This window comes from Bufo gargarizans, chromosome 6 (genome assembly GCF_014858855.1).
Source record: "Bufo gargarizans isolate SCDJY-AF-19 chromosome 6, ASM1485885v1, whole genome shotgun sequence".
NCBI lineage: Eukaryota > Metazoa > Chordata > Amphibia > Anura > Bufonidae > Bufo > Bufo gargarizans.
The window spans coordinates 59,559,327-59,797,322 of NC_058085.1; the positions used below are offsets into that span (position 1 = coordinate 59,559,327).

The following is a 237,996-nucleotide window of genomic DNA, read 5'->3' on the forward strand; positions in this document are numbered from 1 at the left end:
CAAGCGCACTGAGAGGCGGCCGCTCGCTCGGCCGCTCCATCCTCAAGGCGCATTGAGGATGGAGCGGCCGCCTCTCAGTGCGCCTGCGCCGATTGAATACCGTTACGGCACAGGCGCGAGATTTTGAATGCAAACAGGGCCAGCAGAGGACGATCCCGTTCCCTGGCCCTGTCAATCAACATGCGGAGGGGGCGTCTTTAGGATCGGAGGATGCGGCTGCTACCAGCAAGTAGCCGCCCTACTTTCTGGTAGCAAGGTAATTTGCATATTTTAAAAGCACGTTTTAAACAAAATCTACTGGACCAAAATGATTAATTAGATTATGTAGGCATAAATCGCAGTGTAGGGATTATAAGTAAACAAAAAAAAAAACGGTTTAGTGGTGACAGAAGCCCTTTAAAGGAGTTCTCCGAGCTTTAGTGAAAATCTTCCCGTGTGATGAGCTGTGGAGGGAATACGGTCTGCTCAGTACTTATCCCCCTGGTACACAGCTGGTGATTCCGCTCGGGTCCCAACCGGATGTGTTTCCGAGTCTTCCTGTTCAGCTGCGCCGCGGAGACAGTGGCACTGATGGCGCGATGGAAGGGTAACTACTGAGCAGACTATCTTCTCTACACAGCTCAGCATGCAGCACGATTTTTACTAAAGCCCAGAGAAGCCCTTTAAGGCTTCACAACCTTTGAAGAATTTTTCCTGTTCTTTTTGAAAAGACACTGCAACCAGATGTTAGCCGAAACTAGTAAAAAAAAAAAAAAAGTGTTTTTCTTTGTGTCCATTTTCTTCCCTTTTGGTCTGTTTTCGGGGTCCATGGCATTGTTACAAGATGCAGCATACTCTAGGTATGGCATTCCCCAGGGCTCCTGTATAGAAAAAAATCACCTGTAAAAAATGCCTGGCGTAGTTTACAAGCCAGAAGGCGCCACACGCAGTATGTGAAGAAAGCCTCTGTATACATATAGCAAAAACCCTGCACATTTCTTGCAGTGGACTGTGTCCGCCTGTGACCTGCGCTGCAGATTTTAAATCTGCGGTGTGTCAATTTATGTTCCAGATATCTGCAACAGATTTCGCTATTTACAATGCAGACAGTAAAACCTGCAGCAAACACGCAGCATTTCCACAACATTTGGTGCTGCAGATTTTTCCCGTTTCCGGATCTGCTTGAATTCCGCAGCAGCAAAATCCTGACCAAAGGGGGAAATCCTGACCCAAATTTCTCTGTCTGCATTACTATTTAACAGCTTGCTGACCACCCATAAACATCTGAGCGGTCGGCACAGATCTCTGCATGGAAGTTTTAAGAGGTCCTTGTAGAGATCGCAGCCTTACGCTAATCACGCATCTGCTGGAGGAGAGAGCCGGCTGTCAGTGACAGTAGCGCTCCCTATAGAGAAGGTAGGTATGATTTTTCACCGTCCTTGTCTTCCCCATTGCTATATACACATCGCTCAATGGGTGCTGTGTATAAGGATAAGGAAGCAGCGATGTTCCAGTCCCAGCAGTCATGTGATCACCGGGAGTCTGTGTGAGCTGCTGGGTCTTATCAGACCCAGATCAGTTCTGTAGTGAGGATGTACAGCAACACACAACCTCTCTGAGGGCTGTATTCTTTCTGTAACTGGGCCTTCTATTTTATCCGTAGGTACAGGGGAAATCAGCAATATATGTAAAAAAAAAAAAATGTAACGTAAGAGGGGTTTCCCCATATCATACATTGCTGGCATATCACTAGGATATGCCCCCAATGTCTGATAGGTGCGGGTCCCACCTTTAGGACCTGCAACTATCTCTAGAACAGAGCCCGCAAAGTGAAGAAGAGCAGACTGTGCATGCATGGCACCCCTGCCAAAATAGAAGGCCCATTGAAATAGACAGTCCCATAAAAATGAATGGGAAGCACCAGGGCCGGCTCCAGGTTCATGTGGGCCCTTGGGCGATAAAGCCTCAGTGGGCCCCCCTGTGCTAAGGCCCCTTGCAGATGAGCGTTCCTCCAGCAGCGAGTCCGCATCGCAGCACCCGGCCTGACCTCCCATCGCTGCAGGGAGTCACATAGCATTATATTGATTTATGCTATGTAACCCTTACAGTCCTGGAATGTATTAGATGACACTAACAGCATTATGCCAGTGTTATCCAATACATTCCAGAACTTTAAGGGTTAGATCAATCAATATAATGCTATGTGACCCCCGGCAGCGCTGGGAGGTCAGGCCGGGTGCTGCGATGTGGACTCGCTGCGGGAGGAACGCTAGTCTACAAGGGGCCTAAGGGCTCTTTCATACGAGCGGATGCTGTGCGGGTAATCCACTGCGTGAATGAGTGCCAAGCCCCGTCCCGGACAGCAGAGACACGGAGCATTAACATAAATGATAATGCTCTTTGCCTCTCTGTGATCTTTTTACTACAAAATCATGGTGACAACTGTATCTCACTGTGATTTTGTAGTAAAAATGTCACAGAGAGGCACGGAGCATTATCAATCATGTTAATGCTCTGTGTCTCTGCTGTCCGGAGCGGGGCTTGGCTGTCTTTCACACAGCGGATTACCCGCACGGCATCCGTTCGTATGAAAGAGCCCTTAGGCCTCATGCACACGGCCGTTGTGCATCCGTTGCGGTCCACAATGCATGGGCAACGTCCGTGCAGCGACCGGGACGGATCTGGACCCATTCAACTTGAATTGGTCCATTAACCGTCCGCCCCCCGCAAATTTTTGGGGTGCGGAGGCACGGCCAGAAACACCACGGAAGCACTCCATAGTGCTTCCATGGGGTTCTGATCCATGCGTTCGTTCTGCATCTCTGTGATTGGGTCCGCATCTGTGATGCAGAGTGCACATGGGCCGCTGTCCGTGTATTGCGTTGCGGACCGCAATACAGCCATGGGCACACAACGGCCGTGTGCATGAGGCCTAAAACATAAACTCCTATAAGAAAATGATAATTAATAATACACTTTATTGGCAAAAATCCATATGAGGAAAATTTCCTCCTATGAATTTTTGCCAATAAACTGTATAATTGATTTCATGCGTTCTGGTATTTTCTTATAGGAGTTTATATTGTGTTTTAGGCCGAATGCACACGGCCGTGTTCCATGGCCATGAGCGGTCCGTGGTATCCCGGCCTGGCATCCTGCTGAGAGCAGGAGCGCACGCCGTCATTGGTTGCTATGACGCCGTGCGCTTCATGCCGCCGCTGCACTACAGTAATACACTCGTATAGATCATACCAGTGTATTACTGTACAGCAGCGGCGGCATGAAGCGCACGGCGTCATAGCAACCAATGACACCATGCGCTCCTGCTCTCATTTGGCCTAAAACACAATATAAACTCCTATAAGAAAATACCAGAACGCATGAAATCTATTATACAGTTTATTGGCAAAAACTCATGAACTGGTCTTGGTATGTGACTGTTACTAGTTCACCTGAATTCAAAATTTAAAACGAGTCCAGCAGCAGCAGCAGCATTCAGCTTCAGGTTTCCTCTGGGCTGGCCTGCCTGGGCGCCCGGTGTCCTCTGGGCTCGGCTATGCTTCCTGTCTTCTGAATCTTCTGTAGCTGCGCCGAGACGAGTCCCTGCTGCTGGCTGAGGGCGGGCTTACAGTGAGTCAGGCTCAGATCTAGTACTCGCGCCGCACGGCACACAGACGATCATGTGAGAGAGGGGCCGGGCGGCAGGCGCTGCGCAGCATGAATGAAGTTGTATGTTTAAGTTTTAAAGGGGCCGCCGCCGCGCCGTGGAAATGAGTGGGCCCCCAAACTTACAGTGGGCCCCGGCACTTGCCCGGGTATGCCGGGTTCTGACGCCGGCCCTGGGAAGCACACTGCACTCGTAGGCCACCGCTCCACTTCTATTGGGCTGACGGAAATAGCCGAGCCATTTTCTGCTATTTTTGGCACTCAGATAGAAATACATGCAGGGCATACAGGGTCCGCTCTCCTACACTTTGTGGGCTTCCTTCTAGAGATAAGTTCAGGTCCCAGAAGTAGAACCCGCACCTATCAGACATCGGTGATATATCCTAGTTCAGCAATATATGAGATGGGCCAACCACTTTTACATTACACTTGTTTCACTTTTATTGCTGATTTCTCCTGTACCTACGGATGATATAGTAGCCCCAGTTACAGGCGGAATACAGCCCCCAGAGAGGTTACACGTTGCTGTGCATCCTCACAGCAGAGCTGATCTGGGTCTGATAAGACCCAGCAGCTCACAGAGACTCCTGGACGATCACACGACCACTGGGACCAGAGCATCGCCGCTTCCTGACCTTTATACACATCATTCATTGATCGCTGTGTATATAGCGATGGGGAAGGCAAGGACGGCGAAATAATGTCCTTGCCTTCTCCATGGAGAGAACTGCTGTCACTAGGATATGCCACCAATGTCTGATAGGTGCAGATCCAACCTCTAGGACCTGCACCTATCTCTAGAAGGAAGCCCACAAAGTGTAGGAGAGCGGACTGTGCATGCATGGCTGCCCTCCATTCATCTCTATGTGACTGACAAAAATAGCAGAAAATGGCTTGGTTATTTCTGTCAGCCCCCCCATAGAAGTAAATGGAGCGGTGGCCTAAGATGCGCGGTGCGCTTCCCATTCATTTTTATAAGACTGTCTATTTCAATGGGCCTTCTATTTTTGGCCATCACATAGAAATGAATGGAGGGCAGCCGGGCATGCAGAGTCAGCTCTCCTTCACTTTGCGGGCTCCGTTCTAGAGATGGGTGCAGGCTCCAGAGGTGGAAACCGCACCTATCAGACATTGGGGGCATATCCTAGCGATAGGCCATAAATGTGTGAGATGAGCCAACCCCGTTAAATGTCCCGCAAAGGTGTTGTATTTATGGGGCCACAAAGTGTAAAATTAAAAAAAATATGAACAAAATAAAAAAAACTTCTAAAAAAAGGCACCCCACGCCACACTGCAGTTTCCATCCCTGCCCAATGGAGCCTGTAACCCATACATCCCATGTCAAACCATACATCCCATGAACATTAATAATGTAAAAAAAAAAATGTTTTGTTGCACTTTGTACTAACAAAAAAAAAATGTTCCTGGTTTTAAAAAAAATACAAAAAAAGACATAAGAATAAAGCCCTATGTATGACAAAAAAAATGCTGAAAATATTTATATAACTGAATAAAGAAAAAAAATGTTGCCTCTGAAAAATGTGTATACTAAAAAAAATAATAATAATTTAAATACGCCCGGTCAGGAGAAGGGGTAAATGGCCCGGTCGTGAATTGGTTAATATCCGCACCACACGTCCAGTGATGTGTGGATTTTTTGCGGATGAGATTTAGGCGCTGTGGCTTTTTCTCACTTAAAAATCTGGCATGGCGGTTCCTTGGTGCGTTTTTTTTTTTTTCACGTGGATTTGAAAATCTGAACTCCATTGGGGTCACATGTCAGTGGCATGAGAGGGTGCAGCCCCACGTGGCCTTTCAGGGTACATGCACACGATCAGGATTGCGTGCGGAAAATCCGCACCGTAGGTCATGTACATTGTATTCTATGAGAATTTGAAATTCTCAATGCACATGATGCAGATTTTTTCCGCGTGGATTTTGACCTGCGGTGCGCATTTTAAAATCCGCAGCATGTCAATTTATTTTATCTGACCGGATTTTCATTCACTTACTGAAATCCGCATGCGGAAAATACGCACCAATTAATGCGGATTGACCGCACAGATTTGCCTGCGAACACCTGCGGATTTCAGTGCGGATTCTCCGCACATGAATCCTGAACGTGTGCATGTACCCTCAAGCCGCAGATGTGGTCACCCTCGACGCCAAATCTTTCCACGTGACGGATCTGAAGGTGCCTTAAGGATTAAAATGTGGCGACTTTTGTCCCAAGGTTTAGGGCCTATGCACTCGACCGTATGTTGTTTCCGGGTCCGTTCCCTTTGCAGCCCGCATGCGGAACCATTCACTTCTATGGGTCCGCAAAAAAATTATAATAAATGGTCCTATTCTTCTCTGTTTTGCGGACAAGGGCAGACATTGTTACAGTGGATCCGCAAACAAAATAAAAAATTACGCAACACGGATGTCATTCGTTTTTTTTGCGGATCCGTTTTTTTGCAGACTGCAATATACATACCATCATGTAGATGAGCCCTTAGGCCTCATGCACACAAACGTATTTTCTTTCCGTGTCCGTTCCATTTTTTTTGCGGACTGTATGCGGAACCATTTATTTCAATGGATCCGCAAAAAAAAAACGGAAATGACTCCATGTGCATTCCATATCCGTATGTCCGTTTCGCAGAAAGATTAGAACATGTCCTATTATTATCCGCATTACGGACAAGGATAGTACCGTTCTATTAGGGGCCGGCTGCTCCGTTCCGCAAAATACGGAATGCACACGGACGTCATCCATATTTTTTGTGGATCTGTGTTGGTAGTGTACATTTTTTTTTTCTGTTTCTGGTTTTTTTTTCCGGATCCGCATGCAGAACCATTTATTTCAATGGGTCCGCCCAAAAAAAAAAAAAGTGAAATGACTCCGTCTGCATTCAGTTTCCGTATGGCCACTCCGCCAAAAAAAAAGAACTTGTCCTAGTCTTGTCTTTTTTGAGGACAAGGACTGGTGTTGTTACAACGGATCCGCAAAAAAAAAACCCGGATCCAACATAAATGTCATCCTTTTTTAAAAATGTTTGCGTATCCATGTTTGGGCAAAAACTGGATGCCGTCCGTGTGCCTTCCACAATTTGCAGAACGGAACAGGAGGCCCATTATAGAAATGCCCATTCTTGTCCGCAATTTTTTGCGGGGCCAAGGAACGGAGCAACGGATGCGGACAGCACATAGAGTCCTGTCCATGTCTTTTGCGGACCTATTTAAATGAAGGGTTCCGTATGAGGAACGCATAAAACGGTCCGTATACAGAACGCAAAATACGTTTGCGTGAACAAGCCTTTTTGCTGACTGCAAAATCCATACGGTCGTGTGCATGGAGATGACTGCCACTCATCCCCCCCTTCTACTGAAGGTAACCAGCAGCCGCCATATTCCTCGGCACTGAAGCCCTTCCTATCGTGGCCTCCATACTGTCAAAAAAAGTTACAGGAGGAAAAGAAAAACAAACGCCTCATTATCGCGCCCCCCCCGAGCAAACAATGCGGCGACACAATAGAGCCGTCAGCGGGTAGCCAGCGGGCTGGTGACGTCACGGCCGGCCTGTCATCCAGGAGACAGGGTGACAGGCGGGTAGGCGGAAGAGCAGACACGATTTTAGGGGCGGAGTTAGGTTTTTTTTTTATTTGGCACCCAATCAAACAGCGCTAGAGGTCCATCCTTCCATATTAGCATCGTCTCTAGCAACAGGTGGTGACGTCACGGGGAGCGCGCTGCGCGGCCCCGCGGTGCTAAATATGGAGCTGTCCGCTGTCGGGGAGCGAGTGTTTGCGGCCGAATCCCTTCTCAAAAGACGCATCCGTAAGGTAGGCGAATGGGATTATTATTTTTATTTTATTTTTTCGTTTTTTTTTTTTTAAGCCTTTATTTTCTTCCGCCTTTCCCCATCCCATCGCTTCTCCAGACTAGGCCTCAGTCCTCGAAATGGCATGATTTTATAGCCGAGCGCAGGCAGGGGGCGCTGGGGAGCACTGGCCTGCTGTGTCTGTCGGCGGTGGACGTAGAGCCTGGTGACAGGGGGCGATGCGGGGGGCTGCGGCTTCTTCCTGCCCCTTGTCATGGCCGGGGGGGCTCCTGAAGACGTCTTCTAGGTCTCTGCTGGCTCTGCTGTGAGAACATGCTGCAGAATGGCCTTGTATATAGTATATTGAGGACACCGGACCCTGGTGCGCGGATGTAGCAGAGCTGACGCCGGACGCGGCCTGTCCATGTCATAGTATTTTATAGTAACGCCTCCCGTATGGGCAAGTTCACACGTAGGCGTTATTTTCCGCAGGCCGCGGAAATGGTGGACCGCCGTGATACAGAACCAACGGGGGTCTGGAATGTGCAAGGACGGATAGTCCTATACTCAGACTTAGTCCTTAGACTGTGGCGCCGATTCAGCACCCAAAAAAACCGCCGTCACCTTGGATTTAAATGGGAAAACCGCTTGTTAAATTTATTTATTTATTTTAAACGCTTTTCTGTTTTTAAGGCCACGGCAGGGAAAAAAAGAAGCGACGTGTCCACTCTCGACGTGGCGGAATATAAACTGCTGCAAAAAGCCACGCGGAGTCCTGTAGCAGAACCTGCAGCTGATGTTTGGTTTTTCATTTATTTCTTTTTTTTTCAGCCCTCTGCGTGATATAGCCTCGGGGCTCATTCACGTGACGTCTGTGGAGCTGTCCACTCGCCGTTTATTTAGTTAGTGAATGGCAGCCATCAAAAAATGTTCTATTTGTGTGTGTTTTCACAGCAGATGGGCCCTCGGTAGTGTTGGGTGAACTTGTGTTTTAAGTTCGGCGTCGGGTTATCAAAGAATCGCGTTATGGATTCTAAATTCCGTTATGGTCCGGGGTGCGATTATTCGATAACCCGAACTTTAGACGCCGAACTTAAACACAAGTTCGCTCAACACTAGCCCTCGGCTGTTAAAAACGGGTACACTGTGTTTAAAAAATAAAACCCTTTCAGGAGTTAAACAGTACTTGCAGGTGAGGGAACACCAGCCGTGCCCTGAGGCAGCAGGACCTGACGCCCCCGGCGTCGTGATGTCACAGGGAGTGATGCTATGATGCCAGGGGTGTCGGGTCCTGCTGCCTCCAGTGCACGGCTGGTGTTCCCTCACCTGCAAGTGGACGAGGCACTACTGGGAGAGGGGGTCACAGGGCTCCAGACAAAAAAAACATCAAGGGGCCTTTGGCTCCTAATCTGAAAAATGTAGGAGCCAAATTACATTTTTTAGTTGCCAAATTTTTGTTGTAACATAAGGGTCAGAAACAGGGTTTTCTTTAGCCTCTTGGCTATTAGTTTTCCCATTCATGAACCTCCACATTGAGCTCTCAGCAGTAGTTAGAAGCCTGCAGGGCACGCTGGCACTTCTGGTGTGACATCACCTGGGCACATGGTCTTTACTCAGCAGAGGCTCCGTTCCCGCCATTCTGTCCCTGGCACTTCATGAGCGGTCGGCAGTGGCGCGTGCTCCCCTGTTCCATGAATGGCAGTTAAATTATTGTGCGTATTCATACGCATTGGACATTTTTTAGGGAGAATTGTCTGTACAGGTGTCTACGACGCTTGTACAGTCATTATTCCTACTAGGGATGAGCGAATCGACTTTGGAAGAAATATCCGAAGTCGATTCGCATAAAACTTTGTTCCCTAATTGCGACCCCTCCCGCTCACCATGTCTGCGATGCTGCATGCCCTAACCCTGCTGTTCTGTCGTGACTCCACCGGAAGCCTGGCAGGTAACAGCCAGATTGTTGGCCCTCTCCTGCACATCAGCCGTACTGTGCATACAAAAAGGATGGACTAAGTGCAAAAAAAAAGAGGGGTGTAAAGCGGTTGTCCCAAATGGTCATTTATTACATTATCACGGGTTAGATAAGGCTGGGGCTACATGGTGACTTTGGCCCCTTGCAGACGAGCGTTCCTCCCGCAGCGAGTCCGCATCGCAGCTCCCGGCCTGACCGCCCAGCGCTGCCGGGGGTCACATATCATATTCATTTATGATGCTATGTAACCCTTACTGTTCTGGAATGTATTGGATAACATGGACAGCATTATGTCAGTGTTATCCAATACATTCCAGAACTGTAAGGGTTACATAGCATCATAAATCAATATAATGCTATGTGACCCCCGGCAGCGCTGGGCGGTCAGGCCGGGAGCTGCGTTGCGGACTCGCTGCGGGAGGAACGCTCGTCTGCAAAGGGCCTTTGGCTGTGACAAACCTCACATGGCCAGAGATCACAGTGTAGCGTTGCCACTAGTGAGAGGGGTCATTTTGGGACCTGCACATTGTCATGACCGCCCCAATAATTCTCCAACCATAGGCTTGCAATGCGACCCCATTCACTGTCACGATTTGAAACCCTGCACTACACTACGGTGATTGGTCGTGTTGGCAGCAGTGCATTCCTTTCTATTTATTTAGCACACGGACATAAAATGCGCCAGGCCCTGCGACAGAACCGCTTAAACCAGCTATGGAATCAGTGTCATCTGCTAGTGTGAGGAGACATAGCCCAGCGTTACTGGCTGAGCGCACTGCAGTGGTCCACCATCATTGCCCTCTCTTCTCCACCACTTACCCCTTACATGGGGGGCACAGGGCACCCTCAGCACACGGCAGTGCACGCAGTACGCTCACCTCTGTGCGTCGCATGACTGAAAAACTTGTCTACTTTAGCTGCCCCTTGTCTATGGAGCAGTCGGCAGTGAGCGCATGTGAGAGGAGCAGCCAATGGTACGGCAGCACGCTGATACTGACCAATCAGCAGCCTCCTCACTAATAACAGAGCTCTGTACTGTGTGGAGCTCTGTTATTGGATTGCTGTGTCTGCTGGATGCAAGACCTTTCTTCTTAAAGCGGCGGAGGGTCTAGGCGCAAATGGCGACAAGACTACAAAGTCTTGTCGCCATTTTGCAATTCTAAGTTGCATTGGCGACCATTTTGGTTGCCTTCTGGAGCCCTGGGTCATTATATATACTGGGGGGCCACTATGGGGGGAGCCCTGGGTCATTATATATACTGGGGGACATTATATATACTGGGGGCACTATGGGGGACATTTTATATATATATATATATATATATATATATATATATATATATATATATATATATATATATATATATATATATATATATAATGTGTCCCCCATATAAATAAAAATATATATATATAATGTGCGTGTGCTGCTTTTCATAAATTCTCAGGGATGCACCTCTAAGAGCTAGAATTGGCACCCCCAGATAAAAGTTCATGTACAAAAAGTGCAACAAAAATACTAGAAAAAAGTATGTGAACCCAGCCTAAAGGGGCTCCCTGAAGATAATGAACAGCCACAAATGCTCCAAAATGGCAAAGGAAAAATAATCCAACTTGTTCAATCATCCACTGATCCGGCTCAGGTGGTCTGTGCTTACAGGTCTGTGCCGTCAGCTCGCTCCCCCCAGTGCCGTCAGCTCAAGGACCCATAGACTTCAAGGGGTGTTCTTGGTCCGCATCGGGGATCAAAGTAGTGCATGTTCCCGTGATTTTTACTGACCCACGGTCAGTAAAAAAATAAAATATAGTGAAATGTAAACAGACACATTTAAATCAATGGGTGCGTGTGCTGTCCACGGAAAATGCAAACAGCACACGTCAGTGAAAAACAGAAATGTTGACGAGGCCTTAGAGGATAGGGTTGTTTTCAAACCAGACTCTGCATTTCTGCCAAAGGGTGTATCAGACTTTCCTTGGCCACCACATATTGTTATCCCTTCATTTTGCCAAAATCCGGCAAATACAGAGAAAAACTTTTATAACTTGGATGTCAGAACATGCAGTTAGATAATAGATATCTTGAGGCCATCAAAGATTGGAAGAAGGCATCTGTTTAATTTCAGGTTTCTAGTCACACTATTGCCAGGTGGATCACTACACTATTTTTTCCTTTGGGGGTTTTGTCTCGCTCCACTAGGGCTATGGCGACTTCTTGGGCAGAGAGGGCTTGCACTTCAATTGATCAGGTATGCAGAGCAGCTGTCTGGAGTTCTGCGTTGCCCCCCTATGCCCACCGTCTCGGTAATTGATGTGTTTTACAAGAGGATTCTGAGAGATACGAAAGCCTTGATTTATCCTAGAGAGAAGGAGAATTTGAGTAAAAGGCAATTAACTGCCATACAATGGCTACGAAACTCAGACCTCATCATCAAGCCGGCGGACAAGGGGGGTAATGTTGTTGTGATGTCACGCGACTTCTACGTCACTGAGGCAGTTGAATGATGTCTCGACATATGAAAGGTTATCCTCGGATCCAATCCCTGAGATCAGGTCCAGTTTGGTGGACTTGTTGCGGAGGTACATTGAGGCAGGTGTACTCCATGGATCCACTATTGATAAATTGGTTCCTCCCTTTCCTAGTAGACCCTCCTGGTATTTTCTCCCTAAGGTGCACAAGTCACTGACCCATCCCCCTGGACGCCCTATAGTGTCGGGGGTTGGGTCAGTGACTGAACCCTTGTCGAGATACCTGGATTGGTTACTGTGTCCTATTTTGTTCAGATTCCCCACATATCTGGGTGACACCAACGACTTCCTCCTGGCACTTGAGGATTTCCAGTGGCAGGATGGTTGGAGTTTGGTATCCCTAGATGTGGTCAGTCTTTACATCCGGATTCCGCAACGTGGGAGTGTGAATGCAGTTCTTGAACTCATTGAGCATTTAGGGAGAGATCATTTTATTTAGTGAATTTGTAGAAGAGTCACAGTTATTTGTCTTGGAGAATAATACGTTTCTTTTTAATGATCAGTGGTATAGGCAAATTTTTGGGACTGCCATGGGGACACCTGTCTCATGTATCTTCGCGAACATATTTTTGGGTAGATTTGAGGACAGATACATCTTCTCGACGTCTAACCCATTCCTCAGTTCTATACGCCTATTTTTACGCTACGTGGATGATATCTTCATGGTGAGGTCGGGGACACAGGAGCAGTGTGAGCATTTTGTGGCCCATCTCAATGACGTGAACAATATGAACATGATATTCGCCCTCAATTTTGGGGGGTTGTCCGTCGAGTTCTTGGATGTTCACGTCATTGTAGAAGATGGTGCCCTGCATACCGAAGGGTATCGCAAACCCACTGCTACCAATACCCTGCTGCACCATGAGAGTTGCCATTCACGTAGCGTAACAGTCAGTCCCTTACGGACAATTTTTGAGACTCAGACGGATTAACAGTCAGGATACAGTATTCCTGAGACAGGCGAAGGAACTGAGGGATAGACTAGTACAGCGTGGATACCCGCTTCAGCAATTGAATGTAGCGCTGGAGAAGGCGAGGACTCGCACACAACGATCATTGATGAAACATAGAAAATGTAAGGAGGAAAAGGACGCAGATTAAAAGGACAGATTTGTGTTTGTGTTTAAACATAGTCCAAGGCCAAATAGTATAAAGAGGTCAATTTTGAATAATTGGGAGATTTTAAAAGCTGAAGGAGATTTGGGCAAACTTGTAGATCAGAAACCGATATTAGCTTTTAAAGATGCCGTACATTTAGGGATATCTTGGTGCGCAGCCGCTACAGTGAGCGGAAACCGCGCAATTGGTTGTCACTCGGTAAGCCGGTTGGCAACTATCGCTGTGGTGACTGTTCACTGTGCGGTTATATGCTTCAAGGCCGCCACCTCTTTTTTGGAGGCATTGAACATTGTGTGCACCAATTTATTAACTGCAGAGTGACGTTTGTGGTTTAAGTACTGATCTGCGTGTGTGGGTCCTTCTATGTAGGAAAAACCAAAAGATCCTTAATGGAGCGGGTACGAGAGCACCGCAATTCAATTAGAACAGGCAAGGGATGCACTCGTTGAGCATGTACGGTGCCAACATGGAGGGGATGCGAGCGTCCTCCGATTTGCGGGTTTGGAACATGTTCCCCCATTATTATAGGGAGGTGATAGACAACGTATCCTGCTCCAAAAGGAGGCTCGGTTTATTATTAAAACCGATGCCACTGGATATTTAGGTCTAAACGAGCGTAATGATCTATCAGTATTTATTGAATAGGGTGACATGCAAATACACCTCTACTTGGAACAGTGAATGTGTACGCAGCTCCTCCCTAAGGCCTCTTTCACACTTGCGTTGTCCGGATCCGGCGTGTACTCCACTTGCCGGAATTACACGCCGGATCCGGAAAAACGCAAGTGTACTGAAAGCATTTGAAGACGGATCCGTCTTCAAAATGCTTTCAGTGTTACTATGGCACCCAGGACGCTATTAAAGTCCTGGTTGCCATAGTAGTAGTGGGGAGCGGGGTAGTGGTATACTTACAGTCCGTGCGGCTCCCGGGGCGCTCCAGAGTGACGTCAGAGTGCCCCGTGCGCATGGATGACGTGTCCATGCGATCACGTGATCCATGCTCTTGGGGCGCCCTGACATCACTCTGGAGCGCCCCGGGAGCCGCACGGACGGTAAGTATGCTGCTCCCCGCTCCCCACTACACTTTACCATGGCTGCCAGGACTTTAGCGTCCCGGCAGCCATGGTAACCATTGAGAAAAAGCTAAACGTCGCATCCGGCAATGCGCCGAAACGACGTTTAGCTTAAGGCCGGATCCAGATCAATGCCTTTCAATGGGCATTCATTCCGGATCCGGCCTTGCGGCAAGTGTTCCGGATTTTTGGCCGGAGCAAAAAGCGCAGCATGCTGCGCTATTTGCTGCGGCCAAAAAACGTTCCGTTCCGGAACGGAAGACATCCTGATGCATCCTGAAGGACGGACTGTCCATTCAGAATGCATTAGGAAAATCCTGATCAGTATTCTTCCGGCATAGAGCCCCGACGACGGAACTCTATGCCGGAAGACAAGAACGCAGGTGTGAAAGAGCCCTTAGAGATGCACAGATATTATTCTTTCCATATGTCAGCCTTCTGTCACTTTTTGTATCTTTGGTATTGATGTTTTTAAATTGTATACAAATGTATCCATGTACCTGTGTCTCACACGTGCGCTGCTGCTGCTGTAGCGCCAAGGGTTGCTAAGTGATGGGTCGGTTGAACCCTCCCCCAGATGATGCTATAAAACTGCGCGCGCACCATTCTTAAAGTGTATCTAACAGCCGGAAGAAGCGGTCACACCGCGAAACGGCCGTCGCTGTTTATTGATGCTCCATGTGAGTCTGCCCCCGGTATGTACCCTGCAATAAAATGTGAACACGGATGGTGAGTGCGGCTGACTTGTCTATCTCGCATTCTATCAGAATTCTGTTAAAGCCCTGCACCCGCTTTCTGGATGGTCGGAGGAGGCCAGGATTTGGGTTCATTATTATTTCAGGTGGGAGTTCGGTGCCCTCAGTACCTCTGGTTATCTTCATTGTTTTACCTTGGTCCATCAGCCTGCAAACTATGGTGGGGGGATGTTTGTTGGGGAGGTCACAGAGCAAAGAGAAATAGTCCTATTTAGGCCTCCTGCACACGACAGTATTTTTTCACTGTCCGCAAAACGGGGTTCCGTTGGTCCGTGATCCGTGACCGTTTTTTCGTCCGTGGGTCTTTCTTGTTTTTTGGAGGATCCACGGACATGAAAAATGAAAAAAAAATCTAAGTCAAGTTTGCCATTGAAATGATAGGAAAAAACGGACACAGATCACGGACACGGATGACAATCTTGTGTGCATCCGTGATTTTCACGGACCCATTGACTTGAATGGGTCCGTGAACCATTGGCCATGAAAAAAATAGGACAGGTCATATTTTTTTCACGGCCAGGAAAAACGGATCACGGATGCGGCTGCCAAACGGTGCAGTTTCCGATTTTTCCACGGACCCATTGAAAGTCAATGGGTCCGCAAATAAAAATGGAAAACGGCACAACGGCCACGGATGCACACAACGGTCGTGTGCATGAGGCCTAAGTAAAAGACTTTCAAATTAAAAAGTGCTTGTTTGAGGGCTTCCTTGAAATTATGTTTTTTTTCCCCCTTAGGTGCTGGACTGTTTTTCATTAGGTTAGTGTGCCAAGGCAGTCTGCCAATGCTTAAAGGGATTCTGTCACCTCCCCTCAGCCAAAAAACGATTTAAAAGCAGCCATGCAGCACAGCTTACCTGGATTAGGCTGTGCTCTTTTATCTTGAAATCCGTCCAGCAGTTACTGCAAAAAACGACTTTGATTGATATGTAAATGTGTCCTGAAGGTGCCCAGAGGGGCGTTTTTTTCTTCTTAGAGAGCCCAGTACCGCCCCTCTTTCAGTGCCCAGCCCGCCTTCCTTGTACTGTCTAACCGCCCCCAGCCTGCCACAGCCTCTCCTCCCTCTCCTCCCCCTCCCTCACGCCGAACGAAGTCTCGCACAGGCGCAGTACCCACTGAGGGCTGCGCCTGTGCGATCATCAGGAGACTGAGGGCAGCAGCTTCATCTTCGTCACTGGGCATGCGCCGAGCCCAGTGACGTCCGATGTTCGCTCTTTCCCTCAGTCAGCCTGGTAGGAAGCGCAGAGGATTGCCGATCGGCTAAATACAATACAGCTTTACTTAATATAATAATACCTAATTCGCCCCAACAAATACTTATTTCTTTCCTGAAGGGAGGGTGGGGAAAGAAATCGCTGGCCGTCTTCACTGTGGCAGGCAGACTGGAGAAAGCGCAGGGTGCAGCAGCCGATCGGCAATCCTCTGCGCTTCCTACCAGGCTGACTGAGGGAAAGAGCTAACATCGGACGTCACTGGGCTCGGCGCATGCCCAGTGACGAAGATGAAGCTGCTGCCCTCAGTCTCCTGCTGATCGCACAGGCGCAGCCCTCAGTGGGTACTGCGCCTGTGCGAGACTTCGTTCGGCGTGAGGGAGGGGGAGGAGAGGGAGGGGAGGCTGTGGCAGGCTGGGGGCGGCGGTTAGAAAGTACAAGGAAGGCGGGCTGGGCACTGAAAGAGGGGCGGTACTGGGCTCTCTAAGAAGAAAAAAACGCCCCTCTGGGCACCTTCAGGACACATTTACATATCAATCAAAGTCGTTTTTTGCAGTAACTGCTGGACGGATTTCAAGATAAAAGAGCACAGCTTAATCCAGGTAAGCTGTGCTGCATGGCTGCTTTTAAATCGTTTTTTGGCTGAGGGGAGGTGACAGAATCCCTTTAAAGCTTGTTGGGAGTAGGGCTTGGTGATTTTTGCAGAAGAAAAACATTATTTTGATTATTTTTAATGTAAAGTTGATTTATAGACCCTTTATAAAAAATAAAATAAAACTTGGGACAAAAATTTCAATCTTTCATGGACTCAATATGCCCCTCAGCGGATACCTTGGGGTGTCTTCTTTTCAAAATGGGGTCAGTTGTGGGGTGTTTGTACTGCCCTAGCATTTGAGGGTCTCCGCAATCATTACATGTATGGCCAGCATTAGGAGTTTCTGCTATTCTCCTTATATTGAGCATACAGGTAATGAGATATATATATATATATATATATATATATATATATATATATATATATATATATATATATATATATATATATATATATATATATATATATATATATTTTTTTTTTTTTTTTCCGTTTAGCCTCTGGGCTGAAAGAAAAAATGAACGGCACAGATTTCTTCATTCGCATCGATCAATGTGGATGAAAAAATCTCTGCCCAAAAAACAAAAAAAGAGTGGAAAGGCGTCTGCCAGGACATAGGAGCTCCGCCCAACATCCATACCCACTTAGCTCGTATGCCCTGGCAAACCCGATTTCTCCATTCACATCAATTGATGTGGATGAATAAATCATTGCCGGGATTTTTTTATTTATTTTTTATATACAAAGTGTTTGCCAAAGCATATGAACACCGCCTCCTCCTCAGCTCATATGCCTCGGCAAACGTATCTTTTACTGCAGAGGAGAAATCTCGTCTTGCAGCGCCGCATACACCGACTTGCGTGTAATCTGACAGCAGCGCAATGCTTCTGTCAGAATGCACATCAGTGCTGCAGCTGGTCGATCGGTTGGTCCACCTGGAAGATAAAAAAAAAAAAAGAAAAAAACAGGCCACAACGCAATACATTTTATTAACTTTATAATATCCTTTGAACAGAACATATAAACTTTATTTTACTTTTGGAACTGAACGTTAACTTTTTTGCTTACTGGTGTGTTTTTTTTTTTTTGGTTTTTTTTTTATTTTGCTTGTTTTTTTTTATAGGACAAACCTCTCCTTCCCCATGGGACAATGTGCAAAGCGCAAATCGCCCAAAGATGTGGCGAAGTACATTATGCACTTTGTCCCAGGTGAAAGGAGAGGTTTGCAGCAGCTGTGTGTGAATGGGCCCTAATAGCCCTGTGTGCCTGTCCTGGTGAGATGTGATCCCTATGCTAGGTGTACCTGTGTGTGTGGTACTTCTGGAAACACTCCCCTAAGCATAGGGCAGGGTGGTCAGGACAGAAATAGCGGGTGTCACGCCTTATTCCACTCCTGCTACAGACACGACATCTTTTTCGGGGTGACGGTTGGGTTGAGGTACCAGCAACGCCATTGGGGAAATGTCGCTCGTGTAGACAGCTAACTACACTCGTGGATGGGGCCACGGAACCTCCTGGGTACAGGAGGTTCTCGATGATCTCTTCCTGAAATTTGAGGAAGGATCCAGTTCTCCCAGCCTTACTGTAGAGAACAAAACTATTGTACAGAGCCAATTGAATTAAATATACAGACACCTTCTTATACCAGCGTCTGGTTCTGCGGGAAAATAAATACGGAGACAACATCTGGTCATTGAAGTCCACCCCTCCTATGTGAAGGTTATAGTCGTGGACTGAGAGGGGCTTTTCAATGACACGGGTTGCTCGCTCAATTTGTATTGTCGTGTCTGCGTGAATGGAGGAGAGCATGTAAACGTCACGCTTGTCTCTCCATTTCACCGCGAGCAGTTCTTCGTTACACAAGGCAGCCCTCTCCCCCCTTGCAAGACGGGTGGTAACGAGCCGTTGGGGGAAGCCCGCGCGACTAGTTCACCCGGTGCCACAGCAGCCAATCTGTTCTACTAACAAATGCCTGAAGAGGGCCACACTTGTGTAGAAATTGTCCACATAAAGATGGTACCCCTTGCCGAATAAGGGTGACACCAAGTCCCAGACTGTCTTCCCACTGCTCCCCAGGTAGTCAGGGCAACCTGACCGGCTCCAGGGTCTGATCTTTTCCCTCATAGATCCGAAATTTGTGGGTATAGCCTGTGGCCCTTTCACAGAGCTTATACAATTTGACCCCATACCGGGCGCGCTTGCTTGGGATGTATTGTTTGAAGCCAAGGCGCCCGGTAAAATGTATTAGGGACTCGTCTATGCAGATGTTTTGCTCAGGGGTATACAAATCTGCAAATTTCAGTTGTTGAAGTGGTCTATGAGGGGCCGAATTTTGTGGAGCCGGTCAAAAGCTGGGTGGCCTCTGGGACGGGAGGTGGTGTTGTCACTAAAGTGCAGGAAACGCAGGATGGTCTCAAATCGTGCCCTGGCAGCAGAGAACATGGGCATGTGATGAATTGGGTTTGTGGACCAATATGACCGCAATTCATGCTTTTTGGTTAGACCCATGTTGAGGAAAAGGCCTAGAAAAATTTTAATTTCGGAAACTTGGACTGGTTTCCACCGGAAAGGCTGGGCATAAAAGCTTCCCGGGTTGGCGGATATAAATTGAGTGGCATACCGATTTGTTTCTGCCACGACTAAGTCCAAGAGCTCCGCAGTCAAGAACAGCTCAAAAAATCCCAGGGCCGAACCGATCTGAGCTGTCTCAACCCGAACTCCAGACTGGGTGGTGAAAGGGGGAACTACAGGTGCGGCTGAAGTTGGCGGCTGCCAATCAGGGTTTGCCAGCACCTCAGGGATTCTAGGGGCTCTACGGGCCTGTCTGTGCGGTGGCTGCGACGGGGTAACTACTGCACGTGCCACCGTACCAGCTTCAACTGCCCTTCTGGTGCTCGCCACTTTACCATGTTGTACAGCAGTGCTGGTACTAGGTCCAGGGAGGGCTGCGCTGCTGGTGTATGCCTCACCACGTAATCCGACAGCGCCAGCCCCACTCTGCTGCCCTTGAAGCGGATCCTGCGCAACCTGTGGTCTAGCGACACGGGGCCGGGTACGCCTGGTGGTATCAGGGACCTCAGCCTCCTCGTCCGAACTTTGGGTCAGACTGCCACTGCTTTCTACAGGTTCATATTCTGACCCGCTAGATTCGTCAGGTGAGGGTTCTCATTCCTCATCCGACTTCTGAAGAGGCCTACAGGCTTCTGACCCAGAATACCCCCTGTTTGACATTTGGGCTACTAAATTTAGGGGTATTCCCTGAGACTACCCAAGAAAAAAAGCAAGCCTGTCTTACAAATGGGAGGCTAGCGAAGTACCGGAGGCCGCTGCGGTTGATAAAAAAATATAAAAACTGATTTTTTTTTTATTTTTTTTATCGGTGCAGCACTTGGTCACTGCGGCGGGGCGGGCGTGGGTGAACGCACGTGTGGGCGACCGATCAGCCCTGATCGGGCAAACACTGCGTTTTGGGTGGAGGGCGAGCTAAGGTGACACTAGTACTATTATAGATCTGACCGTGATCAGTTTTGATCACTTACAGATACTATAAAAGTACAAATGCTGATTAGCGATACGCTAATCAGCGAATCAGTGACTGCGGTGCGGTGGGCTGGGCGCTAAACGATCGCTAAACTACCTAACCAAGGGGCCTAAACTATACCTAAACCTAACAGTCAATACCAGTGGAAAAAAAAAGTGACAGTTTACACTGATCACTTTTTTCCCTTTCACTAGTGATTGACAGGGGCAAGAAGGGGTGATCAAGGGGTTAATTGGGGTGCAGGGGGGTGATCTGGGGCTATGTGTGGTGTTTGGTGCTACTCACTGTGAAGCCTGCTCCTCTGCTGAGACCAACCGACCAAAAGGACCAGCAGAGGAGCAGAGAAGCCATTTAACACATTATATTTACTAATATGATGTGTTATATGGCTTCTGATTTGTGATTTTAAAAATCGCCAGCCTGCCAGCCACGATTATTGGCTGGCAGGCTGGTGATGAAATTGTGCTTGTACTTTTGCCGACCCGCGATGCGCATGCGCGGGCCGGCTCAGTCCGAAATCTCGCGTCTCGCGAGATGACGCACGGATGCGTCCAGGAGGAATCAATCGACCGCCTCCCGGACGCATCCGTGCGTTATGCAGTCCGGAGGCGGTTAAAGATGGCGTCCGCCATAGCCGCAGGTGGTAAATTCTGCGCACTTTCGGTTGTGCTCCGGCTCCCCCGTGTGGCGATCTGAGGAGCCCAAGCGTATATGCAGCAGCCCCTGTCTTTATGAATGACACATGGCTGCTGCATTGTATTTCTTATGGATCCCTTGCCTGTAATAGGGCTCCATAGGAAAGTAGTGAAGTCATCATAGACTCCAATGCAAGTCCATTGGAGTCTATAATAGCAACAAAATCAACTATGAAAAAAAAAATAAAAAAAAGTTTAAATAAAAAAAGAAATACACATCATGGGTGTCGCAATGTGCGAAAACGCCCATAGTATAAAAATATATTCCCCATACGGCAAAAAGCGTCCAAACGGCCGATTCGCCGTTTTTTGCTTGCTTCATTTTCTACAAAAAATTTAAGTGATCAAAGTGATACACACCCCAGAAGGGTATAAATGAAAAGTTCAAATGAGCCCCCATACAGCTCCATACGCATAATTACAAAAAAGTTATAGGGGTCAAAATATGGCGACAAAAAAAATAATTTTTTTTTTTTTTTTTAGATATATAGATTTTTATTTTATTTTTTCTTCAAAATTCTTTTTTTATTTTGCAGGATTAGTTTGGGGTACATATAATGTAGTAAATAACTTTTTATTTATTTATTTTTAGGGAGAAAGGTAAACAGCAATTTTAACATTATTTTGTGGAATATATTTACGGAGTTTATAAATTTTATATTTTTTTTTTTTTTATTTTTTTTTATTTTTTTAAATAATTTTGTACTTCCTCCTGTAGGCTGTCAGCTCTGCCTCCTCTTCTTCCAGACTGAAGTGGAGGGGGGTGGGGGGCGATGCTTTAGGCTACCTTCACACCAGCGTTTTTGCTGGATCCGTCAAAAACGCTTTTGTTCTAATAATACAACCGCCTGCATCCATTCTAAACGGATCCAGCTGTATTATCTTTAAAATAGCGAAAACGAATCCGTCATGAACACCATTGAAAAAGAAACGGATCCTGACCCAAAAGAGAACGGATCCGTCCCCATTGACTTACATTGTGTGTCAGGACGGATCAGTCTTGCTCCACACCACTTTGGGGACAGAAAAACTCTGCTTGCAGCGTTATTCTGTCCGCGATGGGGATGCAACCAAATGGAACGGAATGCATTCTGGTGCACTCAGTTTCGTTCAGTTCAGTTTTGTCCCCATTGACAACAAATTGGGACAAAATGGAAGCGCAGGTGTGAAAGTAGCATCTTCTGCCCATGTTTCTGGTTTGGTAGCAGCTAGAGGCATTGATTATTTGAAAGCTGACATTCTGGTATTCTTTGAAAGACAGGAATCACAGGATTATCTTCACTATGTTGGAAGATATTGCTGTTAGAAATTGAGATGGCAGTGAATGCAGCTGAAAGTAAAAGCAGGTTTTACTGCGATTATTCCCGACTCGATTTCAGTGATCTCTCCTGCTTATGTTGTGCTAATGCTGTTTTGGTTTGGCCTGGTTGGCCAGCTTCTCCTTCTGCCGCGGCTGGGCTTGGCAGAACAGTTAACAGGGTATTTTGGTAGGTGAAAGTTATCCCCTAGCCACAGGATAGCGGATAATTATCAGAGCACCCCCTGCTGCTCCCCTTAAATGACCAGAGCATCTGGTCGCACACGCGCCTGGCCGCTCCATTCATTTCTATTGAATTCCGGAGATATTGTTCATCAGCAGCATATTGCCCAAACTGAGGCTGAACCATAGTGGTATTGTACAGCTGCATGTAAAGGCAACTTAGGCTTCGTTCACATGTCCGGCATGCCTGATCCGGCGGGCTGTTCTGGTGTAAATGCCGGCTGTCTGCCGGAAAAAAAAACCTCTTCATGCAGTAGTATTTATCTGGCCGGAAACTATAACGGGATCGGACGGTGATCCGGCTAGTCGTGTCCAGCAATGGCAGATACAGTGAGCTCCTGTATGATCCTAGGTTAGATCACGCTACTAACGAGCGGGTGGTCATTGGGAGTGTTCCCGGCCATTGCCTGCCCCTTTGGCCCGCGACCTTGCAGTTTTCCAGAGCCGACCCCGATAAACATGAAACGCTGGCATTATATAGAACTACCACTCCCACAACACATTTACATTGCACTTTGGGCGTTTCCCTTTTAGTTTTTTTGTATGACCTGTAACTGATTACTTTTTTTTTTTTTCTCTCTTCCAGGGTCGAATGGAGTATTTGGTGAAATGGAAAGGCTGGTCTCAGAAGTAAGTGAAAGATCAAAGTGATTTGGAATACTGTACTTGTAATTTGTACCCATTAAGCTGTGACCGTTTATGAAGGGCAGCAAACCTTGATTACAGAGTTAAATTAATATTGTAATGTACGCTCGCCATTCTGAAATCATATTCTACCCCAGTTGTCTTTGACAGACCCTTGGCACCCTGTGAAAATGCCTTCTCAGCACTTTACATTCACGTGCATGCGCCTTCGTGCCGTTTTGCATCAACTTTTTTATCCTTTTTGTAAAAAAACATTAAAAATGTATGCTTGTGAAGTTGTGACTGAGCACGATCCAGGCAAATCCTGAGACATACGGCACCTTGTAAATGTTCACACACAGGGGTCACAAGAACACCTGTACAGGCAGTTGTATGCTTCACAAAAAATCTCACGCGTATTTCTATGCATGAGACTTTCTTTGGTCCGGAACGCTGTATCAGCGCAGCCTGTGAGGTCTGTTCAGTTCCTGCCTCCGGCTCCATTAAAAGGCTATTCCTATGTGAGACAGCGATATGCCCCTATTGTCTGATGGGTCCGGGACCCACACCGATAACGGAGAGGGAAAGGTGGTGGCTGGTGGACCCTGGGTTTCCCTGGGTCCGGCCACCGCCAAGTGCACTCTCCATAGATATGAATGGGAGCGCACCACTCTTGCACAGCTACCGCTCCCATTCATATCTATGGGGCCGACAGAACTAGCCAAGCCAGCGCTCGCCTATTTTCGGTAGCCCCATAGAAATGAATGGAGGGCAGCTGCGCATGCACAGTGCACCCTCCACAACTTTCAGGCATCCGTTTCTCGATCTAGGTGTGGGCCCTAGAGGTGGGACCTACACCAATCGGACAGTGGGGGCATATCCTAGCAATATTCCCCCATTGTCGGAGATGTAGTGCTGCAGTAACTGTGTTGGAGACCACAAACCGAGGGTCCACAAAACCCTGGCGCCGGGCGTGTGAACTTGCACCATGGTGCGGAGCCATTGACTTCAATGAGTCCGCGATCCACAGTATACTGTAAAAGGTAGGACATGTCTGATCTTTTGCCTCTGCCCTGCAAAAGATAAGACATTGCGGGCTCATTGAAGTCAATGGGTCCGCACTGCTAAGCGGAGTTCACATGGCACTCCCGTGTTCTACAGACCTGTTGTTTGCGGTCTACAATACGGTCACGGTGGCACTACGCTCGTGTGAATGGGGCCTAATCCTGGTGCAGGCAGCAGGGACTGAACAGGCCTCACAGGCTACGCTGATACAGACCACCGTGCGAGTTCAGCACTGACTGATGCTAAGCTTCCGCTGTAACGGCCAGTACCAGAGATGGCTCCCTAGACGCCATGGTCAACAGCCGAACGGAGGTCCCTGCCGCAAATGTGAAACTAGCCTAACGCACAAGTGCCAGAAATTGTAGCCAATAGTCCATGTGCGGTCTAACTAGTGATTTGTATAGAGACCTATAATAATGAAAAGTGATGCTCCTTGGAATGCAAAGAGGCAGAAATTAAAGAAATCTTCCTGTCCTGAAGCCCCAAACCGGCTGCCCCTTGTAGGGGTTCTTATAAAAAAAAAAACTTTTTTTCCTTCTCTAGGTACAGCACATGGGAACCCGAGGAAAATATCTTGGATGCGAGATTAGTGGCAGCTTTCGAGGACCGGTAAATGCACTCCTTTTATCTGTCCGAAATTTCAATGCTCTGCCATGTTGAGGTTGGTGAAACAAACTGACCGTATATCTTTTACCACAGGGAACGAGAGCGAGAACTGTATGGGCCGAAGAAGAGGGGTCCCAAGCCGAAGACGTTCCTCCTTAAGGTAACGCTGGGTACAGTATAGCATGGTAAATCCTGCTGTATTGATTTATACATGTACACTCTGGGAAGCTCTTGCTATAAAATAGTGTGTTTTTTGGGGGGGAGAAAAATTGAATACAATTTAAAATATTTTATTTATCAATAATTTGTTTTATTTTATCCTACTTTGTAACCCGAGGGATGTCTTTTGTTCCATAGACAGGTTTGTGACCCTGGCCATACACATTAGATTCAAGTTGGCCAAACCTGCTGATTTTGGAGGAAGAGGCTGACCATTTAATGCAGGGATGCCCAACCTGCGGCCCTCCAGCTGTTGCAAAACTACAACTCCCACAACTATTAGGGCATGCTTCGAGTTGTAGTTTTACAACAGCTGGAGGGCCGCAGCTTGAGCATCCCTGATTTAATGTGTATCAGAAGTTTGGCTAATATTTGTTTTGCAGATGGCAGGGGGTTTGGGGCAGTGATTGGACATGTTGGATTTCAACATGTCCAATCCTTTGTTCTCAAGGGAGACAAGCAGCCACAAGAGGAATCTGGCACAAACTGAGCAAGCATGTATGTGGCCAAGTCGAGTGGAATATCGGTCAGCCAAACACTTATTCAGCCAACATATTATAGGTGTATGACCACCTTTAAAGGTCACCAGGAAATCCCCAGTTATGATCCAGGCACAATGTCTTGTAGATCTAGCCGAATGTAATGATGCCTTTCACTTAACGATTCATTCTGGAGAAAAAGTGCTTTTAATTATATGCAAATGAACAGTAAAGTGCACTGAGGGTGGGTCCAATAAATTCTGTGCACTATTGCTCATCCTGCTTCCTCTGCCACCCCTCCTGCTCCTCTTGAGTATCAGGACCAGGCGAGATGATACAGGAACCTGGCCATATCAATCAAGAAGAAGGGCCTGGCAAAGGAAGTAGGAGATGCGAGGGTGAACAGAGTGGCATGGGTCCGCCCTCAGTGCACTTAACTGCTCATTTGCATATGAATTAAAGGGTCTTTGCAGTTATTTTAAACTGATCTATCCTCCGGATAGATCATCAGCATCTGATCGGCAGGGGTCCGACACCCGGGACCCCCATCGATCAGCTGTTTGAGAAGGTAGCGGCGCTGGCAGTAGCGCCGCGGCCTTCTCGCTGTTTACCGTAGCCCCTGTGACATCACGACTAGTATCAATGGCCTAGGCGGGGCTAAGCTCCATCCAAGTGAACAGAGCTTAGCTCCACCCAGGCCAGTAATACTAATCGTGACGTCACTGGGCCTGTGGTAAACGGCAAGAAGGCTGCTGCGCTACTGCCAGCGCCGCTGCCTTCTCAAACAGCTGATCGGCGGGGGTCCCGGGCGTCGGACCCCGCCGATCAGATGCTGATGATCTATCCAGAGGATAGATCATCAGTTTAAAATAACTGTAGAACCCCTTTTAAAGGTACTTTTTTCTCCAGAATGAAGCATCAAATCGTTAAGTGATAGGTCGTTACATTCAGCTGAGCTAGATCTACAAGTACTTTTTCTCCAGAATGAAAGTGAAGGACATGATTACATTCAGTGGAGCTAGCCTTAGAAGGCACTGTGCCTGGTTTATCATTGAATTTCTTGGTAACAGATTCCCTTTAACCCCTTCCCAACATCTGCCATACCTTTACAGTGGATGTTGGATCTTTACAAAAGATGGCACTTGCTCCAGAGCAAATTGAGCTTCATAGCTGCCGGGTGCATGCTGTTTCACACAGCAGACACACAGGGCTAATGTCTGCAATCGATTAAAATGCCATTCGCTGACATTTAACCCCTCAGATGGAAATTTTACCAGCGCATTTTGAGAAGCCAAAAACCTGGAAGCGCTCGCTTTCTGGGCAAGAACGCCTTCCCATATTTGAAATCGAGGAAGGCGTTCCTTTGAAATAATAAGCCAGAGCCTGTACTAGGCTTCTAGGCTTATTACTGGTATATTCCAATTCAGGCCTGCAGGTGGCAGCACTGCATTGGAATAGATCGATCTTTTTATTCTGTAATGGATACAATTCTAAAAAACAAGCTCTTGTACAGCTGTGTGAACAAAAAATACAAAAGTTATGGCTCCGAGAAAGCAAGAAGTAAAAAACGAAGACTGAAAAAAGGGAAGGAGTTAAAGTAGCATTTGATAATTTCAGAATTTTAGGTATAGTCAGGACAGATAAGTTCTTGTAGTTTTTTCCATGGTACATCAGGATAATTGTCACATGCCTTAGAACGGTTGACCTCGATGAACCCTTTCTTCTTCTTCTTCCTTTTTTATTTTTATTTTTTTAAACTTACTATGTTACTATGTATTTTTTTGATTATGTCCTTCTATATTTGAAAACTCAAAATATCAATTTTGCTTTCGTTTCACAGGCCCAGGCCAAAGCAAACGCAAAGACCTATGAATTCCGTAGCGAGTCTACACGAGGCTTAAGAGTCCCATATCCAGGGCATCCGCCTCAAGAAGTACAGTCTAGGTCCAGGGAAGGGTTAAGGAGCATTCCTACCTCGTCCCAGGAGAGTAGCCAAACTGAAGTCAACCTCTTTAATGAAAGGTTGGGAAGCTCGGATATCAGAGAACATTATCCCCTAAAGATTAAAAAGAAAAAAAAATGCCACCACGCGAAACTCCTTCACAAGGCCAACGTGCAGAGAGTGTCACCCGCCAACCATACAGGTCCCACGGAACAGGTGATGAATTCTGCCAAAGCGGATGATTCTGGACCGCTAGACTACCATTCCGCGCATGGCGTCATACAGATTGCAAGGCGGCAGCACTCCGATTTGGGATCTTCAAGTCAGATCGAACACTGTTTCATATCTAAAGACCACGGACTGGTGCAAAGCACACAACATGGACACGGGAAGTCAAGTACTGACTCCTCTTTACATAGGACGAAGAACAAGGGCGACCTCTATAAAGATGCCGCTATGCCTAGAACTAAGATCAGCTCTGAACGCCGGGACCAGGTGTCTGACTTCTACAGTGAAGCACTCTTAACACATGGGAGGAAGCCTTCTCTTATTGCCCGTATCCCTGTTGCCAGGATTTTTGGAGAGCCAGAAGAAGAACCGTGGAGGCCCCCAGTGGACAACTTGGAGAAAGTAGTAGTGACAGACGTGACTTCTAATTTTCTGACTGTGACTATAAAAGAAAGCAACACAGACCAAGGCTTTTTTAAGGACAAACGATAAGTGTTTGTATATAATGTCTGTCAATTCCGTAATTTCCCATTCACGTTTTATGTTTTGGGGATAAAAAAAAGTAAAAAAAAAAATGATATATAATATATATATATTTAGTTCTAATCGATACTGCACCCACTAAAAATCTGGGTCCGGTATCCTTGTGTGCCAGAGCACACTTTGGGGGATATTTATCATAGATCAGCGTTTTACACCTCTCTATGATATCCCTGGGCGCTGCTGGAGGATGCGCCTAATTTATGACAAGGCACACACGTCGTCAGAAATTAGGCGCAGCCCCAGAAGTCCATGCACCTAAACTGAAATCTACACCAGCTCCTACCTAGGGTCAATTTCAGTCATCTACGCCAGAAAACTGGGGTAAAAGAAAGATGAATACGGTACGATGGGGCCGCTAACCATGCCTTGGCCACTCCCTCATTTCAGGAAACTGTCATGGGTGGAGAAACACCGCTTGCACAAAAAATGTTTGCGCAAATGGTGTTTAAAGAGTCGCCAGCACAGTGTTTGCGACTTTTTTACGCCAGAAAATTGGCGTGGGGGAATGATAAATTCTCCCTTTTTGTCTGCAATTATTTGTGTGGGTTTTTTTTTTTTTCTTTAAACTTGCAGCTACTCAATTACCCACCTGAACCCTTTGCCAAGGTGAGGGCACCACATACAACCCCTTTTTATATAACTTAGTTATCTAGATGCTCTCCGTGGTTTCCAGCTTGGGGGGGAAATAGAAACTTTTCCTTACTTTGAGAGATTCCCCCCCCCCCAATACAACAGAATCCTAATTGTTAAGATCCATAATCCTCCAGTGTTGAAGAAGCACTCCAGCAAAATGTGTAGTGCAGCAAGGCTGTCATTAAAGAGTCATGAAGAGGCTCCTGTGTATGACTTAGGGTTCATGCACACGACTGTGTTTTGGGTCCGATCCACATTTTTTGCAGATCACACTTGGACCCATTCATTTCTATGGGGCTGCAAATAATGCGGACAGTACCCAGATGTCATCCGTGGGCTGTCCACATCCGTGTGTCCGTTCCACAAATTATAGAACCGTTCCTATTCATGTCCGTTTTGCAGCCAAACAGGCAGTTCTGTTAGGAAAATGCGGCATGCACACGTCCGTAGCTGTATTTTGCAGATCCACCTTATGTAAACTTGTTTTAGTTGAGGTGCCATCTTGGCTCCTTCTTCCCCTCTGATATGGTTTCCTTAATGCATATTACATTTCTCATTATGCCCCTGGCTGTTCAGAGACATAGGGGTCTGAGTATTGCCACAATTGCTCTGCTTCAAGTCCTTTCTTACGGGCCATTTGCACGTCCGATGTTCTGGGTCCGCATCCGTTTCGCAATTTTGTGGACCTTTCATTTCATCTGTAGTTCTGTTCCACAGCCCCCGCAAAAAAGATAGAGCATGTCCTTTTCTTGAACTCAATCGCAGACGAGAAGAGGCATTTCTATCATAGGGCCAGCCATGTGTGGTCCACAAAATGTGCGCGGAACGCACACGGCTAGTATCAGTGTTTAGCGGATTGCAAAACACTTATGGACGTGTGAATGGACCCTAAGGCCTTTTTCACACGAGCGTGACTGATTAGGTTCAGGGTGCGATCCGTGAAACTCGCACCATTTTGCAAGCAATTTCAGTCAGTTTTGTCTGCAATTTCAGGTTTTTTTTCCGCGCGGGTGCAATGCGTTTTTTAGGCGTTTTTCACGCGCATGATAAAAAAAACTCTTAGCAACCATCAGTGAAAAACGATAGCGTTTTTCACTGAAGCCCCATTCACTTCTATGGGGCCAGGGCTGCGTGAAAAACGCAGAATATAGAACATGCTGCATTATTCACGCAACGCAGAATTGATGCGTGAATAAAACCGCTCATGTACACAGACCCATTTAAATGAATGGGTCAAGATTCAGTGCGGGTGCTGTGTGGTCATGTCATCCATTGCACCCACGCGGAAAACTCACTCGTGTGAAAGGGGCCTAAGGGCGGCAAGTGAGAGACCATTTAGGCCCCTTTCACACGGGCGAGTTTTCCGCGCGGGTGCAATGCGTGAGGTGAACGCATTGCACCCGTATTGAATCCGGACCCATTCATTTCTATGGGTGCACATGAGCAGTGATTTTCACGCATCACTTGTGCGTTGCGTGAAAATCGAAGCAAGCTCTATTTTGTATGTTTTTCATGCAACGCAGGCCCCATAGAAGTGTATGGGGCTGCGTGAAAGTCGCAAGAATCCGCAAGCAAGTGCGGATGGGGTGCGATTTTTCACGCACAGTTGCTAGGAGACTATCAGGATGGGGACCCGATCATTATTATTTTCCCTTATAACATGGTTATAAGGGAAAATAATAGCATTCTTAATACAGAATGCATAGTACAATAGGGCTGGAGGGGTTAAAAAAATAAATAAATTTAACTCGCCTTAATCCACTTGTTCGCGCAGCCGGCATCTCTTCTGTCTTCATTTGTGAGGAAAAGGACCTTTGATGTCACTGCACTCATCACATGGTCCATCACATGATCCATCACCATGATGCTGGATCATGTGATGAGTGCAGTGACGTCACTACAGGTCCTTTTCCTCACAGATGAAGACAGAAGAGAAGCCGGGCTGCGCGAACAAGTGGATTAAGGCGAGTTAAATTTTATTTTTATTTTTTAACCCCTCCATCCCTACTTTACTAAGCATTCTGTATTAAGAATCCTATTATTTTCCCTTATAACCATGTTATAAGGGAAAATAATACAATCTACACAACACCTAACCCAAACCCGAACTTCTGTGAAGAAGTTCGGGTACCAAACATGCCGATTTTTCTCACGCGAGTGCAAAACGCATTAAAATGTTTTGCACCCGCGCAGAAAAATCGCACATTTTCCCGCGACGCACCCGCATTTTATCCGGGCCAAAAACTTGACGCCCGTGTGAAAGAGACCTTACTCCTGTCCCTTATGACCAGTTTCGCACGTGCGTGTTCGGCCCAGGAAACGCACTCCCTGTGATGACTGCATTGCCCGAACTCACAGCATCAAGTCATTATGATGCTGTGAGTTCAAGTAAAAGGAGAGGTGTTCAGTCCAGGCAATGCCGCCACCACATGGAGTGTGTTTCCCGAACCAAACGCGCTTGAGTACCTGCTTAACCGCAGGTCTACTTTACTGTACTCATGTCCTTATGTGAGTACAATACAGTAGACCTGTGGTGGCAAGAACTCCTAAGTCATTATGATGCTGTGAGCTCATGTCAGAGGACTACTGTTTGGTCCGGGAAATGCTGCCATTACACGGAACGTGTTTACTAAACTGAACCCACTTGTGTGAAACTAACCCAACTCACAATGCAGAGTCTCATTGTATCCTATGTGATACAGCTTCATCCTGTCTACCCTACATCCTGCTTATGATGGGTTTCTCTGTCAGGGAGGAGAGCAGTGTGAAGCCGCATCTCCTAGAATACAGTAAAGATGTAACTGTAGACAGGCAGTGTGATCAGGAGAGTTTTATAACACTGCAGCCAGTCTTTGTATGGACTCTCCTACCATATCGCTGCCCTCCTGGTCCCTTAGATAAGACGGAGATAAGTGGGACGGAGCTTGGAGGAGGAGTCCAGGAGGGATTTAATAGATGCTGATGCATTCCTGTAGTTTCTGCAGCTACGGATATCATGTTACCCACATGCCCATTATGAAAGGGTTCAGGGTATATTCACACGGCTGAAATCCACTGTGCAAAAAAACAGTGGCAGATCAGTAGGGCAGCAAGTTTTTGGTGGTGGAAACCTCACCAAAAACGGTAGCTATCTTAACCCCTCCTCATTGACTTCAATGGGGAATGCAGCGAATTGTATGGATGCAAAAGTTGATAAAACTTTTTAAAAGTAAAAAAAAAACTTTTTTGCATTTCGAGATCCTTTGGCAAAGTATGCATTCTAAATGATAATTATCAGGGTAGAGCATAATAATAATAATAATAATTCTTTATTTCATGGTACTGCTATAGTTCTGACACCCCTCCCCCCAAAAAGAATAGCTCTTTTTTTCTTTTTCTCCCTTTTTTCTTTTTGCACTTTAAAGGTTTTGTGAAGTTACTTTCCTGTGACACAATAGAGCTCCTACAGCTGATGCTTTGCATATGCAAGTAGTGATGTCATTAATTCTCTTACGAAATAAATTTCATGTACAGAATGTTCGGAAAAAAAAATACCTGTGTAATTCTTGACTTGGTCATTTTTCTATTAGTGTTTTACACCTGTATAAATGTAACCATATAGATATTATACATATAGATGCTAATAATGAAATCATTATTACACTTATTAACTGCAATGATGTGCAATGGGCGACTAATACTAGCTGTGAAATCGGGTATGTATGGAAAAAAAAAAAAACATGAACTTTTCAGAGAAATACAGAGAATATGTCTTTTACACAACATCGTTATTGTTTTTATATTTGTACAGTTGGTTATTAAAAGGACACTAAACCTTCAGTCTGTTCCATTCACTGTGCGATTGAGTGCTTATTGCCTTTTTACATGGGCCGGTGATCGGGCCAATTATCCCGGATGGCAAATGTTCATGATCAGATGGGTCATGTGATGCCAAAACTCCTCGTTTCGCGGCAGCACATTGCCCTGTGCAGGGGCGGACTGGGAACTTAACGTGGCCCTGGAAATTACCTAAAAGTGGCCCCATGTTGTAGGCGGGTCCATATTGACAAAAGGCGGGGCAACACAAAAAGAAAGCAGCAAGTAGGTGAGGCCTGCAATACTGTAGTACAGCACAAAATACCGCCCCTGCAGAACCAAATACCACAGTGCAGCACAAAATACTGCCCCTGCAGAACCAAATACCACAGTGCAGCACAAAATACTGCCCCTGCAGAACCAAATACCACAGTGCAGCACAAAATACTGCCCCTGCAGAACCAAATACCACAGTGCAGCACAAAATACCGCCCCTGCAGAACCAAATACCACAGTGCAGCACAAAATACCGCCCCTGCAGAACCAAATACCACAGTACAGCATGAAATACTAATGTTCAACTGTATCACTATCCTGAGGACTGTAATACAGTTGAGTTTAGGAGGGCACCAGTGGCCGTTGGCCAGGTGCATAAGTACCTGATGCTTTTAGCATTAATTAATGCTGAGCATCACATTATTATGCAGGAAATTTCCCTGTACGGTCTATGGCCAGTCCACCCCTGGCCCTGTGTGAACAATTAAACCGTGTGGGGATGAATGATGATAAATAATGATCATTCATCCCCCATACAGCAGTCATCATTGCTGTATGTAAATCATGTAAATGCAGCTAAGCAAGCGAGCAGTTTTCAGAGATGATCCTCATTCCTGATCTCTGTCTGCTTCAATGGCTTCTGTAAAACGACCCTAAGAACAGCTGGTGCCTCTACATATACGCCATTAAAGGGGTTGTGCAGCCAATAATATTGATGACCTCTCCTCGGGAGAGGTCATCAATATCTGAATGGGGGTGGTCTGACTCCCGGCAACCCATGATCAGCTGTTTGAGGATGAGGAGCGCTCCTCTTCAAGATTACACTGCGCGCTGTCTTGGCGGCACACTGTAATTACAAGGAGCCTAGTATGACTAAGAATGCGGCTTTGAAACGCATAGGCAGTACTCTAGGGCTGCTAGTGGGTTTTGCTATTGACTGTGGATTTTAATGAAGACAAAAAATAAGGTTGTAATTTTCATTTTCACTTAATTTCGCTTTTACCAAGTCCCGTGTTCTTTTCATGATATAAATGTGTTATTACCTTAAGTCTGACTGGATCTGGAAAAGGCACAGAGTCACGTGAGTATCGCTGAGCTGGGATTTCTTGCTTTATTAGTTGTTCTGACAAACGCTTTGAATGAAAGCGAAAACTCAGAACCTGTTGAAAGGGAAAAGATATTTTTGACATATACTTAGGATAGGTCATCAGTATCAGATCTGTGGTGGTGCGACACCCAGGACCCCCGCCGATCAGCTATTAGAAGAGGCCTTGAGCGCCGCAGCCTCTTTCTAGGCCAGTGACATCACCTTACATTGTTCACATGGCCTATTTGCAGCGCAGTCTCATTCAAGTCAATGGGACTGAGCTGCAATACCAAGCACTGCCACTATACAATGTATGGCGCTGTGCTTGGTAAACTGCTGGGAGCCTGCATTACTCCCCATGGCTTTGGTAAGTGCAGCGGCTCCCTGAAACAGCTGATCGGCTGGGACTTGGACCCCCACTGATGTGATGATAACCTATCCTGAGGATAAGTCATAATTATCTTTTCCAGGATTACCCCATTAAGGTGGTTGTCCCATCACGGTGAGATGTGACTAAGTAACCAATCAGAATCAGCCGAGCAGGCCGGCGCTCCGCTGTGTGCGCAACTCCTATTGTAGTAAATAGGAGCTACGCTGCTTCAGTAACTCCTGGAAACGGCAATCCCTTTAAAGGGGAATTCTGATATGCACAACTTGACTCCTGAATTGAATGTATGCAGTTCAAAGTAAAAATTCTTGATCTACCATAAGCTCTTTCTTATTTCCTGTGATGTCATGTCCATGGGCGGGGCAGTGATAACATCACAGGAAGTAGCTGGGTGGGAGGGGCTATAAACTAGCTGGTCATTGATAGGTGTGGGGGTGGAGCTGTGGCAGAGAAAAGAAGAAGTGCATCATAGGATTGGTTGGATACAGGAAGCGCTACATACAGGATGGAAAGAAACCAGAGGGTTTGGTTTACTTGCTTTATATGTCTCATACAATGTGAGTCAGAACATGTTTTTAGTTACATTATGATAGGGGATGTTTCCAGCTGTTGAAAACTTTTTATTCATAGAACTTTGGATTTTTTTAATATTTATATTTATTCTCTCCCCCCCCCCCCAACAGCACCCTACAGAGAGGATCTGCCTCCAGGGACAGAAAACCTACAGAATAAAAAGGTGGAGCCTCTCTCCCAAGAGTCCCACCTGGTTTCCTGTCCCTGGAGTGGGAGACCTGCAGTTTTATTTTCAGGTCAGTACCGCTAGTCTGGAAGTCCCAGATATGTTCTGGAGGACAAGGTGGTAGTAAGCCTGCTGGGGTCTATCGCCCAGAGGATGGGCTGGCAGGACCCTAGGTTCCGGTGGTTGTCCGGGGCTTCCACTTGGTTCTTGTGGCAGGTGCGTGTGCTCCTCCAGGGGAGTGAGGCCACGCGATGTTCAGAGGGACAATGGAAGCAGCCCCGGGGGGAGGTTGCGGCCCGGATCCATGGAGAAGCATGTCTTCCGGAGACTCCCCACAGCATGTGGTCCAAACAGGAGAGGAAGCGCGGCCGCAGTATTCCGGTGGACGCCACTTCTGGCTGAGCGTGCGTTCCACATGACGCACTTCGGGTATGAACAGGAAGCCGGACGTGCGTTCCAGGAAGCGCAGGCCTCCCGGAGGAATGGGGCAGGAGCAGTATTTTAAAAAGCACATGGTGGCCGGTGGATGTGCCGGCTTTTGACTCTGTCTGCACTCACTAAGATTCTGATACTTCTGGTACTCCTGCTTGCCTATATTGTATGATATACACTCACCTAAAGAATTATTAGGAACACCTGTTCTATTTCGCATTAATGCGATTATCTAGTCAACCAATTACATGCATTGAAGCAACTGCCATGTGGGGTTGTGGTCCTGGTCAAGACAATCTCCTGAACTCCAAACTAAATGTCAGAATGGGAAAGAAAGGTGGGCTACAACAGCAGAAGACCCCACCGGGTACCACTCATCTCCACTACAAATAGGAAAAAGAGGCTACAATTTGCACGAGCTCACCAAAATTGGACTGTTGAAGACTGGAAAAATTTTGTCTGGTCTGATGAGTCTCGATGTGGCGTAAACAGAATGAGAACATGTATCCATCATGCCTTGTTACCACTGTGCAGGCTGGTGGTGGTGGTGTAATGGTGTGGGGGATGTTTTCTGGGGACACTTTAGGCCCCTTAGTGCCAATTGGCCATTGTTTTAAATGCCACGGGCTACCTGAGCATTGTTTCTGACCATGTCCAGCCCTTCATGACCACCATGTACCCATCCTCTGATGGCTACTTCCAGCAGTATAATGCACCATGTCACAAAGCTCGAATCATTTCAAATTGGTTTGTTGAACATGACAATGAGTTCACTGTACTAAAATGGCCCCCACAGTCACCAGATCTCAACCCAATAGAGCATCTTTGGGATGTGGTGGAACGGGAGCTTCATGCCCTGGATGTGCATCCCTCAAATCTCCATCAACTGCAAGATGCTATCCTATCAATATGGGCCAACATGAATGCTATCAGCACCTTGTTGAATCAATGCCACGTAGAATTAAGGCAGTTCTGAAGGCAAAAGGGGGTCCAACACCGTATTAGTATGGTGTTCCTAATAATTCTTTAGGTGAGTGTATATCCTCCTCTGTCTCCTGGGTCACCTATGTGAGGGTTGGAGACGAATCCTAATCCACCTGATCTGCTCTTCTTCTTTGAATTATAGGATTATCCTGATTGGATGCAATAGAGGAGGAAAAGAGGCCTGATCGGGTAGGGGAGAGCCTTGCTCCGGTACCGGTTTTTGTTTTGGAATGAGTGGGTAAGTGCCCAACAAGTGATACTATGTTGATATTTTGGGATTTCTTTATTTTAGACAAGACCTAAGAAAGTTTTGGCTAAAAGAAAGAATAAAGAATGTGCATTATGTGGATGTCCCTTTATCTTCCTCATATACTGAGAAGCTTTACCAACAATGTATAGACAAGACAGTAGCAGAGGAATCCCCATATTTTCTAAAGAATATAAAAACATTAGTTCGGAGGTGAAAAGTTCCTTGAAATCCTGTAAACGTCAGAAAAGATCTGCAGAAAGCTGGTTAACAGATATGGATTCTATGGTGGAAGTAGTGGAAACATAAGACTCTGATTTTTTTTCCTCATCTTCTGAAGATCATATGGAGGGTAGAGTTTTATTTCCTGTAGAAGATACTGACAAATTATTGAAAGCTATTAGTTCTACTCTGGATTTAGAAGATGTTAAAGATGATAAATCTGTAGTTGATTCAATGTTTGAGGGACTTCGGGAAAGGAGGCATATATGTTTCCCATTGCATGAAAGTGTATCAGCCCTCATAAATAGAGAGTGGGAAAAAAACCTGATAAAAAGGCTTTTATTCTCAAAAGTTTTATAAGAAAGTATCCCTTTGAAGAAGAGGCTTCTTCTTGGGATAAAGCGCCAAAAATTGACGTAGCTATATTAAAGATTTTTAAAAAGTTTTTCCTACTGTTCGAAGATATGGGGTTCCCAAGGGACCCATTAGATAAAAAAAAAGTTGATTCCTGTCTCAAGAACACCTGGGAAGCAGCGGCTTCCGCATTTAGATTGGATATTATGACCACTGTTACAACCAGATCTATGATTATCTGGTTGGAACGATTAGAATGTCAGATTAGGGAAAAGTGTCCTAGAGAGCAAATTTTAGCCGCCTTGCCCACCTTACAGAAGGCGGCTTATTTTATAGCAGATGCGTCAGTGGATTCGGTCAAACTGGTGGCACAAGCGTCCTCCGTTTCCAATTTCGCTCGCAGAGCACTCTGGTTAAAAATTGGAAAGGGGGTGATTTGTCTTCAAAACAAAGATTGTGCAGTATACCTTGTCAGGGCGAATTTTTGTTTGGGCCTGATTTAGATTCCCTTTCGGAGAAAGCTGCAGGATAGGAAAAATAAGTTTTCTGAGCTTTCTCCAGGTTTTTCTTCAACTTCTTTTTCCAGATCCAGACGTTCCTTTCGTTCCTCATCGAGATTTCGCGGAAGAGCTCAGAATAGCGACAGAAACCAAAGTTTTAGATCAAAAGGTTTTGAGGGTAAAGGTTTCCTATTTGGAGGTGGTTCTTCCAAGACTAAGAAACCACCTCAGCAATGATGCCAGGGGTGGTGTGGGAGGAAGACTGAGGTTCTTTCTTCCCGCCTGGTCAAAACTAGCAGGAAAATGGGTCCAGGGCTCATAAGAGAGGGTTTACATTTAGATTTTCTTTCAAGACCCCCTCAGAGATTTATGGTCACAAAGGCTCAGGGTTTGTTACTAGAAAAGTCTGCTATGGAAGTAGACGTCTTAGAACTATTAGGGAAGGGGGTTCTGATTCCAGTTCATGTGGCAGAACAGGGAAAGGGCTTCTACTCTCCTCTATTTCTGGTAAAGAAACCAGACAACTCTTTACGCACGATTATAAACCTAAAGCAACTGAACAAGTATCTTCTTTTAAGAAAATTCAGTCTTTGGGTCGCTGACCTCCTGTATTCCAGCGGTAGAACTGGCCCAATTTCATGCTCGTCAGCTACAAGCAGAGATTCTTCTAGCACTAAAGAAGAGTGGGAGATCTTTGGACTCAAGGATAAGAATTTCAAGGAAAACGTTAGACGATCTGTTCTGGTGGGAAGACAGCACAAATCTAAGTCAGGGGATTCCTTGGAGTCACCCCGATCCAGTTGTTTTGATGACAGATGACAGCCTTTGGGGGTGGGGGGGCACATTTTTTGGATTAGATCATTTAAGGACAGTGGTCCCCTATACAGAGAACATTCTCCTCGAACAGAAAGGAGTTGCTGGCTATAAGACTAGCCTTGGAGGCAGCAATACCCTTTATTCATTTAAAGCATGTGAGGGTAATATCAGACAATCAGTCAGCTGTAGCTTACATAAATCATCAGGGGGAAACAAAGTGGGTTTCCCTCATGAAAGAAGCAGATCTGTTGTTCCAAAATCTGGAGCGGAAGGTCAGTCATATTTCTTCTCTCCACATAAGAGATGAGGAGAACTTCCAGGCGGACTTCCTGAGCCGTCATCAGCTAAGAAGGGGGGACTGGTATCTTAACCCTTCAGTTTTTTCGGAGGTAGTCGGGCTGTGGGGGTCCCCAGCCATCAATCTTTTTGCCACTAGAGCAAACAGAAAAGTAGAGAAGTTTTGCTCTCTCAACCCAAGAGAATTCCCAGATGGGGTGGATGCTCTTCTTCAGAAATGGGTTTTCCCCTTAGGTTACGCTTTTCCTCCCTTCCAGCTTATTCCACTAGTTCTCAAAAAGATCAGAGACGAGGGTGCAAGAATGATTATGATAGCCCCCTTCTGGCTGAGAAGGGCATGGTTCTCTCTCCTGAGATCCATGTCAATAACAGACCCCTGGATCCTTCCAGAGATCTCGGACCTTCTGATGCAGGGCCCAGTTTGTCATCCAAATGTCAGGGGTCTACATCTTATGGCCTTGAATTTGAGAGGTCATTATTGATTAGACACAGTGTGGTGATAGAGGGATCCAGATATTAAAATCATTGTTAGGAGTAGGCAACCCCTCCCTTTTACATTCCTGTTGGGGGTCATCACCTCTTCCATATCCATCCAGGCCGGAGATTGCAGCTATAAAAATCAGTAAAGAAACCATACCCCTATCATAAAGTGTGAAGATGTCTGATACCAGCGTGATACAGACCAGAACCATTAGAGGGGTCAGGAGAAGGCTAGTGTCCTTTCCAGCTGAGGTCACACATGAAACCCCTATCTTGCAATATACATGGTAGAAATAAGTGGTCAAATCCATATTTGGTCCATGTGCTTCCTTCTGAGAACTCAGGCCATGTACAGTATATGCATCCGTGGTATTAAAACCAAATAAATCTCACCGATCGCCAGCATGATGTGGATGACGTAACACATCACGCCGCAGCTCCGCCTTCCTTCCCTGTCCTGCTGCCTGCGAGATTGCCTGAGGTGTTCGGCGTGTATACCCCACGTGTCCCAGCCCTTGCGTTCGCTGGGGATCGGATGAGCGCTTCTGCCTTGTGCTGAGTTGCTTTAATGTGGGGAGGCATGTGGTCTCCTGCCCGGTCTTTGCTCTCTTGACCCTCTTTGGACGCCTAGAAGGAAAAGTGTTGTGTCTACTTTTTTGACGGTAAGGGGAGAAGTCTTCCTTACTGGAATCTGCTCAAGTCTAATGGTGTGCTGGGAAATGGAGGGACGCCTATATGAAGTAACATCTCGCTCTCTCTGCAGTATGAGGGCTGACACATGGCGGTGAAGTGAATTTGGATGCACGTATGTTCTTTGGAATACATCCCCCTGAGGAGCAAAGGAGGGGGTGAGAATCAGGGGTACTGGAGAGTGGGTTCTGCTCCTGCCATTTTGGTTAAATGAAATCCTTTTAAAAAAGGGGGTGAAAAAGAAGGAAAGAAAAGGAAAAGAAAGGGTAACCATGTATTAACTTGTGAATGGAAATATCTCAGGTAATCCATGAATCCAGTATCCCCTTGCAAATTTGCCACTTTGCCACTGTGTGTTCAGTATTATAACATTACTATTTCATTTACTAATGAACAGTGGCATTTTAGGGGTCACCTCTAGTGTATTGTTATGCACAATGGAGGTGGTGCTGGCACTAATTTCAACAGCTTTATTACTGTGATTTAAAACCGCCTAAAGTGCCACATTGAATTGGATGAATTATTGTAGACAATCTGGATTTTTGCGGTTTCTGCTAATCTTGTACTGGTTAACTTGCATTAGAACCATCATTAACTATTTAACCACTCATCTACAAATGATTGGATAAATTTCAGTTGCTACCAATTAATGAACTGTGTGTATGGCAATCCATGAATCCAGAAACCCCCTGCAAATTTTCTATTGTGTGCTTTGTACTATAACATTACTAACTCTCTCATCTACTAACGAACAATGGTATTTTAGGGGTCATCTCTGGTGTATTGTTATGCACTACGGGAGGAGGTGATGGCACTAACTTTGACAGCTTTATTATTGTGATTTAAAACCGCCTAAAGTGCCACATTTAATTGTATAAAATGTTGCAGATAATCTGGATTTTTTTGCAGTCTCTTCTAACCTTGTACTGGTTAACTTGCATTAGAACCATCATTAACTATCTAACTAGTCATCTACTAATGACTGGATGAATTTCAGCTGTTACAAATTAATGAACTGCTAATGAACTGTTTGAACTGTGTGAGGCAGAATCTGGACTAATAGTATTAGCTTTATCATCTGAGATCCAAACTGTTAAAAAGTGTTACTTTTATTATTACATTGGACGGGTTTAATGGAACAATGGTTAAGAAGGATGATAAAGAGAAAATGGAGGAGCACAGGCAGTCTGGAGCTTATGGCTCTCCTAAACAAGATACGTCTAGAACAAAAGTACACTCACCTAAAGAATTATTAGGAACACCTGTTCTATTTCTCATTAATGCGATTATCTAGTCAACCAATCACATGGCAGTTGCTTCAATGCATGTAGGGTTGTGGTCCTGGTCAAGACAATCTCCTGAACTCCAAACTGAATGTCAGAATGGGAAAGAAAGGGGATTTAAGCAATTTTGAGCGTGGCATGGTTGTTGGTGCCAGATGGGCCGGTCTGAGTATTTCACAATCTGCTCAGTTACTGGGATTTTCACGCACAAACATTTCTAGGGTTTACAAAGAATTGTGTGAAAAGGGAAAAACATCCAGTATGCGGCAGTCCTGTGTTGGAGAAAATGCCTTGTTGATGCTGGAGGTCAGAGGAGAATGGGCCGACTGATTCAAGCTGATAGATAAGCAACGTTGACTCAAATAACCACTCGTTACAACCGAGGTATGCAGCAAAGCATTTGTGAAGCCACAACACGCACAACCTTGAGGCGGATGGGCTACAACAGCAGAAGACCCCACCGGGTACCACTCATCTCCACTACAAATAGGAAAAAGAGGCTACAATTTGCACAAGCTCACCAAAATTGGACTGTTGAAGACTGGAAAAATGGTTTCTTGAACATGACAATGAGTTCACTGTACTAAAATGGCCCCCACAGTCACCAGATCTCAACCCAATAGAGCATCTTTGGGATGTGGTGGAACGGGAGCTTCGTGCCCTGGATGTGCATCCCTCAAATCTCCATCAACTGCAAGATGCTATCCTATCAATATGGGCCAACATTTCTAAAGAATGCTATCAGCACCTTGTTGAATCAATGCCACGTAGAATTAAGGCAGTTTTGAAGGCAAAAGGGGGTCCAACACCGTATTAGTATGGTGTTCCTAATAATTCTTTAGATGAGTGTAGATCGGGAAGGCAAATTAGATTTTTCCAAGCTCCCACCATTGTGGCGAATAAGAGGCAGACTAGATCTAACAATCAAATAAAAAAATCTGGTTGAGAGCAGTGAAGATACAGAAGTCTTAGGCTGAGTTTGCCATCAGTGTTCAGCCTTTCCGTTCTCCTGCTGCGTTTATAGGAGCAGGAGAACGGAAAGGACTGATTTGGCACATAATTGAGCTGAACGGAGCCTACGGACCCCACAGACTATAATGGGGTCCATTAGGTTTCCGCACAGAAGATGATTTTGGAGCGGAGACCAAAGTTCTGCACGCAGGACTTTTGTCTCCGCTCCAAAATCATCCTCTGAGTGGAAACCTAACAGACCCCATTATAGTCTATAGGGTCCGTAGGCTCTGTTCGGCTCAGTTATGTGCCAAATCCGTCCTTTCCGTTCTCCTGCTCCTATAAAGGAGCAGGAGAACGGAAAAGCTGAACGCTGATGTAAACTCAGCCTTAGAGGTGACGTTACCATCTCCAACAGATACTTCACAATCTCCTACACTAGATGACATTATGTCAGCAGTGAGTAAATCTAACAATGTGTTGGAGATGATAACGAAACAGATGGGGGAATAAAAATCTGAAGTACAGCTGATAAGAGATGATTGTAAGAAAGTCAGTGAGAGAGTAAATTATGCAGAACAAAGAATAAGTGAATTAGAAGATCGTCGAATGGTGTGTTGTCTTCCTGGCGTTCGAGTTCGGCACATCGCGGATCGGGTTAACAGATTACTGGGAGGGGCTGGAGAAAATCCAGCAGTCATGGTCCATATTGGAACCAATGACAAAGACAGAGGTAGGTGGAGCGTCCTTAAAGGGGTTGTCCGGGTTCAGAGCTGAACCCGGACATACCCTTATTTTCACCCCGGCAGCCCCCCTGAGCCTAGCATCGGAGCATCTCATGCTCCGATGCACTCCAGTGCCCTGCGCTAGATCGCGCAGGGCACAGGCTCTTGTGTTTTCAATAACACACTGCCGGGCGGTAACTTCCGCCCAGCGGTGTGTTCGGTGACGTCACCGGCTTTGAGGGGCGGGCTTTAGCTCTGCCCTAGCCGTTTTACTGGCTACGGCAGAGCCAAATCCCGCCCATCAGTGCCGGTGACGTCACCGGGGTTCCTGTCAGCCCCATGGAGAGCCCCGGTACGTCACCGGAACTCAGAAAAATGCCTTTGCCCTGTGCAATTTAGCGCAGGGCAAAGGAGAGCATCGGAGCATGAACTGCTCCGATGCTCATGTCAGGGGGGCTGCCTGGGTGAAAATGGAGGGCTGTCCAGGTTCAGCTCTGAACCTGGACAACCCCTTTAAAAATGATTTTAGAGATTTAGGTCACAAGCTTAGGGCAAGGACCTCAAAAGGTAGTATTTTCCGAAATATTACCTGTACCACGAGCCACACAAGAAAGGCAGCGGGAGATTAGGGAGGTTAACAAGTGGCTCAAGCACTGGTGTAGGAAAGAAGGGGTTTGGGTTCCTGGAGAACTGGGCAGACTTCTCTGTCAGCTACAGGCTCTATCGTGGGGAGGGGCTGCACCTCAATGGGGAAGGGGCAGCTGTATTGTGGGAGAAGATGACTAGAAGGTTGGAGGAGTGTTTAAACTAGGGAATGGGGGGAGGGTAATTAAGTTATAGGATGGGAAGAGAGTGCAGATAGAGACCGGGGGCAAGGTAGTGGGACTGGGGGAGGAATGGAAGGAGGGACTAGAAAAGTTCAGAAGGAAAGATGTAGGGTAGAAAATATACATAAACCCGCTTAATTGTATGTATACTAATGCCAGAAGCCTGACTAATAAAATAGTGAACTGGAATTAGTGATGTGTGAGGAGGACTATGACATAGTGGGAATAACTGAGACATGGCTGGATGATAGCTATGACTGGGCAGTAACATACAGGGTTACAGTCTGCTTAGTAAGGATCGCCAAAACCGGAGAGGGGGTGGGGTCTGCCTTTATGTTAAGTCCTGTCTAAAGCCCACAGTCCGAGAAGATATAAGCGAGGGACATGAACATGTGGAGTCGCTGTGGGTAGAAATACATGGAGGCAAAAACAATAATAAATTACTAATATGAGTTTATTATAAACCACCTAGTATACCAGAGTCCACAGAAAATCTGCTACTAAACGAGATAGACGAGGTGGAAAATCATAATGAGGTTGTTATTATGGGGGACTTCAACTACCCAGATATAGACTAGGAAACAAACATAAACAAACAAAAATACCAAGCTTCAAAAAAGCTAAATTAACCAACTAAGAGAGACCATAGGCCTAACTAACTGGCACACAGTCCTCAAAAATAAAAATACAGCCACAAAATGGGATATTTTTAAAAGCATCCTAAAATCTAATTGTGAGAGGTACATACCTTAAGGTTAAGGGGCAAGAAAAAAGAAATGTGGATTAATAGAACTGTAAAGAAAGCAATAAATGACAAAAACAAAGCATTTAAATCACCAAAACAGGAGGGTAGTGAGGAAGCACTGAAAAAAATAGAATATGTAAAAACAAATAAAAGCAGCCAAACTAGAGACCGAGAGATTAATTGCCAAAGAGAGTAAAACTAACCCTAAAATGTTCTTCAATTATATAAATGGTAAAAAGTATAAATCTGAAGGTGTCGGCCCTCTACAGAGTAATGAGGGGGGAGATGCAGAGAGCGATGAGGAGAAAGCAAAGCTATTAAATATTTTTTTTCTCCACTGTTTTCACTGAAGAAAAAAAACTGTCAGATGAAATGCAGAATGTAAAAGTAAATTCCCCATTAAAAGTGCCCTGTCTGACCCAGAAAGAAGTACAGTGGTGTATTAAAAAGCTAAAAATGGACAAATCGCCAGGACCAGATGGCATACACCCCCGTATCCTAAGAAAATTAAGTAATGTCATAGCCAGACCCTTATTTCTGATATTTACGGACTATATACTGACAGGGAATGTTCCACAGGATTGGCAGATAGCAAATGTGGTCCCAATATATAAAAAGGGTCCAAAAACAGAGCTCGGAAACTATAGGCCGGTACATTTAACACCTGTCGTGGGAAAACTGTTTGAAGGTTTTCTAAGAGATGCTATCTGGTCGTTGTTCTATTTTGTCATTGGATGCGACAAAAGCCTTTGATAGTGTGGAATGGGTTTTTTTGTGGGAAATTTTGGGTCAATATGGTATAGGTCCCGATTTTATAAAGTGGTTGAAGATCATTTATAGTGACCCGAGAGCAAGGATATCTGTCAATGGCCTATTGTCTGAAAGTTTTAATATTGAAAGGGGTATGAGACAGGGATGTCCTCTCTCTCCTTTACTTTTTGCCCTAGTTGTTGAACCATTAGCTATTAAGATCAGACAGGATTCATGTTTCCAGGGGTTTGGAGTGAGGGGGAGAGAGGACAAAATATCTCTTTATGCAGATGATCTTTTTTTTCTTGGTGACACTAACAGGGATTTAAACTACGGTACGTTATGGCAATGATGGCGGAATTTGGTATGCATTCAGGTATAGTAATTAATTGGGGTAAATCGACCCTACTTCCGCTAAGTGATAAGGTCGTGGTATTGGACAAGAAGCTAAGGATACTGGGCCCTCATGAAAGTTTTAAATACTTGGGGTTAGAAATAGCTAAGGATCCTGTTAGAGTTATAGAATGGAATCTTGTGCTGCTGTTTCGGAAGATAAAAGAGAGGATTAAGATATGGAATAAACTCCCCATAAACAAAGCAGCTAGGATAGGTCTGATTAAAATGGTTCTGTTACCCTCAATTATTATATATCATCAGGAACTGCCCTATCTACTTAGGTAAGTCTGTTTTCAAAGAAATGGAGAAACAGTTTAATGATTTTATTGTGGGCGAGTAAGAGAATTAGGAAAAAATTAAGTTGGTTTACAAGGGCCTATGATCAAGGAGGCTTGGAAGTACCGGATAAGGAGATTTTTTGTGAAACTCGCCTGTAAAATCTTTTTCTCGACTTTTCCATTGGGGGACACAGACCATGGGTATAGCTTAGAGGTATTAGTAGGAGGGACACTATGCAAATACAAAAGAGCTCCTCTTCCTCGGGCTGTACCCCCCGACTCCTGCAGGAGAAACTCAGGCGTTGCAAAAGCAGTAGAAGGAGAAGAAAAATAATGAAAACCAACGGACCAAAGCCCATGAGGTCCAACCACAAACAGAAACTGAACTGAAAAACCCCTCCTGCAACAGACAGAATTGGTGGGAGCTGTGTCCCCCAATGGAAAAGTTGAGAAAAAGATTTTACAGGTGAGTTTCACAAAAAATCTCCTTTTTTCATACTTTTTACCATTGGGGGACACAGACCATGGGACGTCCTAAAGCAGTCCATGGGGTGGGAAAAAACATCAGCACCGCCAGGAGGAACGTCCAACGGTCAAACAGGAACCACGGCCTGCAAAACCCTGCGGCCAAAGACAGCATCAGTCGAGGCCAGTGAATGCAACTGATAGAACCTTGTGAAGGTATGTAAGGACGACCAGGAGGCCGCCTTACACAGCTGAGACGCAGAGGCACGATTGCATCTTGCCCAGGAAGCCCCCACCGCCCTAGTGGAGTGAGCGGTAATCCTAGCCGGGGGAACTCTACCACGAGCGTCGAAATAGCCGAGCGGATCCATCGCGCCACAGTGACCTTGGAAGCCGCCAGACCCTTGCGAGGTCCCTCGGGAATCACAAAGAGAGAATCTGAACGGCAGACTGAAGCAGTAGCCGCGAGATACACCTTCAGGGCTATAAGGAAAAAAATAGAATATGTAAAAAACAAATAAAAGCAGCCAAACTAGAGACCGAGAGATTAATTGCCAAAGAGAGTAATACTAACCCTAAAATGTTCTTCAATTATATAAATGGTAAAAAGTATAAATCTGAAGGTGTCGGCCCTCTACAGAGTAATGAGGGGGGAGTTGCAGAGAGCGATGAGGAGAAAGCAAAGCTATTAAATATTTTTTTCTCCACTGTTTTCACTGAAGAAAAAAAACTGTCAGATGAAATGCAGAATGTAAAAGTAAATTCCCCATTAAAAGTGCCCTGTCTGACCCAGAAAGAAGTACAGTGGTGTATTAAAAAGCTAAAAATGGACAAATCGCCAGGACCAGATGGCATACACCCCCGTAACCTAAGAGAATTAAGTAATGTCATAGCCAGACCTTTATTTCTGATATTTACGGACTATATACTGACAGGGAATGTTCCACAGGATTGGCGCATAGCAAATGTAGTCCCAATATTTAAAAAGGGTCCAAAAACAGAGCTCGGAAACTATAGGCCGGTACATTTAACATCTGTAGTGGGAAAACTGTTTGAAGGTTTTCTAAGAGATGCTATCTTGGAGTACCTCAATGAAAATAAGCAAATAACACCATATCAGCATGGCTTCATGAGGGATCAGTCATGTCAAACTAATTTAATCAGTTTCTATGAGGAGGTAAGTTCTAGACTGGACAGCGGTGAATCAATGGATGTCGTATATCTGGACTTCTCCAAAGCATTTGACACTGTACCACATAAAAGGTTAGTATATAAAATAAGAATAGTTGGACTGGGAGAAAATGTCTGTATGTGGGTAAGTAACTGCCTCAGTGATAGAAAACAGAGGGTTGTTATTAACGGTACACACTCAGATTGGGTCACTGTGGGGTACTTCAGGGGGCCTTATTCTCTTCAATATATTTATTAATGATCTTGTAGAAGGCTTACACAGTAAAATATCAATTTTTTTCAGATGACACTAAACTGTGTAAAGTAAGTAACACTGAAGTGTATATGGCTACAGAGGGATCTGGATAGATTGGAGGCTTGGGCAAAGAAGTGGCAGATAAGGTTTAACACTGACAAATGTAAGGTTATGCACGTGGGAAGGAATAATGCAGATAATCCGTACATACTAAATGGTAAAACACAGAGTAACACTGACATGGAAAAAGACCTAGGAATTTTAGTGAACAGCAAACTAAGCTGTAGAAACCAGTGTCAGGCAGCTGCTGCCAAGGCCAATAAGATAATGGGTTGCATCAAAAGGGGCATAGATGCCCGTGATGAGAACATAGTCCTACCACTTTACAAATCACTAGTCAGACCACACATGGAGTACTGTGTACAGTTCTGGGCTCCTGTGATCAAGGCAGACATAGCAGAGCTGGAGAGGGTTCAGGGGAGGGCAACTAAAGTAATAACTGGAATAGGTGGACTACAGTACCCTGATAGATTATCAAAATTAGCGTTATTCACTTTAGAAAAAAGACAACTGAGGGGAGATGTAATAACTATGTATAAATATGTCAGGGGTCAGTACAGAGATCTCTCCCATCATCTATTTATCCCCAGGACTGTGACTGTGATGAGGGGACATCCTCTGCGTCTGGAGGAAAGAAGGTTTGTACACAAACATAGAAGAGGATTATTTACGGTAAGAGCAGTGAGACTATGGAACTCTCTGCCTGAGGAGGTGGTGATGGTGAGTACAATAAAGGAATTCAAGAGGGGCCTGGATGTATTTCTGGAGTGTAATAATACAGGCTATAGCTACTAGAGAGGGGTTGTTCATCCAGGGAGATATTCTGATTGCCTGATTGGAGGCGGAAAGGAATTACCCCCCCCCCTTAAGTGGATTAAATTGGCTTCTACCTCACAGGTTTTTTATTTGCCTTCCTCTGGATCAACATGCAGGATAACAGGCCGAACTAGATGGACAGGTGTCTTTTTCCAGCCCTATAAACTATGTTACTATGTTACAAAGTCCTTGGGATGATGCTCTCTGTAAGAAAGTTACTGACTTTGAAGACAAGGATAGGAGAATAAAATATAAGACTGATAGGAATACCTGAAAAGGTGAAGGTGAAAATTGTACAAAGTATATCCAGAATTGGATTACTGATGTGGTGGGAGGGGACAATCTGAGAAATGGGTAATTCCCTCTTATATCCTGCTAAACTTAGATTTGTATATGTGAACAAAAATGTAGAAGAAGGCAATCATTTTTATTTCTTTTTCGTTAGGAAGGTGTATAGGGGCAGGGGAGAGGGGTGGATTTTGCGTTACTATAGTAGAGTGTTAAGTCCTTATTTTGGGACTGATACACTAAGGGGTGGGGGGTCTAGGAATGGGTGAGAGCAAGAAGGAAGGTTTGGGTACTTTTTATTTTTTTACATTTATTTATCTTCCTTATTATGGTTTTGTATGTAATATAAAGTATACCTGAAATAAAAAATCTGTCATGGAATGTAAGTGGGTTGGATGAGAAGGTAAAGAATTTTGCTGTGTTCAGTGTTATTGGTAGATATCTCCTAGCTATAGTTTATTTAATGGAGACTCATGTTAAGGGATAGATTGGGTCTTTTCAAAAGGTATTGGATAACTCACCAGTTCCATTCAGTATACAGTGGGTATAGTAGAGGGGTTAGTATTCTTATTCATAAAGATATATCATGCTCAATAATTGCTCAAAGTGTTGAGGGCGATATGTCTTCCTGTATGGATATTTTCAGAATATAAGATGTGTTGTGGCAGAGATTTATATCCCTCCATCTTATAGACACTGAGGTGTTGCTAAAACTAAATGAGTTTCTACAGGATAAACATGATTGTCCATTGCTATTGCTAGGAGATTTTAATTGTTTGATGGATGAGGATTTAGATAGATTAACAAAGAAAGACAAGTTTAGAAAAACAGGATTTACGTCTTTAAAGAGTTTGGTTGGTGGGACATATGGAGGACTCATAACCCGTCATTAAGACGGGTTTTTCTTGCTATAGTAAAACATATGACTCTGTTTCCAGGATTGATCTGGTATTTGGAAACCAGGCGACTCTACAGAGTAAAGTGGTAGTCGAGTATTAACCAAGGTGCATCTCAGACTATTCCCCAGTTTTATTAAAGGTAGGTTTAAGGTTAGAAGCGCAAAATGCAACTTGTAGACTCTATTCGGTTAATCCTACTTGGCTTAACCTAATGGGGCGAGAGAAGCAATTTAAAAGAGATTTAATCTTATTTTTTGAATTAAATAAAGATTCCACTGGGGTAAATATGGTCTGGGATGCTGCTAAGGCTTTTGTGAGAGGGCTGCTAAATAAAAAGATTATTGAGTTAAAGGGCTTTTAGAAAAAGGAGTTTGATTTAAAGTTAACATTGGAAAATATGGAGGCAAAGATGATTACTCAAAAAACGGAGGAAACGAGACGCTTGGTTGTTGGTGGCTAACAATTATGATAACTATCTTAGGGAAAAAGCACAAAATATGGATTTATTTGTTAAAACTAGAAGATACTCGGAAGGGGGTAGACCAGGTAAATTCTTGTCTAGGATAATTAGAAAGATAGAGACAGCGGTTAATAGTGCTGCAATATGTGATGAGGGGGGTATAATATATAACGAACCAGAGAAGATAATAGGTGTGGTTAGGGAATATTATAAAAACTTGTATTCTACACAGATTCAAATAAATTATAGTAAGTTGATGATTTTTTTGAGGGATATTAATGTTCAAAACTTAGTGCTAATCATTAAATGAGGTGCTATTTGCAATAGTCGAAACTCCACTTGGTAAAGCAGTAGGCCCAGATGGATTACCTATAGAATTATACAAGAGAGAGAGAGAGAGTTTTGGGCGAATAGATTAATTAGAGATTTTTTTTACACTCAAAATAAGTGCGTCGCTTCGCAACACGCATCTTAATTCCTAAGAAGGGGAAGGACAGTTTAGACCCGGGTTCATATCGCCCAATATCATTCATTAATGAACAATGATTGTAAGATTTTGGCTAGAGTTTTGTCGAAAAGATTGAAGGTAGTAATTGCGAACTTAGTGCATGTAGATCAAAATGGATTTATTCCAGGAAGATCTACAGCTTTAAACCTTTTCAGAATCTTCACCAATATCCAATGGGTGGGGAGTGATACTGGTTGTTCTATTTTGTCATTGGATGCGACAAAAGCCTTTGACAGTGTGGAATGGGTTTTTTTGTGGGAAATTTTGGGTCAATATGGTATCGGTCTGATTTTATAAAGTGGTTGAAGATCATTTATAGTGCCCCGAGAGCAAGGGTATCTGTCAATGGCCTATTGTCTGAAAGTTTTAATATTGAAAGGGGTATGAGACAGGGATGTCCTCTCTCTCCTTTAGTTTTTGCCCTAGTTGTTGAACCATTAGCTATTAAGATCAGACAGGATTCATGTTTCCAGGGGTTTGGAGTGAGGGGGAGAGAGGACAAAATATCTCTTTATGCAGATGATCTTCTTTTTTTTTCTTGGTGACACTAACAGGGATTTAAACAACATTATGGCAATGATGGCGGAATTTGGTCTGCATTCAGGTACAGTAATTAATTGGGGTAAATCGACCCTACTTCCGCTAAGTGACAAGGTCGTGGTATTGGACAAGAAGCTAAGGATACTGGGCCCTCATGAAAGTTTGAAATACTTGGGGTTAGAAATAGCTAAGGATCCTGTTAGAGTTATAGAATGAAATCTTGTGCTGCTGTTTCGGAAGATAAAAGAGAGGATTAAGATATGGAATAAACTCCCCATAAACAAAGCAGCTAGGATAGGTCTGATTAAAATGGTTCTGTCACCTCAATTATCAAGGAGGCTTGGAAGTACCGGATATGAAGCTTTATTACTTAGCGGCCAATATTGCATTAATCATGAAATGGGAACAGGTGGATTTTTTACGACATTTGGTGTATAATAGTGACGGTGTATTTGTACTGCCAAATATGTTTGTGCTACTTGAATCAGGACAATTGTATAATAAGGGTGTATATAGAATCCCAATGGTGAAATCTTTAGTGGAGACTTGGGTTAAGATTAAGCAATATTTGGGTTTGGAGCGAATTACACGAATGGCTCTTTTTTGGTACAACAGGACACTGGAGGACTTTACTTTTGTCAAAGATGCTAAATATTGGACAGCAAAAGGATTTTGGTATTTTTCACAATATATTAAGGTTGGGGAATTAAAGTCTAAAGAAGAGTTATTGGGGAATTTAGGTGATGACAGGCAAAGTTTTTTTTTTATATACAGGTCCTTCTCAAAAAATTAGCATATTGTGATAAAGTTCATTATTTTCTGTAATGTACTGATAAACATTAGACTTTCATATATTTTAGATTCATTACACACCAACTGAAGTAGTTCAAGCCTTTTATTGTTTTAATATTGATGATTTTGGCATACAGCTCATGAAAACCCAAAATTCCTATCTCAAAAAATTAGCATATCATGAAAAGGTTCTCTAAACGAGCTATTAACCTAATCATCTGAATCAACTAATTAACTCTAAACACCTGCAAAAGATTCCTGAGGCTTTTAAAAACTCCCAGCCTGGTTCATTACTCAAAACCGCAATCATGGGTAAGACTGCCGACCTGACTGCTGTCCAGAAGGCCATCATTGTCACCCTCAAGCAAGAGGGTAAGACACAGAAAGAAATTTCTGAACGAAAAGGCAGTTCCCAGAGTGCTGTATCAAGGCACCTCAGTGGGAAGTCTGTGGGAAGGAAAAAGTGTGGCAGAAAACGCTGCACAGCGAGAAGAGGTGACCGGACCCTGCGGAAGATTGTGGAGAAGGACCGATTCCAGACCTTGGGGGACCTGCGGAAGCAGTGGACTGAGTCTGGAGTAGAAACATCCAGAGCCACCGTGTACAGGCTACAGGTGCCGCATTCCCCAGAAACAGCGGCAGAAGTGCCTGACCTGGGCTACAGAGAAGCAGCACTGGACTGTTGCTCAGTGGTCCAAAGTACTTTTTTCGGATGAAAGCAAATTTTGCATGTCATTCGGAAATCAAGGTGCCAGAGTCTGGAGGAAGACTGGGGAGAGGGAAATGCCAAAATGCCTGAAGTCCAGTGTCAAGTACCCACAGTCAGTGATGGTCTGGGGTGCCATGTCAGCTGCTGGTGTTGGTCCACTGTGTTTTATCAAGGGCAGGGTCAATGCAGCTAGCTATCAGGAGATTTTGGAGCACTTCATGCTTCCATCTGCTGAAAAGCTTTATGGAGATGAAGATTTCATTTTTCAGCACGACCTGGCACCTGCTCACAGTGCCAAAACCACTGGTAAATGGTTTACTGACCATGGTATTACTGTGCTCAATTGGCCTGCCAACTCTCCTGACCTGAACCCCATAGAGAATCTGTGGGATATTGGGAAGAGAAAGTTGAGAGACGCAAGACCCAACACTCTGGATAAGCTTAAGGCCGCTATCGACGCATCCTGGGCCTCCATAACACCTCAGCAGTGCCACAGGCTGATTGCCTCCATGCCACGCCGCATTGAAGCAGTCATTTCTGCAAAAGGATTCCCGACCAAGTATTGAGTGCATAACTGAACATAATTATTTGAAGGTTGACTTTTTTGTATTAAAAACACTTTTTTCTTTTATTGGTCGGATGAAATATGCTAATTTTTTGAGATAGGAAATTTGGGTTTTCATGAGCTGTATGCCAAAATCATCAATATTAAAACAATAAAAGGCTTGAACTACTTCAGTTGGTGTGTAATGAATCTAAAATATATGAAAGTCTAATGTTTATCAGTACATTACAGAAAATAATGAACTTTATCACAATATGCTAATTTTTTTAGAAGGACCTGTATATATATTCAATTAGTTGCAATTTTTAAAGGAATTAAAAATAAAGAAATTATGGCACTAGGTTCACATGAATTGATTAATTTTATTTCAGGGTGGAGGGGTAATTATAGATTAGTTTCAATTGTATATAAAAAATTAAGAGAAATTATAAATAAGGATGTAAGGTGTAATAGTAAGATTGCATGGGAAAAGGATTTAGGCCCTTTAACTGAGGAACAATGGAGGAGGTTCTGGCAAGCAAGTACCTACTTGAGTAACCCCTCGCATAGAGTTGCTCAATTTATGATCTTGCACCGGTTATATGTGACTCCTATTTGGCTTCATAAATTTTCAACTGGTACTCCAAATGTATGTCAAAGATGTGAAAATCGAAAAACTGATATTATCCATACAGTATGTGGTGGCGTTGACCTAAAATACAACCACTTTGGCAAGGACTTATTAAATTGATTGGAGACATTTTTGGTTTTAAACCATTTTTGTCGATTCATATTTGTGTTTTGTGTGAAATCACTCATAATTTATCAAATGATAATGAGATTATGGTGTATAAATCTTTTTTCTGGCTCGCTTATTAGTGGCCAGAAGATGGATAAGAACTTATGTGCCTACTGTTAAAGAGTGGATGAATATGATGAATTTACATAGGTCAATCGAGAAAGCAGGTTTTATTAAAGTAAACAAAATACATATTCATGATTATGGAGTAAATGGAAAATATTTGTGGATAATTTTATTTGTTGAAGTTTTGTTTTTAGTTTTTTCCCTTCTAAAAAAAAAAATGAAATGGTAAGAAAAGAAAAAAAGGAGAAAAAAAAAGAGAAAAGAATAAAAAAAAACTAAACAAATCAATCTCAGCTCAGTAACAGGGAGCAATTAGATAACTCCATCCATCCTGCCATTACCTCCGCCATGTTTGGTATGCACGTGTGCGGGACATTCAGACGGACTGGATGGAAGTAATATGAAATTGCTGAAGGGAATATCCCAAAATATATTTTCATACAAAGATTTTGAGGCAGACTTGGTTTCCAGCAAGTGGTTGTAAACACTGTCATTAAAGGTCATTACCATACTCCCTGGCCTCTTCTAACATCACAGATGGGGGGAGGGGTGGATGATACTAGCTGATGGACTGACCGATATTTCTGCTTCCCCAGGCAACCGGAATTAATTTCTGTTTTTATCCGTTTTATTTTACAAACTGTTATTTTGCACTGTATGTATATGTCTGTGTATTTTATGTTACATTTTCCATGATAACACCGTTGTTTGTACGCACTGTCCTTTTTTTATATTAACCCCTTCAGGACCTTTCCATTTTTCACCTTAAGGACCAGGCCTTTTTTGGAAATTTGACATGTGTCACTTTATGTGGTAATAACTTTGGAACGCTTTTACTTATCCAAACCATTCTGACACAATTTTCTCGTGACACATTGTACTTCATGATAGTGGTAAATTTCTGTCAATATTTTTTATAAAAAAATTAAATAAAATTTACAAAAAAATGGAAAAATGTTCAACTTTCCAAAATTCAATTTCTATGCTTTTAAAACAGATAGCGATACCTCACATAATAGTTATTACTTTACATTCCCCATATGTCTACTTTGGTTGGATCATTTTGGGAATGCCATTTTATTTTTTGGGGACGTTAGAAGGCTTAGAAGTTTAATAGCAAATCTTGAAATTTTTCGAAAAATTTCTAAAACTCACTTTTTAAGGACCAGTTCAGGTCTGAAGTCACTTTAGAAACTACACCCCTCAATTTATTAAAAACTGATTTTACATCTTTTAGAATTAAAAGAAAATGTAGATGAAATTTCAGAATTTCACTTTTTTGGCAGATTTTCCATTTTAATCCATTTTCTCCAGTAACAAAGCAAGGATTAAAAGCCAAACAAAACTCAATATTACCCTGATTCTGTAGTTTACAGAAACACCCCATTTGTGAACGAAAAAACTGCTGCGCCCTGCCGTGTGCCCGTACAGAAGGAAAGGAATGCCATATGGTTTTTGGAGGGCAGATTTCACTGGGATAATTTTAAGTTGCCATGTCACATCTGAAGACCCCCTGATGCACCCCTAGAGTAGAAACTCCAAAAAAGTGACCCCATTTTGGAAACTACAGGATAAGGTGGCATTTTTGTTGGTACTATTTTATGGTATATATCAGGCACGCTCAACCTGTGGCCCTCCAGCTGTTGTAAAACTACAAATCCCACAGTGCCCTGCTATAGGCTGATAGCTGTAGGCTGTTCGGGCATGCTGGGAGTTGTAGTCTTGCAACAGCTGGAGGGCCGCAGGTTGAGCATGCCTGGTATATATGATTTTTGGTTGCTCTATATTACACTTTTTGTGAGGCAAGGTAACAAAAATAGCTGTTTTGGCACTGGTTTTATTTTTTTCTATTTACAACGTTCATCTGACAGGTCATGGACAACGTTCATCAGATCATGGGCTATTTTTATAGAGCAGGTTGTAACGGACACGACAATACCAAATTTTTGGGGTTGCTTGTTTCAGTTTTACACTGAACAAAAATAGAAGCACAACACTTTCGGTTTTGCTCCCATTTTGCATGAGCTGAACTCAAAGATCTGAAACATTTTCTACATACACAAAAGACCCATTAATCTCAAATATTGTTCACAAATCTGTCTAAATCTGTGTTAGTGAGCACTTCTCCTTTGCCGAGATAATCCCTCCCATCTCACAGGTGTGGAATATCAAGGTGCTGAGTAGACAGCATGAATATTGCACAGGTGTGCTTTAGACTGCCCACAATAAAAGACCACTCTGAAATGTGCACAGTTTTTCCTTACTGGGTGGGGGATCAGAAAACCAGTCAGTATCTGGTGTGGCCACCATTTTCCTTACTCAGTGCAACACATCTCCGTTGCATACAGTTGATCAGGTTGTTGATTGTGGCCTGTGGAATGTTGGTCTACTCCTCTTCAATAGCTGTGCGAAGTTGCAGAATATTGGCAGGAACTGGAACACGCTGTCGTATACTCCGATCCAGAGCATCCAAAATATGCTCAATGGGTGACATGTCGAGTATGCTGGCCATGCAAGAACTGGGATGTTTTCAGCTTCCAGGAATTGTGTACAGATCCTTGCAATATGGGGCCGTGCATTATAATGCTGCAACTTGAGGTGATGGTCGTGGATGAATGGCATAACAATGGGCCTCCGGATCTCGTCACAGTATCTCTGTGCATTCAAAATGCCATCAATAAAATGCACCTGTGTTTGTTGTCCATAACATATGCCTGCCCATACCATAACCCCACCGCCACCATGGGCCACTCGAGCCACAACGTTGACGTCAGCAAATCGCTCACCCACACAATGCCACACACGTTGTCTGCCATCTGCCCTGAACAGTGAAAACCGGGACTCATCCGTGAAAAGAACGCCTCTGAAATGTTCCAGACGCCATCGAATGTGGGCATTTGCTCACTCAAGTCAGTTACGACGACGAACTGCAGTCAGGTCCAGACCCCGATGAGGACGACGAGCATGCAGATGAGATTACCTGAGACGGTTTCTGACAGTTTGTGCAGAAATTCTTTGGTTATGCAAACCGATTGTTGCGGCAGCTGTCCAGGTGGCTGGTCTGACGATCATGGAGGTGAACATGCTGGATGTGGAGGTCCTGGGCTGGTGTGGTTACACGTGGTCTGCGGTTGTGAGGCCGGTTGGATGTACTGCCAAATTCTCTGAAACGCCTTTGGAGACGGCTTATGGTAGGGAAATGAACATTCATTGCATGGGCAACAGCTCTGTAGACATTCCTGCAGTCAGCATTCCAATTGCACGCTCCCTCAAACTTTGCGACATCTGTGGCATTGTGCTGTGTTATCAAACTGCACATTTCAGAGTGTCCTTTTATTGTGGGAAGTCTAAGGCCCACCTGTGCAATGTTAATGTCTAATCAGCACCTTGATATGCCACATCTGTGAGGTGGGATGGATGATCTTGGCAAAGGAGAAGTGCTCACTAACACAGATTTAGACAGATTTGTGAAAAATATTTGAGTAATGGGTCTTTTGTGTATGTAGCAAATGTTTCAGATCGTTGAGTTCAGCTCATGTAAAATGGGAGCAAAACCGAAAGTGTTGCGTTGATATTTTTTTAGTGTCTCCATATTCTGAAAGCCATAGTTTATTTTTGGGCGATTGTCTTATGTAGGTGCTTATTTGTTTCAGGATGAGATGACTGATTGGTACTATTATGGGGTGCGTATGACTTTTTGGTCGCTTGATGATACACTTCTTGTGATGTAAGGTGATAAAAAAATGGCTTTTTTTACATTTTTTTATTTTTATTTTTTATGGTCATGTGGTATTTTTATAGAGCAGGTCGTTACAGATGTGGCAATTCTTGTGTTCTAACCTTATGACCTTAGAAGAAGCATTACCTAGAATGAATTATTAACCCTGTGAATGCTAGCAGCTGTAGTGTACTTAGGTGTTATGTAATGCAAGGGCAGTGGCGTACCGCCAATATAGGCAGACCACGCCGCTGCTATGGGGCCCGCAGCACAGGGGGGCCCGGAGCACACAGAAGGCCCCGCCCCCTTAGTTTATTTTAGACAGTACACAGACTTGTGGTGCAGGCGCAGCGGGCCCTCGGCACTTGCGTTTGATCGGCAGCACCCCCCTTCCCCAGACCCCCCCTTCCCCAGCATCTGGAGTCTTGTCTGACCTGCCTCTTAATTCACCCGGCCGGGCTGTGGGCGTGTTTTGATTCACACTGGCCAATCAGCACAAGGAGGCAGCTGCTGATTGGCCAGTGTATTGCAGGCAGCAGGAGCGGGCGCTGCTCATACATACAGACTCAGAGCGCGTGAGCGAGGCAAGTAGGTGACACACACGGCCCCCTGCAAAGCCATGCTGAAAAAGTAATCTGCCACTGCCCTGCCGTTTCCCGGCGACAGCAAGTGCAGTGACACTAGGGAGTGAAGGCCAGACTGAAGGACTGCCCGCTCCTGAACAGACACAGACGGTGGTCTGTTGATTGAGTGGTTGTGTTGTGTATGGGAAGGGATAATGCAGCATTGCCAGCAAGAGAACTCCTAGGGAGGGAGGGGAGGCTCATAGAGGACAGTGTGCTTTCCTCCTACACTGTCCTCTATGAGCCTCCCCCCCATGAGTCCCCCCAACCCCTAATGCCCCCCCCCCCCCAAAATGCCCAGGGGGGTGGAGTAATAGGAGTAAAGCACACTGTCCTCTATGAGCCCCCCAACCCCTAATGCCCCCCAAAATGCCCAGGGGTAGAGAAGTAGGAGGAAAGCACACTGTCCTGAGAATTTTGGGGGGCATTAGGGGTTGGAGGGGCTCATAGAGGACTCAGGAAACCCCTTGCTGCTGATGCTAAGTGTGCACACAGCCACCAATCACATTCCCCCAAGCCACCCATCCCCCAACACATCAGTTACCTTTGGGGGGGAGGGGGGGGGGGATTTGATTGGTGACTATGTGCACACTCAGCATCAGCAGCAAAGCGTTAAAGGGGTTTGGGGTAAGAGAAGTGATGACAAAATGGCACTGGTAGCAAAGGGGTTAAGATGTGGGGGATGGCCTACGTCTGGCTTTAGCACAGTGGACACAGGCAGGAGGAGCGATGTGTATGCGGGCTCCGGCCCTGCACTCGTTCAGCTATGCTCGCATACATATCGCGCCCTGTGTCCACTGTCCTGTGCCCACTCTGCTAAAACCTGACATAGCCCATATATGCCCGGCTTTACCAAAGCAGACAGGTATGTATGTGTGTGTGTGTGTGTGTCTGTGTTTGTGTCACTATCACCATGCCCACAATGTTCCTATGTCTTGACGCAGCTGCATCAGGACGTTCTGTGCGGAGCAAGAAGATGGAAGAGGAGGCAGCGCCGCTAGCGTGGATTCCGTGGAAGAGACACTGGGAGGCACACTAAGGACACAGGTAAAACTACCACATGATCTACTCTAGTGTTATCTGTGGTTTTACAGAGGACTGCAAGTAACACTACCACATTATCATCACTAGTGTTATCTGTGGTTTTAAAGAGGACTGCAGGTAACACTACCACATTATCATCACTAGTGTTATCTGTGGTTTTACATAGGACTGCAGGTAACACTACTACATTTTCGGTAATCAGAGAGCCATCACTGTGTTATCTGTATTCAGAGAGCTATCGCTGTGTTATTTGTGGTGTTACATAGGACTACAGGTGACCTCTACTACATTATCTGTACTCAGAGTTATCAATGTGTTATTTGCAATGTTACATAGGACTGCAGATAAAACTTTTATGGATATCCACAGTAGTCCCATAGATTCAGCTACCACAGGGTTTTGTTCCTGCGGCATTCCCTTTGCCGCAAAAATGACCTGTGCCCTTCATTCTCTGGGTCAGTACGAATACGTACGAATGTATGTATACATTTCTTAATTGGCAAATGGGGGGGGGGGGGGGTGGCAGGGGAGGAGCCAGGACAGGAGGTGGGATGGACCAGGGGTGGGTAGTGGGCGGGGTTAGGGGGCCCAATTCAGATTCTTGCTATGGGGCCCAGTGATTTCTATGTACGCCCCTGTGCAAGGGGTCTCGTCAGCCTGATATGACGAGTGGTGGCAGCGAAGATTGATTAGTAATAGGAAGGAGTACTGACAGAGGGAGGTCCAGTGTGACCCTGCAAGGCCCCCATCCTAAATCTAAGGCCTCATTCACACATAAGTGGACCACGGTCTGTGAAAACGCGGCCTGCCATCCTGCTGAGTGCACGGCGTCATTGGTTGCTATGACAGCAGCGGTGGCACAAAGCTCACGGCGTCATAGTAACCAATGACGCCGTGCACTCAGCAGGATGGCAGGCCGCGTTTTCACGGACCGTGGTCCACGTATGTGTGAATGAGGCCTAAGTCTGCGGATCCTGACACAGGGGTTTTCGGAAGTCCTAGTATCCACCTTACTAAAAAGTAGGAAGTGACGAAGTCCATCTATGCTAAGATTTGGATTTTTTTTTTGAATTTACAGGGATCAAAGCAGATTCTTTGCCCTCTGGGACTTCAGTCATTCAGATCCTGGAGTTTCTCCAGAAGGGTTTGTCTCTGGGGTTAGCAAAGAACATTCTAAAAGTTTTGGTTTCAGCCCTGTGAGTCCTCTTTGGTTAAAATTTTGCCATTGACTCCTGGGTGATAAGGGTCTTTAAGGTGGTAGATAGAATTACTCCTGTAAAAGCTCCCAGGGTTCCCCTGTGGGATCTAAATCTAGTATTAAAGGAGTTATCCCACTTTGCCTTTTTATACTTACCTGCTGCCAGCGCGCCGTTCACTTCCTGGATTCTGGCTGGGGGCGGGCTTCATCTTGATTGAAGTCTTCTCCCGGCCGGGCTGCGCGCTGGACTGAACGCGCACGCCGCCGCGCATGCGCCATGGTGACTTATTTCTGGCCAGTATAGTACAGAGCCGGCGTGTGCGTTCGCAGCTCTGTTTTGGGGTTTTGGAGAAGAGCGGTGGCTGTAACCAGGGGAGACCAAGTCACAACAATAAGGTCAGTGGGGATGAATTTTATCCAAAACGGCGGGAATTTGTTAATTTAAGTATATTTACAAAAATGATCACTGTCTAATTATTAACAGATTTAACAGTGATCATTATGATGGGATAACCCCTTTAAATGCTTTGACCAGACCTCCCTTTTGAACCATTGACCTCTTGTTCAGTTAAATTTAGGCTCTATTAATCCTCCCTTTATGTCCATCCTGGATGATAGGGTAGTTCTTCGACCAGATTCTTCCTTTTTTATTTTTTTTTAACAAAGATGTTTATTTGCATTGTGTCATGAGCTTGAAAAGTTTACATTACAGTATCATCCAGCATACAATAACTGCATAATAGGTGACACCTCTCCATCTAGATCCATCAGCACAACACAATACATTTTATATTTTTTCCCCCCTTTCCCCAATCCTTTTCCTCCCACCCCCTCCCCCCCATGTAATCGAACAAATGATCCCAACACATCGAGCACAACTGGCAAGGATTAACACACCTCTCTGAGCACTATCTTATTCGCCACCAACGCTAGACACTTTTCCTGGCTCTCCTTTGTCTCCTCTCACTTGTCTCTTCTCAAGACCCTAATGATCACAGACCTTCAGCACACCCAGCCGTCCTTTGATATCTTCCTGCAAATACCAGGCTGTCAGGGTGAACGGTCTCATGATCCTTAGTGATTCCGCCTCCTCCATGAAGTTTAACATGAATTTTTTCCAGGTCTTGTACAACTTCCTTCCAAATGTTTCTTTCTTACTTATTGCTTCTAGCCACTCCAGATGGAGCATATGCCTCAAACGCCTTAAAAACTCGGTCTTTGATGGTACATTTGGCTCCAACAATACAGATAACAAGCATCTTTTAGCCTCAAGAACTATCCTATGACCTATTGCTGTGAGGCCCCTATTCTGCTCACTTCCACCTTCATTCGACTCCACCTGCTTTCCCGCATGTAAGCATTGCCACCCGGATGTCAAGTTCCTCATTAAAATTACTACCATCCCGTAGGACCAATCCCACCATCTTCCAATACTCCTCCAGATTCTTCCTTTTTACCTAAGCTTCCCTCCAGGTGTAACAGACTCCAGGAGATACTCCTTCCAACTTTTTTTGATAAACCCAAAAGCCAGGAGGAAAGTTTTTTTTCCACTCCCTGGATGTTAGATGTCTCTTACGTTACCTAGAGGTAACCAAGGATTGGAGGAAGTCCTCTGCGCTATTTGTTCTCTTTTCTGGCATGAATAAGGGTAGGGTGGCCTCAAAGAGTTCACTAGCCAGATCAATCAGGGCAGTTATATCGCTGGCTTACACCTCTTCTGGCAGTTCCCCTCCTCTTTCTCTGAAAGGGCACACTACTCGTGCAGTTTCTACCTCATGGGCTGAAAGAGCTAATGTTTCTATCTCCTACCATCACTATCGGCTCCAACTAAATTCTGTCTCTGATCTTCTTGTCACGGCTGAGGATGGGGAAAACCCTCAGCCGTGCGATGACAGAGGATGGTAGTCACGACTCGGCCTGGAAGACAGAATTAGGGAGTAGGTCACCTCCTATTGCTTCCCTAATCTGACCCTAACTCCTAGCGACATGAGCCGACCTTGAAGGTAGGAGGGCTCATGCTCTGGAACCTCGGGTCCCTACTATCCCTCCGCAGGTCCCTAAGCTAGGAGCTGGGTAGACTACCTGTTCCTCCTGGACATGGAGAAATAGGAGTCTAAAGATGGCCAAACTATAAAGACAGGGGAAACAGAAACAGTCATATAGCAATGGCAGGTAAGTGCAACTAGTACTAATACCTACCTGCCACAGACACAGAGCCTGGGACCCAAGTATCAGTGCTGCTGTCCACAAACACAATAGACAGAGCACACACACCACACAGGATGCCAGGAAACCATACACTGCAATCAATAGACATGACACACAAACACATCCTCATAACATCGTGTAAAACAATATATAACAATTTAACAATTTACAATTTATGACCACAAGGGTGGCCCCCACTGGCAGATGGAATTACCAGGAGGGTGTCTCCAGCACAGCATGGCTAAAGAACCCCCTCAGCTTCAGATCTCCAAAGAGGCTTTATAGCCCAAAGTTGCCACACCCACACAGGAGAGGGAATTAACCCTTCCAACACTAACCAGGGAGCAAAACCACTTAAAGGGGAAGTGTCCAAATGAACATCACACTGCAGCTGTTACCGCAGGCAACGACATGGGTGGCAACCATGTCCTGGGAGTCAGCCAGAAGGCTGAGACACTGCCACCACATGTACACCAAACCAACCGTTGCCACGGGCAGCCACAGTGAAGGGAAGTGTCACAGTGCACACCTACATAAACTTCGTGCACACCAGACATACAAAGTGCATAACATACACACACACCTAACTGAGAGGTTGCCAGGTGCAACCACATGCACATTGCAGCAAGCTGCCTAGCACCAGCTCAGGCTGCTATACTGCGACAACACCAAACGACTTGTTGCCCACGGCAACCACAAGTGAGGCAACACACTAGCGGCCCTCACCTGTGGTTGAACAATCAAACCCAAACCGCAGGCAACAGCATGCGGTTCAGGAGTCACGACCATGACCGTGACAGTGACACTTCTGTTTGGGAAGAAGCTACTGCAAGTGGTGGCCCCCCGTAAGGAAGGGGTTTTCTTCTCTGTAATCTCTCTCTGTGGTGCTGTCTAGTGTTGATCACGAATATTCGAATTGCAAATTTTTATTGCGAATATCGGCACTTCGAGAATTCGTGAATATTTAGAATATAGTGATATATATTCGTAATTTTTAATATTTGAGATATTTTTTTTAATCAGTACCCATGATCCCTCCCTGCTTCTAGCTTGTGGGCCAATGATAAGGCTGCAATATCTTTGACTTTAAGAATTAGGAGTAGTGTTGATTGCGAATTTTCGTAATGCAAATTTTTATCGGTGATAAATATATTCGTAATTTTTTCCCATCTGAAGTTCAGATTGGAATAAAATTACAACTATTAAAAAAAAAAAGATTATAGCACTATATTAGCTAAATTACTCTATATTCGTTTTTTTCGAATATTCGCTATATTGCTATATATTCTTTTTAGAATATTACGAATATTCTGAAAAACAAATATAGCACTATATCAGCTATATTGCTCTATATATTTGTTTTTTTTAGAATATTCGAAAATTTTTCCATCAGAAGTCATGATTCCTCACTGCTTATGTTACTTAAGCAGGGAGGAATCATGACTTCAGATGGGAAAAAATGACGAATATATTTATCGCCGATGAAAATTCGCAATCAACACTACTCCTGAAGTAACTTAAGCAGGGAGGAATCATGACTTCAGATGGACAAAAATGATGAATATTCTAAAAAACGAATATATAGCACTAAATTCTATAGTGCTATATATTTGTTTTTGACCCACACCTGTATTGATCGAGTAATATTCGCATATTACGAGATCATTACCTTGCCGATTTTTCTATTCTATGAAATATTCGCGAAATATTGCGAATTCGAGTATGACCCCTGCCGCTCATCACTAGTGCTGTCGTGGGAGGGAAGGGAAAAATGATGATTACACTTACCGGTAATCAGATTTTACAGACCCCACAATAGCACCCTCCCTTATTCCCTCTTTGGTGTTTCGTGGTTCTTTGAGTTTCACGAAGTGCAGCAAAAAAATGAATAAATAAAAATAAGATATATACAGACGTGGACAAAATTGTTGGTACCCTTTGGTCAATGAAAGAAAAAGTCACAATGGTCACAGAAATAACTTTAATCTGACAAAAGTAATAATAAATTAAAATTCTATAAATGTTAACCAATGAAAGTCAGACATTGTTTTTCAACCATGCTTCAACAGAATTATGTAAAAAAATAAACTCATGAAACAGGCATGGACAAAAATGATGGTACCCCTAACTTAATATTTTGTTGCGCAACCTTTTGAGGCAATCACTGCAATCAAACGCTTCCTGTAACTGTCAATGAGACATCTGCACCTCTCAGCAGGTATTTTGGCCCACTCCTCATGAGCAAACTGCTCCAGTTGTGTCCGGTTTGAAGGGTGCCTTTTCCAGACTGCATGTTTCAGCTCCTTCCAAAGATGCTCAATAGGATTGAGGTCAGGGCTCATAGAAGGCCACTTTAGAATAGTCCAATTTTTTCCTCTTAGCCATTCTTGGGTGTTTTTAGCGGTGTGTTTTGGGTCATTGTCCTGTTGCAAGACCCATGACCTGCGACTGAGACCAAGCTTTCTGACACTGGCTAGTACATTTCTCTCTAGAATTCCTTGATAGTCTTGAGATTTCATTGTACCCTGCACAGATTCAAGACACCCTGTGCCAGACGCAGCAAAGCAGCCCCAGAACATAACAGAGCCTCCTCCATGTTTCACAGTAGGGACAGTGTTCTTTTCTTGATATGCTTCATTTTTTCGTCTGTGAACATACAGCTGATGTGCCTTGGCAAAAACTTCGATTTTTGTCTCATCTGTCCACAGGACATTCTCCCAGAAGCTTTGTGGCTTGTCAACATGTAGTTTGGCATATTCCAGTCTTGCTTTTTTATGATTCGTTTTCAACAATGGTGTCCTCCTTGGTCGTCTCCCATGTAGTCCACTTTGGCTCAAACAACGACGGATGGTGCGATCTGACACTGATGTTCCTTGAGCATGAAGTTCACCTTGAATCTCTTTAGAAGTCTTTCTAGGCTCTTTTGTTACCATTCGGATTATCCGTCTCTTAGATTTGTCATCAATTTTCCTCCTGCGGCCACGTCCAGGGAGGTTGGCTACAGTCCCATGGATCTTAAACTTATGAATAATATGTGCAACTGTACTCACAGGAACATCTAGTTGCTTGGAGATGGTCTTATAGCCTTTACCTTTAACATGCTTGTCTATAATTTTCTTTCTGATCTCTTGAGACAGCTCTTTCCTTTGCTTCCTCTGGTCCATGTCGAGTGTGGTACACACCATATCACCAAACAACACAGTGATTACCTGGAGCCATATATATAGGCCCAATGGCTGATTACAAGGTTGTAGACACCTGTGATGCTAATTAGTGGACACACCTTGAATTAACATGTCCCTTTGGTCACATTATGTTCTGTGTTTTCTAGGGGTACCATCATTTTTGTCCATGCCTGTTTCATGAGTTTATTTTTTTACATAATTCTGTTGAAGCATGGTTGAAAAACAATGTCTGACTTTCATTGGTTAACATTTATAGAATTTTAATTTATTATTACTTTTGTCAGATTAAAGTTATTTCTGTGACCATTGTGACTTTTTCTTTCATTGACCAAAGGGTACCAACAATTTTGTCCACGTCTGTATATATAATATATATATATATATAAATTTAGATGAACTAACATAGGTTGGAGTCACTCTCACAGTCTGTAAACCACTGAGGTGGGAGAGAGGCGCCACCTTTTATATTCTGCAGGTTTCCTGTCCCTGGGGGCGGATCCTCTCTCTCTCTCTGTGGTGCTGTCGTGGGGTCCGATTACCGAAAATCCGATTACCGGTGAGTGTAAGGCCTCACGACCGTTGTGTGCATCCGTGGCCGCTGTGCCGTTTTCCGTTTTTTTTCGCGGACCCATTGACTTTCAAAGGGTCCGTGGAAAAATCGGAAAATGCACCGTTTTGCAGCCGAGACCGTGATCCGTGTATCCTGTCCGTCAAAAAAAATTACCTGTCCTATTTTTTTGACGGACAACGGTTCACGGACCCATGACTGCGTGTACATGACTGCCCCCTGTGTACATGACTGTGTACATGACTGCCCCCTGCTGCCTGGCAGCACCCGATCTCTTACAGGGGGCCGTGATCGGTACAATTAACCCCTCAGGTGCTGCACCTGAAGGGGTTAATTGTGCGTATCATAGCCCCCTGTAAGAGATCCGGGGCTAGCAATAGTAGAAGCATCATACTTACCTGCTGGCTGCTGCGATGTCTGTGTCCGGCCGGGAGCTCCCCCTACTGGTAAGTGACAGCAATGCGCCGCACAGACCTGTCACTTACCAGTAGGAGGAGCTCCCGGCCAGACACAGACATCGCAGCAGCCAGGTAAGTATGATGCTTCTACTCCGCTGCCACCAATGATCGGGGGGGGGAGGCCGCACACTGCCACCAATGTATTAAAACAATAGAGGGAGGAAGGGGGGGGGGGGGCGCGGGGGGACGCTTCTAGTTAGAATATACAACGAACTGTGTACATGACTGCCACCAATGTGGGGCGGGGGGGCGCACACTGCCACCAATGTTAATGCAATAGAGGGAGGGGGGGCGCACACTGTGCCAACCACTGCTATTATTACAATAGAGGGGGGGGGGGGGGAATGCACACTGGCCACCAATGCTATTATTACAATAGAGGGAGGGAGGGGGGCGGGGGGGGCCGCACTGGCCACCAATGATATTCAAACTGGGGAGGGGGGGTCTGCCCCCTGCTGCCTGGCAGCCCCTGATCTCTTACAGGGGGCTATGATACGCACAATTAACCCCTTCAGGATAGGCACCTGAGGGGTTAATTGTGCTGATCACAGCCCCCTGTAAGAGATCGGGTGCTGCCAGGCAGCAGGGGGCAGTCATGTACAAAGTTTGTAGTATATTCTAACTAGAAGCGTCCCCATCACCATGGGAACGCCTCTGTGTTAGAATATACTGTTGGATATGAGTTTTCACGATGGAACTCATATCAGACAGTATATTCTAACATAGAGGCGTTCCCATGGTGATGGGGACGCTTCAAGTTAAAATATACCATCGGATTGGAGAAAACTCCGATCAGATGGTATAAAGGGACTCCAGACTTTACATTGAAAGTCAATGGGGACGGATCCGTTTGCAATTGCACCATATTGTGTTAACGTCAAACGGATCCGTCCCCATTGACTTGCATTGTAATTCAGGACGGATCCGTTTGGCTCCGCACGGCCAGGCGGACACCAAAACGACTTTTTTTTCATGTCCGTGGATCCTCCAAAAATCAAGGAAGACCCACGGACGAAAAAACGGTCACGGACCAACGGAACCCCGTTTTGCGGACAGTGAAAAAATACTGTCGTGTGCATGAGGCCTAATCATAATTATTATTATTTTTTTTTTTAGGAAAGGCGACAGGTTGATGATAATTTAGATGTTGGAACCGTCCCTTTGTCACATTATATTAAACCATTGCGGTCTGTTGTAAATTGTTCCGAGTGTTATTTTATTTTGGATTGCTCCTCATTTCTTACATAATTCAGCCGCTAATAATGTCTTCTCTCTCCCGACGTATATTAAACACTGACCACTAATTAAGTACACACCAGCAGTGCACATTTTCTAACTATATTAAAGAGGTTATCCAGCCTATCTATATTTGATGGGCAGTGGTCTAATGCCTCACAACCTCCCTGCTCTACTGTTCAGCCGTAGCTCTATACTTTTAGCAGACACATCACCTTAGCGGCGTGTTCAGTTTGCTTTTTTCCCCGCGCGGATTAAAAAATCTATAGCATGTCAATTGTTTGTGGGATTTTTATTTTTGTGTGCAGATTTCAGCCTTTGCAATGGAAAGGTGAGAGCTGTGGCAAATCTGCAACAAAAACCACAAGTATTTCATGTGGTATTCGGTACGGAAACGCACATAAACCCGCCCCCGTGTGCAGATGCCATAAAGCTAGTTTCACACTAGCCTTTGAGAGGGAACAGGCTGCTGGATCTCTCTGGACCTGGTACTGCCAGAATCTGGCTTAATGCCCACCGCCCCCAATAAGGCCTCATGCACACAAACATATTTTCTTTCAGTGTCCGTTCCACTTTTCTTTTTTTTTTGCGGACCATATGTTGAACCATTCATTTCAACGGGTCCGCAAAAAATACATGTCCTATTATTGCCCGCATTACGGACAAGGATAGGACTGTTCTATTAGGGGCCAGCTATTCCGTTACGCAAAACACAGAATGCACATGGACATCATCCATGTTTTTTGCCGATCACAAAATACATATGGTCGTGTGCATGAGCCCTTACTATAATGAGGACCAGCGGAGATCCGGCTGCAACCCGGTATGAAGCAATGTACAGTCATGGAATGGATGGGATCTTCGGACCACTGGTTCAATAAGCCACATTAGAGACAACTGGCTGCATTGGCGCCAGGCTGTGGGTAGACATGCCCTTACTTTTCCCATTCTTTCTTTGGAAAGTAATATACAGTTTTTTATTACGACCTATTGACAATGAGATACAACCAGTGGCTATGATCTCAAATAGATGATGTTTGTGTCCATTTTTGGGAAACTCCAACTCAATTTCACATCGTTGTAATGTTGGTGCCCTCAGGACTAAGAGGGTGTTGTTCCTTAAAAGGGTTTTCCAGTTTGCATTCATCCATGAAGGCAGCTGTAATGTATCTCTTACCTTTATTGCTCCATTGCCGGACTGTGGTCACATGACCATGTCCATGCAGCTCTCTCTCTCTCATTTCCTGTGATGTCATGTCCATGGGCGGGGCAGTGATAGGGGAGTGTTTATGTAACTAGTGGGGTGGGAGGAGCTATAAACTAGCCGAGCGTCATTAGGGGTGGGGCTGGAGCTGTGTCTGAGAAAGGAGAAGTGCATCATGGGTTTGGTTGGACACACAAGAAGTGCTACATATAGGATGGAAACAAAGCAGAGGGATCGGTTTACATGGTGATAACTGGTCAGAAGAGTCTAAACTGATTAATAAAAATAAAAAAATAGCATGAAGAAGATGTACACAAGTTAGACTACGTTTACACTCGTGTTTTGGCTTTCCGTTTGTGTGTTCAGGGCTCTCGCAAGCGGTCAAAAACGGATCAGTTTTGCCCTAATGCATTCTGAATGGAAAAGAATCTGCTCAGAATGCATCAGTTTTCCTGATCCGTTCTGAGACACAATGTAAGTCAATGGGGACGGATCCGTTTTCTATGACACAATAGAAAACGGATCCGTCCTCCACTGACTTTGAATGGTATTGAAGACTGATCCGTCTTGGCTATGTTAAAGATAATACAGACGGATCCGCACCAAACGCGAGTGTGAAAGTATCCTTAAGTACACTAACTACACAAGCTTATCATTGCAATTAGGGATGAGCGAATTTCATATTTTGAAGTTCGTTTTTGGTTTGGGTTGTGGTATAAACTGAACTGCGTTACAGACTCCATTACCACGGACCATAACGCAATTCCATGACAAAATGCCTAACGGAATGCCTTTAGAGGCATTCCATCATAATAGAAGTCTATGCCCTGCATAACGGATCCGTTGTCCAGGCCATAGACTTTCTATGGTCCGTGGTAACGGAATCCATAACGCAATTCAGTTTATACCACAACCTGAACCGAAAACAAATTTCAAAATATTAAATTCGCTCATCCCTAATTGTAATCGTGGAAAACCCCTTTAAAATTCAAAACATTTGGTCAAATATAAAAGTGAACTTTATTTAAAAGTGACAAATTCAATTTACACTGTTTAACATTTACGTATTTACAAAGTTGTCAGTTCATGTAATCGTCAGATTAATTCCCCCAGTCACGTAGAAAATCGCTGCTTTATATTTCAGACGTTTCACTGAAGTCAGAGTTTTCTTTTTCCAACATTACGGTTTCTTCAATAGTTCAACTAAACGGGATTGAAGACAATTTCCAATTATATATTTATACTCAATATTTACTGCCTCTGAACTATATTTTAGGCTGAAAAAACAAGCCCCAAACTTTTGTGGGTGTTTTAAAGGGATTTTCTGGCGGGAGAAAAGTTGCTTAAAAAAGGGCCAAATTGGGTTTAAATAAACATTCTTCACCCCACCAATTCTCGCTACTCCACTAACTGATTGTGAAAGCAAACTAAGCTGTAGAAACCAGTGTCAGGCAGCTGCTGCCAAGGCCAATAAGATAATGGGTTGCATCAAAAGGGGCATAGATGCCCGTGATGAGAACATAGTCCTACCACTTTACACATCACTAGTCAGACCACACATGGAGTACTGTGTACAGTTCTGGGCTCCTGTGAACAAGGCAGGCATAGCAGAGCTGGAGAGGGTCCAGAGGAGGGCAACTAAAGTAATAACTGGAATGGGGCAACTACAGAACCCTGAAAGATTATCAAAATTAGGGTTATTCACTTTAGAAAAAAGACGACTGAGAGGAGATAAATAAATCAGGGGTCAGTACAGAGATCTATCCCATCATCTATTTATCCCCAGGACGGTGACGAGGGGACATCCTCTGCGTCTGGAGGAAAGAAGGTTTGTACACAAACATAGAAGAGGATTCTTTACGGTAAGAGCAGTGAGACTATGGAACTCTCTGCCTGAGGAGGTGGTGATGGCGAGTACAATAAAGGAATTCAAGAGGGGCCTGGATGTATTTCTGGAGCGTAATAATATTACAGGCTATAGCTACTAGAGAGGAGTTGTTGATCCAGGGATTTATTCTGATTGCCTGATTGGAGTCGGGAAGGAATTTTTTATTCCCCTAAAGTGGGGAAAATTGGCTTCTATTTCACAGTTTTTTTTTGCCTTCCTCTGGATCAACTTGCAGGATGACAGGCCGAACTGGATGGACAGATGTCTTTTTTTGGCCTTATATACTATGTTACTATGTTACTTTTGCTAAATAAAAGTATGGTTTAAAAAAAAAAAAAAAAAAAAAAAGGCTGGGGTTGCATCTTTCCAGATACATACATTTTTAATTTTTCAATCAATGCAGCCGTACGCAGGAGCGGTTTTTTTTTTGGCTTCATTTTGGAATACGTGTAATTTTATTTTTTACATTTTTATAAGTATATTTTGGTGGGAGAGGGAAATACATAGAATTCCACAGCATTACTGTCTGTCAGTGTAAACCACACAGGTGAACTATCAGGCCAGCCCTACGATATGGCCTGATACGCAGTTGTCCATGGCAGACCTGCGGGCCCCCGATGCCATAGTTAAGTATCAGCTCCCCGTGATTATGTCATGGGACACTGATTGGTGACAGTGGGAGCCCCCCTCCCTCTGACAAACTCCCTGGATGCCACAGTCACTACTGACCACGGCATTTAAGGAGTTAACTAAACCACCTGGGTACACCAACCCTGTTCATTCCCCACAGCTGTGTCTGTACTTGCTGGGGGTATTGAGCAGGGTGAGAGAGGGGGAGCTACGTCACCGCTATACTTGGGGGGAATCGGGGTAAGCCTTTTGAGGTCTTAAAAGGAATGTGGCACATCTATTAGGCCTCATGCACACGACAGTTGTTTTTCTCGGCCTCCGTTTCGTTTTTTTTTTTTTGCGGATGGGATGGGGACCCATCATTTCAATGGGTCAGCAAAAAAATGCTGATAGTTCATCCGTTTGTGTTCCGCGTCCGTTGTCCGTGTTTCCCTTCAGCAAAAAAAATAGTGCATGTCCTACTTTTTTCACATTTGCGGACAAGCATAAGCATTTATTACAAGGGATCTGTGAAAAAAAAAACTGATCCTCCAAAAAAAAAAAAAAAAAACGATGCCGCATCCGTTTTTTTTTTTTGTGGACGCATAATTTGCAGATGCAAAAAACAACTGTTGTGTGCATGAGGCCTTAAGCTGTTAAAAGGCAGTGGAGCAACCCTTCTTCGTCACAGCATTTTAACCAGACCACCGCCAAATACTGTACCTAAATGGTAGAATGCAGTAGAACAAATAATAAAAAAAAAGAACCAGAAGTCAACGTGATCCACTGTGCACAGAGCCTTCTTGTTACGTAATGGCCGGGGGACGACATATTCGTACTCTCACCTAGGATGACCCTTTAGAAGTGTTGGTGAGTAAGGGCTGTATGCCTTCATCTTCATACAGATCATTTTCTGAGGAGATAAGACAAATATGAAGTGAGACGATTAGAGGTCACTATGGATTACCGGCCTGTACACTCACAGGAAATCAAAACCATACATCCACTCATGTATTCATATGTGGGAAAAAAGCAAAATACATCCTTTTCTCAGCTGCCCAAGTGCCAGCAATAGATATATGTTCATTGACAGTGTCAGACTGGGGTACCAAGGGCCCACCAGTAAAATTCATTCTGGGGACCACTGTAAAGCTACATGCATATACTACCTGCCCACACTACCCAGTTTATTTTATATGGACATGCGCAATGTACGGTATAACATCTCAGCCAGCTTATCTATGGCAGTCTACTGTGACATGTGCCACTTGAGCAGGGGGTAGGGGGACTAGGGGCCCACTGGGAGATTCACCTGTTCCCCTGTGGGCCAGTCCGAGCCTGTTCATTGATCGGGGTAATTGGATCTATTATGCAGCATTAAAAATTTAAATTTTTTTAAAAATCACCTTTTGTCAGCAGCACATCGTCCGGTGTACACAGAGGATGTGCTGCCAACAAATAAAACTGTATGAAGACAAACAATTGTATAAATGGTCATTCCCCCAAATGTCATGTAAACGTCACTTAAAGAGGACCTGTCCCCTCTGCTGACTTCTCTGTTTTAGTAACTTCCCCATGTAATAACGATTCTGGAGCATCTGTCCAATCAGTGCTGCTGGTGTTAGACTGTGCAGGGACACCCCCCCCCAACTGGTAACACCGGGATTGGAAACCTAAAGTGGCCCTGGAAAAAAATTATTAAAAGTGGCCCCCATGTTGTAGGAGGGTCAAAATTGACAAGGGGTGGTGCAACAAAAGTAAGGGGGGGGGGGGGGGGGGGTCAGCAATACCGTAGCGCAAAATATCATTATACCACAGAGCAGCACAATATATTGCCCCAAAAGCTGTCCCTCGGTGTTGGCATGAATGGCTGCATTTTCTGTCCTCCTCCAGTTGTCTAAGATATGAAGCAGGGGGCTTGGAGGGGAGATGAGGGACATGTTTAAATTCAGGAGAGCATGTCGCTGGCTGGGTACATGAATACTTGATTCTCACAGCGCTAATTACCACTGCGAGCTTATTATGTACAGCGGCAGAGATGGGGGCTTGGGCGTCCCCCTGGGCATCGTCCCACCAGGAAATTTCCCTGGAAGGTCTATGGTCAATCTGCCCCATCTGTACCTTTACTGCAAGCTGCCGGCAACTCATTCTCATCTTGTAGCAGGACTAAAAAGGAATGAATGGTACAACATACAATCATAAGAATAGATGCTCCAGAATTGAGAACGCAAGTAGTTACTACAACAAACATGTCAGGTGAGGTGACGGCTCCTCTTTACCCACAGTTAGAATGTATCCTACCATGTGTTAGGATGAGCAGAATTATCAAACCTCTTCAAAATTCAGTACACACTTACAGCTCCATTCCCTTATTCGTGTATATGAGAGCAGCTGAGCAGGTGTGCATGCTGGGAGTCGTAGTTTACCACAACTGGAGTGCCAGAGATCGCTGATCCCTGATGTAATGCATTGGAGGGCCCAGTCAGGGCGTAAAGGACCCCCTCCCTTATATTCCTGTGCCCCATGTGTATTGTGTGTACAGCTCCATCCAAGGAACAGAAGCTAGATACGACTAAACACCATAAGTAGCCTTCTCTGTACGCTACTATATGGGAGGATAGATATGGGATAGATAGATATATATGAGAGAGATAGATATGAGAGAGAGAGAGAGAGATAGATATGAGAGAGAGAGAGAGATATATATCTCTCTCTCTCTCTCTCATATCCATCTCTCTCTCTCTCATATCTCTCTCATATCTCCTCTCTCTATCTCTCATATGAGAGAGAGAGAGAGAGATAGATAGATATGAGAGATAGAGAGAGGAGAGAGAAAGATATGAGAGAGAGATATGAGAGAGAGAGAGAGAGATATATGAGAGAGAGATATGAGAGAGAGAGATAGATAGATATGGGATAGATAGATATGGGAGAGAGAGAGATAGATATGAGAGAGAGGGAGAGATAGATATGAGAGAGAGATAGGAGATAGACAGATACACAGATAGATAGATAGAACGATAGATATGAGACAGATAGATAAAAGGAGGGGACAATCTGGTGAGAGATTTCTTTCTTTCTGCAAATATTACCTGTCACCCTGCTCTGAGGATACTGGAAGTCTTTCATATTCGCTGCCAGCAGGATCTGATGAATGTCAGGCTGCAAGATACAAAAACCTGTATAGTGAAGGGTATATTACTGTAGTAAGACTCATTAGCGATCATCTGGCAGGCTAATACGGCCTCCGATTACCCAACGAATGAGCAAACGTTCATTAGGAAATTCAGATCTTCCCACATGCTAAAAGATCTCGATTTGCTGGCAGCACATCGCGCTGTGTAATCGCGGTCTGCCGCCGCCACACCGCTGTCCTGCCGGGGGACGAGCAATGACATAGAGATGGTTCCTCCCCATGCTGCGGAGGACATCGCTGCTAGCTACGTAACACTTCCCTCCCGTCAAATCGCTTGCAGCATCGGGGTGTCTAATACAACCGGTATAGATTTAGCCACAAATGATGAACCATTCCAATGCACTACAAATACCTGCAATCCTGACAACAGCAGAGATCTCCCCTGAGACTGGAACTCGAGTTGTAATTCCCGAAGACCCACCACAACAGTGTAATCCAGGACATTGACATGAGTGAAATCCAGGACTACAGTCTGCGGCGAGGAATCTGCGCACAAAGCAAAAAGATATCAATGAGGTGCCTGTAGCCGTATAGCTATGTCAGGCTCTGTTCACACTTGCATCATGACAGCTTTGACGGATCTTGTTGGATATGTTGACTTAGGCTCCATTCACACATCCGTGGTGTGTTGCGGACCCGCAAATTGTGGATCTGCAACACACCCGCCCGGCACCCCTATAGAAATGCCTATTCTTGTCTGCAGCTGTAGACAAGAATAGGTCATGTTCTATCTTTTGTGGAGCTGCGGACCCGAAGATCGGGGCTGCGCTCCGCAAATGCGGATAGCACGCTGTGTGCTGTCCGCATCCATTCCGTCCCCATAGAGAATGAATGGGTCCGCACCCATTCTGCAAAATTGCGGAACGGATGCGGACCCATTTGCGGACGTGTGAATAGAGCCTTACAATGGGGCTCCTCAGGTTTCGGTATTTTTTTAACTGCTAACTGCTTATCACCTATCCACAGGAACATACGATCGCTAGGACCCCCCTTCCCAATCACCCCCTCTATTATGATTATTAGGTGGGGGGTGGACAGGGCACCTCTGGAAAAAAAACAAAAAACATGCATGTTCTACTCTATGGGAGAGATTTACCAAGACTGGTATAAAGGGAAAACCGGCTTAGTTGCCCATAGCAACCAATCAGATTCCACCTTTCATTTTTCAGAGCTCCGTTTGAAAATGAAAGGTGGAATCTGATTGGTTGCTATAGGCAACTAAGCCGGTTTTCCTTTACACCAGTTTTGATAAATGTGCCGCAGTGTGTGTATAGTATATGGACTAAGAGGTATGCATTGACATTTATTATTATATTAGGAGCTGTCCCTATTCTTCATAGACACAATTGGCAAAATCAGGCTGTCCCGGGCCAAAAATGGGCTGCGTCCCCTTCATTGTTTACCAGGCACAGCATTGTACACATGGGCGAACTGGCCATAGGCTCTATAGGGAAAATTCCTGGTGGGCCAATGCCCAGGGGGCCACCCAAGACCTCCTCTTGGCCTCCAGCCAGGTACATAAAGGTCTGATGCTCTCAGCAATAATTCATATAAGAGCATCAGGTATTTATACACCTGGCCAGCAATGGTAGGTGCCCTCCTGAATACAACTGTATTGCCACTGTGGTATTTGGTTCTGCTGGGGCAGTATATTGTTCTGCACTGTGGTATTTGGTTCTGCTCGGGCAGTATATTGTGCTGCACTGTGGTATTTGGTTCTGCTGGGGCAGTATATTGTGCTGCACTGTGGTATTTGGTTCTGCTGGGGCAGTATATTGTGCTGCACTGTGGTATTTGGTTCTGCTGGGGCAGTATATTGTGCTGCACTGTGGTATTTGGTTCTGCTGGGGCAGTATATTGTGCTGCACTGAGGTATTTGGTTCTGCTGGGGCGGTATATTGTGCTGCACTGTGGTATTTGGTTCTGCTGGGGCGGTATATTGTGCTGCACTGTGGTATTTGGTTCTGCTGGGGCAGTATATTGTGCTGCACTGAGGTATTTGGTTCTGCTGGGGCAATATATTGTGCTGCACTGTGGTATTTGGTTCTGCTGGGGCAGTATATTGTGCTGCACTGAGGTATTTGGTTCTGCTGGGGCAGTATATTGTGCTGCACTGTGGTATTTGGTTCTGCTGGGGCGGTATATTGTGCTGCACTGTGGTATTTGGTTCTGCTGGGGCAGTATATTGTGCTGCACTGAGGTATTTGGTTCTGCTGGGGCAATATATTGTGCTGCACTGTGGTATTTGGTTCTGCTGGGGCAGTATATTGTGCTGCACTGAGGTATTTGGTTCTGCTGGGGCAGTATATTGTGCTGCACTGTGGTATTTGGTTCTGCTGGGGCGGTATATTGTGCTGCACTGTGGTATTTGGTTCTGCTGGGGCAGTATATTGTGCTGCACTGAGGTATTTGGTTCTGCTGGGGCAATATATTGTGCTGCACTGTGGTATTTGGTTCTGCTGGGGCAGTATATTGTGCTGCACTGTGGCATTTGGTTCTGCTGGGGCGGTATATTGTGCTGCACTGAGGTATTTGGTTCTGCTGGGGCAGTATATTGTGCTGCACTGTGGTATTTGGTTCTGCTGGGGCGGTATATTGTGCTGCACTGTGGTATTTGGTTCTGCTGGGGCAATATATTGTGCTGCACTGAGGTATTTGGTTCTGCTGGGGCAATATATTGTGCTGCACTGTGGTATTTGGTTCTGCTGGGGCAGTATATTGTGCTGCACTGAGGTATTTGGTTCTGCTGGGGCAGTATATTGTGCTGCACTGTGGTATTTGGTTCTGCTGGGGCGGTATATTGTGCTGCACTGTGGTATTTGGTTCTGCTGGGGCAGTATATTGTGCTGCACTGAGGTATTTGGTTCTGCTGGGGCAATATATTGTGCTGCACTGTGGTATTTGGTTCTGCTGGGGCAGTATATTGTGCTGCACTGTGGCATTTGGTTCTGCTGGGGCGGTATATTGTGCTGCACTGTGGTATTGCTGATCCCACATATAGAGGCCGTGTCTGGTACTACAGCTCTCCACAGCATCGTCCTATTACAGGTAAAGGGACAGGTACAGCCGCTACAACATATATAGCACTGTGCATTGCACACCGGAGCGCTGCGGCTCATTCAATCAGCAGATGATGCAAACCAACGCAAAAGTTAATAACCGTGCAAGAAGTACAGGTGTACAAGTAAGAGGGGCATCATATCCAGCACCATAACGGTTAACACAACGATATAGAAAGTACGTCGTCACTGATGCTGAATACCGGGTAATTAAAGGGATATTCTGCTTTCATTAAGTTCCGCCCTATCCACAGGATGAGTGGGGGTCCTACTGCTGAGGCCACCACCGATCACGAGAACCCTGTACCTCATGCAGCCCCCCTTGGAATGAACGGATCAGCCGATCGCATACGCGCGCAACCGCTCTATTCATTTCTATGGGAATTCCACTATCTCCGGAACTCCCATAGAAATGAATGGAGCAGCTGCATGCATGCCCCACCGGCCGCTCCGCTCATTTCCGGGGGCTGCAGGGGGTCTCGTGATCGGTAGGGGTCCCAGAGGTAGGACCACTCATTTCTGGGGGGAAATTAATAGTTATCCCTTTTCCTATAGATAGGGGATAACTTACTGTAACCAGAATATCCCTTTAAACAGGCGGAAAATACAATAAGACCATACTCCTGACTGTTTCCCGTAGGAAAGCGATTGAAATAATGTGCGACATAAAAGCACAATGTAAACTATGCCTATAGAAAGAATTTAAAGGGGTTCTCTGTGTTTTTATAACAGGCCATCACAATCTGGTCGGCAGGTAGCTCCTCCGCCAGAACTACACAGCTCCGTCCCTTGCATAGTGCAGGCGTCAGCAACCTTCGGCACTCCAGCTGTTGTGAAACTACAATTCCCAGCATGCTCCATTCACTTCTATGGGAGTTCTGAAAAGAGCAGAGGAAGTGTGCATGTTGGGAGTTGTAGTTTCACAACATCTGGAGTGCCGGAGGTCGCCTACCCCTGGCGTAGTGGTTACTGCAGCCCTGCTCCCATTGAAGTGACCGGCTCCATGCACTGTACCATGGAGCGGGATCAGACAGTGATGGCCTAACCTGAGCATTGTAGGAACCTGGAGGACTGGAGGTAAAGCAAGAAAAACCTGACAAAAAAAAAAAAAAAAGGGAGGGGGAGGAATCATAAGACTTAAAAAGAGCAGTAAAATCAGCTGAGGACCTGAATAAAATCAATCATTACGCTCAGCCACGGGTTCTTCCCTTTGTATAATTACTGCACATCTACTTCTCCACCCCGTTCTGTACCAGACAGCATGGCGGCGTTATTAGCTACTAATGACGAGGAGTAACCGTCCACACCGCCACTAGAAGATAATGAAGGGCTCTTTTCTTAAAGGAAGGCCTCATGCACACGACCGTTGTGTGCATCCGTGGCCGTTGTGCCGTTTTCCGTTTTTTTTCGCGGACCCATTGACTTTCAATGGGTCCGTGGAAAAATCGGAAAATGCACCGTTTTGCAGCCGAGGCCGTGATCCGTGTATCCTGTCAGTCAAAAAAATATGACCTGTCCTATTTTTTTGACGGACAACGGTTCACGGACCCATTCAAGTCAATGGGTCCGTGAAAGAACACGGATGCACACAAGATTGGCATTCGTGTCCGTGATCCGTGGCCGTAGGTTGCTTTCATACAGACGGATCCGAAGATCCGTCTGCATAAAAGCTTTTTCTGATCTAAGTTTTCACTTCGTGAAAACTCATTTCCGACAGTATATTCTAACACAGAAGCGTTCCCATGGTGATGGGGACGCTTCTAGTTAGAATACACTGCAAACTTGGTACAAGACTGCCCCCTGCTGCCTGGCACCACCCGATCTCTTACAGGGGGATATGATAGCACAATTAACCTCTTCAGGTGCGGCACCTAAAGGGGTTAATTGTACTATCATATTCCCCTGTAAGAGATCAGGGCTGCCAGGCAGCAGGGGGCAGACCCCCCCCTCCCCAGTTTGAATATCGTTGGTGGCACAGTGTGTGCCCATCGCCCCCCCCTTCCTCCCTCTATAGTTAAAAATCGTTGGTGGCACAGTGTGTGCCCATGGCCCCCCCCCTTCCTCCCTCTATAGTTAAAAATCGTTGGTGGCACAGTGTGTGCCCATCGCCCCCCCCCTTCCTCCCTCTATAGTTAAAAATCGTTGGTGGCACAGTGTGCGCCCACCATCGCCCCCCTCCATCTTCCCCCCCCCCCCCATCATTGGTGGCAGCGGAGTTCCGATCGGAGTCCCAGTTTAATCGCTGGGGCTCCGATCGGTAACCATGGCAACCAGGAAGCTACTGCAGCCCTGGTTGCCATGGTTACTTAGCAATAGTACAATAGTAGAAGATTCATACTTACCTGCTTGCTGCTGCGATGTCTGTGACCGGCCGGGAGCTCCTCCTACTGGTAAGTGACAGTTCTTTAGCAATGCACCGCACAGACCTTTCACTTACCAGTAGGTGGAGCTCCCGGCCGGTCACAGACATCGCAGCAGCAGGCAGGTAAGTATGAATCTTCTACAATTGTACTATTGCTAAGTAACCATGGCAACCAGGGATGCAGTAGCTTCCTGGTTGCCATGGTTACCGATCGGAGCCCCAGCGATTAAACTGGGACTCCGATCGGAACTCCGCTGCCACCAATGATGGGGGGGGGGGGGGGGGAAGATGGAGGGGGGCGATGGTGGGCGCACACTGTGCCACCAACGATTTTTAACTATAGAGGGAGGAAGGGGGGGGGGCGATGGGCACACACTGTGCCACCAACGATTTTTAACTATAGAGGGAGGAAGGGGGGGGCGATGGGCACACACTGTGCCACCAACGATTTTTAACTATAGAGGGAGGAAGGGGGGGGGGCGATGGGCACACACTGTGCCACCAACGATATTCAAACTGGGGAGGGGGGGGGTCTGCCCCCTGCTGCCTGGCAGCCCTGATCTCTTACAGGAGAATATGATAGTACAATTAACCCCTTTAGGTGCCGCACCTGAAGAGGTTAATTGTGCTATCATATCCCCCTGTAAGAGATCGGGTGGTGCCAGGCAGCAGGGGGCAGTCTTGTACCAAGTTTGCAGTGTATTCTAACCTGAAGCGTCCCCATCACCATGGGAACGCCTCTGTGTTAGAATATACTGTCGGAAATGAGTTTCACGAAGTAGCTCATATCCGACAGTATATTCTAACGTAGAGGCGTTCCCATGGTGATGGGGACGCTTCAAGTTATGTTCGGGTGTCCGCCTGGCCGTGCGGAGGCAAGCGGATCCGTCCAGACTTATAATGTAAGTCAATGGGGACGGATCCGTTTGAAGATGACACACTGTGGCTTAATTTTCAAACGGATCCGTCCCCATTGACTTGCATTGTAATTCAGGACGGATCCGTTTGGCTCCGCACGGCCAGGCGGACGCCAAAACGACTTTTTTTTCATGTCCGTGGATCCTCCAAAAATCAAGGAAGACCCACGGACGAAAAAACGGTCACGGATCACGGACCCACGGACCCCGTTTTTTTGGACCGTGAAAAAAAACGGTCGTGTGCATGAGGCCGAAGACAGAGAGCCATGGCCAACCGCATGAATCGGCAATGTGGTAGACTGGCTCTTCAAAGCTGACTGAGAAGAACAGACACCAAAGAGGTTCCACCAGACATGTAGGGTGCCCACGTCTTCAGCAAGTGTCAGGGCATAGATACCTCCTGGAGAGAGCATTCCTGAGCTCTACACATGATGGAGAGGGAACGAGCCCACACAGAACCTCATCTTCCTGGGATATGGTGTGGAGTATACGTCGAATGACAAATTGTTTGGCATCAACACATCTTTGGAAGACAAGCCACCGCCAAGCGCTATCCCCATACAAGCGAATAGGAGCATACCGCGCTTGCGCAACCACAGCTCCCATTCATTTCTATGGGGCCGACGGACATAGCAGAGCCAGCGCTCAGCTATTTTCGAAGGCCCCATAGGAATGAATGGAGGGTGGCAGCGCATGCGCAGTACGCCCTCCACCACCTTTCCCTGCTCCGTTCTCACAGAGATGCGACCCGCACCTATCAGATGGGAAAACCCCTTTAAATAATATGAATTAATCATACTGGGCCTGGTGCTATGCTGAAGGCTGCCCCTGCAGATGGTGAACAATATTGTCCGGTTTTCTCATATTGATAACCTATCCTCAGGTGTGCAGCTAACACAGGAATCGCAAGAGAACCGCGGTCTCTTCAAACAAGTCATTGACGGCGGTGCTGGGAGTCAGGCCCCCGCTTATCTGATATTTATGACCTATCCTACAGCTCGCTTACCCTTTAATTAGAAGTATCGGTGCCCAAATAACAGCGCCATAGAGTTTCCTCAATAACAAGGCGATAGGAAATAACTTAATTACCTGTAAATGCTTTTTCATGGACAGCATCCCTCAGATATTCCACAGCTGGGAAACTAAGACCACTCATGATCATCAATGTTAAGCCGTTTGGATCGACCACCTGGGAAAGAGATTCCTATTAAATGACTGCAAGCAGAGATCTTGACCTAGTTCAAGTGTCCCTGTACTTTTAATAAATGTTTGATACGTCATAGTGACATAGTGGGGGGCGCTCACACAGAGCGCTGCCTCTCCTCACTGCTGGAGATGGGTTCAACTGAAAGTCTATGGCAGGCATCCTCAAACAGCAGCCCTCCATCTGTTGCAAAACTACAACTCCCAGCATGCCCGAACAGCCTACAGGTATCCGCCTACAGAAGGGCATTGTGGGAGTTGTAGTTTCACAACAGCTGGAGCGCTGCAGTGTGAGGATGCCTGTTCTATGGGCTCATCTTCAGCAGTGTGGAGAGAGGGTCCTCTGTGTGAGCGCTTCTGTCTCCTCAGTTTAGCGATCGGGGGGGGGGGGGGTCACAGCACTCGGGCCCCCACCGATCAAAATCTTTGATATTTCACATGGCATATAGAGACACATGAACTACAGAAATGTACTCACATGCCTATTCATTAAAGGTCTTACCTTTATCTTGGGTCTTGCAATTGAAAAGCAGAGGATGATGAGCGAAACAAGGATCCCAATGAGGATCCCGTACTGGATTTCCCAGAATGAAAGAAGGAAGGTGACCATGAAAGGTAACAGGTCTATTTCTGAAAGAAGAGTAAATCAGCATGGTAAAATCTGGTAATGGTCCACCATGATCTGTAGGCCTCATGCACATGGCCGTATTATGGCTCGGTACAACCTCTGGGTAGTACAGGGCAACGAAAGACCTCTTAAAGGGCCCCCAATTTCATCCAACAGAAAAATATAGTGCCGTGCTATGCTACCCTAGAATATGGTGCACCATACTTTGGCACAAGGTAGGGCTCATAGGAACCCGCTACCATAGGTCCTCAAAACGTAGTCGAGAAGATCAAACAGTGCCCAACTCCTGAAGAAGGGTGGCAATCCACCCTAAATGCTGCTCTTCTACAATGTTCCCTGCAGTATCCCTATCTGCAGTAAAGAGCCCTTGTTGACTATGCAAGGAGGGTCTGCAGATTTTTGGATTACGACTCCGTGTGCTGCTCTACAGCCTCCTGTATACCATTAAAGGGGTTTTCTAATATCTGGGGGGGACTTAGAAAACCTCTTTACAATGCAGAATGTCAGGAAAAAAAATACAGGTATGAATAATACTTTTTTGAGTGCATGGCCGGCTGCTTTACCCCATCACTGCTATTGAGGTCACATGACCATACTAGCCAATGGTGGCATGGCCCCATGATGCCACATTGCGCCCTACTTAAGGGCAGAAAAAAAAATGCAAGGGCCATAAATTATGAAACATGCCAAATTTGGTAAATCCAGGTCACATATCTGATGAAAATTCAAGCTTGGATTCTGGGGGTCATTTACTAATCTGAAATATGCCCCGCTCACGCCAGGTCTAAAATTGTGGGCGTGGCGTGGGCAGGGAATGGTCAGCAGTCCAAATGAATAACAATGGGGTAATCCTTGTGTGGATCCGCGATACATCAATGGCACAACCACGGCAGAAATCAGTGTCAGCCTCAGGTGTCTCCAGTGAATCCTGAGCATAGCCTTAGTTTTAAAGGGGCTGTCCAACTTTTTAACCGATGACCATTCTTCTGCATAGGTCATCAGTATCTGATCGGTGGGGGTCTGACACCCGGGACCCCCCCAGATCAGTTGTTTCAAAAGGAACCGGCGTGTCTGTGAGCTCCACGGCCTTATCATACCTTACCCCAAGCCAGTGACATCACGTTCATTGGTCAAGTTAATGGGGCTGAGCTGATATACAAAGCATAGCCACTATACAATGTACGGTGCTGTTCTTGGCAAGCCGTGAGGAGGCTGCGGCGCTCACTGGAAAGTTGCGGTCTTCTCAAACAGCTGATCGTCGGGGGTCCTACCACCAGATACTGATGACCTATCCAGAGGATAGGTCATAAGTTAGTAAGGGTCGGAAAACCCCTTTAAGTGATGACTTATCCTAAGCATTGATGGGTAGTGGTCCTACATCCCGGATCCCTCCGTCACTGGGACTACACAGCACCGTTAACTGTGTAGATGGACAGAAGTTGTCACTGCAACACTGCTCACATTGACTTCATAGCGGGCAGTACTTTAGTAATGAGCTCCCTCCACTACACAGATGACAGTGCTGTGGTGACGGAGGCATACCTGAACAGGTGATCAGCAGGGATGCGGGATTTTGGACACCCGCCGAACAGGTAATGATCACTTAATAATAGCTGGACAACCCCTTTAAGTGTCCTGATGAAGGTGACCCATATAGCTGTATTTCCTGCACACAATAACACATGATCGATGTATAATTCAAGGAGACATGCCCCGTTCTCCACAGCAAAGTCAGATGTCAGCTGCAACAAATACGTTCCGAACGCTCTATTTAATCCAGTAATCAGCCATGTCCTGCGAAATCAATCTCATTTTTCTCTTGTTCACCTTTCTTTCGACAGTGTGCCATAGACGTTAAAGGGATTTTCCAGTTCTAGGTGAATACAACTTATTTGCTGTATACATGAAAAGCTGTACAAGTTTGCAATATCATTTGTGTTTCAATTCCTCACCATTTTTCAGATATGGATAAGTCATCAGTATCTGATCGGTGGGGGTCCGACACCCGGGACCACCGCCATCTTGCAGCTTTGGCTAGGCCATGTGACATCCCGTTCAATGGTGACATGATCTAGGCGCAGCTCAGCTCCATTGAAGTGAATGAAGCTGAGCTTCGATGTTTAATATTAATCAATATCTGTTCAGTAGGGGTCTGAGCGACTCCAGGCATCCCCAACAATCAGCTGTTTGAAGAAACCACAGTGCGTTCCGTGAGTGCCGCAGCCTCTTCTTCAGCCAGTCAGATCATATTCATTGGTCACATGGCCTCTGGCACTCCAGCTGTGGTGAAACTACAACTCCCAGTATGCTCCATTCATTTCTATGGAGTTCTGAGAACAGCCAAGCAAGTGTGCATTTTGAGAGTTGTAGTTTAACCACAGCTGGAGTGGCGGAGGTTAGCCATCACAGGCCTAGGCACAGCTTAATCCCATTCAAGTGATTGGGGCTGAGCTGCCATGCCAAGCACAGCCAATTGATGGTGCAGTGCTTAATAAGCGTCTTAAAACAGCTGATCGGCAGGGGTCCTGAGAGTCAGACCCCCACCGATCGGTACAGATGACCTATCCTGAGGATAAGTCATTAATATCAAACACCCCGAACCTTCCTGAGCGCAGTTTACAAACTGACCGCTATTGGCTGCAGGCAGTTGTACTCATTACATTAATCTGCTGTAAAGCTGCAGATCTGCAGGGTTTTTGGGAAGAGATGGAATACAGCCCCATCCCCCAAAAATAGTGGCCGAGTAGATAATGCTTAGACTTATGGGTGTGTATAGTGTTGCTGTCCTTTCTTAGCTAGGGCTTTGCCAATACCATACGCCAGACATTAAATCCCTCCATCCTCTGTTGACTCTGTCCCGGCCTACACAGCAAAGCTGACCAGCGAGCTACTGAAAAAGTCAGCTTATTGTATGTGCTCCAATGTCTACTGCGAAAAGCATGAATATTGCAACATTATTATTTTTTTGACTATTAATTTAAAAAAATAAAAAAAATACAAGCGAAATTTATCAACCTGAAATCCGCCTTTTTAGGAGTATTTCAGACGCAGATTGCGGCGCAATAGTTGCACCTCAATCTGCGACTTTTCCCGGCCCACGCCATGCCCACTTTTTTAGACCTGCCGTGAGCGGAGAAAAGTCGCAGCCAGCTTTTACATTTAGATGCGCCAAAGTGATGAAGAGGCTGGCGCCTTTTCATAACTCCCGTGGATCCAGGACAGGAGTCTAAAACGCCGGTCTTAATAAAGGACTCCCTAGGTTTCTAATAGAAATACTATATCATCTTCTGATGAGCCATTCCCTTTAAGGTGATTACGGACTATGACTACTTGGTTGCAGCAATCTACCTGGTAGGAGGTCTTCAGGACAATCCACCATGGGGGAAACATCAATGCAAAATCGCCTCTTCACACCAATAGGAAGAAGCCAGCCGTTCTCTAGCGCCACCTATGGGTGGCTACCCTGCAGGTCAATATCTGACCATTTTTCCTTTTAGTACTTACTTTTAACTTTACACAAAGTTTTGCAGATTCCCAAGTCAAACATGGGAGCCACTGCGCAGATGATGACCGCAGCAAGAGCGGCTTTGGGAATGTAGAAGAATAGAGGAGTGAGGTATCCTAGTGAAAAGATCACTAGCAGCCCTGTGAAGACATGGAAAATGGAATTACATATCACTATGGGTTTAACTTTTTACTTGCTCTTTTCATCTTCTATACAGTAGTTTTTCTAGCTATACAGCAGAGGCATAACCACCACTCCTATCCTCCTCGTTGGTGGAAGGTTTTGACTGCAGCAATGACATGCACGTATACGGCACGACTGCTGAAGCCAATCATTGGCTTCAGCAGTATATGGCATGAGCTTGTTGAGGCCACTGATTGGCTGCAGCAGTCACGTGCGATATGTCACCACAGCAAAGCCCGCTGGGGAGGACGGTGCAGCGGTGCTGGAATGGAAGGGGTTCCGGACAGCATGTACTGTTTAGTTTATTTTTTTATTATTCTAATCGTGTCCCTGTCTTTTTTTCCAAATTTAACTTGGCTCCTTTCAAGGGGTTCTCCAGGCTTTCTTGAAGCTGAGTGCTGCCGTGTAGATGAAGAATAGTGCCTCGAACTTCCGGTCCGCAGCTCCGGAAAAAATAGGACATGTCCTATTCTTGTCCTCAGCTGCGGACAAGAATAGACATTTCTATTGGGGTGTCGGCCCGGTGTTTTGTGGATCCGCAAAACACTGCGGACGTGTGAATGGACCCTAAGTTGCCTTAATTTTTCCCCCAAAATTCTGGCACAGTTTTGGCGCATGGTCAAGTCATCTTCTACACTGCAACGGGTAAAATCTGTGGCAGATTTACAATGTGCATCACAGGTCAAGTTATGTGCAGGGTTAAAGATAGATTTTTTTTTGTGTAAAATCTCATCCACTTTGCAGGTACTGTAATCCGCAATGAAAGATCAGAAGTTTATATGTCACATGAGGCACCTGAGGGGTTAACTGTTGCTGATTGCAGCTCCCTGTCATAGAGGTCGGGTGCCGGCTATGTGATTCTGCCGCCGGCACCTGCCTCTTGTATTTGTACTAATGGTTTAAAAACATTGGTGGCGCAGTGTGCCCCCCCAGTATTAAATCATTGGTGGCGCAGTACGCCCCCCCAACATTAAGTCATTGGTGGCGCAGTGCACCCCCCCAATATTAAATCATTGGTGGCGCAGTACGCCCCCCCAAAATAAAGTCATTGGTGGCGCAGTGCACCCCCCCCAGTATTAAGTCATTGGTGGCGCAGTGCACCCCCCCAGTATTAAGTCATTGGTGGCGCAGTGCACCCCCCCAGTATTAAGTCATTGGTGGCGCAGTGCACCCCCCCAGTATTAAGTCATTGGTGGCGCAGTGCACCCCCCCCAGTATTAAGTCATTGGTGGCGCAGTGCACCCCCCCCAGTATTAAGTCATTGGTGGTGCAGTGCACCCCCCCCAGTATTAAGTCATTGGTGGCGCAGTGCACCCCCCCCAGTATTAAGTCATTGGTGGCGCAGTGCACCCCCCAGTATTAAGTCATTGGTGGCCCGAAAAGTCCAAACTATTAAAATATTTAAAAATATCGATGGCAATTCAACATTTTTAGTCACCTTGTCCCCCAAAAAATTGGATAGGACTGTTCTATTATGGGCCGACGTTCCATAAAATGCGGAATGCACGTGGCTTTTTTGGTGTTTTATTTTTTTCGCGTGGTATCGAATGGTAAAGTATCGCAATACTTTTTTATGGTATTGAAATCTAATTAAAATTTTGGTATCGTGACAACCCTAGGTCTAATTACTATGTATAAATATATCAGGGGTCAGTACAGAGATCTCTCCCATCAGCTATTTATCCCCAGGACTGTGACGAGGGGACATCCTCTGCGTCTGGAGGAAAGAAGGTTTGTACACAAACATAGAAGAGGATTCTTTACGGTAAGAGCAGTGAGAATATGGAACTCTCTGCCTGAGGAGGTGGTGATGGTGAGTACAATAAAGGAATTCAAGAGGGGCCTGGATGTATTTCTGGAGCGTAATATTACAGGCTATAGCCACTAGAGAGGGGTCGTTGATCCAGGGAGTTAGGCCTCATGCACACAAACGTATTTTCTTTCTGTGTGGCTGTTTAGTTTAGTTTTTTGCGGACTGTATATGGAACCATTCATTTCAATGGATCCACAAAAAAAAAAAAAAATTTAAGTTTCTCTGTGTGCATTCCGTTTCCGTACTGCAAAAAAAACAGAACATGTCCTATTGTCCGCATTATGGACAAGGATAGTACTGTTCTATTAGGGGCCAGCTGTTCTGTTCCGCAAAATACGGAACGCACACGGACGTCGTCCGTATTTTTTGCAGATACGTTTTTTGCGGATCGCAAAATACATACGGTCGTGTGCATTAAGCCTTATTCTGATTGCCTGATTGATTCCAAACGTACGCAGAGCGAACAAACGCCCGGTATAGTCGCTGTTCTAAAGCAATGACGTATTATAAACCAAAACTAGACTCAGAACAGCTTAGTCTGAACAAGTACGAAAATTTTTATTAAACTCACAATAATAAAAGTTACATATATCCATACATATAGATGAGCAGCACAATGCCACACAGGATAACGTTAAATGATCTGTAGTAAAACCAATGACAATAAATCATCCCAGATCATGCAGAATGTATTCTTACATGACTAACAGTCAATACAATATAAAGTGCATAGTGCAAATTGTAAACAATGACTGGGGGGAAAATTACAAAAATCAATACAGACCAAGTCCTCCTGGATCCCTACACGTGTTTCGCGTTTTGCTTCCTCAGGGGATACTGATGGTGTGTGTTGCCTGTTCATATATAGTCTGCATGTTGATTAGAACATAAATCACCTGAACCTATCATGCAGGCCGAAAACCGGAAGTACGGTGCGTTCCACGCTGGAACGCACACCCACTTCCGGCTCCGTCCGTGTCCGGACACTTTATATAGCCCTAAATAACCCTTCTGCATCGAAGGGAACTTATCCCAACAAGGACCGCAATAGAACCAACCATTTTAATGCCCAGTATTCAGGAGTGTGGAAAAGAGGCATCAGACAACGATGTGAAAAGGGCCGCTCTACAAACCGGAACCGGAAGTCCGGCATGCGGTCCACGGTGGAACGCATCGGCCGTATCAAGCCGAGGTTACCGCCACCCATAGCTCCGCCTTGGATGATGACATCATACGTATAGATCGCCGGCCTGCTATGCGTTTCACCGTGGAGCGCAGGCGGAGCACACACTTCCTGAACATGGAGGTGTCAACAAAATGGCCAGTTAGTCTGATCATGGAACTCCAACCGATGTACATGTGTACATGGGCGTTCCGACCAAGATGGCCACATATACCTCAAGGGGGCACCTTAGAAATATTGGGGGGGGGAATATAAAATATATTACAGGAGTATAAAGATCAATATAAATATTGTACGTTAACCAATTTGAAGGATCTAATACTAAATAATTAGTAATATATAATAAAAAAGTGAAAAAAGAAAAATAAAGAGTGACACATACTAACATAAAAAGTAATGAAGTGCTGAGTGAAAAAAAGGGGTGCAGAAGGGTGATGGTGAAAGAAGAGGGGAGATTTATTATTATAAATATATCATACACATACAAATAGAATAGAGGTATCTCCAATTCTTGATATATAGCATAAGTGAAAACACCATTATTAAAATTCAAAACCTCTCTTTAGGTATCTCTAATCATGAGTTAATCTATTTATTCTAAGTGAATGTCCAAGTCGTTCCTGTGTTCAGCATGAAGAGTGTTCTTATTAAAATTTCCTATTAGACCATTCTTCGATGAACTACATTGTCCACGCCTCCCCAGAAATTGATGTCGGCCATACATATGCGCGCATATAATAGGCAGCCTCACGGAATGGTGACCAGAAAAAAACAGGTATATAATCCTATCAAAGCAGAAAAGAACAGAATTAAAAAACATAAAACCAAAAATTTAAAAGGGTCACAGGTATACACATCACCTAGACCTACAGAGGAGATCACGAGAAAAAATATATAAATATACATTATTGATCTAGCCCAAAAATGGCGAAAAACTCAAGGCCTCATTGAGGCCCAACGGAATAACAGTGTTCAATTCAAAAATCCATTTGACCTCCTTTTGGGCGAGGATCTTCTTCCAGTTACCCCCCCTCCCACTTATCAAAACCCTATCAATTCCTCTTACCTTCAAAAGAGAGGCATCACAGTTATGATGAGTCTTGAAGTGTCGGGGGACCGTTTTCAAACTCTGGACGTCATCCTCATCTTTTGCTCCCAAAATTCCGAGCACATGCTCTCGTGTCCTACGTCTCAGCTGTCTAGATGTCATTCCTACGTAGGATAAGTTACAGGGACACGTGGCTACATAGATGACTCCTGCTGTTAAACATGAGATCGTGTGTGTGATCTCATAATTTTTACGTCCAGAAGAATCTGTAAAAGAATTTGTGCACAGAACATTGGGACAAGCCACACATTTGCCGCACGGACGGCATCCCCATTTGGGGCCCTTAGAGCCAAAAAGATAACCTGCGGTCTTACCCTCGTAATGACTGTGGACTAAAATGTCCTTTAAGTTCTTTTCTCGTCGGAAAGTTAGAGAGGGATGCTGAGGTACATAACTTCGCAAGGTGTGGTCCATTCTAAGTATGTTCCAATGCTTTCGCAAAACCGAGGTGAGTTCTGAATGTCCAGAGTTGTATGATGTAATGAACCGGACTATTTTAGTCCCCTTCTCCTGTTTCGCTCGGTCTTCCAATAATTTCGATCTTTTACTATGCTTCGCTCGCAGATATGCCTTCTTCACGGAACGGTCACTATATCCACGGTCCTTGAATCTTTTAGCTAGAGCCATTGCCCATTTTTCAAAATCCTCATCCTTGGAGCAGATTCTTTTCAGCCTTAAAAACTGTCCCACCGGTATACCGTCAAGTAATTTGTTTGGATGGTAGGAGTCGGCACGGAGGAGACTGTTCACAGCGGTCGGCTTCCGATACAGGTCTGTGTGGATAAAACCGTCATTGTCAACATTCAGGGCAACATCCAGGAAATCCATTTTTAATCTCCCCATCTTATAAGTCAAATGGATATTCATATCGTTTATATTGAGGAGTGTCATGAATTCCTGTAGATCATCCATGTTGCCCTGCCAGATCATCAGCACGTCATCAATATAACGGCTCCACATATGGACCTTCTCAATATGTTTTACCGGATCAGTCAAGAAGATGCTTCTCTCCCACAGCCCCAGGAAAAGATTCGCATACGAGGGCGCACAAGACGCCCCCATCGCGGTTCCCTGGAGCTGTAGGTAGAAGCATCCCTTGAATATGAAAAAATTGTGACGCAGTGTGAAATCCAATAATTCCAGAATAAATTCTGCGTACTCACTTTGCGTGTTGGAGGTCATCAGATAGTGTGTTACAGCTCGAATCCCATCTTCGTGGCGAATAGATGTATATAATGACTCGACGTCACATGTCACTAGGATCATGTCCTCTTCCAATGATAGACCATCGACCTTCCGTAGTAGATCCCCGGTGTCCTTGAGATACGAGGGTAAACTATCAACAAACGGTCGCAGGACGTGATCGATCAACTTCCCGACAGCCTCACACATACTATTGTTACCTGAGACTATCGGCCGTCCTTGTGGGACTTTCGCATTTTTATGGATCTTTGGCAGCATGTAAAAAGTTGCAATGGTCGGGTCAATGGTGAGTAGACAAGTTTGTTCTTTACCGGTAATTATTCCTGTATCTACTGCTTTCTGTAAAATCTTTCCCAAGTCCTCCTGAAAAGCAGACAGTGGATTAAATGTCAATTTTCGATAACAGCTTGGGTTCTTGAGTTGTCTAAAGGCCTCCCGTTCGTACATATCTGTGGGCCATAATACCACATTGCCTCCTTTGTCTGAGCTTTTTATAACAAGGTGCTCGATCTTGTTGAGTTGTTTTAAGGCAACACGCTGTCTTCTATTAAGGTTGTCTCCTGATGTAAATTTCTTAATAGATCTCAATTCTTCTGTGACAACCTTAACAAAGATGTCTATGTTCGGAAATAGTGACATTGGGGGAAATTTCTTAGATTTAGGTATCAGGACTGCAGGTAGTCTACTCACCGGTGCCACATCTGTTTGTTCATTCTGTAGTTCCTCCAAAACGTAAATTGCTTCCAGTTCCACCGCTGTGAACATAGTGTCCTCCGTGCCGCCCCTGTGATACAACTTCTTAAAAGTGAGATTGCGTGCAAATAACTGTAAATCCTTCACCGCTGTAAAGAGATCGAATCCTGATTCGATCTCTTTACAGCGGTGAAGGATTTACAGTTATTTGCACGCAATCTCACTTTTAAGAAGTTGTATCACAGGGGCGGCACGGAGGACACTATGTTCACAGCGGTGGAACTGGAAGCAATTTACGTTTTGGAGGAACTACAGAATGAACAAACAGATGTGGCACCGGTGAGTAGACTACCTGCAGTCCTGATACCTAAATCTAAGAAATTTCCCCCAATGTCACTATTTCCGAACATAGACATCTTTGTTAAGGTTGTCACAGAAGAATTGAGATCTATTAAGAAATTTACATCAGGAGACAACCTTAATAGAAGACAGCGTGTTGCCTTAAAACAACTCAACAAGATTGAGCACCTTGTTATAAAAAGCTCAGACAAAGGAGGCAATGTGGTATTATGGCCCACAGATATGTACGAACGGGAGGCCTTTAGACAACTCAAGAACCCAAGCTGTTATCGAAAATTGACATTTAATCCACTGTCTGCTTTTCAGGAGGACTTGGGAAAGATTTTACAGAAAGCAGTAGATACAGGAATAATTACCGGTAAAGAACAAACTTGTCTACTCACCATTGACCCGACCATTGCAACTTTTTACATGCTGCCAAAGATCCATAAAAATGCGAAAGTCCCACAAGGACGGCCGATAGTCTCAGGTAACAATAGTATGTGTGAGGCTGTCGGGAAGTTGATCGATCACGTCCTGCGACCGTTTGTTGATAGTTTACCCTCGTATCTCAAGGACACCGGGGATCTACACGGAAGGTCGATGGTCTATCATTGGAAGAGGACATGATCCTAGTGACATGTGACGTCGAGTCATTATATACATCTATTCGCCACGAAGATGGGATTCGAGCTGTAACACACTATCTGATGACCTCCAACACGCAAAGTGAGTACGCAGAATTTATTCTGGAATTATTGGATTTCACACTGCGTCACAATTTTTTCATATTCAAGGGATGCTTCTACCTACAGCTCCAGGGAACCGCGATGGGGGCGTCTTGTGCGCCCTCGTATGCGAATCTTTTCCTGGGGCTGTGGGAGAGAAGCATCTTCTTGACTGATCCGGTAAAACATATTGAGAAGGTCCATATGTGGAGCCGTTATATTGATGACGTGCTGATGATCTGGCAGGGCAACATGGATGATCTACAGGAATTCATGACACTCCTCAATATAAACGATATGAATATCCATTTGACTTATAAGATGGGGAGATTAAAAATGGATTTCCTGGATGTTGCCCTGAATGTTGACAATGACGGTTTTATCCACACAGACCTGTATCGGAAGCCGACCGCTGTGAACAGTCTCCTCCGTGCCGACTCCTACCATCCAAACAAATTACTTGACGGTATACCGGTGGGACAGTTTTTAAGGCTGAAAAGAATCTGCTCCAAGGATGAGGATTTTGAAAAATGGGCAATGGATCTAGCTAAAAGATTCAAGGACCGTGGATATAGTGACCGTTCCGTGAAGAAGGCATATCTGCGAGCGAAGCATAGTAAAAGATCGAAATTATTGGAAGACCGAGCGAAACAGGAGAAGGGGACTAAAATAGTCCGGTTCATTACATCATACAACTCTGGACATTCAGAACTCACCTCGGTTTTGCGAAAGCATTGGAACATACTTAGAATGGACCACACCTTGCGAAGTTATGTACCTCAGCATCCCTCTCTAACTTTCCGACGAGAAAAGAACTTAAAGGACATTTTAGTCCACAGTCATTACGAGGGTAAGACCGCAGGTTATCTTTTTGGCTCTAAGGGCCCCAAATGGGGATGCCGTCCGTGCGGCAAATGTGTGGCTTGTCCCAATGTTCTGTGCACAAATTCTTTTACAGATTCTTCTGGACGTAAAAATTATGAGATCACACACACGATCTCATGTTTAACAGCAGGAGTCATCTATGTAGCCACGTGTCCCTGTAACTTATCCTACGTAGGAATGACATCTAGACAGCTGAGACGTAGGACACGAGAGCATGTGCTCGGAATTTTGGGAGCAAAAGATGAGGATGACGTCCAGAGTTTGAAAACGGTCCCCCGACACTTCAAGACTCATCATAACTGTGATGCCTCTCTTTTGAAGGTAAGAGGAATTGATAGGGTTTTGATAAGTGGGAGGGGGGGTAACTGGAAGAAGATCCTCGCCCAAAAGGAGGTCAAATGGATTTTTGAATTGAACACTGTTATTCCGTTGGGCCTCAATGAGGCCTTGAGTTTTTCGCCATTTTTGGGCTAGATCAATAATGTATATTTATATATTTTTTCTCGTGATCTCCTCTGTAGGTCTAGGTGATGTGTATACCTGTGACCCTTTTAAATTTTTGGTTTTATGTTTTTTAATTCTGTTCTTTTCTGCTTTGATAGGATTATATACCTGTTTTTTTCTGGTCACCATTCCGTGAGGCTGCCTATTATATGCGCGCATATGTATGGCCGACATCAATTTCTGGGGAGGCGTGGACAATGTAGTTCATCGAAGAATGGTCTAATAGGAAATTTTAATAAGAACACTCTTCATGCTGAACACAGGAACGACTTGGACATTCACTTAGAATAAATAGATTAACTCATGATTAGAGATACCTAAAGAGAGGTTTTGAATTTTAATAATGGTGTTTTCACTTATGCTATATATCAAGAATTGGAGATACCTCTATTCTATTTGTATGTGTATGATATATTTATAATAATAAATCTCCCCTCTTCTTTCACCATCACCCTTCTGCACCCCTTTTTTTCACTCAGCACTTCATTACTTTTTATGTTAGTATGTGTCACTCTTTATTTTTCTTTTTTCACTTTTTTATTATATATTACTAATTATTTAGTATTAGATCCTTCAAATTGGTTAACGTACAATATTTATATTGATCTTTATACTCCTGTAATATATTTTATATTCCCCCCCCCCAATATTTCTAAGGTGCCCCCTTGAGGTATATGTGGCCATCTTGGTCGGAACGCCCATGTACACATGTACATCGGTTGGAGTTCCATGATCAGACTAACTGGCCATTTTGTTGACACCTCCATGTTCAGGAAGTGTGTGCTCCGCCTGCGCTCCACGGTGAAACGCATAGCAGGCCGGCGATCTATACGTATGATGTCATCATCCAAGGCGGAGCTATGGGTGGCGGTAACCTCGGCTTGATACGGCCGATGCGTTCCACCGTGGACCGCATGCCGGACTTCCGGTTCCGGTTTGTAGAGCGGCCCTTTTCACATCGTTGTCTGATGCCTCTTTTCCACACTCCTGAATACTGGGCATTAAAATGGTTGGTTCTATTGCGGTCCTTGTTGGGATAAGTTCCCTTCGATGCAGAAGGGTTATTTAGGGCTATATAAAGTGTCCGGACACGGACGGAGCCGGAAGTGGGTGTGCGTTCCAGCGTGGAACGCACCGTACTTCCGGTTTTCGGCCTGCATGATAGGTTCAGGTGATTTATGTTCTAATCAGTATGCAGACTATATATGAACAGGCAACACACACCATCAGTATCCCCTGAGGAAGCAAAACGCGAAACACGTGTAGGGATCCAGGAGGACTTGGTCTGTATTGATTTTTGTAATTTTCCCCCCAGTCATTGTTTACAATTTGCACTATGCACTTTATATTGTATTGACTGTTAGTCATGTAAGAATACATTCTGCATGATCTGGGATGATTTATTGTCATTTGTTTTACTACAGATCATTTAACGTTATCCTGTGTGGCATTGTGCTGCTCATCTATATGTATGGATATATGTAACTTTTATTATTGTGAGTTTAATAAAAATTTTCGTACTTGTTCAGACTAAGCTGTTCTGAGTCTAGTTTTGGTTTATGATTGCCTGATTGGAGTCGTGAAGGAATTTTTTTTCCCCTAAAGTGGAGAAAATTGGGTTCTACCCCACAGAGGTTTTTTTTGCCTTCCTCTGGATCAACTTGCAGGATAACAGGCCGAACTGGATGGACGAACTTTTTCAGCCCTATAAACTGTTACTATGAATCTGACCCCAGTCAAAGTCACTCAGATCCTTTCACTTGCCCATTTTCCCTGCTTCTAACACATCAACTTCAAGACCTGATCACCATGTGAACTAGACCTTACGTCTGTAGCCAGAAAATACTGTTCATGGGAAATGGGTTCTTGTTTTGTGGCCTTGCCGAGTCTCACCTGTGAGGATGCCACCGGCCGGGGTACACACGCCAGTCTGAGAATTAAGCGCCGTTCTAAATACAAGCAGAAAATCAGATAGAGGAATATCCGTTTAGGGTGACTTTACATGCATTTCTGACTTTCTCACCTCCCAAAGCTTCCTGTTACAGGATATGCGGAGAGGAAGGAGCCCAAAAAATTTGTCAGTCCTATAGGAAAGGAACATAGGAAAGAAATCAGTCTAATCTACCACCATTAACCTATGGATCCTTAGGCCTCATACAGACGGCCGTAGTATATTGCTGATCCGCAAAACACGGATACCCGCCATGTGCGTTTCGCAATTTGGGGACCGCACATGGCCGCAACTATAATAGAAAATGCCTATTCTTGCCGGTGATTGCGGACAAGAATAGGACATGCTCTATCCTTTCCATGGAGCCGCGGAACGAAACCACGGATGCAGACAGCACATCTTTTCCGACCCCAGTGAAATCAATGGGTCTGCCCCTGTTCCTCAAAATATGTGAAACAGGTGCAGACCCGTTCCTACGGCCGTCTGAATGGGCCCTTAGAAATATGTATGACAGAGAAGGAAACACTCTCTTCCAGGGGCAGATGGTAACTACAAGCTACTATCAGCCAGGGATTGACCGAGTGCTTCTGAGCCTTTATTGCAGCAATTGGTAGAAGTCTCCGCCAAAGTGCAGGTATTATTTAACCACTACTTGCTTAAATGGAATGTGACACCAGAAAATTACCTACTGATCAAATCATATTCTTATGTTAAACATATTTTTAAAGATTATTTGGTGGTTATTTTTCATTTTCCATATCTATCTATTTAAATAAAAAAAATCTTGCTCTGTACAGATCACTTTACTGCAGTTATCTGCTCATCATTACAGGCAAGATTAGAATGACAGATATCACCTCTGTGTGTAGATAACATAAGATCCACCATTCACAATAGGTGATATCACAGCTTATCTACTCCCTCCTGACCCCTGCACAGGTCGCAGAGCATGCCTAGAAAACTCTTTCCTAGAAGTCCATCAGATCCTCTCCTGTCTATTGCATCCCATTATGGCCCAAGATGGCTGCTGGAAAGTATCTCTCTAAATGCTGTTAAGAACAGCTCCGGCAAGATGGCCGCTCTCATAATCCTGATCAAAACAGGTTAAAAAAAAGGAAACGTATTGCTATTTGGTTTTAACTGACTGGGGGCGACACATTCCCTTTAAAGTAGTCCCACAGACTTTGGAATGGAGCAGCAGAACACATGCTCCACTGCCGCTCTATTCAAACAGGGGACACAGGACCCTCTAATGGTATTGGATCCCACCAATCTACAGATGTCACCGATCCAGGGGGAAAGCCCCTTTAAAGCCACCAACCTTCATAGGTCATGACTGAACCACGTAAACAGTAAAAGCAGAAAGAGGTTTAGAACAGGTCACACCGTGCGCACGTGGCACGGTGGATTTCGGAGGTTACCTATCGCGAGCAGCTCCTGGTTGGTGTTGATTCTGTAGTTATTCTGAGAAGCTGCAAAAACAGAAAAGAAAACCTTCAAAAAGGTCAAAGGAAAATAATACTAAAATGAACATATTGGGGGTCATTTGCTAAGACCAGCTTTTTACTCCGGTCTAATCCCCCCCACCACACTGCCATTAGATTCGATAAATGACCCCCATTTACTGCAAAAACTGGACTCCACCCAAAACCGGAAAGTACTTTGAGGGCTTCGTCACACTGGCTTATTTTCTGACATTTTAAAATGCATAAAAAAAACAAAACAAAAAAAAAAAACTGATGTTACACCACTACCGTTTTTAATGTCAGTCTTGATCTACTTATTGGTGGCGTACGATGTGGCAAGTGTCTCTTAAAGGGGTTTTCTGGGAGTAGAATATTGATGATCTATCGGGACCCCCACCAGTCAGATATTGATGACCTATAGTAGGCATGCTCAAACTGTGGCCCTCCAGCTGTTGTAAAACTACAACTCCCACAATGCCCTGCTGTAGGCTTATACCTGTAGGCTGTTCGGGCATGCTGGGAGTTGTAGTTTTGCAACAGCTGGAGGGCCGCAGTTTGAGGATGCCTTCTATGGGTCATCAATATCTGACTGGTGGGGGTCCGACTCCCTCTCCGATCAGCTGTTTGAAGAGGCTGCGGCTAGGGATGAGTGAATCGACTTCGGATGAAACATCCGAAGTCGATTTGCATAAAACTTTCTTCCAATACTGTATGGTGCGCGCGCTCTGTACAGTACTAGAATGTATTGGCTCCGATGAGATTACTTCGCGAAGTCTCTTCATAAATGAATTTGTACTGTAAAAAAAAACATTTCCGGAACTCGGGTTCGGTTCCAAGGGGTACCTTACAAATGACCAAGAAGGACCCTATCTGGGTATAGGTGTATTCAGCAAAACTCACAAGAACAGCCTGAGTAGGCCAACTCCCCAGCTTGATCCAGATATATTTAGCTGTGTTAAAATGTTAATTGTATTAGCTTTATATAAAAAATCTAAAATGTGAGCTAACCAAAGAGATAATAAAAATAGCTGTTGACTGTGTCCCAAACTCGCTCGTCTTTCAAGTCTGAGCGATTTTGTGGTGGTGGGGATGTGCACACTCCCTGCGCTGTCACTTAAAGGGGTTCTGTAGTTTGTTATAACTGATGATCTATCCTCTGGATAGATCATCAGCATCTGATCGGCGGGGGTCCGACACCCGGGACCCCCGCCGATCAGCTGTTGGAGAAGGTAGCGGCACTTGAGAAGCGCCGCAGCCTTCTCACTGTTTACCGCAGGCCCAGTGATGTCACGACTAGTATCACTGGCTAAGCTCCATTCAAACAGCTGATCGGCGGAGGTCCCGGGTGTCGGACCCCCGCCGATCAGATGCGGATGATCTATCCAGAGGTTTAAACAAACTGCAGAACCCCTTTAAGTGACGCTAACAACTCAACTTACGGCTAGTGAATTCACCGGCTCGCTAAGGAGATGGATCACCCTAGTATAATCATTGCTGCTGCATGATGCTAGAACGCGGACAACAGTCGACAGATTCCTAAAACCTAAAACTGCCCCCGACAGGTTTCGCCAGCTAACCTGGCTTCTTCAGGGGTTTGAGGGAGACTTGAAGGGGGGCGCTGCTAGCGTGATATACATAGACTCAGGCGCACGATTGACAGGTAGAGCATCAAAAGACCTGGCAGTACGTCATATATATGAAAATGACCTTCCAAATTAAATTTCCTATCATTTTCACTGAGGAATTGAACACTTCCCCATTTTATTTTGGGGCAGGTACATCGATGGTGTACTGATACTTTGGGACAGCACTACAGAACCCTCACAATTTTGCTGAACAATTGAATCACAATGACATTGGTTTGAAGTTTACCTTTGAGATAGATGATCATTCTCTCACCTTCCTGGACCTCAGGATCTCTGGGGACTCTGGTGGCCGTATCCTTACAGACATATTTCGTAAGCCCACTTCCACTAATAATCTTTTGGATTGGGAAAGTCATCACCCTTTATCATAAAAAAAAAAAGAGGAATTCCTACTGGGCAATATATTAGGGCTGGTAGGAATTGTTCTGATGAGCATAGCTTCCTCAGAGAGAGCAATAACTTATTTCAGAGATTCAGTGAAAGGGGCTACCCCAAAAAATACCTTGCATAAGGCTTTTGGCCGAGCAAAAACAACGAACCGTTCAGACCTATAGCGGTAATGATGTAATTACTATGCGTCCCAGCATCACACAGGGAAAAATTTAAGGGACATTCTTGTCCATAGTTTTGTTTTTACCCCAGAGTTGTCGGGTACCACTTAGCTCAAATCCAAAGAGGTAGGTACGTACCCATGTGGTATGTGCACTTTTTGCCGTTATCTCCAAAAATTAGAACACTTTATTAATCCAGTTGACAGCAAAAGATATGAAATAAGGGAATTTATCAATTGCCAGACTACTGGTATCATTTAGGCCTTTTGCACACAAACATGTGCGCCCCATGGTCGTGCTGCTGCCCGCAAATTGCTGGCCTCAATGCAGGAACACCCACCGTGGGGCAGCTGCAGCGGATCGAGGACCCATTCACTTTAATGGGTCTGCGATCCAGCTGTTACGCAAAAAGATAGGACATGTTCTATCTTTTTGAGGAACGGAAGTACGGGGCGAAACCCCACGGAAGCACTCCGTAGTGCTTCTGTAGGGTTCCATTCCGTGCTTCCGTTCCGCATCATTCCGCATGTCCGGGTTTGCAGACCCATTGAAATGAATGGGTCCGCGATCCACTGCGGCTGCCCCACGGTGGGTGTTGGTGCTTTGCAAGACAGTTCAAGAATTTAGATGCCGAATTAGTCAACACATCAGTAGTGTCAACACAAAAGGTGACACTACAATTTCCAGACATGTGGTACATTTTCATGGGGTGACCCTAAATGCTTAAGGTTTTGGGGCATCTGTAAAAAATCATTAGGTGCCAGAAAAGACAATCTGGATAAAATCCTGTTGCAAGAAGAAACTAGGTGGATCTATAGGTTGGACAGTTTGAGCCCTAGAGGCCTCAATGAGGGCTTCACATTTTCTTGGAAATCTTGCTATTATTTTGTATCACACAGTATATGTTATATCCATTGTAGGTGAGCAGTAGGGACACTGCTATTATTTTGTATCACACAGTATATGTTATATCCATTGTAGGTGAGCAGTAGGGACACTGCTATTATTTTGTATCACACAGTATATGTTATATCCATTGTAGGTGAGCAGTAGGGGCACTGCTATTATTGGCACAATGCCCGTAACGTGTATTATTATTATTTTTGTATTATTTTGAAGTTATTTTTTTTTAAAACTGTAATGCACTTCACCTAGAAATAATCTAAGTCCGTGCGCATCCTCTTTAGGCAAGCACGGCAGTCCGCAACTCGGAGTCCAGGCGCATTGCGCGACTGCGCAGGACGTCAGCAAGCGGGGAATCCCCCTCCACATCGGTGGAGCGGGGATAGGCAAGTACGCAGTATTGAGCCACATTGGATATTATATGGAAGGTCATTTTCATATATATGACGTACTGCCAGGTCTTTTGATAATCTACCTGTCAATCCTGCACCCGAGTCTATTTATATCACGCTAGCAGCGCCCCCCTTCAAGTCTGCCTCAAACCCGAAACAATGGATCCGTAAAAAACAGACCGCAAAATACTGAAAAAAACATACAGTCGTGTGAAAGAGGCCTAAAATAGAATCTGCCATGATGAATTTGAACATGCCCGATCCTTTGTCCTCAAGGAAGATAAGCCATCGCAAGGGGAGTCTGGCAGCATCTTATTCCACCCCCTATTGAGTACACAAGCAAGCTCGGCCGAGTGTGCATGTGTACAGGGAGGTTGAGATAATAGCCGTCGGACCCCTCTAACCTGTATGGTTGCCTTTATGTAATTTTTGCTAAATGTTAGTGGACCACTTACCGAAAGCTCGTGCAATGGCTACGCTCTCCAGTAATCCCATCAGTGGAATGATGAAGAGTCCAGCTCCAATATCCTGTTCGAGAAATACACAGTATAATATCACTAATATTAAGTGTTTCTCCGGGGATATGAACACACACTTACCTGGTGACAAGTTTTTTATCTTTCCAGCTGCAGATCTGCCTAATCTTGGGCTGACCCTCCGTCATCCAAGATGGCGGGACAGCATCTCAGACTACCTGATGCACACTCTGCCTGGGTAGTCTAACACCGTTCCTGCTTGTTCAGCCCTGCCCTTGGATTGGCCAGCACGTTTGCAGCACTGACCAATGGCACAGGATGCACCAGGTAGCCTGAGAAGCGGTGCACCATTTTGGATGGCAGAGAAGGAACTTGGGAATTGGTGGATCTGCAGCTAAAAAGATGAAAAGAAGGAGGGTTCCAGGTAAATGTTCTCTTTGTTCCCCAGTTAATGTGACTTTTTTTCTTGAAGCAAAGTTTTTAAGGCCATGGACACCTTTGGGGTACTTTTTTATGATTGCATTTTAGTCATTTTAGACTTAAAATATTTTTTTAATTTGGTCTTTAATAAAAATATTCAGCAGCTTTGTCATGAAGGGTTACCGTATTTTTCGCCTCATAAGACGCACCCCCATTCCCCTAAAATGGGGGGGGGGATGCTAGTGCGTCTTATGGGGTGAATACAGGGCAAATATATATATAAAATGTGCGGTGCATTGCAGAGTACATCGCAGGCTGCGCTGTATAGAAACAGCAGCCTGCGATGTACCAGACACGTGTACCTGGAGAGGGAGAGCCCGGCAGCCGCAGCCCGTGCTTGTTGATTGGGACGGCCGCTGGGTGGTAGGATCAGGTGGTGTGGCTGGTGCAGGGTGACAGAGAACAGCCAGCCCCATCTGGTGGAGGTTGGCAGGGACCAGTCGGCCGGCAGAGTTGCAGGGAGACATTGTGTACGTGCCGTGGCATGGAAGCTGATTGAGGGCTGATAGGAGGCCTGAATGGGGGTCTTATTCAGATTGGGGCTCTTATCTGAGGTCTGATTAGGGCTGTCATCTGAGTTCTAATTAACATGGGGGGTCTGATTGCTGGTCTGACCCGAGATGTAATGAAAAATATTTTTTTCTTATTGTCCTCCTCTAAAACCTAGGTGCATCTTATAGGGCGAAAAATACGGTACCTTCTGCCTAGCGGTGAGAATCATACTTTGTGTTGGTCATCTAATAACCCTCATCTCTAAATTACTTATAGTTCAAAAACACTTATTTAAGCCATATTCTTATCTGTAACATAAGAACTGAGCTATAATGAGTGTTTAAGCCTCATTCACATGTCCATGTCCGTGCTCAAATCCGTGAGCAGGTGGTCAGTGATGCATCCTTGAAGCTGTCCGTGAAGGATCCATGTTGGGTCCATGTGGACGTTTGTTGCTGTCCTTGTTTCACTGACATTGAACAGCTGAAAAATAATTTTCAAAGCATCTCTCCTTAATGATCCGTGGTTTTCACGGACACATAGACTATAATGGGCGTAAGGGATCCGGGAACACGGACCAAGATAGGACATGCATCCATGCTGAAAACACGGACCCACGGACCGTGCTAACACACTGATGTGTGAATACACACATTCAAATGAATGGGGACGTGTGCTGTCCGCGGAGAACACGTACAGCACACGTACATTTAACACTTACGTGTGAATGAGGCTTTATAAGGTCAGAGATTAGAAATAAGGAGACATCAGCTGAGCTGCCTGATGGGGCACACACGGAGCATGCTTCTACAGAATCTAAAGGCTGTACACAGGAAGAGGCTCAACATTTTTAATAAAGACCAATTTAAAAAAAGATTTTTAACTCTAAATGAGGACAATGCAATAATATCAAAAAAATTGCCCCCAAAGGTGTCCATAGCCTTTAAGGATTTGTTTTACCTAATGTACCCATTTATGTTACCACTACTGTACATAGAAATATGAAGAAACATTACTACACATAGACATGTCAGATTACACTTCACCTACCCCGACCATTTCACTGAATGGTACAGTGCGATTGTCAATCTTCTCGGAGAAAGGAGGCAGCTGAAACTCCGGGAGACCTTCTGCAGTCTTTCCGGTCAGGATGAATGGCTGTAAACCCATAACATGGAAGGAGTAGGCCACTAGACCTGCAGCGACTACCACGATTGCATTCCGAGCTATAACATACAAAGATTTATGGGCGCCCATGAGCCACAACGTTAAAACCTAATATTATGTATATCCCCTTCTTGCCACCAAAACAGCTGTAATCTGTCAGGACATGGACTCCACAAGTCCACCACTATCTTTTTTTGCAATTTGGACTACAGTAGCTATTTAGTGGTTTCAGACCAGGCAGGTTAGCGTTCATCCCCACCCCCCCCCCCCCCCCCACACACACAATGAGCTTTGGGTGCCCATGATCCTATTTTGGGTTCAGCAGTTATTCTTCTTTGAACCACTTTTGGCAGGTACTAACCACTGCATACTGGGAGCACCCCACAAGAACTTCCATTTTGGAGATGCTCTAATGAAGTCATCTAGCCATCACAATGTGGCCCTTGTCAAGGTTGCTAAGATCCTTAGGCTGGTTTCATACGTGCTTTGCGGGAACATGCACGATTTTTCCGCGCGAGTGCAAAACATTGTAATGCGTTTTGCACGCGCGTGAGAAAAAGCGGCACGTTTGGTACCCAGACCCGAACTTCTTCACAGAAGTTCAGGGTTTAGGTTCGGTGTTGTGTAGATTTTATTATTTTCCCTTATAACAGAAAATATCAGCATTCTTAATACAGAATGCATAGTACAATAGGGCTGGAAGGGTTAAAAAAAATAAAAATAATTTAACTCACCCTAATCCACTTGTTCGCGCAGCCTGGCTTCTCTTCTGTCTTCTTCTTTGAGGAATAGGACCTTTGATGACGTCACTGCATTCATCACATGGTCCATCACATGATCTTTTCTTACCATGGTGATGGGTCATGTGACGGACCATGTGATGAGCGCAGTGACGTCACCACAGGTCCTTTTCCTGTGCACAGCAAAGATGAAGACAGAAGAGAAGTCGGGCTGTGCGATCAAGTGGATTAAGGTGAGTTATATTATTTTTTTTAACCCCTCCAGCCCTATTGTACTATTCATTATGTATTCAGAATGCTATTATTTTCCCTTATAACCATGTTATAAGGGAAAATAATAATGACGGGGTCCCCATCCCGATCGTCTCCTAGCAACCGTGCATGAAAATCGCACCGCATCCGCACTTGCTTGCGGATGTTTGCGATTTTCACGCAGCCCTATTCACTTCTATGGGGCCTGCGTTGCGTGAAAAACGCACACTATAGAACATGCTGCGATTTTCACACAAGTGATGCGTGAAAATCCCCGCTCATGTGCACAGCCCCATAGAAATGAATGGGTCCGGCTTCAGTGCGGGTGCAATGCGTTCACCTCACGCATTGCACCCGCGCGGAAATCTCGCCTGTGTGAAAGGGGCCTTAAAGGGGTTGTGCATGAATGTCCGCTGGGCTCCCTAGCTGTGGACATGCAGATGTTTTCAACAAGGGAGCCCAGCAGAGTATCGCAGGCCTAGAGGAGAAGGAGCAGGGAGCTACCACCAGGAAGCAGCCAAGTCATCTTCCCTTTACAGTTCTGGCCTTTCCTAACAAACCCCGTCCCCCCGATTCTAGCCCAACCCCTTTAAACTTGTCCATTTTCTGCGCCTCCAACACAACGTCTTATCTTCAAGAGCTGACTGTTTACCTGCTGCTTCATATATCCCCGACATTAAAAGGTGCCATTGTCATGAGATAATTCACATCATCACTTTAATGTTATGGCTGATGGAGATATATATATATATATATATATATATATATATTTGTACAGAAGTCTGTTCTTCTTCACCGATGTAATGTACCTGTGGTAGTTAACCAGACAATGACGTAGCAGAGCTGATGACATCTCGGCATGCCTCTATACGTCCTTGGAAAATGTTCTTTCATGAATTTCAACGCCATGAGAAAAGCAATGCAAAGAAATCCAAGAACAGCATCCCCAGGTCTAAAAAGCATAAAACACAACAAATGAGAGTTAGGAAACTTGCTTTCATTTCTAGGGCCCTGTTCAGAAAGCATCTTGACTAGTGTTGAGCGATTTCAAGTTCGGTGTACAAGGTTCGGGTTATCTAAGAATTCCGTTATGAATTCCGCTACCACGGACCATAACCCGAATCTTGTACGCCGAACTTGAAAACAGAAGTTTGCTGATGCCTAATCTCGACACCGGAATTTTGGCGCGGCCATGTCCTTTCTTGGTGTACATATAAAGTGTATAGAGCATGAACAAGAAAGCATTGGGAAGTGCAATCTGTGTCAAAAGGCTGTCTGAACGGGGCCTTACAAACAATGCTTTTGAAAGATTAAAACTGTGCCGTGATTGGGGTGCTAGAGGCAAGAAAGACTGTTTTCATACGTTTGTAGAACGTTATAGAAAAACACAAATTAACATGGAAACTGTTGGATAAAACGATGGCGCTAACCTGGTAGATGGAAGCTTGTGGAATGTTTCATAAACTTGTAAAATGAATTGGCGAGGTATATCCTTCAAACCTAGAAGATTCTGAAAGAAACCAGAAAACAAACTAAGAACAAAATGAAATAACGCAGTTTACCTGTAGGTTTAGATCGGCACACGCTTCACATAACAGCATGAAGGGTGAAAAAAATCCCCGGACGAGGCTACTTTCATGGACTCAAACCAGCAAGAAGTTGACAAGAAGACAAGTTCATACTGTCCCTAGTCATGTGCCAAAAAGACCACCAAACTGTAATCTTCTACCTTGTAGAGAACCTGCCCCATGGTCCAGATTGTAGCTCCTGCACGCCGCCTGGATATCTCCATCATTCCCAAAGACTTTATATGAAGTATCTGAGCGCAAGAGCGGCTGCCGCTCCATTCGAGCAGGTGATACAGGACATCAGCTCTCATGATCAGTAAGGGTTCCAACATTGAGACCCCAACCAATCAGACACTTGTCACCCATCCATTCAGTATGCTTCTGGATGCAGCTGCCATATCCAGTGGATATGCGATAAATGTGTAGGGAACCTGTCAGCACAACATTGGTCTTCAAACAGCCTGGAGCACTTTAAAAGTTGACTCATTGTGTCCTTATATGATTCTTCTGTATTCTCAATGCAGCCAAAGACATCTTTATAGCCCTGCTGTAAGCTGATCAGCGCTTTGAGGTCAAAGAGTCTGGCACCTTCTTGCCTGAAGTCAAGGTTGCTGTGCCCAAATTCTGCCCCTTCTCTTTTGACTAAAATTTGCCTGTGCCTTTGATGTTTGCCTGTGCTAGGGAACATCAATCAAATTGGAAGGGGCAGGATTGAGGCGCCACAACCTTGACTTCAGGCAAGAAGGTGCCAGATTCCTTGACTTCAAAGTGCTGATTAGCCGACATCAGGAGCAGAGAAGATGATTTTCGCTGCCGTCAGAAGAATCATACAAGAACACTATCCAGAACACCATGAGCTGACTGGTGAGGTACTCAACACGGTTTGGAGGCCGGTATTGTGCTGACAGTGACATACTTTAACTCCTATATGCAATGGGTATACATGCACGTTCATCTTCCACTTTGTAAAAAAATAAAAAGATGAAGAACATAAATGTATTCAAAATATCTGACTACTCGGATATAGTAAAAGCGGTGGCCTAGAGGTCTCAGCATTCGCCCTTCGAACATACCTTCACTTGGCTAAATCCGATAGTGACGGCGGCAGCTGAAGTAAAGGCTTTGATGACAGGGTACGAAATAAAATCCAAAAGAAAACCTGACATAAAACACAAGGTTGTTAGCGACTATGGATGCTTAGGGTAAGATGCATCAAAAAGTTATTTAAAAAAAAGTGAATGGAAAGAGAATTTACCAAACTTCAACAGTCCCATGGCCAACTGTATGCACCCAGATAGGAAAGCCAGGAGAACGGCCAGGGACACGTCTCCGGATGTGTAGACAGACACGAGGAGGGACATGATGGCGGTGGGGCCCAACGTCACGTCTTTGGACGTCCCAAACAGGCAGTAAATAAAGCCGCCGATGTAGGATGAATACAGTCCATACTACCAGGAGGAAGAATACACGAGGTTAAATCATCATCCCCTACAATCTTCCTGATCATCATTATAATAATAAAAATAAGGGTATTCGGACCCCCCAAAATAATCATTTTTCAGGGGTCAAAATGTAGAGAAAAAAAAAATATGGGAGGGGCGTCTGACCACACCAATCTAATATGAATCAGTACCCTGGATAACCCTTTTAAAGGGGTATTCCCATGTGAGACAATGGGGGCATATCACTAGGCTATGCCCCCATTGTCTGATAGGGGGACCCGCACCTACACCGAGAACGGAGTGGGGAAGGTGGTGGCCGGAGGACCCCAGGTTTCACCGGGTCCAGCCACCACCAAGTGCTCCCCCCATAGTACTGCATGGGAGCACGCCGCGCTTGCGCAGCCACCGCTCCCATTCATTTCTATAGGGCCAGTCCTCAGCTATTTTCAGTGGCCTCATAGAAATGAATGGAGGGCGGCTGCGCAACTTTCAGGCCTCCTTTCCCAATGTAGGTGCGGGTCCCAAGGGTGGGACCTGCACCTATCAGACAATGGGGGGCATATCCTAGCGATATGCCCCCCATTGTCTGAGATAGGAAAACCCCTTTAAGCCAAGGCCAATCTATGGCTGACTCCGCATGCCTTACATGTGCACTTACCTGCAGATTTCAGCGACCAAGGTATACCCTGATGTCCATACAGAAGTCTTCAGGTACATGTGGATGGGGTTTAGAAAATAAGACAGATTTATAATGCAGAGTCTGCACTGAAAATACGCCATGTCTGGAGACAGCCTAGGGCCATGTTCACACATCTGCTTTCCATAGGACAGTGTTTCCCAACCCGTGTGCCTCCAGCTGTTGCAAAACTACAACTCCCAGCATGCCCGCACAGCCAAAGGCTGTCCAGGCATGCTGGGAGTTGTAGTTTTGCAACAGCTGGAGGCACACTGGTTGGGAAACACTGCCATAGGAAATCCAAGCTGTCATTCATACAGAGCTACAGGTTCACTGTGGAACTTCTCAGTGAAATCAATGGGAGGTATAAAAACCACATCAAAATCAGCTTCAGAGGAAACCTCAGTAAAAAAGCGAAAAAGTGGACTTTTGATGTGGATTCCAGGCCCACATTTTCAGTGCACTGATATAACCCTAAGGGGAGGTCCACGAGGGGTTGGATTATTTCCACAGCAAATCCTCATTGAAATCATCGGCTTCAAATCATCACAAAATGTAGAAGTGCGGCATTGGTGCGGATTTGCCTGCAGACTGCGCGCTTGGTTCAGCTGAGCGTGCATGTGTTCTCATTGGGGACAGCCAGGTATACAGATGGCAGACACTTCTGCCGAAGGCTTATCTGCCACCAGGACAGAGAATCAGGCATGTTGAAATTCAGCATGCCCGATCCTCGCTTCTCCCGATATCAGTCAGACGAGAATCAGCAGGCTCAGATGGTCACCTTAAAGCGGTTGTGTCACTTCAGCAAATGGCATTTATCATGTAGAGTAAGTTCATACAAGGCACTTACTAATGTATTGTGATTGTCCATATTGCTTCCTTTGCTGGCTGGATTCATTTTTTCATCACATTATACACTGCTTGTTTCCATGGTTACCGACCACCCTGCAATCCATCAGCTGTGGTCGTGCTTGCACAATATGGGAAAAAACACTAGCCTATGTGCGCTCCTATGGTCCTGGCCACCAGAGAGGCCAGCGCTTTCTCCTATAGCAGGCATGCTCAACCTGCAGCCCTCCAGCTGTTGCAAAACTACAACTCCCATCATTCCTGAACAGCCTACAGAAGGGCACGGTGGGAGTTGTAGTTTTACAACAGCTGGAGGGCCGCAGGTTGAGCATGCCTGTCCTTATAGTGTGCAAGCACCACCACTGATGGATTACAGGGTGGTCGTAACCATGGAAACGAGCAGTGTATAATGTGATGGAAAAATGAATCCTGACAGCAAAGGAAGCAATATGGGCAATAACAATTAGTAAGTGGTTTGTATTAACTTTCTCTACATGATAAATGCCACTTGCTGAAGTGAGACAACCCCTTTAAGGCTAAATGCACATGATCAGTATTACGTGCAGATTTTCTGCACAGATTTGCGTACGGAAAATCCGCACCGTAGGTCATGTACATTGTATTCTATGAGAATCTGACATTTTCATGCACATGATGCAGATTTTTTCCTACGGTGCGGATTTTAAAATCTGCAGCAGGTCAATTAATTTTATTTTTCCTCTCCAGATTTTCTCCTTTCACTTCAATGGGGAGTGGAAAATCCCCACCAAATACACACCAATTGATGTGGATTGACCGCACGGATTTCCCTGCGAACACCTGCGGATTTCAGTGTGGATTGTCCGCACATAAATCCTGAACGTGTGCATTTACCCTAAGGCCTAGTTCACACGATTGTTTTTTTGTGAGTGTACGGGACGTTTTTTGTGTTCCGTATACAGTCCATATACGGAACCATTCATTTCAATGGATCCGCATTAAAAACGGAATGTGTTCCGTAAGCATTCCGTTTTTCCGTTCCGTTTAAAGATGTCCTATATTTGGCCGCAAATCACATTCCGTGGCTCCATTTCAAGTCAATGGGTCCGCAAAAAAAACGGAACACATACGGAAATGCATCCGTATGTCTTCCGTATCCGTTCAGTTTTTGCTGAACAATCTATTGAAAATGTTATGTCCAGCCCAATTTTTTCTATGTAATTACTGTATACTGTACATGGCATACGGAAAAACGAAACGGAAATGAAACGGAAACACAACGGAACTTAAAAACTGAACAACGGATCCGTAAAAAACGGACCACAAAAAACTATAAAAGCCATACGTTCGTGTGAACTAGGCCTAAGAGACCTGATCTGTGGAGGACTCCAGATGCAACTGATTTTCTTGGCGGGAAGCCGTCCAAGAACCAATCCTTCAGAATACAGATAACCTACCTCAACAGGTAGTCCGGCCACCTCCGCGTAGGCGAGCGCCTGCGGTACCACAGTCAGTCCGACAGTAAAGCCAGCAATAATGTCCAGCTGCATCCATTGCACAGAATACTTAGGAAACCACGACAAAAATGGGAGTGTCCTCTTCAATGCTCCCCAGGAGCAGCACCCGGCTGATCGTCTAGGACCGACACCCCGGTCATGACGGTTACCCGGCCACTCCATAGCTGCAGATGTCAGTCACATCATGGACATGTGCCTAGAAAGAAAAGAAGGGCGCAGAAACGGATACGATTAGTAAATTACAGGATTCTATCGCTTATTTGTAACCGATTCATCAAGTCAAGTTCTTTAACGCGGGGGTATACGGCCGATTGTGCTCCGAGGCCATGATGTCAGACTGTACGACTTTCAAGGGCTGCAATTAAAGGGGTTATCCAAGGCTGGAAATGGCACGCCATATGCCAGGGCCCCTCACACTGATTCTACTTACCTGGCCCCCAGTGCCGCTCCTGGTCCCCGCACTGCTGCTTTTCCCTGTGCGTGGATGAAAACATCCGGTGTCGGCGGGGAGCAGCCAATGGCAGGCGGGGACGGGCCTCCCTAGCATCACCCACAATGCTAAGGAGGCTAGTCACCGCCTGCTCCCCGCCGACACTGGATGTTTTTATCCGCGCACAGTGCAGGGATCAGGAGCGGCGCAGGGAGCCAGGTAAGTAGAATCAGTGTGAGGGGCCCAGGCGTATGGGGGGGCCATTTCCAGCCTCGGATAACCCCTTTAAACGTAAAGGGGTATTCCACATATACCATACCTTGCAGTGCGTAATGGGACCTGAAGCGGAGGTGCATGACACAGAGATGTAAAAAGCATCAAAGAAACCACCAGTCATGGTCTGCCCTAGGCATAACATAACATTTCTGCCTGGACTGCTCCTTTAAAGGAGTTCTCCAAAATTTACAGACATCATATAGGACATGACAGTCTCTTTCTAACAAAGCTAGAACCAGCCCTGTACCTCACATGGATCCAGAGATCTCCTCATTCATTGCTCCAATTACTCTGATTATTACAATTTGGCGGCTCAGGGGATGTGTCCTTTCTGCTGCAGCTCTCTGCCTGTCACATCTTCTAACAGTTAGACAGGGCTGTTCGCAGTCGACGGATGCAACCGAGCATGTGCGACCACCTCTACGAGGTGGACAGAGAAAGAGAAAAAAGATCAGACAGCAGGTGGCGCTATACAGATAGATTTTTATAGAATTTTTAATTACAGAAGTATACCGATCCAGACGCTGGTTTGAAAAAAATGTAGAATACGGGACAACCCCTTTAACGATTTATGTCCTATTCCTAGGATAGGTCATCAATATCATTGCAGCGGGAGTCAGAAACACACTGCTCTACTCAAACACCTGATCGTCAGGGTCGGGGGCGTCGGACCCTGTCCGATCCCATGGTAATCAATTCTTGAGTCCTGGAGAACCCCTTGGCACCATCCACCACCCATCTATGGTGCTGGCCCCCGGGGACTGACGGCGAGGAGCAATGTCCGGGATCAGAGATGGCAGCAGGACAGCTCTATGACGATGAAGGACGGAGATAAGGTCTGCGGTCTCACTAGTATGACAGGCAATAGAAGCCTGATTGTTCTGTAGACAGGCCGCTCATTGTAGATTGTGCAGCAGCTGCGGCTGATAACATCTGACCACAGAGACCTCCGAGATAGCAGCCGGCGGCACTGAAATCCTGCAAACAGGTTTCCTAAATAAGGCTCCACACCACCGTATCCGCAAATCTCAAATCCCAGCCGTGTGCGTGCCTCAGTTTTTTTTTGTTTTTTTTACCCCTGTAGAAATGTCCTATCCTTGTCTGCAAAATGGACAAGAAAAGAACCTGTTTTCTCTCTTCTGCGGGCCGGCCAATGGGTCCGCAAAAAAATGCGAATCGGCTGCGGACTGAAAATATGGTCATGTGCATGGAGCCTAAGGCCCCGTTTACACAACCGTTTTCATGCATTTTTTGCGGATTGGATATGGACTCATTTCACACGACCGTAAGTGTTTTGTGGTCCGCAAATTGAGGATCCGCAAAACACGGAATACCGGCCGTGTGCGTTCCGTATTTTGCGGACTGCACATGGTCGGCGCTATATAGAGAATGCCTATTCTTGTCCGCAACCGTGGACAAGAATAGGACATGCTCCATATTTTTCGCGGGGCCGCAGAACAGAACAATTTTGCGGAACGGGTGCTGACCCATTCATTTCAATAAGGCCGCAAAAGAGGCGGACAGTACACCGTGTGCTGTCCGCATCTTTTGCGGCCTCATTGAAATGAATGGGTCAGCACCCGTTCCGCAAAATTGCAGAACCGATGCGGATCCGTTTATACGGTCATGTCAATGCACCCTTAGTGCTCATACACACAAACGTATTTTCTTTCCGCTTCTGTTCCGGGGTTTTTTGCGGACTGTATGTGGAACCATTCACTTCAATGGGTCCGCAAAAACAACAGGAGGTACTCCGTGTGCATTACGTTTCCGTATTTCTATTCCGCAAAAAAGTAGTGCACGTCCTATTATTGTCCGCAAATCACGGTCCGAGGCCCCATTAAAAATCAATAGGTCTGCAAAAAATACGGAACGCATATGTATGTCGTCTGTATTTTGCGGATCCATATTGTAGAAATGCTATGCCCAGCCCATATTACTCGTGTTTGGTGATTAATAAGTTACTGTTTCTGTATACAATCCGCAAAAAACGGATCAAATACAGAAACCATACAGATATGTTTTGTGCAACTACGGAAGGAAGAGGACTTAAATCAGAGAAAGAAAAACTCAGATGCGGAACAACAGATCCGTGAAAAACGGACCGCAAAACAACAACGGTCGTGCGCATGAGCCCTTATAGACAGAATATCTGCCTCTGCAGCCTGCATTCCCAATGTAAAGAGCATCGGCATGCGTGCCACACTGCTGCGCTGTACAACGCGGGCGCAGGCCAGGAGACGAGCGATCGTCAGAGGTCTCAGCTCTCAAACATCCAACCTACCCTATTTGTACCTCACACACAGTGAAAAAATACTAAGAAAAACTATGCCAGTATCTCTGTTTTTCTTACAAAAAGGTAAAAAAAAAAAATAAAAATGGTATCTACCGTATAGTATAGTACTGATAAAAACTACACTTTGTCCCATAAAAAAGTCCTGGTACAGCTCGATCACTGGAAAAAGAAAAAAGTTCAGTTCCCTTACGTCCTCAACAGCAGCACAGATGGGGTTAACTGCCCCTGTGGACTGGTAGGACCGGCGGAATTTTAATGAGCCCAAGAACCAATAAACGATCTTCAGCTCCCTGAAAGGGAGGAGATCACCCCCCAGCCCACCGTGTTTTTTTCTGTCCTCTGGACAGGTGGACTGGCGTGTCGCTCCCTCTTTGGGAGCTGAAGATTGCTTAGGGGTTCTTTTTTCCCTCCTTAAAGCTTAGCTCGCTTTCTATGCATCTCAGTGCCTTTATTTTAGTCCTGATCATGGCGATTTCGGTCTGGGGTACCGTTGGGGAGGGGGACGTCCCCTCCCCTCTTCTTTCATCAGCTGTAGACGGTGCTCCGTTCCTCTGTTACCGCATGTGTGCGGCGCTATGGGCGCCGCCATTTCCCGGAAGTGACGCGCCTTAGGTGCGCTACGTCACTTCCGGTTTTCCGAAGCGATGCGGTGATGTATAAAACTCACCTTTTCTTAAACTGGCTCCCTAGAATGACATCCTGGACTTAGGATTAGTCTGGGGAGACAATTTTTCGTTTAGGTAGAGCCAGTATAGGCTCTGGTTTTTCTGAGTGCTTGCTTTGGCAGCACATATACAAAAAAAAAAAAAAGGGAGTGGTGCTGATCTCGTTTCAGGAACCCGCCCATTGGGCGGGGTTTCCTCCTTTTAAGCGCCCAGAGCCCATCAGTCAGTGCTCTGGTTGCGTTGCTTTCACAAGTTAGCTCCAGAGCTCTCCTGTGCTTTGTGATATTCCTGCAGTATTGCTTTGCTTGGGTTTTGTACTTCCTCTTCTTTCAGCTCTATTTCTTCTAGTGCTGGTGGGCCCCCTTAAGGTCTGGTTTTCTCCACCTCCTGATGTTGTAGGTGTTATGACCTGTTTTGTTTCTTCCATTACAGACTATGGCTTCCCCTAAGGAGGATCAGCGGAAGGCTGGGGCCAAGAGGAAGCATTTGGCATGTTACGAATGTAACACACCCCTAGTTGACAGCTGTCCTTACTCCAGATGTGAGAGTTGTCGCACGGCATCCACGGAACCCACGATGCAGGAGATGTTCCAATGGACCAAGACATACGTGGATGATTCCATCAAGGGAGTAGTTCAGCTACTTAATGAGAGGCTACCAGGTCCCTCTCAGACTCCCATGGAGGTGGTCGCACCGGTCGAAAGACCTACCCCCTGTTCAGTGGGGTCTTCTTCTTCTGAGGAAGAAGAATCTACTTCTTGCTTTTTTCCTCCAGAAAAGACGCAGAAGTTACTCAAGTCCATCAGGTCGGGGGACCAGGATGTTGACATGGGGGAGTCCTCCGATCCCGCCGGTCGGACACAGCGTGTCTTTAGAGCGGATGAGACCCTCCTCTCTGTGATGCGCACAGAGTGGAAGAAGCCTGAGAAGGGTCCAGTGCTTACCAGAAAATTCAGACTCATGTACCCGATGGCTAAACCCTTGGTGGAATCGTGGGGTTCCGTTCCCAAGGTGGACATGGCTATAGCCAAGTTGTCCCGGCGCACTCTAGTCCCTGCAGACGATGGGTCTAGCCTGCAGGACCCCCTAGACCGGAGGGCAGAGTGCACCCTTAGGAGGGGTTACGCGGCGGCCGCCGCCTCCGCATCTACTTCCATTGCGGCCACTGAAGTAGCCACCTATCTACGCTCTAGGCTTAATCAAATCCAGACGGATGTGGACCAGAGCGTATCAAGAGACGACATCCTGGCAGCCTTCAAGTCAGCCAACCTGGCTATGGACTTTTTAGTTGATTCCTCCCAGATGCAGCTAAAGCTGGCCGCCAAAACTATGGCCCTAGTTTCAGCTGCCCGCAGACCACTCTGGCTGAAACCGTGGATTGCGGATAACGCATCCAAGTTTAACCTTTGTGGGCTCCCCTTCGAACCAGATAGGTTATTCGGGTCCGAATTGGACAAAATAATGGAGGGGCTCTCCGATAAAAAGGGGAAGAGCCTCCCCCAGCAGCCCTTTCGGGGACGCCCCAGACAGGAAAAGAAGGGTGGAGGTCGTTCTGGGCAGCAGTCTAGGCGCAGAGATTGGGGGGGGCCATCTCGTAAATATCCGAGACGCCCCCGCAAACCCACCAGGGAGGCAAAACCCTCCTGACTATGGGCCTCCTCGAGGCTCTTGGATAAGCCCTGCTGCCCCTGCAGTGTCTCCTCTAGATTTTCCCGTACCCCTCCCCCAGATTCCCGTGGGGGGCCGTCTTACCCATTTCAAAGACTCTTGGAGCCGGTTGATTGCAGACCCCTGGGTCCAGGACATAGTTTCCGCCGGGTACCGGGTAGATCTTATCTCTCTCCCCCCAGAGAGATTCATCGCCACACGAAGCTTCGGGTCTGCCAAACAGGTGGTCCTAGAATCTTACATTCAGGACTATATTTCCAAGGGAGCCCTGGAGGAGGTACCGGCAGGGGAGAGGGGCCTAGGGATTTATTCACCAGTGTTCCTGGTTCCCAAGAAGACAGGAGATCTCCGGATAATCATCGATTTGAGATTCCTCAATCGATTTATAAGGAAAACAAGGTTTCGCATGGAAACCATAAGGTCAGTCAGCCATATCCTCAATTCTGGGGACGTCATGGCTACTCTGGACCTCAAGGATGCGTACCTTCACATTCCGATCCATTCCGCTTCCCGGAAACTCCTCAGGATCGCGGTCCAGATCTCAGGGGTTTGCAGGCACTTTCAGTTCGCCGTGCTTCCCTTCGGAATCTCTTCTGCCCCCCTCATCTTCACCAAGGTGGTGGTTTCGGTGGTGGCAGCTTTGAGACTCCAAGGACTGACTATTATTCCTTATCTGGACGATTGGCTTTTCATAGCCTCTTCAGTTCCGATCCTTACCCACCATCTTCAGGTCGCAGTCTCCTTTCTCTTCCGCCTAGGCTGGATTATCAACTGGCAGAAGTCGAATGTGAGCCCATCGACTTCAATCCATTACTTAGGATTCGTGGTCGACTCTGTGGAGATGTCCCTCCGGTTGACTCCAGAAAGGAGAGCGCGGATTCAGGACCTGGCAAAGGTCCTTTATGTCCCTCGTCGAGTCTCTATCCGGACTCTCATGAAGATGCTGGGGCTCATGTCAGCGGCTGCGGATGCGGTCCCTTGGGCGTTATGGCACCTCCGTCCTCTTCAGTCGGAGGTCTTACACCTATGGAACGGCAGCCCTGCGGGGCTAGATTCCCTGTGCTCCCTGTCCGGTCAAACCCGAAATTCCCTCAGATGGTGGTTTCAGCTACCAGCAGGGAAGTCTATGACCCAACCAGCTTGGGTCATATTGACTACAGACGCGTCCCTTGTAGGCTGGGGCGCTCACCTGGACGGATCCCCAATTCAGGGATCTTGGTCTCCTCTGGAGCGGCATCTTTCCTCCAATCTTCGCGAGATGCGAGCTATCTGGCTAGCCCTCCTTCACTTTGCGCCTCAGATCCGGGGCAAAGCAGTGAAAGTCCAGTCAGACAATATGACTGCTGTCCTCTATATAAACAAACAGGGAGGCACAAGATCATTGCCCCTTCTGTCAGAGATCGGGGTAATTCTTCGGTGGGCAGAGCTGAACCTTTCCCATCTATCTGCCGTTCATATTCGAGGCTCCCTCAATATGATAGCGGACCGCTTAAGTCGAGGATTACCGACCAAGAAGTGGTCTCTGCATCTGGAGATCTTCAGGCAGCTAGTTCACAGATGGGGTATGCCAGAAGTGGATCTCATGGCAACCAGGTTCAACGCCAAGGTGATGAGGTTCTGTTCCCTCTACAGGGAAGACAACCCCCTGGCGATAGATGCTCTGTCAATACCGTGGAGGTTCAGGCTGGCTTACATCTTCCCTCCCTTTTCCATGATACCGAGGGTATTGATGAAAATCCGTCAGGATCAGGCCTCGGTAATAGCCATCATACCGTTTTGGCCCAGAAGATCCTGGTTTACCCAGCTCATTCAGATGAGTCGGGGACAATACTGGAGACTCCCCCCGGAGCAGACCCTGGTGTCGTGGGACACTCACCTCTGCCCAGATCTGCACAGGTTCAACCTGACAGCCTGGAGGTTGATCAGTCCCTTCCCAACATAGAAGGGCTTTCCGAGTCGGTCCTGAGAACTTTGTCGCATTCCCGAGCAGAGTCTACAAAGAAGGCCTACTCCAGGATCATGAGAATCTTCGAGGCATGGTGTGATTCCAGACAGGTGGCGTCTGCAGATCCGCCCCTTCCTGCGATACTTCAATTTCTTCAGGATGGATTAGATAGAGGCCTATCTCCAGCTACCTTGAAGGTACAGGTTTATGCCATCTCGGCCTGTCTCAACAGGCCACATTCTCGGGACCCACTCATCAAACGCTTCCTGAAGGGAGCTGAAAGACTAAAGCCTACTATACTGAAACCTATCCCCCAGTGGGATCTTTCAGTAGTGCTCAGGGGGCTAGCATCTCCCCCCTTCGAGCCCTTGGAGGAGGTCAATTTTAAATTTCTGACTTTAAAGATGGTCTTTCTTCTGGCTATAGCTTCAGCCAAAAGAGTTTCTGAATTGCAGGCTTTTTCCGCAAATCACCCGTACATTATTTTTCTACAGGATAGAGTACTCCTGAAGTTTTTACCTTACTTCAGGCCTAAGGTGCCTACTTTCCAGAACATCAATCAGGTAATATCTTTACCAGTTTTGTTTACAGCCTCCTCCTCTGATACTCCAGCTAGAGACCCGCTGGATATTTCAAGATGCCTCCAGATCTATGTGGATAGATCTAGTGAGTTCAGGAAAGATGAGAATCTTCTTATCCTGTTTGCCGGTAAGTCTAAAGGCCGTAAAGCGTCTAAAGCCACCATTAGTCGCTGGATCAAGGAGGCCATTTTGGAAGCTTTCGTCTCCCAATCCTTAGATCCTCCCGAGTTTGTGAGGGCCCATTCTACTAGGGCGGTCTCCACCTCGGTTGCGGAGAGAAGACTCCTCCCCTTAGAGTTGATCTGTAAGGCGGCCTCCTGGAGCTCTGAGTCAACCTTCATCTCCCATTATAGGATAGATGCTAGGATGGCAGAGTTTTCGGCTTTTGGGCAGACTGTTCTTAGTTCTGCCAGGCATGAGGACCCTCCCTAGGGGATTCTTCTTGCTATCTCCCCATCTGTGCTGCTGTTGAGGACGTAAGGGAATCGTTAATTTCTAACGATAATTTGTTTTCCCTTAGTCCTAACAGCAGCACACAAATATCCCACCCTAAATACATTATGCTTGTTAAAAACACGGTGGGCTGGGGGGTGATCTCCTCCCTTTCAGGGAGCTGAAGATCGTTTATTGGTTCTTCGGCTCATTAAAATTCCGCCGGTCCTACCAGTCCACAGGGGCAGTTAACCCCATCTGTGCTGCTGTTAGGACTAAGGGAAAACAAATTATCGTTAGAAATTAACGATTTCTCAGTAGTAAAAAACAAAAACGATGTAAATTTGCCATTGCCTCAATGGTACCGGCCCACAGAACAAACATGACGCGTTAGTTTTACTGCACGGCGTAAATATAAAAAGAAAAAACATTGAGAAAATTACAGTTCGTTTTTTTCATACGCACCTAAAATTATTGATAAAAATGGTCCGTAACCATCAAATTAAATGTACTCGAAATGGTGGGAATAAAAGATGTCGACAGAATTATTATTTTTTTAAGTTGCGGCTCTTGGAAGGCACTACACAAAAATGAAAATCTTGCAGTCCTTAAAAGGGGTTGTCCGGTCAGAGCTGAACCCGGACATACCTCCATTTTCACCCAGGCAGCCCCCCCCCCCCCCCTTTGACTTGAGCATCGGAGCAGTTCATGCTCCAATGTTCTCCTTTGCCCTGCATAAAGGCATTTTCCGGAGTTCCAGTGACGTACCGGGCTCTCCATGTGTCACGGTCATATTGTTGTTTGACCGTGACGCGATTGCCGTGCAGACTCGTTACTGGTGGCAACGTGTAGTTTTTAGTTTGCACACGCAATTCCCCTTTAAGGTGTGCCTTCCTGCTGTTTGGTGAGCAAGGGGTTAATCTTCTAACTAGTGGGGATTATGGTGTGTCCCGGGTGTGGCCGCAAGCTTGATATATACCTGTGGCTTGCAGGCTGGAGGCAGTGGTTCTACAGCCTTGTATGGTGATGCTGCCCAGTCCTTGAGGGCCACCTTATTGGACATAAATGGTTGTTCCTTATGTGCTCCTCGTTCCCTACCCCACTTGTTATTTGTGGATTTATGTTCAGGGTGTGTTGTACGTCTTCATGGTTGTTACATGTCTGGGCTGTGTTTGTCCCTACATGTATGTAGTAGCCTGTATGCAGCGCTGCTTGGGGCTGCGATGCACTGTATGAGTATGGGGGGCTCTGGCAGAGCTGGTTTGCTGGATTCCTGTGTGGGTTGTTTGTACTGTGACCTGCTGTGTGTTTGGGCTCCTGTACTGATGCTCAGGTTCCAGTCATGGAGACTTCGGCAGGTAAGTGAATTGTCTTGTTGCTCTTGCCTGCCGATCCTCTTGCTGTGTACGGTCTCTCCCTTTCCCTGCTTCTAGGCCTTTAGAGACTCCTGTTCCTCCGAGCTGTCTCTCCCCTGCTCTCTATTGTAATAAATCGTTGGCACAGTGTGCGCCCCCCCCATCGGCCCCCCCCTCCCTCTATAGCAGTAACAACATTGGTGGCCAGTGTCCCGGCCGGACACGAACATCGCAGCAGCAAGCAGGTAAGTATGAATCTTCTACTATTGTACTATTGCTAAGTAACCATGGCAACCAGGGCTGCAGTAGCGTCCTGGTTGCCATGATTACCGATCGGAGCCCCAGCGATTAAACTGGGACTCCGATCGGAACTACGCTGCCACCAATGATCGGGGGGGAGATGGGAGGCCGCACACTGCCACCAATGTTGTTACTGCTATAGAGGGAGGGGGGGGCGATGGGGGACGCACACTGTGCCACCATCGATTTATTACAATGGAGGGAGGGGGGGCCGCACTGGCCACCAATGATATTCAAACTGGGGGAGGGGGGGGGGTCTGCTGCCTGGCAGCCCTGATCTCTTACAGGGGGATATGATAGTACAATTAACCCCTTCAGGTGCGGCACCTGAGGAGTTAATTGTGCTGATCACGGCCCCCTGTAAGAGATCGGGTGCTGCCAGGCAGCAGGGGGCAGTCATGTACACAGTTTTTCAGTATATTCTAACCTGAAGCGTCCCAATCACCATGGGAACGCCTGTGTTAGAATATACTGTCTGATCTGAGTTTCACGATGTAGCTCATATCCGACAGTATATTCTAACATAGAGGCGTTCCCATGGTGATGGGGACGCTTCAAGTTATGTTCGGGTGTCCGCCTGGCCGTGCGGAGGCAAGCGGATCCGTCCAGACTTACAATGTAAGTTAATGGGGACGGATCCGTTTGAAGATGACACACTGTGGCTCAATTTTCAAACGGATCCGTCCCCCATTGACTTTCAATGTAAAGTCTGGACGGATCCGTCTGAGGCTACTTTCACACTTAGAAATGTTTTAACAATATAATGCAGACGGATCCGCTCTGAACGGAGCCACCGTCTGCATTATATGAACGCAAGTGTGAAAGTAAAGGGACTCCTGACTTTACATTGAAAGTCAATGGGGACGGATCCGTTTGCAATTGCACCATATTGTGTCAATGTCAAACGGATCCATCCCCATTGACTTGCAAGTCAGGACGGATCCGTTTGGCTCCGCACGGCCAGGCGGACACCAAAACGACTTTTTTTCATGTCCGTGGATCCTCCAAAAATCAAGGAAGACCCACGGACGAAAAAACTGTCACGGACCTACAGACCCCGTTTTTGCGGACCGTGAAAATAAACTGTCGTGTGCATGAGGCCTAAGGAAGCAGCCAAGTTTGTTTGTTTTCAATTCTAGACGACCCCTTTTAAAGGGCTCGTACATGATTAAAAATAAAATCAATGGTGCTTTCTTATGAAAACAGCGCCACACTTGTCCACAGCTTGGCCCCATTCACATTAGTGGAGCTCTGCTGCAATATCAGACACAACCTGTGGACTTATGCAGAGCTGTTTCTTAGGGGGGGAAAAAACATGTCTGCTTTCTTTATCAGGGAAACGCAACTGGAAAAAGAATAAGGGGGCTCTGCACTGCATAGGGCCCCGCTGCCCCTCATTCTGCTGACCATCAGGGGCCCCCGAGCGTTTTACAGACCATTAGGCCTCAGTGCACACGGCCGTCCCATGCATTAGGGACCGCAATGCATGGGCGACATCTGTGTGGCGGCCAGGACGGATCGAGACCCATTCAACTTGAATGGGTCCGTGATCCGTCCACTCTGTAATAAAACAGAACATGTTCTATTTTCTTGTGGTGCGGAGGCACGGACAGAAACACCACGGAAGCACTCCAGCTCCAGATTGTGCACCCATTCAAATGTACATGAGGCCTAATTATGTTTTCCCAGATTTACAAAACTGTCTTAGAAGAAAACCTGTCTTTGTTGCCCATGGCAACCAATTACGGCTCAGCTTTCATTTTTCAAGAGCAGAATGTGAAATGAAATCTGTGCTGTGATTGGTTGGGACAGTTTTCCTTTATACAGAATTATAAAAGTCCTGCCCTCTTTATTGGTCAGAGATGAAGATGTTAATGGCCTCCAATTCATCACCTTGCGCACCCTGACTAACCGGTTTATGATGAAAGTAGTGCGAGGACACGTCACCCGCCCGTTTACATCCTGCTGGAACTTTACACAGGCTTTAGGAATGGAAGATCACCATTTTCTTATATTAAATTATTTTGAGGGGGGGGGGGGTGACATTTTGCTCCTATACAAACTACTACAGTGGTAGTCATGGCGATGGATGCTGGGTGACTACCAGGGACAAGCGCTGCAGACGATGAGAGCTGTACTACACAGCAATTTATCATCTGGCAATAAGAAAAGGCTGCAATGTTTGGTGCTCGCCATTTTTACATTTTTGTAGGAGGGGGGGTAGTGGAAGTAGGTGTGGTTTAGCTATGTTAAAGGGGTTTTCTGAGCATTTGAGTATCTGATCAGTGGGGGGTCTGACACCTGGGACCTCTGCCTAGACCAGTGACGGCATGTCCAACAGTCACATGACCTAGGTACAGTCAGCCCCGTTCAAGTGAATGGACCTGGGTTGCAATACCAAGAACGGCCACTATACAAGGATGGCGCTGTGCTTGGTAGGCTGTGAGAAGGCAGCGGGCTCTTCAAACAGCTGATCGGCAGGGTCCTGGGTGTCAGACCCCCACCTATCAGATACTGATGACCTATCCAGAGGACAAGTCATCACTATCAGCTTTAATTAGGTGCAGATTTATCAATTTAGGGGCTGTCCATGATTGAAAAAACATCAAAAACAGCACCACCCCTGCCCACAGGTTGTTTGTGGTATTGCATCTCCAATGGACCCAGGCACAACGGATGGACAGGGCCACTGCTGTTTTTAGAAGAAAGCAACCATGTCTTCTTGGAAAAAAACTGAAAGTAAAAAAAAAAAAAAAAGAACAGTTTTGCTCCAGCAGGGGGTGCCGTAAAGAGACTGGAGTAACATGTCTGGAGAAAAATGTTCAGTTTCAAAGATGCTCCAAATTTATCAAACAAAGGGCTCATGCACAAGAACATATTTGGTTTCCGTTCCGGTTTTTTTTTTGCGGTCCGTATGTGGAACCATTCACTTCATTAGGAGCGCAAAAAACGGAAAGAACTCTGTGTGTATTACATTTCGATAAGATAGAACATGTCCTATTATTATCCGCATTACGGACAAGGATAGTGCTGTTCTATTAGGGGCCGGCTGTTCCGTTCTGCAAAATACGGAATGCACACGGACGTCATCTGTATTTTTTGAGGATACGTGTTTTGCGGACCGCAAAATACATACGGTCGTGTGCATAAGCCCAAAGGGCGACATTTCTTTAAAATCGGCAGAAATTACAGCAATTACAACAATTTCCCCCAAAAGGCTGGCGGGGATCAATCTAGAGCCTGTAACCATGGAAACACATAGGTCTGATTAGGAGCTGTAAACAGAAAACACACAGTTGCTTCATTTACCGTAATTACCTTGGAAATGATGATTTTTGGGGAAGAAACTGTAAAACTCACGAAGCGCCTTCCATATAAACAGGAAACCGTCAGTAAGCCTGCCAACAAAGTGCATCCATCCTGGTGTGACGCCTGTGAGGAAGGGGAGCCGAGTTTGTCACAGTTTTCACTTTCATGACAGACAAAAGAAGCCAATGACAAAGTCAGCTCTGCTACATATGATCCCTGGACCTGCCAGATGTAAATCACTGCAGCTGCCAGAAATATCGAAAGCGACTGTTATAAGCAGGAAAGACTGGGGATACAATAATATAATAGACATACAGGCTCACCTACCGGCACTGAGCGGAACCGGCTCCTCTGCGCCCAGAGAGAGGGGCGTGGCCTAGCCAGCATCACCTGACTGCCACTTGCTCCTCATCGCTTTCCGAGAGTGGGAGTGTCCTACTCCAGTCATCTGACAGCCACTTGCTCAAAGAGGGGCGTGTCCCAGCTACAGTCATATGACTCTGGGAGAGGGCGTGGCCCGGCTCCGGTCATGTGACTACCCTTGTGTCCATGGGCTCCCGGGTTGTCCCCGCGTGTGTGTGGCTGGTCTGCGCGGTGCTGCTAGTAGTTGACGGCAAGAACGTGCTGCTGATAATCGGTGAGTGCGGTGCCGAGCATGCTGGGAGATGTAGTTTCTGCGGCAACCAGGTGAATGTGATTTGAGTCTGTTCTTGTTTTGTCCACTAGGTGGCGCCTTAAAACGAATCACTAACGTGCAGCCAGGGTTATGTCACTGTTCAGACCCTACAGTTACAGTTGCATTCAGTCTGGATTTTATCCCTCTGGTGCCCGAAAGGAGTGCCAGCCAAAGTGCCCCGCACTTTATACTATATGACTGTATACTATATAGCAGGGATCAGCTGTTCAGAAACTACAACTCCCAGAATGCTTCATTCACTTCTGTGGGGAGGTAGCAGAACAGCCGAGCATGTTTGCATGCTGGGAGTTGTAGTTTCACCGCAGCTGAACTGCCGAAGGTTGCTGATCCCTGCTATATAGTATTGGCTCTCTCTATATATAATATATATACACACACGTGTGCAGCTGCTGGAGGGGGCTCCCCATAGAGAAGGCAGGGATGATTTCCCTATCTCTGTATACACAGTACAGCTGAAGGCACTCTGTGTATAGGGATCGGAGATGCCGCGTCATGTGATCACCTGGGGGACCGGTAGTCTGTGTGAGCTGTTGGGTCTTAGCAGACGCCGATGAGCTCTACAGAAAGGCTGTACAGTGTCTCAGGCGGCTATACTCCCCCTGTAACTGGGACTAATGGTTAAGCCAGGAGAAATCGGCGTTAAAAATAAACAAAATGTAACGTTAAATGTCCCCCAACGGTCTTGTATGGACTTTTGCGGGGCACAAAGTGTAAAATAGATAACGAAATAATGACAAGATCTCTTGAACTGGTTACATATTTTTTTTTTAAATATTCAATACTCAATCTCAATTAGTGAATTTAGCTTTTTTAAGGGAATGTGTCCTCTCCATTATACAGTTGTTTTTTTTAATCATTTTTTTCTGATTTACAGATTATTTAGTTCCATTTTCTGTACATGATTATGGAGGCGGCTGTCTTGCCTGAGCCGCTGTTAGCTATGAATATACCTGGCGGTCACTGGAGGGGGTTTCTATGGGAGAGTTTTCTAGACCTATTCTGTGACCTGCGGAGAGGTCATTGTGCAGGGAGGGGGAGGAGGTGAGCCGTGACATCACCTGGCGTGAATGGCGGATCCTGGCTTTGTCTATACTGAGGTGTTATTTTCTATTGTAATCCTGTCTGTGATGATGATGAGGTGGCTGCTGAAAAGTGATTTCATCTGGACATGTCATCCTATTAGGCAGAGTATGAAAAACGGCAGGTCTTTAGGATTTTATTTAAAAAAATTTTTTTTTTATGTAGCTGGTGATACGGAAAAATTTAAAAAGGTGATCAAAAAGTCACACCAAAATCGGGTCAATAGTTCCTCCCTCAAGAAAAACAAGCCCTAACACCTCAGTCAACCAAAAAACATAAAAGTTAGAAGATGGCGATGCCAAATACATTTTGAGAAAAAAAAATTAAAACTTTAGTACTTGTTTTAAAAGTACTAAAACACAACACACTATACAAGTTTGGTATCGCCGGAATCGTAACGACCCGTAGAATAAAGCGTGCATGTCATTTTTACTGTAAGGTGAATGCCCGAAGAACAAAAGCAAAAAAATAAATAAAAAAAGGCAGAGTTTTCTTTTCAATTTCACCCACTTTAAATATTTTTTGTAAAGTTTCCAAATACATTATGTGTAACCCGAAATGGTACCATTGCAAAGGGGAACTCGTCCCGCAAATAACAAGCCCTCGTATAACTATGCTGACAGAATAGGAAAAATTGCTCGGTCCTTACGGGGTTAACATACCCTAAAACACAGTGGGACACAAATCACTTACTGGATAAATCGGTGGTGTCCCTGCTGCCACCTCTCCCTCCAAGTCCTGGTCTTCAGCAATGACTCCCCTCCTCTTCTCTCTGCTCCTGGCTTCCAGTTTAAAAATGATGGGTGTCCCAAAGTTTTATAGGTCAACCGGGGGAGGAGTGAACTGCCTGGGTGCTGCCGGTGTAGGGGCCTGACGGTGGGATGATCCTACATGGTCCTCTGTGCCTGGCTGAATGGTTGGTTGGGGGGGGGACCTTTTGGAGGACAGGGCCCCTGTCTGAGGCCCCGCGGCCGCCCATCACACTATGTCTGTTGGTCATAAGAACCTTCTGGTGTCACAGGGTCACGTGACATTCTGCTTTTTTATTATTATTATTATTATTTTATTTTTTTTACTTTTTAAATTATTTTTTTTATGAGTTAACCGTAAACCTGACATAAACAAGGTATGAATTTTAGACACGAACCCCTTCCCAACATGGAGATTTTTCCGTTTTCATTTTTCACTCCCTGCTTTCCCGGAGCCATAACTCATTTTTCTTTTTCGGTTCACATTGCTGTAGGGGGGCTTGTTGTTTGCAGGACAAGTTGTACTTTCTAACGGCACCATTGTCTTTTGCATACGATCTAATGAGCGCCTCCATCAATACAGAGGGAAGCGCTCATTGCTGGGAGCTGTAGTCCTGTCACTCACCGCTCAGCTCCCGCGCTCCTCCCCTCCTTCAGGCCGGCAGCGCACAGAATGGTGAAGCAGGAAGACTTCTCCCCGCTCCACCATCCAGCCTGCAGCCCTGTAAATCTGCATAAACTCCGCCCACACTGTGCTGCAGAGCGATCTGTGCCTGCAGGGAAGAGAGGACTGTGAGCTTCAGGAGCGGGACAAGGTGAGTAGTTACTGTGTTTTTTGTTTTTTTAATACAGAGGGGGCACAGAGGGCTTTATTACTATGGAGGGGGCACAGAGGGCTTTATTACTATGGAGGGGGCACAGAGGACTTTATTACTATGGAGGGGGCACAGAGAACTTTATTACTATGGAGGGGGCACAGAGGACTTTATTACTATGGAGGGGGCACAGAGGACTTTATTACTATGGAGGGGGCACAGAGGAACTTATTACTATGGAGGGGGCACAGAGGACTTTATTACTATGGAGGGGGCACAGAGGAACTTTAGGCAGGTTACTATGGAGGGGGCACAGAGACTTTATTACTATTGAGGGGGCACAGAGGACTTTATTACTATGGAGGGGGCACAGTGGGCAATATTACTGTGAAGGGGGCACAATGGGGATTTCTACTATGGAGGGGGTACAGAGGGCATTACTAGCACAGTGGGCATTATTACTGTGAAGGGGGCACAATGGGCATTATTACTGTGAAGGGGGCACAATGGGCATTATTACTATGAAGGGGGCACAATGGGCATTATTACTATAAAGGGGGCACAATGAGGATTATTACTGTGAAGGGGGCACAAAGAGGACATAACTACTGTGAGAGGGCACAATGTGGGCATAGCTACTGTGAGGGGGCACACATCTGTACAATACTACTGTGAAGGTTGTACAATGAGGGCAATACTACTGTGAGAGGGTACAATTTTTTTAAAGTATGGGAGGGATGGGGGGGAGCAGAGAAAGGACCCACCCCGGGTGCCAAGCACCCTAGAAAAAAGCTAAGAGACGGAGAAACCGGGGTGAAGATCAACTCTCTGAAAAAAATTATGTTTTAATATATGCAAATGAGGCTCTAGGAGCAACGGGGGCAGTTACCTTTACACCTAGAGGCTCCGCTATTTCTGCAACTGCCACACCCTCTAGGCCAGATAGTATAATCATGATCACACCAGGCCCTGTCAATCAAAGTGCAGAGGATGCGGCAGTTGCAGAGAGACCAGAGCCTCTAGGAGTAATGGTAACGCCCCCGTTGCTCCTAGAGGCTCATTTGCATATTTTAAACCTTCATTTTTCTCAGTAATGCGGGCACATATGGGAGCAACACAGATGCCTTCAGCTGCCAAGTGCACATCTAACAGGTCAGCCAGTGTCATAGGTACCAATCACTTGAATGGGTCCGCAATCCGGAAGGTCGGTGCGGAACGGAAGCACAGAACCCCATGAAAGCACTACGATGTGCTTCCGTGGGGTTTCTGGCCATGCCTTCGCACTGCGCCGGCCTTCCGGATTGTGGACCCATTCAAGTGATTGGTACCTATGACACTGGCTGACCTGTTAGATGTGCACTTGGCAGCTGAAGGCACCGTTGGATGTGGATTGCAGACCCCATTTAAGTGAATTGCGGACCACAGTTTGCGTTCCACAGCACGGGCCCAGCCGGCACACGTTCGTGTGAATGAGCCCTAACTGGGAGAAATAAAGTTCTAGGTTGATGTAATAGGAGCGATTGTAGATGAGAAGAAATTTTTGGCCAAATAAGACACTTCACAATATTTTTTCCTCCCAAACCACAAAATACATGGCTGAAAATTTATTTTTGGATAAGTGTTGAAGATTTGCAGAGATGTTAATCCCTAAGAACTTTAAGGGCATTTGTCACATCAGCTGGCAGCTGTCCACCCGTCAGCAGAGTCCCCTGATGTCTCTAGCATCTCCATATGTTCTGTCAATCCTCCGGTAAAAAAATACTTTTTATAATACGCAAATTACCCTCAAGGTGCAATGAGGATGGTGCTATTGCACCCAGAGGCTCCTCTCCCAGTCTTTTATGCCACACCCCCACCGCTGTTATGGACAGGTCAGGCAGTCCCTGAAGTCTCCATGGGATCGTGTCCTGTACATGCGCAGGGATGGAGATCCGCATGTACAGAACACAATCCTGCGAGGAGCAATCTGGGGATGACCGATGCTTTTTCCAGCATGATGGAGACCATGCCACAAGGCAAGAGTGATAACTAAGTGGCTTGGTGTACAAAATATAAAAATTTGGGTTCCATGGAGAACCTGTGGTCAGTCCTCAAAAAGCGGGTGGACAAACCAAACTATAGAATTGTGATAAAGTCCAAGCACTGATTAGGAAGAATGGGAATAGGTTGTCATCAGTCGGGATTTGGCCCAGAAGCAGATATCCAGCATGTCAGGACGGACTGCAGAAGTCTTCAAAGAGAAGGGTCAACACTGGAAATGTTGAGTCTTTGTAGAAACTTGATGGATTTGTCAATGAAAGTTAAAAACCTTTAATAATTTCGGTGTCTATAAGAAATTTTGAATTACATGAAATTACAAAAGTATTCAGATCCAGGTGCTGGTTTGAAAACTGTAGAAATTTTTGGGCGGGACAACCCCTTTAAGGGTAATTAGCCTACTACAAGCACCATTTTATAAGATGATTGGGCATCTTCAGAAACCCATTCCCCTCCAGTATGACGCCGTGGTGTCAGGTTGTCATTAATGTCTTCTTCGTTCTCCACATCAGGCGATGACGCCGGCTTTGAGAGTGACGTCTATAACAACACCGCCATACAGACCCCACACCTCCGAGAGCTGGCCAAGAGAAGCCTGATCTTCAAGAATGCATTCACGTCCGTCAGCAGCTGTTCTCCTAGTAGGGGGGCAATCCTGACCGGCCTGCCTCAGGTGACGTATGGGTTTTTAATTGTAAAAAAATATATAAAAATAATTAAAAAAGAAAAAAAATGATAGTTTGCTGGAAAATATGTTACTATCAGCAGCTTTAATACCTCTCCCCTATAGAACAAAGAAATCCACTAAAAGTGCTCAAATGTCTAAGTCCTGGTTTTGGATGGACAGGCTGTCTCCCCCCTGACAGATGATGTAGGGGGAAGGAAGAATTGGACCTGTTGAATTTCAACATGCCCAAGCTATTGTTCTCCATTGATATGCTGCCAGAGGTGTCTGGTAGCAGCTTATTCCCCTCTGCCCTCTGAGAACACATGCATCCCCAGCCACAATTTGTTTGGGCGCCTTAAGGTCCAGTTCAGATGGATTTCAAGGGCCGAATCTGTGCCTAAAAGAGCTGTTTTGTGAGCGCGCCTTAGGGTGCTATTACACACGTGGCCCGAGTCGCAGGTAATACACTTCGGTTAGCATTCATTGCCCGGTCACATCTGGACTTGCCACTTGAAACAAAGGTGCAGCCCAGGTGTGACCCGTTAACTAGCGGTAAACCCCACACATAATAGCTCCCTAAAAGGGGTTATCCTATGAGTAATGTAAAAAGTGAAAATCAGATATCTTATAGTACACAACAGTCTATTTCTAACAAACTTAGAACCAGCCCTGTATCTCACATGGATCCAGAGATCTCCCCATACATTGCTTCAATTGCTCTGTTGGATTTATGGCAACTCATGTGTGGGTGTGTCCTTTCTGCTGCTGCTAAGGGCCGTTGGAACTGAGCATGTACATTTTACCCCTTAAAGGGAACCTGTCACCGGGATTTTGTGTATAGAGCTGAGGACATGGGTTGCTAGATCGCCACTAGCACATCCGCAATACCCAGTCCCCATAGCTCTGTGTGCTTTTATTGGGTTAAAAAAAAAAAGATTTAATACATATGCAGATTAACCTGAGATGAGTCCTGTCCCTGAGATGAGTCAGGGATAGGACTTATCTAAGGTTAATTTGCATATATATCAAATCAGGTTTTTTTACACAATAAAAGCACACAGAGCTATGGGGACTGGGTATTGCGGATGTGTCATAGCGGCCATTTAGCAACCCATGTCCTTAGCTCTATACAGAAAATCCCAGTGACAGGTTCCCTTTAAGCCATTTAGTAGAAAAACCTTAAAAACAAAACAAAAACATATTGGGTATCTCCACATCGGTAACGATTCATTGTATAAAAATATGACATAATCTACCCTGTGCCAGAACAGCCATTTTTTTGTCATCTCTCCTCCCAAAAATATAATATCAAGCAATTAAAAGTTTGTATGCACCCTAAAAATACGTGTTCTGTCAAAATGCTCACTCCAACCCTTGACAAATACCTTGAGGGGCATAGTTTTCAAAATGTAGTCACTTATAGAGGTATTCTTCTGTACCAATAACCATTCCAGCAAAATCTGTGCTCCAAAAGCCAAATGACGCTCCTTCCCTTCTGAGCCCTGCAGTGTGCCCATACAGCAGCTTACACCCACATTTATGGCATTTCTGTAGAATTAGCCAAAAAATTTGGCACATGCTGGGCCCAACATATGAGCACTGAACTGTGGAAAACTTGAAATTTTCATTTTGCCTGCTCCACTGAACATTAATTTCTGCAAAAAAACATGTGGTCTCAAAATACTCGCTCCACCCCTTAATATATACCTTGAAGGGTGTAGTTTGCAAAATAGGGGGTCACTTCTTGTAGGTTCCATTTATTATTTCACCCAATTCAGTATATTGTAGGTATCCCTTAATGTCTTTTTTTTATTTTATTTATTTTTTTGCGGATAGGATGCGGACCCATTCATTTCAATGGGTCTGCAAAAAATTGCGGACAGCAAGCCGTGTGCTGTCCGCATCAGTATGTCCGGCCCGTAGCCCCTCAAAAAAATAGAACATGTCTTATTCTTGTCCATTTTAGGCATCCGTTTTTTTATTTTTTTTTTGCGGACCGCAAAACACATCCGGTCCTGTGCATGTAGCCTAAAGCATATAGACCCAAATTTACCACTAACATAAAGTACGGTGTGTCCCAGGAAACCTTCTCAGAATCACTTTAATATAAGCAAAAGCATTGAAAAGTTATTATCGCATAATTTGACACGTTGGATTTGCAAAATTAGGCTCAGTCAGGAAGATGAAAACTGGCTTGGTCCTGAAGGAGTTAAATTATTCCAAGGCATCTTAATTTTTTTTTCAGTATATTTTTCTTGTTTGATTTTTACATGAAAGCGATATAAAAGGGGCGCTGTGAAGCTTTTCACATTCTCAGAATTCTGCTGCCACAGAAATCAAGAGATTAGGCAAGCGAGCGATTTCACAACTTACGGTACACTCGTGATGCTTCCATATCCTGTTTTTTGGGTAAATATCTCATGTTCCACTGCGTCGACGGGCTGGAAAATTACCATAAAGAGCACAGTTATATATAGATGTAACAGAACTGCGCGTGCCTAAAAAAAACACTTTTTCTAAAATTATTCTAATAAATGTGTAATAGGACTTAAGGATATTAGCTGACTGTAAACTTAAGGTAACTAGTAGAAACCAGTGTCAGGCAGCTGCTGCCAAGGCCAGTAAGATCTTGGGGCACCAAAAGGGGCATAGATGGTCATGACAAGAAAATTGTCCTACCGCTTCACAGGTCACTAGTCAGACTACAAGGCAGACATAGCAGAGCTGGAGAGGGTTCTGAGGAGAGGCAGCTAAAGTAATAACTGGAATGGATGGACTACAGGTCCCAGAAAGATTATCAAAATTACAGGGATAACAGTAGGAACGCATTACACACTGTGTTTTGCCATGTCTGTTGGCAGTATTCAGTGGGAACATTTCTCGTGCATATGATAAAGGAGTTCGTGTCACGTCGGCAAATAGCATTTATTTTGTAGAGGAAGTTAATACAAGGCACTTACTAATGTGATGGGATTGTCCATAATGCTTCCTTTGACTGCATTCATTTTTCTATCATATTATACACTGCTCGTTTCCATGGTTACGACCACACTGCAATCCAGCAGCAGTGGTCGTGTTTGCACACGATAGGAAAGAGCGCCGTCCTCTCTGGTGGCCCTGGACCATGGGAGCGCACATAGGACAGTGCTTTTTCCTATAGTGTGCAAGCACGACCACCTGTGCTGGATTGCAGGGTGGTCGTAACCATGGAAACGAGCAGTGTATAATAATGTGATGGAAAAAACTATCCAGCCAGCAAAGGAAGCAATATGGACAATCACAATACATTAGTAAGTGCCTGGTATTAACTTTCTCTACATGATAAATGCTATTTGCTGAAGTGAGACAACCCCTTTAAACATTTGCATAGGCCCCCATTCACCCAACGCAGGCCAAAAGAGTTTCCTCTGGTCGGATATATTTCAGTGAACCCTTTTTTTTCCAATTCTCCAAGTTAAAAAAAAAAGACACTTTTTCAATTGGAAAAAAAAACACGCCAGAATTGTTGTGCTTTACATATCCTCACAAAAAAAGGAATAAAAATGGTGAAAGGAAAACTGGCTTAGTTGCTCATGACAACCAATCAGATTCCACCTTTCATTTTCAAAAGGAGCTCTGAAAAATGAAAGGTGGAAGCTGATTGGTTGCTATGGGCAACTAACCCAGCTGGATAAATCTCTTCCGTTGTGTCTGGTTTAACAGTGAGTTTCCCGGTGACGGTTCCCTCTGAGAAGGTACATTGACATATTGAACGCCCTTTTACGTTTTTTTATGTGCGATTATTTGCCTCCTGTCTGCAGCATCAGAACGGTATATATGGGCTCCACCAAGATGTGCATCATTTCAACTCTTTTGATGACATCAGAAGTTTGCCGTTGCTCCTCGGCCAGGCCGGCATCAGGACAGGTATAACGATGAAGTAAAGTACGGGTCTGTCTTAATAATTATGTGAACCCCCCCCCCCCTCTAATACCCTTTGTATTCGCTAAAGGCATAATTGGAAAGAAACACGTGGGGCCAGAAACCGTGTATCCATTTGACTTTGCGTACACCGAAGAGAACAGCTCCGTCCTGCAAGTCGGGCGCAACATCACTCGGATCAAATTGTTGGTCAGAAAGTTTTTGCAGAGCGAAGACCAGAGGTGAAAATAATTGCTAAAACTGGTATTTTTAAAAACCTCCTCCCACAAACAGAAGCCACACCCCTAAATAACAGCCGTAGTGCCCCATTAATAGCAGCAGCAGCAGAGCGTGCCCACTGCCCAGTTGGAAATCGGAGAAATCTCCCATACTTTTGGTGTTTCCTGGACAATGTGGGGAAGTACACAATTTATGTCTTTCTTATCACTATAGTCAGACTTGGACTGGCCCCTAGGGGAGCAGGTAAATCCCTTTGTGGGCCCCTAGACCTCTACCCCCTGTGAAAAGGGCACACGGCACAGTACACACACTGCACTACATACAGACAGACAGGATCTCAAGCAGCCAATGCCACCATATATAAAGCTGGGTAGAAAGGGGTTTTCTGGGAATTAGATATGGATGACCTATCCATTAGATTGGTTGGTGTGGGATGTAAGACCCTCATCAATCAGCTTTTTTAGGGATTTGCAAATGGGGTCAGATAATATTTGTGGGCACCCAGAATGAGCTTTACTGGTGGACCCTAGGCACCCCAACCTGATACTGACGGTAGTAAACACAGTGCACCTATTGACATTTGTGATCTCATGTTATATTTGCACTCGAGTAAAAACCTGTGACTTCAGCTGATGACATCACAGGATTTCCTTCACAGAGGGGCTCTGTGATACATGCGCTGTGTCTGTTCCATAGATTCACAGCTCTAATGGTGAAGAGGCTTGTTGTGCCGGTTGAGAATTTTTTTGGTTTTGTTCTCAAGATGGCGGGAGTGACGCTTAGAATAGTTTTCACTCTCTCGGAAGGGCCACTTTCTACAATTTCATCATAATTAAGACTCCCCATGTCCCTTATCAGTTTAGTCGCTCTACTTTGTACTTTCTCCAGCTCCAGGGCACCCTTTCAGAACTGAGCTGCATATTCCAGATGAGGCCGCACCAGCGCTTTGTAAAGTGGTAATATTACATCCCTGCCCCGCGAGTCCATGCCTTGTTTAATGCATGACAATATCCTGGTGGCCTTAGAAGCAGCTGATTGATATTGTATGCTGTTATTTAATCTATGCATCTACAAGGACACCCACATCCTTCTCTATGAGGACTGTGACTCCTTCCAGGACGTAAAGTGACTCCTTCCAGGACGTATAATGAATGTACAGATGTCGCCACCATTCCTTTTGACACCAGCTGCGGCAGAATGGTCACTTTAACATGACCTGTTACTGTAATGTGTTTATGTTGCATGAACACGTTAAAGGGGTTGTCTCACTTCAGCAAATGGCATTCATCATACAAGCCACTTACTAATGTATTGTTATTACAGAAAAAACTAAGATAAAAACATCCTGCACGGTATGATAAATAAATATGCGGATGTCCCTGGCCACATTCGTGAAAAAAAAATCACAGAAAAAATAATAATGCACTAACAAAAAATAGATGCAAGCATTATATATGGACCAAGCCCTCGCTCTGATGTAATAAAATAACATTTATAATACATATATAATGCTTGCATCTATTTTGTTAGTGCATTATTATTATAATTTTTTCTGTGATATTTTTATTTTCAGTAATGCATTGTTATTACCCTGGCTGGACAAATTTTTTCCATCCCATTATACACTGCTCGTTTCCATGGTTCCGACCACCCTGCAATCCAGCAGCGATGGTCGTGCTTGCACAGTATAGGAAAACATGCCAGCCTCTTTGGTGACTGGGACTGTGGGAGCACACATAGGCTAGTGCTTTTTTCATAGTATGCAAGCACAACCACCACTGATGGATTGCAGGGTGGTAGTAACCATGGAAACGAGCAACAGAAGCAATATGGATAATCACAATACATTAGTAAGTGCCTCGTATTAACTTTCTCTACATGATAAATGCCATTTGCTGAAGTGAGACAACCCCTTTAAGCCTGTCAAAGTAATGACGGCTACATCTGTAGATTATTAGTACTCAGATGAATCACTTTACATTTGTCCACATTGAATCTCATTTGCCAAGTGGATGCCCCAACGCACTGAGCGTCCGTCAGCTTGTAATTCATGGACATCTTCAATAGACTGCACTATGTTATCGCCCGGCTTGGCTTGATTGACAGATAAACAAACAGACCTCAACTAGGGATGAGCGAACCCGGTGAAGTTCGGGTTTGCGGGGTTCGGCCGAACTTCAGGTCAAAGATCAGGTTCTAAACCCGGACCCCATTAAAGTCAATGGGGACTCGAACTTCACTTTATTATTTTCCGTTATAACATGGTTGGTTATAATGGAAAATAATAGCATTCTTAAAATAGAATGCTAAATAAAATGGCCATTGTGGGGTTAAAAATAATTTAAAAAAAACCTCACCTCATCCACTTGATCGCGCAACCGGTATCCTCTTCTTTCTTCAGGACCCTTGATGACGTCACCGCGCTCACCACGTGTAAATAATAAAATCACCTGAACACCGAACCCGAACTTCAGTGAAAAAGTCTGGGTTCGGGTCCGGGCACCCGAACTCGCAAAGTACTTTGCAGTTCAGGTTCGCTCATCCCTTACCTCAACCAAACTGAGCACTTTTTTGAAAATAGACATCACAGTTCATTGGCCCCGAAATAACTGAACTAAGGGGCACATTTATTAAGACTGGTGTTTTATCCCCCGTTCTCAATAACTCCTACACTGTCGGTGGATTGCTGAAGTTATGTAAAGACGCCAGCCTCTACAGCTGTTTTCACACCTGGAATATCCGTTCCGGATATTTACCAGAGTTGGCCTTTCACACATGTAGCTATCACCCCGGAGATGTTCCATGTCAGGTGCGTTCTTACTACAGAGGAAATGTCCCAGGTCCCTAGGCAAGGGGCAGGAACTTTAGGCATGGCCCACTGTGATTTTCTGGAACATTTACTGCTGTTTTCACACATGCGCGCACTCGGACAAAATCCGGAGTTAGTACTAGGGCTCTGGGGAGAAAAAGTCCGGGTAAAGTCCCGGACTGATATTGCGGATGTGTGCGTTCACACATAAAGCCCCTCCGGCCTCCGGGTAAACTCCAGAAAATGTCAGGATTCCACTGTAAGTGTGAATGGGGCTTACATAACTTCAGGAATCCACCTCTGCTTCTAAATGTAAGACTGCTTCCTTGCTGTCTTACATTTAGACCATTTTCTACGCCTGTCGGCCCCGCCCACGTCACGCCCACTTTTTGAGACCGGTTGTGAGCGGGGAGAAGTTTCAGATTGCAGAGCAAAGGATCTTCGCTCCGCAATCTGTGCCAGAAATACGCCTAATATAGGCATATTTCTATTTAATAGATGAATTACAGAATTACATGTCCTACCTGTGTGATTTATTTTGTACTTCATGAACACGGAAATTACTTTTAGGCAGGTAACCTGGTTATCCTGTATTAGGAACATTAATGAATGGGTGCATTGCCACTTGTAATACATTTTGCTTTCCACTTTCTTCCTCACGCAGGCCTTTCTTTCTTTATGTTGCCTTCCACGACCCTCACCGCTGCGGACATTCCCAGCCTCAGTATGGCTCATTCTGTGAGAAATTTGGAAATGGTGAACCTGGTATGGGAAGAATTCCAGATTGGACACCGCAGTATTATACACCAGAACAGGTCCAGGTCAGCTCTAAAAGTTTAGTTTCCTTCCTCTTAAAGGGGTTATACCATGATTGATGAAAATGAAGATCAGACATCATACAGCACATGACATTCTCTTTCTAACAAAGCTAGAATCAGCCCTGTACCTCATACGGATCCAGAGATCTCCCTATTCATTGCTACAATCGTTTTGCTTGATTTATTTCAGGCTGGCTCCTCGGGGGTGTGTCCTTTCTTAGGGGCTCTGTCGTTTGTGCTGCAGCTCTTTTCCTATACCTGCCACAGCTTTTAACAGAACATATGGCTGGTGGCAGTTGAAAACTTAAACGGAGCATGTGCAACCACCTTAGTGAGGTGGGCGGAGACATAAGGAAAAGAACAAACAGCAGGTGGCGCTATACAGATCCATTTTTCTTGAATAACCCAGTAGCTGTCCTAAATTTTTAATTGCATGCAATTACAAAAGTGTTAAGATCCAGGTACTGGTTTGAAAAATGTATATTTTTCATAGTGCTACCCCTTTAATATCTTTTAAATGTGTGGATTTTTTTCTTAAATGATAAATGCCATTTGCTGAAGTGAAACAACCCCTTTAAAAAGGACTTGTAGTTGGTTTTTCATGGTTAAACTGCTATTATTTGCACTTATTGTAGCTCTTAGTTTTCTTAAGATGTCCTTTTAGTAGATGCATTATGTAAAAAAAAAAAAAAAGCTTAATTACTGCATGCACTGTATATGTTACCTTGCAGAAGTCCGCTCAGCAGTGGCCAGTCCCTAAACATGCTTAATTTGGCTTGATTGGGATACCTGAACTCAAGGATGCTCTGAATCAAGTGTGGCCAACCTTACAGACACCCCTAAAAAAAAGGATGACTACCAGGAGCTACAAGCTATACATTTACACACGAGTCACCGTATTTTTCACCCGTCAAGATTTTAACAAAGAAAAATAAGAAACAAAATATTTTACATCTGATCTGAGTTCTGATAAAAATATTTTTTTCATTAACAGAGAAAAAAATAAAAAATATATTTTTTATCAGATCAGATCCCCAATCCTCATTTGACCTCAAATAAGATCCCCAAACCTCATCAGACCCCCAAAATAAGACCCCTAATGCTCGGATCAGACAACACAAATCAGACTCCCAGTGCCAGACCCTCAGTGCTCAGATCTCCCCCCTTCTCAGATCTGACCCCCCCATGCTCAGACCTGACCAACCCATGCTCAAACAAGGCCCCCCATGCTCAGATCTGACTCCATGTTCAGATCAGACGCCCATTGCTCAGATCAGGACCCCCCCACCATGCTCAGATCAGGACCCCCCCCCCCCCCATGCTCAGATCAGGACCCCCCTCCCCATGCTCAAATTAGGACCCCCTTTCCTCATGCTCAGATCAGATCCTCCCATGCTTAGATCTATAATTTTAAAAAATCTCTTCCCTCTCCTGCTCGGGCACCTGCTACTCTGCAGGTCTGACACGCTCTCCACTGTGACCCAATGAGCACAATGTCAGGTCCTAGTTCGTGTCTCCACGTACTACGTTCTCACACTGTGTGAATCAGGACGTGGTGGAGAGTGAGCTGGAGCAGCAAACTAGTAACAGTGCCTGATCAGGAAAAGAGATCTGAGCATGGGGTGGAGAGTGAGCCGTCTGACTGCTTCCCCGCTCCACAGCTAGAGACGCACTTGAAGAAGCAAAGAGCCGCATGCGGCTCAAGAGCCACAGGTTGACCACCCCTGCTCTAAATCCTACGCTTCCACCGTTATTTTTGGCGCATGTGCAGTGATGCTGGGTGTACTTGCACGTGGTGGAACCCTCCTCTGATAAGCTGGTGACTTCCAGAGCATGGGCAGTGCATCATTAAGGCCAGTACAAGTGCACCCAGCTTCACCGCGCCTGCGCCACAACTAGAAGACAACAGCGCAAGTGCACGATTTAGAATGGATAATGGTATCGTATTCTTAGGGATTGCAGTCAAGCCAAATTGGGTGTGTTTTGAGCTGGCCACCGTGACGCTTCTGCCAAGCAGCTCCACTCCCATGACTCCAGCAAGGTAATTTTTATACAGCCGGGATTAAACGTCTTATTTTACATAACATAGATTCTAATGTTGCGTAAAAGAGCACCTTTCAAAAATAAAGAGCTACAGAAAAACAAAATATGGCAGTTTAGCGACAAAAAAAACCTACTGACAGGTTCCGTTTAAAGCAGGCATCCTCAAACTGCGGCCCTCCAGCTGTTGTAAAACTACAACTCCCACAATGCCCTGCTGTAGGCTGTTCGGGCATGCTGGGAGTTGTAGTTTTGCAACAGCTGGAGGGCCGCGGTTTGAGGATGCCTGGTTTAAAGGGACCCTTCGTTTCACATAAAAAACACACATTAACCGGAAAACAAATAGAACACTTACCTGGTGCCCTCCTTTTTATCTTTTTAATTACAGATCCACTAATTCATGGGCTCCTCATCTGTTATCCAAGATGGCCGCACCACAGATCTGTGCAATGGGACACTTCCTACTTGCCCAGCCCTGCTCTTTTAATTGGCCAGCATTTGATCAACGTTGGCCAATCAACGGGCAGCAGGAAGTGGCTTGGGCTACCATATGCACAGCATGCATCAGGTAGTCTGAGAAGCGGTGGCAGAAGAGGAGCTTGGGAATTGGTGCATGTGCAACTAAAAAGATGGAACAGAGGCAACCAGTAAGTGTTCTGTTCGTTCTCCAGTTAATGTAATATTATTATTATTATATCTCAAACCGGAGGGTCCCTTTAAATCAAATGCATAAAGGTTTTTGAAAATACCATAGACGAATGCTGTCAAGAAAAATACAACTAATATCTAATTCCACTTTATTTTAGGTTCCATATTTTATTCCAGACACTCCTAGTGCAAGGGCTGATCTGGCTGCGCAGTATACGACAATTGGCCGTATGGACCAAGGTTAGTCACCTGACCTGTTTTCAAAAGTCGAGTCTGGTCGAAACAGGGCATCACTGAATTAGATACATCATTAGACTTCCATCACTGAGATTTGCTTTTGCTTTATTTGAGTTTGACTGATGTTGGGTTAAACCCAGTCAGAAAAATGAAAGTGTAACTGGCATTTCATTACCAAAAATGAAATTGCTAACATATGTGATGCTGAAGGGAAGATATTCATGAAGGTTTATTTTTCTGTTAGTTTTACCTCTCTGATGTCTGTATTCAGACTTTAGCAACCCTATTTCTCTGTGCCTCTATTTCAGCATCTTCCTAAGATAGCCTCTGCAGCATTTCCTGTGGTGATCTTTACCCTGTCCTTGAGGCCATCCTGTATTTCCCTCACTTCCCATAAGCCCTTGCTCTCCTCACAGGAACTAGCAGGACCAATCAGAATGCAGATAACCTCCCCCACTACCCTACAGCAGTGTGTATCCTCTCACATACAGCTAACCAGAGACAAGCCCTGCAATTACATGAAATCAGTAAGAAATCATTTGTTTTAGCCTAAGTCACCTGTCAGCTCTGCAGCTGCTCTCTCATTCTCTTCCACACTGACAGTGGGGGGAAGGCTGCTTTAGCTGCTCATATCTCTGGTTTGGTACCAGTTAGAGATATGGGTAATATGACAGTAATATGTTCAGTACAGGGGAAGATATCTGTAACGGATCTCCTAGCACCCCGACCGGGTACCTCCGTTAATGGATGCTCCTAGTGCTTCCCGAGGACTCCAAGCATTCCGCTCTACACCAAAACCACCACAGGAACAGCTCTTACAAGATCTAAAATCTTCAGCGTAAAGCAATCCCCAGTGTCGATCAGTTACCCAAACACCAACCTCAACATGATGAAGGGTAAAACAGGAACTCATTATTGAACACACAAGCATTGACTTATACACATTTTCCAACAAGGTTACACTCCCATACAAAATCCTCCCCTCTGCCTGTGATACAATTACCTTACACAATGGGTTGATGTAATTATCACAGGCAGGAGAATACATTGTTTAAAACTATGTCTTCTGTCCTGGAGACAACCGAGGAGTAATTAAATTATCTCTTAAGACAAAGGGAAATCGCCAATACACACGTGGGGACAATAGGACAGACATCACTATTCAAATATACAATGTCCCAACCATTACAGTAAATATAGACATTTAACATATCCCCAGATGGCTTGGATCTGAGCGCTCAATATATCCAAACAGCGCTCAGATGCCACAAACACAGTCAAATCGCCATGGGGTTTAAGTTTAGCATGGGCTGATGAGAGGGCCCATAATCCTGGGGCAAAAGGCTGGCAACCAGGCTTCTCCAGCACCCATTGGCGAGGTTGGTTTCGCCACAATCTCACTTAACCTCCTCACGACCGCCGTACGCAGGATTGCGTCTTCGCGGCGGTCGTGCTGTTCTGGGTGGACGCGCCGGTGCGTCCTCTCGCGAGACGCGAGATTTCCGGGTATGCCGGCCCGCGCATGCGCATCGCGGGCCGGCAAAATTCAAAGAAGAACTTCGTCATCAACCTGCCGGCCACGATCATTGGCTGGCAGGTTGATGATTTTCAAAAAAACGAATCAGCAGCCAGATAACCCATCATATTAGTAAATATGATGGGGTTATATGGCTGCTGTGCTCCTCTGCTCCTTCTTTTGGTCGGTTGGTTCCAGGAGAGGAGCAGAGGAGCACATCATTACTGTGAGTACCCACTACAGTACACTTAGCCCCCAGATCACCTCCCAGCACCCAATTAACCCTTTGATCACCCTGTCAATCACTAGTGAAAAGGAAAAAAAGTGATCAGTGCAAACTGTCACTTTTTTTTTTTTCACTGTTATTGACCGTTAGGCTTTAGGTATAGTTTAGGTCCCTTGGTTAGGTAGTTAGCGATCAGTTAGCGCCCAGCCCACCGCACCGCAGTCCGTTATTCGCTGATTAGCGTATCGCTAATCAGCATTTGTACTTTTATAGTATCTGAAAGTGATCAAAACTGATCACGGTCAGATCTATAATAGTACTAGTCTCACTTTAGTTCGCCCTCCACCCAAAACGCAGTGTTTGCCCGATCAGGCCTGATCGGTCGCCCACCCGTGCGTTCGCCCACACCCGCCCCACCGCAGTGACAAAAAAATTTATTTTTTTTGATCACTGCACATTCACTTTACACGCACTGCGGCGATAAAAAATCAGTTTTGATATTTTTTATCAACTGCAGCGGCCTCCGGTACTTCGCTAGCCTCCCCTTTGTAAGACAGGCTTGCTTTTTTTTTCTTGGGTAGTCTCAGGGAATACCCCGAAATTTAGTTGCCCACATGTCTAACAGGGGGTATTCTTCTGAAGAGGCCTACAGGCTTCTGACCCAGTCGGATGAGGAGTGGGAACCCTCATCTGATGAATCCAGCGGGTCAGAATACGAACCTGTAGAAAGCAGTGGCTCTCTGACCCAAAGTTCGGACGAGGAGGCTGAGGTCCCTGATAGCAGCAGGCGTACCCGGCCCCGTGTCGCTAGACCGCAGGTTGCGCAGGATCCGCTTCAAGAGCAGCAGAGTGGGGCTGGCGCTGTCGGATTACGTGGTGAGGCATACACCAGCAGCGCAGCCCTCCCTGGACCTAGTACCAGCACTGCCGTAGAACATGGTGAAGTAGCGAGCACCAGAAGGGCAGTTGAAGCTGGTACGGTGGCACGTGCAGTAGTGACCCCGTCGCAGCCACCGCAAAGACGTGCCCGTAGAGCCCCTAGAATCCCAGAGGTGCTGGCAAACCCTGATTGGCAGTCCCCAACTTCCGCCGCACCCGTAGTTTTCCCTTTCACTGCCCAGTCTGGAGTTCGGGTTGAGACAGCTCAGATCGGTTCGTCCCTGGGATTTTTTGAGCTGTTCTTGACTGCGGAGCTTTTAGACTTAGTTGTGGCCGAAACAAACAGATATGCCACACAATTTATAACCGCTAACCCGGGAAGCTCTTATGCCCAGTCTTTCCGGTGGAAACCAGTCCAAGTTTCCGAAATTAAAACTTTTCTGGGCCTCCTCCTCAACATGGGCCTGACAAAAAAACATGAATTGCGGTCATATTGGTCCACGAACCCAATTCATCACATGCCCATGTTCTCTGCTGCTATGTCCAGGACACGATTTGAGACCATCCTGCGTTTCCTGCACTTTAGCGATAACAGCACCTCCCGTCCCAGGGGCCACCCTGCTTTTGACCGGCTCCACAAAATTCGGCCCCTCATAGACCATTTCAACCTGAAATTTGCAGATATTTATACCCCAGAGCAAAACATCTGCATAGACGAGTCCCTAATACATTTTACCGGGCGCCTTGGCTTCAAACAATACATCCCAAGCAAGCGCGCCCGGTATGGGGTCAAATTGTATAAGCTCTGTGAAAGGGCCACAGGCTATACCCACAAATTTCGGGTCTATGAGGGAAAAGATCAGACCCTGGAGCCGGTCGGTTGCCCTGACTACCTGGGGAGCAGTGGGAAGACAGTTTGGGACTTGGTGTCACCCTTATTCGGCAAGGGGTACCATCTTTATGTGGACAATTTTTACACAAGTGTGGCCCTCTTTAGGCATTTGTTTCTAGAACGGATTGGCGCCTGTGGTACCGCGCGAACTAGTCGCGCGGGCTTCCCCCAACGGCTCGTTACCACCCGTCTTGCAAGGGGGCAGAGGGCCGCACTGTGTAACGAAGAACTGCTCGCGGTGAAATGGAGAGACAAGCGTGACGTTTACATGCTCTCCTCCATTCACGCAGACACGACAATCCAAATTGAGCGAGCAACCCGTGTCATTGAAAAGCCCCTCTCAGTCCACGACTATAACCTCTATATGGGAGGGGTCGACTTCAATGACCAGATGTTGGCTCCGTATTTAGTTTCCCGACGCACCAGACGCTGGTATAAGAAGGTGTCTGTATATTTAATTCAATTGGCTCTGTACAATAGTTTTGTTCTCTACAGTAAGGCTGGGAGAACTGGATCCTTCCTCAAATTTCAGGAAGAGATCATCGCGAACCTCCTGTATCCAGGAGGTTCCGTGGCCCCATCCACCAGTGTAGTTAGCCGTCTACACGAGCGACACTTCCCCAGTGTCGTTGCTGGTACCTCAAACCGACCGCCACCCCGAAAAAAATGTCGTGTCTGTAGCAGGAGTGGAATAAGGCGTGACACCCGCTATTTCTGTCCTGACTGTCCCGACCACCCTGCCCTATGCTTTGGAGAGTGTTTCCGGAAGTACCACTCACAGGTACACTATTAGCATAGGGATCATCTCACCAGGATAGGCACACAGGGCTATTAGGGCCCATTCACTCACAGCTGCTGCAAACATCTCCTTTCACATGGGACAAAGTGCATAACGCACTTCGCCACATCTTTGGGCGATTTGCGCTTTGCACATTGACCCATGGGGAAGGAGAGGTTTGTTCTATAAAGGTAAAAAAAAAAAAAAAAACAGGTAAGCAAACAGGTTAATGTTTAGTTCCAAAAGTTAAAGTTACATGTTCTGTTCCAAAGTTAATAAAATTATTGCGTTGTGGCCTGGTTTTTTCTTTTTTTTTTTTTGTCTTTTTACCTTCCAGGTGGACCAACCGATCTACTAGCTGCAGCACCGATGTGCATTCTGACAGAAGCATTGCGCTGCTGTCAGATTACACGCAAGTCGGTGTATGCGGCGCTGCAAGACGAGATTTCTACTCTGCAGTGACAGATACGTTTGCCGAGGCATACGAGCTGAGGAGGAGGCGGCGTTCCTATGCTTTGGCAAGCACTTTGTGTGTATATATATATATATATATATATATATATATATATATATATATATAAAAAAAATCCCGGCAATGATTTATTCATCCACATCGATTGATGTGAATGGAGAAATCTGGTTTGCCAGGGCATACGAGCTAAGTGGGTATGGATGTAGGGCGGAGCTCCTATGTCCTGGCAGACGCCTTTCCCCTCCATTTTTTTTTTTGGGCAGAGATTTTTTCATCCACATTGATCGATGCGAATGAAGAAATCTGTGCCGTTCATTTTTTTCTTTCAGCCCAGAGGCTGAACGGAAAAAAAAATCTCATTACCTGTATGCTCAATATAAGGAGAATAGCAGAAACTCCTAATGCTGGCCATACATGTAATGATTGCGGAGACCCTCAAATGCCAGGGCAGTACAAACACCCCACAACTGACCCCATTTTGGAAAGAAGACACCCCAAGGTATTTGCTGAGGGGCATATTGAGTCCATGAAAGATTTAAATTTTTGTCCTAAGTTAGCGGAAAGTGAGACTTTGTGAGAAAAAACAAAAAAAAATCAATTTCCGCTAACTTATGCGAAAAAAAAAAATTTCTATGAACTTGCCAGGCCCCTCATTGGATACCTTGGGGTGTCTTCTTTCCAAAGTGGGGTCACATGTGGGGTATTTATACTGCCCTGGCTTTTTAGGGGCCCTAAAGCGTGAGAAGAAGTCTGGGATCCAAATGTCTAAAAATGCCCTCCTAAAAGGAATTTGGGCACCTTTGCGCATCTAGGCTGCAAAAAAGTGTGACACATCTGGTATCGCCGTACTCAGGAGAAGTTGGGGAATGTGTTTTGGGGTGTCATTTTACATATACCCATGCTGGGTGAGATAAATATCTTGGTCAAATGCCAACTTTGTATAAAAAAATGGGAAAAGTTGTCTTTTGCCAACATATTTCTCTCACCCAGCATGGGTATATGTAAAATGGCACCCCAAAACACATTCCCCAACTTCTCCTGAGTACGGCGATACCAGATGTGTGACACTTTTTTGATGCCAAGGTGGGCAAAGGGGCAAATATTCCAAAGTGCACCTTTCGGATTTTGCAGGCCATTTTTTACACATTTTGATTGCAAAGTACTTCTCACACATATGGGCCCCTAAATTGCCAGGGCAGTATAACTACGCCACAAGTGACCCCATTTTGGAAAGAAGACACCCCAAGGTATTCTGTGAGGGGCATGGCGAGTTCCTAGAATTTTTTATTTTTTGTCGCAAGTTAGTGGAATATGAGACTTTGTAAGGAAAAAAGAGAAAAAAAAAAAAATCATCATTTTCCGCTAACTTGTGACAAAAAATAAAAAATTCTAGGAACTCGCCATGCCCCTCACGGAATACCTTAGGGTGTCTACTTTCCAAAATGGGGTCACTTGTGGCGTAGTTATACTGCCCTGGCAATTTAGGGGCCCAAATGTGTGAGAAGTACCTTGCAATCAAAATGTGTAAAAAATGCCCTGCAAAATCCGAAAGGTGCACTTTGGAATATGTGCCCCTTTGCCCACCTTGGCAGCAAAAAAGTGTGACACATCTGGTATCGCCGTACTCAGGAGAAGTTGGGGAATGTGTTTTGGGGTGTCATTTTACATATACCCATGCTGGGTGAGAAAAATATCTTGGTCAAATGCCAACTTTGTATAAAAAAATGGGAAAAGTTGTCTTTTGCCAAGATATTTCTCTCACCCAGCATGGGTATATGTAAAATGACACCCCAAAACACATTCCCCAACTTCTCCTGAGTACGGCGATACCACATGTGTGACACTTTTTTGCTGCCAAGGTGGGCAAAGGGGCACATATTCCAAAGTGCACCTTTCGGATTTCACCGGTCATTTCTTACACATTTTGATTGCAAAGTTCTTCTCACACATTTGGGCCCCTAAATTGCCAGGGCAGTATAACTACCCCACAAGTGACCCCATTTTGGAAAGAAGACACCCCAAGGTATTCTGTGAGGGGCATGGCGAGTTCCTAGAATTTTTTATTTTTTGTCGCAAGTTAGTGGAATATGAGACTTTGTAAAAAATCATCATCATTTTCCGCTAACTTGTGACAAAAAATAAAAAGTTCTATGAACTCACTATGCCCATCAGCGAATACCTTAGGGTGTCTACTTTCCGAAATGGGGTCATTTGTGGGGTTTTTCTACTGTTTGGGCATTGTAGAACCTCAGGAAACATGACAGGTGCTCAGAAAATCAGAGCCGTTTCAAAAAGCGGAAATTCACATTTTTGTACCATAGTTTGTAAACGCTATAACTTTTACCCAAACCATTTTTTTTTTGCCCAAACATTTTTTTTTTATCAAAGACATGTAGAACTATAAATTTAGCGAAAAATTTATATATGGATGTCGTTTTTTTTGCAAAATTTCACAGCTGAAAGTGAAAAATGTCATTTTTTTTGCAAAAAAATCGTTACATTTTGATTAATAACAAAAAAAGTAAAAATGTCAGCAGCAATAAAATACCACCAAATGAAAGCTCTATTAGTGAGAAGAAAAGGAGGTAAAATTCATTTGGGTGGTAAGTTGCATGACCGAGCGATAAACGGTGAAAGGAGTGTAGTGCCGAAGTGTAAAAAGTGGCCTGGTCATGAAGGGGGTTTCACCTAGCGGGGCTGAAGTGGTTAAAGAAAACAGGATGCACTGAAGCATGAAACAAACTCTCATGCGTGTATGAAAGCCTGGAATGTCAGCTTTCAAACAAGACCAGTTGCATGTTTCTAGCTGCTACCATTTAGGAGAAAGCAGCATGTAAAGCAGCCCTTCCCCCTCCACTTTCTGTCTGAGCGCAGGTGCTGTGCGCTTCCTCCCAGTGCTCTCCCCAGCACTCAGGGCTGTGCTCCTCCTCCCAGTGCTCTCCCCGGGCACTCGGGGCTGTGCTCCTCCTCCCAGTGCTCTCCCCGGGCACTCGGGGCTGTGCTCCTCCTCCCAGTGCTCTCCCCGGGCACTCGGGGCTGTGCTCCTCCTCCCAGTGCTCTCCCCGGGCACTCGGGGCTGTGCTCCTCCTCCCAGTGCTCTCCCCGGGCACTCGGGGCTGTGCTCCTCCTCCCAGTGCTCTCTCGGGGCTGTGCTCCTCCTCCCAGTGCTCTCTCGGGGCTGTGCTCCTCCTCCCAGTGCTCTCTCGGGGCTGTGCTCCTCCTCCCAGTGCTCTCTCGGGGCTGTGCTCCTCCTCCCAGTGCTCTCCCCGGGCACTCGGGGCTGTGCTCCTCCTCCCAGTGCTCTCCCCGGGCACTCGGGGCTGTGCTCCTCCTCCCAGTGCTCTCCCCGGGCACTCGGGGCTGTGCTCCTCCTCCCAGTGCTCTCCCCGGGCACTCGGGGCTGTGCTCCTCCTCCCAGTGCTCTCCCCGGGCACTCGGGGCTGTGCTCCTCCTCCCAGTGCTCTCCCCGGGCACTCGGGGCTGTGCTCCTCCTCCCAGTGCTCTCCCCGGGCACTCGGGGCTGTGCTCCTCCTCCCAGTGCTCTCCCCGGGCACTCGGGGCTGTGCTCCTCCTCCCAGTGCTCTCCCCGGGCACTCGGGGCTGTGCTCCTCCTCCCAGTGCTCTCCCCGGGCACTCGGGGCTGTGCTCCTCCTCCCAGTGCTCTCCCCAGGCACTCGGGGCTGTGCTCCTCCTCCCAGTGCTCTCCCCGGGCACTCGGGGCTGTGCTCCTCCTCCCAGTGCTCTCCCCAGGCACTCGGGGCTGTGCTCCTCCTCCCAGTGCTCTCCCCGGGCACTCGGGGCTGTGCTCCTCCTCCCAGTGCTCTCCCCGGGCACTCGGGGCTGTGCTCCTCCTCCCAGTGCTCTCCCCGGGCACTCGGGGCTGTGCTCCTCCTCCCAGTGCTCTCCCCGGGCACTCGGGGATGTGCTCCTCCTCCCAGTGCTCTCCCCGGGCACTCGTGGCTGTGCTCCTCCTCCCAGTGCTCTCCCCGGGCACTCGGGGCTGTGCTCCTCCTCCCAGTGCTCTCCCCAGGCACTCGGGGCTGTGCTCCTCCTCCCAGTGCTCTCCCCAGGCACTCGGGGCTGTGCTCCTCCTCCCAGTGCTCTCCCCGGGCACTCGGGGCTGTGCTCCTCCTCCCAGTGCTCTCCCCGGGCACTCGGGGCTGTGCTCCTCCTCCCAGTGCTCTCCCCGGGCACTCGGGGCTGTGCTCCTCCTCCCAGTGCTCTCTCGTCTCTTGTTTATATAAGAGAGGACAACGCTGTGGGAAGAGGCTGCAGAATAGGAAAGTAGCAGACATTTGTGGGAGTTATTATGAGGTGAAACTAAAAATTATTAAATTTTAAAGCACAAAAGCACTTATACAGCAGGGTGTATTATACCATTAGGGTATAAAAAAATGTAAGGGCAGAAATAAAAAATAAAGTCTTTTGAATCAGGTTTTATTAACATAGATGTATTTTTATTACACTTTAGTTATTTTTGACAATCCATGTACAAAATCTTGAAATATTTTCTTCTTCACACTGACCACTATAACAAAGACAATTAGTTGATGTTTTCTGTAACTCAGTTGTCAGCTTTGCTATACAGGCTGGTTTAGAATAAGCAGAGCCATCTCATTATCATTAGAAGGTGAGTTAGGCGACCGCATGAATGAGTCTGTATCCGTTCCGCAATTTAGCGAAACTGGATGCGGACCCATTCATTTCAATGGAGCCGCAAAAGATGTGGACATCACACCGTGTGCTGTCCGCATCTGTAGTTCCGTTCTGCAGCCCCGCAAAAAATTTAAAACATGTCCTATGTTTGTCTGCAATTGCGGACAAAAATCTGCATTTTCTATGATAGTGACGGCCATGTGCGGTCCACAAATTGCGCAACGCACACAGGCCGGTATTGGTGTTTTGTGGATCCACAATTTGAGAACCACAAGACACTCCGGTCGTGTGAATGCGCCCTTAATGGTAGCTATGTAATACTGCTGGAGGCTTAGATAAACCAGGATGGCGAAACTATAGTTTAGAGCTGTATTTCTCAACCGCTAAGACTGGCCTGGTTTCCAATCGTATTTCATTGCTAGTTCCTAGGACACGTATGCAGGTGCTGATTTGCTTACAAAGAGTCCCCATCCGCTGTATGGACCGCTTTATGGTGCCTCTGCTGCTCCGGTCCCGCTGCTGGAGGCTGGGTGTTAGCGGATGTGCTGCTTTGTCCCTGAGCATAAACTGTATGTCCCCGGGGTGAACCAATTCCTGTTGTTGGCAGGGGTTTATGTCAGAACGCACATCTTTGGGTACTGGACAGGTGAGAGACCCCTGGGAGAGGCATATAAGGCAGGCACAGGTTTCCAGTCCTGTCACCTGGGGCCAGTATATGCGACTACCTCTACCCAGAAACCATATGATGGTCCACAGAATGATACTGAGCCAATAATCTTCTCGACTACAGTTTGTTATAACAATTCGGATCAGTATCCGTGCGCCTCATTGTGCCTCCAGTCTGAATTGATAAAGGAAATTACAGAGAAGAATATTGGGGTTCGGTATTGTTCTGTGTGGCATATATATAGCACCATGGTTCTGGGCAGAGGTAGTTGCATGTATGGACCTCAGGTGACTTGACTGGACACCTGTCCCAGTTTTCCATCTTTTATTGACTGTATCTCATTGGGAGTGTGCCTCATTTATTATGCTTCATAGTATAGTTACTACATCCTACTGAATGTGCCTAATTCATTATGCCTCGTAATATACACCTCACATTGAAGGTGCCGAATGAAGTGTTCTAGTACATGAATGTGTCTCATAGTCTTACTTCCCACATTTCCGGGGTTCTCCAAAATTCACCTCTCTGTGCTCCAGCCTACACCCTGACACCAAGTGGAAGGAAGGGCAGGAATAGGGAAAGGTGAGTAGCTTAAAGGGAGTCTTTCACCTAAAATGACCATTATACACCACAAACATCATGATATCCATTACATTCCCCATATTATAATCTTACATTTCATATTGCTGTCCGCCGCCTATTCTCTCTTAAAAACGCTTTTATTCCATATGCTAATTAGGTTCTGAAGGTGCCCAGGGGCGGCGTTTATGCGGCCGTTGCCCAGGCTCCACGGCGCTGTTCAAATCAAACCCCTCCCCTTTCACCCCTCTGGCCCGCCCTCCGTTCTTCAGATACCATCCTCCAGTCAATGACCAATCCGGCGCCTGCGCACTCCATTACCCACTAGGGCAGAGGCAGCAGAGCGCTTAATCCGCATGCGCCGGCCCCTACATCCCGATCTAGCCGGCGGAAGTAAACTGCCAAAATATCGGGATGTACGGGCCAGCGCATGCGCATTAAACGCTCTGCTGCCTCTGCCCTAGTGGGTAATGGAGTGCGCAGGCGCCGGATTTGTCATTGACTGGAGGATGGTATCTGAAGAACCGAGGGCGGGCCAGAGGGGTGAAAGGGGAGGGGTTTGATTTGAACAGCGCCGTGGAGCCTGGGCACCGGACGCATAAACGCCGCCCCTGGGCACCTTCAGAACCTAATTAGCATATGGGATAAAAGCGTTTTTAAGAGAGAATAGGCGACGGACAGCAATATGAAAGGTAAGATTATAATATGGGGAATGTAATGGATATCATGATGTTTGTGGTGTATAATGGTCATTTTAGGTGAAAGACTCTCTTTAACGTCTGGTCTGGGGTCTGTAAAAGAGTACTTTCAGGTCTGGTCTGGGGTTTAACAGGGGATGTCTGGGGTTTGTAAACAGAGGAAGTCTGGTCTGGGGCAGGATTGCCACCCTCACCGGCAAGGCAGGTATTTTAGTGGCCCTGCCGGTATTGTTTTTCTAAAATGTTAATTGCCAGTATTTTGTTACAAGTACTGCTAATAATGAGCACCTACCGCCCCCCCCCCCCCGTGCTGTCTTGTGGTGTTTTCTTTTTTTTTTGGCAGAAGCAGAGAAAGGGACACTAATGGAGGTCCGTATTCTAACTGGAGGCACTAATGGGGGACATTATTCTAACTGGGGGCTCTAATGGGGGGGCATTGTTCTAACTGGGGGCACTAATAGGGGGGCATTATTCTAACTGGGGCACTAATGGGGGACATTATTCTAGCTGGGGGCAATAATGGGGGCCATTCTTCCTGGGGGCAATAATGGGGGCATTATTAATGCTGGGGAACACTAAAGGGGGCATTACTATTACTGGGGGGCATTAAAATTATCGGGAGCCACAGTATGACAGTGACTTAACACCCAGTGTTAAGCCACGCTGTCCACAGCCACCCCCCCTTTGGGGTGCCGCTTAACTTGGCCGGTATTTTTTTCTGGGAAAGGTGGCAACCCTAGTCTGGGGTCTGTTAACAGGGGGGAGTCCGGTCTCAATTATTGGTTGGTTTACTTTGCACCAGAATTTAATGCCAGAATTGTGGTGCAATTTTGGGACAAACTGGGGCATCTTGGTACACACCCTGTCTTGCAAAGCTCAACCCCTTCCTGCTAAACCTACCCCATTTTGAGCACGTCTGATTAAGTATAGAAACCCTAGTTGCGCCACTTTTTAGATTTTAGGCGCAGATACATCAAATACATTATTACTAAATCTGGGTCACAGTCTTTTTTTTTTTTGTGTGGTGAAAATATGCCCAAGGGAAAATGCCTTAAAAGGGTATTCCCATCATAGACAATGAGGGCATATCGCTAGGATATGCCCCCATTGTGTGATAGGTGCAGGTCCCACCTCTGGGACCCGCACCTACAATGAGAACGGAGCGGTGACATGAACAGAGGGCGCCCTCCATTAATTTCTATGGGGCCGCCGAAAATTGCCGAGCAGCGCTTGGCAGTGGACGGGCCCTGGGAAATCCGGGGTCCTCCAGCCACAGCTCTCCCCGCTCCATTCTCGATGTAGGTGTGTGCCCCACCTTCTATCAATATGCCCCCATTGTCTGTGATGGGAATACCCCTTTAAAGGGGTGGTCTAAGAATAATTTCATTTTATCTAATGCCCACAGCCTGCCTACTGAAACAGAAGATTCATACTTTACTGCTTCCCGCCGCCCCGGTCCTCCACGTTGGCTCTGCTGTCTTATTCCTTCAGTCCTTTCACTGTTTACATCCGGAAGTATATGAGCATGGTCACAACTTCACCACTGAAGCCAGTTATTGGCTGCAGCAGAACATGTATTGATGCCCATGCACCACCAGAAGGAAACAGTGCGGAGACCGGATGACTGGAGCAGCTAGGGACAGATAAGTACCGATCTTCTGTTTCATCTGGCATGCTGCGGTTTTATCTTTTGCCTGATCAGTCAAAAAGACTGAACTGAAGACACCCTGACGCATCCTGAACGGATTGCTCTCTATTCAGAATGCATGGGGATAATCCTGATCAGTTCTTTTCCGGTATTGAGCCCCTAGGACGGAACTCAGTGCTGGAAAAGAAAAAACGCAAGTGTAAAGGACTCTAAGATTCGAACAATTTTTACAACTTTTTTTGCAGTTCAGAAAACCGGCTTGAATCAGCTCGACAGGCTAACGACATCCACCTCCCTGCGCACTTTTCAAAACTGTAGTGGCGTAAAAATGCAAAATGTCCCAAATGTTTTGTTCAAATAAGACCAGAAAGCCCTATTTTGCATCTTCTTAAGCATAATTCTTAAGAGCAGGATAAATTATTCATGTGTGAAACCACTTTTAAAGAGGTGTTTGATCACTCAGTTAATTTTTATTAGTATTTTTTTCACTTTAGGATTTTCATTCCCACAGTCCAGGGGATGCACATGGGTCATGAGACATCTTAACATCAAAGGCTACATTTGTAATCCAGAATTTAGTTTTCTATATGTGTGTGTGTTTTTTTTTTTTGTTTTTTTTTTTATTACTTGGGACCATTTTCATGACTACAACTTGGAATATACCCAAAATTGTTATAGCAGTGACTCGTATAGGATCGTCTTAAATCTGAAAGTGCATAATTAGAAATATGTACTATGTTACTTTATGGGCGGAATGGAAAAAAAACTGTATTTGCACCATTATTTTTTCTTTTAAAGGGAACCGGTCAGTAGTGACAGACCCAGTGATTTCAGCAGACTGTCACTTCTGGGCTAGCATTCAGCACTTTCAGGGGTCTTTCACACGAGCATGTCCCTTGCGTGAATCACGCTCCGTGTGAGAGAGGGATTGTGCGTTCTGGATTTAGGAAGTGCACGGCATTATCATGATTGATGACGGTGTGTGCCTCTGCCTGGCCTTCCTGCTACACAATTAGGCTACTTTCACACTTGCGCTTGATCGGATCCGTTCTGAACGGATCCGATCATATTAATGCAGACGGAGGCTCCGTTCAGAACGGATCCGTCTGCATTAATAACTTTAAAAAAATTCGCAAGTGCGCAAGTAGCCTGCGCGGATCCGTTCAGACTTTCAATGTAAAGTCAATGGGGGACGGATCCGCTTGAAGATTGAGCCATATGGTGACATCTTCAAGCGGATCCGTTCCCATTGACTTACATTGTAAGTCTGAACGGATCCGCACGCCTCCGCACGGCCAGGCGGACACCCGAACGCTGCAAGCAGCGTTCAGCTGTCCGCCTGTCCGTGCGGAGGCTGAACGCCGCCAGACTGATGCAGTCTGAGCGGATCCGCATCCATTCAGACTGCATCAGGGCTGGACGGAGGCGTTCGGGTCCGCTCGTGAGCCCCTTCAAACGGAGCTCACGAGCGGACAGCCGAACGCTAGTGTGAAAGTAGCCTAATACTGACAGCTTTATGTCAGTATGATTCCGTTACAGACAGGTCAGACAGAGGCGCACAGCATTTTCAACTATGATGATGCTGTGCGCTTCCTAAGTCCAGAACACACAATCCCTCTCTCACGCAAGGGACACCTTCGTGTGAAAGAGCACTTACAGGACCGACAGAGTGGACCTTGCAGTGAGTGCCAGTCCAATGACAAACGCTAGCCCCGACCTCCCCACCTCCTGATCATGACTGGCAGGTTTCTTTGCTATGCGTAACCGGAAATAAACCTGCTAGATTTTGTCTGTAGACAGGGGAGGGCGGGGCCAGTGAGTCTCATCGGACTCCTCTCCCTCACAGGGATGGTGCGATGCAAGGTTCGGCCTGTCAGCATGGTGAAAGTGCTGAATCAGTGGGTCTGTCGCTATACCACGCTGCACTCAGCAAGGGCAGCATACTAGACGTGACAGGTTCCCTTTAAATTTTGCACATAATTTGTTAGTTTTTTTTCTGTTTTTGCACAATAAATAAGATGTAAGAATAATATCAATAATTTGTTTTGTACTGCCATATTCTGAAAGGCATAACTTTATTTACCGTATTTTTCACCCCATAAGATGCATTTTTCCCCCCCCAAAAGTGGGGAGGAAAATGTGCCTGCCTCTTAGGGCTCGTTCACATGACCGTGCCATCTTTTGCGGTCTGCAAATTGCAGATCCTCAAAATACTGATGCCACCTGTGTGCCTTCCGAAATTTGCAGAACGGAACAGATGGCCCTTTATAGAAATGCCTATTGTTGTCCGCAAAACGGACAAGAATAGGACATGACTTATAATTTTTGCGGGGACACGGAACGGCGCAACGGATGTGGACAGCACACGCAGTGCTATCCATATATTTTGCGGCACCATTGAAGTGAAAGGGTCCTCACCCGAGCCGCAAAAAATGCAGCTCGGATGCGGAACTAAACCACGTTCGTGTGAACAAGCCCTTATAATGTGAATACTAATGAGTGCTTCGATTATGTGTTTTACAGGGCAAGTTTAGTTTTCATTGGTACAATTTTGGAGCACATACAAGTTTTTCGATCACCTTTTATTCCATATTTTGGGAGGCAGAATGAAAAAAAAAAAAAGCAATTCTATATATTTTTTATTTTTTTTGCAGTATAAGGCCTCATGCACACAACCGTTCCGTTTTTTGCGGTCCGCAAACCGCGTATCTGCAAAAAACGGAGGCCGCCCGTGTGCCTTCCGCAATTTACAGAACGGGCAGCCCATTGTAGAAATGCCTATTCTTGTCTGCAAAACGGACAAGAATAGGACGTGTTCTATTTTTTTGGGCAGAGCCACGGAACAGAGCAACGGATGCGGACAGCACACGAAGTGCTGTCCGCATCTTTTGCGGCCCCATTGAAGTGAATGGGTCCGCATCCGAGCTGCCAAAATGGCAGCTCGGATGCGGACCCAAACAACGGCCGTTTTTACAATTTGTGCACAATGAAAAACACTCTTAATCAAACGGTTTTTTGGGGGTTTTTTTCAGGCGTTGTGTAGTTTTAGTGTTGGTAACATTTTGGGGTACATACAAATTTATAATCTCTTTATATTATTTTTTTTTTTTTTGTCGGGGAGGGGGGACGGTGTGAACAATAAACAGCCATTCAAGAATTTTATTTTAACAGAGATCACTGTGGGTTAAATAATGTGATAACGTTATAGATTGGGTCATTGCAAAATTGTTCACTATGTCTGTGTTTTTTTTTTTTCTACAATTAATCCTCCTTTTGTTAAAAATGCAATAGTGAATTTTTCTGATTCCGCCAGATCACCTCAATCTACGGCTTATATATCCATCATGGAGCATGAAGGGGTTAACTGTCTGGATTCTGTATTAATAGTTATTAGAACTGCTCACATCAGTAACTGTATCGCATATCTTCCCCTGCTTGTAATCCTCAGGTATTGGCCTTGTTCTTGATGAACTGCGCAGTGCCGGACATGACAACGACACCCTCGTGATATTTTCTTCTGACAATGGCATTCCTTTCCCAAACGGACGCACCAACCTGTACTGGTCGGGTAGGGCCGAGCCCCTGCTTATCTCATCTCCTGGTCAACCAAGATGCTGTGGAGAAGTCAGCCAGTCCTTTGCAAGTCTTCTTGGTGAGATATGGCTGGTATGCGGGATAGTAATTGACCTCTGTATGCATGGCGTGTGCGTCTATGTATATGTCCTCCTCCGCTTTCCTGCTGGAGATATCTGCTGTTATGCTTGGACTTCACTTCTTTTTATACATGCAAACTTGCTTCAGCTGTCTCGCCTAATAGGATGGGTGTTGAGTGTCTGACCACTGGGGGTCCCACTGATCATGAGAACAGGGGTCCTGTGTCCTCTGAAAGCAGCACTGGTCGGACATGTCTACCACCTCTTCCCTCTTCATTCAAAGTCTACAGGACTGATGAATATAGCCGAGCGCTCTACTTGGTTATCACCATCAGTCCCATAGAGACTGAATAGAGTAGCAGCACATGCACTACCATGTCTTAATTTAAAGGGGAGGACGTGGTACCCTCTTCTCAGGACACCAAGCGATCACGTAGACCTCTATCCTGTGGTTAGGTGATCAGTTGCGATTGTAGGACAACCCCTTTAAACCTAAGGGAAACTTTTGGACTTAGTCAACCTACTTTTGGATTCCTTGGCCAAAACCATTGTGAAACCGTGTTAGGTTGGGGCTGCACTGTGTCTTTGGCCATAGTTCACAACACTGCGATGCTACTGTACCGTACTTACAAAGCGAAGTCAATGCAGTTTGCAAATTACTGCAGCCCAACAGTCACAAGAAATGCAGCAGATTTGGGCTTCGTGCAGCACAACCCCATTGCTTTGCCATGTACCCCTAGCATTGTGATGCTGCTTGTGTTATGGTCGCTTTTAGAGATGAGCTTATGAAATTCGTTCACACTTCGTTTGGTGGTAAAAGGTGAATTTCGTTATGGAAATTCAGAGGCATTCTGTCATCCATTCCGTCATAATAGAAGTCTATGGGCGGCATAACCGATCCGGCCCGTTTCCATTATACAGGAGAGGACTTCCCTGCATAACGGAAACGGGACGGATCAGTTATGCCGCCCATAGATTTCTATTATGACAGAATTAGAGGCATTCCGTTATGGATTCCGTTACCACGGACCATAACGCAATTCTGCTTTTACCACCAAACGAAGCGTGAACGAATTTCAAAATATGCAATTCGCTCATCTCTAGTCGCTGCGTAGCCCCAGCCGCCTAAAGATCCATTTATTGTTATTTCTAATTTTTCCTCTGCTCAGATATCACTCCAACCATCCTAGACTGGTTCTCCATTCCATATCCCGACTACAAGATATTTGGCAAGAGCGTAACGCTTACTGGAAAGTCACTCCTTCCGACTCTTGAAGCCGAACAGCCCTGGACCACCGTGTATGGCAGCCAATCTCACCATGAAATCACTATGTACTATCCCATGAGATCAGTCCAGCACATGCAGTACTTACTGATACACAATCTGAACTTCAAGATGCCCTACCCCATCGATCAAGACTTCTATGTATCTCCTACATTTCAAGATCTATTGAATAGAACCATGTCTGGCCGGCCCACCAACTGGTTTAAGACACTTCATAGCTATTATTATAGAGATCGCTGGGAGCTCTATGACCGATCGACAGATCCAAGTGAGGTGAAGAACATTGCCGGGGATCCAGGGTATCATGATGTTTTTCTAACTATGCAGGAAATGCTGCGGAAATGGCAGTGGGAGACATCAGATCCTTGGATTTGTGCACCTGATGGGGTTCTGGAAGAGAAATTAGATCCTCCCTGTAGACCACTTCATAACGAACTGTAACGCACCAATCAAAAGGTGTTATCCCACAAATTGTGTCCGTTCTAAAAGTCCTGAAAGATGGTTAATAGCGTTTTTTATATATATAATTAATATAAAGTACCTTTTTCATCATTCTTGCTGCCGCTGGCCAGAATCATTCTCCTTCTCCCTCTGGCAGCTGACAACATATGTCTTATATATGTCTTCTATGCAATACTGCCATGCTAGTGCAGAGGCTCTGCTCCTTCCCTGACAAGCAGGAAGCTATATCTGTTGGTTGCTCTGCAGTGAACAGATGAGCACTACCCAGAGATCTGACTTTGGGGAGAGTGACTGAGCATGTGTGTCCACCAGCATTTAGCTCATTTGGTGGACGTGCACGTTGCACTACACTTTGAATACCAGATGGTGCCGTACTATGTAAATAAATCTTACCTCTGCCCTTTATCATTCTTTTAACAGAATTAACATTTTTTTAATTTTTTTTTACGATTTATATAATTAATTAAAATTAATTTTGGGACAAGCTCTTAAAATTTTATGGAACTTGAAAATGATATTGACTGATACATTCTGCACAACATGACTACAGTTTTTCTTTTATACAGTGAAAACTGTCTAAAAACAGAGCACCTCTATGAGAAGACAACCCCCCCTAACCAACCCAGATGTCTAGTGGTAGTGAATTTCCAGTTCCACCATATATTATGCATACTGGCCATCTTCTTATAGGAGACCACCCCTCTAGAAGACTATTTTTCAGGTGGTCATCTGATCAAGGTTTCGCTGTATATAAATATGCTGTCATGTACCCGTATGTAGCGTGTATGTATGAAACCTGTTATCCCCTGTAGACAGGTGCACCTCTGGGTGTCGCGTTGTACCAAGCAGCACGTATACAAAAAAAATAAAAAAAATTATAATGCAGCATTCACACAACTAAGTGTTTTGCAATCCATTGACTTCAATGGGTCCGTGGTCTGCATGTTGTGAAGTATAGGACATGTTCTATCCTTTGGGACGTGGAAGGGCTTCCGTGTACGTCTGCATTCGTGTGGCTGCGCCACAAAATGTAAGATAAGTCCTATATTTTGCTGCAACATGCGGGCCACGGGCCCATTGAAGTTAATATGTCACAAATCACAGTCGTGTGAATGTTGCATTATAATTTTAATTTTATTATTTTTTGTATATGTGCAGGCAACGATCCTTTGGAATTTTGGGAAGAAAGGGATGCTAATGAGTTCTTAATCAGCTCTGCCTCTGATGCCACCAGATGTAAGGCATCTATCCTATAAGTCAGTGTTCAATCTTTTAAACAGACCTTGAGACATGACTTTGGTAATAAATAAGTCAGCATCTCATCTGCAGACGGCTGTTTTGGGGTGATTGCCCCTCATCAGTGCAGAGCAGAGAAAGCTGGCTTAACTGGGTGAGAGGCCTAGGTCAGGATTTGGGGAATATATTCTCTCCTTATGGAGAGCGCCTAAACAGCTTGAGGAGTCTTATAGGCCAGGCAATTCTCCTCTGGAATTCTGGCTCTTTAGAGACATTTGTATCATTTTACACCAACTATTGTTTGGATTACTTTGTGCCCAAAAAATTGGTGCCAACATTTTGGGGCATGATGTTGCCAAATGAGCCACACCCCTCGTATCAAACCACACCCACTTGTCAAACAAGGTACAAAAATGTCTAAGACAATAATCGTGGTGCATGGCATCAGAGGTGTAGCTAGGCAAATGGGGGCAAGGAGTCAGCATGGCCGATTTCCAAATCTGCAGCATGTCAATTGCGATTTTACCATTTTTAAATGAAGGGTGAGATCTGCATCAAAACAGCATTAGCTTACAAAGTGCCTTTTGGTGAGGTCAGGGTGCTGAAACAGACAGAAATCTGCATGGATTTCACCTGCACTCGTGTGCAGGTACCCTTAATGTGTTCACACACCAGTGGTTTTGCACAGACCGCGAGTCAGTGGAAAAATCACAAAGAGGTGCACTACTTTGGTTTGTGATGCGACCAAACACACCCATTGAAGTCTATGGGTCAGTGAAAAACCACTGATAACACGGATGGCATTCATGTTCCGTCAGTGTTTCAGGGACCATTGGTAGGAGATGCTCTAGATATTAATGTTAAGCTGAGCAGTCTATGTGGAATACGGATGATACATGGAGGGCAAAAAACGGACACACTGATCAAACACGGATTCTTCATGGACAGATTTTCCACGGATGTCAAATGGGCACAGAAATGTAACTGAAGACGCAACACTGGCATGCCAAATGCTAGTCTTAAAGAAGCACTCCTGAACCATCTCGGAGACTTCAGTTAAAGCAGCACTCCTGCTCATATTTTTATTCTCTGACCTGTTAGAAAGATGTTTGATCTAAACTGTAGTGAAGGTAAACTTTGTGCCTGTATTTGTGAGTTATCCCCTCCCTTCTGATCCTCACCCGTGGCATGTGACCAGCACTCTGATCTCCAACTGACACAGGCCAGGAAATCAGTTACCTCTCTATTCATTCCTATGAGACAGACATTGAAGCTCCCATAGGAATACATAGAGAAGCTGACTTCCTGTCCACAAGTAAGATGCTGGGTTATTTGAAGAATCAGAGTGCTGGTCACATGACACAGCTGAGGATCAGAAGGGAGGGGATAACTCACAAATTCAGCCACTGGTACGAAGATTACCTCCCCTACAGTTTACGTCATGTACCTTTCTAACAGGTCAGGGAATAAAAACATTTTGTGGGAGTCCTACTTTAATCCCATAAGCTGCTTTATTGCAAAGTAATAACATCTGGTGGTTCACAGCTGCCATTATATCATGTGTCCTTTTTCTGCTGTGTGGACCAGAAAGTCTATGCGAGTCTCATATAATATTTCTTTAAAAAAAATATTTTTATTTATTTCTTTCAAACACAGCAGGCATGAAGAAACATGGACATTCAAGAGGAGGGAGCAATTCAGTATATAATCAAAAGTTGTTACGTGCATTTATACCCTATCAAGTAACAAGCTCATCAAGGGCTGAACTTAAAGGATAACTGTCATATTTTCATCAAAAAATCTATTTTAGCATATGTTACTGCTGCAGCAGAATTATACATAAAGCAATCTTTAGTTTCTTCACTTACCACTGTTTTCCTTAAGTTTTCCCCTTAGTTACGGCTGTTTTGAATCCTACATTGTGAGGATCTTCTCAAGATGGCTCCTCTGCCAGTTCTCTGAGGCCAAAACTGCATTCCCTCAGGTCACATACAAACTCGCTGTAGCCAGCAGCTTCCTGCCAGCCAATCAGATTGGTCTACTGAGAGACACGCCTCCTCACTTTGAAGCCTAATGCAGGCATGCAGTGTGAAGGACCGCCCCTCTGTCTTCCTAGCCAGAGACAGGTGAGCCACAGCAACAGTCTTTTAAAGGGAGCAGTGGAAAGGGACAGAGGACATTAAAGGGATTCTGTCACCAGGTTTCACCCCCTCCAGATAAAAATATGGTTATGTTCAGGGAGCTTTAGTGATTCCTAATGTGGTCTTATAACTGAAATCTGTAGGCTCATTTTGCCAAAAAAACACTATTACTAACCTGTCATTCATAAAATAAGGTGCCCAAAGAGATGCAAATGGCTCCAAGCTGCCGCCCGCACCCGCCGCCATTCGTGCCCAGCTCCTCCTTTCCTGACATCAGCACCGCCTCAGAATCCTGTGTGACGCCTCCGGCTATCCCTCACTCCCCCCTCCTTCTTCTCTAACATCTTGCACGTGCGCACAGGCCTCTGCCTGATGCGCCCGTGCAGACTTCTCCGTTCGGCTTCATGGAGCGAATTGCGCATGCGCCGGAACTTCGCTCAACCTCCGATGACCTGCACACTCACTCCATGAAGCCGAACAGAGAAGTCCGCACGGGCGCATCAGGCAGAGGCCTGTGCGCACGCGCGAGATGTTAGAGAAGAAGGAGGGGGGAGTGAGGGATAGCCGGAGGAGTCACACAGGATTCTGAGGCGGCGCTGATGTCAGGAAAGGAGGAGCTGGACACGAACGGCGGCAGGTGCGGGCCACAGCTTGGAGCCATTTACATCCCCTTGGGCACCTTATTTTTATGAATGACAGGTTAGTAATAGCATTTTTTAGGCAAAATGAGCCTACAGATTACATTTATAAGACCACATTAGGAATCACTAAAGCTCCCTGAACATAACCATATTTTTATCTGGAGGGGGTAAAAACTGGTCACAGAATCCCTTTAATGAAAGCTGTTATTATGAGGTAATTACAGATCTTTCGACAATCACTGACAGACTAACTCAGGTATACATGCCTAGCTCTAATAAACTAGCAAATAAAAAAAAATATGACAGTTATGCTTTAAACTCTTCTGAACATCTTACATACACTCTATTTATGGGTTCATGAAAAGGCAGTTTTATTTATAAAAACAATATATCAATAAAAAAAAAAAAATATATCTATAGAGTCTAAGTATAGCAGCAATTAATATTAGTTAGTTAGTGAATATAGCAGCAATAAATAACAATAACAATATAGCAGCAGTTAATGGATGGCACTTGATGAATAAGAGCAATGTTCATATAGTTGCAATAAAGGTTTTTTATATAATCTCCCCTTGTATAGACCACTGATTAGTGGAGCAATGTTGCAACAATGTTCTTAATGACAATCTTCTTAGTAGCTAAAAATGTCTTCTTATCTTTCTTTTCTATATCGTGCAGATAATCCAGTTTAGCTTATAAAGTCTCTATTATATGTATTCAATATTTCACTCACGATTAAGCTGTTTCTCTGGTGCGGCGTCCCGCTCCTGTTTTGAAAAACAGACTGACCTTTTGTGATTCGGATCCTTCAGTTTCAGCTTGTTCAGTGGTCGGCGTGCCACATGCTATGGCGGCGTATCTCTTAGTTGTTAGTTCGCCCCTTCAATGTTCAGGTCGCCTCTTGACCCCTTTGTTTCAGCTGTCAGGACTCCGCTTTGTAAGTAACAGGTCAGTTTCGTGAGTGTCTTGAATTTAGTTCTTCTTAGAGCGCTCCAGTGATGTAAATCTGTTCAAAGTATGCTCTTTCAATCAGACATGTTTCGGAGCTCAACTCGCTCCTTCCTCAAGGATCATTGAGGAAGGAGCGAGTTGAGCTCCGAAACATGTCTGATTGAAAGAGCATACTTTGAACAGATTTACATCACTGGAGCGCTCTAAGAAGAACTAAATTCAAGACACTCACGAAACTGACCTGTTACTTACAAAGCGGAGTCCTGACAGCTGAAACAAAGGGGTCAAGAGGCGACCTGAACATTGAAGGGGCGAACTAACAACTAAGAGATACGCCGCCATAGCATGTGGCACGCCGACCACTGAACAAGCTGAAACTGAAGGATCCGAATCACAAAAGGTCAGTCTGTTTTTCAAAACAGGAGCGGGACGCCGCACCAGAGAAACAGCTTAATCGTGAGTGAAATATTGAATACATATAATAGAGACTTTATAAGCTAAACTGGATTATCTGCACGATATAGAAAAGAAAGATAAGAAGACATTTTTAGCTACTAAGAAGATTGTCATTAAGAACATTGTTGCAACATTGCTCCACTAATCAGTGGTCTATACAAGGGGAGATTATATAAAAAACCTTTATTGCAACTATATGAACATTGCTCTTATTCATCAAGTGCCATCCATTAACTGCTGCTATATTGTTATTGTTATTTATTGCTGCTATATTCACTAACTAACTAATATTAATTGCTGCTATACTTAGACTCTATAGATATATATATTTTTTTTTTTTTATTGATATATTGTTTTTATAAATAAAACTGCCTTTTCATGAACCCATAAATAGAGTGCCTGTCCACTATTTCTATATAATTTTAAATCCACTTTTTATTGACGAGGGTGAGTCAATTTGGACAAGAGCACCTGCTACCAGAAAAACCAGTGGAGAGCCGCCTTTATCTGTGTTACATCTTACATACACGCCTATCGCCAGATCATTTAAAATGCAGGGCTCGTATTTACCCGCCATACTTCTAGTTTTACAGGTGATAAAACCACGAGGATTCCTGAGGCACATTGCATGACGGATATTAAAGGGAACCTGCCAGATGCTTGATTCTGCCCAAACCAGGGGCAGCAAGGTTGCAGTGTTTCCGAGAATACATAGAGGGGGAATCTATCAAGTGCCGGAAAAGCAGCAGCAAAAATAGGCAACTTTCAGTGCTCAGAAATTCAGCAATTTTGTGTTTTTACGCTGCACTTGCGAGTTTTGAAAATGTAAATGGAGCCTCCCTCTGCGTTCAATGGCTTACATGAGGCTTTCTCTGATGGAGACGGCAATGTGCATGCATGGCCCGCTCTGCGCTCAACTGTATGCATAGTGTGGTGACTGGGAATTGGAATTCTCATTGTTTTGATAGGTGAACGTTTGGGGTGGGACCCGCACCTATCAGCATATCAAACATTACGGCAAATCAATATCATAACAATCCTTTCTCATTATAAGCAAAGCAAGAATATTCCAGACGTTCTCGGCTCCCCCTTAATGTAGACGGCAAATCAAGATCTTGGAAGACAACAAATTTAAGAAGCATCTGAACTCCGAGGACTTCTTATTTCTCGAAGCTGAGCAGCGGCATCAAGACCATGTAATGGCAAACTCAGATCCGATCTGTAGATGGAGCTTCGATATCGTCAAAACCTATAGAATATAAATGATGACCAGTTCTAGAATTACAAATGTTCTTTAAGGGTCAATTTGTATTACATTTGTCGTATATGTCAGAGGTTTACATAGGGAGAATTTCCACTATAACTCCAAAGAACGCCTCCAGTGTATGCCGTTATAGGCATACAGCCATACATGTCATGGCACTGTATACATTTGCTTTGTCAACTTTGCTATCCCATGTAGCAGGGCTGGCCAACATGCGGCTCTCTAGCTGTTGTAAAACTACAATTCCCACCATGCCCTGCTGTAGGCTGATAGCTGTAGGCAGTCTTTGCATGCTGGGAGTTGTAGTTTTGCAACAGCTGGAGAGCCGCAGGTTGGCCACCCCTGCCATATAGCACAAGAAAAATGTATACTAGCCTGGCAATTCCAAAAGCACACTCTTGGCCTCCATTGGGTGAATGGGTGCCTATGGATATATTTGACCTATATGCCGAGAGCTTTAACGGTGCATACGCAAAATGTGAACTGCAAGCACCGTGCAAGTGCACCCTTAGTTGTATCTAGCGCTAGATAGATGCTTTTGCTATTCTCAAAGTGTAGTGGTACTTGCGGATTTTTATAGAAGTTAAATATCGGCAAAAATATCATCGTGTCATATAGGTTGTGGCCTGCCAGAATCTGTTCCCTTAGGGTGCACGTGCACTAAGATTCAGCTTCTTAAAGAGTCAGCTTAAAGGGGTCCCTGTGTATTAAAGGACCCGCGTCCTAGTCTGAGGGTGCCTGAGCTTTAGGTTCCCTGGTGACTAGACAAGATATTTAATACTTTAGTGTTACTGTGATTTGCCTGCGTATTTTCGGCGTTATTTCCTGCCTGTGTTCCTATTGTGCTCCAGCCCTGTTTACGCCCTGCCGTTGTTATTCTGCACTTCCAGTTCTCTTTATGTTTGAGTTAACCCTGTCCATCTGCCTTGTCTGTGTTCCTTCAAAGTATCGAGCCTACCTGCTCCGTTTGTCTTCACGTCTGCAAGGCTGTCCTGTGTCTACCTTCATCTACGTTACCAGTGTGCTGTCTGGATCTCTAAACCATTCAATCCTAAGTGACTGTTCAGACTGCACCTGCAGCTTTCCTGCGGTTTTGGTGTGGTTTCTGCATTCTTGCACCAGAGTCCCTGACCCCAGTGGGTCAGCTGCCAACTATACTGGGACTATCCCAGGAGATAGCAGTCTGGTTGCTCCCCTGCAGCAAAGTCCGGATTTCTGTACAAGGGTTAAATGGTGAATACCAGGGGAGCACCAGAATAATACCCTTAGGCAGGGGCGTAGCGAAAGGCTCATGGGCCCTGGTGCAAGAGTTAGACTTGGGCCCCCCTTCCCTCAGTGCTTTGTGTCTCTTCTTATGCAGCACAAGGGTATTTGGGCCCCCTCAGGCTCCTGGGCCCGGTAGCGACTGCTACCTCTGCACCCCCTATAGTTACGCCCCTGCCCTTAGGGGTTTATCCCAAAGCCAAACCAGTTAGGCCTCTTTCACACTTGCGTTGTCCGGATCCGTCGTGTACTCCATTTGCCGGAAAAACGCAAGTGAACTGAAAGCATTTGAAGACGGATCCGTCTTCAAAATGCGTTCAGTGTTACTATGGCAGCCAGGACGCTATTAAAGTCCTGGTTGCCATAGTAGTAGGGGGAGCAGTATACTTACCGTCCGTGCGGCTCCCGGGGCGCTCTAGAATGACGTCCGAGCGCCCCATGCGCATGGATGACGTGTCCATGCGATCACGTCATCCATGCGCGTGGGGCGTCCTGACGTCACTCTGAAGTGCCCGGGAGCCGCACGGATGGCAAGTATGCTGCTCCCCCGCTCCCCACTACACTTTACCATGGCTGCCAGGACTTTAGCGTCCTGGCAGCCATGGTAACCATTCAGAAAAAGCTAAACGTCGGATCCGGCAATGCGCCAAAACGACGTTTAGCTTAAGGACGGATCCGGATTAATGCCTTTCAATGGGCATTAATTCCGGATCCGGCCTTGCGGCAAGTGTTCAGGATTTTTGGCCGGAGCAAAAAGCGCAGCATGCTGCGGTATTTTCTCCGGCCAAAAAACGTTCCGGTCCTGAACTGAAGACATCCTGATGCATCCTGAACGGATTTCACTCCATTCAGAATGCATTAGGATAAAACTGATCAGGATTCTTCCGGCATAGAGCCCCGACGACGGAACTCTATGCCGGAACAGAAGAACGCAAGTGTGAAAGAGCCCTTAGTTGGCACAGTGAGTCCACACTCGCTGATCTGTAACAATCATATTCTAAAAGTGACCAAAACAGGCCAATTAATTATTAGTCTATAAAAACACTACAGTTCAATACCTTGGTATCTGCTCTGAATGCAAAGTCTTCGGTGGGCACCTGATTAACCAGCACCTTCTTGGGAGGGTTTGGGATGCCATATACGTCCACTGATGCCAGCGTCAGGCTGGCTGTTTTACTGGTCAAGTGTATCACCTCGCTGACAACTGCATTCTGAGACAAAGAACCAGTGTGAGCTCATAGACACCATAACTTATTAAGGTACTTTAACGCTCCAGCTCAGTACTTACATTTGTAGCAATGAACACCACTTCAGTATAATCCATCCTCTCAAAAGTCGCTAAACTGTCTCCATCATCCCAGAATAGTTCTCCTCGGGCAAACCCGTCTGGCGTAAGCGCCACCACTAGGGTCAGGTTATTCCTGCGGGTCTCCTCAGTGGTCATCCCTGGAATCTGCATAGAAAGAGGACATCAAGTTTTCATGAATGAGTCTACAATTCTTCAGACACGCTGATCCATATTTATAAATGTGATTGCACCTAGACCTTGAAAACATGGCAAATTTGGTGCAACTAGTTTTAGAAAAATCTAGTACACCTAACTTCCAGATAGATTTGTCAGATCGCTGCAAAAGTCAGCATACAGTTATGTCTCAGACAGATATGTAAATGATTACAGGTGCGGTCTGATTAGACACAAGGTCTTACCACAAGAAGGCGTAAAAGTTCTCCACTCTCAGAGGCTACTTTTGGGTAGTGTACCTCTTGTTGAGAGATTGTTGACTGCTAGACATGTCGCTACAATACACTTACAGACATTTTGCCCAGTTGACAGACTTGATGGGAGCAGCATTGGACTGAGAGAAGCAGGATGGTCGTTCTGACCTTCCTGTTAGAAAGTGTAGGAAGCAGTGGTTACGGGAGAGCACACACTGAGCAGGCTCCAGATAGCCCTGACAGACCACCAGTAGAGAGGTTTGTTTGATTCACCAACCAGCTCCTTCAGTTTTGTTGTCCACCATCCAGACACAGGTGGCACCTTCATTACACATCCTTGTCTCTGCTATTTCCAGGTGCTTAGCAGAAGGAAATTTGGTATCAGTGCGCCCATTACATGTCCTGTCATTAATAGCCTGCCACGGTCGCCTTCATTTTACAGTAATGTTGTGAACAAGAAACCTGGACCACTAAGGACTGGAATAATATGGTCTTTAGTGATAAATCCAGGTTCTGTCTGGGATCTGACTATAGCCAGTTCGAGTATGGAGGTCTCTTGGTGAGCACTTCAGTCCTGCCTTTGCTGTGGAACAACACACTGCCTCAACTCCTGGTGTGATCGGGGAGCCATCACATATGACAGTCGGCCACCCCTAGTAGTGACACGAGGAAGACCAACAGCTCAGTGATATGTACAGGACAACCTGCGACCACTTGTGTCCCTCTTAGGACATGTCTTCCAACTAGTATTTTTAAGCAGGATAATGCTAGCTCACACACAGCAAGGGTTTCCCAGGAATGTCTCCTCCAGATTACAACACTTCCTTGGCCGATGGGCCACCAGATTTATCACAAATTGAGCATTTATGGGACTAACTGTGACACTAGCTTCAGCAACCTACGAGTGTGCAGGATCTACAGGCCCAGCTGTAACATATGTGGGCAAATGTGCCCCAGGATACCCGAAACTTGTATGCCTCCATGTCTAGCCGTATCTCGTATCCAGGCTAGAGGCCGTGTCTCATCTTGTATCCAGGCTAGAGGCCGCGTCTAATCTTGTATCCAGGCTAGAGGCCGCGTCTAATCTTGTATCCAGGCTAGAGGCCGCGTCTAATCTTGTATCCAGGCTAGAGGCCGCGTCTAATCTTGTATCCAGGCTAGAGGCCGCGTCTAATCTTGTATCCAGGCTAGAGGCCGCGTCTAATCTTGTATCCAGGCTAGAGGCCGCGTCTAATCTTGTATCCAGGCTAGAGGCCGCGTCTAATCTTGTATCCAGGCTAGAGGCCGCGTCTAATCTTGTATCCAGGCTAGAGGCCGCGTCTAATCTTGTATCCAGGCTAGAGGCCGCGTCTAATCTTGTATCCAGGCTAGAGGCCGCGTCTAATCTTGTATCCAGGCTAGAGGCCGCGTCTAATCTTGTATCCAGGCTAGAGGCCGCGTCTAATCTTGTATCCAGGCTAGAGGCCACATTTCATTTTGTATCCAGGCTACAGATGGCCCAACAGGGCGCTAAAGCCTCATATCACTTCCCCAAATATCTTCTTTCCAAATGGCCCCATAGGATTGCATATAGTCACAGGTTACCCTATGGTATTTTTTGACATTACATTATTTGTTCTGCTTATATATTCTGGATTTATTAACTATATGAATAAGTTGTAGTAAGACCTATCCTATGGCATGTTAGCATGGTCTTTTCATCCATATTGGGTGTAGCCACCAACCTGACCAGGGCTTTTGGGGTCTTAGTATTGCACTGTATGTGTTTTTGATGTTTTTCTTACCTGTTTATATTTATGTTTGTAGTTAAATGCTGTAATTTTTTTAATTAGAGGGGCAGTCTTTTATGCAAGCCTTCTTTTTGGGGGATATTATATGTATATGCTGTATTTGTCCCTGTGTGTCCACCTAGTGGTTATGAAGTGAATTGCAGCCAACAGAGAACTTTGCTAGCATGTTGCACCTTGTATCAAATTTGTATCGTGGGGCACATGTCCCTTCATGGCACAGTGTCTGGACGCTTGAAGCCATGGTGGGTATCCTCTTGCGGTTTAGCTCCGAAGCTAAGCCATGAGTGGGCCCTGCAGCATTCAAAGTGAACAACCACAGCAGTTACTGCCTGAGAGTACCTGGCGGATTTTGACAGCTTCAAAATCCGCTGTGTGAACAAGCCCTTGGCTGCACATACAGAGTCGGGTTTTGATCAGGTTTTCAGATGTAGTTTTGATGATAAAACCAGGTGTCTCCTTATCTATGATCTAGAGCTCTACCAGGTCTGGGGTAGAAAGGAGGCACCTGGCATTGAGCTCTAGATCATAGATAAGGAGCTGACAATTAATGCAACTACTTACCTGTGTAGGTAAAATGTGGCCACCTCTAACATGAACATTAATCGTATCCATTGGTGCCGAAAGATTTATCCATTGGCACTTGCTTTGAATTTTCACACCCTGAGAATCAAACAAAACTTTGTATAAATATGTGACGTCAGAATAATAAGAGTAAGAGCAATGATCAGAATATGCCATGTATCAGCATCTTGTGCCAAGTATGAAAACCGACTTCTAGTTTCATTGCATTAAAGGGGTATGGATATGTACCCATTGTCTGATAGGTGGGGTTACCACCGCTGGGGTCCGGACCTATATCGAGAATGGAGCGGGCCAAAGTGGTGGCTGTAGGACTCTGGTCTGGCCACCTCCATGCTCTCTCCCCATAGAAATGAATGGGAGCGCACTGCGCATGACCGGCCACCACTCCCATTCACTTCTAAAAATGAATGGAGGGCGGCTGCACATGCATCAGTGCGCCCTCCACCACTTTCTGGGCTCCGTTTAGGAGATAGGTGCACCTATCAGACAATAGGGGCATATCCTAGCGATATGCCACCATTGTCTCAGATGAGACAACCACTTTAAGTGAACAGCCTGGCATGCTGAGGTTATTTCAAGTATGTTATCTTCCATTACAGGTCCTCTCTAAACTATCTGTAGTGTATGTAAAGTCGGCAGGGTGAATTTATCATCTGCACACTGGAAGACTGGTGTCAAAAATGAGCACATTTTGGAGCATGCCCCACTCATGCAACATTTTGTGACTAGGAGGTTTTGCGTATGCCCGCCAATTTTTCCAAAAAGTGGGTTAAGCTGGGAGCGGGCTGTGCATTTTATTATAATTTACACCAGGAAAATGGCGTAGGTTATACCTGAAGTCCACATAAGCTCGCTTGCTGGTGTAGATTTCAATTAAAGCACACAGACCTGCTTAGATGTATCTGACTCCAGCAGCAGATAGATTAAGACTGGCATGTAAAACACCGGTCTTAATAAATATTCCCCAATTTGTCTAAATCAGTGTCCAGAGAAGATTATACCATATTTTTGAGGACTGCAATACAAACGACTTCTTAGCAAGATATTCTGAAAAATACGGTATATTCCAGACCACCTCTTTAATGATCGGGCTGAGCACTCCTAAAGCTCTGCCTGATTATTGAGAGAACTATGCAGCTCTTCATAGCTGCACAGTTCTCACTCTTCCTAACTGGCAATGATCTGTGTGATCAGTGCAAGGTGGGAACACTATGTGAATGGAGAGATCTCTGCAGCAATGAGCCAGAGAAGATACTGAAAGGACACGTCGCTGGAGCCTAGGGTTCAAAATTCTTTGCCAGTTGACCTGAGTGTTTACAGCCTAAGGCCTCATGCACACGACCGTTGTGTGCATCCGTGGCCGTTGTGCCGTTTTCCGTCTTTTTTCGCGGACCCATTGGCTTTCAATGGGTCCGTGGAAAAATCGGAAAGTGCACCGTTTGGCAGCTGCATCCGTGATCCGTGTTTCCTGGCCGTGAAAAAAATATGACCTGTCCTATTTTTTTCACAGCCAACGGTTCACGGACCCATTCAAGTCAATTGGTCCGTGAAAAATCACAGATGCACACAAGATTGTCATCTGCGTCCGTTATCCGTGTCCGTGATCCGTGTCCGTTTTTTCCTATCATTTCAATGGCAAACTTGACTTAGATTTTTTTTTTCATTTTTCATGTCCGTGGATCCTCCAAAAATCAAGGAAGACCCACGGACGAAAAAACGGTCACGGATCACGGACCTACGGACCCCGTTTTTGCGGACCTTAAAAAAAAACGGTCGTGTGCATGAGGCCTAAGACTTATTTTTCCTTTTGCTGTCCTCTTCAGCTCTGAAGCCATGACCTGTTGATGAAGCAGGGAGCAGATAAAAAGCAGCTACCCTTGGCTGAAAGGGGTGATTTTTATGAACTGGACTATGAAGGGCTGATTTCACGTCTCTGAACACATTTTGCTTCACATAATGTACAGCGTATATAAAAACTGCATAGAAAGCACTCACCGTCTGTAGCATATACCAACTTCCCTCAGGAAAGTATCCATTTACTTCAGTCTTTCCCTGTTCGAGGACCGGGGTGATCAGCAGTGCATTTCCCCAGAGGAACTGGCGGTCAATTGTCCAAGTGTTCTGGTCAGTGGGAAACCTTGAACGGACAAAATCAGATCCTAAGTAACACTGTGTGCATTTTAGGCTACTTTCACACTTGCGTTCGGTGCGGATCTGTCATGGATCTGCACAGACGGATCCATTCAGATAATACAAACGTCTGCATGCGTTCAGAATGGATCTGTTTGTATTATCTTTAACATATCCAAGACGGATCCGTCATGAACTCCATTGAAAGTCAATGGAGGACGGATCCGTTTTCTATTGTGCCAGATTGTGTCATAGAAAACAAATCCATTCCCATTGACTTACATTGTGTGCCAGGACGGATCCGTTTGGCTCAGTTTCATCAGACGGACACCAGCGTTTTGGTGTCCGCCTCCAAAGCGGAATGGAGACGGGATCGGAGGCAAACTGATGCATTCTGAGCGGATCCTTTTCCATTCAGAATGCATTAGGGCAAAACTGATCCGTTTTGGACCGCTTGTGAGAGCCCATGACGGATCTCACAAACATAAACCAAAACGCCAATGTGAAAAAAAAAGTATCGTATACATTAAAGAAGTTTTTCCTATGCACAAAATTTTTTTCTTCCAAACAGAAGTTGTGAGATAAAGAAAAAAAACTTATTGAGATATAAAGAAGCTCGCTGGAGCTTGTTGCAGAAATTTCTGCAACCGAAGATCAGTTTCCCACCAAAACAACCCCATTCAGATGAAGGGACCGATTTTCCAGTCTGTAATAAAATCCATGTGACGACCCCCCCGCTAATTTAACCCGCCTAGAAAAAACTGTTGTGAACACCACAGAGATATAGAGGAGATGGAGAAGCTTCGAATGTGTGCGAGAAATGGCTCATTTAATAGGCGGTCATATCAACATATATAAACATAGCTTAGGAAAAAGACATGGACATATGAGTGGTGGGCAAGCATGCTCGGCCGAACACTAGTTCAGCTCGAGCATCGCCATGCTCGGCACATCGCAGTGTTCGGCCGAATATCGTGTGTGCTCGAGCGCAATGCTCTAGTCAGTGTATTTAAATCTAATTCAGCCTCTATTTCTGAAAAGTTTCTGGCGGGATTCGAACTCACAACCTTCTACATTACAGCCCAGAATGTTAAGCACTACACTATACAGCTGCATGGCCAGTTACTAAAAAAATAAATAGAAGACTTCTGCTGTATAGGAATACTTGCTGTATAAGTATTCCTATACAGCATAAGTCAACTTTTTTTTTTTTTTTAACTGGCTATGCAGCTGTATAGTGTGGTGGTTAAGATTCTTGGCTGTAATGTAGAAGGTTGTGAGTTCGAATTCCCCCCAGAAACTTTTCAGAAATAGAGGCTAAATTAGATATAAATACACTGGTTGTCCCCAAGCACTGACTCCATATATGGACATAGCTATATATGGAGTCAGAGCAGGGACTCCTAAGCCGAACTAGAATCCCGACACCCTCCCCTCTTCAGAGCAGGGGGTGCCTGGTTTAATGCTCGGGTTCTCCCATTGACTTCCAGAGCACCTGAGCATCGGGAAGTGTTCTACTTGAGCACCAGAGCACACAAGTACTTTGGTGCTCGACCAACACTAGTGAGCAACTGATGAAACCAGTGCCAGGCAGCTGCTGGCAAGGCAAAGAACATTATAGAAAGCATAAAAAAGTACATCGACGCACATAAGGAGGAAAACATGAAAACTAGTTGTGCTATACATGGAATACCGTGGACTGAAATCTCAGAAATCTCTGTACATATGGAGCCTGTAGGCAGTGCATGGAGGGCATGTGGCTCCATAATGAGGAGCCCTGAGATTGGTCAAACTTTTGCTTGATCTACCATATGAGTTAGTCAATGTTATGGGTTTAGGTAGGTTTTTCCCCCCACTTTGAGGTAAAATCAGACGAAATTCCCCAGGGTTGTTTTGTTTTGCCTTCCTCTGGAGGAAATAGCTATATCTAAGGCTTTATTGCTGTAGCTACCATGTGCTGGCGATACCCACCAACCTATAGTGGCCAATGGCGGTGGGTTTAATGGCGGTACTACTTTTACATTTGGGGGAAGCTAGCCTAAAAAAGATTGCACTTGATAAACGCCTGTACTTTTCCAATCTGACCAGATAACTATGGCTGTTGATGGAGTCATGTCCAGGCTAGAAGTCAACTCTGCTAGACACCATAACATTTTGTACAGATATGGTCGTTTTCTGTGAAGGTGTATGTCAGGACTTTACTGTTGATGGTCTATCCTACAACCCTGACGACCACCAGAGCTACAGAGCTCAGTCCGTTGAGTAGTGGACAGAGCTTGTAACTGCAGTGCTGCCATAACCTCCTCTGTCCACTCCACCATGGACAAACCTGTGCAGTTCCTGTGCTGAGCTACTTATGAACAGCTGATCTGTAACGGTCGGACCCCCCCCCCCCCCCCCCCATCAGATATTAATGGCCTATCCTGAGGATAAACCATCAGTAGTAAAATTCTTAACACTCCTTTAAGTGAGGTTTGATGTTTGATTTAATCTTGTACCATGGACTTCTCTGCAGTGAATCCACCTCAAAATCCACATGTCACATGCTCTGGCATAAAAATATGCCACATGTGACTTTACTCAAATATTCCTCAAGACTTAGGGTCCATTCTCACGTCCGCAAAATGGGTCCGCATCCGTTCCGCAATTTTGCGGAACGGGTGCGGACCCATTCATTTTCAATGGGGCCGGAATGTGCTGTGCGCATTTGCATTTGCGGATCCGCAATTCCGTTCCCCAAAAAATAGAACATGCCTTATTCTTGTCCGGAATTGCGGACAAGAAAAGGCATTTTCGATGAGAGTTCCGGCGATGTGCAGTCCGCAAAATGCGGAATGCACATTGCTGGTGTCTATGTTTTGCGGATCCGCAAAACACATATGGACGTGTAAATGGACCCTTATTTAGAGACGATCAGTTAAGAAACTCAGGGGCAGTATTCACAGCTATTTGCGAGTAGTAAAGTACAAAAACAAAAAAACTTACTCAAGAAAAAGTGCACGAGCGACAGTTTCTCCCAGACTGTGCGCCTTATGAAACAACGTATAAAGATATGGAAGCAGCGAATATCGAATGCGCAAAGCATTCCTTATGGCTTCTTGAGATTGCTTGGAGAAAACATAGGGTTCTTGTGGCTGAAAGGAGGAAAAAAAAACAAAAAAAATTTTTTGGTAAAAATGGAATAAGTCCAATATATATCTTGACTCTTGAGCATTCTAGATTTTAAAACATGTTAAAAACTTCAAAACAGTAAATAAATAAGCAATAGTAATGAGACTAAGTTATAAGTATCAGGAGAAGACGTATTTTCTTACCTGACTATCACGATTATTATGATTTCTCATAAATGGGTAAAAGGCACCAAGTTGACTCCATCGCACACATAACTCTTCCGTTGTACTCCCACCAAAACCACATATGTCTGCCCCAACCATGGGAACACCGTACATGTTGAAAAGTAATATGCCTGAAAAGTGTAGGATGATGTATCAAAACCAAGAAAGAAGACGGATATCTGTTTTTATCACGATACAAATTTTAAAAAATATATCCTACCAGGTATTGAGTAGTAGAGCTGTTCCCAGGTACTTTCCACATCACCTGTCCAATGACCTGCATAGTGACCATGACTGGAAAACGTGGATCTGGAGATCACAAAAGGGCGTTTTCCCCGGATCCTCACCAAAGCACTAGCAACAGGTGAAAAAATATCAGTCATACGATAGATTGTTAAGCCCCTTGTGCCGGTGATTGGGGCAATTATCGGGAAGGAACATTCTTAGGAACATTCACTTCCCATGTACTATCAATCACCTAAGGAAGGAGCAAAAGCTCCTTCATTGGGTGAAAGCATCGTTAATGCAGCAGCAAAAACATTGTTTCGGGGCAGCAGATCATCCTGTGTGACTAGAGATCTGCCCAGAAACCAAGATTGTCTATAAGGATGAGCAATTGCAGCAGTGATTGCTCGCCCCATACAGAGGAGATGATTGCCACATGATAATGTTGCTCTCACCTCCTCTGACTTGTAGGCAATTATTGGGAATGAATGGTTTGTTCCTGAAAATTGCTTGCCGAGTTGGCCCGTGTAAGGGGACCTTAAGACATAGTGCTAGTATCTTCTCTGCTCACTTACTGGTGGGATGCTATTGCCTCGGACAGTCCATACAGATTGTGAAGATTATAATGTGAAGAGAGATGCTGCTGACTTGACACACAGATTGTAGCGTGGCTTAATGCACCTCCCACTACGGCTGTAAGGAAAAAACAGGATGCAAACTATTACTGTTATGATCATGGTTGGCCGAGGCCCTTCCTAGTCATAGTATTGTAATTTATGGCTGTATTAGGCCTTATTTTGGCCTTCAGGTCAAAGGGGCTCGTTTACTAATCTGAAATATGCCTAACTATCTGTGACTATTCCCCTCTAATGCCAGGTCTAAAATTGAGGGTGGGGAAGAGGACGGGCCGGCAGCACCATCTCATTTACCATTTGCTATGCCAGTTTTAGGCGTAGAAAATGGTCTAAATGTAAAACAGCAAGGAAGCAGTCTTACATTTAGAACTAGCGCTGGATGCTCCGAAGTTATGGAGAGACCAGCGCCTCTTCATAACTTTGGCGGATCCACCGCCAGCGATGGGACTTTATTAAGACCGGCGTCTAAAACGTCAGTCTTAATAAATGTTTCTCAAAGTATTTTTCTTCATCCCTGCCTTCTGAGAGAGCCTTAACTCATACTTACCAACATTTCAGTTGGTAAAATCGGAGCATCTAAGCCATGCCCCTGGGAACTCCCTGACCCCACATGGGAGCACCCAAGGGTTTGAGTTTGCCCTCCCCATTTTTGGCCCAGGACAGTGTGAATTTGCAGGGACTGTGTCTGAAAGTTGGGGACAGTCCAGCCACATTCGGGACAGTTGGCAGCTATGGCCTTAAAGGGGTTATCCCATGAATAATGTAAAAAAAAATTCAATCAGACATCATACAGTACATGACAATCTCTTTCTAACAAAGCTAGAACCAGCCCTGTACCTCACATGGATCCAGAGATCTCCCCATTCATTGCTCTGCTAGATTTATATCAAGCTAACAGCCCATGCTCTCCCTATCACAGCTCAGGAAGGCGTGTCCATGCTCTCCCTATCACAGCTCAGGAGGCAGTTGAAAGACAAAACTGAGCATGTGCGGCCATCTCAGTGAACAGGACAGAGAAATAAGAAATTAAGTGGCGATATACAGATCCATTTTATGGAATATCTCAGTGGCTATACATAATTTTTAATTACATGCAGTTTGCAAAAGTATTCAGATCCAGGTGCCGGTTGTAAATATTTTTCTTTAACTTGTTTATTTTTCTATTGTTCTATCCATATCATAGCATTTGGGGGGGGGGGGGGTCACCATGAGGTGTATTTTTAATTGTGTAATTCTGGAGTTCATATCATTTATTAAAAAACTTTTTTTTTGTGGGGGAATAAAAAATAAAAAAATTAAAACTTTTGGGGTTTCCTTTTTGGGTATTGTTTACGACGTTTATTCTGCAGGTCAGTACAATTAGGGTGATATCAAATTTATATAGTTTAATTAAATTTTTTGTTTTAAACTTTTATTTTTTTTTGCATTGACAGCCATGGCTTATGTTTTCATTGGTACCATTTTGAGGTACATATAACTTTTTTATTCTATTTTAGGGAAGACCGTGGTGAACACAGAAACATCCCTTCTAGCCAGTAGAGTAACATGATCATGCACGCATTGATGATGCCAATTATATGTACTTTTAAAAAATGTTTACATCTAAATTTATTTTTAAATACAGAAGTTTTTTTTGTAAAGAACAATTGGGGGTCAGTCAGCACATCCAGTGCGCAGGTGTGCGTTGCCATGGCTGAAAGCACAATGGCAAAAAAAACGTACAAAGGTTTTTTGTGTTTAATATTTTAAATTAGTTTATTAAACTTTATTTTTCACCCTTCTTTAGACTATACTATGCGACCTTCTGATCGCTTCTATACATGATCACTTTTGACCGCTGCATCTAAAGGTTTAAACAGCTGAGGTCTAAGCTATTTCCACTCCTGGCCATTGCAGCAGGGTGTCAGCTGTAATATGGTTCTTCTTCTGAGCCCGCGCCATCTCCGGGGCCCTACTAGTAGGCGAGTTGAGCAAATCCTTTTACAATTAAACATGTTGCCAAGGGGTTAAACACGTAGGCCCATGCTCTACTGTATTACCTTATTAATATATATGCACACAGGATTTCTTAGTAGTACAGACAGACCGAGCACCAGCACAGTGATCTATATTAAAGGGGTTGTCCAGCTTAGGAGCCCACAATCCCAATGGTCTCAATCTTGCCAAATAAAAAAATAAAAAAATAAAAATAAAAAGCTCACCTGTCCATGATCCCACTATTCCCGTTCTGCTGCCCCATTCCCAAGCTGCTTCCTGTCCCCACCGGACCTGAAGTAGAGACGTACCGTTCTAGCACGTGATTGGCCACAGCCAAGACATTTCTGGTCCCTTGGGGACCGGGAGCAGCCGAGAACAGGGTAGCAGTGTGGGAACGGCAGGACTGCGGACAGGCGAGTTTATTTTGTAATTGACCACAGGTTTAGTAGACCATTGGGGTTGTCACCTCCTTGGCCGGGCAATCCCTACATAATCACATGGGAAACAACGAATAGACCTGGGAGGTGGATTGCCCCGTTTGCCCTCCTTGTGATCCGTCCTGATTATACTCCTCTAGTATTCTTCATTTCCTACATTACGCCATCAATAAGACCAATATCCACACTTCAAGATTGATGTCTTTTAATCATTTCGCTATAATATGAATCTACCTGGGACGTATGGAGGCTTTTCAAGATTGTTGTCTGGACAACCGTCTACTGAACCAGCGACAAAGTTAGAGGGTTCATTCATATCCTGTGACAGAGAAGGAATCAGAATTGCAGTAAATGGTATTAGAGGGGTTCTCCGAGACTGGGAACACTTTTTAACATAGTAACATAGTTCATAAGGCTGAAAAAAGCCCTCCGTCCATCCAGTTCAGCCTGTTATCCTGCAAGTAGATCCAGAGGAAGGCAAAAAGAGACAAATTTTCCCCACTTTAGGGGGAAAAAAATTCAGGCCATCAGAATAACTGCCTGGATTAACAACCCATCTCTAGTAACTATAACCTGTAATATTATTACTCTCTAGAAATACTACCTATTTTTCATACAGGCTGCCGGGGGTGGGACGGGGGTCACCGGTGCTCCAGATCCAGTGCTGAACTCCCTCCTCACTAGACTGGAAGTCTGATGTGCCATCTATACGCATGTCACCACTGTCAGCCAATCAGTGGCTTCAGCAGTGACGTGTGCAGGCACGGTGCCACCGGTGAGGCACAGTGATGTCACAACACATAGATAATGCCCACACGGATGCCACAGCACAGGGACACCAATGAGCAATAAAACACAAAACCGGAATACAGTTATACAACACGAATAAAACGCAAGTGTCAAAAATTACGGTAATAGCTCCTAGATGGGACAAACCGAAACACTCAGCATATCCAAAAATATAATACAAAAATAATATCCAAAAATATATCTTTATTGAAATCGATAAAACAAATAGATGCATAAATTGGCAAAGAAACACAACCACATGGAGAGTGCACAAAACACGTCGGGACATCCAGTTATAGCCTCAGAAGTAGTGGAAAAGGTGGGATGGAGAAACAAGTATAAATAAATACAAAATCAAACTATGCGGCCCCGCCGAGATAAAAGACCATGATTCACAACATATGCACAATACAGACCCGGCAAGTGGCATCTCCAAGAGACCCCGGCACGTGTTTATGCATCTATTTATTTGTTTTATCGATTTCAATAAAGATATATTTTTGTTTTATATTTTTGTATATGCTGAGTGTCTACTCGGCACAGGAATAATGCACACAGTGATGTCACAGCACAGGGATAATGCACACAGTGATGTCACAACACAGGGATAATGCACACAGTGATGTCACAGCACAGGGATAATGCACACAGTGATGTCACAGCACAGGGATAATGCACACAGTGATGTCACAGCACAGGGATAATGCACATAGTGATGTCACAGCACAGGGATAATACACGTAGTGATGTCACAGTACAGGGATAATGTACACAGTGATATCACAGTACAGGGATAATGTACACAGTGATGTCACAGTACAGGAATAATGCACACAGTGATGTCACAGCACAGGGATAATGCACACAGTGATGTCACAGCACAGGGATAATGCACACAGTGATGTCACAGCACAGGGATAATGCACATAGTGATGTCACAGCACAGGGATAATGCACACGTAGTGATGTCACAGCACAGGGATAATGCACACAGTGATGTCACAGCACAGGGATAATGCACACAGTGATGTCACAGCACAGGGATAATGCACACAGTGATGTCACAGTACAGGGGAAATATACACAGTGATGTCACAGTACAGGGATAATGCACAGTGATGTCACAGTACAGGGATAATACACAGTGATGTCACAGTACAGGGATAATGCACACAGTGATGTCACAGCACAGGGATAATGCACACAGTGATGTCACAGCACAGGGATAATGCACACAGTGATGTCACAGCACAGGGATAATGCACACAGTGATGTCACAGCACAGGGATAATGCACACAGTGATGTCACAGCACAGGGATAATACACACAGTGATGTCACAGCACAGGGATAATGCACACAGTGATGTCACAGTACAGGGGAAATATATACAGTGATGTCAGATAATGTACAACCTGACGTCACAACGCAGAGGAAATGCCATACTTCAAACAACGTCCCCTCACTGTACTGAGGCAAATATACGGACTTAATACTTACTATCCACAAGCCATCAAAAGGAACCTGGTCATGAAAGCTCTTCACCATATCGTACCACCAATGAAATGTTTCCGGGTTTGTAAAATCGGGGAACACTGTAAGACCCGGCCAAACCTGTTAGGAGTAATACAAAGTCATAACATTGTTTGGGGGTTTCGTTTTTACGATGTTCACCATAAATGATCTTATAACTTTATTCTCTGGTTGTACAATTGCAGCAATACCACATTTATATAGTGTTTTTATGTTTTTACTACTTCTGCAGAAATAAAATAAACTTTCATTTAATGTCTTCTTTAACGGTTAGTTTTTTTGTGGCATGAGTTGTAGTTTTCCTTTGTACCATTTTCAGGGACATGTGACCCTTGTATTTTATTCTGTTATTTTTTTTTAAAAGACATTCACTGTGCAGGATAAATAACGTGATCATTTTATAGTTCGGGTAATTTCTATTTATTTATTTATTTTACATTTCTTTGCCATAATAAGACATCTTGTTATGCCGTAATAAAGTATTTTTTGCTTTCTTTTTTTTTTTTTTTTTTTAATTGATCTTTTTAGTGATCATTTTTTCTTGGCCCAACTATGGGACTTGACCATGATGGCAAACAAAGATGCCTGGGGGGGTCTCTTCCCTCTAAACCACTTAGATGCCCTGCTATTTACAGCGGCATCTAAGGGGTTAAATGGCCAGTAGGTGTGCAAGGATGGCCTTCATTAGGACCCTGATGGCTATGGCAATCCTAATGCACTGCAGGAGCACTGATAGACGGGGAAACAGAGGGAACGCCGTCACTTTGTTAATGACTTTAGGTGCCCCAGATTTTATTGACCATGGTATCAAATGGGTTAAACAGCCGCCTCTAAAGGTTCCTATGGCAGCCCTGGGGCCTACCTAAGGTCCCTGACTGTCATTGAAACCTATAAGCACACCGTGATCGCTCTGTATGGGCACTAGAGGGTTGAAAAGTGAGCCCTTCTCCGTCTGTAAACCATTGCAGTGTCTCCGTCACTCCTGTCTTCATTAGACAACTGAGCGCCCGCTCCACCTGGCATAGGGCACACATGCCAGGCTTAAACTAGATAGCCATACAATAGTCTCTTCTAGCCTATAGTTCCTTGGTGACTGCTGTAAAATGTATTTTGAGGTTAAAGGAATAAAACATCTAACCAGGACTTTATACTGTACATATAAAATCAGTTATGAAATATTGCAGTTTGCACATTGACCAGTAGAGGTCAGCAGAGTAGATACAATTTCCCACCACTGTATTATGGTACCGAACATGCACAAGGTGCATTTACAGTGATAGATTAAAATATACAGCCGAGCGCTGGCTTTCTTCTAAAAACGGAGGCAAAGCTCTCTGCCATAATACCATAATGAAGGAAACCGGGTGGGAACCCCACAAGCAATGTACCTTGCCAACAAGAGGCTGGCCAGTTGCATTTGTGATAAAAACGCCTCTCTTTAGTCCATCATCATAAGGAGGGTAACTATCATGGGTGGCTGTAGTACTGATGGCTGGATCCTAAAAAAAATAATAATAATTTGGATTATATTAGATTTGAACAGAGAAATCAGATGTAGTCACAGCACCGCAATATCTCACTTCCGTACCACAATCATTACGTATTTAATGCCTTCGGCGTGGAAATCTTTAACCATGTTAGGATAATCGCCAAAACGCTGTTTGTCATATGTAAAGTCTCGATATTCATCCATGTAGTCGATGTCGTTCCACTGTACATCCTGCAAAACATCATAGGAATATGCTGATCCTACTTTCTACAGTACTTCTCTCGAGCTGCACCACTTCTCTCGAATGCGCTACCCCAAACTGCTGGGCATTCACAGCTTTAACCATGCCCTAAAGACATTCAGTTAGGCAGGCCTATCCCATGTCCCAATCTGTCTCCCCTCTCCCTTCATACATGATTTCCCAGAATTAGATCCCTTCATTCAACAGTAACCCCCCCCCCCCTTCCCAATTCCTAACGGTAATGCATTTCATATAGTTACATGGTGCAGATGAGAAAAGACATCCATCCATCAATCGGTACGTACACAGGTAAGGGCTGGCGACCCTATTTTTACCCTCTACCTCTTGTGTCTCGACTATTTCTTCATACATTGTAAGCTACGTGTTCCATCTGATTGCACAGCGCTGTGTAACATATTGTTGCTTTATAAAGAATAATATGGTCACACAGAAGTTGTCACCCTACTCCCCTTAAAGGGGTTGTCCCATGAAAAATAAAACAGTTTTCAAACCAGCACCTGGATCTGAATACTTTTTAAATTATATGTAATTAAACATTAGCATAGCCACAGAGTTATTCAAAAAATGTATCTGTATAGCGCCACCTGCTGTTTTTTCTTCTTCTTATTTCTCTATCCTGCTCACTGAGATGGCCGCACATGCTCAGTTTCCTCCTTCATCTGCCTCCTGAGCTGTGATAGGGAGAGCATGGACATGCCCCCAGAGCTGTGATAGGAAGAGCATGGACACGCCCCCTGAGCTGTGATAGGGAGAGCATGGACACGCCCCCTGAGCTGTGATAGGGTGATCATGGACACGCCCCCTGAGCTGTGATAGGGAGAGCATGGACACGCCCCCTCAGTTGTGATAGGGAGAGCATGGACATGCCCCCTGAGCTGCAGAACAAAAGACACTCCCTTTGAGATGCCAGCTTGATATAAATCTAGCAGAGCAATGATTGGGGAGATCTCTGGATCCATGTGAGGTACAGGGCTGGCTCTAGGTTTGTATGTCCTTTCTGCAAAAAGATAGAACATGTTCTAGCAGACTGCGGACCCATTAAAGCCAATGGGTCCGCAAAAAACGTGAACCACAAAGCGGATATAGTCGTGCACATGGGGCCTTAGGAGCAGTGAAGAGCGGCATAGGCAATATTCGAATTCGCAATATTTCACGAATTTATGGCCGAATATTCATCATAAATTGGCAAATTTGAGAATTCGTGATCTCCATTCATTATTTAATTGATTGCGAAAATCGACAATGTAATATATTCGCGACAAAAATTTGCAATTAGAATATTCGCGATCAACACTAAGGGGTAGGCAACTTTCCTATTGATTGCTAGGGATGTTGCTAAGTGCTGATATTCGCAATAAATTCTCAATTAGCATATTTGTGAATATGAATATATAGCACTATATTCTAAATATTCGCAAATTCTCGAAGTGGCAAAATATTTGCAATTAAAATTTGTGATTCGAATATTTGCGCTCAACACTACTTAAGAGTAAGGAACTTTAAGACTGACCTGGGTAAGGGCTCACGCACACGAACGTATTTTCTTTCCGTGTCCGTTTTTTGCGGACCGTAAAAAAAAAAACGGAAGTTACTCCTTGTGCATTCCGTTTCAGTATGTCTATATTTCCGTTCCGCAAAAAAATAGAACATGTTCTATTATTGTCCGCATTACAGACAAGGATAGTACTATTCTATTAGAGGCCAGCTGTTCTATTCCGCAAAATATGGAATGAACATGGACGTCATCCGTATTTTTTGCGGATCCGTTTTTTGCGGACCACAAAATACATATGGTCGTGTGCATGAGCCCTAATGCTGTAGATGTTGCGTATCTAGACATTTCAAAAGTGTTTAGAAGAACCATGGGAAGTCCTTGAGTGAAGGACCTATTAGACCACACAATAGTCGGGCAAATATCGGGGACAATTGTTCACACAAACGCTTATTCCCAAAATTGGCTCATATAAGGTGATGGTTCTCTTTCATCAGGATGAAAGATGCCCAATACGCCACCAGCGATCTTGGCGGTATAGCCTGAGTGTGTATGCCACAGGTGTTTCCGTGATGAGGAAGTAGAGATTCGGTCTGTGGTTTAGCGGTCTGTAGTGAGCTTTTTTATAGGCATGGCTGTCTTGTGGAGAGGCACAGACCGCCAACAACCTACTACTATCTTCTCTGGCGTGGTTCCTCAGACCTGAATCCGGATCATGCCCCATTCACTGGTGATTGCATTTGTAAACATGAATAGTATTATTCAAAATAATAACACCAGACGCGTTTCTGGGTATAGCGTATTTCTAGTAGCCATTGAGGAAGGAGTAAGCTATACTCCGAAACGCGTCTGGTCTTATTATTTGGATTAGTACTATTCATGTTTCCAAGTACGATCACCAATCAACGGGGAATGATCTGGATTGAGGTCTGAGGAACCATGCCAAAGAGGAGTGGGTTGCTGGCGCTCTGTTCCTCTGCGCACGATAGGGATACCAATGAACAAGTTCACTACAGAAAGCTAAGGCCGAGTTCACACTTCAGTTATTTTATCAGTTATTTCCATTAGTTATTTTGAGCCAAAACCAGGTGGTGGTCAAAAACACAGAACGGGAGGAAATCTTTCTATTATACCTTAAAGGGGTTGTCAAGGTTTAGAGATGAACCCGGATATAACCTCTTCTTCACTCATTTACTACGTATGAGTGGAGCATCGGAGGATTTCCTTGCTCTGATGCTCCCCCCTTGCCTTGCGCTGCATTGCGCAGGGCAAGGTATGTTTGTTTAATGCCGGTGACGTACCGGGCTTCTCCTCACTATGCTAGGCTGAGACTTCCGCCTAGCAGTGAGCCCAGTGATGTCACCGGTATAAATGTCAGTCTGTAGGTAGTTTTATAGGTGGGTACCACTGGTCAAGTGGAGAGATTCAATTCATGTTTGATTCCGCCCGACCTACTTGATCTAGGTCTGAATCAGTTGTACCAGACTGTGCTCCAATTGTCCTGAAAATTTGTGGACTCTCTCTCTTCGCCAGAATGACCCAAAAATTTAAATTCGGATGCAACTCGAATTTACAAAATTCGGGTTGAATCGGGTTCCTTTAGATTGGTTTTGCTCCTCTCTAATGGTAGATATTAAGTACTTTTCCAGTACAGCCAGTACTCAGCGCTGTGCATCTCCTCTAAGATAAGAAGAAGAAAGCGCTGAAGTCTTTTCATTCATGTCCAACCATCGTCCATAATCAAATGAATTTTAAACCAATTAAGTCAATAAATCTTAGGCTGAGGATGTAGTTTGTGATCCGATGCATCACCCTAATGCGTTTATTGTGATGGAGCACGTTCTGCCCGGAGGACAGCTGAGCCACAAATCTGATTACGTGGACGTCAGCTGTAGGCTGACCTTCAAAGCCACCAGACAAATGTCCTCTCCAAGTGATGGTGGAAAATGCAGCGTGGAAATTTAAAGATACTTAAAGAAACCTTTAATGTGGGACTTAACCAGATACTTGATTCTGCGCCGCCATCCATCACGGAGCATTATTAGATTACGGCTGCATGATATGTACAGACTCAGAGCAGTCGTCTTCCTAGAACGCACTAGAGGAAGATAACCCCTATGTAAACCACAGATAATACGGAAACAACAGACGCCATTCACATAGCGCGGCTTTCAGTCTGTAGATGGAACGCAATTTCATAGAATTTGGTCCAATCATTGTGTTAATGAAATTTTAGTCAATTCTTTAAAGGACTCGGGTAAAGCTACCATTGTGATAAGGTAAAGCTACCAAGTAGTGCGCTGTAATACCCACAGTGATGTCCCGTTCATCGGTCACATGGCCTATGTGCATCCCACTACCATTCAGATGAATGGGATTCAGCTGCAGTACCAAGCACAGCCACTATACAATGCACGGCGCTGTGCTTGGTATATTAAGAAGAGGCTGCAGTGCTTGTGCAAGCTGATAGTTGGGGGTGCCGAGAGTTAACCCCTTGAGCCAAGGATGAATTTTTATTCCAGACTTTCTGGAGCCATAACTTTTTTTTTTTTTTCTTTTATCACATAGACGTACGAGATCTTGCTTGTTGTAGGACAAGTTGTACTTTCTAATGGCATCATTTAATATTGCATACAATGTAGAGGGAAGCTAGAAAGAAATTCCAAACGGAAGACGCAATTCCTCCACAGTTTGCATTTTTACAGGGTTCCTTCCCTATGCGGTAAAAACTCTGGGTCAGAATGATTACAGCGATACCACATTTATATAGTTGTTTTTTTTTTGTGTGTGACTTTTAATACTATAAAAAAAACTTTCAAAAAAATTATATTTAGTTTTTATCGCCATATTTTGACACCCATAACTTTTTATAGTGATTCATATCTACCGAATTGTGTGGGGGTTCATTTTTTGAGAGGCGACCTTTAGTTTTTATATGTAACATTTTGGCATCTGTAACTTTTTGATCACTTTTTATACATTTTTTTGGGGAGGTGAAGCAATGAAAAAATTGCAAATCGGCAATTTTGATGTTTTTTCCTGTTGTGTCATCCACCTATGGGGTTTTTGGACATGGGGATGCCTATAAGGGTTTAGGTTTTTCATTGTTTATGTATCTTTATTTTAATTTTAGGGGTGATTTTAGGTGTACATTTTAATATTTCTTATATTTTCACACTTTTTGAAGCCATCGGGAACTTGCACATGTGATTCTGTCATAGTGTCCAATGCATTAACACTGGAATCTATGAGAATTTCTCTACGTTCCTATGGAGCCCTGCCACAATAGGCGGCAGTCTCAGAGGACGAGGGCTGCTGGAGGGAATGAATAGCTCCCTCGATTGCCGCAAGACCTGGAAATGCAGCACTTCTGTGTTTTTAGCCTATAGATGTCAGAGTCACATTTGACTATTATATGCAAAGGGTAAATCTCTGCGATTGGCATTATTGCCAATCACAGCCCCAGTCCTCTGGTGTTTTAAACAGAAGAAACCCGGTGGCTATAGCGCCTGCTGCGCTCGCAAGTGGGCACCATATTTAAACAGACAACTTCCACTGTACATGTATGGCAGCAGTCATCTAAGGATTAAACCCCCACTGATCAGATCCTTTGGATAGGCCATCTATATTTATTTATGGTGCACGCCAACGGCCCTTTTGATGTCACCACACTATGTCACACCACAAGCAGAGCCTTGCGGTATGTAGAAACAACATGAGACTCCACCCCTGATTTCCCGACACAAGGGTATCATGGGTCATGTAGTAGCGGCCTCAGGCTGTATTGTTGTGCTGACTATACTGCTGCCCGCCCCCCTTCTTCCTGCAGAAGAGTGTTCCAAAATGGTGGACATGTTATGTCTAGGAAGAGCTACAAATTTATTATCCAGTCTGGTCTAAGTTTACATCATCTACCTATTAGAGAGCAGTGTAGGACTGGAATTTATTGGGCCCACCAGAGATAATTATTCCTGGGGCCCAATCCTGTATAAAAGAAATAGACCATAGTGGCAAGTGATTGGCTTCAAAGCCAGCTCCAAATGTTTTTTTTTTTTTCTGAACCTTTGGGGCCCACAATGGTACTAGAGCCTTGGAGCCCCGGAGGATCCTCTGATTCTCTGGTGGGCCAGTCTGACCCTGTTAGAGAGGATTAATAAATCTCCTCTCCTAGGGTGCACCTAGACTTTCTGTGGCCCAAAGCAAAAATGTAAATGGCGCCAATCCCCCCTCCCCTATGCCAAATTCTCAACCAAAGGTCACACTAATATTAATAATTCTCACTTAGTAGTAATAGTGCCCCCAACTGTAATAATGTCCCCACTGTTCCCCAGTAGTAATAATGCCCCCACAGTACCCATAGAACTAATCATGTTCCCTTTAGTCCCACAGTAGTAAAAAAGCTCACCATAATGCCTCCCAGTGGTAATAATTCTCCTTATAATGTGAAACTGTAGAAAGATACCCATTAATGTGAGCCGGTACAAAAATGCCCCCTTATAATGTCAGCCAGTACAAAAATGGTCCTTCATCATGTACCACAGTACAAAAAAATGCCCCCTTATGTGTGTTAGTACAAAAAATACCATGTGAGTCAGTACAAAAAAAAAATGTCCCCTTCTGTGTGCCAGTACAAAAAAACCTCCTCTTAGTGCCCCTAGTAAAGCGAATGTTCCCATAGTGTCCACATAATGTGTGCCAATGCCCCTTACTGTGTGCCAGTACAAAAAGTACTCCCTCTTAGTGCCCCCAGTAGAACCAGTGTCCCCATAGTGCCCGTATATGATGTGCCTGTACAAAACATGCCCCCCTTCTCTGCTAGTACAAAAAATACACCCTCTTAGTGCTCCTAGTAGAGCCAATGTCCCTATAGTGCCCCCATAATATGTGCAAACGACCCCTTTTGTGCCAGTACAAATAAATACCCCTCTTAGTGCCCCAGTTGAGCCAATGTCCCCATAGAACCTTCCATAATTGGTGCCAGTACAAAATGCCATTCTTAGTGCCCCCAGTAGATGCCCCCATAGTGGCCCAACAGCATGGTGCCACATATAAAAAAAAAAAAAAAAAAGGCCTCTTCTGGCCTGTATCTCACACTGTATGCTGCGCCGGCAGAAGGAATGGCGCAAGGAGACGTCACTCCTGTACTCCAATGCAGCATTCCACTGTATCAATGTCTTGAGGATGGCGATATAGTTGAACATAAAGAGATGAGGGCTACCACAATGGAAGCGCTCATTTCCCTCGGCCCTCCCGCTGCCATCACTTAGACCGATTGTCTTACCTCTAACTGGCGTTGTGGCCTGCTACCCTCATTATGTATGTTTGATTGAGTTATGTAATGAAATGTTAACGTATGGCCGTCAGCCTTGCTAGTCTCTTACCAAAGGCATCTTGGCTTTGCTCATGTTTCTCACAACCTCTCGAGTCAAATTTGAAGTTGAATATCCCCAGCGACATATGTGGAATCCAAGGCTCCAAAAAGGAGGCATGAAGGGAAGTCCTGAACAGATAAACAAGTCATGGTTAATATCCATCATCCCATATATTGTTAACTGGTTATAGTATTGGCAAGGGAACTGTAAACGGAAAAAAACTATTTGTCTATGGCTGACTGGGGTTAAAGAGGGTATCCTGGAAGTACAATATTGATGACCTATCCTCGGGGTATATCTGATCAGTGCAGGTCAAACTCCGAGCACCCCTGCTGACCAGCCGTTTGAAGAGGCCGCAGCGCTCTGGTGAGTGCTACAGCCTCCTTACAGCATACTAAGCACAGCGCTGTACAAGGTATTGCAGCCCAGGCCCATTCACTTGAATGAGACAGAACTTTTTTTTAAAGCTTACAACAGTGTAGAATAATTTAAAAAAATGTATAAAAAATTCTACTTATCTTACCGTTCCCCTGCCTCTCCCGTTTCCCTGACAGTCTCTTCTTTCTGGTCCCTCTTGGCACACAAGAAATAGCCAATCACGGGCTGAGACAGGTCACTGCTGCAGGAAGTAATAGGCTAAATGGGCATGCTCTGTGTGTCAAGAGGGACCAGGAAGTAGTGTCCGGGTGGAAAAGAGGACCAGGAAGCAACAGAACAAGACTGTTGGAGGATCGGTACAGAGAGTGAGACTTATTTTATTACTTTACGATATATCGTTGCAAACTTTTTTTTTTTAATTATCAGCTGGGCAATTCCTTTAATGCCCATCCTAAAGATAGGGCATCATCAAAGCCTCAGAAAACCCTTTTAAGCTTCTACATGCCTTGTAGTCCTGACAGAAAGTGGCCAGCTCCAACTAACTTAATATAGAGTATTGGACCTTTTTAGACTTTTTCAAGATTGGACATATCCTAGTAGGACTCCAAAAACTAACGTCAGGACAGCTGTTATTCTATTGGACTTTAAAGATGCTTCAGGGAGGCAGGATCGGCAAATTTCTAATACAATTGTTGAATGCAGAAGCCGCACCTGCAAGGCTCCTGTGGCTTAACCAGCAACACAGATTCCGGCAAAAAAACATTATATAATCCCATTATATAAACCCAAGATGTCCTCAATGTGGATGACAAATCCTAAAGCGCTGTATACACAAAAGACCAATTCATCTGGAAATACTGTATTTTCTGCTTTATAAGACACACTTTTCCCCCCAAAATAATGGCAGTGCGTCTTATAAAGGGTAATACAGTGAACGCTTTCATTATAAAAGAACTCACTAGTAAGCAGGAGGTGTGGAGAGTGGTGAGTGTAGTGCTGCCAGTAGTCACCAGGTGGCAGTAAGTGAAGCAGAGACCACCAGATCTGCAGTGGCAGTGGAGCAGGAGAGGTAAGTTAATGTATTTTATCTCTGATGGGGGTCTGATCTGAGGTCTGATATGGGGGTCTGATCTGAGAGAGTGGAGTCCGATGAAAAATATTTTTTTCTTATTTTGCTCCTCTGAAACCTAGGTGCGTTTTATGATCAGGTGTGTCTTATAGAGAGAAAAATACAGTAAATCCCTTCCACAACAAATGGATTCAGGTTTCTTTTTGTGTTCTTATTCTTACCAATCACTTCATGATATTGGCGAATCACTGATTTGGGCTCTGGGCCTAAAAAGACATAAAAGTCCAAGATGCCTCCTATGGTTCTCCAGGTAAGGGCTGGGGTGGGCTGAAGAAGCACATCTAGATAGAAAGAGACAGACTAAGAATAAAATTGCAGTGCAGTCAACTAAACTTTAGCCTTCGACTAAATCACCTTAATAAAGAAAAAGGAACAAAACAGGCACTCACCACCTGGGACCAATAAATATATAAAGGACGACTATTTATTGAATAAGAATAATAAAAACTGATATACTGATAAAATGTCTATAATCAATCATTAATGAATACCTATAAACATTCAGGTGGTGTTAGAAGCGAAACTCTCACAATTAGTGCATACCTATACTTGATGTGCATAAATGTATAATGTCCCATCAGTGAAAGGCCCACAACCCATATTCACAGAAAACCGAAGATCTCAAAATCTGAGTTGAGGCCTCCAGCTATTAAAGTTTCAAAGTCATAGATTCGTCTAGATTCCTGTCTAGACATTTTGGAAATATGGTTTCCACCTCTCCACTGTACTTCCACTTTCTCAAAAGCTGTAAATATCAATCTACTTGGGTCTTTATTGTGGTGTTGTTTAAAGTGAAGGGATAATGCGTGTTTTTCAAATCCTTTTCTAATATTAGTAATGTGCACTGATACTCTCTTTTTCAAAGTTCTTTTTGTTCTTTCTACATATTGTTTCTTGCATGGGCATTCTATTATATAGATTACATTTGTAGAGTTACAAGATAGAAATTCTCTTATTTCCCATGCATAAGAGTTATTAGTGGAACATACTTCCACAGTTTTTCTGGGGAATGTTGTGATTCTACAATTTTAGCACCTGCCACATCTGTAGAATTCTTTTAAGTTAAACCATCCATGTGAGATTAAATCTTTAGATTTTTTTTATAGGTTTTATTGTAGGTGCTATTTTACTGGACAGATTTGGTGCTTTTGTGTATGTTATAAAAGGGACATCTGTCGTTAGTGGACCTATTATGTTATCTTGCAATACGTGGTGCCAATGTGTTTTGATAATACCCTCAATTTTTTTGTATTGTGTGTTACTGTGAGTAGAGATGGTCGATACTATCATTTTACCCTCCAAGTGTGATTTCCACAAAAGTCTCCTATGAGTAGAAACGGTCGATACTTACTATCCTTACTACTCTTTTACCCTCCAAGTGTGACTTTCACAAAAAGTCTCCTGCGAGTACAGACATTTGATACTTACTATCCTTACTATTGTTACCATTTTACCCTCCAAGTGTGATTTCCATCAGGTGGATACCTTTTCATTTTTTTACCAACCTTGAGTGACAACACAGAGCTACACAACCTGCACTGGAAGCCTATAGTTGTGATATTGTTTTCTAATAAACCTATTCATTGCACAATTCTTTTTACACCAATTTAACTTTTTTTTCTCTTTTACACTTTTTATTTTTTACTATTTTTTTTTTTACAGATCTTCAATTTTCTGTGAATATGGGTTGTGGGCCGTTCACTGATGGGACATTGGGGGTCTGGCCGATTTCTTGGCACCACGATTTACCCTCTCTTTTTCCACTTTTTATTTTTTACTATTTAAAAAAAAATAATTATCATTTTTTTACCATCTCAAAATTGCAATTACTTTGATTATTATATATTTATGCACTATTTATTCACATCAAGTATAGGTATGCACTAATTGTGAGCGTTTCGCTTCTAACACCACCTGAATGTTTATAGGTATTCATTAATGATTGATTATAGACATTTTATCAGTATATCCGTTTGTATTATTCTTATTCAATAAATAGTCGTCCTTTATATATTTATTGGTCCCAGGTGGTGAGCGCCCGTTTTGTTCCTTTTTCTTTATCTACAACAATTTTTGTGACGGGGTGAGTCACACATTACAGTGCACCCTTACAAAGTTTGAAAAGTAGGGAGAGCCACTACAAATTGTATTTACTTAAATCACCTTAATGATGATAATTGTAAAAATGAAAAATAAGAAACATATTGTCTTGCAACTGTTACTTTCTACCATGTGTTCATGCAGAGATCAGATAGATCCAACCCAGAAATAACACTTGCCGCCAACTCCACCATTTTCATTACATAGGATTTTGGACTTCTGGAGGACAGGTTACGCATGGGGCTGTGCAGATTTTGCATGTCTATATATAATGTAATATTGTCAGCATAGTGTAAAACCATAAATCTACCAACCATTGTCCAAGATTTAAAAACAAAAATTGGATTTTTGTACTTAGCGTAAAATCCCTTTCTCGATCAATGCATTAGGGGACACGGCAACCATGGGTATACGTCCAGCTACCACTAGGAGGCAACACTAGATATGAAAAAAGGTTGGCTCTGCCCAGGTGGGCTATACTTTCTCCACAGCCACTAGGCTAATCAGTTTGTACCAATAGCAGTAGGAGAGAGAATTGGGGGACACAGCACTATGGGACATCCCAAAGCAGTCCCCGAGGGTGTAAAGAGAACACGGATGCCAACAGTTGGGCGCACAGGTGCAGGAGAACTATGTGACCCAACAGAATCAGTAAAGACTATAGCATGAAATGGTAGAAAGGAAAACTAAGGAAATTGACCAAGAGGCTCCAGAACCAGGAAAAGTCCCAAGAAAAAATAAAATAAAAATCAAGGGAGACTGCCAGGATCCCAAGGACAAGTGCCTGGGAGAAAATTCCAGAAGCAAGAAAAGAACAAAGGGAAATACCCAGTTCCACCCAAGGCTGGGGTAAAAGGAAAATCTGGAGGAAAGGGAACAGGTAAGATGTCCTGAGCAAGAACAGAGAGGTGCACACTGGAGAGCCAGAGGAAGGAACTGGAAGAACCCAAGCTCCCCATTAATGAATCAGGAGCACAGCACAATCGGAAGGCATGTACTGGTAAGGACCTAGCCAAACTGCATAGAGAAGGATGCCTTTGAGGAGGATCTATAAGAGGACAGATTTAACAAGAAAGAAATGATGGTTCCAGGAAGCCAGCGAGAGAACCTGACAGGGGAAAAAATGTCTGGGAAAAGGACAAAAGTCTTGACCCAAGGAAAGAACCTCCTGGAGAGAAGGCTAAAGGAAGACCCTGAGGAACACCCAGTGGCAAAAGGATGGTAATTCCGTAAAGCCTAGAAGCAAAGGAACCCAAGCAGTAAGAGGACCTGGCAAGGAAGAATACTAGACTAAAACGCATTAGCCTAGTGGCTGTGGAGAGGGTATAGCCCACGTGAGCGGAGCCAACCTTTTTTCATATCTAGTGTCGCCTCCTAGTGGTATCTGGTGCTGTGTTCCCCAATGCCATCAACAAGAAAATACATTAATACTGCATGTATGTGGAGAGGTGGAATAGGACATACATGATTAAAAAGGTTCATAGTAGGGGAAGTTTACATGTAACAGAATTGCTGCAGATTTTACCTATGGATTTGCTTATGGAAAAGCCACAGATGAATGCAGGACCAAGCAAGTGGATGAGATTTTAACCAATCTCATCCAAATGCTGCATAAATGTCCACATATAAATTGATCTCCGGCGTGGATGTTTCAATCTGCAGCATGTCAATTCATGATGTAGAGTGAGCACTATAGCCTATTTTCTTACCTACCTTTACTTACCTTTGTAATCCTCTGGCTCTCTCGTTGCGATTCTTGCTTAGTCCCCAAATGGTCTCTGTATCGTAGTTTTTAGCAATGATGTATCATGCCGACACATGGCAGGTTACAGTGGTGAACATGTCATTGCTGGAGGCTGGGATACAGAGACTCAATGGAGAACTAGGCAAGCACCCCAACAAGAGAGCCAGGAGATTACTAAGGAGAGTTGACTGCTTTTTTCTGCTGTAAAATCTGCACAACTGGTTGCAGATATTCCTGCAGCAAAGCTTCTTCTTTGAGCATATTACTTACCCATGGCATTGCTGTTGAGCAGGAACACCCCATGAGCTGAACCATCTTTTTCCAAAGCCAAATAGAATGGATGCGAACCATACAAATTAGCTTCTTTCTACAAAAATGATAACACTGTGTAAACATCTGCATGAAAACTGAATACGTGGAAAAGCCTAAACACAGCAGAACATTCTAAAGAAACATTATGTATGAGGCAATGGGGAACCAAGAAGCTTAGTTCCTTGATTTCTCATTGATACAATCTCATTCTTTAATTAATCTTAAAATTACTGTCTACACTCTCTACAGAGGTGTCCTACCTTACCATTCTTCTGGGCTCGAGAAACCCCAAGATGAATGGTACGAAAGAAAAACGCCTCTGGTAGGCATTGTGACTAATGCAAAAGTTTTCATTTTTGAATCTCATCATCTCTTGTTGCTCATCTCAAGCCAAGAGGAAAGGAAGGACAAACATCAAGAAAGAGCCAAGGTAGGGAAGGACAAACATCAAGAAGGAGGCAAGGTAAAGAAGGACAAACGTCAAGAAGGAGGCAAGGTAAGGAAGGACAAACGTCAAGAAAGAGGCAAGTTAGAGAAGGACATAAAGAAGGAGGCAAGGTAGGGAGAGGCAGGGTAAGGAAGGACAAACATCAAAGAAGAGGCAAAGTAGGGATGGAAAAATTTCAAGAAAGAAGAAGGGTAAGAAAAAACTTCTGTATCATTTAAAGGTCATCGAAGAAATGAAAGACGCAATGGCTCCTAAGTTATTTCTTCCACTTTCATTAGATTCATAAAACGTGTAGTTAAGGGCTCTTTCACACATGTGTTGTTCTTTTCCGGCATAGAGTTCCGTCGTCGGGGCTCTATGCCGGAAGAATCCTGATCAGGATTATCCCCATGCAATCTGAATGGAGAGAAATCAGTTCAGGATGCATCAGGATGTCTTCAGTTCAAGACCGGAACGTTTTTTGGCCGGAGAAAATACCGCAGCATGCTGCGCTTTTTGCTCCGGCCAAAAATCCTGAACACTTGCCGCAAGGCCGGATCCGGAATTAATGCCCATTGAAAGGCATTAATCCGGATCCGGCCTTAAGCTAAACGTCGTTTCGGCGCATTACCGGATCCGACGTTTAGCTTTTTCTGAATGGTTACCATGGCTGCCAGGACGCTAAAGTCCTGTTTGCCATGGTAAAGTGGGGAAGCAGTATACTTACCGTCCGTGCGGCTCCCGGGGGGCGCCAGAGTGACATCAGGGCGCCCCACGTGCATGGATGACGTGATCGCATGGATCACGTCATCCATGCGCATGGGGCGCTGTGACGTCATTCTGGAGCGCCGCGGGAGCCGCACGGACGGTAAGTATACTGCTTCCCCGGTCCCCACTACTATCATGGCAACCAGGAATTGAATAGCATCCTGGCTGCCATAGTAACACTGAACGCATTTTGAAGACTGATCCGTCTTCAAATGCTTTCAGTTCACTCGCGTTTTTCCGGATCCGGCGTGGTAATTCCGGCAAATGGATTACACAACGGATCTGGACAACGCAAGTGTGAAAGAGGCCTTAGTTGATAGGAATCATGGCCCAGGTATCCAATCATCCTTGTATTAAGATTCCATCTCCTTACCTGAGGAGTAATATCCCTGTTCCACAAAGTTAGTCGGGACCAATTGGTGTTGAGGTTAATGGAAGTGAGATGCTCCCCCAAACCATATACATATTGAGAGGGAAGAGATGTAGAAATCTGCAAAAACTGATCTGCAAACAGAAGTGGAGCCAAGGCAGTGTTCACTCTACAACAAACAAAAATTAAGTTCAGCGCAGAGACGATGAGATATAATCTAAAGCAGTCTCTCAAATGTAGTCCTCTGGTACCCCCAATAGGTCATATGTTGAGGACTGTTTAATTATGTGATAAAAAGTGTATATTAAGTTTATGGTAAATCATTAAAAAGTCCTATAATAGGCACTTGAGCAGTAGAGCTGAGAAACATCTAAATGGTAAGTTTGGGGATTTCCAAGAGAACTGCATTTAGAAGCAAAAGGCCTACTATAAAGAAATAGCAAACATGACATTAAAACTACCACTTTTGATAGGTATTAACCACAGTATATTGGAGACACTCCAGTAGACCTGCCATTTTGGAGATGCTGACCCAGTCATTTAGCCATCAAAAGCCATCAGATTCTTACACAGTAGTCTTGTATATGCACATGACATGATCTACTGTTAGACACACTTATGATGAGTTTGGTGTGGAAGAACTTGAGAGTCCACACAAAGCCCTGACCTCAGCTACTTAGAACACCTTTGGAATGACCATGAGATCTTTCCTATCCAACCCCAGTGCCTGACCTTATTATGAATGCCCTTTTGGCTGAATCAATAAAAAATCCCCACAGACACACTCCAAAATCTTTCAGAAGGCCTTCCCAGAAGAGTGGAGGATCTCATGTAAACGCTCATGGTTTTGGAATGGGATGCCCAACAAGCTCATCATAGGTCGGGTGTCCACATACTTTTGGCCATATAGTCTTTATACTGTAGATGTTACTCTTGGAAAGAGGTAAAAAAGTAAAAAATCAAGTGAGGACATTAGGAAAGGATAGCAATGGACAGAATTTAAGATAACATGGTAAAGGTTCAGAAATACCCGCGCTGCCGTAACAGAAAGCGGAGAGAGTACTGCTCTAAGTAGCACTATATGGTGTACGTCGCTGCTTGGTCTAAAGAGGGTTAATTGCCTAAACCCTGTTTAATTCAAAAAGAAAAATAAATGGGAGGTTAGACCCCGCGCTGACTCTACGGTGCTATATACAGGGAGTGCAGAATTATTAGGCAAGTTGTATTTTTGAGGATTAATTTTATTATTGAACAACAACCATGTTCTCAATAAACCCAAAAAACTAATTAATATCAAAAGCTGAATATTTTTGGAAGTAGTTTTTAGTTTGTTTTTAGTTTTAGCTATTTTAGGGGGATATCTGTGTGTGCAGGTGACTATTACTGTACATAATTATTAGGCAACTTAACAAAAAACAAATATATACCCATTTCAATTATTTATTTTTACCAGTGAAACCAATATAACATCTCAACATTCACAAATATACATTTCTGACATTCAAAAACAAAACAAAAACAAATCAGTGACCAATATAGCCACCTTTCTTTGCAAGGACACTCAAAAGCCTGCCATCCATGGATTCTGTCAGTATTTTGATCTGTTCACCATCAACATTGCGTGCAGCAGCAACCACAGCCTCCCAGACACTGTTCAGAGAGGTGTACTGTTTTCCCTCCTTGTAAATCTCACATTTGATGATGGACCACAGGTTCTCAATGGGGTTCAGATCAGGTGAACAAGGAGGCCATGTCATTAGATTTTCTTCTTTTATACCCTTTCTTGCCAGCCACGTTGTGGAGTACTTGGACGCGTGTGATGGAGCATTGTCCTGCATGAAAATCATGTTTTTCTTACCTTGCAGACTTCTTCCTGTACCACTGCTTGAAGAAGGTGTCTTCCAGAAACTGGCAGTAGGACTGGGAGTTGAGCTTGACTCCATCCTCAACCCAAAAAGGCCCCACAAGCTCATCTTTGATGATACCAGCCCAAACCAGTACTCCACCTCCACCTTGCTGGCGTCTGAGTCGGACTGGAGCTCTCTGCCCTTTACCAATCCAGCCATCTGGCCCATCAAGACTCACTCTCATTTCATCAGTCCATAAAACCTTAGAAAAATCAGTCTTGAGATATTTCTTGGCCCAGTCTTGATGTTTCAGCTTGTGTGTCTTGTTCAGTGGTGGTCGTCTTTCAGCCTTTCTTACCTTGGCCATGTCTCTGAGTATTGCACACCTTGTGCTTTTGGGCACTCCAGTGATGTTGCAGCTCTAAAATATGGCCAAACTGGTGGCAAGTGGCATCTTGGCAGCTGCACGCTTGACTTTTCTCAGTTCATGGGCAGTTATTTTGCGCCTTGGTTTTTCCACACGCTTCTTGCGACCCTGTTGACTATTTTGAATGAAACGCTTGATTGTTCGATGATCACGCTTCAGAAGCTTTGCAATTTTAAGAGTGCTGCATCCCTCTGCAAGATATCTCACTATTTTTGACTTTTGTGAGCCTGTCAAGTCCTTCTTTTGACCCATTTTGCCAAAGGAAAGGAAGTTGCCTAATAATTATGCACACCTGATATAGGGTGTTGATGTCATTAGACCACACCCCTTCTCATTACAGAGATGCACATCACCTAATATGCTTAATTGGTAGTAGGCTTTCGAGCCTATACAGCTTGGAGTAAGACAACATGCATAAAGAGGATGATGTGGTCAAAATACTCATTTGCCTAATAATTCTGCACGTAGTGTAGTAGTGTGTGGGTATTATTATATAGGCAACATTAACGTCTATATGCAGACTTCTACACTAGCTGCTGAAAATACTATTTGCTAGTGTAGAGGTAATAATACATATGTTAAATAGTCCTAGATATCTGCTCCCGATATTGACACGTCAGCTACATATGTATGCATTCTCCCCTAAATGGGTGTCAGACTGCCAGCTAGGGGAGGATGCATACATATGTAGCTGACGTGTCATTATCGGGAGCAGATATCTAGGACTATTTAACATATGTATTATTACCTCTACACTTAGCAAATAGTATTTTCAGCAGCTAGTGTAGAAGTCTGCATATAGAAGTTAATGTTACCTATATAATAATACCCACACACTACTATATAGCACCGTAGAGTCAGCGCGGGGTCTAACCTCCCATTTCTTTTTCTTTTAGGATTTAAGATAAGATACTCCAATAGTTATTTCCAATAGGTTTTTTAAGGGTTATCCTAGAGTCCAGGGTGCTAACATTCAACCACAGCAATTTCAACCTTTATCTCATCAGAGACCACCACTTGCAGATAGGAGGTGCCAGCGAACAGTTTATTTTGCTGGGGTAAACCGCTGCCCGCTTGTTGTAATGTCCCCTGCTGGAGAAATGTAGTATTACATGGCGACCATCTACATAGATGCCTCGAGACAACCAGTGGGAGCCACTCCTATGGAGGCTCTCAGTTCTAGCTCATAAAGGGGCTCCCATGCATGTAACCCCCTCTAAGAAGTATGCTTTATCTTACAGGGGCAGCATTTTCCTTCATGAAACAACTCCTTTAACTTTAAGGTAATGTTCACACTGAGGCGTTTACAGGCAGAATTTGGTGTGGCAGAAAAAAAAAAAAAAAACGCTGTAGTAAAGTCCCCTAAATCTGTACATAATGAATAATTTAGCCGTTTTCTCTGTATCCTGACAGCTGACTGGCTTGTCACGTGATCTCGCATATACTGCTAAACAACAATCAACATACTTGGTCAAAGTTCTCATGTCTACAACCTCTGCCCGATAGACTCATGTACATAGAGGCAAGCCCCGTAGACTCGTTCATAGATGAAGGTTTTTAAGAAAATCTGCCTCATAGGACAAGAACACGTCTGAGACAATAAAGTGATAGACCCATCTCAGACATTGGTGGAATATTGATAGGATATGCCATCAATGTCAGATAGGTGCAGGTCCTACCTCTAGGTGCAGGTCCTACCAGGCATGCACGGTCTCCTCTATTCACCACTATGACCCTGCCGGAAATAGCATCCCATAGCAATGAACGGAGGGTGGGTGTTTACTCTCTTTCACGTTGTGGCAGGTCCTAGAGGTGGGACCTGCCCCTATCTTACATTGATGCCATATCCTAGCGATATGCCACCAATGTCTGAGACGGAAATACCCCTTTAATTCCACACAAAAAAATAATCACTTTATATGAAAGTAATAGGAATAATCTTCATGATATCATGCCGATTTTCTATTTTAATTACTTATTCCTGTACATTCAGCAGCCACTTACAGTTCCTGTCCATTTCCCTTTCTTTTTACTACAAGACTGAAGGGGTCGGCGGTAATTTGGACATCATAATGAGTATTGGCAGCTTTTCCTTCTGCACGTGGAGTTCTTATGGGAACTTCATATCGCTTTTGTGCTGGGTCTTTAATCTGCCCAAAAAATGGAAAAAAATAAAATAAATCACAAGCACTGTGCAATGACGCTAATACAGCAATACCTACTGAATTTAAAGGGAATGCTACATGAGGAAATTACATGATATTTCAATCAGGTTTTACCTTTTTTTTTTTTTTGCTTTATATGTGTGTTTTTTTTTTTTTTACATTATTTCTATAGTTAACCAATAAACATTGAAATAGCTTATAGACATTCCAGGATTCTTAGAAAGTATTCTCCATTCTGAAGCAACACGCTTTTTAAGATACATTATTTGGGGCAAAATGGGTTTAAATAGCAGTTTTTAGTATCTATATATATATATAGTGCACCATTGTCATTTTTTGACAAAAAAAACAAGTAAAATAAAAAAATACTCACAGTAAAATGCAGTCGGTCTTCTGTCTCAAAGGAAACCACAAGCTGCAAAGTCATAATATCGTTTGGCATGAAGGTCTCCTTGGATCGAAGCAGGGTGGCAGTAAATCCATGTTCTGTCTCGGTTTTGTTGGTCAGCTTGTAGCTTGGATACGTCGAGGGGAAGAAGCACCATGGCTGCCCGATGCCCAGGCGGTTTCCGGCTGGAGAATAGCAGCAGCCACGAGCCTCACATTCTTCCTTCGTTACCCCTTTCTCTGGTGCACAGTCAAATCGACTGGCCGGGGCCACCGCACATGTATCCGACTCATTCACAAAAATGGAGGCCGCGTTGCAGACACTACTGACCAACACAAAGACAGTGAGTCCCATCAACATGCGTCCATCAGATCTCCCTTTCCTTCTTCCGAAACACCTTGGGTTGGTCATCCTGAGCCCCCTGCAAGAAGCCACATAATATCAACTATAAATTCAAGGTGCTGGCACATTACAGCAATGGCTTCTTCTCACACCATGTTGTGCTGTTCCTCTGCTATTCCTCCTAGAAACTGTATATGTAGACACCGCCATTCCTCCCCAGTCTAACAGAGTCGGACTGTGCAGGGACCCACCTTACTGAAAAGCGGAATGGCAATATCCAGTTTTTCCAGGAAGAATAACAGAGGAAGAGAGTGTTCTAATAAAAGCTATAAAAGAGGCTGTCCAACTTATAAAACCCAATGTTATACACCGTATTAGGGAATTCTGAGTTAATGGAGGGGAACAGGGGGGTCCTCTGTTCAGGATTCTCACCTCTTCGCCAGAGGGGAGAGCAGCTTTGGAGGACCAGCAGCTCCCTGCAACACATAGACAACCCGTTGATTAAGGGCTCATGCATACGACGGTATGTATTTTGCGGTCCACAAATTGCGGATCCACAAAACATGGATACCGGCCATGTGCATTCTGTATTTTGAGGAACACACAGGGCCAGCCCTACGATAGAAATGCCTATTCCTGTCTGCGGTTGGAACGGAGCAACGGATGCGAACACACATCAAAAGCTTATCTAGATATAAAAGACATACATGGCATTTTGAGGTATTCCCCTCATTTTAAGACCTTTAATGACCAGGCCTGAAAAAACCCTAATGACCGGACACTATTTCATGATTAAGCCTATGTGCTGGTTTAAAGGGTTATTCCCATCTTAGACAATGGGCGACATATCGCTAGGATATGCCCCATTGTCTGATAGGTGCGGGTCCCACCTCTGGGACCCGCACCTACAAGGACAACGGAGCCGGGGAGAGTTGTGGCTGGAGGACCCCGGGTTTTCCGGGGTCCGTCCACCACCAGGAGAAGCTCCCCGCCTCTCCCATTCATGTGAATGGGAGCGCACCGCGCCAGCTCTCGGCTATTTTCGGCGGCTCCATAGAAATCAATGGAGGGCGAATACGGGGGCAGTGTACACAGGCGATGCTGATCAGGGTCTGCTAAGACCCAGCAGCTCTGCTATCCCAGAGACACCCGGCAATCACATGATCACCAGGTTCAAAGCATAGCTGCTTCCTCTATTCCCTGCATAGCGCTACGTAGGGAGGAAAGGAGAAGGCATGAATGGTAATAAACTGCTCCTGTCTTCTCTTCGGGGTCCCCGACGCAGGGCCGGCCTTTGGGGTGTGCGGGCTGTGCGGCCGCACAGGGCGCCATAGCAACAGGGGCGCCGGGCGGCCGACAGCCCGCAATGTAATATGGCGGCACTTATGTTTTCCCACGGGGCGGGCGGGCCCCCGCCCCCTCCATCTCCCCCTCCCCTGTATTCAGCAGGGGGCGCACGTTGCGGTTTAAAAAAAAAAAACTTCGGGCGGCTGGCGGCGCCCCTCATTCTGCGCCGCCTGAGTGGCTGAGCCTGCCTGCGCCTGCTGTGTGCTGTTAGTGTAGCGTGGCCGAGCTCTGTTCGATCCGCGGTACAGGAGCTTTTGTTTCCTGTACCCGGCCGGACTGACAGGAAGTGCTCACTTAGTGTGCACTTCCTGTCAGTCCGGCCGGGTACAGGAAACAAATGCTCCTGTACCGCGGATCAAACAGAGCTCGGCCACGCTACACTAGAGGTGGAAATGAGAGTGATGGGGGGGGGGGGGAGAAATAATGAGAGTGATGGGGGGGGGGGGGGGGAGAAATAATGAGAGTGATGGGGGGGGAGAAATAATGAGAGTGATGGGGGGGGGGGGGGAGAAATAATGAGAGTGATGGGGGGGGGGGGAGAAATAATGAGAGTGATGGGGGGGGGGGGGGGAGAAATAATGAGAGTGATGGGGGGGGGGGGGGAGAAATAATGAGAGTGATGGGGGGGGGGGGGAGAAATAATGAGAGTGATGGGGGGGGGGGAGAAATAATGAGAGTGATGGGGGGGGGGGGAGAAAATAATGAGAGTGATGGGGGGGGGGAGAGAAATAATGAGAGTTGATGGGGGGTGGGGAGAAATAATGATGCGTGATGGGGGGGGGGGAGAAATAATGAGAGTGATGGGGGGGGGGGAGAAATAATGAAGAGTGATGGGGGGGGGGAGAACTAATGATGATGTGATGGGGGGGGAGAAATAAGAGAGTGATGGGGGGGGGGGAGAAATATCATGAGAGGTGATGGGGGGGGAGAAGAAATAATGAGAGTGATGGGGGGGGGAGAAATAATGAGAGTGGATGGGGGGGGGGAGAAATAATGAGAGTGATGGGGGGGGGAGAAATAATTGAGAGTGATGGGGGGGGGGAGAAATAATGAGAGTGATGGGGGGGGGGGAGAAATAATGAGAGTGATGGGGGGGGGGAGAAATAATGAGAGTGATGGGGGGGGAGAAATAATGAGAGTGATGGGGGGGGGGAGAAATAATGAGAGTGATGGGGGGGAGAAATAATGAGAGTGAGGGGGGGGGGGAATAATGAGAGTGAGGGGGCGGGGGATAATAATGAGAGTGATGGGGGGGAGAATAATGAGAGTGATGGGGGGGGGAGAAATAATGAGAGTGATGGGGGGGGGAGAAATAATGAGAGTGATGGGGGGGGGAGAAATAATGAGAGTGATGGGGGGGGGGAGAAATAATGAGAGTGATGGGGGGGGAGAAATAATGAGAGTGAGGGGGGGGGGAATAATGAGAGTGAGGGGGCGGGGGATAATAATGAGAGTGATGGGGGGGAGAATAATGAGAGTGATGGGGGGGGGGGGGAGAGAAATAATGAGAGTGATGGGGGGGGGGAGAAATAATGAGAGTGATGGGGGGGAGAATAATGAGAGTGATGGGGGGGGAGAAATAATGAGAGTGATGGGGGGGGGAGAAATAATGAGAGTGATGGGGGGGGGAGAAATAATGAGAGTGATGGGGGGGAGAAATAATGAGAGTGATGGGGGGGGGAATAATGAGAGTGATGGGGGGGAGAATAATGAGAGTGATGGGGGGGGGGAGAATAATGAGAGTGATGTGGGGGGAGAATAATGAGAGTGATAGGGGGAGAATAATGAGAGTAATGGGGGGGGGGGGGAATAATGAGAGTGACAATGGAGTCCCCAGAGCCAGACTGCAGCCAGAGTCCAGATCATCTTATTGTCCTGGTGGTAAGTAGACAATGCAATATGTTTATTATTTAATTGTTTAGTTATTAATACTACATTGGAAATTAATTTTCTCAGCTGGACACCGGCCGACATGCGCTGGGAGCCTCGCCAGCGGTTAGGGTAGGGAAAAAGCACTGGCCCGTACGTAAATTTTTCCCTTCCCTAACCGCTGGTGAGGCTCCTGGTGCATGCGCAGTGTCGGCCGGTGTTCAGCTGAAAACATCCATCCGATCACTGCGCATTGGCCCATAGTTTTTCCCTACCCTAACCGCCGGCGAGGCTCCTGGCGCATGCGCTGCTGTGAAATTTCCCTAACCTGTCGTTGTGCGCCTGCGCGATGCTGCACACCTCCTCACGTCATGTCCGGTGCGACCGGAAGTGACGAGGGTAGGGAAATCTCACGAACTAGGGAAGTATAACATTACACCGGCCTTTGGGGTGTGAGGGCTCGCACAGGGCGCCTGAACACCTAAGGCCGGCCCTGCCCGACTGTCACTGACATCAATAGAAAGGACTGTTCTCGTCTGCAATGCAGACAAAACTAGGACATGTTCTATAAATCTGCATAATGGACATATGGATCCACAAAAAATACGGATGAGTGTATGAGCTGCTGTGCTGAGCAAGAAACCGCACAGGCAGGGAATGATTCTTGGCCCCTGAGCTTTCTTACTCAACTCAGGCGCAATACAGTGACATCATGGTGCCTTCTAACGCTGGGAAGAGCAGGATGCAAAAAGCGCAAAATCTGCATAGAAAATCCGCACAAACTACTGACATGCTGCCATTTTCTAAATCTGCACCACAGGTAAATTTCAGCGCAGAAATATTCCGCACCGCGTACATGAGAGTCTGAAAATCTCATCTATTTAGCTGATACCGTATTATTCTGCAAATGGCAAACCTGTTGCTCTCCAGCTGTTGTAAAACTACAACTCCCACCATGCCTTGCTGTAGGCGGAAAGCTGTGGGCAGCGTGGGCATGCTGGGAGTTGTAGTTTTGCAACAGCTGTAGAGCCTCAGGTTAGCCATCCCTGCCCTAAGGGCATGTTCACACTGAGTTTCTTCTGTGTTGAAATAAAACCAGTGCAGAATCCTCTTCATAATTTCATCAACCATTGACAATGACATGGCCAACGCATGGCCAAAGCATCTAATGACATAGGGCACACAGGCGACAATGCAATGGTTATCGTATGCTTGGTCATGTGATCGCGGTCTCTCTCCCCTCTCACGAACATACGGCGTGTCCAGCCCGCTGAGAGGGGAGGAGACAGGCGCGGGAGAGCAGGTGAGTGACACAGGGGGGAGGAGACAGGGTGCGCGAGCATTGATGACGCGCGGCCCGTATCTAACACCAATGGGGAGCGCACATTGGAGGAGAATGTCTAAGAGGGAGGGGAGGTAGGCTTTTTAATAGGGCGCATCAAGGCGCGCGAACGCTATTACCCAACTCCCCTGACGAAACATGTCGGGAGGGGTGGTGTTTGCTGTTGTATTTTAGACAGGGAATAGCAGAGGGCACCAATTGGAATTGATAGGGAAAGTTTAGATGGATAGAGTGTTGTATGTGTAGTGAACTGTGTATGTGACCAATCCACATAGCATATGCGAGCGAGCAGAGTGTACAATCAGTGCGCATGTAATAGCACACGTAGTGGTGATACCGCAGCAGCATTATACTGCGAGTCTCTCACCCCCAGAGCACAACGTGTCATACACTGCGAGTCTAAACAGGCTGCAAATGTCAATACATTAAAAGGCTACATGTGGGGGTGTTGGTATCACATAATAATAATAATACACTGTTCGTCCCTTAAAAACAGTGTTTATTAACAACATAGTGCTATAAAATAACGCACTGAACGGACTACTGTTATACTAACATTGTAGTGGATTACAAATGTGTAGGTGATAGTCCATCAAACGCTCAATATCGCAGCTGAATCACACTGCTAATAACCACCCCTAGAACATATTGTTGCTGTTACCAGCAGCACATTACACTGTACACCGCAATACCATATAGGGTGCAGAAGTGAATATACAAAAAGGTTATATATGGAGGTGTGGATATTATAATAATAAAAAAAAAACTACACACCGCTCCGTTTTCAACAAGCAGCATTTATTAGGCTACTTTCACACTAGCGGCACGGACCTCCGGCATGCTGTTCCATCAGATGAACAGCCTGTTGGATCAGTCCTGCCGCTAGTGACCGTGTGCCCGCGGACTGCCGCTCCGTCCCCATTGACTATAATGAAGGGGAGTTCCAGAGGAGGCACGGCAGCACACGGCGAGAGGCTGCTGGAATCAAACTAGGACATGCCCGACATTTATTCCGGCAGCCTCTCGCCGTGCACTGCGGTGCCTCCGCCGGAACTCCGCCCCTGCCCCCATTATAGTCAATGGGGACGGAGCGGCAGTCCGGGGGCACACGGTCACTAGCGGCAGGACGGATCTGACAGACTGTTCACCCGACGGAACAGCCTGTGAAAGTAGCCTTATCAAATACAGTGTCACAACAAAAAGCACATCTTTTAGTACTGTCATATACTGGAAGCTAGTCAAGTCTTCTCAAGTCAGACGATTCCATTAACCATTACGGATATACAAACGGTCTTTAAAAACCTCAGTAAAACCTATAAACAGTACTATCGTTCATGGTGGGAAATAGCCAGTTTAGAAAAATACATTGGTGAAGAGATAGTGTATAGGGGCCTGAGGAGCCCATTAAGACCAAACACCCATACAGATGACTTGGAATTTATCAAGGGATGGGATAGGACTCTCACTGAGAGCTCTTTGAGACTTATGAGATACATGGTCGCTTACGAGAAACAATATTTTGAACGCATTTCAGAACAATTAAATCAGGAAATAAAAGAGATACTCACCTTCAGTCAACGTTCAGATTTTGGGAATCAGGAATCCAGGCTGCAGAAAAGCTTGGACAACCTAAAAGGGGAAATAAAAGAAAGGGAACATCATAAATATATTCGCGACAAATTGGACTTTGACACAGACCGTGTATATACTTGGAAAAATAGAAATAATTTTCCAGTGAGAAATACCAGATAGACAGATTATTCTGAATCTGAGACATCTGGTACAGAAACAACAAGTGTAACAAGTTCCAATAAAGGTGGGACAAAAAGTAAGGTTAGATATAATAAATATCGCAACCCCCCAAAAAAGTGGGGAATCCGTCAGAATGCAGCACAAAATGGGGAATCTTCAGCCCCAGATGGTTCTGCATCCTCCAGTGTCTCTGTTACTGGAGTGCAGATGCCACGGTATGCTGGAACATCGACCCAGGGAGCAGTGAGAACCACAGCAAATGTACCGGCTACCCTGACAACTGCAGTGGGCTCATCGGTAAATTCTACACAGCAGAATCTGGGTCCTGTAGCGGCAGGACAGACAAATACAAGCCTATTTGCAACACCACCCACAGCCCCTCTTTTTTAGGACAAACTGGTGTCCAACTGAGGGACCTAGAAAAATGGGGATTCAATGGCAAGTAGAGGAGAATATGGGGGTCTATCCTACTCTAGGAAGAGGGGGGCCTACCATGCAAGGTGACATTACCCCCCAAGCAGGAGTGAGTGCTGTAAACATATTGGCTGAGAAATACAATAGGGTTTAAGTGATTAACTTGTCTACAATGTCACTAACGGAAACACAAATCAAATTATTACAGAAAGGACTCACATTCACATCGGTACCACAGTTGGATAAATTTACCTGGGTAAAAGATATTCATTTATTTGCACGGAAGTTGGCACTGCACAAAAAGTTTTTGAGCACTACCTATGACACTATTAAACCGATCCAGAAGGAACAGCAGGCAATAAGGACTCTGGAGAGTCTGTATGTAGAAAGTGAGGGCCTTGTATCGGAGATTGAACCTCCACTAACAGATCTTAAGTCTAGATCCAAACGGACCCCAGCCTTCTCACAATATAAAAATATTAAGACCGTTTGTTACATCGTTGCCATCTTATATAAAAGATACAAGTGATGTACTTGTATTTCGAACACGAATTGAGTATTAGAGAAAATTCTTCCTCGATACAAAAAGCACATCTTTTCACAAACACAATGTTTTTGTTTTGGAATTCTTGAGATTTATACTCGCGCGCTATTATTTTTTATGTAACGGTACCTTTTATCATCAGACGAAAGGTACCTCAATGGGCACGCCTTGCGCACCGACCTTCGCAATTTTTTTTTTTAGGGTGGTGGAAGGACCAAATTGTGTTTTCGTAGACTTTTTTTTATCATTCACAAGGCCATTCATCAGATTGGCCCTAAAATTCTGTGGTCTTTTAAAAATGAAACTAGGCCCCAGAAGTGGTAATTTGGACCAGAAACTACTTCAGGAGGAGGCCAGGTGGATATATAGATTACAATCCTTAAACCCAAAGGGCCTGAATGAGGGTTTTTCGTATACTGCCTTAATTTGATATACCAGCCAATTCAAACCGAGCGTTTATATGGATGATAAAATTAAGAAACTGATGGATTAATATAGAGCTTAAACACAAACAGCAATGTAGTAGGGACAGGAGATATATGATCCACAATGCATATACGTCATTGAATATATATTGTAGAATCACGTAAATTCATAAATTGTAGCTTGTAATATAAATTAAATTCCAATTTTAGTCACAAATCACATATGTACTTAGATATAATGTTTATAGTATATCTTAATTCACTGGTTGATATATATTAGGATCATGCCATTATATTCACGTCGTATATTAGGTTTATGCCACCATAATCATATGGTCTGAGAACCAGAGCTAAAATCATCATTTTCCTCTTATTTAGGCCTTCTGCACACAAACGTGTGCGCCCCGTTGCCTTATTGCGGACCACATTTGCGAGTCCGCAATACACGGGTGCCGTTCCGTGGGCATTCCGCATTCACTTCAGTGGGTCCGCAAATACGGAGATGCGGAATGGTGCGGGATGGAAGCACGAAAAGGAACCCTACGGAAGCACTACGGAGTGCTTCCATGGGATTTCGGCCCATACTTCCGTTCCGCAAAAAGATAGAACATGTCCTATCTTTTTGCGGTAAAGGCCGGATCACGGACCCATTAAAGTTAATTGGTCCGCGATCTGCTGCGGCTGCCCCACGGATGGTGTTCGTGCACGACCACGGGGAGCACATGTTCGTGTGCAGGGGCCTTACCCCTATTAATATTATGAGGCTAGTGGCTCTGATGTTGAGCTCTGACTGTGCCCCCCCCCCCCCATGTCCCCATACCATTGATAATGACATGGCCAACTATTACAAAGCATCATATGACATAGGGCACACAGGCGACAATGCAATGGTTATTGTATGCTTGGTCATGTGATTGCGATCTCTGTCCCCTCTCACGAACATACGGCGCATCCAGCCGGCTGAGAGGGGAGGAGACAGGCGCGGGAGAGCAGGTGAGTGACACGGGGGAGGAGACAGGGTGCGCAAGCATTAATGACGCGCGGCCCGTATCTAACACCAATGGGGAGTGAACATTGGAGGAGAATGTCCAAGAGGGAGGGGAGGTAGGCTATTTAATAAGGCGCATCAAGGCGCGTGAATGCTATTACCCAACTCCCCTGATGAAGCCGCAAGCAGCCGTGAAACATGTTGGGAGGGGTAGTCAGAGGACCGTTTTGTTTGTTTAAGTGTGTGTTTACTTTTCATGCATCATCGGTATTGGAGGCTTTAAAGCAGATGTTAACAGACCCTAACACTACTGAATGATTTTAAAGCACATGGTGAGGTTGATCCTGCATAGTAAAACACCCTTCTCTTGTTCAAATCCATGGCCCTTTTTTGAGAAGTTAAAGAGGTTCAACTCTGAACCCGGACATATTCCAATCTTCACCCCTCCGGTCCCCCTTCTGTATCGCACAGGGCAAGTGCTTTTTTGTTTACGTTTGTACACTGCTAGGCAGAGGCATCCGCCTAGCAGTGCATTCGGTGACATCTCCGGCTCTGATGGGTGGGCTTTAGCACTGCCCTAGCCGTTTTACAGGCTAGGGCAGCGCTAAACCCTGCCCATCAGTGACAGTGACGTCACCGAAAACACTGCTGGGCGGAAGCCTCTGCCTAGCTTTCCCCATGGAGAGCCCAGTATATCACCAGATCTCCAAAGAAAAGCCTTTGCCCTGCACATCCACTGCTTGCTCTCAATATGGCACTTCCAAAAAATAGCTGAGTGAGAGCGCTCGGCTCAAGTTGCATAGCGGTGATTGGAGACCAACTGTTCAAGCGTGCCCACCTCTCCATTTACTGACTGCTATGGGACTTCTGAAAATAGTGCTGGCTCGGCTATTTTCGTAACTCCAAGAGTGGTGAACAGAGGGTGCATGCACAGCTACTCTCTGGTCACTTCAGGGGCCCCGTTCTGGAGGTGGGACTTGCACCCATCTGCCATTGATGGCATATCCTACCAATACGCCATTAAGGTCCCAGATGGGAATACCCATTAACTATCAAGCCACAGCTGATATACCACATAGGAATACATTAGGCTCTATGCAATCTTGTGGACTGCAGCTGTCACTCATTCAGCACCACTACAAAAAGTCACAGTGTAGCCCGGGCGAGCGTAAAGAGCCTACAGAGGGGCACATCAAGCTCGCCTGTTTTTAGGCGTAAAATTAGACTGACGTATTTCATTTGTCTGGAGAGGATAGGTTTGTTCAGGAGCAGCAACACAGACGGCTTGTAAAGAGCCTGAATGGTGAACACGCAACAGCTGGGCAGGGGATCGCAGATCCAAAGCGGTCCAACGGCATGTAGAAAAAATGGAAGGCCACAGCAGCGTCTCGCCAATAATCTTCTTTATTCAGGATCACACCTCACAACAAGGCATACAAAATCTTTGCGGCAACGTTTCGGCTAGAGATAGCCTTTGTCAAGCATGTTAACAATTAAGATCACAGCCTATAAATAGCACATGATAAACCCACCCACACCGCTAAGCAACCAATGGAGTTTTAGTATATGTGTAACACACCTGTATGATAAATCAATGAGCACTGACATGATGAGACAAATCGGCCAGCTGCAACAAATCGCAATCATACCTGTGTGGGGTCACCATGCACAGACCTCCTCCGTCCATCCAGCGTCCCATAGTCGGCAATGCGCATGTCCGCATACGTCATCGCATGCGTCACCACAAGGCGACATGCGTATGACGTGCCCAACTGAATCCCAATGCATAGTCTGCGCCGGACTACTTGCGTCATCAGGCGGCGGCCGGCAGACGTCACAAGGCCACTCCCACCTGGCGCTCCAGGCTGACGTATGCATGAGGATTCAATGGGGCTGTCAATAAAGGGCGATCGCACCACTGTCAAACTTGAACAGTGTGCAGAGCGCTCACTGATTAAAATCATAATTAGACATTAAAGGCGCATTGCACAGACTATTAGCGCGAGGAAAGACCAAGGGAACATGAAAGGATATGGACACCACACAGGTATAGGCACAGCAGGCATAATGAAAAAAGTGAAAAATCACTATGTGTTAACAACAGATAACACTCTCATTAGGTACAAATTCTCATTGATAAATCATATACCATATCAAGGTGTTTGTGGAAAAAACCACAATATTCATCGTGGTGCTATAAAGCGGTGTGATTAAGGCATATCATTAAAAAACATAGCAAAATACTATAACAGAAGAGAAATATATGAAAACAGCCCTGTTAGAAATTTGGTTAGATCCAGAATTAGCTGATGCCAGCCACATTAAACTCTAGATTTAAACCAAATGGCTGTAAAGATTTCAATGTGTAGATCCATTTGAGCTCCTTCTTCCTTAATATTGCGTCCTTGTCACCCCCTCTCCGTAACGGGCCCACACTGTCAATAGCTCTAAAGCGAAGCTGGTTAACAGAATGCCCCGCCTCCACGAAGTGTTTCGCAACGGGCTTATCCATGTTCATCTTGCGTATGGTACTCTTATGTTTGTTAATACGTTCTCTGACTTCCATGGTGGTCTCTCCCACATATATAAGGCTGCAAAGGCACTGGATGGCATAAATCACATCCCGTGACCTGCAGGTGTAATAGCCCTTGATTTTATATTTTTTCCCACTGTAAGGATGGGAGAAATGTTCACCTTTGAGAACGTTACCACAATTACAACAAGATAAACATGGATAAGTCCCGTTTTTGCGCGGTGCAAGTAGTTTTTGTGTCGGTGACTGGCCGCCTATGTCGGATTTAACCAGTCTATCACGGAGGCTAGGGTTCCGCCTGTACGCCATCATCGGTGGGGACTTGAATTCTTCTATATCTGGCAAACCCCTTTGGAGTATATGCTATTCCTTTCTAAGGATATGGGCGATGTCGCCACTGTCCCGGCCGAAGATGGACACAAACGGAACCCTAGCCTCAGAGTTCGCTTTTGTTGATTTCCGTAGTGCAGTGCATCTGTCAACCAACTTCACCCTCTGTTTGGTTCGAACAAGTAGGGGTTTCGGGTAACCTCGTTCCAAGAAACGCGTGCACATAGTGTCAATCCTCTGTGCACATATTTCTTCGTTGGAAACTATTCTCTTTACCCTTAAGAGCTGACTCCATGGGAGGGAGTCAAGCATTCTATGTGGGTGATAGCTATCATGCATGAGTAAAGTATTGCGGTCAGTAGGCTTCCGATAGAGGTCCGTAGCCAAAAGACCCTCCATCACGTAGACACGCACATCAAGGAACTGCAACTCACTGGAAGAAACAGTTACAGTGAATTGCAGGCCGGGACCCCCGCATTCAAATGTAGATGAAATGTTTCAAGTTCATCCATGGTGCCTGTCCAGATCATAAAGATGTCGTCGATGTAGAGCCACCAACATAGGACTCTCCCAGAGAAAGGGGAGTGATACACGAGTTTGTCCTCCACCTCAGCCATAAAGATGTTAGCGTAGGTGGGGGCCACGTTAGACCCCATGGCCACACCCCGCTGCTGCTGATAGAAGGTGTCCCCGAAGAGGAAGTAACTCCTCCTCAGGACCACCTCCAAGAGGCGGAGGACAAATCGGCACACCCCCGGGGAGAGCCCCATGTCGGCCAGGGCCACATCGACGACACCCAGCCCATATGTATGGTCAATCGATGTGTACAAAGATACTACATCGAAACTAACTAACAGAAATTGGGCGGGCAGTTGTAAATCCTGTAATTTGGAAAGAAAGTGCCCAGTATCCTTGATATAGGATGGGGTGGAGGTCGCCCGGACCTGCAATAACTTGTCCAGAAAGACAGACAATGGATTGAAGACCGAGCCCCTACCAGAAACAATCGGTCGACCCGGTGGATCAATCAATCTCTTGTGGATCTTGGGGAGTATGTATAACATCGGGGTGATAGGGTGGGGCACCATGAGGTATTGGTACAAACCATCATCTATAATTGAACTTTGTAGTGCCTCCACCAATATCACCCCGATGTCACGCATGATATCCCATTTGGGGTCCCCGGGTAGTTGTTTATATACCTCAAGATCACTCAATTGTCTGTCTATCTCTCCAACGTATATCGCAGTGTCCATAACGACCACCGCCCCACCCTTATCAGCAGGCTTGATGGTAATGCGGGTGTCTCGTTCCAATGCCATGATAGCCTGTCGTTCCAGCATCGAGAGGTTATTCCTACCACCACTAGTGGGACTTAAAGATTCGATCTGCTTATGCACTATGTGAATATATGATTCAACCACATGGTTGGTATGAGGTGGTGAAAAGACACTGGGTGTACCAATACCTCATGGTGCCCCACCCTATCACCCCGATGTTATACATACTCCCCAAGATCCACAAGAGATTGATTGATCCACCAGGTCGACCGATTGTTTCTGGTAGGGGCTCGGTCTTCAATCCATTGTCTGTCTTTCTGGACAAGTTATTGCAGGTCCGGGCGACCTCCGCCCCATCCTATATCAAGGATACTGGGCACTTTCTTTCCAAATTACAGGATTTACAACTGCCCGCCCAATTTCTGTTAGTTAGTATTGATGTAGTATCTTTGTACACATCGATTGACCATACATATGGGCTGGGTGTCGTCGATGTGGCCCTGGCCGACATGGGGCTCTCCCCGGGGGTGTGCCGATTTGTCCTCCGCCTCTTGGAGGTGGTCCTGAGGAGGAGTTACTTCCTCTTCGGGGACACCTTCTATCAGCAGCAGCGGGGTGTGGCCATGGGGTCTAACGTGGCCCCCACCTACGCTAACATCTTTATGGCTGAGGTGGAGGACAAACTCGTGTATCACTCCCCTTTCTCTGGGAGAGTCCTATGTTGGTGGCGCTACATCGACGACATCTTTATGATCTGGACAGGCACCATGGATGAACTTGAAACATTTCATCTACATTTGAATGCGGGGGTCCCGGCCTGCAATTCACTGTAACTGTTTCTTCCAGTGAGTTGCAGTTCCTTGATGTGCGTGTCTACGTGATGGAGGGTCTTTTGGCTACGGACCTCTATCGGAAGCCTACTGACCGCAATACTTTACTCATGCATGATAGCTATCACCCACATAGAATGCTTGACTCCCTCCCATGGAGTCAGCTCTTAAGGGTAAAGAGAATAGTTTCCAACGAAGAAATATGTGCACAGAGGATTGACACTATGTGCACGCGTTTCTTGGAACGAGGTTACCCGAAACCCCTACTTGTTCGAACCAAACAGAGGGTGAAGTTGGTTGACAGATGCACTGCACTACGGAAATCAACAAAAGCGAACTCTGAGGCTAGGGTTCCGTTTGTGTCCATCTTCGGCCGGGACAGTGGCGACATCGCCCATATCCTTAGAAAGGAATGGCATATACTCCAAAGGGGTTTGCCAGATATAGAAGAATTCAAGTCCCCACCGATGATGGCGTACAGGCGGAACCCTAGCCTCCGTGATAGACTGGTTAAATCCGACATAGGCGGCCAGTCACCGACACAAAAACTACTTGCACCGCGCAAAAACGGGACTTATCCATGTTTATCTTGTTGTAATTGTGGTAACGTTCTCAAAGGTGAACATTTCTCCCATCCTTACAGTGGGAAAAAATATAAAATCAAGGGCTATTACACCTGCAGGTCACGGGATGTGATTTATGCCATCCAGTGCCCTTGCAGCCTTATATATGTGGGAGAGACCACCATGGAAGTCAGAGAACGTATTAACAAACATAAGAGTACCATACGCAAGATGAACATGGATAAGCCCGTTGCGAAACACTTCGTGGAGGCGGGGCATTCTGTTAACCAGCTTCGCTTTAGAGCTATTGACAGTGTGGGCCCGTTACGGAGAGGGGGTGACAAGGACGCAATATTAAGGAAGAAGGAGCTCAAATGGATCTACACATTGAAATCTTTACAGCCATTTGGTTTAAATCTAGAGTTTAATGTGGCTGGCATCAGCTAATTCCGGATCTAACCAAATTTCTAACAGGGCTGTTTTCATATATTTCTCTTCTGTTATAGTATTTTGCTATGTTTTTTAATGATATGCCTTAATCACACCGCTTTATAGCACCACGATGAATATTGTGGTTTTTTCCACAAACACCTTGATATGGTATATGATTTATCAATGAGAATTTGTACCTAATGAGAGTGTTATCTGTTGTTAACACATAGTGATTTTTCACTTTTTTCATTATGCCTGCTGTGCCTATACCTGTGTGGTGTCCATATCCTTTCATGTTCCCTTGGTCTTTCCTCGCGCTAATAGTCTGTGCAATGCGCCTTTAATGTCTAATTATGATTTTAATCAGTGAGCGCTCTGCACACTGTTCAAGTTTGACAGTGGTGCGATCGCCCTTTATTGACAGCCCCATTGAATCCTCATGCATACGTCAGCCTGGAGCGCCAGGTGGGAGTGGCCTTGTGACGTCTGCCGGCCGCCGCCTGATGACGCAAGTAGTCCGGCGCAGACTATGCATTGGGATTCAGTTGGGCACGTCATACGCATGTCGCCTTGTGGTGACGCATGCGATGACGTATGCGGACATGCGCATTGCCGACTATGGGACGCTGGATGGACAGAGGAGGTCTGTGCATGGTGACCCCACACAGGTATGATTGCGATTTGTTGCAGCTGGCCGATTTGTCTCATCATGTCAGTGCTCATTGATTTATCATACAGGTGTGTTACACATATACTAAAACTCCATTGGTTGCTTAGCGGTGTGGGTGGGTTTATCATGTGCTATTTATAGGCTGTGATCTTAATTGTTAACATGCTTGACAAAGGCTATCTCTAGCCGAAACGTTGCCGCAAAGATTTTGTATGCCTTGTTGTGAGGTGTGATCCTGAATAAAGAAGATTATTGGCGAGACGCTGCTGTGGCCTTCCAGTATTTCATTTGTCTGTCTTTCTTTCTTTTGCCGAGTATTTATTAAAAGTCGCACCGCCATTGACGAATTAGACTCAGCGTATTGCTATTAGTCTGCGCTCTGGTGGTTCTTTTTTAGTTAGATGGGCTCACATTCACTTAGACTGGTCTAATTTATTAGCACATGAAAAAAGGTCACATCTTTGCTGAGATAAGTCGCATGTCTCCCGGAAACTGCAACTTTTATTGCAAAAAAAGTCACACTTCACCACTGAAAACAGATGAAGAAAAGTACGTTAGCCCTGGGGTGGCATAGAAATTAGACTGTTTTTGCAACAAAGTCAGGTGCACCTACATAGATAGATTGCAAAAAGGTTGCAAAAGTTAGAAAACTTCTAAGGGTACTTTCACACTTGCGGCAGAGGATTCCGGCAGGCAGTTCCGTCTCCGAAACTGTCCAAACGTGTGCAAACTGATGGCATTTGTCAGACGGATCAGGATCCTGATCCGTATGACAAATGCATTGAAATGCCGAATCAGTCTCTAATGCCGGATTAGTTTTGCAGAAACACTCGGGGCTGGATCAGGCATTAATGCATTTCAATGGGAAAAAATGTCGGATCCGGCATTCCAGAAAGTGTTCCGGAATTTTGGACGGAGATAAAACCGCAGCATGTTGCAGTATTATTCACCGTCCTGAGAAGTCAAAAAGACTGAACTGAAGACATCCTGATTAGTGTTGAGTAGAGTTGAGCGAACTTGTGTTTTAAGTTTAGCATCTAAAGTTCAGGTTATCGAAGTATTCCGTTATGGATTCTAAATTCCGTTAAGGTCCGTGGTAGACGGAACGTCTAACCCGAACTTTAGACGCCGAACTTAAAAACACAAGTTCCCTCAACACTAGTTTTAAGTTCGGCGTCTAAAGTTCGGGTTTGGGTTATCAAAGAATTTCATTATGGATTCCGCTACCATGGACCAAGTTATGGTCCGTGGTATTGGAATCCATAACGCGATTCTTTGATAACTCGACACCGAACTTAAAACACAAGTTCACTCAACACTAGTCCTGATGCATCCTGAACAGAATAAAACTGATCAGTTCTTTTTAGGTATTGAGCCCCTAGGACGGAACTCAATGCCGGAAAAGAATAACGCTAGTGTGAAAGTACCTTAAGTTAGTCTAAAAAAATATGTAAAATAGGTGAACAGTGCGGAAAAGCCTCCTAAAAAATTTCAGTAGTAAATGTGACTAAAAAAAGTATTTTTTTTACACTAAAAACGGGCAAAAAGACTAGTAAATATCCCCACAGTGCCTATGACCTATAGCCAAGAGCACAGGCGCAGTACGTCGCTCTACAGCCTCCTGCGGATCCTGTATATTGATCGATCTACAAAAATCAGCCATGGGCCAGCAGCAAATAGTAAAACCTAATAAAACACTGTGCAAGGCACGCGAGAACAAGCAGGCAGGCACTACATAGGTTGAGCAGATATAAAGATGCAGATCTATAAGGTCATTCCATGAGCAAAGAGGGGTCTGATCAATAGCAGAAGCCCTCCCATCAGGAGAAGGACACGGAGGGGGCAGGTTTGGCTTTTTCGTTTTTGAGATTGTTCTAAAAATGTCAGTGCAAAGCGTGTGGATACCATACCAACATAAACCCCTTGCGGATCTACAAATGCATAGAAACAAAGACATAGCATTGGAAAAACTAGAAGAGACCTGCCAGCACAGACACTGCCTTTGGTTTCTGATTTCACTTACCCCTCCCCATGCACATGCAGCTCTCCCCAGACCTCTCTATGGCAGGCCCTTTAATAACAGCCGGTCATGTGACTTCTGGTCACATGACGGCGGAGGATGGACTGCAGCTTAGAGGATTGAGCAATGAAGAAGAATCCTGACACTCAGCACGGCACGTTGTACTCAGCACAAAGAAAACTGGGTGAAAAAACTGCAAGATCCACACATAGGACCTTGTGGTCAGGCAGTGCTGCAGCACACCTGTCCCCTCTCCTGACGTGTCTGTTTTAGTAACTACTTGCATTCCCCATGTAATAAAAATCCTGGAGCATCTATTCTTATCACTTTATGTTGTGTCATTCCTCTGTTCTTCCTGCTGGAAGTTTATGAATTACTAGCAGTTTGCAATGAAGGTTCAGATGGGTGTTACCAACTGGTGGCGTGTCCCTGCACAGTCTAACCTTATCTAATCAGGGCTGCCAGTGACAGACTGTGCAGGGACCTCTCTCAAAATAGCTGCTTGGGAACAACAGATGTATTTGACCCGCACTGTACGGTAAGTTTAGAGTTCTACACCTTAAAAGACGCTTCACACAGGGCAGATTTTGGTTCAGAAATTTCAGCAACTGAAAATCTTCTGTATTCATCTAAATGGGGTTATTTTAGCGATGAGCACATGGATTTCTGCAAGTTCTTCTAGCCGGATGAATGGAAAGAAATCTCAACAACAACAAAAAAAAAACATGATGGCTGTCTTCCAAAAACAGCACCACCCCTGTCCATGGATTGTGTGTGGTATTGCGGTTCAGCTCCATTGGAGTCAATGGGGCAGAGCTGCAATATCACACACAAACTTTGGACAGGGGTAGTGCTGTTTTTGGAAGAATGCAGCCATGTTTTTCTAAGCTTGGAGCAACTAAGGAAACGGGACTCTGAGGGGCCATATGGGAGGTCAAGCAGAATCCTAAGAAAAGTTTCCTGGGAGGTGAAATCCCACCTGTCTGAACTGACCCATTTTGTGTAGTTGTTTGGTGTAATTGCTTGATTGTGACACTGTATACTTACAGTACCAATAGCAGTCCAGTGGTGGACCATAGAAGGTGTGTGACTTGGGGATAGACAAGTCTATCTGGGCTCTTTAGAGTGGTCTGAGGGGACAGGTGGGCCATAGCTTTTTAAGGGTCATTCGAAGATTGATTTTTTTTCTAAATTCCATGCCAGGTAGCATACGTACCTGTTCTTCACTGCTCATTTCCAACTACATGGGTCCTAGGATATCTTCACTGCATTTTGGTCCCAACATGTAAACTTCTGGCAAGGATGGGATCATGTGCGCTGCTCAGTTGTGACATGTATCCTAGCAGCACATCCCTGCTGGGTCATATGCCGCTTGGGGACATGTCACTGCTGAGGCCAGTCTTTAGCTGAGGCATGTCACTGCTAAGGCCAGTCTTTAGCTGAGGCATGTCACTGCTGAGGCCAGTCTTGGGGACATGTCACTGCTGAGGCCAGTCTTTAGCTGAGGCATGTCACTGCTGAGGCCATGTCTTGGGAACATGTCACTGCTGGGCCAGTCTTGGGGACATGTTACTGCTGAGGCATGTCACTGCTGAGGCCAGTCTTTAGCTGAGGCATGTCACTGCTGGGCCAGTCTTGGGGACTTGTCACTGCTGAGGCCAGTCTTTAGCTGAGGCATGTCACTGCTGAAGCCAGTCTTGGGGACATGTCACTGCTGGGCCAGTCTTGGGGACATGTCACTGCTGAGGCCAGTCTTTGGCTGTAGAGGCACCTGTGACTCTGCTCCTGACAGAGGTTTACATACAGGGACCAAAGTGCAGTAAAGACAGCCGGTGACCCACAGATGAGCAACGGGGAACAATAGGTACATATGCTACACTTCACAGGTCTAGCAGGCTGGGTGCGGAATTAGAAGAAAAATAAGTCAGTCCTGGAATAAACCTTTTCTCGCTCGTATCATTGGGGGACACAGGACCGTGTATATAGCTGCTGCTGCTGCAACTAGGGGGCGACACTAGGCTGCAAAGTGTTAACTCCTCCTCTGCCGGCTATACCCCCTCCAGCCTGGAGAGAGCATATCAGTTTTTAGCTTAGTGTCGTAGGAGGCAGACCTCCCAGACCGCCTAGCCTCACTGTCTACCGAGGGAGCAAGACCGGTGTCGGTTTCCCTCACTGCACGACCTCCCCAAGAAGTAAAGGTGGACTAGGGCAGCATAGCACCCCTACTTCACGCCAGCCAGAGGGTCACCTGAATCCGACAAGACCCTCCCGCCATACCAGACTCCCGCCACTTCGGGTGCCAGCTGCTGAAGAGGTGACCCTGCTGGTCCACTGAGGGAGGGTGAAGAGAAGAGGATGAAGATGGGGTGAGTAATTAGGAATGGGTGAGTATTCTTTTACCCTCCCCCCATCCCTTCCCCCGGGTCTCGGCCATATTTTTTCCTTTGCTCCAGCAGTACCGCGTTGCTCTAGGCCCTGGCTTCGTTTCGGGTGGTTCGGGTTGCGGCCGCGAATTTCTAATTTAGGCTGCGGCTTCATAGGAAGTATAGGCCGCAATTTCAGCGCGTCCTTCTGTGACGTAAGGGGTGGGGCTATGCTTCCCGCCGTGGCTTCGTGGGAGGATCCTTATCTCATTTTCCCCACGCTGATTCAGATCCTTCTGCTTCACTCAGCTGCACGCTTCTATTGGGACACCAGGACCTGGGATCTCCTGCAAGCTGGTAGGACAGTTTCTATCCCTCTCCAGCCCTGAGACCAGTATTAGATTCGGTTAGGCAACATGTCCGAACCCACGAGCGACCCCCGCATACCACCAGCCACCACTTATTATGCATGCACTAAATGCAAAATTACGTTTCCTGGCGGCCAGCCGGACTCTGTATGCTCCGCATGTTGTGCGCCCAGACAGGTTCTGCCCCCCCAGCCTACGCAGCCGCATGACCACCCTGACCGGGTGGAACCGGGCTGGTCCTGTGCCCTATCCCGGGCAGTGGAGGACCTAACGAGAATATCCCAATCCACCCTTTCCCTCATGGGTCGTTTGGTTAATAAATGGGCCTCTCCTAAGGTGGATCCTCCGGTCGCACATCTCGTCAAAGATACCGCCATTCCTGTGGCTGATGGCTCATCCCTCCAGGACCCTGTAGATCGCCGTATGGAGTCTTTTTCTAAGTCCGTTTTCGCGGCAAGTGGCTCAGCACTTCGTCCCATTTTTGCTCCCGCCTGGGTGGCTAAGGCGGTCTCGGAATGGGCGCTCCATTTAAATCAGGACTTGGCGGCGGACCTCCTTCTAGCTGAGCTCCAATCGTTGGCCCTGCAAATCTCACAGGTAGGGAAGTATCTCTGTGAGGCTTCCTTGGACGCAGGTGCACTTGTTGCCCACTAATTGGCTCTCGCTGTAAGCTTACGGCGCGAACTGTGGCTTAAGATTTGGGCAGCGGATTCATCGTCAAAGCGTTTCCTTACAGGTCTCCCTTTTTCCGGTCCGAATTATTCGGGGCCCGGTTAGATGAAATTATCTCTGAGGCTACGGGCAGTAAAGTACTCACCTCCAACAGGGCAGATCAAAGCGCACGTTTCATGCTAAGCCTTCAAATGCTCGGGTCCATTCTTTTTGCCGCTTCCCTGGTACACGACCGGCAGCAGGAGCCCCTCCCAGGTCCTCCACACAAGACAAGCAGAAGAAGCCAGTCTTTAGGCCTCAACCAGCCTGGCGCCCGCGAGCACAGCCCGCTCATTCCTCGGCCAACAAGCAGTCCTCCGCATGAAGAAGCGCCCCCACCCTCATGGGTGTGGGGTTGTCTCCTCCTTTTTCAGGAAATTTGGCTGGCCCACATTTTTTAGATGCATGGACGCTCGAAATCGTAATGTCACGCCCTGCCCTGTGAGAGGCCTGAGAAGATCTGACAGATTTGCTGCACATGAGTCTATCTGACAGATTGTTCTGTTTCTCTTTGTTGCGGTTTTGGGCAGGATCCCACCTCCCCACAGGTTCTGCTAATTAGCTATTTAGTGGTGCTATTTATGCCCGCCTCTCACTATAGTCCTTGCGGTTTATATTTGCTTCTGGAGTTCTCCACTGGTGTTTGGTGGATCTCCTGCTCCCCGTCCGTCTTAAGCAAAGTCCTACTCCTTCCTTTTGTTGTGTGTTCTGGCTAGGCGTCAGGAAGACTCTGGTTTCTGCACCTAGCACTAGGAACTGGTTGTCATTTTATCTCCAGCTCCCTAGCTGAGGGTTTGTTTCAGTTTCATCTAGGCTTAGATTCCAGCGCATGAGCACTTCCACCTTAAGGATTTGCTCATGTTGTCAGCAGTCAGGGAAAGGCTCAGGGATTGTCAGGTGGTGACCTTTCCCTGTGCCCTAGCTTTGGGGTCAAGCCTGGTGTTTTGTTGCTTTTATTGCATTTGGTTTGCTTCCCTTCCCTCACCTACCGTGACAAGTAACCTCGGGTTACAAGATCGAGTTTGCTTCCCCTCCTCTGGAACGATTCTTTCTGTCCCAGCCACCCAGAGATTCAGGGCGGGCCGTCTCCTTTTTCCAGGCAATTCGGTCTCTCCTTGCTCGAGGTATGATCTCTCCGGTTCCCCGGGAGGAACAATTCACAGGGTTTTATTCAAACCTATTTGTCGTCCCCAAGAAAGAAGGATCCGTTCGCCCAGTTCTGGACCTCAAGTTGCTGAACCGGTTCCTCCGGATTCAACACTTCAGAATGGAGTCCCTTCACTCCGTTGTTGCTTCACTGGAGCGGGGCGAATTCCTCTCTTCAATAGACATTCAGGACGCATACTTACATGTCCCCATTGCTCCGGTGCATCAGCGCTTCCTCCGCTTTGTAGTAGGGCCCCATCACTACCAGTTTATCGCGCTTCCCTTTGGCTTGGCGATGGCACCGCAAGTCTTCACAAAAGTGCTCGCTCCTCTCCTTGCCCTTCTTCGTACCAGGGGTATTACCCTGGGGTATGACATCCTGGTCAAAGAAGCGACCTTCGGTCAGAACGAGGACAGTCTAAGTATCACTCTGGATACCCTGGCACGCTTTGGCTGACTGGTGAACTTCAAGAAGTCTTCCCTACGTCCCACCAGGCGGATCACTTTCCTGGGCATGATCCTCGACACGGCTGCAGCATTAGTTTGCCTCCCTCGGGACAAGCAGCTAGCTCTTCTGCGTTTGGTTCGTCTTCTCCTCTGGCGCCGGTACCAGTCAATCCGATTTTGCATGCAGGTCTTGGGTTCAATGGTCGCTTCCTTCGAGGCAGTTCCGTTTGCACAATTTCACACCCGTTCCCTTTAAAGGGCAATTTTGTCGTCTTGGGACAAGTCGCTGGAATCCTTGGACCATCACATCGTCCTGTCCCCAAGGGTGCGTTCGACACTCAGGTGGTGGCTCTAGGGCCCAACTTTGGATTCGGGGAAATTCTTTCTCCCGATCTCATGGACGGTCATTAGCACCGACTTGACGGTTAGGGCGGACAGTCTTCCCGCCCCGTACAGTCCAAGGCGTATGGTCTCAGTCAGAGTCCAAACTGCCCATCAACATCCTAGAACTCTGGGCCATTTATTTATCCCTTCTCCATTGGACCCCTCTCCTGAGGGGCCGGCAGATTCGGATCCAGTCAGACAACACCACGGCGGTGGCTTACATCAATCGCCAAGGGGGAACCCGCAGTCAAGCGGTGATGGAGGAGTCGGCCAAAATCCTGCAGTGGGCGGAGACACATGTACCAGCTCTATCGGAGGTCTACATTCCGGGAGTGTTGAATTGGACGGCAGATTTCCTCAGTCGGAGGACCGTGGACCCGGGAGAGTGGTCTCTGCACCCGGAGGTGTTCGACTCAATTCAATTTTTTCACAACAAGACATACAAAGTATGTTTATGCACATCAGAGATTAAAGCATGTAAATACAGCATTAAGTCACATCTCCGACAATCAATCAAGATGGAGTTAAGACCCACCAATAGGACTCTAGGAAACCTAAGTCGCGAATAAGGAGCACCCGTGACCTAACTTTATGCTAGAGTCTACTAACTCTTCCAATCATGCTGCTTTTAACACATGCCCCAAGTAGATTTTAGCTAAGGGATCCATAAACTCCTGATGGTCTTGTTCCATATTGTTTAGAGCCATATTAGAGAACAAACTTTGGTAACATTAATCAACAAGAACAAGGGAGAAAAAATGGAAGTCAGTCAGGATATCAAGCATTCGAGCATAGATCTGTCACATATAAACCGTGAGCCTCTTATTCAAGAGAAATGTGAACAATTGGGAAATAAAATATCCACAGTACCAATGTTGTGGAGTGGGCACATCAGGTGGACTACCCTTTAGCCTTAGCGTACCTCTCGTCCATGTGCACAAGCCAAGGTTGCCAAGTTTTTAGGAACTCACTCCTTTTGTTGTTCTCCCACCCCGCCAATTCCTCCATTCGACACAGAAGGTTCATTTTGTCATACTACATGGTCAAAGTGGGGGGATCTACTTCCCTCCATTTGATGGGAATAATTAAGCTTTGCAGCTGTAATCATATGTGTGGCTAGCGAAGATTTATTTGGCCTAAAGTTTTTCTCTGGGCGCCACAGTAAGACCAATGGGCCCGTGAGTTTAATTTGGGTGCCGCATACCTTATTAATAGCTGTTTCAACTTCATGCCAGAAATGTCTCAGGGTAGGGCAGGTCCACCAGATATGCGAGATGCTTCCCACTCCAGTAGCGCATCTCCAACACTTATTGGAAGGAATCAAATTGATTCTGTAAAGAAAGTCCGGCGTTCAATACCATCTAGTAAGTATTTTGACCGAATTCTCTTGGACTCTTACACATCTAGAGAATCCATAGGAATGAGAAAGTATAAATGCCTTATCTGAGTTGTCATTTGTGATATTCAGTTCTCTCTCCCATTCCCTCAAATATGCTGGGGTCTGCGGGTTTCTCCCAGCTAGTAATTGTCTATAAATTAATGAAAGGCACTTCGGGGGAATGAAAGGGAGAAGGACATAATTCTCCAGTCAGGTTGGATCCGAAAGAGGAAGGTGCGAAGACCTCGAAAATTTAGCACAAGTACTTTCAAAGTCCCATTTCTGGATCATGTTTATTTCAACAGCAGGATTCCCAGTAAGGGCAGAATAATAGTCAGAGTTCGAGGAAATCCTAGATAGGTCGCCTAATCTGAAATTATGGACAGACCTCCAGATACTGGATCGTTTAATTAGATCAGTAGAGAGTACATGTGGTAGTAGCGGAAGGGGTATTATGGGTGAAAGAAGTTTCCCACTCATATTGAGTGCCAAGGAAGCATTACAGTGCATAATGGTACACCTCGTGATCTCACTTTTAACTTCTTGTCTGTTGGGGGCCTTACTACTGTGTCTCCATAGAAGGTGCTCCTGATTTATTCCCAATAGAGCCCTTTCTAGGGAAATATACAGTGGAAAAGGTTGCGGCCTGGACAGGGCCACCCATCTCTCAAGATGAATAGCCTGAATATATGTAGACATGTCTGGGAGGGAGATACCACCTTGCTTTCTTCATCTCATTAGAAGTGAAAAAGAGAGTCTGGCTCTTTTATCTGCCCAGAGAAATCTACCCATGAGTGTTTTAATTTTATTCAGAAACAATTTTGGGACAGGGATGGGAAGAGATCTGAACGTGTACATAACCTGAGGAAGAATATACGTCGTCAAAACATTTTTTCTCCCTAGCCAAGAGAGGTTAGGCATCGAGGGTTTGGAGAGAAAGGATTCTATTTTGCTTAATAAAGGAGTATAGTTAAGTCTGAAGAGGAGAGCTGGAATAGCTGGCACCATTATTCCTAAATATTTTATAGCTTCAGTGGGCCATTTGAAGGGGGTCGAGGCCTCTATATGTCTCCTTTTAACCGGGTCCAATGAAACTCCTAAGGCTTAAGACTTTCCCATATTTATTTTAAAATTGGAAATATTTCCAAATTTCTCAAAAATCTCCAAAACATGAGGCATAGCTTCTTCAGGGTTCGTTATCATCAGAAGAAGGTCGTCGGCAAACGCCGCCATCTTATGATGTACGCCATCGATCCTTATGCCTTTAATATTGGGAGATTGTCTAAATTTCAAGAGAAGTATCTCTAGGGTAAAAACAAAGAGGGCATGGGAAAGAGGGCATCCCTGTCTAGTTCCGTTTCTAATCTGAAAGGCGTTCTACAGAGTTCCATTAACCAGCACCTTGGCCTAGGGGGCTGAGTACAATGAAAATATTGCGTCAATAGTTTGTAAAGGAAAGCCAAATGCAACTAAGCAGGATTTCATGAAAAGCCAATTGACTCTGTCGAACGCCTTTTCAGCATTTGTCCCTAAAAGTAAAAGTGGAGACCTTCTCTCTTTAGCTAGAAATATAGCATGCAGTACTCTACTGATGTTGTGTCTACCCTCCTGCCCCGGAACAAACCCCACTTGCTCTTCTCCTATCAGGTCTGGGAGCAGTTTTGATATGCGCTGGCTCAAAAGCTTCGCCAACCACTTCAGATCCGTATTAAGGAGGGATATGGGTCGATAGCTGCCGCATTCCTCTGGGTCCTTTCCTTCCTCATGCAAAATAGTGATATGAGCCAACTGGGCTTGGGGAGTGAGGGAGGAACCCAACATCAGAGAGTTGCACATATTGGTGAAGTGTGGCAACAGTACCTCTTTGTACTTTTTATAGTAGGCAATAGGGAACCCGTCAGGACCCGGGCTTTTATCAGAAGGGATGGTATGAAGTGTTTTTTCTATTTCCTGGATTGTGAAAGGTGTTAAGAGGCTTGCCTTCCCTGTTTCTGAGATAGTTGGTATTTTGATGGATTGGAGGAAGGAGTCGATGTGATCTTGTATATGGGGAGGGGTAATCCCAGAGGCGTCTGTTTGTTCCTCTAGGTTATAAAGTGAAGTATAGAATTTACAGAATTCTTCAGCTATGGCAGGGGTCGTAGTCAATCTATTACCATCCCTAGTCTTTACCGCACTAACAAAGGTTTTGTTTCTCTGGGCCTTCAAAAGAGAGGACATTAGTTTAGATCCTTTATCCCCATGTGAATAATACTTAAACCTTAATGCTTGTAGGGCTCTGGCCGACTGAACATTGAGCGTGTCCTTCAGTTGAGAGCGTAAGAGACTCAGAGTATTCTGAGCATCATCTGTCATAATGGACTTGTGCTGTTTTTCTAGTGTGGAGATTTGTAACAGGAGGTGTTCTATTTTTTTCGCTCTTAGTTTTTTCACCCTAGTACCCAGGCTAATTAACTCTCCTCTAACAACTGTTTTATGAGCTTCCCACAGTATGGTTTTTGGAAGTGTCGGGTGTGTCGTTAACTTTGAAATACTTAACTTTGAATCTTATCTTTAATCAAGTCTCTATTACCACGTCCTCTATTAGCTTAGTAATGAGTCTCCATGACCAAGCTTTAGGTGGAATGTCCTAAAGCCTTAAACTCATACTTACTAGGGCGTGGTCCGACACTGTTATAGAACCTATTGATGTGCTAGTGACAGACATTAGAGCAGTATTAGAAAGAAATAAATAGTCCAACCTTTGATAGGATCTATGGACTTGGGAGAAATAGGTATAATCCCTATCACTCGGATGGAGTATCCTCCAGACATCAGATACTCCCAAATCAGCCAGACTGATTTGGATCCTACGGATCTGTTTCAGAGAGATAGAGGCATGTTTGTAAGTAGAGTCTTTTGAGGGATGCCAAGTTAAGATCTCCACCCAAGATGAGGGTTCCTTCAGTAAATGACTTTAGAACATCCAATGTCTGGATCAGTCATGTAACCTGCTTAGTGTTAGGGGCATACAAGTTAGCAAGAGTGACAATAGAATTCAGAATTCTACCTTTGAGAAACAAAAATCTTCCCTCGGTATCCACCTTTTTATCTAGCACCACTAAAGGAATATTGCTATTGATCCCTATTGAGACCCCTCTAGCTGCAGACGTGTATGCAGCGTGATGCCAGTGTTTGTTTGCCATATTGGGTGTGTGTAAATGTCTGAAGTGCGTTTCTTGCAGGAACGCAATGTCAGCTTTCTCCTTCCTGAGCATGTTGTGATATACTTGGCTGCGTTTTTGTGGTATGTTCATCCCGTTCACATTTAATGTCACGGCCGTGACTTTAGCCATATGAGAATTGTTTGAGGGTGAAAGAAAGCATTGCTATCCATACCTGAACTGACCTAAAAATTTATATAAAAAGAGGGGGAACAAAAATCAATAGCAGCCTGCCATAAAGGAGGGAGCATACCATAAACAGACACCTATACATAAGAAAGGCAACATACAAAAGGATGCATGTTGAGGGAGATAACTTAGTGGTGATAGCCAAGATCATATTCGGAGCACCACAACCTCGGCTTGAGCAGAATGAAACCTGCCTAATGCTGGAAAAGCATATGAAGGGAGTGATAACATTATACAATTACACCTACAGGTCTGTTCCTAGGCCTGCTATCATCTGTTTGGATCGTAAAAGCATTGACCTAGACGTCCACATAAACAGATGAAGTGAAAAACGTTAACTATTAACTGTGCATGCATCTATAACCTATGTTAACGCAAATTTCTGTGACTCAGGTTGATGTAAATCTAGACAGTGATATAAATATACTATCAATAGACAACCATGTTAATAAGTCCCTTCACTTGGCCCTGAAAGGCAAAGGGTTAAACAATTTCCATGACAGTCTCACGTGAAGGACCTCAGTCCGCTGGATCAGCTCTCTTCTTGGGGGATCTGAACTTCCCCACTCGATTCCATGGAGAAGGGATAGTTAACTTGGGAAGTTCATCAAAATCAGCGACCAAGGTGGAATATCCATCGGCGCGATATCAAATGCCTCCCAGATCTTGTGCAGATCGTCCGAGTGCTTCACCAGGATCTGGCGTCCATTTATGGTGGTACTGAGACCGAATGGAAACAGCCATCTTAGTAGGTGCTTCCTTGTTCTTAGTTCTGCTGTCAGCGGACACAAGGCCCTGCGCTTAGCCAGCGTGCTAGCAGTTAAGTCCTGGAATAGCAGAATCTTGCTGTTGTCAAGCAGGACTTCTTCTTTATCCCTCGCCGCTCTCAGGACGTCTGCAGTGTCCAGATAATTAAGCAAGGCACAAATGGTGTCCCTGAGAGGATCACCTGCTGTGGGTTTCGGCCTTAACGCTTCATGCGCCCTTTCTATTGTAATGGCAGCCGCGCGGTCTGGTCCCAGCATCATGGTAAATACACAGCGGACCGCTTCTATCAGCTCGTCAGGGGAAACCGATTCGGGTATACCTTTCAGCCTCACATTCTTCCTTCTTCCCCAATTTTATTGGTCTTCAAGATACAAGTAAGCATTGTTGACCTGCGGGCGAAGCGCTTGCATTTGTGATTGTATGCCTTTGCTGTGCTGGATGACTGAAGCTTGTGACTCTTCCAAGGCCTCCACTATGTGCCCCATGTGTTTCACCTCTGATTTTATGTCAGCCAATTCCTTCATGACTGGCGATAGGGATTGTGCCAGTGTATGCTTTAAGAAGGATCTGGTGATGGGCATCGGGTCTTCCCGTTCTTGTGGTTCAGAGTGAGCGCAGGAACTCGCGCCGCCAGAGTCTTCATCTTCATGTGCCGCATCACTGTAGTCAGCAGGCGCCATTTTGCCGCGCTCGGCCGTTAAAGACAGCTTCTTTTGGAGATTTCTTGACCCTAGGGGTGGCCTCCGAGTCTCTACCTCTTTCTTTACCGAGTTTGCCCATGATTCGGCAAGTAAAAACGCTATTTTAGCTGATAAGCCGGGTGGTGTGGTGAGGAGCTCTTACTTCAAGCGTCCTGCACCATGCTCCGTTGGCTCCGCCCGGTGTTTGACTGTGTCTCAATTGAGGTCATGGCATCCAGACTCAACCACAAACTTCCCGCCTTCTTCTCTCGGACAAAACATCCCCGGGCGTGGGCTGTAGGCGCACTAGAGGCACCATGGGACCGGTTCTCTCTACTGTACGTATTCCCTCCTCTTCCCCTCCTGCCCCAGAGTCAGGATGGAGGGCATCCAGACGATTCTCATTGCTCCGGATTGGCCCTGTCGTGCGTGGTACACTGATATCATCCGCCTTCTAGGAGACACGCCGTGGCCTCTTCCGCTCAGAGTCGATCTTCTCTCTCAGGGACCTGTCTTCCACCAGCATTTAGAGTCCCTACGTCTGACGGCGTGGCTGTTGAAACCGCCATTCTGAAGCAGCAAGGTTTCCCTGACAAGGTCATTCACACCATGATTAAGGCCAGGAAACCAGCGTCATCCAAAATTTATTATAGAACTTGGAGGTCTTTTCTGCGCTTCTGTGTGGAACGTAGCTTCCCTCCACTGTGCTTCTAACTTACCACTATCCTTTCCTTTCTGCAATCGGGTCTGGATTTGGGTCTTGCTCTTAGTTCCTTAAAGGGTCAGGTGTCGACGCTGTCAATTTTTTTCCAGCGCCCTTTAGCAAAACAGGCCCTGGTTAAGACCTTTCTACAAGGGGTGGCTCACACCGTCCCTCCTTATCGCCACCCTTTGCCCTCTTGGGACTTGAACCTTGTCCTTGGTTCCCTCCAATCTGTTCCTTTTGAGCCTCTAGAAGCAGTTTCCCTCCGTATTCTTTCCTGGAAGGTTGCATTCCTGGTGGCAATCACATCCGTCAAGCGCGTTTCGGAATTAGCAGCGCTTTCTTGTAAGGAGCCCTTACTTATTCTGCACCAAGATAAGGCAGTGCTCCACCCGATACCTCAGCCGAAGGTTGTCTCTGCCTTCCATGTCAACGAAGACATTGTTCTCCCTTCGTTCTGCCCCTCTACCTCACATCCTAAGGAACAAGCTCTCCATCAGCTGGATGTGGTTCAGGCTCTGAGGATTTACTTATCCATTTCTAGTTCGTTCCGCCGTACGGACTCTCTATTAGTTATTCCAGAAGGTCCTCGCAAAGGAGTGGCAGCCTCCAAGGTGATGATTGCCAGGTGGATTTGTTTGGTAATTGCTGAAGCATACCGCTCCCGAGGCAAGGCACCGCCCCTCAGTATCATGGCCCACTCGACCAGGGCGGTGGGCGCTTCTTGGTCTTGTTTCCACCATGCTTCCGCTTCACAGCTGTGTAAGGCAGCGACTTGGTCTTCCTTGCACACGTTCACCAAGCTTTACCAGGTGCATACTTTTGCATCAGTGGACCTTGCTCTGGGCCGCAAGGTCTTGCAGGCAGCAGTGTCTTAAGCTTCCGTGAGGATGTTTTTCATGGGAGTGTGGTTCTTCCCTCCCCATGGACTGCTTTGGAACGTCCCACGGTCCTGTGTCCCCCAATGATACGAGCGAGAAAATGAGATTTTTGTGGACTCACCTGTAAAATCTCTTTCTCGCTTAGTTCATTGGGGGGACACCGCTCCCACCCATTGTTTTCTATTATTGCCGCAGGTGATGGCGGCTGGTAGGGTCCTCAGTTCTGGTTCGGTCCTACTGGCATTAGTTGTGTTATGGTTTTTTTCCTGTATGTTTTTTCTCCTACTCCTAGGGCACAAACTGATATGCTCTCTCCAGGCTGGAGGGGGTATAGCCGGCAGAGGAGGAGTTAACACTTTTCAGCCTCGTGTCGCCTCCTAGTGGCAGCAGCAGTTATACCCACGGTCCCATGTCCCCCAATGAACTAAGCGAGAAAGAGATTTTACAGGTGAGTCCACAAAAATCTCGTTTTAGGGGTGCCATATTAAGATGGGTTGAGTTCCCTTTTTGTGTAAGTTTTAAAGATTTTAAGGATATTTTACCACTTATCTTTGAGTGTTTTTATTTTTGCCATTATGATTTTTATTATGCAAAAATGGTTAAGAATAAAAAATAAAAAAAAGGCAATCAGCATGGTCCATACTGACGGGTACCTACCAGTCCTGATGCCATCCTGTAGCGGTACATGGGTCACGGAGGTGGATGAGGCCTAATTTTCGTCCTTGCTCTCATTGCTGAAACAGAGTGAGGATGCTGTGAAGCCTGCCTCCTCCATTCCAAAGATCAGGAAAGGAACCAGCGAGTTTTCTCAATAAAAGCACAAAGTTGCTACTCAAAGCATTTTAATGCTTTGAAAATAAACTCTTTTATGGATGCATATTGTGCGGGATTCCTTTCTTGACCTTTGGACTTCATGTCCCAGCACTTCCAAGATACGTGTTTTCGAGACTGTCATTATCTGAGGTTAGATCTCTGGGTGATCCACACAGTGTTGCCTCATGCTCCATTCTGGTTGCTCTGTCAACGCAAGAACTACTTACACCTGACCAGTCAACATCTGCTGCTGTGGAGTCCCCATGGGAGTTGGTCCTACTTGGTGAGTCAGTCAGTGACAGCCATGCTTCTTTACTATCCTGGACAATATCTACTTTGAGGCCATGACACCAAAGTACAGCCCTAGCCTTCTGGCCTATCTCATAAAGTGGCCTGCTCCTCAAACATTGAAGGGTGACTCTCCAGGTCCTCTCTCTCTTTTGTGTCAGTGTCTCTTTACTAAACCCACTCTCCCCTGTCTTTACTTTTTGGTCAATGGGTGAGGGTTTTCAGAATGTACGGGTAGTAAAGATCGTTACTTTCAGAAGTTTATGTCTCTAATCCTCTCTAAAGGTGACTTAAAATCATTAGTCCAACATCTGGTGCAATCATGGTGGTCTGAAATCGCCACCCTCCACACAAAAGTCTCAACTCTTCAGTTAAAGATTGCTACTGTGGAGGAAGCCTTAACTAGAGAGTTTAGCTCTCTCAAGGTGACTGTGCTCTCCCAATCTAACACCCTTCAATCTCTGACCTTGGCTGTGGAGGACCTGGAGTCATGGCAGAGGAGAAACAATTTTACTGTGAGAGGGCTTCCAGATCCTGCTCACCTTTGCCTGAGACCCTGAAGAAACTGTTCAATTAAATTTTTGGAGATTCTTCTTCCTTTCATTATTGCCATCCTTCAGTATACTTAGGCTAAACAATGTGGTCTCAGATCTCGGGGCATTATTTGTAAGCTACAGAGAATAAAGCTTTGTTAATTATCTTTAGTGTACTCAATCTCTCTGCAAATTGACCGAGGGGATTCCTCAGCGTCTCTCTACTCTCAAGCCCTAACTTGTGAAGTTACAGGAGTCCAGAACAGCTGGGGTTCCCTGTTCTACCTCTCTGTGACATATCAGAATAGGTTGCTGGTTCTTTGCAACCCTCCTGACTTTCTCCAAGTGCTCCACTGGATTCACTTGGTTGGTGTGCACAGATGGATGGTCTTGGTTCCTGTCATGGAACCATGAACCGGACGTACAACAGAGATAGGTGGAATAAGAAGGCTTTATTGAAAATCAAGCCGTAGCTAAAGTCCAAACGGATGGCTAAACTGAAGCAGGGTCTTGCGTAGACGGAGGTCAGGAACCAGGAGGGTAGTCAGACGTAGCCAGGATCAGGAACCAAACGGGGTAGTCAGACGAAGCCAGGATCGGGAACCAACGGGGTAGTCAGACGAGGCCAGGATCAGGAACCAGAAGCAGCAGCAGTCTTTGAAGCATGTGCACACAGGAGGACCAAGCAAGGAACTGAAGCCACAGACCTTCTATATATATGAGCTAGGCATCCAGCTCCTCCCAGTGGGAAGGAGGAGCCGCAGGGTGGGAGGCTACAAGAAACCCAGAAACCAAGATGGCCGCCAGCACATGTCAAACGAAGGAGAACAGTGAGAAG

At 45.4% G+C, this 237,996-nt stretch overlaps 4 protein-coding genes across 11 annotated transcripts; 2 read left to right on the forward strand and 2 right to left on the reverse strand.

The window, feature by feature from the left end:
• The first annotated feature begins 7,353 nt into the window (after positions 1-7,353).
• CBX8 (chromobox 8) lies at positions 7,354-29,534 on the forward strand. The gene is made up of 5 exons (XM_044300336.1): positions 7,354-7,472; positions 23,066-23,109; positions 24,712-24,777; positions 24,868-24,934; positions 27,313-29,534. The coding sequence occupies exons 1-5, from the start codon at positions 7,404-7,406 to the stop codon at positions 28,132-28,134; spliced, it is 1,068 nt and encodes a 355-aa protein (XP_044156271.1). The 5' UTR covers positions 7,354-7,403; the 3' UTR covers positions 28,135-29,534.
• A 41,361-nt stretch (positions 29,535-70,895) lies between these two features.
• SLC26A11 (solute carrier family 26 member 11) lies at positions 70,896-128,276 on the reverse strand. Of its 7 annotated transcripts, none has more exons than XM_044300331.1 (20): positions 128,175-128,276; positions 125,714-125,827; positions 113,401-113,573; positions 112,388-112,643; positions 109,240-109,432; positions 109,058-109,143; positions 107,847-107,926; positions 107,226-107,368; positions 105,308-105,483; positions 103,265-103,337; positions 99,273-99,323; positions 97,924-97,984; positions 97,794-97,849; positions 87,261-87,401; positions 83,631-83,758; positions 83,015-83,114; positions 75,940-76,073; positions 75,484-75,553; positions 73,237-73,304; positions 70,896-71,097 (listed from the first exon to the last, which is right to left on the reverse strand). In XM_044300331.1, the coding sequence occupies exons 4-19, from the start codon at positions 112,607-112,609 to the stop codon at positions 73,237-73,239; spliced, it is 1,782 nt and encodes a 593-aa protein (XP_044156266.1). In that variant the 5' UTR covers positions 112,610-112,643; positions 113,401-113,573; positions 125,714-125,827; positions 128,175-128,276; the 3' UTR covers positions 70,896-71,097. The 7 variants fall into 7 exon arrangements, with proteins under 7 accessions (XP_044156266.1, XP_044156265.1, XP_044156264.1 ...); XM_044300330.1 differs by lacking the exon at positions 128,175-128,276 and adding an exon at positions 126,032-126,147; XM_044300329.1 differs by lacking the exon at positions 113,401-113,573 and having other exon boundaries at positions 128,175-128,275.
• SGSH (N-sulfoglucosamine sulfohydrolase) lies at positions 126,190-161,627 on the forward strand. Its single transcript, XM_044300335.1, has 8 exons — positions 126,190-126,341; positions 131,595-131,755; positions 135,550-135,655; positions 135,741-135,891; positions 139,363-139,519; positions 142,363-142,444; positions 158,901-159,104; positions 160,275-161,627. Exons 1-8 carry the CDS (start codon positions 126,254-126,256, stop codon positions 160,829-160,831), a joined length of 1,506 nt encoding a protein of 501 aa, XP_044156270.1. The 5' UTR covers positions 126,190-126,253; the 3' UTR covers positions 160,832-161,627.
• Positions 161,628-166,630: 5,003 nt separating this feature from the next.
• LOC122942621 (lysosomal alpha-glucosidase-like) lies at positions 166,631-222,370 on the reverse strand. 2 transcript variants are annotated; one of them, XM_044300324.1, is made up of 21 exons: positions 222,307-222,370; positions 211,091-211,151; positions 204,608-205,043; positions 204,074-204,219; positions 199,799-199,964; positions 198,189-198,285; positions 194,236-194,355; positions 192,577-192,695; positions 185,541-185,672; positions 185,341-185,451; positions 183,920-184,033; positions 181,866-181,950; positions 179,158-179,275; positions 178,578-178,711; positions 178,337-178,488; positions 178,008-178,156; positions 174,888-175,029; positions 172,872-172,970; positions 170,093-170,257; positions 169,863-170,015; positions 166,631-167,526 (listed from the first exon to the last, which is right to left on the reverse strand). In XM_044300324.1, exons 3-21 carry the CDS (start codon positions 205,031-205,033, stop codon positions 167,464-167,466), a joined length of 2,691 nt encoding a protein of 896 aa, XP_044156259.1. In that variant the 5' UTR covers positions 205,034-205,043; positions 211,091-211,151; positions 222,307-222,370; the 3' UTR covers positions 166,631-167,463. The 2 variants fall into 2 exon arrangements, with proteins under 2 accessions (XP_044156259.1, XP_044156260.1); XM_044300325.1 differs by lacking the exon at positions 222,307-222,370 and adding an exon at positions 205,397-205,440.
• Between the last annotated feature and the right edge of the window lie 15,626 nt (positions 222,371-237,996).

Bases quoted from the DNA above. Each gene is read 5' to 3' on its own strand.
- CBX8 (XM_044300336.1), top strand. From the start codon at position 7,404: ATGGAGCTGTCCGCTGTCGGGGAGCGAGTGTTTGCGGCCGAATCCCTT. The intron at 7,473-23,065 runs GTAGGCGAATGG...TCTCTCTTCCAG, and splicing joins TCAAAAGACGCATCCGTAAG to GGTCGAATGGAGTATTTGGT. The intron at 23,110-24,711 runs GTAAGTGAAAGA...TTCCTTCTCTAG, and splicing joins TGGAAAGGCTGGTCTCAGAA to GTACAGCACATGGGAACCCG.
- LOC122942621 (XM_044300324.1), bottom strand. From the start codon at position 205,033: ATGACCAACCCAAGGTGTTTCGGAAGAAGGAAAGGGAGATCTGATGGA. The intron at 184,034-185,340 runs GTACATTGCTTG...TACTCCTAACAG, and splicing joins GCCAGCCTCTTGTTGGCAAG to GTTTGGCCGGGTCTTACAGT. The intron at 172,971-174,887 runs GTGAGTGCTTTC...TTTGATTCTCAG, and splicing joins GTTGGTATATGCTACAGACG to GGTGTGAAAATTCAAAGCAA.
- SLC26A11 (XM_044300331.1), bottom strand. From the start codon at position 112,609: ATGGAGTGGCCGGGTAACCGTCATGACCGGGGTGTCGGTCCTAGACGA. The intron at 107,369-107,846 runs GTTAGCGCCATC...TATGCTTTTTAG, and splicing joins CACAAGCTTCCATCTACCAG to ACCTGGGGATGCTGTTCTTG. The intron at 103,338-105,307 runs GTAGGTGAAGTG...TTTCTCGAACAG, and splicing joins CATTCAGTGAAATGGTCGGG to GATATTGGAGCTGGACTCTT.
- SGSH (XM_044300335.1), top strand. From the start codon at position 126,254: ATGGGCTCCCGGGTTGTCCCCGCGTGTGTGTGGCTGGTCTGCGCGGTG. The intron at 135,892-139,362 runs GTGAAAATAATT...TTCCTCACGCAG, and splicing joins TTGCAGAGCGAAGACCAGAG to GCCTTTCTTTCTTTATGTTG. The intron at 142,445-158,900 runs GTTAGTCACCTG...TGTAATCCTCAG, and splicing joins AATTGGCCGTATGGACCAAG to GTATTGGCCTTGTTCTTGAT.